General features: G+C 44.5%; 3 protein-coding genes across 7 annotated transcripts; all 3 read left to right on the top strand.

Moving 5' to 3' along the window:
- Positions 1 to 41,236: 41,236 nt before the first annotated feature.
- Positions 41,237 to 150,360, top strand: LOC147608739 (uncharacterized). 5 transcript variants are annotated; one of them, XR_015264307.1, is made up of 16 exons: positions 41,255 to 41,840; positions 45,771 to 45,849; positions 46,145 to 46,180; positions 47,538 to 47,665; positions 47,770 to 47,814; positions 47,930 to 47,981; positions 48,218 to 48,402; positions 69,628 to 69,786; positions 88,934 to 89,008; positions 90,384 to 90,594; positions 90,691 to 90,747; positions 109,323 to 109,493; positions 117,890 to 118,124; positions 118,210 to 118,409; positions 134,210 to 134,317; positions 149,909 to 150,360. XR_015264307.1 is itself a non-coding variant. In XM_086788166.1 (16 exons), exons 1-16 carry the CDS (start codon positions 41,574 to 41,576, stop codon positions 150,008 to 150,010), a joined length of 2,094 nt encoding a protein of 697 aa, XP_086644292.1. In that variant the 5' UTR covers positions 41,255 to 41,573; the 3' UTR covers positions 150,011 to 150,360. The 5 variants fall into 5 exon arrangements, 4 of the variants coding, with proteins under 4 accessions (XP_086644293.1, XP_086644292.1, XP_086644294.1 ...); XM_086788166.1 differs by having other exon boundaries at positions 109,323 to 109,477; XM_086788167.1 differs by lacking the exon at positions 45,771 to 45,849 and having other exon boundaries at positions 41,237 to 41,840; positions 47,533 to 47,665; positions 109,323 to 109,477.
- Positions 62,655 to 64,680, top strand: LOC147608740 (uncharacterized). Its single transcript, XM_086788275.1, has 2 exons — positions 62,655 to 63,899; positions 64,042 to 64,680. Exons 1-2 carry the CDS (start codon positions 62,655 to 62,657, stop codon positions 64,678 to 64,680), a joined length of 1,884 nt encoding a protein of 627 aa, XP_086644401.1.
- Positions 150,361 to 166,539: 16,179 nt separating the features above from the next.
- On the top strand, positions 166,540 to 191,424 carry LOC147608738 (uncharacterized). Its single transcript, XM_086788301.1, has 4 exons — positions 166,540 to 166,677; positions 166,764 to 167,448; positions 167,542 to 167,664; positions 190,968 to 191,424. The coding sequence occupies exons 1-4, from the start codon at positions 166,556 to 166,558 to the stop codon at positions 191,178 to 191,180; spliced, it is 1,143 nt and encodes a 380-aa protein (XP_086644427.1). The 5' UTR covers positions 166,540 to 166,555; the 3' UTR covers positions 191,181 to 191,424.
- Positions 191,425 to 202,781: the final 11,357 nt, after the last annotated feature.

Here is a 202,781-nt window from a genome sequence, read left to right as displayed (position 1 = left end):
TTCCAAATGCTTCCAAGTGCTTATGCTCGTAATGGCTTAACAGAGCTTCAGAAGTGATAACAGGAGCTTCTAACTGCTTCCAAGTGCTTGTAAGTGCTTGCTAGGGCTTCTAAGTGCTTCAGAAGTGCTTGCTAGGGCTTCTAAGTGCTTGCTAGGGCTTCTAAGAGCTTCAGAAGTGACAACAGGAGCTTCTAACTGCTTCCAAGTGCTTGTAAGTGGTTGCTAGGGCTTCTAAATGCTTGCTAAGTGCTTGCTAGTGCTTCTAAGTGCTTGCAAGTGCTTCCAAGTGCTTCTAAGTGCTTGCTAGTGCTTCCATGTGCTTCTAAGAGCTTCCATGTGCTTCTAAGTGCTTCCAAGTGCTTGCTAGTGCTTCCAAGTGTTTGTTAGTGGTTCTAAGTGCTTCCAAGTGCTTCTAAGTGCTTGCTAGTGATTCCATGTGCCTCTAAGTGCTTCCATGTGCTTCTAAGTGCTTCCAAGTGCTTCCACATGCTTTACTTGCTAGTGTTTCCAAGTGCTTCTAAGTGCTTCCAAGAAATTCCATGTTATTCCAAGTTCATCTAAATGGATCCTCAAGCTTCTAAGTGCTTGCAGGTGCTACCTGAGAGTGCTTTATAGTGCTTTACAACCATTTACAAGTGCTGCCAGGTGCAAAAAGTGCTACTAAAAGTGCGTCTAAGAGCTTTACCCAATGAGTGTTATAGCTTTACAGTGATTGAAAGTGCGTCATAATGCTTACCAATGCTATAGGTTGCTTCAGAATGATTTATAATGCTTGATAGTGTGTCTAAATTTGTCTTCTTTGTCACAGAGGGACTTCTATATGCGGTTCCAAGTGGCTCATCCTAACATAAGGATCTCCCTTAGATGTTTTGAGGGTCTAAAGCCATACTTCATATGCAAGTTGAAGGACCACAACACTTGTTGCAGTGAATACCATGTGCAGCTTGTCTACTTCAAGGGAGCTCTTAATCAGATGTGCCAGGGAAGATATGGGCTACATGGCCGGCCATGCAGGTGCCTTGTTTGCAGTTCTCATGATGGAACAGCACAGTGTGCGGCCTCCAATGCCACATTTCCAAGCTTAACAGACCTGTGGGAGTCTGTATTGTGCCCAAAACCCATTGACTGTGCTTATCACCGTAGACAATGTCTTTTGGGTACATGCCAACATTGTGGCATTAAACAGATCTCCTTGTGTCCGCATGAAAAAAGCAATGACATCTCTATGATGACTGTCAAGATTTTTGACGACGTTCCTACACAGGAAGTGGATGAGAACGGTTAAGCAAAAACTCGAAAAGATCTTGTTGTTCGCCAACTCGAGGACTTTCACTTCCTTGCTTCAAAGCAAATTGGGAAACTTCATCAAACACAATTATAAGTACAGATGGCAAGCTGAACAATTCAAAGAGTGTTTGGATAAATTTCGAGATGATGTAGTGGTGTCGGTAGTGGATTTTGCAGAGAATTACTCCTTCAAGGTGCAGAATGAAATTCAGTCAATGCATTGGTATTCAACTCAGGTGACAATCTTGGCCCACATTTTGTACCTACGTGATGTGCTTGGTACCATTCGGAAGACAACCCACATCTACATCTCTGATGATAAAATCCACGACACTTTGTTTGTGCAACACTGCTTTCTTTTGCACAATGAGTGGCTGAAAGCTCAAGGATGTAGTGTTAAGCGACACTAGGTGTGGTCTGATGGCGCTGCTTCACAATTCAAAGCAAGGCGCCCTTTCTATTTTGTAGCCCGATATACTTCAATATGACAGGTATTGAGATGATGCACAGTTTCTACGCATCCGGCTATGGGAAGGGCGAGCACGATGAGGCTGGTGCGGTGCTCAAAAGAGCTCTCACACAGGAGCAGCTGAAATCTGACGGATGGGTGTTACATAACGCTTCAAGTGTGGTGGCATTCCTCAACGCAACCCTCAGGAAAGAATGTCCATTGAGACAGGGAAGAAAGTCGATCGTAGATTCTGGGAGGTCAAGCTCGGTGATGTAGACAGAGATAGTGAGTGGGAATGCATGCGGATCAAAGGGTCTCGATCCTTCCACCGTGTCTACGGCTACAGTCAATCAGATATGCGCGAGCTTTTGCCATGCGTGCATGAAAGGCCAATGGAGGAGATGTCTAAACAAGGACCACGTTGAGAGGTGGCAGTACTTGCGAATACAGACTGTCAATGTTCAAAACGATGGAGAAGCATCTAGCGATGATGAGTTACCAGGAGCCCCCATGTATGCTGGCCACCATGACGACCTAAGTGATGCCTTGATGGTTGGCCAGAACTTCGCAGTGAATGCAAAAAGAGCCAGGTGTAGACTTCTACATCTTGAAGTGCACTAAAACCAAGCGCTTGACCATCAAATCTGAAAGGGATGAATGGCATAACCGTATTCAAAAGAACTCATTTGTCGTTGAGGGACTCTTCTACGACAAGGTAAATGGCCAAGATGACACCATCGTTTTTTTTGGATGACAAGCCCCCTGCTTTTATCTACTCCCACCTGGTGCGATGCATCAGGTTTCCGATGTGCTCGGGTAGAAGGTGAGCCTAATGTATATGAATTGTCAAATGATGTATTTGAACAAATCTATAATAACATGTCCGCAGAGGAGAACTTGTAAGTTCTAACTTTCAAGCTAGCACAATGCGTCCTCCTAAGAAGCACTATTTCGCACGTTCAACTCTTTGACAGCACTTTAAGACCACTTGACAAGCACTTCTAGTACCTACACAAGCACTTCTAGGATCTACACAAGCACTTTCAGATTACTTGAAAAGCACTTTAAGTACCTAGACAAGCACTTTAAGTAACTAGACAAGCACTTTTAGACCACTTGACCAGCACTTCCCAAACAATTGAAGTACCTACACAAGCACTTGACAAGCACTTGGAGGCCACATGGTAAGCACTTGTCAGATACTTTTAGTACCTAGACAAGCATTCCAGACCACTTGACAAGCGCTTTAAGCACCTTGACAAGCACTTTCAAATTACTAGCAGTTAGCCAGCACTTTCTAGTACCTAGACAAGCACATGTTTAGTACTTTCAGGCCACTTGAGGAATTCTTGTCAAGCACTTCAGTACGTGGACAAGCACTTTTAGTATCTAGACAAGCACTTTCAAACCACTTGACAAGCACTTCAATACCTAGACAAGCACTTTTAGTGTCTAGACCAGCACTTTTAAACCACTTGACAAGCACTTCAGTACCTAGACAAGCACTTTCAGACCATCACTTTCTTAAGAGTTCACAAAATGCAACCACAGTATAAACTAAAGAAAATGACACCAGATCGACACACAAAATCGTTCCAAGGTCAAAACCATTTTTGTTTGTATATATGTCAAGGAGTGTTGGAAGCTAGCCACACAATAAAGGCACGGTGTCAAAGTACATTAAGCTACACAGTAAGGGCATGGTGTCATGGCAGTGAAGGGGCTACAAGTAGTCCTCTGTGTACAATGGGAAAAATGCCAGCAAAAGCACTTCTAATTTGTTGTTTTACTCTTTGGACGCTTATACTTTCTTTCTTTAGGATCCAGGTTGGGGGTAATTTTCGGCAACATAGGGGCTTCAATTTCTTTCATTTCCTCAATATTGTTCTGCACGATTCTCCAATTCGACCGTTGCAAGGCATCATCCCTGACATCAAAAGGACACTCTCTGACAGTTTTTGCCCTGTCAGCACTTTCTGCCCACTGCAACACAAAGTCAACCACATCCTGTTTCAAAAAATTTTCCCACTGCCCCTCAGTCTGCTTCTCCACTTCAGGATCACATAGCATGCAGGATCATTAGAGTACATTTTATATAATGAGTCATCTAGCACAAGTGTATTTGTCTTATTGAATTTCGAGAAAAGATGCCAGAAGGTATCCAGGTTTTTCAAGAACATTGGCCTAGGAGGATTATCAAAGCGCCAAGTGCAAACATGGCAAGCGACAGCCATCCACTCATGCATTTCTTGGCTTGAGGTAGGCACTTATCCATGGCTGTCTCCAATTCCCTGCCTCTGTGGGAGGTCCACACAAATACCTCTGCAACCTGACTCAACGCAAGTAAGAACACCTCTGCATCCTGCCGTACGTAATAGGTGATGTCCTCACCCTCACGAACTTTGGAAAAGTATAGCGTTGAGACATTTGGGAGAATCTCTGTCCTGCCCTTATCGTGCACACACAAAAGAACCTTGTTGAAGTCAACAACGACTGCCAGGTCTCGAGAGTCATTGAAGCGTCGAAACTGATAGCGTGGAGGACAGTGCTCAATGTGCTCTACCTCATCAGTTGGGTGGTAGGGTTTTCGAGCCAACAACTTGAATTTTAACTACATGCACAACAATTAAGATGGTCAGGACACGCACAGACACTGAGACAAAGGACTTATATATTATATCGCCGCAAAATAATGCGGCTTGCATGAGCAAAAAGCTACAAAGTTGCAAGAAGCTGCAAGAAGCTAAAGCTTCTTGCATGCTTGGGCTTTGGGGAAAATTGGGTTAGTACTTTTCTTGGGGTCCCGAAGAGGCCCATCCTCCACCTGCCTTTTCTTCTTCTTCCGCAGCTCTCCTGCAACAAATTGGAGGGTCTCTTCCGTATCTGGGTCCAACTCCTCTTCAGTATGTACACCTTTGTCGACACAGCTTGGCTCTCCAGTTGGAGCACTTACAGACTTAATGTCTTAATGACATCAGTACACCTGGGATAGCAATAGGAAATCAAGTTAGGAGCACAGGTAGTTAATATGATCAAGTAGTTAATATGATCACAATGATCATGGATAATCATGTCTGAGAATAACATGTTACAGCAACCAAAATTACCTTGTGTGATCTCAGAACTAGGTGTCTCTCTGAGGATGCCTCCATCCTCACCAAGCACATCAATTTTTCCAGCAAGACAGACTACAACCACCCACCATGTTTTTGTATTTCATCATCAAGGCATCTAGGTCGAAGGGGGTGTCCACATCATGGATGAGGTGGAAGTGGCTGGGTCCACCCCCTCGCCAGCCTCTGGCTCTCCTGAGACATAACAGACAATTACTGTACATATCAAAAGTAGCATGAATCCTGTCCTATGAAAGAGGCATGCCTTACCTATGGACTCCTCATATGCATTCCCAAGTGCCCTACAAGTGGTATCTCCCACGAACAGTCCAGAACAATGCACTTGGGCTCAGTCACACAGACAATGGAAAAGCAAAAGGGGTGGTACTTGTGGGCACATGGCAAATAATAAACGCCGGTCGCATGTTTGCTTAACAGTAGTTGCTACAGGCCACACAAGATCCACCAATGAGGACAGTGTCAGCACCTAGGACAGACTTGGCAGGCGGGGTAGGCACTAGAAGGGCTCTCCCTTCTCTCTTCAAGAAAGTGCATGCCTCCTTCACGAAGAAGGGCTGTCTCCTCAGCTCACATAACACATGCTCCATTTCCGAAGCCTGCAAATAATGAAAAACAACCAGCCATCAAAACTTTCAAGCATGTGTAAGTGGTTTGAGCACTTGTCAGTGTGGTCTGTGCAGTGCCCTAAGGTCTAAGCACCAGTGAGTGGTCTAAGCACATGTTAAAGCAGTGTGGTCTGTGCAATGCCCTAAGGTCTAAGCACCAGTGAGTGGTCTAAGGTCTAAGCACCAGTGAGTGGTCTAAGCAGTGCCCTAAGGTCTAAGCACCAGTGAGTGGTCTAAGCCTTGAAAGTAGTCTAAGCACTTGCAAATGATGCAACCACTTGCAAGTGGCTCTTCCAAGTGTTCTAAGCACATGTTAAAGGTCTTAGAATTTGTATGTGCTTTGTGCTTTTGCTAGTGTTTTAAGCACTTGCAAGTGGTATGAGCACTTGAAAGCGGTATGAACACTTGCAAGTGGTTTTGAACTTCCCTAGTGGCCTAGGCACTTGCAAGTGGTATGAACACTTGCAAGTAGTCTTAGAACTTGCAAAAGGCATGAACACTTACAAGTGGCCTTAGCACTTGTAAGTGGTATGACCACTTGCAAAAGGTATGACCACTTGCAAGTGGTCTTAGCACCTTCAAGTGGTCTAAGCACTTGCAAGTGGTATGAGCACTTGCAAAAGGTATGACCACTTGCAAGTGGTCTTAGCACCTTCAAGTGGTCTAAGCACTTGCAAGTGGTATGAGCACTTGAAAGCGGTATGAACACTTGCAAGTGGTCTTGAACTTCGCTAGTGGCCTAGGCACTAGGCAAGTGGTATGAACACTTGCAAAGTGGTCTTAGAACTTGCAAAAGGCATGAACACTTACGAGTGGCCTTAGCACTTGCAAGTGGTATGACCACTTGCAAGTTGTCTTAGCACCTTCAAGTGGTCTAAGCACTTGTTAAACTTCTAAGAACTTGCATGATTTCTATGCACTTGCTAGTGATGTAAGCACTTATAGTGGTATAACACTTGCAAGTGGTCACAGCACTTGTTGCAAGTGGTCTGAATACTTATGAGTGGTCTATGAACTCGATGACCTCTAAGCACTTGCAAGTGATGCAAGTGAAACAAGTACTTGCAAGTGGTGTAAATGCTACACCACTTTCAAGTCAAGTGCTTGAATCACTTGAAAGTGATGCAAGTGAAACAAGCACTTGCAAGTGGTGTAAATGCTACACCAATTTCAAGTGCATATATCACTTGCAAGTGCATATATCACTTGCAAGTGCTTGGACCACTACTTAAAGGATAGAAAAATGCTTGAGTTTTCAAGTACCTCTAAGCACTTGCAAGTGATGCAAGTGAAACAAGCACTTGCAAGTGGTGTAAATGCTACACCACTTTCAAGTGCTTGAATCACTTGCAAGTGCATATATCACTTGTAAGTGCATATATCACTTGTAAGTGCTTGGACCACTACTTAAAGGATAGAAAAATGCTTGAGTTTTCAAAAGTACCTGCATAGTGGACACCTCCTCCATCTCTGCAGCAGCAGCAGACGTCACAGCACCAGAAGCCACTGAGACCACCCTCTCCAGCACTCCTATCTCAGCTTCCTTCTTTTCAGAATGAGAGCTTCATTTTCTAGGGGAGATGCTTTTAATATCTCCATGTCTGCTCTAAGTCTCTCCATCTCTACTATAATCGGGGCATAGGCCGAATAGGTGCCACCAAAAGGTGAAAAAAGTGGTACCACCTATACATGCTTTCACCCATATGGGCATGGTGAAATTTAGTCGTTTCGGCATACTGCCATACACGTTTGGTGTTCGATGGCCATGAGACTTTGCACGGGGGTATAAACCATTACCATAGACCCTTGTGCAAAGTCTCGTGGCCAATGGACAAGGAATGTGTATGGCAGTGCACCCAAATGGACTTTTTCACCATACCCAATGCACATGTGTGCATGGTGAAAATAGGTCATTTCACCACATCACCATACATGTTTGGTGTCCGATGGCCATGACAGTTTGCACACAAGTCTAAACCATTACCATAGAATTTCATGAGAAGTTTCATGGCCACCAGGCACTGAACATGGAGCACGATGCGCCCAAATATGCCATTTCAGCACACCGCCATATACGTTCGGTGTCTGATGGCCATGAAACGTTGAACGGGGATCTAACCCATCACCATAAACCCATGTGCAAAGTCTCATGGCCATCTGACGTTCAACGTGTATGGCGGTGTGCCCAAATGGTCTCTTTTCACCATAGCTAACACATGTGTAAGCATGGTGAAAATAGGTCGTTTCACAGCACCACAATTTCGGTGTCCGATGGCCATGAAACTTTGCACATGGCTCTACAATGGTGGGTTATACCCCCGTGCAAAGTTTCATGGCCATCCAACACCAAACATGTATAGTTGTGCGCCCAAATGGCCTCCTTTCACCATACCCAACGCACATATGGGCACCACCATACATATTCGGTGTTTGATGGCCATGAGACTTTGCACAGGGGTTTAACCCATCACCATAGACCCTTGTGCAAAGTCTCATGGCCATCGAACATGGAACGTGTATGGCAGTGCATCCAAATGGCCTTTTTCACCATACCCAACGCACATGTGGGCATGGTGAAAATAGGTTCAGTGCGCCCAATGACAATGATACATTACACGCAAGTCTACAGTGATGGGTTACACCCTCGTTCAAACTTTAATTGCCATCAGACACCGAACGTGCATGGCGGTGTGCCCAGACGGCCTATTTTCACCATGACCACATGTGCATTGGGCATGGTGAAAAAGGCCATTTGGGCACACCGCCATACACGTTCTGTGTCTGATGGCCATGACACTTTGCAAAAGGGTCTATGGTGATGGGTTAGACCCTGTGCAGAGTCTCATGGCCATCGAACATCGAGCGTGTATGGCGTTGCCCATATGTGCACTGGGTATGGTGAAAAGAGGCCATTTGGGTGCACAATGATACACGTTTGATGTCCCGATGGTTATGAAACTTTGCACAGGAGTATAACCCATTAACATAGACCTACATGAAAATTTGTTTCATGGCCATCGGACACCGAACGTGTATGGCGGTGCACCCAAATGGCCTCTTTTCACCATACCCAACACACATGTGGGCATGGTTAAAATAGGCTGTTTCAGCACACCGTGATACACGTTCAAGGTCCGAGGGCCATGAAACTTTGTGAGGGGGTCTAGCCCATCACCATAGAACCACGTGCAAAGTTTCATGGCCATTGGATATTGAATGTGTATGGCAGTGTGTCCAAATGGCCGCTTTTCACCATACCCAATGCACATGTGGGCATGGTGAAAATAGGCCATTTCGGCACACGGCCATACGCGTTTGGTGCCAAAGGGCAATGAAACTTTGCACAAAAATCTAACCCATCACCATAGACCCAGGTGAAACAAGTCATGCATATTGGAGACCGAACGTGTATGGTGGTGCGCCTAAATGGCCTCTTTTCACCATACCCAACACACATGTGAGCATGGTGAAAATAGGTTGTTTCAGCACACCGCCATACACGTTCGGTGTTTGATGGCCATGATACTTTGCACGAGGGTCTAAACCATCACCATAGACCCATATGAAAAGTTTCATATGTATCGGACATCAAACGTGTATGGCGGTGCATCCAAAAAGACCCAATGCACATGTGGGCATGGTGAAAATAGGCCATTTTGACGCACCACCATACACGTTTTCTGTCTAATGGCCATGAAACTTTGTATGGGGGTTTAGCCCATCACCATACACCCATTTTAAAAGTTTCATGGCTATCAGACACTGAAAGTGTATGGTGGTGCGCCTAAATGGCCCCTTTTCACCATACCCAATGCACATGTGGGCATGGTGAAAATAGTATGTTTTGGCGCACCACCATACACGTTCGGTGTCCAATGTCCATGAAAATTTTCACGGGAGTTTAACCCATCACCATAGACCCTCTTACAAAGTTTCATGGTTATCGAAAACAGAACATGTATAGCTGTGCGCCTCTTTGCAGCATACCCAGTGCACATATGGGCATGGTGAAATTCCGTCGGCGGTGCGCCCAAATGGCCTTTTTCACCATACCCAATGCACATGTGGGCATGGTGAAAATAGGCCGCCTGGGCGCATCGCCATGCATGTTCGGTGTCGATGGCGATTAAACTTTTGCATGGGGGCTTGCAAAGTATCATTGTCATTGGGCGCCGAACGTGTATGGCAGTGCGCCCAAACAGCCTATTTTCACCATGCCCACATGTGCGTTAGGTACGGTGAAAAAGGACATTTGGGTGCACAGCCATACACGTTCCATGACGAATGGCCATGAGACTTTGCACAAGGGTCTATGGTGATGGTTTAGATGCCCCTGCAAAGTCTCATGGCCATTGAACACTGAACGTGTATGGCGGTGCACCGAAATAGTCAAATTTCACCATGCCCATATGTGCGATGGTGGGTATGGTGAAAAGAGGCCATTTGGGTGCACAACTATACACGTTCGGTGTCTGATGGCCATGAAACTTTACACGGGGATATAACCCATCACCATAGACCCGAGTGCAAAGTTTCATGGCCATCGGACATTGAACGTGTATGGCGGTGCACCCAAATGGCCTCTTTTCACCATACCCAATGCACATGTGGGCATGGTTAAAATAGGCCATTTTTAGCATACCGCCATACACATTCGGGGTCTGATAACCATGAAACATTGTATAGGGTTCTAACCTATCACCATAGACCCACGTGTAAATTTTCATGTGTATTGAACACCGAATGTGTATGGCAAAATAGCCTCTTTTCACCATACCCAACGCACATGTGGGCATGGTGAAAACAGTTCTTTATGGCACACCGTCATACACGCTTGGTGTCCGATCGCCATGAAACTTTGCACGGCGGTCTAGCGCATCACCATAGATGTGCACCCAAACAACCTCTTTTCACCATACCCAATGCACATCTGGGCATGGTGAAAATAGTCCGTTTTGGCGCACCGCCATACACATTTGGTGTTTGATATCTATGAAACTTTTCACGGGGGTCTAACCCATAACCATAGACCCACATGCAAAGTTTCATGGCCAGTGGACACCGAACGTGTATAGCGGTGTGCCCAAATGACCTCTTTTCACCATACCCAACACACATATGGGCATGGTAAAATTATGTCGTTTCGACGCACTGCCATACAGGTTCGATGTCTAATCGTCATGAGACATTGTACGGGAGTCTAGCCCATCACCATGGAACCACGTGAGAAGTTTAATAGCCATCGGACATTGAACGTGTATGGCGGTGCGCCCAGGGTCGAATTTTGAGGCTGTTGGTCAAAGACCAAAATAATAGATTTTACCCTTGGATCCTTGACCAATTTCGAAGAGCTCGATGCCGGCTTTCCGATGAGCACTAGAGCACCTTCATTGGATTCACAGTTTAGGAGATACGAGCCTCCAAACAGGGCTGTTTTCCAGAGTCGACGGTCTCCCCCTTTCACGGTTCCCTTTTCACAGCGTGAACTATCAGGGTGCAGTTCACGACGTGAAACGGACTTCATGAATTTTATCAAATTTGATTTTTTTTCTTTTTTTTAGGCGTGAACCCTTTAGGCGTGAAACACGTAGCTCACGTGATTTTTTTTTCCCAGCGGGGGACTGTTTCACGAGACGTGAAACAAATCGCTCACGCGATTTTTTTTTTGCGAGGACTGTTTCACGGTTGTGAAAGTTCACATGGTTCACGGCTTGAAAGTTCAAATGGTTCACGGTGTGAAACATGTGGCTCACATGTTTTTTTTTGGCCGTGAACCCTTAAGGCATGAAACATGTGACTCACGCGATTTTTAAGTTTTATTTTTGAAGTCTACAAACAGCAGGGAAATTTGAATTTCCTTGTTTAGGGAGAATATTTTTTGAATTTTAAATTAGGCAGATATTGGCCTTTTCCCAAAAAGGCAAGTGGGAATAAAAAAAAGTCAACCCTTTTATGACACCCCCTTACACCCTTAATAAATGACCCCCAAAATGGATAATTCGATAACTCATTGTATTTTCTCATTCAATGCTCATTAGCCTTAATGAGTTATGTAAAAAAAACGAACATTATCAACAACAAACACAACAAATTAAGCTAAAAATTAAGCAAAAAACATTCTTTATAAAACCAAAAAAGAGAGCTATTTCTCACAAAATCACACACAAATCACCATCAAATCCACATCTTTTTCATGGGAAACCATTAAATAAATACAATGGGGGTAATGCGTAGATTGGAGAAAAATGATGGAAAAAGCCAAGGGATGATTCCTTGGCAGCAGTGGCAAAAATGTTATAGCTCGCCTTAACCCTCCTTGAAATGCATTCAACAACAAGAGATTACATGGTGAACCACAACAGGATGTTTTGGCGCACCGCTATACACGTTACATGTCCGATGGCCAAGAAACTATACAAAGGGGTCTAACCCATCACCATAGACCCGCGTGAAAAGTGTCATGGTCATCAGACACTGAACCGTGGCGGCCATACATGTCTTGTGGCCAATGGCCATGGTGAAAATAGGACATTTCGGCACACTACCATACACATTCGGCGTTGAATGGCCATGAAACTTTGCATGGGGGTCTAAGGTGATGGGTTAGACCCCTATGCAAATTTTCATGGCCATCGGACACGGAACATGTATGGAAGTGCACCAAAACGACATATTTTAACGATGCCCATATGTGCGTTGGGTATGGTGAAAAGAGGCCATTTAGGCGCACTACCATACACGTTGAAGGTGAGATAGCCTTGAAATTTTGCACGCGGTTCTATGGTGATGGGTCAGACCTCCGTGCAAAGTTTCATGACCATCAGACAGCGAACATGTATGGATGTGTGCTAAAACGGCTTGTTTGGGCGTAGCGTGCTCCACATTCGGCTCCCGATGGCCATGAAACTTTTCACGCAAGTCTATGCTAATGGGTTAGACCTACATGCAAAGTGTGATAGCCATCAAACACTAAATGCGTGTATGGCAATGAGCCAAAACAACCTATTTTAACCATGTCCACATGTGCATTAGGTACGGTGAAAATTGGACGTTTCAACACACCGCCATACACATTCGGTGTCTGATGGCCATGATACTTTGACCCACGTGCAAAGTTTCATGCATATCGAACATTGAACGTGTATGGCAGTGCACCCAAATGGCCTCTTTTCACCATACCAAACGCACATGTAAGCATGGTGAAAATAGGCCATTTGGTGCACTGCCATACATGTTCTGTGTTTGATGGCCTTGAAACTTTGTATAGGGGTCTAACCCATCACCATAAACCCATGTGCCAAGTTTCATGGCTATCGAACACTGAACATGTATGGCGGTGCACCCAAATGGCCTCTTTTCACCGTACCCAATGCACATGTGGGCATTTTGGCTCACCGCCATACACGTTCGGTGTCCGATATCCATGAAACTTTGCACGGGAGTCTAACCCAGCACTATAGACCCACATGCAAAGTTTCATGGCCATCGAACATCGAATGTGTATAGTTGTGTGCCCAAATGGCCTCTTTTCACCATACCCAGCGCAAATGTATTGGCATGGTGAAATTTGGCCGTTTTGGTGCACTGCCATGCACATTCCCTGTCTAGTGGCCATGAGACTTTGCACAAGGGTTTATGAAAAGAAGGTCAAAGAGGGGATTGAGAGTCTTCTAAAAGACAGGATTCATAGTTGAAGTGGAGAGTAGTGACTAGATGTTTATATATATATATATATATATATATATATATATATATATATATATATATATATATAGAGAGAGAGAGAGAGAGAGAGAGAGAGAGAGAGAGAGAGACTCACGTGCAAAGTTTCATGTATATCGGACACCGAATGTGTATGGCGGTGCATCCAAATGGCCTCTTTTCACCATACCAAACATACATGTAGGCATGGTTAAAATAGGCCATTTTGGCGTACTTCCATACATGTTCTGTGTTTGATGGCCTTGAAACTTTGTACAAGGGTCTAACCCATCATCATAAACCCATGTGCCAAGTTTCATGGCTATCGGACACTGAACGTGTATGGCGGTGAGCCCAAATGGCCTCTTTTCACCGTACCCAATGCACATGTGGGCATGGTGAAAATAGTCAGTTTTGGCTCGCCGCCATACATGTTCAGTGTCCAATATCCATGAAACTTTGCACAGGAGTCTAATGCATCATAGACCCGCATGCAAAGTTTCATGGCCATCGGACATCGAATGTGTATAGTTGTGTGCCCACATGGCCTCTTTTCACCATACCCAGCACAAATGTATTGGCATGGTGAAATTCGACCGTTTTGGCACACCGCCATACACGTTCCTTGTCCAGTGGCCACGAGACTTTGCATAAGGGTCTAGAGGGGATTGATAGTCTTCTAAAGGCAGGATTCATAGTTGAAGTGGAGAGTAGTGACTGGATGTTTACACACACACACACACACACACTCCCATTGAGGAATCCTTCCATTTGGACTCCATCAAGGGTTTCTAGGCATGTTTCCCCTCCAATCATGAGTTCGTAGATCCTCCAAGGACCCATCTCTTTCAACTTCAATTTCCTTTTAATTTTTTGAGGTTAGTAGGTCTTGGTCCCCCTCCTTGAACCTCTTGTTTTGATATTGGCATGGAACCACCTTTTCCTTCTCTTTTTCTGGAGCATACATGCGCATTGCGAAGTGTAGCCTTGCTTCATCTAGTTTCTCAAGCTGTACAAGTCATTCAGATGACTCATCACCCATCCATTCCATTTACTTTGCTACCCTCAAGGTTGGGATCGTAAATTCAACCAAGAGTTTAGCATCAAGTCCAAAGACTAGGTTATATGGAGTGGTCCCAGTGATCAATCCAAGTGTGGGGAAGAGATAAATCCAATTTATAAAAGAAAAACCCCCCAAAAATGAGTAAATGCTCACATAAGATGAAGAGTTGACTAAGGACAAGGTTTATTAGTAAAAAACTATGAGTATTACTAAAAAAAAGAGATATTTTGGGTATAATGATTCAATTTTGACACCTTGTAAGGAGAAGGGGGCTCTTCAAGGAGGCGCCTATTTCACATGTATGGTGGAGTTTTAAACTAAAAAATATTGTGATATTTTTATCTCTCCTCTCTCCTAGATTAAACCAAAAATCAAAAGGGAGCCAAACTAGGTCCAAAACTTGTCTGAACTTGGAAAATTCTAGAAACTAGTTGGACTTGGTTAGAGGCCTCTCTCACCTATAAATAGAGGCCTTAGCCCTTTGTAAAAAAAATATGAGAACTATACCATGCCAGTATTATACTGAAATAATGATATTTTTTATTATCCTCTAAAAATCCTCTACAAATTGAAGAGATTGGAGCTTCTCTCTCTCTTCAATCTTCCTTGGAGTCTTCATCAACATACCAAACCAATTGATTGGTTGGGAGCCTCTACTTTGATCAAAGAATCAAGCAATTTAGGAGGTAAATTATGGTTTATGGTCTTTTTTCTTTAATCTCCAAATGTTTCTCTCTTCTCAACCCTTCTTAAGCTTGAGAAACATTCAATTGAATGGCTTTTTAATACAATTGAAGTTCTTTAATGAATTGTGGTGATAAAACACATAAATTTCCATTTATGCTTAAATTAAATATTTTTTTAAGCATGTCTCTCTCTCCCCCAAAGAATGGTCATTCCTATGACCTATTCTTTATTCAAATGAAGCTTCTCTAATCTAAAAGTAATTTCTATGCTTGTCAAATTAGAGGCCAAATAAGTGGCTTTATGCTATTTAATTTATGGAAAAATTAAGAATTAAGTCCATAATTGGATATTGATCTAATTAATGGTTAGTCTAATCATAGGGATATTACTAAACTTTATGCTTTCAAATTATTGAGAATAATCAATAATAGCAGCGGAGCTATGGTAAAATTTTTAAAAAATTAACACATAAATCATTTTTATTTATAATATGAAAAGAGGACTTCCTACCATATTCTAGGATTAATCATCCTAGATTAATTGAATGATTCTCATTATAATCATGGAAAAATTAATTTTTATGTTTATGCATAAATAGTTAATTAGAAAAAAGAAGAATTTCTAGTAATCCATTTTTATGTTAAAAGAGTAATCCCCATGATAATGGAAATCCATGTATTCCAATGAAGTAAGAGAAAAATTGGGATGGTAAAATAATGTATATTTTACTTAAAATTAAAGAAGGATTTTAGTTAAATTTATCTTTTTGCATAGATAAATTTAAATGATGAAAGAGGAATTCCCACCATATTGGAATTCTTCTATTTAGATGGGAAAAGAGAAATTCCTAGCATATTGGAATTAATGAGTATTTTATTCAAATTCAAAGATGAATTTTAGATAAATTTATTTTATCTATGTGAAATATTTAAATGTTAAAAGAGGAATTCCTATGACATTTGGAATTCCATCATTTAGATGGGAAAAGAGAAATTCCTAGCATATTGAATTAGTGGATATTTAATTTTTACTTTATGTGAAATATTTGATGATAAAAGAGGAATACCCAAAAGATATTGGAATGTAATTAACTAAATGCAAAAAGAGGAATTCTCATGGTATTTGAGATCCTAGAAATTAAATGAGAAGAAGATGAATTTTTAGTATAATTCAATTTATGATTATTTATCAAAAGTAAAAATATGGGTAGAATTTATTTCTATAAATCCCATGAATTCTTTTATTCAACAGAGGAATATTGAATATAATTCAATTGAGAAATTGAGAATGAATATGGAAATAGTCGTCGAGAAAAAGAACCTTTAATTTAGGCCAAGGAATTGGCAGAAATTTAGAAAAAGTCCCATTATCGGAATCAACCTAGAAAAAGCTATTAAATGGGAATAGCATGTGAATGGATGAGATAAGTTGAAAATAGGACGCGATAAGATGTATATGGGATGTGATAAGATGTAAACGCGATGCGATAGAATGAAAATGGATGTGATAAGATGTGTATGGGATGTGATAGAATGTGAATAGATGTGATAAGAGGTGCATGGGATGTTATAGGATGTGACAAGATGTAAACAGGATGCGATAAAATGTGAATGGATGTGATAAGATGTGTATGGGATGTGATAGAATGTGAATGGATGTGATAAGATGTGTATGGGATGTGATAGAATGTGAATGGATGTGATAAGATGTGATGTAATGAGAATGAATGTGAATGTGTATGTGGAAGAATGGATGTGGATGTGTATGTGGAAGAATGGATGTGGATGTGTATGTGATGTCGATGTAAGTGAATGAATGAGATGTGATGTGATGTGAATCGGGATAAGAATGAATGAGATGAGATGTGAAATGAATGAGATGAGATGTGATGTAAATTGAGATAGACGTGAAATGAATGAGGTGTGATGGGATGTGAATATGGGTTGATATGCGAATGGATGAGATGTGATGAGAATAAATGAGGAAAGATATGATGAGATGGAAAATGATGTGATTGGATGAGAATGGGTATACATATGAATTGGATATGGATTAAGTAATGTGGACGGATGTGGAACAATGTGAAAGACGAGAGTTCATTATAGGAATTGTATGTGTGTATATGTGTGCATATGAGAGAGAGACAGAGTTTCAACATTTGAGAGTGTGTACGTGACAGAGAGAGGGAGAGGGGGGCCATGTGCGTGTGCATGTGTGTGTGTGTGAGAGAGAGAGAGAGAGAGATGGTTGGAGAGAGGAAATAGTTCTTTTTTGGAACAGGCAGTAATGCGGTGGTTCAATACTAGTTGTGTTTAAATCTATCCCCTGCTCTACTCACATTCCGTTTACGCTTTATTAGTTTCGTATGCAATCACGATGCTACTAATGTAGCAGAAATCTGGTGATCCTACTGGAGAAGTCTGCTCCAAAACCGTTGGTGTTCTTGTCATTTCATTCTAGTTGCTGCAGTTTTTGGTTTGCACCTCTGCTCGCTCTTCAGACTGACGTCTTGGCGCCTTCCCACCCCCTCTAGCAAACCTGTCCACCAGACCCAGCATTGTGGTGGTGATAGTGGTCGGCACCATGGGGCGGCAACATCAAGCAGAACAGCTACGAGACTATGGTGTCGTCCGTTACCCGCTTCCCAGCTCTTCCCAGTGCTCGATGCCATGTCTCACCTACTTCCTGGATCGGCACTCTTTCATGTTGCGTGTGGCAGGTCTTGCTTGCTAATTTTAACAATTTCTAAGGTTACTATTCACACAGTCAGGCTCCTTCATACCCTTCTCTTTATGGTGTCACCCAAGCCTCTCTTGATCGCTCGTTCAAACTCAACCACATGCCCACCTACCCTTCATAGCCTTCTCTTTATGGTCTCACCCAAGCCTCTCTTTATCGCTCATTCAAACTCAACCACCTACCTTTCACCTGTGTATGTATTGCCGTCTCTTTTCTTATGGAAGCTTCAACATTATCACCTCCCATTGCACTTATCAGCCCCTCCTACCACCTAACCTACCATGCCAATCCCACTACCTAAGCTTGTACCAGGGGACACCAAGAAACATGTTCATGTGGGCAGTGTGACCCGGAAAGCAAGGCTCCAACTCGAGCTTTGTCGGTTTTACAATTTTGGCATGCCTAGGTGACAACAAGAATGCCAAAATGCAGGTCTCCATTGTGCCCCATGGCTCTGTTATGATGAAGAAGCAGTATGCCCGTACAGCAAGTAATGATGCCCATCAGTTGGTCAATTTCATTGAGGCCAAGGGTTTCTTGATCCAAAAGAAGAGGTATATTGAACTACTAGCTCAGTTCGCCAACACTCAACAACTGCAACATTGGTATGTGCCATATCCATGGGAAAAGAAATGAGTAGCAACAAGGTCATCCACAACAATTAACAAATCTTCTCGGCACCATCACCGGCTACCTATTGGCTTCTTGAAATAGCTGATGTATCATAATACTACCACTTTATGGATAAATGAAATGGCTCCTACACGTATCCTTGAAATAGCTGTTATGTACCTCTTTATGGATAAAGTTTCCTAGAGAACTATGTAAATTGAATGGTGTGAAATTTCTCTCTCAGAAATGACCCGCTCCGAAGTTCCCTCGCAAAGCTGATGCACTCCTCCCCCCCACACACACACATGGGTATCCTTTCGTTCTCCCATCCTTATCTTAGTTGCTTTATCTTTCCTATAGGCTATGCTTCAATATGTGATCTACAACAACTTTGGTGACACAACAACAACACTCTTGCTTCATGGGAATTTCTCGACATCGCCATTTAGCTCTTGGGTGAATGCACTTGCATGCAATTATGTCAGTTTTCTATACGTATGTAAAATGGAATGATAAATTGTAAGATTGGGCTTTGACCCCCGACATAAAACCAAGTGTGTGTGAGTAAGTTAAGGACACGAAGAGTGAGACCCGCCCTTGGTTCATTACGTTAGGAGCCAAGACATGCAGGCATGAGGTGCATGACCGAACTTAGATAAGCTGTTTCTTTTGCACATGTGGTTGACTACGGTTATCATTTGTTCTTGGGTTGCAGTTGGGCTACACACATATGGATTCGTTATGTATTTCTTTGTATGTTCATTCACCGGGAATGGTGAATTCTTATGACCCAAGGTACTTGTAGCAGGGGGTAGGCTGCCCCACCACTGGAAAAGGTAAAAGGGATGCAATTGTGTGTATGAGTTATCCCATATGCACATGGCTATGAAAGCACCTCAAGTTGTATGTATTGGAGACTTTGATCCTAAGGGGCAAGACGATAAGGTGGTAGAGGGAGCCTAAGAGTTGGGCTGTGGTGGGTAAAAGCCTATTATGAAAGGATCCTTTGGGTGTGAAGGAGCCCGTTGTGTGAGTAGCCATTTGCAAGCGCACCGAGTGGAGGAAAGCTGGTAACACGAGGTTGTCTGGTTCTGCCCGTCTGCAATTGACGAACAACACCGGAGAGCATGCTACGTAGATCGCACGATGGCAACAGGGTGATGATCGTCGTTTAAAAAGCCCTTGTAGACCAAGCGTGGGGAAGGCAATGGTGTGGAGGCCAAAGAATATGGGAGTGAGTACGAGGTGAAGAAGGGGTTGGGTGAGGTGGACAAGTGACTAGGTGAGACGTTGAAGAAACCTAGTGAGGTGAAAGGCAAAATAGGGCCTACAACGAGTGAAAAAAGAATTTGATTAATTAGTTGATGTTTTTTTGTTACCTTTGATATTAAGGTTTATGTTAACCTTTGAAACGTCGCAACCCAACCCTTGGTAACGCGATGTTGTTTGGTGCCGTTCGTCTGTAATTGACGGATAGCATCGGAAAGCATGCTACGTAGATCGATGTTGCGCACGATGGCAACAGGGTGATGATCATCGTTTAAAAAGCCCTTGTAGACCACGCGTGGAATGGTGTGGAGGCCAAAGAATATGGGAGTGAGTACGAGGTGAAGAAGGGGTTGGGTGAGGTGGACGAGTGACTAATTACTTATTAGTGGGTGGTAGAGAGAGAGAGAGAGAGAGAGAGAGAGAGAGAGAGAGAGAGAGAGAGAGAGAGAGAGAGAGAGAGAGAGTCCCCGTGGAAGAAATGAGCCCTTTGTGCCATCAAAGCATAGGATGGAGCCAAGGTGTAGAGATTCCTTTCCACTTTGAGCTTTGCCACACATAAAGGCATCGTTAAACACCCAAGGGAGAGAGAGGGGATCACACACTACATACAAGACACATGCAAAGAAATCCTTGGAGTCTTTCTATTTGTGGATCAGTAACTTTGAAAAAAAAGAGAGGTCTAATAACCTTCTAAAGGACTAAGGTTCCACCTTTTGGCTAAGTCCTTGTTTTTGTGTTTATTAATTAATTAAGGAAAACTCACAATTCACAATACTCTCAAAAAAACTTAAGTAGCTGCCTAATAGTTGCGTGCTTAATATATTCTTATTTAGATAGTATTTAGTATATTCTCAAAAATTAATTTATTTTTAGATGTATTTTTTTTCAAGACGTTTAAAACTCCTTTATTCATATATATACCCAAGTACACACTTAAACTTAAGTACTTATATTATTTTTTTTAAAAGATGTCTAAACCTCCTTTTTTCATACATATACCCAAGTGCACACTCAAACTTAAGTACTTAGATTAATTTTATTCCCTTGTTTGGTGTAATTCTCTTTAAATACTTTTTATGGTTTAACACACTTCACATTAGTATATTTTTTATACTTTTTATGGTTCAAAACACTTCTCATTAATATATTTAAATACTTTTTATGGTTTAAAATACTTCACATGAATATCTTTAAATACTTTTTATGGTTCAAAATACTTCACATTAGTATATTTTTATATACACTCCTAAACACACACTTCTTTTTTTTTTTAGTGAAACCACTGCTTCATTGATAAAGTAAATGTACAATCATAGCTATCATAGAAGAGGACAACTAGGAGTCAAATCAGAAACAGTGGGAAAACACCTCAAGCTATAGAGAGGCAAGCTCTCCGAGATCATAAGAATCTCTTAGACACAAGTAAAGAGATCTACAAAAGAAGGACCCAGACATGATAGATAGTCAAGAAAGCCCAGAATCTAGTCCAATCCAAGAAAGTTGCATAATCTGACAATGCATGAGAGAATCGACCCCAAAAAGCCAAAACTGTATGTCAAAAGTTTGCCTGGAAATCGTGCACGCAGGTTCCCTGACAATCTATCCACCAAGAGGGCACGAGAGTGGGAATATTACTACCAGAGAAGATGGGACGTTGCCTCATATGGGTGAGAGCGTCTCCTACAAGAGGCTGAAGTAATGCGTCTATGTGCCAAAAGAATCCCCACTGGAAGAACACCCATGACACATATCCATAGAAAATTTTGTTGCATTAAAGGTAATTTGCTCATCCATATTCTTCCCAATACTGCTCTCCACCAAGGCAAAGATTTAGACATCTGCCAAAGATGATTCTCATGCTCATGAATCCAAGGGGGGGGCAAAAGACTTGTATGTCCTAGAAACTGAGAGCTAATGAAAAGGAAGAGGTGTATATCCAAGAAGTTGTCTATCAAACCACCAGTCAGTAAGTCAGTAAGTCTGTAAGAGCTAATGAAAAGGAAGAGGTGTATATCCAAGAAGTTGTCTATCAAACCACCAGTCAGTAAGTCTGTCTTGTTCTTGAAGCATAGGCATTGGTTGTAATTATTGCATGATTTCCACAATGACGCTCCTAATCGACCTATGATGCAATCCCAAGTGACAATGTCAAAGTGCTTGAGGAAAAGATAAAATCGTACCATACTCATTAATAACATCCCATATGTGGAAAATTCCAAGCGCGAAAAGGTTATAGGCCTTCCTTGGCTGAGACAATGTAAGAGGCACTTCAAACACCCTACTCCAATGAATGTTCTCCATAGCCAAAGAGTTTCCTTGGTCAGAGGGATGGCCTGACCAATGTAAGTGGCGCAACAAAGCTTTCCAGTCATGAATGAGAGCAGTAGAATAGGGAGAACCTGTGATGTTAAAACCCTAAAGAGATCTCTAGCTAATCACTATGCATAAACATTCATAATCTAGGCATATACTCATCCACCCAACCACACCCGAGCCCGAGGATGCACACATCAACATAATGAAGAACCACATGCATAACCTTGGTGTCCCATACCACCAAGAAGTATGTCTTCAATCTAGCAACACATAGCTCTAGCATGTAATGGCAAGGGAGTAGAGACAATGCTCTATACAAGAGAACATTCCTTGAGAGTGCCCCATGCCCCTATTATATAGGAGAGCACTCAAGCGACTCTTGACTCTCCATTTCCATGTGTGACCCTTGGTTTCCTGACCCTAACCTCAACTTAAGGTTAGGTCTAACCCTTGCCCCATTAGAGCATGTTTCCATGCTCACATGCCTAGGGAGAGTTAGCCTCCTAATATATGCACATATGATGTGCACATAACATACTTCCCCTCTCTCAAAACATTGCACTCTTGCAATGAAAAGAAGGAAACCTGCACTGAACATTCTCAACTGACTCCCAAGTCGAATCCTCGATTTCCCTATCTTTCTACTTAATTTTAACCTCAAGGATTAAGCAATTTACAAAGTTTCCTTTCCTTGAATTCAAGTACCTTTTCAGATTCATGTGGAACATAGGATAAATCCTTGACTTCACAAAACGAGTTCTTGAGAAGTAACTGTGTTATCCTCACCTCCCAGCTTCTCTTTCAGTCTACTGACATGAAAGACTAGATGAACTTTGACATGTGGAGATAGATTTAGCTCATACCCAACCGTGCCAATCCGATGCAATACTCGGACTGGACCACGATATCTAGGAGATAAATTTGAGCACTTTCGAGTTGACAAAGTGTAAGAATCTTTAGGAACTTTCAAATAAACCAACGCTCTTGGCTCAAAAGATCGAGGTGAGTGTCCCATATCAGCATAAAACCGTACTCTATCCTAAGCACTCCTGATAGAATCCTGAGCTTGGGTTAGAAATTCTTGCATATCATGCAAGAAATCCCTCGATGCATTAAGCTCAATGTCCGTAAGATTGACGTTAACAAGTGCCCTAGGTTGATACCCATAGATAAGCATGAACGGACTATAACTACTAGCCGTATGCTTATAACTGTTATAGGCAAATTCCATCATTGGAAGATACTTTTCCCAACTTGATGGTTTTCCAGAGATATACACATGAAGCATATCCTCTAAAATCTGATTCACGTGCTCTATTTGTCCATCAGACACTGCGGGTAATCTGAGAAACTCATACTCAAAGTAGTTTCCAATTTCTTGAAAACTTCCTGCAAAAAATAAGCTGTGAACTTAAAGTCCCGATCGCTCAACAATATCAGAAGGTAGACCATACAGTCTAAATAGTTGCTCGACAAATTGGTAAGCCAATTTCGATGCTTTGACTGTTATTTTTGTGGGTAAAAACCTAGCTATCTTTGTCAATCTATCCATGACTACCCAAATGGCATCGCGACCCTTGCTGGTACGTGGTGGAAGTCCCATAATGAAATCAATGGAAATACTTTCCCACTTTCGAGAGACGGAATATCCAAAGGATGTAATAACCCAACAGATTTAAGGCGTTCAGCCTTGCTTATCTGACATTGATGACATCGAACCACATAACTCTGAATAAAATCTTTCATTTTTCGCCAGTAAAATGTCCTTCTAACCAAAGCCAAGTTCGATGTATGCCAGGATGTCTTGCCGATGGTGCATCATGGCCCTCAAAGAGGATCTTGAGTCTAATTTTTGGCACATCCAGCACACAAACCTTATCATTTCAGAATAAGAGACCATTCCAAAAAAATAAATTGGTTGGCTTTTCCTTGATTCACCACATTTTGATCTACCTCAGAGTTGGACCCTGATTCTACCAAATTCTAATAACTTCCAGAAAAAATATTTGTACTGCATTTTTCCCTGAGTGAGTTATATAAGTTAGAAGTAATTTTTCATGAAGCTAAGTTCATAAACTTCACAATTCGACTCAATGCATCAGCAATGCGATTCAAGCTACCTTTCTTATATTTAATCATGAAATCAAAGTCCTACATCAACTCAACCCATGTGGCCTTTCTACCTTTTAAGTCCAGTTGATCACAAATGTACTACAAAGACTGGTGATCTGTCAAGACCATAAACTAAGACATGTAGAGATACTGTCTCCATGCCTTTAAAGCATAAATTATTGCATACAACTCTTTCTCTTGAACTGGGTACCTAGTCTGTGCATCATTGAGTTTCTTACTCTCGAAGGCCACATGCTTTCTATCCTGGAACAAAGCTGTGCCTACTGCAAAATCACTAGCATCAGTCTCAATGATGTAAGGCCTGCTACTAGGACCCAGCAAGGCTAACACATGAGTATCTCTAACTTTATTTTTCAAAGTATCAAAAGTTCCCTGTAGCTTCTCATTCCACTCAAACGGGGAATTAGACTTTTTATTTTTACCCTTAAGAAGGTTGGTAAAAGGCACTGTCAACTTTGAATAATCTTTGACAGATTTTCAAAGAAACACCACGAAACCCAAGAAAGCTCTTAACTGCTTGACCGTACGTGTGGAACTGTCCATTCCAAAACCTTTTGGATCCGATCCAAATCTATACTTAAGCCATCTCGAGAGATCTTATGACCTAAGTATAACAATTCCTTCTTGAAGAAATCACACTTAGACAATTTACAATACGGTTTCTCCTTCCTGAGCCTTCCTAGAACCTCTTTAAGATGATCCTCATGCTCAACCAAAGTTTTAATTTATATCAAAATGTCATCTAAGAAAACCGCCACGCATTTTCCTAATAGATCCCAAAATATATCATCCATCATCTGTTGGAAAGTTGCTGGTGCATTAGTGAGACAAAAGGGTAACACTAAAAATTCATAATGGTCGTACACGAGTCCTAAAAGCAATTTTAGGAACATCTTCCTCTGTAATACGAATTTGACGATAACCGGTCCGTAAATCAAGCTTTGTGAAATACTTATCTCCTTGCAACCTATCGATAAGATCATTTGATCTAGACAATGTGTATTTATTTTTAATTGTAACCTTGTTAAGACGTTTGTAATCAATACACAACCGTCGGTACCTTGTTCTGTTTTCTTAACCAAGAGAACTGGTGCACCCCAAGGAGACTTACTTGGTCTAATTTGACCCATCCTTAAGTATTCAGCTAGTTGCTTGGCTACCTCGTCTTCCTTAGTCTGACTAAGCTGATATGGAGGAATAATAACAGGTACTGCACCCGGCACTAGCTCAATTTTATGGTCCACCTCTCATTTGAGGTAATCCGTGAGGTAACTCATCAGGAAATACATCTTGAAATTCTCTCTTAATGGAAGTTAACACTTTAGTTTTCCAAACATCTAAAGAAACAGTGTTGACATTAAAATGAACACACGAAGACACTAGGTCCATAAGCAATTGGAAAAGTTATAGTTAAAAAGATTTTCCATTAACTCAAGCTCATTAATGAAAGTTTCCTTGGGTACAACAATGTTTCCCTTAAGAGTAACAAGGTTTCCATTGTGATGGAAAGACATCAAATGTTTGACCCAATCAACAGAAAAATATTTATTTTTTCAATAAAACCATTCCATTCTTAAAATGATGTCTACATAACCCAAGCTCATGACATGAAAATCAAGTCTTTCTGAGTACAACTAGATATCTAACGGTAGCTTTGACACCTTCTTGTCCCAGAATTAGACTTATCCTCAAGTCATCCTGACCTTGTACATGTGATCATTCTCTATGGTTTCTAGCTTCATCCTCTGTACCATAATGTTATTAATAAAATTGTGAGTACTACCAAGATCAAACAATATATGAACCTGATATCCATTTATTGTTCCATGAACACGAAATAATTTATTTGGACCAAAAACGTCTTTACTCAAAGTACAAATTGAATATTGGCTTCCTTCAAGATGCGTAATATTGACTTCAAAAAATTTACCCTAAAGTTCTGTAATGTGCACAGATTTCTTTAGTATAAACTTCTTCGATATCTCCTTTTGCTGCCCAGGCGCACCGAAAGGTGTTGTAGCTTCATTCAAAGGATATAATTTCTTCGTGTTGTGGAATCCCTTGCATCTATTGGCGTTTCAGTAGATGATGATGATAAGGTGAAAGTCTGTCTCGGGCCACAATACAAGGCGTTCAAGACATCTATTCAGACTCGGGAAAACATTCCCAATTTCACAGATTTGGTGTCTATGTTGATTATAGAAGAGAAGAGCTTGGGTGAAGACCAACAGTCTTCACAAAACAAAAACAGTTCAGAGCAACAGGCCTTCTACACAAGTTCAGGAAGAGGACGAGGTAGAGGAGGCCGTGGACGTGGCCAAGGAAATGGCCGAACAGGTAATCAGAATTATGGCAGCAACAGCAACAACAACAGTCCCAGAATTCACAACAACAACAACACGCAGGTGGAAGAGGCAAATTCAGAGGCAGGGGGAGTCAAAGAGGTCGTGGAAATTGGCAGTATAATGATACACGTGGATGCTTTTATTGTGGTAAGCCTGGACATGTGCAGGCATATTGTTATAAGAAGCAGGCTGACATGCAAAATGGAAAATTATAGCAAAACAACTATGCATCCTCGAGCAGAAACAATGAGGATAATGAAAGGTTGTTTGTTATGCGGGCAGCATGTCGTTAATGCCATGTCTGAAAATGTTGAAGTAGCACATAAAGATGATGTATGGTACGTTGATTCAGGTGCTTCAAACCACATGACAAGTCATGGGGAGTGGTTCAAGGAGATAAAAAACCTTGAAAGACGAGGTTTTGTGGAAACAGGGGATGACACTGCTCATCCAATTGCCCATGTTGGAGATGTGCCATTGTGTATGTAGGATGGCAAAGTGAAGTACCTTGTAGATGTACTTCATGTTCTGAACATAACAAAAAATTTGGCTTCAGTTGGCCAGATGATTGAGCAGGGTTTGCAAGTTCAGTTTAACCACCCCTGATGGTTATAATGTTGAAGACTTTAAAGACAAGTGCAAGTTGGTTGTTTGCAAAAGGCAACAGAGTGGGCACAATGTTTACATTAAATGTAAACATGCCTAAAGTGAGTGCTGCGATGTTTGCAAATGGTTCAGGAATTGTTGCAAACACAAACATTTGGCATAAAAGAATTGGACATGTGAATGTGCAGAGAATGAAGTCTATGCAGACTAAAGGAATTATGATAGGGCTGCCAAAGTATAAAGTTGAAGGTATGCAGAAAATATGTGAAGCATGCCAATTTGGAAAGCAAACAAGGCATGTATTTCCACGTGACAGAAATGTGAGCAGAAATGCACTAGATGTTATGCATTCAGGTGTATGGGGTCCTACGAAGACCATGTCTATGGGAGGCTGTAGGTATTATGTGACATTTATTTTGATGACCACACAAGGAAAGTGTGGGTATACTTCATGAAGGAGAAGAGTGAGGTGCACTCATTTTCAGAATTTCAGAGTTATGGTTGAAAAGCAAACAGGAAAACATGTAAAGTGCCTAAGGTCAGATGGAGGGGGAGAATACTTCTCCAATGAGTTCTCTGAATTTTTGCAAAAGAATGGTATTTAGAGACAATTTACATGCAGATACACTCCACAATAAAATGGAGTTGCTGAGCTGAAAAATAGGCACATTGCTGAGATTGCGCGAGCATTGATGGGAGAGAGCATAGCTATTGGGCTAAGGATGTTTCTACAGCAATTTACATCATGAATAGGACTCCAATTGCAGCCATACATGATGTAACTCCAGAGGAGAGGTTTACTGGTAGAAAACCTGATTTGTCTCGTCTGAAAGTCTTTGGATGCATTGCATATGTGCGTGTGCCAGGTGAGTTGAGAACGGGTTGTAGAGCCCACATGCATTGATGAGGCTATTGGAAATGTGTGTTGGGAGAAAGCTATGGATGAGGAGATGGATGCACTATATGGAAATGAGACTTGGGATTTAGTGCAATTGCCTGAAGGCAAGAAAGCCATTGGATGTAAGTGGGTGTACAAAGTAAAACATAACAGTGATGGAAGCATAAGCAGGTACAAGGTTAGATTGGCAGCCAAAGGATATGCGCAGACATATGACATTGATTATGAGGAAACTTTCAGCCCAGTTGCTAAGATGGCAACAGTGAGAGTTGTGATAGCAGTGGCTGCATCAAAGCAATGGTCTTTACATTAGATGGATGTAAAGAATGCATTCTTGCATGGGGATTTGCAGGAAGAGGTGTATATATTGCAACCACCTGGTTATGAGGATGTGAGTCACCCTGAGTATGATTGCAGGTTGAAGAAAACCTTGTATGGCTTAAAACAAGCACCAAGAGCATGGTTTGACAAGATTTCTGAATATCTTGTCACTATTGGCTTTCATGTAGCCAATGCAAATTTCTCGCTGTGTATGAGACACAGTGATAGAGGGGTTGTGCTTGTTGTCATCTATGTAGATGACCTTATCATTACGAGAGGGACCATGATGCAGAGATCTTTGATGTAAAGATCTTGCTTAGACAGAAGTTTGAGATGAAGGATTTGGGGGAGCTCAAATATTTCTTGGGCATTGAGGTGATTAGGTCACCACATGGTATTGGATTACTGCAGAGACAGTATGGCTTGGACATGTTGTCCAAGTATGGTATGACAGGCTGTAAACCTATCTCAGTGCCATTGGATCAGATTAGCAAGTTGAGTGCAGATTCAGGAGAGATTTTGGAGGATCCTACTATGTATAGGCGCATAGTAGGAATCTTGATCTACCTAACGATCACCAGGCCAGATTTGAGCTATGCTGTTGGGTTGGTGAGTCAGTTTATGCAGGTTCCTTGGAAGCCGCATTTGGATGCATTGAGACGCATTTGGATGCATTGAGACGCATACTGAGGTATGTGAGGTCTACTTTGCATTGTGGACTATTTTATGAAACTGGGACAGAGATATGTGTACATGGGTACACATGCTGATTGGGCTGGTAGTATCTCAAATAGAAGATCTACTAGTGGCTTCATGTTTTCTTTGGGGAGTGCTGCTGTGATTTGGAGTAGCAAAAAGAAGCAGCCTACGGTTGCTCTATCCAGTACTACAGAGGCCGAGTACAGAGGTGCTGCTATGGCAGCATATGAGGTAGCTTGGTTGAGAAAGCTACTTGCAGATTTGGGTCTATCAGTGGATAGACAAGTTGTCATTTTCTGTGACAACATTAGCAATATACAGTTGGCCAGGAACCCAGTTTTTCATGCTCGCACGAAGCATATAGAGGTCCACTACCATTTTGTCAGAGAGAAGGTTTTGGCAGGAGACGTTAACCTTGTTTATGTCAGCACACAGGATTAGGTCACTGACATCTTCAGCTCCGCATGAGCCAAACATCTACACATTCTGGAGTCTTCTCCTTTTTCTGACTCTACCGTACACCTTTGGTGCAAACGACGGAGCAACTACTTTGGTAGGAGCAGGAGGCGCTGCCAAAAGAGTCTTTTTGCAGAGTCAAGATCTGCACCTTTAGTGATTCCATCTCGTCATGGCATTTGGCAATAGTTTTTTCCAGACGCTCTCACTTCCATAAATTCACTCTTTCCAACAGCCTCATCTTCTTCAACTTGGAATTTAAGATCTTCCCTTCCTAAGTGGAGATGATCATACATGTCATCGATATTATCATTGATCGAGAAATCAATGTGAGCGATGGTAATAAGGTTCTTCAAAAATCACGATTCACTCGAACCAACTTCACTTGACCACCCTTGACCTGATTGCACACAAGAAAAAATGCTTTAATTAGCATTTGGTGGCTAAACAACGGTAAAAAATCATGAAAACACCATCTAGAATTAATCCAAACGGAAATAACTACTAATACGAAGCATGCTTGCATTAATTGTATGCGAATAACCCGCATCTATCTAATGTCAACACGTGAAAACATACTTCAACACTAAATAACTCCCGAAAATAACTCTCGAAAACGTACTAAATAACTCTCGAAAATATTAAATTCTTAAGAAAAAAGAATTATCCTGATTTTTTCTATTTTTCTAGGGCCTCAAAATTTATTAATTTTGAACTCCACCAAATCCTATCTTATGGCACTCCAAATTTAAAATTTTCAGAAAATTTTTGTGATAAAGTTCGCCAAAATACAATTGATATACAAAAAATACCAATATACAGACGACCAACCTGGATATTCGACAAAAATCAACACACACCACATGCCTGATGACAAACGCGGATATTTGAAAAATTGAAAAAACCCTTTGTCTAATTTTTCATGAATTTTCGAGAAATTTTTTAAAATTTAATTGTACCCTGAACGCACGAGAATACGAACGGTCTAAAATTCTAAGACCCTAACGGTTATCCCGGAATGTGGATAGCCAAGGGTTGTGGAAACCAAAAAGACAAAAACTCCTGGAATTCGAAAGGTTAAAAAAAATTGGATCCCAAAGACCAAAGGGCTCATGATGATTTTTTTAAAAATCATAAAAAAGAAGATTTTTTTTCTTTTTTTAAAAGCTTTACAAGGTTTTTTTTTTTTGAAGAAACATGGGGGGGGCAGGCTTCCGCCAGCCAGAACCCCCCCTTATGCGTGTGCGATCGTCTGTGAGGGAGAGGGGAGGGAAGCACAAGCTTCCCTTTCTCTTCCCCTTCTCCAACTCAACACCTTCTCACTCCCATCTCCTTCCTCTCTTCTCTGTTAAATAGAGGGATTAACCACTAATTGAGTTGGTTAATCAAACATTAATCATGTCATTAAACTTTAATTAATCCACCCAAATAAGAGGTGTTCCCACACGCAAAAGAGATCTTTTGAAGGAAAATTTCGATGAGAGATAAAAATTATGCCGCGCACACGAGAGAGAACCTGATGCATCAACATGCTACCCCCACTGATTTTCAACAGAAAATCAATAGAATTTTGCTAACATGTCCATGGGAAACCCACAAAAATGCATTAAAAATATCTATTTTACCATAAAAATGCTCAAAAATATCCTTAAAAATTAGGATAAATTCCTAAAAATTGTAGAAATGTAGGAAGTGACTCTTGACTCTCCATTTTCATGTGTGACCCTTGGTTTCCTGACCCTAACCTCAAGCCAAGGTTAGGTCTAACCCTTGCCCCACTAGAGCATGTTCCCATTCTCCCATGCTCACATGCCTAGGGAGGGTTAGCCTCCTAGGATATGCACATATGATGTGCACATAGCACATGATCTTGCCATCAAAATGTCCAAAAACTATATCATCATAACGGGTGACCTAGAGTCCATATGCTTCTGTATGCATGGAGACACACATACTGCTCAACATGCAAGTCCATGGCTTTGATTATGGCACAAAATCAGGTAGAAGCATCGTCTTCCCGTTGAGAACATCATAATGGGTGTTAAGAATGTTAAGACCACCATGTATCTTGGGTGAGTAAACCCAATCTTTCTTCATTAGATGGAGGACTTTTCTATCTGGTTTTGTTTTCCACAAGCATTCCAAGGCTTTAGACATGAAAATGTCAATTTGTTTGCAAGACCAAGGCTGCAAAGGGAGATAAAATTGCACATATACCATGATTATAAACCATGATTAAACCATGATTATCCCATAAAATTGCACATATACCATGATTATAAACTACACTATTCGCAAACGTACATGCAAAGGCCAAGTAGAAAGCTTTCAATATTCAATTTTGTGATGTAGCTTCTGCATCATCCATTTAATCTCTTCTTTAAGGGAGATCTCCCATCCAATGGGGTATCCAAGATGCCTGACTATCTGATTAGGTGGCCCAATTTGTCCTAGCCAAAGTAATCTATGCCAATCATAATTTTTGAGCGGGGTAAGAGTTTCGATTTTGCAAAGTTGACGTTCAGCCCAAGTGCTAACTTATAAAGCGACAAAGCTTACATGATTACTCTAACATCAGGCTCTATATTCCAAGGAAAAAAGAAAGAATCATCAGCATAGGTTTGAGCCACAAATCACCAGCTGGGCTTGAGCCACAAAATGTATTTCATTCTCCAAGGAAATTCCATCCAGCAGGCCATCTCGTGACAGCTTATCTATATGCAAGAGCATCGGATGTGTAGCAATAGCATAAAGCAAAGAATTGAGAGGACATCCCTGTCTAACAGATTCCTTGACTTCTAGGGGGCTGAAAGTTCACCTCCCAAATGCATTTTGATGCACCTTCTCAATACAACCAGTAAATAACATTTTTAATTTTGCATCCAAATCCCATTCTATCCATTACCTGTGCTATAAAATCCCATTGAATAGTATCAAAGGCTTTCGTTATGTCCACATGCATAATGAGGACACCTGCATCATGAGGACATCCTGGTGCATGTATTTGGCATATAATGAGGACATCCTGGTGCATGTATTTGGCATATTTAATGCCAATATAAGCATTGGCTATACTGTCCATAATTTGCCTTCTTGGGATAATACCATATTGATTTCGATGAAGACCAATATGTAATATAGCTTTGATTCTATTCACAAGTATCTTAGTGACAAGCTTGTACACCACAGGCATCAGAGAGATGGAATGCCAATCCATTAAACCTTCACAAAGCTATTTTTTGGGTAGCAATTTAAGTAAGCCTTATTTCCACGATGCTCGAAGCTGTCCAATCGTCCAACAATAATTAAGTAAGCCTTATTTCCACGATGCTCGAAGCTGTCCAATCGTCCATCAAGAGGATGGGCTATTTTAGAACATCCCAAAATGCATGAAAAAACTCTACCATAAGACCATCCCATCCTGGGGATTTCCATTTACCCAAATTTTTGAAGAAATATCCAATTCTTCCTCAATAAAAGATGCATCCATAGCAGCTGCCTCATGCAGAGTAACTATAGGGTGAACATACTGTAAGAGTTCATGACATGCATATTGTAAGAGTTCATGACTATAGTCACTCTCTAGCTACCTCATGTAGAGTGACTATAGGGTGAACATACTGTAAGAGTTCATGACATGCATGTAGTACTTCATCAAAAGGGGACTGAGGATTAGTAAACATGTCTGCAAAATAGTGATGACAAACATTTGCAAGTTGTGCTTTGTTACATGTCTAAGTTCTATCAGATAATTTCACTCTTGTAATAGAGTGTTTTTTCTGGATATATGTAGATTTTAAAAAAAAGATTTGGAAGAACAACCTTTATCAAGAAGAGGCTTTCGTCGAGCTCGAGTTTCAACTTTTGCGAGCATCATTTTGGTCAGGCCAATGTTTGGCTTGTGTCATATTCCAATGTTTATCTATTGTGTCAAAGGTTGTACTTGGCTAGTTTCAGTGTATTCGTGGAGGGCTGATTTTGCATGAGCCACCTATAACCTAGTTTCCCCATATGCCATCTACCATAATCCTGAATGACAACTTGCATGCGCATCACCAAAACATACCAAGCAAAATCCAAATCCTCTCTCATGTGGAGGGTAAGAGGATCAACATCAGCATCATGTACCATCTGTATAAAGTGAGCATGCGATAAATAAATGTTATTTAGCACTAACAATATTTTGTTATGTAAAGCATGGTCATGAATGGACATACCAAAGTATAAACCAAGCCATTAAGGTGCATCATCAGAAAGTCTCAATGAATGATTAATTCACATTTTGTAGGTATATGGGCAGCATAGAGAAGATACCATCTGTCCAAGCGACCAATAGTCTGTAAGTGCATTATGATGAAAAGTAAAGCCTAACTGTTAAGGCATGAGATGTGTCCAGAGATCACATGCATCCAAAAGAGTGAGGATTTGATCCCACATTTGTTTCTCAAAATGCATCATATGAGAGAGATGAGACAAACTATCAACATAGGTAGGTGAATTGTTAAAATCCCCTATAATAAAATCATTAGTAGACAACCATGGATATCTTTGAAGGGATCGCCACAATGGAGTCCTGGTCGCTGAAGTTTGTGAGGCATAAATACTCTTAAATTCATACAGCTCATTAGCAATCATACATTGCACAACAATCTATCTGCCATTGGGATCATTGTATGCTAAATACAATTGAAGTTCATGTCTAACCATGATAAGAGTACCAGAAAAGGCTTGCTTCTGCGCATAAAAGATGTGATAACTAGAGAAAACCCCATGTCTACCAACAAAGGCATGCTGATTATGCTCTTGCAAACAAACTACATGTCGCTGCATAGTATTTACATATGACCAAAAAAGCCTCCATTTATTTGCATCACAGAGGCCTTGCACATTATATATAAAGCATTTGACTGGTATATACATATGTACAACTAGTGTAAACAAAACATGTTACCCTTTAACTTGCATGGTTTCTTGGCTCCCTATGTCACTATGCAATGCATAAAGTGAAATATCACCATGAACATTATAATTTGCATGTAAAAGATTCCCAGAGCCAACAGACACATCAGAGTTTGAGACAGTGTGTGGAAACAAGGGGTCACCCCTCACAATTGCAGCCCATATTCTGCCCACACCTGTAACATCACCCGAGATATCAAGCACACCAAAAGTCTGCCCCATTGTGGAGGTTCCTTTAGTCCAATTGCAAGACACTACAAGTCTTCGTCTAAGAGGGACAATTTTCTTGGGCGTCATGCACTGGACTCCTGGTTTTCCTTTTCTTTCCCTTTTGTAACAAGAGGGCTTGCCATACCAATTTTTACTTTTCCCTTATCTAGTGTAGCATTGGGGGCCTATGCTACATTTTTCCCCTTTTGTTGCTGCCCAAATAAGACAAGAACAACCTTTGAAGGTGCCATTGCCACTACCAGCGGTTGCAAAAGAACCAAAGGATATTCCAATGCCATGTGCGCAAACTTTATGCAAGAAAAGCAGGAGTCGACAAAATTACCCCATTTGAGCTTGAAAAAAGCTTCCTTTGTTTGAAGTCCAGGTAGCTCAACATCCAAAGCCACTCAGGAAGGAGTTGGTTTATCTATATCCTAAAGGATGCAAAATCTCTTGACACTTTCAGAAGCCCTGGAAGTTTTGCCCAACAATTCTGCTAGAAAAGGTAAAGCAGGGCACATATAAACATGAAGCTCAGCAACTTTCACCCACACTGGGTGTATGTGTTTGATGAAGCTTTGATAATCCTTTATAGGCAACCATGGGTATACATACACCATCTGCTGAAATTACAGCAATGTGATGAGCTATGGTGGATCAAATGCTAGAATCAACATCATTAACAAAGTGATTAGATAATAATTAAGATGTGATTAGTGAGTAATTAACAAAAAGCTTAATGTAGGCATGGATAATCAAAAACCAGCAAATTCTCATTAGGCCAATGCCTCAATTTATAGAGTTTACATCCAAGCATTTAATCCCACTGATTTCTCCTTGATTCACTCCACCTCTTTTGCTTGATTCTCTCCACCTCTCCTAGAATATCTCCACACCTCCTAAATCTTCTCATGCTACCCTTTATTCTCTCCCAGTAGATTCTTCTCACCTTTTCACAGGTTCTTTCACATTTACACATTCTCCTTTACAGCCTCTAACCAAGGGCTTGTTCCCGCACACACCCTATTCACTTGTATATTTCAACACCTCCCCTCAAGTGAATACTCCTAGAACACCTCGACCCTATACCAAGTTTCCCTCTTGCTTGATAGTCTGCGAGGACCAGTGTCTAGCACACCTCCCCTCAAGTTAACTTAGCACACCTAGACCCTGTACTAAGTTTCTCTCTTACTTGATAGCCCGCGACCAGTGCCTCAAGTCCCTAAACTCATAGTCCTTAACACTCTCTCTCTCTATGTGTCCAAGGCTTATTACAAGTGCCTGCGACCTTGACTAAAGTGCTCACACATACATCTACCATGTGGCCTACATCATTGGTGGCGCAGAGGTGGTTTTACTTTGTTGGGGGAGGTTACATTGGGTTGTGGGCTCTCTCTCAGAAAAGATTATCCGACTCCTCTTCCTTAGCAACCTCCATGAAGTTTGCCGATGTCGTTCCTTCTCCATTGGGTTTGCTGTAGTAGTCTCTTGCCATGTGTCCTGGCTTTCCACAGTTGTGGCAAGTGAAGGTCCTTCCTCCTACTCTGCCTCTTCCTCGTCCTCGTCCCTCGAGACAATCCTCCTCGGGTGAAGAAGAATGCTTTTTCTTCTCCTGCTGTTGAGTCGAGCCATTTCTTCTCTTTGCCTCTGCTCTCTTGCTCTAGTAGAGCTCCTTTTATCTCGTGTAGCTTCAATTCAGGTACATTCTTTAGTGTTGCTACAATGTTTTCATATTCACCTTTGTCCACACTCTTCAAAAGCACTGCTAGTGCCTCATCATCTTCTACCTTTTTGCCAATAGCTGCCAGCTGTTGCTTAATGCTTTTATATCTGTTCAAGTGTGTGATTAAAGGTTCACTTTCCTTCATATCCAATTTGTAGAATTGCATTAACATATTTATCTTTGAATTTTTAGCTTGTGTGCCAAATAATTTATTGAGTTCATTCCATGCATCTTTTGCCCATTGTATTCCTGTTATGTGATGAATGATTTCATCATTTAAACTGAGTGCAATAAGTCCCAATGCTTTTTCATTCCTGCTCTTCCACTCATTTTCCCCTCTCACCTCTGGGCATTCATCTCTTCCCTCAACTAGCCCCCACAGATTTTTCCTCATGAGAGCAAATACATGGTTTTTGTCTGCCATGTGTAAAACTGCTCCCCATTAAATTTGGCTATTTCTTGTGTTGTACTCATGATAATGTGAAGGGGGTCTCACTTCTTGATCTAATTTCAAGATTCAAGGGCAGTGTCTACCCTTTTACAACTCAATCTGGTGTTTAAGAGATGATTACAACAAATTTATCAGCATAAAATCATCAAAAATTACATTAAATCAAGGGTAACCAATTTGTACGGAATGGTTGGAGTATCAAACAATCTCCGAATTGCAATCTGAATTTATAGGGATCTGTATCAGATACCTAATGGTTAATTTGAACCCTCAATTGCACCAAAATATAGTGATTAGCACTGATTAGCAAATTAATCCTCTGGTTTGTGTGCCAAAAAACAGAGTATGCGGGGAGCCCAGATCTGGGGCCTTAGACTTCAAATGAGCTCAAATGCTTTCAAGGCCAACAATAGCAATTAGTCTAGTAGAGGATTAAGCCAAGAAACACAAGATTTGACCAAACATTGATTGCTTAATCTCTGTTTGACCAAAGTCACCTGCAGATTTGATGAAGAGCTTGGATCTCACTGTAGACTTGATCAAATTGAATTCTGACTTCACCAGCTTGTAGAGTATGCTTGAAAACCCCTGGAGCTATGAGGAATTAGACCAATTTGATTGGATGAAGACAAGATCTGCAATCTTCTCAGAAAAAATTACGCTGGAAAAAATCATAATTTCTCCTCATTCCACTGGCGGTTTGCGCTTCTGTTTCGACTGGCTAGAGCACCTATGGGTTTGCTATGTATGGCTAGAAGCAATGGGCCTAATTTGATGTGTGCAAGGAGAGGGAGCTCCTCCACTCACTGGGGGTACAGAGGTTAGTTGAAAAAGAGGTGAATATATTGATTTTCTACTAATCCTAATTAGCAAAGTGATTAGCAAGATAATGGGCTCACAAATTGATGGATTCTAGGCTTGGCTCTGATACCATGTTGAAATTACAGCAATTAACAAATAGCTTAATGTAGGCATGGATAATCAAAAACCAACAAATTCTCATTAGGCCAATGCCTCAATTTATAGAGTTTACATCCAAGCATCTAATCCCACTGGTTTCTCCTTGATTCACTCCACCTCTTTTGCTTGATTCTCTCCACCTCTCCCAGAATTTCTCCACACCTCCTAAATCTTCTCATGCTACCCTTTATTCTCTCCCAGTAGATTCTTCTCACCTTTTCATAGGTTCTTTCACATTTACACATTCTCTTTTACAGCCTCTAACCAAGGGCTTGTTCCCACACACACCCTATTCACTTGTATATTTCAACATGCTGCCCAAAAAAAAGAGGCGACGTTTCCAAAATAGTTTATTTATGCTGCGGATTAGTAAGTAGAACCTCATAAAAGCCTCAAGTAGCAAAGTAGCAGCCCTCAATAAAGCATCCTCCAAGCATGGCTTTACTGCAGGCATCTTTCTAGGGAAAAAAAGGATCACAGCTTGTGAGAGTTTCATCACACAGGGTCTAGTAATACCTGACTAGGAACCTGTAAACGAAACTATGGGATAGGTTCATCCCAAGCTTTCGTGATCTTAGCAAAACCTTCTTCAAGGGTGTCACAAAAATGTTGAAGATCGAGATTAGAGCAATAGGAGGAGGGCAATTCGAGAGTCTCCTCCTGTGTTTCTTCTCTTGGACTCAACAGAGGGATCTCTGCGCATTTGAGAGAAGTAGTGAGTATTGAAAAAGGCTTCAGCAAAGAGGAGGCAAAAGAAAAGGATAGGAGTAACTACAGAGTAGAAAGAAGAGATGATAGCAAGTAGGAGCAAGAGATAATGAACATATGTAGAAAGAAAAGATGATAGCGAGAAGGAGCATGAGATAACGAACAGATGCAAGGGTAGCAAAAGAAGTCGACACACAGTCTCACACACACACAGTTGCACCCAAAAAGACAACAAATGGAAGATTACGAGAGGGAGCATGTGACATAATGACAAGTATGTAGGGATACAGAAATAGCGACTAGCAGGAGAGCAGGCATGGCAGTCAACGATGCAGAAGTAGTAGACAAGAGGAGGGCGACCAACATTGCAATGATGGTGGCAGGTGCCTCGCGCTACAGACAGCGAAGGACAGTAGGCATGGCTGCATAGGGAAAAGGCGAGGCTGCAAAGGCAGTAGGTGGCTCTCTCTCTGTACACGCACACATAGAACACTTCTTAGGACTAAGTGCCATGGGGTCTTAAAGACCCTTGTCAAGGGAAATCAATGGATGGCATTGATCAAAAATCGTGACGCCTTTTTTGGGCCGTCGGATAAAGTAAACTAGGTCCAGTAAACTAGGGCCAGTAAACTAGGTTACTATGTGATCGTAGTTTACTTCCTAGTTTACTAAACGGGCATAGTTTACTTCCTAGTTTACTAAGCGATCATAGTTTACTTTCTAGTTTACTAAGCAGGCATAGTTTACTTCGCAAATCATAGTTTACTTCCTAGTTTACATGATGGAATGAGGGTGAATTTGGGTTTGGGACTTAGAAAATTTTGGAGCAAGATGTTATGTGCAAAAGAGGATTTGAAATCGAGACCTTGGGTCACCATTGGAAACATCTTACCATTACACTATACCTTCAAGCAATGAAACCATGTGGTTTCAAGCCATTATATTCTATGTTTTTCACCCCTAATTTACTGGACCTAGTTTACTTTATTTGACGATCCAAAAAACACAATTTTGATCAATGCTATCCATTGATGTCACCTGACAAGGGTCTTTAAGGCCTCGTGGCACTTAGTCCTGAGGCAGAACACTCCTAAACACACACACACACACACACACACACACACACACACACACACACATGGATGCATATTAATCCTCCCAATTTATACATACCACATACATGTGCTTTCTTAGCACGAATGTTTTGCACTTTGTCATTACCCAAAATTTTCAAGTATTCAGCAAACAAAGTACTATTTCAAGGTTTTTTAAAGCTATTTGTGATGTTAATTGCATATCAGCAATTTCCACTTATAACACACATGTTGTAACATATATGTTGTGGTGGATGGATGCATGCATGTTAGTGGTTCACCCTCACCGTTTGGGCTCTACATCAATTTTATGGAGCTTTTCTTGTGTATCTTGAATTTATTTTGTATTAATATCTATCATTCAACAATTTTCTTATGATTTCTAACACTCAAACTCAATATTTTCTCTACTCTAGTTCCAATTGCAATTGTCAGGTGTGTAATTTTGTTTTCTAAAACACACACTTACACACATACAAATACAGGAGATGTTTATGGAAGAGGGGGTTATTTCAACACTCTCTCTCACACACAAGGGCTATATATATGGGAGGGGGATTCCTCTCTCTCTCTCACTCTCTCTCTCTCTCTCTCTCTCTCTCACACACACACACACACACACACTTTTTTAAGTAATGCTACATTACTAGTGGGAAACCTCAATGCGAGGTCAAAACCCACGAAGGAATATGCACTGTACAATGGCGAGTCCCAAATGGACCCATACTAGAGTTCCTCAGAAGCAGTAAAAAAAAAGTGAGAAAGTCTGTAAATCAACATCCTGGCTCGCACAATAACAGTGCAATGTCTGTTATTACAAGGAGAGCTTGAAGGAGGAGGTGGTGTTTGACAAATGCTGTCCAAACATGAATTGGTTCTGGTTGCTCCAAATTATCCACTTAGCCCAGAACCGTACCCAAGAGAAGAACACAACATAAGGATGGAGCACAACTGTTAGTACTCCAAATATCTAGAACTGTTTCCCAAAAGAGAGTGCGGGAAATCTAATGCGCAAGCAAGGTAAAACCCTGTCTAGGAGTAGTTTGGGAATTTGGACACGTCCAAAGAAGGTGTGACATCGTCTTAGTCCATGCACCACAGCGGCGGCATGATGAGGCATAGATGTGCCGTAAGTGCAGGAGCACACCCGCTAGGAGAACTCCAAGCATACATCTGCAGAGGAACATGTGTTCTTTCAATGGCAACACGCTCCTCCAGATCCCTCTTAAACTCTACCATAGTAATGGTTTTGGTAAGTGCCACAGATCATTACATACAGGCGTAATCCATGGCGATGGTTGCAGCCTAGCTGATTGGAAAGTCTTGGGGGTGCCTTTGGATGCTATATCCGCTAAGAATTTATATGCGACTCTCTCTCTCTCTCTCTCACACACACACACACACACACACACACACACACACACACACACACTTTTTTTGTAAAACCACCGTCCCACACACACAACAGAGGAGATGCAAGAGGGGGTTATTTCAACACACATGCTTAGGCACAAGGGTTGCGTAAGTGGAGGGGGATTTCTTACTTTAGCATGTGTGTGTGTGTGTGAATGTGAGTGAGAGAGACTCTTGGCATTGAAATGCACGGAGAATGGGCTTGAACCTAAGATCTCTTGGTTATAGGAGCATGATGTGGAAATTTAGTATTTGTGCCGCCTTGCCTCTTAGCATCAAAACCGTTGGACATCTATATGAAACAAAAGGTTAGTTTTGCTACCAATCCACGTGTCATGATTATTTTACTATTTCAAAAGGCGCATTTTATAGAGAGTGGCTGCTCTCATCTCATTCAATATATTTGATACAGCGCCGTGTTAGTCTTTATCCTTGTACGCAAAGCTTTCCATCCACCCACAGAAGCTGAGCGAGTGGATTCGAAATGCATTTATACTGTTCCAAAATCCAGGTTAAACAATGTGATGACAGGCCCATTAAAGGGATAAGGCCTTAAACAGGATTAGAGAATCCGATTCTCTTAATACTGGAGATTAGGAGAGCAGATGAGAGTGCTAGAGACGGAGCCTTGGAAGGTAAACATTCCCATCAAACACACACACAGACGCTCTTTTGGGCATAATGTGATGTTGGTCTCACACGTGAAGGCAATTCTGGTGGTTTCAAAGACAGCATGGCAACAAGGCCGCACGGGCCACACGTGCCATTGCCTGAGGAGGTCAATGTAAATGTGGTGGTGAGAGTGAGGCCACCTGTAGAGAGGGAGAGGCAGCTGGGCTACAAGAAGTGCCTCTCTGTGGACCCCCTTGGCCATTCTCTCACAGTGTACCAGCCCCAAACGCTGGGCAGCATCAGCATCCCCCCCAAGCCCCTCTCCCCCCCACAGCCCACGCAGCGAACCTTCACTTTCGACTATGTCGCTGATGAGTTTGTCAATCAGGTGTGTGTCTCCCAGAGACTTTGAATGGACATGTTTTTTCTAACGAGACAGTGGTTTCACTATAAAAAAAAGTCTCTCTCTCAGAGAAAAATAATGTTTTTTTGTCATGTTGGATCACCAAATAGCTTTTCAATGTAAGAGAACACGTTGCAATTTGTATAAGACCATTTTATTTTCTCATGGATCACTGCATGGGTCAATTTCATGGTTTATAAATGCGTGATGATGAAGATAAGGCTCTTCAACAATCCAGTCTTACCCAATGAAGGTTACGTCCACGTCACTCCTGCGACTGGGGCAATCGTCTCCAGCCCAAACCATGGGAGTAGGCTGCTCCACATATGAAATGGACGTCTGTTTGATGTTAAGAGACCAGTGGCACTCCTCCCCTTTCTCCACTCACCAAATTGTGATGGCAAATCGATATGATGCCCTCTCAGACCCTAATCTATGTGAAGGGAATGTGGAAGGAGACAATAAATCTTGACTTTTTGCCACAAAAGGGGATTCAGGAAACTAATCGAGAAGCATCACTTCAATTGAGTGAAGGGGCCTTCTCTGTAGTTGTCAAAACTGTTTCTTATGTGTGGTCCATACCTTTGTTCTGCTGATGACGATTGTCTTGAGAGCTTCGATGCTTGCCCCCATGACAGGCTTCCTCGCTGTAGCCATGGCGATGATGCCTCTCTAGACCATAATTATGGTGATGCCTACTCTTGCAACACCTCTCTGGATTGTAGTCAGAAAGATGTCTTTATGATTGACGGTATCAAGAAGAATGGTGATCTTGCAAACATCCCTCATGCATACTGTCGTGTAGCAACTTTGGTGTCGACTTTTTGTATCCATGTGAACCACTAGTAACCTAGAATTAAAGAGATGGGGAGGGTTGCAGGGCAGCCCTACATCAAAATTACTAGAAAGAATGACTTTTCTCAAACCCGACCTTGTGAATTACAGGAATCTATGGGCTCTACCCTATGAACTATCCAAGCAGTCGATGCACACGGGTGCCAAAGAAGGGAAGAATTCGCAGGTTCAATACTAACTGTTAAACACTTGTGTCTACGACGTACGTGCTAGGGTTTGAGAGTAAAGTGCAACAGAATCAACACACACACCACACACGAGAGTCCTAAAACTACAATTCTACACACTAATAGACTCTTATGATAGTCAGCCATTATATGTTGCACTACATCAGAATCCACTTGGAAGATCCCTTGAGAAGCTCTATGTCTCTTAATATTTTCTTTCCCATGTTGAGGTTTGACCAAGGAAATCAACTGCGGCTTCACTCTCCGGCCAATTTGTGCCCAAAAAGACTCTCAGATGATACTTAAATTCTGCTCTATTCCCTGATCGTCTTAAGGATTGTCTCATTCGAAGGATATTCTCAAAAATGTGAATTCTTTGCCCTGCCATTGAGAAAGAATGTCGAAAATGATTCAATGTAGTTGTTCCTGGTACAATGCATATAGTGCTACCTCTATCAAATGCCCAATCATCAACATAAACCTATTAAACCTCACATGGATGCTTGCAGTACTGTGTCTATGGGACCAAGAAATTGAAGACTACCACTATCCATACGGAATTCATCCTGAAACTAGTAATACCTGCTACTTAACCAAAGAATGAATGCCTCTCAGATAGAATGTTCTAAGGGGAACATGCCTCCCATCTTTCCACCCTTTTTCCACCACATGCTCATCATCTTAAAGTCTCGGTAGGTAATCACATCCCATTTTTTGAATGCTAATATTACTTAAAATTGCTTTGCCCATTTTTTAATGCCTTACAATTTCCAAGTAATATATTTTACACATTAATTTGCAAGCTTTTTATTCACAGTTTCTTATCTTTTCCAAAACCTTACTCCCAGACTTTAGGTTTTTCATTCCCCTTTTTCTAAGTCCACACAAGGTGTCTGCAATTGGATTGGTAATAAGTGTGAACCACCACATAAACTATAGTAAGAGGAGTTTTCAAGGCAAACGTTTCCATTCGTAGAGCCATGGAAGGGGTATCTTAGATGTTGTGACCAAACAAGATGTGTAGATACAAGCTTTGAGTGGAGAGGATGAGAGATCCATACTCAAGGCATTTTTTAATGCGTTATAATTTCCAAGTAATAATTACTTTGCAAGCTTTTTATTCGTAGTTTCTTATCTTAAAAAAGAAAAAAGAAAAAGAAAGGAGACTTCTATTAAGTATGAAAAATTTTACAAAATGGAGATTTCATACCAAGCAAGGTGGAGATCTCAACCAATCAGGAGCCCTGTGTTGCCAATAGGGTCCCGAATGAGAGGATGTGAAAAAGATACCAATGTCCCACTCTCTCATAAACTGGGCGCGCTTCCTTTCCGCAGCCCTTGAAGATCCCTGGATTCTAGCCTAGGTAGCCATAATGGTGTGAATAATATCACTCCAAATCCTGCAAAGACAGTGAGAAACAAGAACGGGAGTACCCTCAATGGCCTCAGTGCATCTAGTCTTCCAGATATTCCAGGCTGAGATGCTAGCAATAATCTCCCAAGAACTGTGTAACCTTTGTGCCGGAGGGACAAAGTGTGAAAGTGGCAAATCCTGAAGACAACACTGCCGAGCAACTCCTTGCCTAACCATAATGGCCAAGCTCATGTCAGTCCCCTCGAACCTCAGCTGAGGCCAAGCCTGTGTCAACCAAATGATAGAACCAAAAGAAATGATAGTATCCCTCTTAATCCTACCAAAGAGTTGTGCAATCGCAGACCAAACCCTCTCTGCTTCCCTGCATCTCCATAAACAATGGTAAACTAACTCCGAAACTCGTGCACATCTAGGGCATGCTGGGCAAGCACTAGTAACAGACCTCCAAATCTGTGGCTTCCTAGAAGAATGCCATAATCTCCGCCAAAATACCCTCTGAATGTCAATCAAAATGCCGTAAGACTCCCAATGGGGTCTAAGAGTAGGGACACTCTGAATGTGTCCCAAGATAAGATGTTTGGCATTCCGCACCGTATAACTGAAAAAAGGCATGCTTTTCAAAGGGTTACAAGCATCCTTCCACTCCCACTCACCGGGGTTCCAATGCAAGTGTCTGATAGGGTAGCCACCATACAACCAAAGGCTGACACTCTTTGTGATCATCCCGGGGGGTGGGGGGGGGGTGGGGGTGGTCAACAAAGACGTGCTTCCCTAACCTGCCAACAACTCTGACTGGACGAATCTGGGGGCCCTCAATAAGGTCCTGCACATCAGTTTCTTATCTTTTCCAAAACCTTACACCCAGACTTCAGGTTTTTCATTCCCCTTTTCCAAGTCCACACAAGGTGTCTGCAGTTGGAGTGGTGGTGAGTGTGAACCACCACATAAATTATACTAATAGGGGTTTTCAAGGCACACGTTTCCATTCGTAGGGCCATGGAAGGGGTATCTTAGATGTTGTGATCAAACAAGATGTGGAAACCTAAGGTGTGGAGATACAGGCTTTTAGTGAAGAGGACGAGAGATCCATACTCAAGGTAACTAGGTATTGGATTGGGGTATTTTTTAACTGTGGAGTTCTCCTACAGGTTACTGGTCCTCTCTGGGAGGGAGATAGACAATAACCTTCTCTATGTAGAGTGAATGGAGGCTGCATCTTAGGATCCTCTCATTAGTGGTGCTCTGCATTTTGTCAGAGCCATTGAGCAGCAAGGCAAGGGCTGGTACATTGGCCTAGGAGAGTGGGTGTGGATGGATGTAGATAAACCTTTATAGACTTAATTATTGCTTTATTACACAGCCAGAACATGCATCTACCTTTCCTAATTTCAAAGATGAGGAGAGTCAAATGTGGAGTTGATATTTTAAAAAGCAAAAAAACGATCTCCAAGAGCTGCACATGATTGCTTTTTCCTTTCATTAGTGCAGCTTTTGATTGAGGGTCTTACTTATCTGCAGGAAGAAATGTTTACATCGGTTGGGAAACCAATGGCACATGCTTGCCTGCAAGGATACCACTGTTGTCTCATTGCTTATGGTAAATTATGTACAAGGAGTATCTTTTCGTCCTTGATTTTTCAAAAGATTGTCAATGAGTCCTTGCATGAGTGGGTATCGCACTCTGCTGCCACAAGGGGGTCACATTCCAAAACCTATGTGTGTGTATAATCAGACAAACATGCATGCACATATGCATGCGCGTACATACATATGCATATAACTTTCCAAAAAAAGAAGGCAAAAGATTTGAAATACACAGCATGTATAATCTAGGCTTATTAATAAATGTTTCTCTTCTTTTGGACTAAATAGAAATTTGAACTGTTGTTTAGGTCAAACTGGGGCTGGAAAAACTTACACCATGGAGGGTGAGTTCCATTTTTACTCCATGGGAGTGCCTGTCACAGCACAAAGAAAATTAAATGTTTATTGAGGAAGTGTTTTATGCTGTCATTTTGAATATGCCTGTGATATGCTTTGAGCTCGGACAACAAATCAATAGATGCAAGCTTCATGGAGGAGAATTGAGATAAGAGATGTCTTTTTTGATGACAGTTTCTGAGATTACGTCTCTTTGTCGACATACGAATCCCCCAAAGCTCATCTGCCTGCACGTTGTGAGCATCTTGTATACTGCCGCGGAGCAGGCTGCTGCACCCTACCAACATCAGCAGCCTGGGGCCTCCAGAAATGTCAGACCATTGCCCTTCCAGCAGCAGAAGACCCTGAGGAGCCCCCTCTCTTCTCAGAGTTTTCAGGTGGTGAGACCACTCGTCTTACCATAGCAGGATCCAATGTCTCTACATGGTGGTCTCCACTGTGCGAGACTTGGCTTGTAAGGAGGACTGCGTTTTGCTAGAGTTGTTTGTTTCAGAAAATGGTCTTCCAGCTGGCTTTTGATATTGTGAAATAAGATGAACAGCTTCTTTGTCCTTTATTTTCAAGGAGTTTTTGATCTTACGAGGAAATAGTTCCCAAGTTGCAAATGTCGGACGTGGCACAGGGCATTTTACCTCATCCGCCCCTCCATTGAGTTTTCAAAGCTCTCGGTTCCATTCTTTAGTGTAGAGGATGCAGGGATGAGGACTGTAACGGAATTATCCAAACAATATCCTCACCCATGAGGACTGCTAACTTGTGTGGGATGGATGTCTAACCGTTGCAGGACACAAGCCGTCACAGTCGTACAGGCATGGGTCGGCAGAAAGCACATCTCCACTATTGAATTGGCCTGCATAAAGGAACCCATCTCATTAACTGGCTTGTCAGCATCATCGTTTGTTTTGTGCAAAAGCTGATGTGTCATCATTTCCTGTCCTCGTCAATGTCAGGGCCAGAACGTGATCTGTCAGCATTGAATGTCTCTTCCTGTCAGTAAGTTGGTGAATGGACATTTGTCTTGGAAAATGGGTCGTGGCTCCTGCATCTCCCCATTTTCCAATTCATGAAGAATTAACTCTAGCCCTCTGTTCTTGGTGGACAGACTCATTCTCTAAAAGAGAATAAGTTGGACATGCCTTATTTGTCAAACTTGGCAAGCTACTCTCAAGCCACACCTTCTAGAAAAGGGCCTTTGGTTCCAGAAGGGGGACTTGTTTAAGCCATCCTTCATTATGCATGGCTTGATAGTTTGGCTGGAACCAAGTTAGCAGTTTGAATGATCTCTCATCTAGACTAATTTTGACACTGAAACATGGTCCTATTTTGCAACTAATGGCAGGACAGGTCCAACTCTAAATGCACATATCAATCAACTGGATGAACCGATGAGCTCAGAGGTTACGGAAAAATGCGGTCTGATTCCTCGCATACTAGAGACCATTTTTCTGATACTAGCTGCTGAGAAAGATCAGGTGTATAATTCACACCATGTTATCAAGAATGATGTTCAATAGTGTACCATTTATGCAATTTCTGTTTGGACCTCTGAATTGTTCTTTTTGCTAATTTATGCTAGAGTGGTGTGGATGTGGATTTCTTGGTGAGGTGCTCGAGCCTACAGGTAAGAATTTTTTATCTACAAAGAAAACACCGTTTTTGCTAAGAAAATACAAAACATGAAAAACCTGCAGTACAGTATCTTAATGTAAAATTAAAAATACGAGTTAATTTTCTAGATTTATAATGAGCAAGTGGAAGATCTGCTGTGCCCAGATTCTACCAACCTCAGTATCCTTCAATCTTTCTAATCAGAGTTTTTAGAATTCTATTTGTTTATTTTACATTGTAGTAACTTAACCTTGTCAACTTAAAACAGGTATGCTTTGGATGTGTGTGTGTGTGTGTGTGTGTGTGTGTCTGTGCATGCGTACACCCATGTGTGTTTGTATGTGTATATGTATGCATGTTTTAACTAAACCAGCGACAATGCTTTGAGGATTTCATTTGACTTCACTTGCTATCAGCAATCCATGAGGATGCCAAAATGGGCATGTATGTAGAAGGACTTCAAGAAGTAGAGGTCCAGACCCCAGAAGCCACTTATGAGGTGCTCAAACGGGGCTCTTTAAACCGTCATGTGGGGGCAACAGCAATGAATTCAGAGAGCAGCAGATCTCATGGGGTGTTTATCTTGAGTGTGGAGTCCCAGGTATGCAACTGTAGAGGCCAGTTTACAATTTTTAATTTTTGTTAATGTCTGTACAAATGCGTCAAATTTGTTTAAAAACTGAGAGGCTATCCATCACATGGCTGGGCTAACTTTTGTGGAGAAGCTTGATGGAACTAATTAGTATGGACATTTCACATGGGAACAAAATCTTTATGCAAAGGGGTGTGCCTCACATGGCGGAATAAGTACTTGTGCTTCATGTCATCTAGTCCTATAGTACTAGCAAATTCCATCCGAGTGTGGACATGGTTCCTTTCCTGCCCAAGGCATCGGCCACTGGGTTGGCCTTGCCCGGAAGATACTCGATCATACTAGAAAATCTGGCTCTAGTGGTGCTGACGGTCACTCCAATTTTTTCTTGGCATCGTCTAAAGACAACGCAAATCTTGGTGATCTATACAAGTCTCAAAGTCGTGCCCATAAAGAAAATGTTTTCAATGCTTCAGGGCCTGTATCCGCAAGGAGTTCCCGGTCATAAACTGAGTAGTTCTTCTCTGCAGGGATCAGCTTACGGGGGAATCATGTAAGCTATTGGATGCCCATTCTGTTGCAAGACTGCTCTGATAGCGATGTTACTCGCATCGGTGATCACTTGAAATGGGTCATCCCAGGAGGCCAACGCTAAACAAGGAGCCTTAGATAATGCAACCTTGAGGTCCTTGAAAGCCTGCAAACCCCGAGGGGTCATCTTGATCTTTTGCCTCGGAGTCTTGACGCCTTTAAGAAGATCAATGAGAGCGGAGACATCAGAAAACTTGTCGATGTGGGTGGAATATGCTTGGCAAATACCCACAAACGACCTACTGTCATATGCTGTTTCTGAAATCTCCCAATTAAGAATCTCCACCACTTTTGCTAGGTCTAATCGGTTGCCTTTGGCATTGATTATATATCCGGGATAGTGAACCTCATACAAATAAAACTCCGATGTCTTCTCATTGTCATAAAGCTCATTGCTTTCCCGCAATTTCATCACTTGTTCGACATCAATGTTGTGCTTCTCTTCCGTAGTTGAGAAAATTAGTATGTTGTCCAAAAAGATGAAGACACTTTTCTATTAAGTCCCTGAAAACACGCATCATCATGCGGTTAAATGTAGTTGGGGTGGGGTGTTTGTTAATCCAAAAGGCACGACCACAAACTCGTAGCCCGCTCAGTTCGAAATGCGGTTTTGGGGATGTCCCCGTCCACAATTTTCACTTGATGGTAGCCACTTTTGAGATCAAACACCCTTGCTCCATTCAGCCTCTTTAAGATGTAATCAATCCGAGGCATAGGGAACTTACTCTTTATCATCAGCTTATTGAGCGTGCGATAGCCTACATAAAGCCGGGAGGATCCATCCTTCTCTTTTACAAAGAGGATTGGGGCTGTGAATGGAGACACACTAGAGCGTATGAAACCAGACTACATCAATTCTTGGAGTTGACGCCTTGCTTAGGCAATATGGAAACTTATTGGGGGGGTCCGGAACCTAGGAGGAGCTCGATTTTATGGTTCTCTGGTCTAGATGGGGGAAGTCTAGGAGGTAAGTTGTCCCGAAGAAAGATGTTCTAGAACTGGTCATGTAGAGTCTTGTACTTCTCCGAAGCACTGGTCACTGTCTGGGTGGTCTAAACGTAGATCGCCGCACACTATGTGCCTTTCCGAATCTCGTGTTTAGCCTGTAAATGGCTAATGACCGGAAAGTTAGGTATCCTGGGTTCACACATTGGGGCCTTTGACACATTTTGGGTAATCCGAAATGTGTGTTGGTTCCAATCAACATTTGGGGTAAACTTATGAAACCACTGGATCCCTAAGATTATGTCTGCTCCTACAAGAGGGGCAACCATGGAGCCCCCCACAAATTGTGTGCGCCCTAGATGACTAATTTAGCCCGACGAGCTTCAAACTTGATGCTCGTTGTCATTTTCGTGCTAATCCCTCCAATTTCTTATCTATCGAGGTCAATGAGAAACGCGCTCACCGAGCGGCCTGTTTCGTGACCACATCCTTTGTATTGCCGTTGTCAAACAAGACAACGACTCTCTAGCCACCTATGTAGCCTAAGGTTTTGAGCAATTCATTATGCTCATACTCCGAGTCATGGTTGCCCTTCTACCTATCTTCGAGCTCCCGGGCTGACAATGGTGCCAACTGAAGATGTGGGAGCTGAAGAACTAGCAACAACCTGTCGGAGGCTGGTTCACCACAGCAACTGTCGAGGCCGGGGTGGTGGTCTGAGTAGGGGTCTTCTTTGAGTAAGCCCTATACGTGTGTCCTTTTGTATGACAAAAGAAACACCGCCCCTCCTCCTTGTATTGTTAATGCTCTTTAGGATTGATCTTACCACCTATCTTGCCGTCCAGAGCCTTCTGGTCTGGAGTAAAGTGAGGTCCGTTGTTCGAGTTCTTGGAGTGCTTCTAAGGCCACTTTCTGTAAAGCATGGAAGGCCTCAAGTGCTTTGCTTGTAATGGACACTTTGTGAGACGATGTGTCTTTACACCCTTGAGCAGATCTGTAAGAGGTGCAACAAGGTCGGAAAATTTGTCCATGTGGGTATTGTAAGCTTGAGAAAGACCCACAAATGATCTGATTTCATGGGATGTCTTAGGAACATCCCAATCCAATATATAGCTTGTACCTTGTCGGGGTCCAAACGAATACTAGACTCATTGATAGAGTATCCCAGATAATGAACCTCTTAGAGGCCAAATGCGCTCTTCTTGTCGTTAGTGTAGAGCTTCTTGTCCCGTAAAAGTTGCAAGACCTTCTCCACATCTTGCTTGTACTGCTCTGGTATGGCTGAAAAGATGAGTATGTCATCCAAGAAGATAAATACACACTTCCCAATCAGCTCAATAAATACCCGAGACATTCTTTTATTGAACGTTGTTGGTGCATTGGTTAGGCTGATTGCATTACCACGAACTCATACTGGTCATGCTCGGTCCGAAAAGCCGTTTTTGGAATATCAGTTGTAAAAATGCAGACTTGGTGATAGCCACTCTTGAGGTCTATTTTGGAAAAATATTTAGCACCATTAAGATGCTCCAAAATGTACTCGATGCGGGGCATTGGGAACTTATTCTTGATTGTGAGTGCTTTGTAATCCACACATAAATGTGCAATCTTATCTTTCTTTTGCATGAATAAGATGGGTGCAACGATCGGCGAGGAGGATGGGCAGATGAATCCGGCTTGGAGTAATTGAGATAACTCTCGTTCCAGTTCGCCCTCCAATGTCTTTTTTTTCTCTGAGAAAAAGATCCTTCTATTAGTAACTAAAAAAACAACCACGAAGGGCTGAAAACAACCATGAAGGGCTAGATACAAACTCGCCTCATGTACTGGGCGGGCATCAAGTAATCAGAAGAGGGGAAAGAGACGCTTCTCCTCTGGCTGGCTGCTCTATGAGGAGAAGGCTATCTCATACAGGGGGAGGGGGGAGGGGAACAACAACTTAGGTGGTCTGTAATGCCAAGTGGGATCACCACCTCTATCAGTGAGAAAAGGGCCAAGCCGGCAGAGCCTCAAGAAAGCTTCCCGCCGCTTCCGCATGTGGTTAGATCCACCCTGCAACTTCCCCCACTGACTGCGGAGGGTATGTATGATGTCGAGCCAAATGCTCCTGATAGACTCTGTTGGCGGAGTGTGGGTATCCTCAATGGCTTCGCTACATTGAGCTTGCCATATGTGCCAGGCTGCAATGCTACTGCAAATCTCCCATCTCTGGCATGAGCTTGGTCGCCAGTGGTATGTAGGTGGGGCTGTGATTGGTATTGCCGAAATGCGGTGGTGAGAGATCTGCAGGGCTAGCTCTCCACCATCCTCCTTGTAAGCCCTGACCACCTCAGCCTCTTTGGCCCAAGCGATTGTGCCCCATGTAATGATCCGGGTCGAGGCCCTGTCCATAGTGAAGATGATGAGAATCTGCCACCAAACTTGCTAAGTCTTCGGAGAATCCCAAAGACAATGTCGCTGAGACTCCCGAGGGTGGCTGCTGCACCTCGGGCAAGCTGTCTGGCTGACCTCCAATTGCCAGCCAAGTGCCCATCGCCAGGCCGTGAGAGATCTGTAGGGCTAGCTCTCCACCATCCTCCTTGTACGCCCTGACCACCTCAGCCTCTCTGGCCCAAGCGATTGTGCCCCATGTAATGATCCGGGTCGAGGCCCTGTCCATAGTGAAGATGCGGAGAATCCGCCGCCAAACCTGTAGAGTCTTCAGACAATCCCGAAGACAATGTCGTTGAGACTCCCGAGGGTGGCTGCACCTCGGGCAAGCTGTCTGGCTGACCTTCAACTGCTAGCCAAGTGCCGATCGCCAGGCTCGTGTGTGCCATCAAGCAGAGAAAGAGGGGACCTTTCTAGGCTGACAACTGTCCCAAAGGCTCTTCCAAAAATTTGAGAGGAAACGCTGTGAGAGGTCCTGTAACTGCCAATGTGCTGCAGCTTCTGGGGTGCCATCAATCTCTGGCATCTGAATCCTGCGGCCTAGCCGCGTTGAACATGCAAAAAAAGGGGGCATCTAGAGTCTCCTCCTCCCGATCAGCGGGATCATGCCAAGTCCACTCTCTCGGGTCCCATTGGAGACGTGTGAGGGGTCGGCACTCCCAAATCCATAGCTGCTAGGATCTCTCCCTGGCCACCTTGGCTGGTGGTGGGTCTATGTGCCAGTCCCGTGCATGAAATCCAATCACCCTCACCCTCTGTAAGGTGCAGCCACTGAAATCCTCCAAAGGAGGCTCAAATCTCTCTAATCTGCCATGGGATCCAATAGAAAAGGTGAGCAAACCATTGCCCTCATCCGCTCTGTGAACTGCCACAACGATACCATGCTTGGTAAACACTCCTAGCCATGCTGGGGGAGTCGGTGGGATAGGAGCCAGCCACTCGTGAGGAATAGCAGAGTCGATGTCGATGTTGAGCCTATCTCTACCCCGGATCCCTGCCAAACCTCTCTCCTAAGCCTCCGGGGGTAATTGCCTGTATGCAAGCCAATCTCCAAGGGACCTCGAAGGTCCTAAGCTCAAAGTGCCCCATGATATATGAGGTCGGGCCCCCAGCATGTGGCCACTGGGTAAAAGGATCAAGGTGTTCCAGATCAATGGTCGCCGAAGACGCTCCTCTGTGGCAATCGGAGCTAGTTGCCTGAGGGCCGGCTTGAGGTGGTGGTCCTAGGCTCGGAGTAAACTCGCTGCAAATCTGTCCTTAAAGGCAGGGCGAAATCTGTAGGCCTGCATCTCTGTGAAGATCCATTTGGTACTCTGCGGCCAAGGGTCTCCCAGACTCGGGGTGTGGGCTGAAATCCGGGCCAAGAGGAAGTCCTTCCAAGGCTCTGTTAGAATGCGCAGCGGAGATGATGACCAGATCTGGGAGCACAAGAGCAAAAACACATGCAGAAAAAATACAGCACAAGAGAGAGAGAGATGTAGGCGTGTAACTCTGCTCTGATATACACAAGAAGATCCCGGTATGATACACAAGTGGCAAGGGGGCTGGGGGCCTATTTATATGCCCCCAGATGAGCAGTCGGCCTGCTGAAAAAGGCTCCACGACTGCATCATCAGTCGGCCAGCACCATGCAGCCAGTCGGCCAGCACTGAGGGTCCACGACTGCATCAAGTACAGTCGGCCAGCAACTGTACACACATCCTGATGTAGTCGGCCAGCAAATAGATCCTCCTGCCAACTCAGGGCTGCCTCCCGCGGAGAGTGGGGAAAAATGATAAAACACCTCATAAGGGCGGGCACACCCACAACAAAGGCCCTGGTGTGTAAAACTGGACAGGAGATGACTTCTAATAGGCTCACCACTGGGAAGGAGTCCTCTAACAATCAACTTGCCCAGCAGGGCGCGGCTCTGAATAGTGGGGTCAATGATGCCTAGGCCCCCTCTGCATCATGGTTGAATGATCACTCTCCATGCCACCTTGGCCTTGGCAGGCCTCCTGTTACTGCCGGCCCAGAAGAAATTCTGGATCAACCGCTGTGCCTGACCAACACATGCTCGGGAGAAGGCCCAACAAGAAGTAATGCACCACATGGTGGCCAGAAGGACCTGGTTCACCACCACCACTCTACCAACTAGGGAGAGTCTCACAGAACTCCAGTACAAAAGCTTCTTCCGAATGCTCAGAAGAAGGGGGGCGAGCTTCTGCTCCAGAGAGAGATCGATGCCCACCTGACATCCAAGATAGCGAACGGGAGTGCCCCTCGGAATCCACTGGAAAGCCTCAAAGCCTCTACCCAAAAACCACATGACTTGTTCCAGTTGATCTATGCTCCTGATGCGCGACAAAAGATCTCGATCGCCTCAATGAATCTTTGGAGACTCCCCACATCTCCAGAAAGGTAAGCTACTGTATCATTTGCAAACTTTGAGTCCAACAGCTCCTCCTGTGTACGGATGGGGAGATGCAATCCCTGAGGCCTTGTCTCCTAGGCTGGGAGAAGATTGCTCATGGCCTTGGTGATGAATAAGAAAAGATAAGGTGCCAGAGGGCAGCCCTGCCGGACCGAGTGGGTGAGGGGAAATCTATCTCCACGGGCTCCTTGAATGAGAACCTGAATGTGAGAAGCTGAGTAAAGTTCTGAAAGACCTTAGATCCAATCCATGGGGAATCCCATCCGACTCATAGTGCCCTCCAGAAAGCTCCAATCCACCCTATGAGATAAGCTTTCTCAAAGTCTAGGAGTAGCACTATGAGGTCCTATTGCCACATCCTGGCTGAAGCTGTCACCTCCGAGAAGGTGAAGATGTTGGCCACAATGCTCCGATCCTGAACAAAGCCTGTGTGAGTGTCATGAATCAAGTTAGGGAGGAAAGGCTAAAGTCTCCTACTGATGGCCTTGGTCAAAATCTTATAGGCGGTCCCTAAAAGAGTGATGGGTCTCCATTGCTGGATCTCCAATATGTCACCACCCTCCTTAGGAATCAAGTGTATCAAACCCTCTAAGAGCCTCTCTGGCATGGCACTTGTGAGCATAATCTCATTGAAGGCAACTCGAAGGCCGCCTTCCATGAGGTCCTAGTGACGAAGAAAGAAAGAGATTGGAAGCCCGTCCGCCCCCAGGCATTTGCCCCTGGGAAGTGCCGTCAGTGCCTCCACCAGCTCCCCAACAGAAAATGGAGTCAATAAGAAGGACCGAAGAGAGGGGGGAACCACCTCTCTCGTGTGCCAATAAACCCTCTCGCGCGCGTCCATCACCTTTGGGGATAATGGGGCACCAGTAAGAAGAGATTGGAAAAAATCCGTGGCGATGTCTCTCACATGGGGGGAATGAGAAACAATAGCTCCATCCTGGTCACGCAACCTGGGAATGCCGTCTTTCCTCCTGTGGGGGGCCAGCTATCTCAAAGAAATCCCTTGTGACTTTGTCGCCAGCCTGGGTCCAGAAGGACGCTCTAGCGTGGTACCTGTACTCCACCCTCCTCTCCTCTATGGGTCTAATCTACGTGCGGCAGCAAGCTGACTCTCAATCCAAGGGCTATCTAGGGAACTCTCCTGAAGCTCTGTAAAGAAGCCAAACCCCTTCTCAGACTCCTCTCGTGCTCCTGAAATCCCTCCAATCTGCTCTGGGCTGCCTCCTGTAAGTAACTGCTGATCTCCCCCAAGCCCACATCCAGTGTTTACGCAGCAGAGCCTGAAATGAATTCCAGTCCTGCCCATATCGGCTCTAACCTGTTGCAAATCTCGGGGGCCTGAATGAGGCTCTAGCGTGGTACCTGTACTCCCACTTTGTCGCCAGCCTGGGTCCAGAAGGACGCTCTAGCGTGGTACCTGTACTCCACCCTCCTCTCCTCTATGGGTCTAATCTACGTGCGGCAGCAAGCTGACTCTCAATCCAAGGGCTATCTAGGGAACTCTCCTGAAGCTCTGTAAAGAAGCCAAACCCCTTCTCAGACTCCTCTCCTGCTCCTGAAATCCCTCCAATCTGCTCTGGGCTGCCTCCTGTAAGTAACTGCTGATCTCCCCCAAGCCCACATCCAGTGTTTACGCAGCAGAGCCTGAAATGAATTCCAGTCCTGCCCATATCGGCTCTAACCTGTTGCAAATCTCGGGGGCCTGAATGAGGCTGTCCGGAATCCTAGGGCTCGCATGCCTGTCCTGCCTCTAGGGGTCCTCCAAGGACATAATAACTGGAGCGTGATTTGAAAACGTAGTGCCTGCCAAGATACTGATCATGCCCCCACGGTCGCAAGCCCACACATCAACATAAAACCTGTCAAGTCTAGAGAGGTTGGGGCCGGTGCTCCTCCTATTTGATCGCGAGAAGCTAAGTCTCCCAAGGTTGTGCCCAAACTCTGGAAGATGCCAAGGGTCCTGTCCCCTAAGTGCCAGTATCATCTCCTCCCAGGCAGAGTACTCTGCTCCTGAGATTATGGCCGTGCCTCCTCCAAGTTTGTCCTCTGTTGCCTCTATCATGTTAAAGTCTCCACCCATGCACCAAAAGTTAGCTTGAGGAAGGGCTTGCTGGGTTGTGCTCCAAAAGAGGGCTCTACTTGCAGCGGCGTTCGGGGCATAAACATCGAGGAAGCCAACGCAATCCTCTCCAATCAAAACGGTAACCCACTGTGCGCGCCCACGAATTATGACTTGTGAGCTTGTCTCACTACCGGCAAAAGCTGCTCACTGACAGAAATACAAACTCCTTGTATCCTTGAGGGGCCGAAGGATGGAGACCAAAAAGTGCGACTCCTGCTTGGTAAAATCTTCCTGCATCGGCGGGTGCACCCCTTGGAAAGGTGATGCTCTCGGAGGAAAAGAATGTCGATAGGTCCCCCAATTGTAGCTCTCTGAAGCTCTCCCATAAGGACACCTCATCTTTGAAAGCACTGAGGCCCCCCCTAAACCCTGAATGTTCCATGAGACTATCCGCATATCAATCTTTATGGGAGGCGGAACTATCGGAACTGCCCTCCACTCGAAGAGTCTTGGGCGAGGATTTAGACGGGGAATAATCATAATCCATCCTGGGACGAAAGCGCATCAACTGGACACGGATCTTGTGCTCCATGTGATGCCACTTTGTCTGGGCGCAAGAGTATGCATACTCCGAACTCCATCGATCACAATGGAGCTACCTGTAAGAAGGGGGGAGAGGTACTGCGACTGAAATATGCATGAACACAAAAAGCAGCACCTCCAGGCTGGATGTCACCATCTCCCCGTCCTAGTCTCGTTGCTGAAGTGTGTCTTCGGGGACCCTTTCTGCAGCGGTGTCTTCGTGGACACTTTCTTTGTTGGAATGATAATCTCAAAGCCCTGTTTGATCTCTTTTATGCCACCTTTTATTCAGCATATTTATATGATATTTTTGGGTATTTTTCCCACCTTTTATTAGGCGTTTTTCCTAGTCGTGGACTTTGTCCTCAGTTGTGGGTTTTTATGCTGGCTGACAAGCTCCTTCATGATGTATATAAGAACATGCTTTTTGCCATATAATTCATTCATCATTTTTGGTAAAGTGTTGGATCATTGCTGACTGCTTCAAGTCTCTCCTGTGCTTTCGCCTGTTGCTTTCAACCATTCTCTCATGGTATCGGTTCTTAGGCTTTCGCTTCTACACTCTACAAGAAGACTATCAGCCAACATTTTTTTTCTAGCCCTCCCTCCGTGCAATTTAATGCAAATTGTAGTTTTGTATTCTATGCCTATCCTGGACTAGTGGCAGCACCGTACACTTGCTCCATTAGCCTCTCCCTCCCTTACTTCATCGCACATCGGGTTGGCTCCCATCTTCACTTGTGTGCCTTGATCTTCGGAAGAGGTACAGTTCTACATCTTTCTTTCACCTCACCTAGCGTCTAGAGAGGAGTGGGCAGCCCCTGGGTACCTGCTTGCAGCCTTTCTATTGTAAATTCAAGAGAAGGATTCCATGGATTCTACACCAATTGTCATCTCTCCATCTATTTCCCAATTTCCCAAGGAGTCCATCCTAGATGGGACCAACTACCTTGATTGGTCTTTGCTGATGAAGACTTTACTCCGGTATCATCGGCTATGGGGTATTGTTACAAGGGTCGATGCCTAGCCAATTGCAACTTCTCCTCAGGTTGAGATTGATGGCTGGCTTGATAAGGATGCTCGGGCACATGCGTTCATCATCTTCAACATTAAACCATTTGTTGCTTGTCAATTTGATGACAATGATGATGAGACGGCATAAGAATTGTGGGATGTTATTCAAAGGAGGTATCATAGAGAGAACTCTACTTAGAAAATTACCTTGAAGAATTGCTTGCCAACCTGAAGATCTCCGATACTGCCAACATCATGGATTCCATCACGGAGTTTGTTACCATCCAGAAGCAGTTGGTCTCTTTGGGGAGCAAGGCTACTGATGAAGACTTTCTTCATCGGCTCCTCACCAAACAAAACTTTCTTATCTTTCTGTGATACTATTTCACTTCTTCCCTCTACTCCCGAACTGCATGCTATTGTTGGCATGCTTCAGGATAGAGCTACGAGGAAGAAAACAAGCCACCATTCTTCAGGTCAAGGGCAAAGGCCAATGCCAGTCTAAGGGTTCCAACAACAACAAGGTTGACTCTAAACCTGCTAACAATCTTGCTCATAAGGATCTTACTTGTCATTATTGTGCTAACAAAGGGCACATTCAGTTGCAAGAGGAAGAGAGAAGGTGGTTCTGCAAAGAAGTCCACCAACCAATCCCATAGTTCCTCTTCATCGGCATTGAGGTCCGAGGAGCTTCCTGTGGACTCACCTGTTCTTGCCACCTCACGTCTTATCGATTGGAATGGTTTATAGTGGGTGCACTACTCACATGACTCATGACAGCTCTATTTTGCATGATATTCGGCCTAGCTCTTCAAAGGTGTCCATTGGCGATGCTTCCAACCTTGAGGCCTCTTGTGTGGGTAATGTGCGACTTGACTCTTCTCATGGTCAAACTTATACTATCGGGGATGTGATTTATGTTCCCAAGCTCTCTAGCAATCTGCTCTCAGGATTGCAGAGAAAGGCTACGATGTCTACTTTGATAGTTCAATTCTTGAGATCATTGACACTAGCAACTTGTAGATTGTTGCCAAAGGTGTACAGGAAGGCGGTCTTTACAAGTAGGTGGCTCTTGGAATGAGTCACAGTCTCATTTGCTACAACTTCTTCAAAGCTATCATGCCTTGGTAGCTCAGGAGGATACAATGTTGTGGCATTCTCGCTACATACACTTGAACTATGCTTCTCTTTAGCAGCTGTTTGAACTATGCTTCTCAGCAGATGGTCGAGGGTTTTTTGTAGCTGAAACCCTCCCACTTCACTTGTGTGGCTTGTTTGCATGGCAAGCAACACAGAGAGCCTTTCCCTCACAAGACTACTCATCGGGCTTCACACATCTTGGAGCTTATCCATATGGACTTGTATGGTCCCATGCGGACTACTACCCAGGGTGGTGCCAAGCACTTCATGCTTATTATTGATGATTTCTCATGTAAAGTTTGGGTGTAGTGCTTGGCAGGAAAATCTTAGGCTTTCTCCCTCTTTCAAGAGTGGGTGGCTTTGGTCGAGAATGCGGCCACACAGAAGGTTCAACAAGTCCGTTCGGACAATGGAGGAGAATTCATCTCCAAAGCCTTCCACAACTTTTGTTCACAGAAAGGTATTGGCCGTCAGTTCTCCACACCTGGTACTACATAGCAGAATGGTGTGGTTGAACCCAAAAGCAAGACTGTTCAAAAGATGGGTCCGTACCATGCTTTCTTCTTCTGATCTTCCTTCCTCTTTCTAGGGAGAAGTTGTGATCACTATTTTCTACATCATCATCAACCATTCTCCCACAAAGACGGTTGCTAATATGTCACCAGAGGAGGCTTTTACACGATAGAAACCTTCAGTTTCACAACTTTGGGTTTTCGGCTATGATGCTTATGCTCATATCCTTGATTCAGCTAGGTCCAAGTTTGATCCCAAATCCTGGATCTTCATCAGCTTGCTGACTCCTTAGCCAAGTCCAAATTTGCACTTCTTGGATTTGGAATCAAATTTGCACTTCCTGCACTCCCAAATTCGCTCAGATGTTGATCTTCATCAGCTTGCTAACTCTTCGGCAACACCTTTGACATGGGCACAGAGATTACATTAGCTTCGTCATTCTTGTAACCTCGCCTTGATGAGTAAAGTGATGCTGTCGTATGAGCCTACTACAGCTAAAGAGGCTCTTGCTCTTCCTAAGTGGCGGGCAACCATGGAGGCCGAGATTGATTCCATTGAAAGGAATGGTACATGGGAGCTTGTGGACCGGCCTTTGCATAGGCAGGTCATTGGGGTCAAGTGGGTCCCAAGTTTCATGTCGATGGTTCTCTGGACAAGCACAAAGCCAGATTGGTTGCAAAGGGATATTCTCAGATTGAGGATATTGACTATGAGAAAACTTTTGCCCCTACAGCCAAATACACAAATATCTGGACAGTTCTTGCTCTCTCCGCTCATCCTCACCGGCCCGAAATTTCTTACAGTGTCAGTGTTCTCAGTCAATTCTCTTCCACTCCTCGACATTCTCATTGGTAGGCCACTCTCAGGGTTCTTCGATACTTATTTGGTACCTTGGACGATAGTCTCTCTTTCAGAGGAGGCACTGAGCTTGTTGGATACTTTGACGTTGATTGGGCAGGTGATCAGGATACCAAGCGTTCCACTTCTGGTTACTACTTCACTTTAGGTACCGGCCTCATTTCTCGGAGATCCAAGAAGCAGACTATGGTTTCTCCCACATTGAGGCTGAGTTTCATGCTTTTTTGGATACTTGCTATGAGATATTATGGTTGATGCAGATGGTGAGTAATCTTGATGTTCTTTCGGACTCTCCCATTCGCATTCTTATAGACAGCCAGGGTGCCTTGGCATTACTTCATCTTTTCATGGCAGGACCAAGCATATTGAGGTTCATTTTCACTTTCTTCATGAGCTAGTCGCTGACGGCATCACTTCTCTGGAGTATTGTCCCTCTGAGGACAACCTAGTTGATCTCTTCACCAAACCTCTTCCTCGAGATACTATTGATCAGCTCCTTACTCGTATGGGAGTTGGACCACCGTGTTGGAGCTAATTGGTGTTGGAATGATCATCTCCAGCCGTGTTTGATCCCTTTTATGCCACCTTTTATTTAGCATATTTATCTGATATTTTTGGTTATTTTTTCACCTTTTATTAGGAATTTTTCCTAGTTGTGGACTTTGTCCTTAGTTCCTCAGTCGTGGGTTTTTATGCCGGCCAACCAACTCCTTCATGATGTATATAAAAACAAGCTTTTCTCCATATAATTCATTCATCATTTTTGCTCAAGTGTTGGATTATTGCTGGTTGCTCCAAGTCTCTCCTCGGCTTCTGCTTGTTGCCTTCAACCACTCTCTCATTCTTCTGCAATGATGCCTTCTTGGTAACTTCTTTCTTCTCCTGACATGGTGAACCTAGTTCATAACATACGCGTTTGCTTGTGGAAGCAAACGTTTGCAAACGTTTGTACCATACACGTATGAAACACAAGTTTCATACGTAAAAATTTTTTTTTGGGCCTTTTTTTTGTGTTTTGTAAGGTTTGAAAGCACCGAGTCCCGACTTTAATGTTTTTTTAATCAAAATACCGTACGCCTCACGGTTTTGGAAATTCTAAGAGCTCCGCTTTGAAGTTTGAGTGCGCCTGCAAGCTGTCGCCGAGTCCCGACTCCCGACTGCACTTCGAAGGTCGAAACTTTCAAGTTTCAACGTTAGCAACCGGCGGCCAGCCTACATCGTAGTACGTACACTGTACAGCGGCCAGCCTACAGGACCCAGGTATTTCTGTCTCTGTAGAGTCTAGACTCTAGACGGTACTTGCCCAATGCCTACAACTTACAAGTATTCAATGCTTTTCGAAACCCTAACCCTACAGTGCTGTAACTTGTAAGCCTGTACAGTACAGCCTGTACTGTAGAGTCTACTAGTTTGAACTTTGTACTATGTAGTATCTACCACAATACCTGTATCAGTATGCTGTACTTCAAAAGTTCAATGCTGTACAGTCACCAGTGTGCTCATGCTGTAGCCTGTACAGTGTAGGGACTTGGGAGTACATAGGTGACAGGCCCCAAGGTGTAGCCTGTAGCCTGTATGTACTATCAACTTTCAAGTTTCACGTATCATCTATGTAGTAATGTATTGAATACACATGGTGTAATATTTACAAAGGTCATGGATTTTTCTTTTTCTTGCAAGTTTGCAAATTGCAGGCCCTAGGAATTTCGAGAAATGGGCAGACCTAAAGGCTTAGAATGGGAGCATGTGACCGTCATTAAGTCTCTTGGTAGGGGTATGTTCACATGCAAGTGCAAATATTGCCCCCATCAATGGAATGGAGGCCCTTTGCGCATAAGGGCACATATCTTGCGTCTAACAGGCCAAGGGGTTGGCCCATGTGACAATGCCCCCGAAAGTGCAAAAGACATATGCAGAAGGCTGCATGTTGGTTTGATGCCTCAAGGAGAAGCATCACTAATTGATGAGCAAAATGCAGATTTGGGTGGAACAGGTGGATCCTCAGCCTCCTTTGTGTGTGAAGATGCAATGCCTGCAGGCAAGAGACATAAAGTCTCTACAAAGGGTCAAATGCAAGGGAGTTTATCAAGAGCATGGCAATTGCAAGCTAGAAAGGATGCCATAGTAGCCACCAGGAGGTTCTTTTATGCAGAGGATATCCCACATTTCAAGGTTAAGAGTCCTTACTTCCTTGAAATGGTACGAGCTATTGGACATGTGGGTTCTAGCTTCAAGCCTCCTTCATATGATGCCTTGCGTAAGAAGGAATTGAAGGATGAGGTGAAATGCATTGACAAAGACTTGTTGGGGATACGAGAGAAGTGGAAGAAATATGGATGCACCATAGTTTGTGATGGATGGTTAGATAATAGGTGGAGACCTATTATTAATGTTCTTGCTTCTTCCATACATGGCACTGTCTTTCTCAAGGTTGTTGACGCAAGTGGACAATACAAGTCAGGAGAGTACATTTTTGGCATTTTGAAAGATGCAATTCTTGATGTGGGGCCAACAAATGTTGTGCAAGTATGCATGGATAATGCATCAAATTGTGTGCGTGCAGGAGAGCTCATAGAGCAAGAATGGCCATCTATCTTTTACACTAGGTGTACATGCCATCGTTTGGACTTGTTGTTTGAGGACATTGGCAACTTGCCTTGGGTTGAGCCTGTGTTGGAGCAAGGAAGGAAGATTGTGACCTTCATCCCAAGGAAACAAAAGGCACTTAGCATCTTCAGGAAATGTAGCAACAAGGAGCTTTTGAAGCCTGCTGAAACTCGATTTGCCTACATGTTTTTAGTGTTGGCCAATTTGTTGGATGAGAAAGTTTATAATGGCTTAAGGAGGATGGTGGTATCTGATGAGTGGTTGAAATCGAAAACATCCCACACAGTCAAAGGTGAGGAGGTTACAGGAATAATCTTAGGACCCTCTTTTTGGAAAGATGCCAAGATGATTGTTAAGATATGTGCACCCATCTTGAAGATTCTTTGACTAGCAGATCGAGAAGGACCAACCATGGGGCTGATTTATGAGCTAACAGACCGCATGGTGGAGAAGATACAAAACATGCAGGACATTGATACAACCAAGCTTGTAGATGTTCAAAATCTGTGTTAATAGATGGAACATGATGCATTCTCCTTTACATGCCACAGGTTTTGTTTTGCATCCCATTTGGAGAGCGAAGGGTCAAGAGTCTGACAATGAAGTGCATGATGGATGGATGACGGTCATAGAGCGATATACTGGATATGATACAGAAATACAGGGTATCTTGATTGATCAGTTGGATGTGTATAAATCAGAGGGGGGTTCTTTCTCTCGTGCCCTTGCAAAAGAGGAGAAGAGAATGCACCAAGCAGTCAAATGGTGGGAGACATTTGGTGCAAGTACTCCCAAATTGCAGCAGCTTGCTATTCGTGTGCTTTCTCAAGGGAGTTGTGCCTCTCCATGTGAGAGAAATTGGAGCACTTTCTCTCTCATTCATACTAAGAGAAGAAATAGGTTGAAGCCCTCCAATACAGAAATGTTGGTCTATATACATACTAATCTACGACTCATCACAAAAATTAAGGCTCGAGGGTTTGAGAAGATGGAGATCACCTTGGACATGATCAAGGAGGAAAAAGATGATGAAAGGTTGATTTCTTTGCAGGAGATGCAAGAGCCTGATGACATTGGGACAGCCACAACCACAAATGTTGGAGGCATTGAGGAAAATGTGGATGATGAGTGAGATGATGATGATGAGGATTCTTCTTCTTCCTCTCATGAGGGTGAAGAGGAAGAAGTAGAAGGGATGAGAATACAGCAGAATAGGCTCTTCCAAAGTTCCAAGTATCATGAAGTATTTTATCTCTAGAGTAGTATTTAAATTTCTGCTATGGATGTTTGTTTGCTAAAGTTACAACTTGTGCTTTGATTTATCTAGTTTTCACTATTTAGCCTTGAGGCTTGACCCTTGGGTAAAGCAATGAGCCTTGGGTAAAGCAATGAGCCTTTATGTAACTTGTAAGTGTTGTAACTTTGGAAGGCTCATTGCTTGACCCTTGGGTAAAGCAATGAGCCTTTATGTAACTTGTAAGTGTTGTAACTTTGGAAGTTTTTATAATAGAACTTGGAGAGCTTGAGTTTACAGTGTATATTTGTATCTATTTGTCTAAATCTCGTCCTTTCTATGAGGTATTATATGGTCACATATGCTACTCGGCCCAGGCCTGAAACATACTTGAAACATTCTTACATACCCGAATGCGTATGCGTTTGCTAAACGTATGTTATGAACTATGATGGTGAATGGCTGAGTGGTTTTCCCTAACCTTAGTTTTACCATTCACGGTTTTGTTCTCACTTAGGTAGTCAAGCTGGGTCACAACCAGAAGCTCTGATACCAATGTAACATGCAACTGGCTAGATTGTGTAACGCACAAAAAGACCTTATTTATACCTTTATGAAGTGAGTATGAAGCAATCTTTTATACATAGGAGGTAGAGCTTGAGAGAGAGAAGAAGTAGAGACAACAACAGATTGGGTCCCAATTTACCCACTGAAGGGCCCCCAATGCAAGCAGGAGTATTTGCTTGTATTACTTTGGAGAACTGTTACAATGCAGAGAACTTATTGAGACTTGACTAACAGCCTGGACTCATATAAAAGCAGCCCCTCAGTCCATTGCATAAATCCATCTCATAAATCAGTATTCTCTCATAGAACACAGAGCAGATATGTATGCTTGAAGACCTTGGTCTTTGCAAGCATAAATCACAGCCAAGCACCTAGTGCTTCAGTCCAAAGGCAGCCCCAAAGTTTGCTTCAGCAGTCAGCCTTCAGTAGTGCATCTCCCTCAGAAGATGTGGGTGTGCATAAGGCTATCCAAAGTGGCTTCAAAGTTGTCTTCATACCGCTTGATGGTTAAGTAGACGTCTGGTCTACAATGTCCTTGCATTTGGCAGTCTCCATCACTGGTCGGTGGAGACAACTGGCTGTCGGCCTGTTTACAGAAGCTCACGACCTGAATTTAAAGCATTAAATGTTGCGCTTGGTCATATGTGAGAGTATGGCTGTTGTGGCATCTTCTGATGCTGGCCAACTGCATCCCCAGCTAGCCGACAGGGCTCCTAGTCCCATACAGGCTTCTGACTGGTCCCATAGGCTGTGGCCAATGGCCTAGCCCATAAGCCCATGTCCTGCCATGCCATGTGGTCTGGCCAATCGGCTGGCCTGTGTATCAAGGTAACTATATGCTGTAACATGCTCTAGATATGCATCTAAAGGACTGACTTTTACCATACCTAACCTTAGATGACCTAAATGCTTGTTCTCCAAGTGGGTTAAGGGACTGACCCTGACATCTAAGGCTGGGAGATTGACCTACGTAGCTCGCGCCTGACATGTCCCGGACTGGGGCTCACAATGGGGTCACAACATACGACAAATCTTCCTAAAAAAGGTACTAAACATCTGTATAAATATAGCACTGTTATGAGCCAGTGTGTCACATTCACCTCAGTGCATGGTGCATGTGACAAGTGCTATGTCAAGTCCATAAGCACAATCAACGCTGCCATAATGAGTTTGAAACGAGTTTAAGATACATTATCTTCACAGAAACTGTTGTGTGTGGTATGCATAGATATCACATCTCAAAGAACCAATTTGTCAAACAAAGTCTGGTATGCATAGATATCACATCTCAAAGAACCAATTTGTCAAACAAAGTCTATGTAAAATCATGGTTCTTGGCAGTGTGAAAAGTGGCATCAAGGCATGGAAGAATCGATGGGCAACAGAAAGGGCCGGCAACCGCAGGTGTATGGGGAGAAGTTAGTGCAGAAAATCTTCAATTATTTTCCTCAGAGGATGTTCTAGGCACCTCTACTATAATTTCAATCAAAGTTTTCATGGAAGCCAAACACTAGGGAAACTCAACTTAAGACATTTTTTTAGATTCGGAAGATTTGTGAAAAACGACAGCCTATCAAGTCAAAATGACCTTGAGTAATCATTGGAGATTTTCATAGTTGTGTTTGGGAAAAACATGCAGGGACTGTGAAGCATGACATCTTAGATGCATCATGCATGTGTATAGGCTTGAGCTACCTCTACGATGATTGAGTGATCCAGCAGCCACAGTATAGGCTCCCCATATCATAAAAAATGCGCGTACTTATCAATCAGGTTGGAGTCTCATGATGTATCTTCTGCTCTTCACTTAAACACGTTTTGTTTTTTTCGCAGTGGCTTTACTGCATGCTTTAGACTTCTTCCACCTCAATGTTTACATATCTTTTTCTATATGGTCTCACGAGTGGTCTTGCCTTCCACATACACTGATATATTTGATGATGAGAGACCACATAAGCTGACACTTTTTCGAAATGGTTTCAATGAGATCAATTGCAATAGGGCTGGCTAGAGTGTATGTGTCATTGAGCTCTCACCTCCCGGGAACAACAATGCTCTCAAGGAACAACTTTCTTTCTTTTTTTTGGGAAAAAGATACTTCTAGTAGTTACTAAAAAAACAGCCTCGGAGGGCTAAAAACAGCCATGAAGGGCTAGATACAAACTCACCTATGTACAGGGCGGGAAACGAGTAATCGAGAGGGGAAAGAGACGCTTCTCGGCTGGTCGCTCTCTGAGGAGAAGGCTATCTCATACAAGGGGAGGGGGGGAACAACCACACAGGTTGTCTGTAATGCCAAGTGGGGTCACCACCTCTATTAGCGAAGAAAGGGCCTGTCCACTAGAGCCTCAAGAAAGCTTCCCGCCGCTTCCACATGCGGTCAGATCCACCCTCCAACTTCCCCCACTGGCCACGGAGGGTATGTATGATATTGAGCCAAATGTTCCTGATAGACTCAGTTGGCGGAGTATGGGTACCCTCAATGGCTTCACTGCATCGAGCTTGCCATATGTGCTAGGCTGCAATGCTACTGCAAATCTCCCATCTCTGGCAAGAGCCTTGTCGCCAGTGATTTGCAGGTGGGGCTGTGACTAGAACTGTTGAAATGTGGTGGTGAGAGACCTGAAGGGCTAATCCTCCCCCATCCTCCTCGTAAGCCTTGACCTCCTCAACCTCTGTGGCCCAAGCAGTGGTGCCCCATGTAATGATTCGGGTCGAGGTCTTGTCCATAGTGAAGATGCGGAGAATCAGCCACCAAACCTGTTAAGCCTTCGGGCAATCCCAAAGACAATGTCACTGAGACTCCTGGGGATGGCCGCACCTCGGGCAAGCAGCTGGCCGACCACCAACTGCCAACCAAGTGCCGACTGGCAAGCTCTTGTGTGCCATCGGCCAAAGAAAGAGGGTGATCTTTCTAGGCCAAAGATTGTCCCAGAGCCTCTTTCAAAAATATGAGAGGAAGCGCTGTCAAAGGCCCGTGATTGCCAGTGTGCTGCTGCTACAGGGATACCATCAATCTCCGCCATCTGGATCCTGTGGCCTAGCCGTGCTGTATATGCAAAGAAAAGGGCATCCAAAGTCTCCTCCCGATTAGCGGGGTCATGCCAAGTCCACTCGCCTGGGTCCCACTGAAGGCATGTGAGAGGTTGGCACTTCCATATCCATAGCCGCCTGAATCTCTCCCTGGCCACCTTGGCCGGAGGTGGGTCTATGTGCCACTCCCGTGCCTGAAATCCAATCACCCTCACCCTCTGTAAGGTGCAACCACTGAAATCCTCTAAGGGAAGCTTGGATCTCTCTAATCTACCATGGGATCCAATAGAAAAAGGTGAGTAGACCACTGCCCTCATCCGCTCCATGGACAGCCACAAGAATATCATGCCTGATGAACGCGCCAAGCCATACTGTGGGAGACTTGTCTGGGATAGGAGTCAACCACTCCTGAGGAATAGTTGAGTCAATGTCAATGCGGAGCCTGTCTCTACCCCGGATCCCTGTCAGGTCTCTCTCCTGCACCTTTGGGGTAAGGAACAACTTTCTGAGTCTAAATCAGTGCATATTTTGATGTATGTCACAGTCTTTTGGGTAGTGGAACTCCTCAAACTAGAGTGGAGCTAGATAGAAAGACTGTAGATTATGATGGTGCCATGACTCATCTGTTGTATTCCCTTGATTCCCACTAACACCATCCTAGCCAACAATTGCTGCTCTTGGTTGTGACACATTTCCTCCAAAGCCCTTTACTCTACACAATTGATATTGTGAGCGGCTGGGATAGATGTAGATAGAAGATGTGTAAGTGTGTAGTCTTAGGCCATGGGCTGCCTGCAAATAAGCAGCAAGCAAGGGTGCAGGGTGTTCATACAAATAAGATTGGGTGGCTGGGCGGTATAGGTGAATGGTCGGACTCAGGAAGTGGTTGACAGGCGAGTGCATGCATGCAACAGCCAGGGACTCACATGTGACCTAGTGGATCGTCCAGTTTCCACCGAGGGAATGTGTTTTGCTGTCCATCCTTACTGTAGTCATAGTTGATACAGATCTTGTGTTCTTGTTGTGGAGCTGTGTCTGCCCATATTTTTGAGCACTATATGCATCATGAGCTTAAATGAGTGCTTTATTGAATGCCAACACAAAAACACTTACTAATTCTGGCTGATGATTGTTTTTAAAATTTTTAAAATCATCATTTTTTCCATGAATGCTTTTTCAAAAATGATTCTATGAATTACGGAATGCACTTAGTTATGGATACTTGTACTCTTTTGTATGCAACAGCGCCAAGACCTAGGGGTTCTGAATAGACGAATATCGAGATTCTACTTGGTTGATTTAGCTGGGTCTGAGCGCCAGAAGCAGACTGAGGCAGTTGGTTTGCGCCTCAGAGAGTCCGGCAGCATCAATAGATCACTTTCTGCACTGGGTAATGTCATTAAGGTGGTATTTTGTCTCCAAGGTAAGGGCATTAAAGTTTTTATTGATGTACCTGTTGACAAGGAAACTGCACATGCTCTTGTAACTGTTAACACTGATGGTGGTTCCTTAACTAGCCACTTCATCGACGGATAAGCCAAAGAAAGTTGGAAATAGTGGACCACCATGTTTAACAAAGATGTGCTTCTCATTTCCTTAGTCATCCCCTTAGAAGTTTTAATCCGCCTTGTAACATGTTTGTAAAGGGTCATTGCAGCCCAAATTTTCTCATTTCCTTAGTCATCCCTTTAGAAGTTTTAATCCGCCTTGTAACATGTTTGTAAAGGGTCATTGCAGCCCAAATTTTCTCATCCAAAACATCGAGATCATTGAGTTAGTTGAAGAGATTTTGTGTGAGGTACTTTTGAACACAGTAGTAGACCTTGCAAATGGCTACACTTTGCAAAGGCAGTCCATGTTTTATTATGGGTTTGACTAAGATCACACTTTTCTTGGTAGTTTGTGACAAGGATTCATATTTTTATGATGGGCGTGGTGGAGACCAACTTTTTGCCGATATTAGGGAACTTGGTTGTGAGGGAGATCATGTGGTTGCAGTTGACATAGAAGCTATGCAAGAGAAAAAAAAAAGCACTAAAAAAGAGCCCAGAGAGACAGCTAATAATATGGAGGTGGATCTTAGCACATCAGAGAAACAAAACCAGTCATCGAGAGCAAAACAAAGAACTAAGCGCCTCCTTAGTGGAGGTGGAGTGTCATGTGCACACATGCGGCCATAGCTAATCTAATAGCTAAACCCTGATTTAGGTATCAATTTTAGGGAACTAGCAGGCTCAAACAGGCACAATGGTCAAGCATCTGGTCAGCCAGCAGCATGATATATGTGTGTTAGCAGTCATGGGCATTTACAGCAGTCCCACCAGCAATAATCATGGCCGACCAGCATTTGATGTAGCCCACTAGCATTTTATTTGTCCAAGAAGCTGGCCGACAGCAGTAAGGCTGGCCGACTTGTGCAAGGAAGGCCTATATATAGCTAGGCTAGCATTCATTCATAATCATCTCTTTCCCTCTTGGAGATTGGTCATAGGTAGTCTTATTTTGGCAGGCCATTGGCCAAGCATATATGTAACATTTCATGTACATAATACATATACTTCTTCCACCCCCCCTGCCCCCCCCCCCCCCCCCCCCCTCTCTCTCTCTCTCTCTCTCTCTCTCTCTCTCTCTCACGCATTTTGCATTATGGTTCCTACAAGGTGCTTAAGGGATGCGATTAAGGCATGAAGGCTTCCGCTGTCACATTAGTATCAGAGCAGGAGGTGTAGGCACATCACCAACCATTGCAGGTCCTAACACCAGTAGAAAGTTGCCATACTCTGGACCAGTAGACCTACAAGGACTAGTAGCCACACCCACCCTATCTTCATTGCACGAGGACCAACCTCCACCCCAAGGGCGTCATTCTTGCACCATGAGGGCATTGTTGGCAGTTCTCAAGGGCATTGTCCTAAGGGGTATACAAGTCCAAGCAAGGTACACACAAGCAGTTAAGAAGCATCAGGAAGGTCAGGCATGTATTAGGTGAATCCTCAGCATTTATCCCATGGAAGTTAGGTCCTCAAAGGAGTACCTCAATGGATTCCTAGGAATAGGAGGTGCAGCATCGGTTAGGTGCCTTGATTAACCTCAGTCATATAAGTCATTTGTGTCTTAAGGGACGTGGGTATGTAGGCAGTGGGGACATCATTGGAGCAAGATCCAGAGTTCTTAACCATATTTGGAGTGGATCTGAGTAGTAGGGTTTTCAGCCGGAGTGTCAAAGTTAAGCAGTCAAAATATCAGAAGAAAAGCAATCAAAATTCAAAGTCAGAAGTCCAAGGAGGAAGGATGATAGGTTTCCAACCCATCATCAACTTTAGCAGGAGGGGATGTGCACATGCATGGCCATAGCTAATCCCTGATTTAGGCATCAATTTTAGGGCACTAGCAGGCTCAGACAAGCACAATGGTCAAGCATCGAGTCAGCCAGCATCATGATATAGGTGTGTTAGCAGTCATGGGCATTTACAGTGGGCTGACTAGCATTTGATGTAGCCGACTAGCATTTTATTTGTCCAAGAAGCTGTAGTAAGGCTGGCCACTTGTGCAAGGAAAGCCTATATATAGCTAGGCCAATATATGTAACCTTTTCATGTACATAATACATTGAAAATCAGTCTTTCTCTCTTTCATGCATTTTGCATTAAGGTTCCTACAGGGTGCTTAAGGGTTGCGATTAAGGCATGAAGGCTTCCGCTCTGTCACATTGGTATCAGAGCAGCACGTGTAGCCACATCACCAAGCAACACTAGTAGAAAGTTCCCATACCTCGAACCAGTAGACCTGCAAGGACTAGTAGCCACACCCACCCTACATTGCACAAGGACCGATCTCCACCCAGGGTCGTCATACTTGCACCACAAGGGCATTGTTGCAGTTCTCAAGGGCATTGTCATAAGGGGTGTACAGGTCTAAGCAAGGTAAATGCAAACAATTAAGAAATAAGGAAGGTCAGGCATGCATTAGGTGAATCCTCAGCATTTAGCTAGCCCATGGAAGTTACGTCTTCAAAGGAGTACCTCAGTGGCTTCCCGGGAACAGGAGGTGTAGCGTCGGTTAGGTGCCTTAATTAACCTCAGTCATAAGTTATTTATGCCTTAAGGGACGTGGGTATGCAGGCAAAGCGGACATCATTGGAGCAAGATGCACAGTTCTTAACCATACTTGGAGTGGATCTGAGACGTAGTAGGGTTTTCAGCCAAAGTGTCAAAGTCAAGCAGTCAAAATATCAGAAGAAAAGTAATCAAAATTCAAAGTCAGAAGTCCAAGGAAGGATGACAGGTTTCCAACCCATCATCAAGCCTAGCAGGAGGGGATGTTATGTGCACACACATGGCCATAGCTAATCCCTGATGTAGGCATCAATTTTAGGGCACTAGCAGGCTCAGATAGGTACAGTGGTCAAGCATCCAGTCAGCCAGCAGCATGATATATGTGTGCTAGCAGTCATGGGCATTTACAGCAAGCCGACTAGCATTTGATGTAGCTGACTAGCATTTTATTTGTCCCAGAAGCTGGCTGACAGCAGTAAGGCTAGCTGACTTGTGCAAGGAGGGCCTATATATAGCTAGGTCAGCATTCATTCATAATCATATCTCTCCCTCTTGGAGATTGGTCATAGGTAGTCTTATTTTGGAAGGCCATTGGTCAAGCATATATGTAACCTTTTCATGTACATAATACATATACTGAAAATCCAGGTACCTGACCATAGAGCTCTCACAAAGACCCGCGAGACTCCATGAACAACTGACTAACCTTGGCCACCCTTTTATAGGCTCTTGGCCGGTCACCGGGTGTCCACACTTGGGTGCCCGCCCGTCCATACTTGGGTGCCCAGCTCGCCAATCAGCCTGCCTAGCTCCAAGCCTCCCCGAGCCTTGAAGCTAGTCTTGTGTGCGTGTTGCACACGGTAGATACACTCTGTGCACACATGACATACTCCCTTTCCTCTAAGAGCTCACTCTTGAGCTCAGTAAAAACCCAGGGTAGTCCCTCTGAAGGTAGTCAAAGTCTCCCATGTAGCGTCCTCCTCAACACGATTCTTCCACTTGATCTTGTATGCCATGAGTAGCATATTCTGCAATCGTCTTTCACGAAATCCAAGAATCTTTTCCAGTTCGTGTGGGACAAATGTCATGTATGATTTCTCAAGGAGTAACTAACTGGTCTGTTCCACCTAGTACTTCCTTAAGTCTACTGACATGAAATATGGGATGAACTTTCACATGAGAAGACAAGTCCAGTTTATATACAATTGAACCAATCCGGCGTGTAATCCGAAATGGTCCACAGTATCTAGAGGATATTTTGGAGATCTATCCGTCCGTAAAGTCTCGGAATCTTTCGGAACTCGCAAATACACCATCGTTCCTTCAGAGAACTCTCTGGGTGAACGATGTCTATTAGAATAAAATCTGTCTCTGTCTTGAGCACTTCTAATAGATTCCTTCACAACTTGTAACATTTCTTGTAAATAATTTCGCGCTGCATCATGCTGAAGTCTTGAAAATCCCACGGTAATCGGTGATCTAGGTTGAAAACCGTACATAAGCATAAAAGGACTAAAACCTGTACTGGTATGCTTAGTACTGTTATATGCAAATTCTAACATAGGAAGATAATCCTCCCATGAACTTTGAGACATATGCATGAAGCATATCCTCCAAAGTCTGATTCACCCTTTCAATTTGGCCATCAGATTGAGGATGATCTGAGGAACTCAAATTTAAAGTTGTTTCCAACTTCTCAAAAACAAGCCTTCAAAAGTCACTTGTAAACTTAGAGTCTCTATCACTGACTGTCCTGCGGTAACCCGTACAGTCTAAACAATTGCTTGATAAACTGCCTTGCTAATTGCGTAGTTGTAACGGTCTTCTGTGTTGGTACAAATCTAGCCATTTTTGTGAAGCGATCCACCACAACCCAAATAGAATCGTAGCCTTGATATGTTCTTGGCAATCCGGTTATAAAATCCATGGAAATACTTTCTCACTTATTACCTGGGATTTGCAAAGGATGCAACATCCCAGCCTGTCTAAAGCGTTCAACTTTATTTACTTGACAAACCTGACACTTGAGGACATAATCTTCTACATACTCTTTCATCTTTGGCCAATAAAAAATGTGTTTCACTAAAGCTAATGTCTTGTGTACCTCAGGATGTCTAGCAGAAGGGGCGTCGTGACACTCCTTAAGAATCTTGGACCTAATGTCCGGGACCTATGGTATACAAATTTTGTCATTACGGAACGGTAAACCATTCCGAATCATCCCCACTGGCCTCCCGTAGCCTGAATGGTAGGTTGCTCAGTCACTGAGTCTTGGTCAATCAGTGAGCTTCCGTCCTAGATCCTTTGCCAATATGGACCAAAATAACTATCAGTCCTGCAAAGCCCTCTCAATGACTGAAATAAGTCAGTAGAAATCTTGGTGAACGACAAAGTATTCACCTCTCTAATCCGACTAAGCGCATCTGCTACACTATTCATGGACCCCTTTCGATAGTGTATTTCAAAATCAAAATCTTGCATTAACTCTGTCCGTCTAGCTTTTCTTCCTTAAATCATCCGCATCACGCACATACTTGATTGATTGATGATCTGTCAATACCACAAACTTGGAGCCATATAAATAATGCCTCCAAACCTTGAGAGCGTGAATGACAGCATAATGCTCCTTCTCAATGGTTGGCCAACGAGATTGAGTGTCGTCTAGCTTTCGACTCTTGAAAGCAACATGTTTACCATCTTGGAATAGAGTAGCCCCGATCACATAGTCATTCGCATTAGTCTCAAGAACATAAGGCCGACTAGGATCTGCTAGTGCTAAGGTAGGCGCTTCCTTGACTTTACCTTTCTAAAGTCCGAAGGCCATATCCAAAACGTTATTCCAAGGGATAGGCTGATTTGACTTACGTCCACGACCTTTTAACAAGTCGGTCATCGGTCGTGTGAGCTGAGAGTACTCCCACAGATTTCCGAAGAAAAACAACAAAACCGAGAAAAGAACGAAGTTGTCTCACTGTCTGTGGTATAGGCCAGGCCAAAACCTTCTGAACTCGGCCATAGTCAATGCTCAACCCGTCTCTTGTGATCTTGTGTCCCAAGTAAATGATTTCTATCCTAAAAAACTCACATTTACTTAATTTAGCATACAGTCGATTCTGTCTTAAAATAGTCAAGACAATCATGAGGTGTCTAACATAATCCTCAAGAGTATGACTATATACTAAAATATCATCCAGGAGCACAACCACGAACTTCCCCAAATGTTCACGAAAAAGATAGTTCATCATTTGCTGGAAAGTGGTTGGAGCATTGGTCAACCCAAAAGATAATACGAGAAACTCATAATGGCCATACCTAGTCCGAAAGGTGGTTCTTTCGACGTGTCTTTCATGATTATGTATTTGGTGATAGCCAATACGTAAATCTATCTTGGTGAAATACTTCTCTCCGACTAAATGGTCAATTAGGTCATTTGATCTAGGGAGAGGATAGCGGTTCTTGATTGTCACTTTGTTCAGTCTCTTGTAATCTATACACATTCGCTAGGTGTTGTCCTTGTTTCTCCTAAGTAACACAGGCGCACTCCTAGGTGAATTACTGGGACGGATCTGGCCCATCCTCAAATAATCTGCGAGTTGTTTAGCCAACTTATCTTCCTCATCCTAGCTCATCCTATAAGGCGGAATGCTAACAGGTTGAGCACTAGGGACTAGATCAATACGATGATCCACTGTCCTTTCGGGTGGTAAGCCCGATGGCAGCTCCTTAGGAAATACATATTAAAACGAATCAAGTAACTTCTTTAATTCTTTGCTTTCAAACACACTTAATTCATTGATATCCATAGTAGGTTTGAGAAATGAAGAAAGTGGAATCAAGACACAGTGGAAAGCATTATACAAAGAAGAATCCATTATATTTCCAAAATCAACGGTATTTACAAGAGGTCCCTGAGAGGGATGTATACAATCACCTAAGATACAATACTGGGTGTTCCTATGTTTAAAAGAAAAAGTATGACTAGACCAATCTATTTGGACCTGAAGATTCTTAAACCACTCAATCCCTAATAGCAAGTCTACATGCTCTAAGTGCATAACATAGCACTCCAGAATATCTTCGTAGTCCTGAATCCGGATCAATAGCTTCTTCACCTTTCGATCCCACACTTGCCGATCCGCAGGTAGGCGCACCTTGTAGGTATGATCGCTAGGTATTGTGTCCCGACCCAATTTTTGCACAAGTTTGTAATCAACAAAGTTTTGTGAGCTTCTGGGGTCTAGAAGAATGTGGATTCCTAGGCCATTCACTTCTCCATAAACTCAGAGAAGATCATGCAAGCCAAAAACTTTAGAGTTGAACATACAATCAGAACATGAACTATGGTGAGAAAGTATAGTGACTGAAGTACTTGTCAAAGAGAATTGGTTGGCTGCCTTCGTCTTGGGTCCTGCGTTGGTCTTAGCACCCTTTTTCTTCGGGCACTCGTTACGCATATGTCCCTTTTCTTTGCAGATGAAGCAATGTCCCTCCTTCTTGAGCTTCAAAGCCTTGAGGAGACGGTTTTTCTTTGATGGAGTCAAAGTAGAATTCTTCGAAGGTTGGTCCAAAGACTTTCCTTTTGTTGTGCTAGCCATCGGCGTAGAGAACTTTCTTTTGTGCTTGTTCCCCTACTCGGTTACGGGTTTGGTTTTGGAAGAGACCATCGTATCGTCATAAATACGAGCAGAATGAAAGGCCTCGTCCAAAGGTTTGCATTTGTTATTTCTGACCTGTAATCCACACGAGTCGGGTAAACCTGCTACGAAGAAACCCAAAAGAGTAGGAGAATCCATCTTCGTAGCTTTCATCTGCAAGTCTTTAAATTTATGGAGGTAGACCTCGTAAGTGAGGTTCTGCGAGGTCATTGTCAAACTGGCAAACTGAGCAACTATATCATAGTCATCCTCCTTCTTGAGGAATTCTTTCTTGAAGACTGCTTCAAACTGTGCCCAGGTTGTTGGTTTAGGTTTGAGTTCTTTCCACCAGAGCAAAGCTTTTCCCAAGAGGAAACCTGTTGCCAATTGAATCTTCTTGTCATCGTCATATGGATGAAACTACTGGACCTGCCACTTATGTAGCCATGTGTCCACAATCTCGTTGGTGCGTTGCTTTAGCTCGCCCCCAAACTATTCCGGAGTAATGTTGGGGCCTAAAGCAGATGCCAAGGTATCCATGCCCGAGAAAGAAAGAAAGAAAGAAAGTTGTATTAACGTCTTCATTTAAAAGTCCAAAATGACCTATGAGACCAAAAGGTTACATCATATCCATGAGGTACATCATCTTGGGTACAAAATAGTAATAAAGAAAGATAACAAAAATCTAGAACTATAAAATTTGATCTAGGTACATGAGCAGAGAGCTCTCATATCACCCTAATACATCTCTCATGGGCCGCTGTGACATGGTGCTCAAGGTGGTAAAACCGAGCTGGCGCGAGAAGGTCCTGCGATGATGGGAGATGATGACCCGGATCCTCCTGTGGTGGTGTGGCTATGGGCGAGGGCCATGGGGTTTGGGGCGTCGAGCTTTGCATAACTCAGTGGCTTTGTCGAGTGTCACACCTCTCGGCTGAGCTCCTGCACTAGCCTGTGGTCTAGGTGTGATGGGTGGATCGGCCCTTGGAGTGCTTGCATGGAAGAAGTCGGTGAGAGCTCTTCTCTATGCTGGTCCTCGAGCAAGTACAGCTGATCTGGATCTCACTAATAAGGACTCCCTGTGTCTACGGAGCTCTAGAAGAAAAAGTCCCAGGCATCTCTGATCCGGGAAGTCCATGATCGTGGAAAGTGGTCCGAACCTAGCTCTCGGAAGAGGCAGTGGAACCCCGAATCTCACAGAGAGTAGACAAGGTAGTGGTCAATAAAGAGATGGAATTCTGTAAAGCCTGCATCTGCGCGGCGACTTGTGCCTGATGCTTCGAGAAAGAAGCTTCGAAAGTAACTTTAAACTCTTGAAAATCAAATTTAGTTACAAAATCTTCAAAAGGGTCGCCATCAGTAGCCTTGACAGCCGGCAGGTCTTCACGTTCGGGAATGGGTTCCATCTCCGATTCTTGGGTCAACATTGCAAAGAGGGAAAGTTTGAAAGTGAGAGAAAATCGTGGCTGCAAGCAAGAGTTGATGCTAGAGATTTCAAGGAGGCTTAAGGCAAGAAGGCCATTCTCGGGGTATTTTATAAAGTCCCGAAAAAACGTTTGTTTTTTTTTCTTGCTTTTGTGTTGTTTGTTTTTTCTTAAAAAAATAATGTGAGATGGCTTTTGAAAAAAACCACACATAAGGCTTTTAAATGCCACAAAAGGTACGCGTTTTTTCAAAACCCACGCTAAGATGTCGTTTGTATATATATATATATATATATATATATATATATGTTGTTGCTACGTTTTTGTAAAAAAAAACGCAAAGCTTTAAAAAAAAAAAAAAAACGAAAGAAGCGTTTTGCTTAAAATGTCATGGGCTAAAAAAAACGGCGTGTGCTGGCTGCCGCCACCCGTCAACTGCAGGGCCCATCACTTGTCGGCTGCAGGAACATTCGCCGCCACCTGCATACAACAGTAAATTAAAAGAAAACGATGGCTCGACTGCGTGTTGCCGGCTGCCTATAGCCGTCATGTTCTTCTCTCTTTCGCTTGCAGGTTCACCCAGCCGACATGATCTTACTCTCCATCCCTCTTTCGCTGTTTCACAGCAGACAAGCTATTGCTTGTTTAGGCACGCAGCCAATATGCTTTCTTTATCTTTCGGTTCTCTCTTTTCCAAAGAACAACTCTCTTCATAGGAAGTGCAAATCGACCCTTTTCAAGACCAAAACCCCCAACATGGATTCCAACGATGCAAACATAATCATAGTTACCACGGAACGTCGTTCCGCCTTCTTGGAATGTTGGAACGCCGTTCCGGGCGAAGGCACGTTCCCGGAACGTCTCGAACTGTTCCGATTTTTTTTTTTTAAAGTTTTGCTTGCAGAAATGTATGTTTATGTCTTGGGGAGCAAATATTATGAAACATATTTGGCTATCCGTATACAAAAAGTTACATTTTTTTGTGTCATATGCTGACATGACATATGACGTGGCGTTCCGCGGCGTTCCCGATCCGCTCCCGTTCTCGTTTCCGCTCCCGTTCTAGCATCCGACGTTCCCGGAATGTTCCCGTTCCGCGGTAACTATGAACATAATACCATACGCTGAATTCTGCAAAAAGAAAACAGCAATATACATGAAAAAACAGCAGTCATCTCGAACTCATACCTTTTTCTTTGACCTCTTCCTTCTCTACCTACTGACTTGCACGCTCTTCGAGGCATGCTCTGATACCACTCTCAAATATCCATGGATCTCCTCGTAGAACGATCCTAAACATGACTCAAAACCTACAAAACAAAGCAAAATAACGTGAAGGGGATGCAGGCCTGACTCACCACCCAACCTTGACAGTCGTGGGCAAAACCCACACAAGTCTTGGTTGTTCCCATCGAGCCACGAGCTGAGCTAACTAGCAAGACGTACCGACCAATCTCTACGTCGTGACGTCCCATACCGCCGCGGGCCTCGAGACTGCTGCCGGCCTCGGCTGCATGAAGCAGGTGCACGTCTGTATTAGATCCAGGCTCTTGATCATAGCTCTCTCACAAAGACTCTCGAGACTTTATGAACAATTGACTAACCTTGGCCACCCTTTTATAGGCTCTTGGCTGGTCACCGGGCATCCACACTTGGGCGCCCACCCGTGAATACTTGGGTGCCCGCCTGTCAGTCTATCCCTAGCCCATCTCGCCAATCAGCCTGCCTAGCTCCAAGCTTCCCCAAGCCTCGAAGCTAGTCTTGTGTGCGTGTTGCACACGGTAGATACACTCTGTGCACATGACAGATGTGGTCAACCAGAAAGGCCTTCCCAGGCTCACTACTAGGCAGAAGATCTTTGATGATCAACTTGCCTAGCAGGGCTTTGCTCTGCACAGCTAACTCAACTATGACCAATCCTCCACGTGTCCGAGGCTGAGTAATCACCCTCCAGGCCAACCTTGGCCTGTTCCAACCGGCCGTCAAGTTCTGGATCAGTCGTTGTACCTGACCTAAGCAGGCTCTAGAAAATTCCCGGCAAGAAGTGATGTACCATATGGTGGCCAGGTGCACATGGTTGGCCACGATCATGTGGCTGGCGAGGGAGAGGTGGACGGTGCTCGAATACAAAAGCTTCTTTTGAATGATCAGAAGAAGGCTAGCTGTCGCTTGGCTGAGATGTCAATCCCAACATGACACCTAAGGTATGTGACTGGGGTGCCCATAGGGATCCACTAAAATGATTCAATTGGGCAACTTGTGCCAGTTGATCGGAGCTCCAGAGGCTAAGCAGAAAGTCTCGGTGGTGACGGAAAATCTCTGAAGGTTCCCCTCCTCTCCCGAGAGGTAGGCGGCTGAGTCGTCTGCGAACTCCAAGTCAAGTAGCTCCTCCTGTGTCTAATGGTGGGGAGGCGGAGACCCTGGAGTCCAGTCTCCTGCATGGAGAGAGCTGCTCGTTGCCTCCCCCATGAAGAGAAAGAGGAAAGGGGCAAGTGGGCATCCCTATCTGACTGATCTAGAGATCGAAAAACTGTCCCCTGTGGATGAGGACCTAACTGTGAGCTGCCGTATATAGGGCAGAGACACCTCTAATCCCAATCAGCTGGAAAGCCCATCCTAAGCATGGTGCCCTCCAGAAAAGCCCAATCGACCCTGTCATAGGCCTTCTCAAAATCCAGAAGTAGAACTACCATGTCCTCCTTGCGAAGCCTGGCTGTCGCTGTCCCCTCCCAAAAGGTGAAGGTGTTATCCAAGATGCTCCTATCCTGGATGAAGCTGGTTTGGGTGCCATGGATCAGGTTGGGGAGATGAGGCTGCAAAGCGTCGGCTGATGGCTTTGGTGAGGACTTTGTGTTTTGTAGGAGGGTGATGGGGAGCCATTGTCGAATCTCCAAACGGGAAAGCAGCCATGAAACTGCCTTCCATGAGATTCCAATGATGTAGAAAGAGAGTGACCAGCAAGCCATCCTCTTGGAACTCAATGAGAGAACAAGAGGGCCTGGAGGCTTGGGACACCACCTCCCACATATGGTGCTAGACTCTCTCCCTTTCCGCCTCCACCTGCGGGGTGAGGGAATCTGCTGAAAGGAGATCTCCAACGAAACTTGTGGCTATCTCCAAAGAGTGTATCTCGCAACTCAATGAGAGAACAAGAGGGCCTGGAGGCTTGAGGGCACCACCTCCTGCATATGGTACTAGAGTCTAGACGCTCTCCCTTGCCGCCTCCACCTGCGGGGTGAGGGAATCTCTTGAAAGGAGATCTCCAAAGAAACTTGTGGCTATGGACCGAACTTGAGGGGGATCTGCCTATTTGGTACCATCTGGGCTGCTCAACCTCCGAACCCCATCTCTACGATGGTGAGGGCATGTTGTCTCAAGAAATCACTGGTGACCCTGTCCCTTGCGCGAGTCCAAAAAGAGGCCCTAGCATGGTATCGATAGTAGATACTCCACCCTCCTCTCCTCGATCAATTGGATCTTTGTGCTGGTCGCCTCTATCTGAGACTCCACCCAGAGACTGCCTCTAGACTGCCTGGGGTCTGCACCTGTAGCCCCGCTGGAGGGAGGCTAGGCCTTTATGGAGACTCCTCTCCTCTCTAAACCTGGTGAGCCTGTCCTGTGCTGCACTTGTAAAAGGGTGCTAATCTCCTGTAGTCTAGAGTCGAGCGTTGTTGCCCCCTCTCCAGCCCTAAAAGTGAGGGTCTCCGGAATCTTCTCGACTTTTCTGGCAATCTTTGGGTCCTTGACCAAGCAGTCATGGATGCACTCTGCTGACGCTTTGGTCTCCATGTGTCCTCCAAGAGAAGGACATTTGGCAAATGATCTGACAGCGTGGTGCCTATGAGAATACCAAGCAAACCACCTCTGCTACAAGCCCACCCATCCACATAAAATCTGTCAATGTGTGAGGTGTTCTGTCCCTGCATCCTCTGGTTTGATTCAGAGAAGCGAAGGCTTCTTGGTGTGCGGCCAAACTTTGGTAAGTGCCATGGATCCTGGCCCCTCAAGGAGGACCAGCTCCTCCTAGGTCGTGTACTCACTCTCTGTGATAGTATCCAAGCCTCCTGCCTGTGGGTCCTCCAGTATGCTAAAATCTCCACCTGTGCACCAAAAATCTGCCTGGGGAAGTGCCTGTGTCACTTGGGCCCAGAACTTAGTCCTCCCTACCACCCTGTTGGGGGCATAAATGTTGAGGAGACCCACACGGCCCTTCCCGACCGTGACTATAATCCATTGCGCCCTCCCCTGAACAATGATGCTTGAATTTAGCACTGACAAAAGCAGCTGCTCATTGATCGAAATTCACATTCTTCGTTGGCTCCCCTCGGGCCTGAAAGCGGGGAACCAAAAGGTATGACTTAGTCTAGGAAAAATCCTCCCACATTTGCGGGTGTGCCTTGCCGAAAGGTGATGTTCCTTTAGGAACAAGGAACAAGAGATCAACTGGCCTCCTACATAGGATCTTTGAAGCTCCTGAAGAAGTGCCCCTCCTCTGTGGTGGAAGGGGGCCCCTCCCATCCCATGAAAATTCCACGAGACGATCCGTATAACTAAGGATGGGAGGAGTGGGACCTGCTCAAGACACCCTCTCCACGGAAGATCTTCGTAGTCAGTTTGGAAGGGAAATAATCACAATCTGATTGGGGCCGGATGCGGGCCAAGTGATCCTTGATCCTGTCCTCCATAAAGTTCCACTCCACTCTAGCCCTGTGGTACGCTTGCTCTATGCTCCATCCGTTGCAATAAAGGAATCGGAAGAAGGACCTCAAAGGGATAGTGATTGCCACTTGGAGGAACACATACAATATCATCTCCAAGCTCGGGGCGTCAATATCCCCATTCTGAAATTGGAGGGAGGAGCTTGCTAGCTCCAGGTGGGCCAGGGCCCAAAAGTGGGTGACGATGTCAACTAAACGGCTCTCTCCTAGATGCTAAGCTAGGGAGAGTGCCTGAGAGTGTATGGCGAAGGAGGCAGACTCGCAATTCCACTCCTTGCTTAGAGGGAAAGAGAGGACCACCGCTCCACCACCCCCGGTGTGGTGGAAGACCACGCAAATGCGGAGAGGAGCCACAATCTTTTTCTTTTTAAATAACGGAAAAAGACTTCTATTAAGTATGAAAGAAGCATACAACAATCACGGCTATAAGCCAGAATAGAATAGAATCATGCCAATATGTAAGGTGATATCAACCATTGAGGAGCATCATGGTGCCATGAAAGACCTGTGGGACTAGAGGAAAAGAAAATGTCATGGTCCCACTCCCGCATAAATACGACGTGCTTTGCCTGCATGGAACGAGAGGATCCTTGAATACAAGCCCAAGTAGCCATGAGAGTATGGATGATATCACCCCATATAGTGCTAATGCACTGAGGCTCAAAAATCTCGACACCCTCAATAGCCTCTGTGCATCTAGCTCTCTACATCTGCCATGCTGTAATATTGGCAACAATCTCCCAACTGGTGTCAATCCTCTGTTTGGGAGGTGTATAATGTGAGTGAGGGACATCCTGCAACAAACCATGCTGGGCAATACCTCTATTAATGAAAATAGCAGTGTCTGTGTATCACTGCCCTCTTAGAAAAGCTGCGGACCAAATTGGGAAAGCCAAGCAACTGCCCCCCAAGTAACATACATGGTGCAACCACTCAATTTGCCCATAAGTTGGGCTATAGAATCCCAAATATGTTGTGCAGTGCTGCATCACCATAGACAATGCTGTACAGTCTCAGAATTTATCGCATATCTTAGGCAAGTAGGTGCTACACCGAAAACCGATCTCGACTGATGGGTGTGGAGACCACCATGTAAAAATAACCAAAAGAAATGAGAGATCTGGCTCCTTCTGTATGAATGCCAAAGCCAATGCCAATATCTGCACTTTATCATTGGAGAGATGTCATAACTCTCCCAATGAGGTCTTACAGTAGGGATCCTATGCATCTATCGAGCGATGAGAAGCCTAGCATTTTGGACCATGAAACTAAAAAAGGGAAGGCTTTTTAATGGATTGGAGGCATCAATCCACTCCCACTCACCTGGATCCCATTGAAGATATCTGATAGGACTGCCACCATACAGCCACAAACACCTAGAGCCACGAGTCACTATCTGAGGAGATGGAATGATCCCCTCCATGCTACATTTCCTCTTGGAGTCTTACAGTTCTGTTCTTATAACTGTAGGACAATCAGTTTTATTGTACTTTTTAGTCTCATTTAGTTGTTCTCTTTGATGAGACACCAACTTCAGATGCACTCTCACTTTTGGTCTCATAGGCCACTATGGCCTCTTAGAGACGTTAATATATCATTTCATTTCAGTTCATTTCATCCAGGCATGATAGAATAGATGATGCAATCTATAGCCTCTTGGTCCGGGAGAGCATTGACATGTAGAGGTATGCTTATCCTAGAAAAAACTCCCAGCCATCTCAGATGATAATCTCCATGAAAGATCCGAGAGAGCCACTCATGCGGTATAGCTACATCAATCTGATCAATACATATGTGAGATCCCCGAAGATGTTGAATGGATGTAGCTCTCCGATCTACCGGAAGACTCTTGAAGGTCTTCCAAGCAAGAATTGTCCTAATGAACTCATTTCACATAATAGGTTGTTGGTCACCGTCATCCAAAAACCTAGGAAGCCTCTGTCGTGGCAGGATTAGACTGTTGGAGATCTAGGATTATACTGTTGAGAGGCGCCTGCACTGTTGATGCTAATCCCTGCTTTGCCACCGTCTGCTGCCCCCACCTTGCTTTGTTGCCGCCTGCTGCCCCTGCCTCTACCCTGCTGCCGCTTCTGCCTTGCTGTCGCCTGTTGCCCCCGCCTCTACCTTGCTGTCACCTGCTGCCCCTGCCTTTGCCCTGCTACCCCGCCTCTACCCTGTTGCCCCCGCCCCCGTCCCTGCCTCTGTCCTGCTGCTTGCTGCTGTCCCCGTCTCTGCCCCTGTTGCCCCCACCTCTACTGCCCCTCGCCTCTGCATTCTCTGCCTCTCTTTTGCCCCCCACCTCCTCCCACCCCCCACCACCTCCTGCTTGCTCTTTCGCCTCCTTTGCCTTGCTTTTCCTTCAACAGCTCTCTTTATTTGGATTCGAGTCGGCCGCCCACCATTGATTGGCCTTATGGCTTCCGCCATAGCCAATCCTTCTTCACCCCCATAGGCTGGGAGAAAGACCACCCTTATTGCGAGGGTTTATGGCTCCCACCCCCATAGGTCCGGAGAATCATTAATTTTTTGCAAGACGAGCTCACCTCTCGGACATTGAGGTCCAAACCACCCTTATTGCGAGGGTTTATCGCTCCCTCCCGTTTATGGCTCCCACCCCTCGTGCTCACAGGCCCGTGAATGGCTTCTAGGAGCTCTCCCTTTTGAGCTGATTGTGCACTTCCAGGATACACTTCGGCTTGGTCGAGGCTTCTTCCAAGTGGACCTTCTTTCTCCGAAAGCTACTTCTCAGGTGTTGGCTGGCAGCCTCTTCCTCTTGACCCTAGGAAGATCTTCTTCTTTCAGTACTAGGTGGGCTTTGATCTAGTGGTGGAGGATCATCGCCTTACCCCGGCTCTTCCTTGGTCTTATTGGAAGCTCTTAGCTTCCATCGGGGCATCCTTTGGCTAGGTTTTAGAGGTACCAACCCTTCCGGGCTCTCTCGCCTCTACTTCCGTGGTTGTCACCGCCAGTTCTGATGGTGTACCACGGGTTTTTGTGCTTGTTCCTTATGCATCGATTATTGACGATCATATCATGCTTCAGAGGCCTAACGGCTCTCATTTTTGTTAGAGAATGGAGATTGCAGGCAGACCTGACCAGTGTTGTATTTGTTGTCTCGCGACAGGGCCACATTACTAGAGATTGTCCCAGATCGAGAGGCCATGCCAAGAGGCGGCGTGGTCTAAGGAGCCACAATATTTCAAAACTCTCCGGCCTCAATAGGAAGGCATCTGAGGAGGCCATAGTCAACAGGTGTCCCCATGATGAAATTGGGGGGCATGTGTTTTCCCGGTGACTCGGGGGAAAGGGCAGCCATCGGGGAGGCTACAGTAGTCATCTCCATAGGATATGTGAACTGATGTATCCATCGCTTGGCTGGACTGGGCTGCTGACTTTGGAGGGCGTCAAGTGCAGCAGGGGGGCATCAGGAATGGATAGGGGAGGCTGAGGGAGGGGGGGAGAAAACAAAGGGGAGAGAAGAGGGGGAGGAGGCCTTTGCTGGGGAAGAGAGGAGGGGGGAGGAATCACGGTAGAGGGGGGGAGGGGATCTCAATTGAAGGAGGGGGGATCAAAACAGAGGGAGGGAATCAGAGGAGGGGGAGGAAAACTGGAACCTCAGAAGATGAGCCAAGATTTGCAGGAATCTCTTGGGTGGCGTAGGGGTCGCCATGCCGTCCATCTCCTCATCACAGGAACTAAATGCTCTCGCCCGCATTTATGTGCCGCCTACCATGCATGAATTCCATTTTAATGAGAATAATACTTTCCAAATAAAAATAAATCTTTTATGCATCTTCCTATGCATAAATTCAATTTAAATGAGAATGACACTTTTGAATTAAAAATCAATCTTTTATGCAAATGAGAATGACACTTTTGAATTAAAAATCAATCTTTTATGCATCTTCCTATGCATAAAATCAAAATTGATGAAAATAACTCTTTTGAACTGAAAATAGATTTCTTTATGCATCATTCTATGTATAAAATCAAAATTGATGAAAATAACTCTTTTGAAATAAAAATAGATTGTCTGGCCTTTCCCATCCTTCGTCCCTGATTCCGCGTCTTTTCCTCCCCTGCCACCTCCTCAGCAGTTTCCAGCTTTGGGTAGTAGTTCTTTCAGTGCGAGAGTCGGCCCTCTCTGGTCTTCACCTTCCAGGAGGACTCCATGGCAGCCGCTCCATCATCCCCGGCCAAGGCCGCCATCCCTTGCTTATTTTCAGAGGTGGACCTCTAGCTCTTAGCTTCGACAGTATCATATCTCATTGCGGCCTCATCTTTGGTTTGCAAGATCATAGGAAGCAACCCACAACACGGACAAATCCAGGATTTGCTCCAGGAAGCCCTCATTGGGCGGCGAGCCCGGCAAAATCACTGGCATCCATTTTCTTGGGCTTGACTATTCTCATGTGGAGTTCACCTGCACTGGTTGATCGGCAGCAGAGTCTTGTCTTGCGATTCACAGCCCCAGGCGTCCCTCTCAAGATGGCACCATTGTTTCAACCCTGCATCTGACCCCCTGGCAGGTGTATCCGGCTTCCTCGTGACGGTCTGCTTTCGTGGACTCCGGAATGAGTATCACCTACTGATTCGATCGATGGGATAATCAAGAGGGCAGGTTTTGGAGTCCTGCATACGGCCGCATCAATGGCGGCCAAGACAACAGGCACCCCGTCCATCAGAGTTTGCATTGCCTCCCCGGAGGATCTTCCGCAGGTTATTGCGCTCCCAAGCCTGTAGGGCGACCCGATTTTAGGGGTAGAGTATGCCGGTCTCCCCGGCCAGTGCTTCATCTGCAGGCAGATGGACCACCTTGCTAGGTCTTGCCCACAGCGTCAGGCCCATAGAGGACACCCCAGACCCCCACCTGAGGCCTCAGCAAGTGCGACCTGACGAGAGCAGGAAAAGCAAGGCCTGAGCCCAAGGCAGAGGTACCTGACCAGCCAACCCCTAGGGCCCAGCCTCCCTCCCAAGCTCAGGAGGAGGAGGGCACTAGCCGTTGGTAACCAGTCCGACCTCCGCAGGAGCGCCGCCGCCCACCTCCGTTGGAGCGGCACCAGCCATTTCGCCATGCAGGTGCCTCCCCCCTCACCCCTCGTTAATGGTGCATACTGGTAACCATTACGGTCGGGGGAGTGAAGGAGAGCAGGCAGAAGGAGATCAGGAAGGTGGAAGGCAAGGGAACGGAGGGAGGGGGCAGGGGAAAGGCTGGTGGCTGAGGCACAAAGGACTGGAAGGTGGGGATCAGGAGGAGGTGGGCTCAGACGCGAAGGATGCAGGGGAGGGGGAGGCACTGGCACATAGAATGCGCAGGAGGGAGGGGGGACAAGATAGTGAAGGGGTATGACAGTCAAATGCCGAGGGAGCTCCAGCTCGCTTCACTTCACACAGTTCTCTGCAACAAAGAAATTGACCAGGATGTCCACCATAAGGATGAACTGGCCTACTTGATCGATCCCTAAGTGAGGATCATTTTTCTAATGTCACTTAGACTAATGATTGATCACTTACATTTTAATGATTTACTAATGTCACGTTCATGGATGATTGATCACTTACATTTTCAACAATGATGATTATGTCCAACTTTAAAAAAGCACTATCCTTGCTTGTTGGATGAGTCTGAAATATCATTGCCCTTGTTTTCTTAAATCTTGTAATCTAAGAAGTTAGTACGATTATCATTGAATCATACTGATGAGAGAGATCTTTTGCAGGCGTTGTTGGAAACATCAGAGGGAAAAATTCGTCATATACCTTACAGGGACTCCAAATTAACATACTTGCTGAAGGTACGAAATGTTTTGTAAACATAAACACAAGTAGTCCGTCCATCTTGAAGCATAACAAACAAGGTAATGCAGGAAATGCTTTGAGAAGTTCATGTCCAGTTCCACATGCTTTTCATGGCATTCATGATTAAGTTGAAATGATTGTCAATAATAGAATTGATCATGTCAGTTCACTCGGTATACCCTCAGGAGTCATCACAGATACTAGGGAAACACGTGGCCTAAACATTATGGTCCTTCTGATCGGAAGGGTGGTGGGTTGATCTGGAAGTGGGTGAGCTGGAGTGTGAGGCTGGTGCCATTCTCCTTACGAAGTACCACTGGCCGCACATCCGTGGACCAAGCAATTGATCCCTAGGTGATGATCGGAAGGGTGGTGGGTTCGTAGGTGAAGGATCCTCCACCAGACCTGCTGCGCCTTTGGACATTCCAAAGGCGATTGTCTTCAGTCTCTGGAGGAGCACTACACTAGCCACAAGAAGCTGGCCGACCCCGCAATGGCTATTTAGGTGCCCATCGCTAACTACCATCAACTTCACATCCCCAGAGAGGGGTCAACTGCGATTGATGCTGCTCCCACCTCTGTGAGATTGCCCTCTTTTTTCCACATGACATCCTTCTGCAACTTGCAAGACCTCCCCCTTGTGGTCTTCTTGATAAGGACAGGACTTCAGAGCCCCCCTAAAACGAGTCGGAGTTGTGGCTTTCCATGGTTGCACTTGACACATCGATCCCTCTTATGTGGAGGTAACACTGGACCCCTCCTGGTGGCTCGGGGTTTGGGATAACCAACCCTTGGCTTGGATGACTGGCAACTGCCATGGAACCCAGAAAAATGGAACTAGTGCAACCCCACGACACACATCCACCCCACTCTGGCTATCCTTTCTTTTCCTACAAGGCCAGTACAGGCTGTCTGATCTAGCTTCACCAGTGCATCATCCCTCCACCCCACTCTGGCTATCCATTCTTTTCCTACAAGGCCAGTACAGGCTGTCGGATCTAGCTTCACCAGTGCATCATCCCTTACACCCACCGCTTAGGGCGCGATCGACCCTATTCTCTTGGAGCTCTATAGAGCAGCTTCCATGCATGCAAGATCTAACTGCAGACATGAAGTACCATAAACCTGGCATATGCGATTCAGCACCAATATAGATGTTTGAGTGACATTTATGCATCAAACTCCTGCCAACACTTGTGTGATGCTACTTGAACATCTTAGGTTAAACAATTCAGCCACATTATCGTTTCATAAAGATGATTGTATCCCATCTGTTGCTTTAACAATAATGGTGCCTTGAATTGTCCGCTTTGATGTTTAAAAAGTGCTATACCATCTTTAATTTTAGGCACACATGCTTTTACTGTGCAGGATGCTCTTGGTGGTAATTCAAAATGCACTCTTATAGCAAACATTAGCCCTTCTATCATAAACCTGGAGGAGACTCTATCTACTTTGAAGTTTGCTCAACGAGCCAAATTCATTAGAAATGTAGCAATTGTAAATGAAGACACACTTGGGAACGGTGGTGTATCTGGTGAAGAAGTGAAGAGACTGCGGCTTGAGATTGCATCATTAAGAGGTAAGCACTTGTCATGACCCAAGTACTAAAATATGTTGTTGTGCCATGGATTGGGGTCAAGGTGTTAATAACTAGTTTCCGATACTGATTTTACAGCTAGGATGGGCAGCACATCAGCAGGAGATCAAACAATATCGTGGAATGATCATTCTTGTAAGCGAGAAAAACTAAACAACGTATTGTGTCCTTCATGTGATGGTTAAAGCCTTTGATCACATCAAAGGTTTTTAGGCTACAACAATGTCTCTTTTAGGTATGGATTTCTGTTGTGTTTGTATGGAGTCTACTTTTTTTTTTTAATGCTGTAGCCAAAATAGTGTACTGCCCTCGGTTGCTGTCTGCATTTGTAGGAAATATGAAAGCAAGAGCAAAACTACAAATGAAACAAGAACAAATGAAAGACAAAGAGTTACCTTGAGATGCGTGTAGACAAGACACAAGATTGATGCTTTCATTGATGTGACACCCACAATATATAGGTGAGAAGTACAAGATTGAGTAGATTGACTTATGGGATAAATGCAGAGGTGCCACATGGCACTAGACTCAAGACATAAAGACTCAACTGAAACTAGACTAGAGAAATAGTACACCTAGTGTGCACTTATTTCCAACACCCTCCTTAAGTGGACACTAGGAGGAAGACAAAAGGACAAGACTAGAAGACAGACATAAAGACTGATAGACTGAGAGACAAGACATGAGAGACAAAAGATCCTGAGACACCCCTCCTCAAGTGATATCCTCATATGGGTCCACAAGGGTAGGGACAAGATGGATCTAAAACAAGACACAGTCAGATTGATAGACAGATAGACAGACAACAGATAGACAGACAGAAGACTGACTGTAGACAAACAGATGGACCTTGAAGACATCCCCTCCTCAAGGGCAATCTTTGCCTCTTGGGTAGGGACAAGAGAGAGGTCAAAAAGCATAATGAGTAAGACATAGAACCCCTTGACCTACATCATCGGTGGTCAAAGTGGTAGACAAAAAAAGGTGAAGTAATCAGAAAGCCCATTCCTCATCATAGGAATGAACAGCAAGATCTGCTGATGTAGATGCTGCAGCAACATGGGCTGAGGTAGATGCAGGGGCTGATGTAGAGGTTTTAGAGTAGCAGTCCTTCTCCCGGTGATTATCACGGCCACAAATGGTGCATGGATGAGCCTTGAAGCAGTCCTTCTCCATATGATTAGTTTTTCCACAATGGGTGCAAGGCTTTCTTACCTTAGAACCTCCTTTCTTTGCTAAAAATGCAGTGTCAGTTACCTTTTGTTGTTTTGTTCTTTCCTCTTCTTGGAGAGCATTGATGATACCTTCAAGAGTAGGATTATTGTGATACTTGAAGGTAGTGACAAGAGTAGCATAGGTGTCAGGTAAGCTTTTGAGAAGCACAGCAATAGCAATATCTTCGGAGATGGGGGACTTCACTGATGCAAGCTGAACCATAAGACTGCGAAAATAATTGACATGAGAGGCTATAGTAGCTCCCTCCTTGTAGACTCTTCAAGAGGAAGCAATGGCAGAACTGAATGCAGTAAATAGCTCGTTGGAGGAAAGTCGATCTGCAGCTTCTTCTAGATGATGTGCATCCTTGAGTCGATGAAGAAGGCAGCCAAAGGAGAGCTGCAACAGTATAGTGGGCAGCAGCAGCTCCACGAAAATGAGAGGAGTACGCAGCCGGGCAGCAGCAGCTCCACGAAAATGCAGCAGCTAATGGAAAACAGGCCGGCGCAGGCGGACAGCAAAAACTGGCGCAGACAGTTCAGGCCGGCGCAGCCTGTGCAGAATGTGAATGGGCTGGTGCAGCTAGGGAGATGGTGGCCTGAAGCTATGGTGGGCAACACATGGCAGGAGCAGCCTGCTCTGATACCATGTAGGAAATATGAAAGCAAGAGCAAAACTACAAATGAAACAAGAACAAATGAAAGACAAAGAGTTACCTTGAGATGCGTGTAGACAAGACACAAGATTGATGCTTTCATTGATGTGACACCCACAATATATAGGTGAGAAGTACAAGATTGAGTAGATTGACTTATGGGATAAATGCAGAGGTGCCACATGGCACTAGACTCAAGACATAAAGACTCAACTGAAACTAGACTAGAGAAATAGTACACCTAGTGTGCACTTATTTCCAACAGCATTGACACTCATCTGGGTCTCAATAAAGCCTCTAATGAGACAACCCTGAAAGCCACTAAGTTAGCTTCCTAATCTTCTAAAAGTATTATAAAGAAATCCTTTCCTCTCCATCTGTTTGTGCTAAGAATGAAGCTGGAATCAGGAGCTCCTGAGCAAGCTTTTTAAAGCAGAGGCACACATGTATGCATGCATGTGCTTTTTGCATATGTAGATGGATGGACTCACCATGGACAAGTGTGTGCAACAATCGATTTTGATGGCATACATTCAGTTTTTTCTCCCTCTTTTGGCATGGTCTAAAAACCAAATCTCTTGTTTTATGACAAAAAGCATTGAGATCTTTTGGCATAATTCTCATTATAAGAAGGCCTTGCGACTCCTTAAGTATGAGTTTATATGCTGTCACAAGGTAAAGTGTAGAAGAAAAACAATGAAGAATTGTAGCAGAGAGTGGGCTGCTGTCCCAAGATATGTACTGAAGATAAAACACTGAGGTGCACTGTGTAGCAGAGAGTGGGTTGCTGTCCCGAAGTGTAAACTGAAGATAAAATGCTGATGTGCTGAAGTGTAGCAGAGAGGGCCGCTGTCCCATGAGCTGAAGATAAAACGCTGATATGCTCTATGTAGATAAAACGCTGATATGCTCTATGTAACAGAGAGGGCTACTGTCCCAAGAGCAAATGTAAAACACAGGTATGCGCTGTGTAGTAGAGAGGGCTGCTGTCCCATGAGATGATGTGAAACGCTGATGTGCTGGAGCTGGAAGCAGATGATGTGCAAGTGCTGGCAGCAGCAGCAGATCACGTGGTACCTGATATGACCTATGAAGTGGTACAAACTGCAGAGTGATGAGGCTTTCCTATAGATAGTGTGTGGGCTGCTGGTCGGTCCAGTGAAAGAACAGTTGGCCAGCAGCAAGACACAAAAACATGAATAAAAAGCTAATAAATCTAGAATAATCCCCTTTTTAGGGCTGGATAAAATGGATTTTCAGACACCCCCTCTTGAGCCAAAAAGGGGACCATGAGAGAAGATGAAGGATGCCAAGGTCCCACACTAACACACTCGCAGAAGGAATGTATCCCCCTTTGGAAACAAAGTTTGATTAATTCAGAGAGGGCGATCGTGATGACAAAGGTGGTGAAGATGAGGTGATTTAGATGGGATGATCGTCTCCCAAAGTAAGATCATGAACGGGGCTCACTTTTGAGTAAGAAGTCCCATTCCATGTATGGTCCATATCAGAGTTTGGAGAATCAAATTTTGGTGAGAAAAGTTGGTCCTCCGGGAGTGCGGGTAGATGATCCATGCCGTGTGCTCTCGAGGTCTTCAATCCCTTTGCTCATGATAGCTCTGATACCATGTGAGGGCAAAAAGATGTAAGGACCAGATGTACGAGAGATCAGAGAAAAACAACACAGCATGAAATAGGTGAATGAGTCTATATATAATGGTGAGTGAACATATGTACAAGAGCCCTTTGATGTGAGGTGACTTTGAGTAGAAGAAGACTAGTGCAGAAGCACAGACGTTGTCGGAGCTGAAGCACGGTCGGTGGGACGAAGGCTCGCATCGATGTGAGGCAAAGGCACTCCGTGAGGTGGTCGGTGTCGAAGGCTTGCGTCGGCGGATGCAGAGGCACTCTGAGGTGGTAGTGAGAGCAGAAGCTGAAGTGATGATGATGTCGATGATGATGCAAACTCTGGTGACAAGGGTGCTGCGGTACGTGAATGACGATGAAGAGTAGAGAGGGCTGCCATCCCGAGTGGTGCAAGCTATGGTGACAAGGGTGCTGCAATATTTGAGGGGTGGTGAGGAGTAGAGAGGGCTGCCTTCTCAAATGGTGCAAGCTCTGGTGACAAGGGTGTTGCAATACCTGAGGGGTGGTGAAGAGCAGAGAGGGCTGCCGTCCCGAGTGGTGTGAGATGGTGAGCAGAGAGTGGGCTGCTGTCCCAAGGTAAACTAGAGAAGAAAAACGATGAAGAACTATAGCAGAGAGTGGGCTGTTGTCCCAAGATATGTACTGAAGATAAAATACTGAGGTGCACTGTGTAGCAAGAGTGGGCTGCTGTCCTGAAGTGTAAATTGAAGATAAAACGCTGATGTGCTGAAGTGTAGCGGAGAGGGCTGCTGTCCCATGAGCAGATGTAAAACGCAGGTGTGCTCTGTGTAGCAGAGAGGGCTGCTGTCCCATGAGATGATGTGAAACGCTGATGTGCTGGAGCTAGAAGCAGATGATGTGCAAGTGCCGGTGGCAGCAGCAGCAGCAGATCATGTGGTACCTGATATGATCTATGAAGTGGTACAAACTGTAGAATGATGTGGCTCTCCTATATATAGTGTGTGGGCTGCTAGTCGGTCCAGTGAAAGGAGAGTCGGCCAGCAGCAAGACACAAAAACATGAATAAAAAACTAATAAATCCAGAATAATCCCTTCTTTAGGGCTGGATAAAATGCCATTTTTAGACAGAGGGTCTGAGCTCTATAGCAATAGAGGGATGGGTTCTACAATGGTGGCGGTGGCGGGCAAGGGTGGGCGAGCGACGATGGGCAGCCGTCGGCTGCTGTGGCATCTGATGGCCTTGAAGCAGTTCTGCAATGGTGGCAACGGGCTACGTGTGCCTCCACACTCTTGGTGGTGATGGCATCAGGCACTGCTACAATGAACATTGGCAGCCCTTGGCTCAGGCAGCAGTGGGCTTGGATGGCCATGGTGCTACATGAGCATTGGAGCTTGATAGTTGGCTCTGCGAAAACAGCATTGTATAACAAAGCCTAGCCTCATTGGGCAACTAGATAGGAAAAGGCTGTGTTCAAAAACACACTTTTAAGAGGGTAGTAGAGGATGAAAGTGAAACAAAATGAAAGACCACAAAAGGCAGAGAGAGTGTGGGGTTGGGTCGGCCAAGGGACGTCACCACAGTGAGGTTTTGGGTTTGCTACGCACTTGGGAAGTATACCCAGCCTAGGAGTCACTACTCCCTTGCCCGCTAGGCTGGAAGTTCTTGAGCCATCTGCTCCAAGCAGCCTTTTCCACCTTCGCACCACAGGTAGGGTTCCCCACGGTATTCCTCCTCTAGCCACTAGCTTCACCTCATCACTCCCTCTCTCGGACCGAGCCTCCACACTCCGGTGTGCCTGACGCCCCTGGGCCCCTGGCCATCGGCCATGATGACCTCATCAGCTCCAGATCCAGGACATTCTCCATCGCCATCGAGCTACCTTTCCACGTGACATAGCTGAGGGAGACCTCTCGGCTATACTCATTAGTCCCATGCTTGATATTTTGGAGAGTGGTATACCATCTACTCGGAGCTGATGCTGCTCTCATGTTTCGATGTTCTTAGTATTCCATGATGAGTTTCCATGGACAGTTTTGTATCACCCCAATGAGAAAGCTATGTTTATGTTTTCTTTTTGTTTTATTTTCCATTCCATGATGAGATATGCCATGGACATTATTGTATCACTTTGGTCTCATAGGCCCATTGGGTCTTTAGTAGACGCTTAATATATCTTTCTTTCTTTCTTTATCGTGATGCACCACACCTTGCACAGCACACTATGGGCGACGCACTCACAAAGACACAAGCAACATAGACGCAAGATCCCAATTTACCACAATAGACATGACATAAGACTCTATACCATGATATCTCTTCCAAGACCAGTTAGGATGCGCTACCATAGCCACACCACTTCACCCTCTCACACACAACCACCATGCTCCAGTGTACCAAATCCACCAAAATCTCCTGTATCATCATGCTCACTCACTTCGACCTCCTCTCTCTCAAGGAGGCAGCCTTGGAGTTTACAACAGGATTAAAGAACCATTATGAACCATCAAGGGAGGGAGAGAGAGAATGATCCCTGCTGGGAAAGAAGAGATTACAGTTGAGAGAACTTTATTCACCTTGGGAAAGGGATAGCGATTGAATACTGCGCATAACTGGGGTGGCCATGCACCAGTGTATCCACGGTAGACAAGGAAGTCAGTAGTCGTCATGGAGTGTGGAGGAGTTGGCGGCGGGGGAAGGTGGTGGTTGAGGGTGTCGGCGGTCGGAGAGTTCTGCGATCGTTCATGGAGTGAGGAGTCGGAGGTGTGGGAAGTTGGCATGGCCAGTGGATGGAGAAGTCGGTGGCTGGCGGAGTCGGTGGTTGGCGGATGGAGAAATTGGCGGTTGGAGAGGTCGGCATTCGTGGTCATCATGGAGTGTTGAGGACCCGTCCAGGTATCTACAATGCGGATTGCCTCATGGAATGCCCATGGCTTGGGAGGTGCCGCCACTTGCATTTGGCACAAGTTGATAGTGCATGAAGAACTTGAGTGAGTCCTCGTTAGAGGTGGATGTTCTCGTGATTCAAGAGCATTACTTGATAGCAGGCAGGGTTGTGTGTTGCGAGAAGCTCCTCTTGGGCTCTAGTCACGCAACTGCCTTCTCCTCTTTGTGTTTGCAGTTTAGCTTCTTGTGTATTTCGGCTTCAAGCTGACTTTTCATAGCCAAAATATCATTTCGCTGAAATTGGATCATGCTTTTGGAAGTAGAGGATACATGAGTCAAAAGATCCAACCAATGTGTTTGTGCCACCACCCTCCTTTGGTTCTTAGGGGAATCAGGCAGGCTTACAGCTCTGTTAGCAGCCAGCTTCTTACACAAGTGGTGGATTCTGGCATCGTTATCTCAGGTAGAGCCTAATGGGTGTTGCTCTCTCTTGGGGAGGGCAAGAGGGCCAACTGATGGAGGCGCCGGATAACTGCAGTGGTGGTAGTACTGACGCCACAGTGGCGGGGGTTGAGGGAGCTGTGTGGGAGGAATTGCTTTTTGTGATGAAGGGCGAGTACACATGGCACTTTTTTTTTTTTTTCAGAAAGAATACTTCTATTAAGTAAGAAATTTTTTACGAAATGGAGATTTCACACCAAGCAAGGTGGAGATCTCAACCAATCAGGAGCCCTGTGCTGCTAATAGGGTCCCGAATGAGAGGATGTGAAAAAGATACCAATGTCCCACTCTCATAAACTGGGCGCGCTTCATCTCTGCAGCCCTCAAAGATCCTTGGATTCTGGCCCAGGTAGCCATAATGGTGTGAATAATATCACTCCAAATCCTGCTAAGACACTGAGAAACAAGAACGGGAGTACCCTCAATGGCCTCAGTCCATCTAGCCTTCCAGATTTTCCAAGCTATGCTAGCAATAATCTCCCAAGAACTGTCTAACCTTTGTGCCAGAGGGACAAAGTGTGAAAGTGGCAAATCTTGAAGACAACACTGCCGAGCAACTCCTTGCCTAACACGTGAATTAACTAGCACTAGTTGTGTAGTTTTTGTGTGGGACCCTCCCCCTCTCTGACTTGGTGATTAGTTGAGGCTTGCTAGTAGGTACTCAAAGGGGGGGGGGGGGGGGGGGGGGGGGGGGGGGGGGGGGGGTTTGGTGTGCTTCGCGAAGCAAAAGGGGGGGGGGGAGATGTGAATGGGCAAGGGGGGGCTAGGATAGGTGCTGGGAGATCGGTTTCCTATCTCCCTCTTGGTGTGCTAAGGCTGTCCTCTTGCTTCTTTACTTTTCCTCTTTGTAGCCGGAGGCCATGAGTAGCTTCTTGTGCATGTAGAATATAGGTCTTATGGGCCTCAGTCTCCCCATCTACACTGTAGAAGGAGTTTGTGGAAGACATTGCAACCTACTTTTTGGGCTCAAAAGAGGACCTCTAGCGGTTCACTGTGGTTATATAGGTGTTTTATTTTATATCTGGCACGTGAATTAACTAGCACTAGTTGTGTAGTTTTTGTGTGGGACCCTCCGCCTCTCTGACTTGGTGATTAGTTGAGGCTTTGCTAGTAGGTACTCAAAGGTGCCACAGCATGAAATCTTGGATGCGAGGTGAGCATTGATAACAGCCCTTAGCAACAGAGCCCCCCCCCCTCTTGAGCATTCAGAGGAAGCCACTTTATGGAGCTCAGCTCCCTTGTCTCTACCAGCAAGCGGTCTTGTTGTGGCCAACCAAGTTTTCTTGGCCACCATGTGGTGCATTGCATCTTGATGGACCTTTCATTACTTGTGAATCGTGAAAGTCTAGAGACTCATCTGTAACATTTTATGGTCTGGCAGCAATGGACCTGCTCTAGGGCTAAGGCACCCTGGAGAGTTATTGTCCAACGGTGACCAACCCCAGGATCGGGCATCATTGATTCAGTGATTCAGAAAAGAGCCCTTTTGGACAAGCTGATATAGTTCACGGTCTTTAGCCAAGAGGAGAACCGTGGAAATATTTCTTCGTCGGCATCTTGGCCTGCACCCCCACCCATGGTGGCCCGTGGCCTCCTGGCATGAGATATATCTTCTCGGGAGCTCCAACCCACAAACTTAGCACCTCCTTGGCCATCACAAATGCCAGGATGCGGGACGAGGACCTTGTAGTGCTCCTCGATTTCGATAAGGCATGACCACATGGACTAGGCTTTCTTGGAGGGGACCATGATCTGCCTGGGCTTCTCACCAGCTTGGGTCCGTGGGGTTTCAGCCTTGTACTCCAGTGCCCACAGCCAGGGACCACTTTACCATTTTGCACTCAGTGTAGCAGGCTGCCCGCTAGTGCTTTTTCTCTTCCTCTTCGTAGAAAAGGTGATGCATTTCTACCTTCAAGCATAGGATACAGGACTTCAGGCTCTCCATTTCCCTATCCGCACTCTTGAGGAGCTCCTTGATTGTGAGTTTGCTGATGATATCACTACAGACATTGAGGGTTTGGAGGGTAACCTACTTCATTTTGCAGCAGCAATCGAGGACTTTTGCCTCGCCATAGGAGCCTGGATCAACTGGTAAAGCCGTGTGGTTTTTGGGTTAGCAGAGCACCCACCCTGGCTTGGAGGCTAGTTGACTGTTGACAGCTTTCCATGGATCCTTCCGGGCACCCCAGTTTGCTACCTTGGGCGTTAGGTGGGACTTGACATCACGATGGAGCAACAGATTTCTCCTCATCTCCTGAACATTCGGAGGAAACTTCTCTATTGGAGCACAAATTGCCTTTCCCTCACTGGCCGGGCAGTCGTGGCCAACCAGGTGTTGGGAATCAAGGTCTTACTTGTGTGAACCCACTCATATAGGTGTGGTAGTATGTTGGTGTGTAAGAATATTAAGCCTGGTTGTGTGTGTGAAAGGCTATTAAGCTTGAATATGTGTGTGCATTGTGTGAACATCCTCTAGCAAAGGAGTAAACACCCACTTATGTGTTTGTGTGTGAACCACCTCTTAGAGGGGTATAAATAATATCTAGGTATTTGTGTATGATGTGACATAAGCAGTGATGTCAGGAGGAGAACCTTTGTACTTATAAAAGGTACATGTACTTCATTGAAAATTATCAAGCAACTATCACATCATTCTATACTTCTCACTCTCTCTATTTCTCTCTCTATCACTATCGGCTCCCATGGCTGTCATCTATGAGCCTCCATAGCTAGGTGCTCTTCTCTTATTTTAAAATGGTATCAGAGTGATATTTGTTAGGGTTTTTGCTCCTGCTATTCTCACCTCCACATTGAGCCTCTACTGCAGCATCTCCCTACAGCCTCTCCCACGCCATCCAGCAGCACTCGCACCACATACATGCAGGGCGGTTCTACCGCACCCCACTAACACAGCCGCCTACTCTGTGCGCTGCCTGCTAAACTGGGCCTTTCAGCCTATCGCCTCTGATGCCTAGAGCCTGCCGCCACCCCTCCTGCGAGTGTCCTTGTGCCCATCCAGATGACACCAGTTCCACCCTGCTGTCCACTGCCTGCCTTCAACCAGCGCTACCCTCTCCAGCTAGCACTGTTGTATGTTAGCTACGGCGCCACCTCCAAGTCTGCTTGGTGCTATCCATAACACCAGCTCCGTTTGCAGCCATCAAATCGACAAATCAAAAAGCAGCCTGCATAAAAAATGACATATTCAGTAGTATTTGCACAAATAGGAAGAAGGTACAAAAATTAATTTGGGGCTTTTCAAGAATCAACCTTGTGTTCAAAAATTAAAGTGCATTCATCAGAGAAATTTTGGAGCTTTTTCCAATTTCTGCAAAATTTTGCTTAATCAAAGCGTTAATTTCAACTCCCCCAACATTTTCAAAATTGAAAGCATTGGAAAGTTACTACAGCCTCCTATAGCATCAGATTCAAGAAACCTTGTGTTGTTTTGTGACCTAATCCTGTGTGTACTCTACTCTTGGGATCCCATAACTGTATGAGAAACTAGACCCATGAGCCTCGATTTATTCTTGACACAGTATGAGGTAATCCCTTGAGGGGGGGATTGTTGGAAATCAAGGTCTTACTTGTGTGAACCCACTCATATAAGTGTGGTAGTATGTGTGTGTGTGCGGCTATTAAGCGTGGTTCTGTGTGTGAAAGACTATTAAGCCTGAATATGTGTGTGCGTGTGTGAACCTCCTCTAGCAAAGGAGTAAACACGCACTTATGTGCTTGTGTGTGTGAACTACCTCTTAGAGGGGTATAAATAATATCTAGATATTTGTGTGTGATGTGACGTAAGCAATGATGTCAGGAGAACCTTTGTACTTATAAAATGTACATGTACTTCATTGAAAATTAAGCAGTGATGTCAGGAGGAGAACTTTTGTACTTATAAAAGGTACATGTACTTCATTGAAAATTAATCAAGCAACTATGACATCATTCGAGTCGAGTACTTCTCACTCTCTCTCTAGCTCTCGCTCTCTCTTTCACTCTCTATCATTGTTGGCTACAACACCATAGCCATGGCTGTCATCTATGAGCCTCCATGGCTAGCTGCTCTTCTCTTATTTCAACACCAGGTCCTCTTTGTCACTTTGTGGTACATTACCCCACCCGTTCACTACTTCCACTTCCCTCCAAAGAGTCCGCAAAGTGGGCCGACATGGGTGGAAGGGGCATGTTGATCCACCCCCTCTTGAGGTCATGGGCATCACATCGTGGTGCCTCTGGCACTGGAACAGACCCTTGGTACGTGTCTAGTGGAACCATAACGAGTGGAGCTGGCACGACCCCAGTGCTTCTGATGGCACCCCTGCCACCCCTCCCCTCACAGGCGGATTCGAACCACCTCCCCCAGGGTTTCTGGCTGCACCCCTGGTGCAGTTTCTGCCCCTGCAAGGTTGTTGGCTCACCAGAGCCTTGCGGGTGGGCACATGGCTCATGATCTCGGGATGGCAGCAGTGTGCTCAGAATGGCAGCAATGTGTCTCAGATGTGACGGCCCTGGTGAGTCCAAAAACGACACTACCTTTGGGATTGCCCAAAGGCCCAACAGGTCTGGTGGTGCCTTTCTACCTCCGACCCCAAATTTTCCCTCAATGTTACTTTGGGGGCAGTCTGCTGGCAGTGGCCCAGCGCTATTCTATAAGGATGATGGCAGCAGCCTGGCCCTTATGCTCTTGCACCGCTGCATTTTAGTAGCGTTAATAGCCACAGCCCCCGTGCGATAGAAGACCTCAAAGACCAGCACATGCCAGTGCTGGCAGCTCATCTGTAGTTTGGTCACTTGGCACGATTTGGCGAGCATGTGCTGCAGGGAAAGCATTGGAGGCGAGCCCACTCCCCCTGCAGAAACCATACACGCTATTTGGCTTGATTTTCTTCACACACTGCGGGGACCCCTCTGGAGCACTTTTTGGGGATGCTGAGAGCATGCAGAGACAGCGGGCTGCCTTCTACTGCACCTGGAGCACTGGTCCTTTCTTTTCCAGAGAGGAGGGCACAGTCACATGGCATTACAGGCCAACAGTTTGCCAACAACACCCCCTCCCCCCCGCCCCCCAAAACCACAATGATGTAGCCTTCCTCCGAGAGCAGCCAGCCATGGATGGAGCCCCCCCTTCATTTCTTTGGTTTTTTCACTATCTTGGACAAAGTTGTATTACACCTTTGGGCGGGTTTTCTTTTGACTAATGGAAGGATTTAAAAAAAAAAAACTTAGCACTTCCTTTGAGAATAAGTTTGTGGCCAACATCTTCCATGCATGGGAGGCGCTCTGCTTGGCTCTCTTCTAGTTGCCTCCCTCTTGCTACGAGGAGTGCCACTGCTAGCCCTTGATATGGAACGAGCTCATTTGTCTTCCCTCAGGTCACTTCCTTGGGGCCAGGTCTCACATTTTCTAGGGCCATATTTGCTATCGCCTGGCCTAGACAGTGGATTCCTGGCAGCGCTCCCACGTAGTATCCCAAGAGGCTAGGAGGCCTTCGGAGGAGGGGGGCTCACCTTAGCCTCAACATCAACTTTGCCATTCCTCCGGAGTTGAACCACCCTGTTGCCTCACCTCTTAATTTGGTATGGATTGACTCTTTTCCTCGGTACGACTGGTGATTTTCAGCAGGAGGATTCCTCCTCTCTGTTGGTGACCAGGACCCCTCCTCTTTGGAGGTTGCAGATCTTCTGGCATGGCAACTTTGGCTCTAGGAGAGCTGCCCCCTAGACCGGCTTCAGTGGGACTGTGGAGAGCTGCTAGCAAGACCTGACCACGTGGCGGGAGGCTCTTGGTATACCATTTTTTTAGTACTTGTACCATTTGGACTGCATTCCATTCTTTTAGGTCTCGGACCATTTGGACTGCGATGCAATCTACTTCATCAAGAGCTAGATGCAGCTGCCAGTTGGCAGACATAGGGCCTCTCCCCGGACTTTCTTACAGACCTCCGGTTGGAGCAGATTCTAGCCTCAGAAGATCACTCTTTGGCTGTTGGTATTCTGCAGTCTCAAGGTGGGCACATGGTTATAACTATCACAGGACAGCCAGCCGTAAGCAGCTGATGTGGCGCCCCAGCAGTGGAGACTGAGCGACATTGCCTTTGGGATCGCCCAAAGGTACAACAGGTTTGGTGGAGATTCTCCAGTTGTTCGCTTCTGAACCGAGCACTTAGCTTCGTTACATGGGGCACGATTGCTTGGGCCATGATGGTGGGCATGGTTTTACTCTATGAAGAGAATGGCATAGGTCTCGCCTTGCAACTCAACACACTTTTGGATCTTGGTCATTTGTGCTTCTTGAGTTTGGGTTCCACATTGGACCCCTGAGGTGGGTGTGAGAGAGCTGGGAGCTCATTAGCAGCATTGCTGTTGCTGGCGGGCAGGACGTAGTGAGACTACTGATGGATCTGTTATTTTTTCTCCAGAGATGATTGCTTTATATCGACGGATATCAGTCACAACCTTTGGGCGAAGATGGGAGAGCCTCACAGACAGCTTGCAGTGGATGCAGCAGCATCATGCAGCATTCTTGCGTACATGGAATCATGGCCCCTTCTAAATAAGAGGGGGATACCGATTGATCTTGCATTACAGCCCCCAGCATGGCTTTTTTCACCATTGTAGTCTCCCTCCGAGAGCAACCAGCGAGAGAGGGAGATCCCCTTTCCTAATGTTGTTAGGTTATGTATACCTCTCATGAGTGCTTCTTTGTAATTGTTTCAACCTCAGCAGAGGGTTGTAATATGTTTCATGGGAATACTTTATTTTGACTACTGAAGGACAGAGAGAGAGAGAAGGCAGGCAGGAAAGGGCATACTAGCTGCAATCATCCTTCTTTTTTTTTCCGAGAAAAGATCCTTTCATTAGTTAAAAGAAACCGCCCACTGGGCTACAAAAACTCTCCTGCTCATAAGGCGGCAGAGCAGAGATCCAATCAAGGCAGCTAGGGAGACTCTCCCTAGGTGCAAAAAGGTACAAAGATGAGTACAAATAACTGAGAGCTATATCATACAATAGGAGGGGGGAAAAGCCAAACAGGTGGCCTATAATGCCAGCGGGGGGTTCCCGCGTGTAGTGTATAGAAGGGGCCGCTGCGCCAAGTGGTGTGGAAGGCCTGGTGCCGCAGGATCGCCGCATCCGAGTCGCCCCGGATGCGGTCATACTGTCCGCGCAGGGTGTGGATCAGCTCGGAACAGTCTCTGCTGGTGGCTCCAGTCTCCCCTCAAAGGCCCTGAAACACCGGGCTCTCTAGGTGAACCAGATGGTGAGGCTGCTGAGGAGCTCCCATCGTAGACCCCTCTCCTGTGTCCAGACGGTGGACGAGAAATCCGGTGAAGGAACAAGGCGAGGCTGGCCCCTAATGAATCTGATGGCTTGGTTGTTCTGCTCCGTCTCGTATCCCAGAGCAGGCCCTGACGATGTCGACCAAGCAACGGCACCCCACGTATACATGCCCTCTGGAGAGAGGGGGGCCAAAATGCGCAGCATCCTCAGCCAAATCTGCTGCGCTTGTGAACAGTCCCATAGGCAGTGTCTCTGTCTCCAAAGGGTGGCCGCATCGGACATAGGCCGCCGGCAGACCACTGTAGACAAGCCAGGTGCCAACTGCAGAGCCCCTGTGGGCAACCAGCCACTGAAAAGTCGAGATCCTGCGTGCCTGTCGACTAGCCCAGAGCCTGGCCCAAAAATCCTCCAGGAATTCCTGTGAGAGTCCCTGTAGCCGCCAACTCCTGTGAGAGTCCCTGTAGCCGCCAATGCTGGAGAGACCATCCTCCTCGCAGTCAGAATATGCCTCCCCAACTGAATAGTGTACTGGAAAAAGGTAATCTCTGTGGCCTCGGGGGACACATAAGGATCATGCCACTCGTACTCGCCAGGGTCCCACTGGAGCTGGGCCAAGGGGCGCACAACATATGCCCAAATGCGCCAATCAGAGTCCACATCTGCAGGGTCTGGATCAATATGCCACTTCCGGGAAGCGGCGGCCACTACCCGTATCCTCTGAAAGATGCACTCTGCAACCAAAGGCGACTCCGCCTCCACTCTCTGAAGTCTGCCCTCATCCTGGATCTCATAGTAGAGGCATCTACCATCCTCAGTGCAAGCTCTAACAGCAATCAAGATCTCCAGCTGTGTAAAGGCTCCCATCCACCATGGGGCCGCTGGCTCGAGAGGCGTGAACCACTCCTCAGTGAGTGCCTCCTGAATGTCATCCCTCATAATCAGCCCCCCTCTGAAGTGACTCAGCCTCTCCACCTGGACCTCCTCTGGGAGACTGCAAAAGGCTTGCCAGTCTCCAAAACTGCGTGCTGGGCCTGCCGCCAATGGTCCCCAGGCTAGACGAGGCCGAGAGCCCAACATATGACCCTGCTCAGTGCGTACCGCGGGGCTCCATATGAGCGGCAGTAGTCTGGCCCGCTCCTCATCACAAGTAGGTCTCTGAGAAAGCCCCGGTCTCAGCAGCTCCCAAGCTCACAGGATGCTCAAGGCAAATCTGTCCTCCCATCCTCTACTGAGGCTTGTCCTCCTCATCTCTATGAAGATCCATCGTATCTCTGGTGCCCAAGTGCCCCCTGCTGGAGGAGCCCTAGCCTGCAGTCGTCGCTGAAAAAGAAGCTCCTTCCAAGGCTCAGCGCCTGGAAGCAGCCCCCGAACAATAAGCTTCCCCAATAAGGCTCTACTCTGATCAATTGGATCTATAATGCCCAAGCCCCACTGGGCCAGCGGAAGAGTAATAACTGCCCAAGCAACCTTGGCCTGGGCTGGCTGACTGTCCCGCCCAGACCAAAGAAAGTTCCCTGATCAGCCTCTGTACCTGGCTGATGCAAGAGCTCGAGAAGATCCAGCAAGACATGATGTACCTCATGGTCGCTAAAAGCACCTGATTTGTCACCACCACCCTCCCAGCCAAGGATAGCCGAGCTGTACTCCAATACAAAAGCTTCTTCCGAATGCTCAAAAGAAGCAGGGCGATCTGCTGCTCAGGTGACAAATCAAGTCCAATCTGGCATCCCAAATACCGCACTGCTGTGCCAGGAGGAATCCATCTAAGACCCGGGTCTGGGCTCCATGCCGGAGTGGGAGCGCTACTGATCCAAAAGGCCACTGTCTTGCGCCAATTGATCAATGCTCCCGAAGCTACACCAAAAACCTGTAGTGACTACTCTGCCCTCTGAAGATTGGCCTCCTGGCCATGCAAAAACAATCCCGTGTCATCAGCAAACTCAGAATCGAGCAGGTCCTCTCCCTGGATTGGGAGCTGGAGTCCTCTCAAACCAACCTCCTCTGCTGTCAAATACATGCTCATAGCCTCAGCAAAGAAGAGAAAAAGAAACGGGGCGAGAGGGCACCCCTGACGGACTGATCTGGTCAACTCAAAACTCGGCCCCTGTCTTCCTGCCATCAACACCTGGCTACGAGCTGTGGAATATAGAGCCGCCACCCCTCGAATCCAGACTGGCTCAAAACCCAGGTGAAGCATAGTGCCCTCTAGGAAACCCCAATCGACTCTATCGTATGCCTTCTCGAAATCGAGAAGCATAACAACCAGGTCCTCGCCGAGAAATCTAGCTCGGGCCGTCGCCTCTCCCAGAAGTTGAAAATGTTGTCAAGGATACTACGCTCCTTGACGAATCCTGTCTGGGTAGCATGAATCAACTCCCCAAGGAAGGGCTGGATCCTCAAACTCAAGGCCTTGGCCAGGACCTTGTAGACAGTATTGAGGATCGTAATAGGTCGCCACTGCCGAATATCATTAGACACTCCCTCCCCCTTGGGGATAAGAGAGATCAAGCCCTCTGAAAAGCTCTGTGGCATCACCCCAGTGTCCAAAACATACTGAAAGCCCTTGCGGAGGCTTGGGTCCAAAATGTCCCAATAGCGCATAAAAAAGGTAGGCGTCAATCCGTCCTCCCCAGGGCAACTATGGCGCGGAAGGACCCTCAAAGCCTCAACAAGCTCATCCTCTGAAAGAGGCTCACCCAGAACTGTGCGCATACGATCTGTGACCCTCCTCTGTACATGGGCCCACACAGTCTGTCTGCAAGCATCACGTGCCTCCGTGGCTGGCTCCGCTGAGAGCAGGTCTCTATAGAACTCAGTGGCAATGGCGGGCTCAGTGGCTAACGAGTCGTCCTGTCTCCTGAGCTCGTGTACACCTGCTCAAGCATGGCGGGGTCCGGTAATCTCAAAGAACTCCCCAGTCACTCTATCACCAAGCTGTGTCCACTGTGAGGCCTGACGATGATAGTAGAACTCACGTCTCTGCTCCTCTGCTTCTCTAACCTCCTGGTGTGCCTGGCTCAGCTGGGACGCCAGGCACTCACATGTAGCCTGCTGCTCCTGAAGGCGCTGAAGCGAAGCAAGGCTACATCTCAAGCGGCGCTCCCGCTCTCGTGTCTCTCCCAGCCGTGTCAAGGCGACAGCGTGCAAAAAAGAGCTGAGCTCGATGAGTCCCTGGGCACACTGGCCTGCTGCATCCAGGTCAGAGCTCTGGCTATCATGCCATATCCTCTCAATGTCCTCAGAAAGACTGGAATCTGTAAGTATCCTCTCTGGGATCCTCAACTGCAAGCTAGTTTCCCGTGTCCCCTCCTCAAGTGTCAAAATAACTGGCGCATGGTCTGAAAAGGAAGTGCCAGCGAGAATGCCAACAAAGGCCCCACGCTCCCCGAACCTGTCGCCCACATAGAAGCGATCAATCCGTGATAGATTAGTCCCTCCCTGCCGGCGATCCGACCGAGAAAAACTAAGACTGTCCTGAGAGCGGGAGAAAGCCTCATGCTGCCATGCATCAGTGATCCGCAGTGTCATGCAAAATTGCTCCCAAGCTCCGTGCCGTGCACTGTAACATGACTGCCTCCCACCCTATCGGCCGTCTCCTCCGACACACCAATGTGCGGCCTCGGGCAATGCATCTGTAACAAGGGTCCAGAACTCTGCTCTGGCACGAGCATGGTTAGGCGCATAGACATTGAGCATGCCAAAGAGCTCATCATGCATCCTCAGAATAACATACTGTGCTCTACCAGGCACAATGACCCCGCGATCCACAATGGCCTGCCGCCATGCATCCGCAATGACCATACATACTCCTCCCTGCCCACCCAAGGGGCCAAACCCTGCATACCAAAATGTGTCCCATCTGCCAGGCATCACGGAACCATATCTCCGAATCCTGCTCTCACTCAAATGGTGCTCCTGCATCATCAGAATATCAATACTGCCCCCAACCAGGCATCTCTGAAGCTCCTGCCTCAAGCATCCACGATAGTGTACATAGTGTGCGCCGCCAAGGCCCTGTACATGAGATGATCCTCATGGATGACCTGCTGAGGTGGAGGCTGTCTCAGCCATACGGCGGGCCTTCGCAAGCGGCTTGGATGGAGAATAGTCCCCATCTGAGCGGCTACGAATCTGCCCACCCGGTGTGCTGCAAGAATCTCGGATCAGGCGCCAGTGGTGGCTGTGTCCCATGGCGATTGCCTCCCGCTTATACTAGCTGCAATCCTAGCAATGATGAATTGTAGAAAGGGTTCAAGAAAACCAAAAAGAAAATATGGCCACTTGGATTACTGAGGGTTTGATTAGGCAATATGCTGGATAATGAGAAAACAGTGGGAAAGCTGTTTTCAGGTGACCATAGGGGATTTTAATGCAGCAAGTGGAGCTCATACTTGTTTATGGGACCATCTTATTTTTAACAGCATTCTAGTTTGTGTCTGAAATCACTTGTATGGTAACAAAACAGCATTCTAGTTTGTGTCTGAAATCACTTGTATTTGACAATGCTTCTTTTTTACTTAAGGGTGATCAGCTTCTCAATTGGTGTAATCTGCCTTTGTTTTTTCAGCAAATAACCAGGTTAGACGATTAGAATATATCATATCTCAGTCAGCAAAGCAGGCACTAGCTGGTGAAAGAAAGACGGCTCAGGAAATGCATTCATTGACTCGAAAAATGGATGCTCTTAAATCCTTGTATTTGCGGCTCGACCGAACTTTGCAGGTTTATGTCTACACATGTTTGTACCTGATGCCATGACTAACAAACATATTGTATACATTAATATGGTGTTTAAATGGGTCAAATCTTTAATTTGATCACTTTTCTTGATATATCCTCATTGGTTATATAATTCACTTTTGGGGCTCACTTATCATATAGTTTGTGTGAAAATATGCCCAACTTGCTATTTTATCCAGCCCTTCTGTTGCTGCTGCTGCGGCGCATCATCCTCAGGATGTGCACTTCTGCTGCCGGCGCTTCATCCCTCATAAACGACACTACTGTCTTCTGTTTGCTGCCAGCACCTGCACTGCATCAGAACATCATCAGTGTTTTACAGCTTCAGCATTTTCTTCTACAGGAGATCTCATCATTGGGACAGCAGCCCTCTCTGCTACAGTAGAGCTCTCCAGCATTTTTACTTCAGCTCCTACTACCTTGGGATCGCGGCCCTCTCCGCCCTCATCCACCATCACCGGGACAGCAGCCCACTCTGCTCTTTCCTTCGGGACAGCAGCCTACCATTTGCTTTGGATCGCGGCCTTCTCCACCCTCAGCATCAGCATGGGACAGCAGCCCTCTCTGCTCCTTCAGAGTCTCACACCGAGCTCTTGTACTAGATTTCATCATATATACACTCACTTATTTCATGCTGTGTTGATTCGCTGTGATCTCTCATACATTTGGTCCTTTCATCCTTTTGCCCTCACATTCTATCAGAGCTATCGTGAGCAAAGGGATTGAAGACCTTGAGAGCACACAGCATGGATCGTCTACTGACGATTCTGGAGGACCAGCCTTTCTTACGAAATGTTTATTCTCCTTATTCAGAAATAGACCACATAGAGGATGGGACTTCTTATTCACTGGAGAGCCCCATTCAAGGTCTTTCATTGGGAGACGACCAGCCCATTTACACCTACTCACCCTCTACACCCTTGGCATCTCGTCTTTCTTCTCTGAGCTTATCAGACTTCACTTCTAGAGGAGGATACATGCCTATAGCCAGTGTGCCAGTACTGGACCTAGGTATCCAATCTCATCTGGAGAGCCCTGCTGCGTAGCCGACAGCTTGGACTTCGGTATGGGACTTTTTCTCAGGAAGGACAGGTACCACCTCGGTCGTTCGGAGATCCATTGTCATCAACTCTGCCGAAGACCGCGTCAGGTTCGTATGTACCCTTGAGTACTTATGTTCCTAATTCTACCTGGGTGTCTTCTTTTGTAGCACGGGTTCAACATATGGTACCATCAACTACCCTCAATCCCTGGAATTATGTGAACCCGAATAGAGGAGGGTCTAGGAGCACAGTCGCTCCCAGATTACTGGTGTTCAAGGATTTAACATTGTTTTCCCTTCTGGTTCACCTTCTATTATTGCTCCTAATGTGTTTTGGAATATTGCACAACCTCAAGCACAAAACCCTCCCACCACCCAACCCATGTCTCTTCCTGCTGGTGTTGGCATGCAGCCATTACCGGCTGCACCCCCATTGGGTCCTGCATATGGGTTTTACCCAACACAGGAATCTTTCAGTACTATGCCTCTTGGCACTGTGTTACCACCTAGCATTCCGAGGTATCAGGTTGTTTACCAACCTATCTCAGGCACTACTCATTTTCTTGCTTATGTGCCCACTCAAGGATTTGTGCCTCAGCCAAGTATTCCACTTATGCCGAGTGCCCAACCTTATATTCCATCTTATGGAGTACCCTCGCCAAGTCCTACACCTCTACCTGGTATTAGTGGATTTTCTGAAGTTCCTCCTAACTCTTTACACTCAGGATATGGGGACCAGCCATCTTGGACCCCCCCACCTCCTTCCTTTCACGTCTCTATGTCCAAAAATGCTTTCACAGAAAAAGACTCGTTTCAATGGGTCTAATTACACCACTTGACTAATCTTATGGAACAAGTTTTCACTTCCCAAAGTTCCTAGAACCTGGTGAAGGGACTCGAACCAAAACCCCACCCCTCACTAGCACCTCCTGAAGTTATACGCTATTGGGAGGCTAGGAATGCCATTGCCATAGTGGAGCTCATGCAAGGCCTTCTGCCAGAGTTTCATTCACAACTCCAGCAATTCCCCTATGTCTCTGACAGATGGGCACACCTTGCAGAGAGATATGCAGCACGTGATCGCACGCGTCACATTGATCTCGAGCATCAAATCCAAATTTTCTCTATAAAAGAGGGGAACGACTTGACCGTCAAGGTTGTTGAATACCAGCACCTTAATGCGGAGTATGCCACCACTAGCTCCACCAAGTCTGAGAAAGACCAGGTCATCACTTTACTGAACAAGTTGCCTCCTAGTTTGTTTACTTTTGTCACACAGACCATTAGTTTAGAACCTATGCCTAACCTATATGAGTGTGAGTGCCAACTCCTGCGCTTCGCTCGGTTGCATGACTAGTTTCATCCCAAAAAATCTTCCTCCTCTACTCAAGAGGGGGCCCTTGTGTCCAATACCACCTCTACTTAAGAAGGGTAGCAAGGGAAGGGAACAACTCTGGTAATCAAGGCAAACCTCAAGGCAACAATACTGAGCCCAAAAACCCTGCCTCAACACCCATTCCCTACTAGTAAAATATTCCCAAAAACAATAGATTCTGCACTCATTGCCAAATGCCTAGACATGTTGATGATGAGTGTGCCTTTAAAACCAAGGAAAATAGAAGTAACAACCCCACTAACTCGAATCGTTAAAACAACCAAGGTGGAAGCAATGCCCCTAATTGGCGGGTCAAGAGGGGGTAATAATCCAGCACCTACTCTGCAGGTTCCCCACCAAGGAACCAGCAACAAGGCAATGGTACGAATTTGCCTAGATCCTCTACATGGCGATCCACTGGTCAAGTCGCTTAAGGCCCTCCCCCAAATCAGTTTCCTTTGCCACCCAAGCAGAGATGTCTGATTGGTCATCTCTTACACCACATCCCAGCCCCTCGGCCAATGTCACTCAGGTCACATTTGAGGTTGATTTTGGCCACTCTTCCGGAAGGAAGAAGAAACAATGGCCTAGACGAGGCAGTCAACGTGTGGAAGTGTCAACCCTCGTTTAGATTTGTCAGTTACCTGATGACCCTCATGTGCCCATCATCGAAGCCCACCCAATTCTTCTGTGTGGCCATCCGGTCACTTGGGTAGTTGACAGTGAAGCTGCACACGATATGGCACGCAATGCTGACATTTTCATCTCTCAGCTTCTTGCTAAGGGTGAAGTTCGATGTGGAAACAACACACTAATGCCCATCAAATCTGTTGGCACTTTTTTATTTGACACCAACACAAGCCCCAATCAGGCAACATTGGACAATGTCTATCTTGTTCCTAACTTGGGTCTCAATTTACTTTTTGTATCCCAGTTGACCCAACTCAATCGTGGAGTTTACTTCAACAAGCGAGTTGTAGAGGTGATTGATGAGACTACAGGTCTTGTTGTTGCCTAAGGTCAAGCACAAAAGGATGGCTTATACTGGATGTCTACTTTTTTATTTGAGCCATCTTCCGAGGGTTTTGAGTTTCATCGGGTTCGTGCCTATGTGACCAGAGCTCCTTCAGACACTGAACGACTATGGCACTTTCGCTATGGTCAATTGTCCTATAACACACTCTATGAGTTGTCTGGAGACCAGTTGGTTGAAGGCGTACGCAACGTGAAACTGACAAAGGATGTCTGCCAGCCATGTCAAATTGGTAAGCAGCATCGTTCACCGTTCCCACATCATGCTACTCATCGTGCTCAGAGTATCCTCAAGTTGATTCACTTTGACTTGAGTGGGCAATCCCCAACCCCCTCCTTGAATGGGTCTCTCTACCACATGCTGATTGTAGATGATTATTCGAGGTTTATGTGGGTGTATTCCTGAAGCATAAATCAGATGCCTTCCAGTACTTTTCCACGTCCGTTCGATTAGTCACTAATCAAATGGGCGTCTCGATTGGGATTGCTTGCAGTGACAGTGGTGGTGAGTTTATCTCCCATCAATTTACTGAGTTCTTGCAAGTGATGGATGTGGCACGTTCCATGCTCTTTGTAGCTGAGCTACCTGAATGCCTTTGGTTTGAATCGGTCAACACTACGGGGCAAGCTTGAGCCAAGGAGTGAGTTGCTCATTTTTGTGGGCTACTCTTCTGAATCAAAGGCTTACAAAGTTTTTGATCCAAGATCGAACAAAGTCTTCGTTCGTCAAGACATTGTGTTTGATGAGCGTGATTTACTTCGCCTTCCACTGCCCATACCATCCGAACAAGAATCTTCGATTGTGCCACATGAACCCAATCAGTCATCTATTACTCCGTCTCTTGAGGAACCTTCCTCCTCCCGCGACAGCCACCCAGGGACCCTTTACCCCGCTAGTACCAACAGACCATGCATGATTCTAGCATGCTTCCCCATGATACCCATTTGAACGGTCCTTGTCGGTCCACCAGGCTCACTCCTCGTGCCTCATTTGCCTCTGTTTTCTACACATTGTGAAAAGAAGCTATCCAACAGCCAGTCTGGAAACAGGCTATGGAACAAGAACTCGAAAGCATTGACCGTAATGGCACGTGGCCCCTTGTGGATCACCCTCGTCGTAATAAGGTCATTGGAACCAAATGAATCTTTCGCACCAAATTTAAAGCTGATGGTACCTTGGACAAATACAAAGCCCGGCTTGTGGTGGAAGGCTTTCGCCAAAAAGAAGGCATTGACTTCAATGAGACCTTTGCACCTACCGCTCGAATGACGACAATATTTCTCTTACTCAATCTAGCCGCACACCACACATGGCCAGTCTATCAAATGGATGTCAAGAGTGCCTTCCTAAATGGCATTCTCAAGGAAGAGGTCTATGTTGACCAACCTTTGGGTTTCCTGTGCGCCATGGGTATGAGGATAAAGTCTTTCGCCTACATAAAGCTCTTAATGGGCTTAAGCAAGCCCCTTGTGCGTGGTATCATCACATCGATAAATTTTTACACAGCCAAGGTTTTCAACCATCTCACTGTGAGCCCAACATCTATATCCACATAGATCAAGGGATGGTTTGCTATCTAGTGATGTATGTCGATGATCTCATCATCTCTGGATCACATCACGCCATAGTGGTTGATATCAAGGCACAGCTGAGACGAACTTTTGAAATGACTGATCTCGCCAAGTGGTTGGGAAACTCATACGGCTCACAAACTCTCGACTTGACATTTCCTATTGCACATCCATTTTAAGTCAGTATTTCAATTCTCATAAGGAGCCACATTGGAGTTCAGGGATGTGGGTTGTTCACTATCTAGCGGGTACCTATATGTTTGGACTTCACTTCTTCTGCTGAGGCCGAGTACCGAGCCCTCTATGACGCCACCACTGAGGCTATGTTTCTTCGCCAGCGTCTTGCGGAGATGCACATTACCATTGACACTGCTTTACCATCTTTGTCGACAGTCAGAGTGCGATTGCCCTTGTTGGCAATCCTATTTTTTCTAAGCGTACCAAGCATGTGGGTGTCCATTTTCATTTTACCAGGGAACAGGTTGAGCTTGGCCATCAGGCTCCAGTACATTCCTACGGCAGACAACCATGCCGACATCCTTACAAATTCCGTCAATCGGTCGAGCGTCTTCGCGAACAGATCGGCATCGGTCCTCCTCCATCACCCTCCCCATATTGAGAGGGGGACCATCCTCTCAATTCAGATTTTTATCATTGTTGTATCGGGTGCATGAGCCAGTAAAAACCCAATGAGGGCACGGCTCATGTGAAAACCCACTGCATAGCATTTACCATCTTGCATTCCCTTTGCATAGCATTCTGTTTTTTGTGTTTGGGGTGCCTGTGTGAATGAAAACCCAAAAATGTGCATTCATGCATGTGAAAACGTCTTGCATTGTGGCATTAATCCAATACCACCCAAACTCAAAAGACTCTAAACATGTCAAAGAGCACATGATCTACACTCTCGACAAACCAAAGTCATCTTCTCTCATGGTCCCCTTTTGGCCTGAGAGGGGGTCTGTGAAAATATGCCCAACTTGCTATTTTATCTAGCCCAAAAGGGACTTTTTTTCGCATTTGTTTGTCTTTGTTGCTGGCCGACAGCTCTCCCTGGCCGACCAGCAGCCCTAGAGCATATATAAGAAACTCCTCATAATTCAGCAAAGGAACACAACAAACATCGACTGCTCGAGGCTTGATTCCTACTACTGCCGGTGCTTGCTCCATTACATGCATCATCTTCTTGTTGCTGCTGCCGGCACTTGTACTGTTCCAGCCTGACGAGTTATCACATCAGTACCACATCATACTTCTGTTGCTGCTACTGCTGCGCATGATCATCAGGGTGTGCACTTCTGCTGCGGGCACTTCATCACCTCATAAAGGATACTACTGTTGCTGCCGGCACCTGCACTGCATCAGGACATCATCAGCATTTTACAGTTTCGATGTTTTCTTCTACAGGAGATCTCATCATAGGGACAGCAGCCGTCTCCGCTACAGTAGAGCTTTCCAACATTTTTACCTCAGCTCCTACTACCTTTTCTTTTTTTCAAAAAGGAGACTTCTATTAAGTATGAAAAAATTTTACAAAATGGAAATTTCACACCAAGCAAGGTGGAGATCTCAACCAATCAGGAGCCCTGTGCTGCCAATAGGGTCCTGAATGAGAGGATGTGAAAAAGATACCAATGTCCCACTCTTTCATAAACTGGCGGCGCTTCCTCTCCGCAGCCCTCGAAGATCCCTGGATTTTGGCCCAGGTAGCCATAATGGTGTGAATAATATCACTCCAAATCCTGCAAAGACACTAAGAAACAAGAACGCGAGTACCCTCAATAGCCTCGGTGCATCTAGCCTTCCAGATATTCCAGGCTGAGATGCTAGCAATAATCTCCCAAGAGCTGTCTAACCTCTGTGTCGGAGGGACAAAGTGTGAAAGTGGCAAATCCTGAAGACAACACTGCCGAGCAACTCCTTGCCTAACCATAATGGCCAAGCTCCTGTCAATCCCCTCGAATCTCAGCTGAGGCCCAAACTGTGTCAACCAAATGATAGAACCAAAAGAAATGATAGCATCCCTCTTAATCCTACCAAAGAGGTGTGCAGACCAAACCCTTTGTGCTTCCCTACATTCCCATAAACAATGGTAAACTGACTCCAAAACTCCTGCACATCTAGGGCACGCTGGGCAAGCACTAGTAACAGACCTCCACTGATTGGTGGCCAGACCACCATGAAGAGAAACCCAAATAAAGGAGGAAATCTGTGGCTTCCTATAAGAATGCCACAATCTCCGCCAAAATACCCTCTGAATGTCAGTCGAAATGCCGTAAGATTCCCAATGGGGTCTAAGAGTAGGGACACTCTGAATGTGTCCCAAGATAATATGTCTAGCTTGGGATCACGGCCCTCTCCGCCCTCATCCACCATCACTGGGACAGCAGTCCTCTCTTCTCCTTTACCTCGACATCGGGACAACAGCCCTCTCTGTCTTTACTTCGGGACAGCAGCCTACCATCTGCTTTGGATCGTGGCCCTCTCCACCCTCAGCATCAGCATGGGACAGCAGCCCTCTTTGCTCCTTCAAAGCCTCACACCGAGCTCTTGTAGTGGATTTCATCATATATACACTCACTCATTTCATGCTGTGTTGATCTGCTTTGATCTCTCATACATTTGGTCCTTTCGTCCTTTTTCCCTCACATGGTTGCCCTTGCAAGTAGGATTTTCTTATTTTTATTATGAAACCTTTTTTTTTTGTGTGCACTCTCAAGGATGAAGTACAGGGACAATCTAACACTCTCCTCAATGAACATTTTGTGGCCGACACCAAAGTCATGGTTGTAAACTTAAAGTTCTTTTCTTTGCCTAGTGCTTTGTTGAGAGAGCTATTCGTCTCGTTTTTTATACCATGCCCTAGGTGCTGGTTGGAGTCCATACATAGCCTTCCTAAATTTGCAGACGAGATGCTCCTTTCTAGACATCACAAAACCCTGGGGTTGATTCTTCTTTTAGGTGACCATGGCTTTGTATCTATTTGGCAAGTGTATCAGCCAAGTTGTGGTGCAAGGAAATGATTGCTGTAAAGACAAATCACTTTTACTCGGTTGCAAAAGTTTTATCTAAGTCCACACCTGCTTGTGCCATCAACCTTGCCTTGAACTTGTTGATTCCTAGATTCGTATTTAAATTTCTAAATTAATGCAATGTAGAATCAATACGTGTTCAACTATATAATGATGAATATATTCTACAAATGAATTTTGATAGATCAGTGCATGTAGTGGAGAACCCAATTACTAATAGATTTTAAGGCAAAGCTCTTGATTGGTTTTAAACTAATTTGTAGCTCAATTAAAATTCACACTATGAATTGCAGGATAAATGAAAGTCATGTATTGATCCGGGTTTTGCATGTTATCTGAAGGGTCTAAATGCAAGCACCTCGCAAAAGCAAAGAAGAAGAGATAATTCTCCAACACAGTCACACAAGAAGATGGCCAGGCTTCACGAGAGCAACACATCTCCTTTGGATGGTGGGAAAATAGGCTCTAACGATGGGGTCTCTTTTAGAGAGTTGAGTGATGGACCCAAAAAGATGCTAGGTGAAACAAGGCATCATCTGGAAAGGTCGTTCAATGAGGATGAAGAGAGATTTGAAGGTATCTGTCATTCAAGTGTAAAAACTGGATACTGAAATGGTCTGCATGAAGACAAAAACTAAACTAGCTTTTTTTGCACCTTTAGGTAGACTTGAAACTTACCCACAAGGGGAGAATCCAACAGCACTAAAATCTCAAATAGTGCACCTCAAAACTATGAATCAGTCCTTGAAACTAGAAGTGGAAAGTCTCGGAAAGGAGAAAAAGAATATGTACTCGGAGTTTTCAGATGTCAAGAGGGACAGAGATCAATCCAAAAAGCGCCTTGCATCCTTAGAAGATCAGGTAGTAACTTTCTTTTATAAAATCATACTTACTACACATGGAAAGTGTTTTATTACATTCATGCTCCTCTTTGTTTAGTGATCTATTAGCATGATGGATTTGATGACTTAAAGCTTCATGAGTAACTCTCATGGAGTCTAAGGTCGTACATTGTTTTTGTCAAGTTTTCAAAATGACCTCAAGCCTTCATCCAAGTTGTAACGAGCTAGTTTATAGTAATTCATCCAAGTTGTAACGAGCTAGTTTATAGTAATTCTTCCTATCTTAAGCGGTACAATTGCCATCCAACTATCATGTGTGTGTGGGTTCTCTCTCTTTAGTGCTAGCTATTAGATGTCCTGTATTGACAGGATTCCACTAGGTATTGGTGCGTAATTAGAGAGTCTAGAGGGAGTAACCAATGTTTGAGGTGGCTAATGTGAGTGAGAAAGACCTAAGGGGATGCCTTAAACCAATATTTGAGGTGGCTAATGTGAGTTAGAAAGACCTAAGGGGATGCCCAAAGGCATTAATTGAATGAGTAACATGGAAGGCCCCAAGAGGTCTGAGCATGAATGAAGTAATTGGCCACATGGCAAACCTTAGGCAAGGGGGAGAATGTTCCAGCATATGTAGAAGCTACAAGTTCCAATTGTGGGGTCTTAATGGAAGAGTTGTACTTAATAAACTATTGGGTGGTGAATCAAGAGAGAGTCCACTATTGAAGATTGGGATTTTAGACTTCTATTAAGTAAAATAAAATCATACAAAGGGAGATCCTTTTTTTTCCAGCCCCGTAGGAGTGGAGGAGAAGAAAATACCATGGTTCCACCCTCTCATAAATCTGCTGTGTTTTGTCTGCACAGCTCTAGAAGATCCTTGTATGTGGACCAAAAGGTAAGGAGATCTCAACCAATGGGTGGGCACAATATGCCATAAAAGCCTGTAAAAAATACCATGATTCCACTCTCATAGATCTTCTAGAGCTGCGCAGACATAACACAGCGTTACTTTTTAATTGCTGATTAGAAGCTTACTACTGCTGATTAGGGTTTGGGACTACATACCTGTGCTTTTGCAGGTTCTTCTCTCTCTCTTTTTTTTTTCCTGAAATGGTGTTTTATATTATATGTAAAAATGTACATCAGCCACATGGCTCACACAGAACCTATGGCCCCAAAAAAACCCCCACAAAAGATCCTCTAAAGGATCATGACCATGCAAACCTGTACACTAATAAGAAAGCCTCCTAGCCAAATAAGCATCCCAGATAAAAGCATCAAAGATGAGCTAGCCGAGCCGTCGTAGACCATAACGAAATTAACATCTGCATCCAGTAGTTGAACTGAGAGAAGAGAAGAAAACTGCCAAAGTAGCAAACCGCGGATACGCAGAAGGTGCCCATGTATTCCATACAAGGAATCAAAGATGAACCCATTCCGTGTAGTCCAAATATGGCAAAGTCCTGTCCATCTAAGGAAATGGAATATCACAAGGTGACTGTCTGAAGTAATGACTTGAGGACAAATCCCAAATATCCACTGATGAGCCGAAACAGTAGACCTCTCTACTACCTCCCAAACGCGAGAGACAAAAGACCAAATCTGACGGGCCACTGGACAACTCATGAATAGATGCATAACTGTTTCTCAGTGCATGTCATGCAGAAGAAGCAAGAGGCCAATGTAATTTTACGACGGCTGAGCTAATCCCGTGTAGGTAACCCTCCCACCAACATCCTCCTAATGAAAACCTTACCTTCGTAAGGGAGTTTAGACTACCAACCACGCATAAGAGTTTTTTGCCACCATGATTTAGACTTGTGCAATCCCCACACCTTATTGGCCTTGGCTGAAACCCAATCTTTCTCTGATACGAGCTTATGATAGACCTGGTTAGCTGAAAGTGATATCAAGTCTCCAGATTTACATAGTGCCCAATCAAGCCAAGGCTGATCTGCAAATGGCCGAGGCAATGGAGTAAAAGGCTCAACTGCATGCATGATGTCAACCCATAGTGGCTGAAATGTCCGAGGAACCCTGAAGTGCTGCCGAATATGACGAAACGAATATGGCCTGTCACGACGAGGTATCACAGCATCTCAGATTCTCACCAAGCCTAACCTAACCATGCGGTTGAGTCGTATGCGTGAAGCATCTCTGTCTGGTCAAACAATGACATGCGACTCCACAAATGTTTTGAACTGCAAAGAGTTCAAAAGTAGTCTTTCATGACCAGGATCCCACTGAGCCAATAGTAGAACTTCATGCCAAGAAAGGAGAATATGCGATAAAATGTGCTCTCAGGCAACCCACGGCACTCCAGTTTGGGTGAGAGGAAGTGATAGTTTTTTTTTGGGAAGGAGCTCTCAAGGAGAAGCGCAGACATGTACGTAAGAGAAGCTGCGCAGTACTCTGTATGTTTGTGTGTAGGAGGGGAGGAGAAGCTGCAACACAACCTGTATGAATGAGGAGAAGGTGCCACGCATAAAGAATGCGGCTCTCTGTCATGATGACAGCCCATGCATGTAAGTGACGGCTGGCCAGTTTTTTTGGTTCTCTTTTTTTGTGAAATAACTCATATATATATGAGGATCACCAATCTGTGGCTTTGGAAAACCCATGTATATGATAACCAGCTCTCTGATTTTGTGGAAAGCTCATGTGTATGAGAAAGACAGCCCTCTGGTTTGGCTTGAGAAAATATGTATGTATGGTGGTACGCTTCTTCAACAGACAGAGTGAAGACCATAAAGTGATTGTGCCTCCTAGTCACACACTGCTTGCCAGGTTGGGAGAATTGAAGTTCCTTACTGATGTTGTCTTTTCTTGGGAAACTGAAGTTTTGCAGAAAGCTCATACTTGATGGAATGTAACCTTGTTTATGTCCAGTGGTTCTCTCACCATTTCTCTGTGGTGATCATTTTGCTTATGGCTGTGAGCCTATTTCATAATAAGGGTGCACCCCTATATGCATATGAATCAATTGAGTAAAGGGTGGCAGATGTTGATGTGCCCATCTCCCCTTGCATGTCTTGATCAAATGTATGAAGGCTTCCTCCAGTTGCTTAGAAAATTGAATGAGGGTAGAGACAAAGTTCATGCTTAAGATGTTAAATGTTGTGTCAGCTCACTGAGTAGTTGGCTGGTGCCCCTTTTTCTTGATGTTGGTGTGTAATCCGAACTGTGGAAAGGCATTGCTATAGAGGTGTTCCGTGTCTCTCCGCCTCCCTTCACAGTTTTTGGTGCCCCCACTGAGGAGCATTCCAAGAACCTTCAGTTTACAAGACTGAAAACATGTGCATGTGATTAATCTCAGTGAATGACTGCTGTGCCAGGACAGTTGTGTGACAGATGCCTTCTAAATTTGTGCTATATTAGCTTGATTTGACAGCCAACTGAAGTATGGTTTACAGGCTGAAATTCTTGGGATTGGTGCCGTTTCACAGTTGATGTGTTGCCTAAAAATTCTGGTAGAATTGGGAAATTAGCCAGTCGTGCCTATTGGGAGTTGGATGGCCACTCTCAATGGATAATCACAATGGACCTCAATTTACTCCTTTCCATTTTACCCAAAGAATTCAGATAAATGTTCATGTGGACAGAAAAATTTTCTTTCAACAGCGTATGGCATATATGTTTGGGCCAGAAAGACTGAGGGAAATATTGGAGTCTCCTTTGCCTGTGGTAATTCCGATGATTAACTATGCAAATTCGTTTGATGTGCATGTGTTCATCCTCTTCTAAACCTGAAGTGTTTTGAAGTTTTTTTCTGAGAATTGAGTTAGTAGAGGGTTTTGTTTTTTGCATCTGTGTCAAAAGGGTTTTTTTATCATAGATTGGGTAGCAATGGCTTTCCCTTATCCAGAGTTTCATGGAAAAAGTGATGAGAATGTGGAAGAGTTCTTAGAAAACATGGAAGTTGCGTGCATAAGCAACCATATCCAGATACCCGCTCAAATGTTACGCCTTTTGCAAATCTGTTTGAAGGGTGATGCACGGAGCTGGTGTAAGGGTTACGAGGAGGAGTTGCAGAGGGCTGATCCACCTATGCCATTGACATGGGATAATGTCCGACAGGCTTTAACAGCACAGTTTGTGAAGGTGAAAGATCCAGACAAAGTTTGGCATGAAATACAGGAATTGAGACAAAGAAAAGTGGAGCCCATTGATGATTACATCAAAAAGTTTTCCATATTATGGGAAAGCTTGTGTCAAGCCTTGCAGCCACAAGTGCCCCCACCAGATATGATGAAGAAGGACCGGTTCTTGGTTGGTCTCAAGGAAAACCTGCGTTGGAGGGTAGAACTGAAGAAGCCAAGAACATACGAGGATGCATTGGAGGTGGCAAGGAACAAAGAGTGGAAGTTGAATAGATTAACTCAATTGGGAGTGAGCTCACTACCTATGGTGTCAGAGATGAAGCAAATGGATTCCATGCAAAGTCGGGTTCCAGAGGAGGTTCATCCGGCAGATGCGGTTTCAGTAGCCACTCAAGTTGTGCCAGCAATGGTCACTACTGCAGCACAAGATGATGAACTGAGGCAGGACTTGAGGCAAGTGGTTGATTTGATGAAGAATCTCAGCCTAAATATGTTAGGTAATGTGGGAAATAATCGAGGTCGTGTGAGACTTGCAAATCAGCCAGGAGGTGAAGGACAATCAAAGAATGGTTTTGGTGGACAGAACAACGGCAGGGGTTGGAGGCAGTTGCCCACATGCTATAACTGTGGAGAGCTGGGCCACATCAGCCCACAATGTGATAAACCACCAAGAATGGGTGGAGATATGTATCCATTGCCCGCACAGTTGCCGAACCGGTCAAATGATTATGGCATTGAGATTAAGGGTGAGGCAGGACCTAGTGGACTGACCAAGGAGGACAAGGGAAAGACAAAAGTGTTAAGTGTGGTCACCTTGGAGAAGGCAGCAATGTTGGAAGATACATTAGTAATGCCTATTGGGAAGAGAACCACAGAGGATAAAGAAGGAAGAAATGAAGCAGGTCCCAGTAGGAAGAAAGGGAAGAGTCATGAGGGTGAAGATGTGAAAGCTAAAAGGAAAAGGAGAGCTCGCGGAAAATTTCACGTCTCAGATTTTCCACTAGGGGAAGGGCAGGATAGCTACGACTTGAAACAGGACCTGAGCAGTAGGAAGGCAGACGTGACCTTTGGACAACTAGTGGAAATGATACCGAAGCTAAGGCGCCAATGGAAGAAACTAGTCAGCCCGTTGGGGAAGGAACCCAACAGAGGGTCAGTGAGAGTGTTGGCCATTGATGAGTCTTCAGACATTTGTCCCATAGTGGATGTTTGGCACAAGAGGAAGAATCTTGGGCAGGGATATGTGGATGGTGGTGCACAAATTTGTGTAATCACTCAAACATGTGTAGAAAAGATGGGCCTGACAGTAGAAGGAGTTTCAGGATTCCGCATACGACTGGCAAACCATCAAAAGATAAAGTGTCTAGGGGTAGTGAAGAGCTTGGAAATCGAAGCCTATGCAGTCAAAACGGTAGTAGATTTTCATGTAATGCCAGCAGGATTAGGGGCTTATCCTATCATCCTTGGAAGACCATGGCTACGCGCAGTGCGGGCCGTTCAAGATTGGAGACACGGTACAATCAGCTTATATGGGGAGACAGGGGGCAAAAGATTATTTGACATGAGTAGCAGGAAGCCACTAGATGAAGATTATGAAGAAGGGGAGAATTCAAGTGGTGAAGAGTCTTCCACTGTGTCAGATGGGGACAGTGGCACCACCACTAGTAGTGAGGGAGAGGTAAATGTGGCATTTCTATTGGTGGACAGGGTCTTTGAACGGACCAGCATAGTCGCATCCATGAAGGGGATTGAAGATGAGTCTAAGGGCCCATATGAGGTGATTGAAGAGCTAATGCAACCCCAGGTGAAGCCGCACGAGAAACACGAATTGATGGCCAGGATGATTAGCACAGATCTCTCAGTCGTGGAGAAGGAGAAGTATTTAAAGATGTTGTCAACATATCCAGATTTATTCATCACGTCTTATGAAGAAGTTCGGGGCTTCAAAGGGGAAGATTTGCACATAGAGCTAAAGGAAGGAGCCAAGCCAGTACATCAAAGATTAAGGAGAATGGGTCCAGAACAGATGAAGGCTTTGCGAGAAGAAGTGGACAAACTACTAAAGGCTGGTTTTATATGCCCTGTGGAGACAACAGAGTGGGTGAGCCCAGTCGTGGTCACTCCAAAAAAGGACGGAAAATGGAGGGTTTGTGTGGATTTCAAACCTTTGAATGCAGCCACAAAGAAGGATCCATACCCACTACCTTTCATTGATCAAATCCTGGATTCAGTGGCGGGTCATGAAAGATACAGTGTGTGTGATGGGTTTTCAGGCTATTTCCAGTTGAAGATTGCTCCAGAGGATCAGAAGAAAACTACTTTCATTACGCCATGGGGCTGCTTTTGCTATACAGTACTACCATTTGGGCTAACAAATGGTCCAGCTCACTATCAAAAGAGAGCAAATTGGGCGCTTCTGCCATTCATTGGAAAATGTGTACAGGATTTCATTGATGGTTTTTGTGTCTATAGCACACGAATGGATCACTGTGAAAAGCTGGAAATGGTGCTGGAACGATATAATGATTGTGGTGGCCAACTCAATCCCAAGAAGTGTTTCTTTGCAAAACCAAGGGTAAAATTGTTGGGTCATATGGTGTCTGAAAATGGCATTGAGGCTGATCCAGACAAGGTCAAGGCAATCATGCTTCTTCCTTCCCCAGAGTCTACAAAACAGTTGGCAACATTCATTCAGAAGGTAAAGTACATGGCAAGATTCATTTCATTGTCCTCACAGCTTTTATATCCATTACAACAGGTGGCAAAGCACGATCCTTTGCAATGGGATGACAAGTGTGAAGAGGAGTTTCGGAGAGTTAAAGAAGTCTTAGGGGAGATGACAGCGGTGCAGGCTCCAAATTGGGAACAGGTTTTTTATGTGAATCCTTCAGTAGGAGAGGATGCTATTGGTGCTATGTTGCTGCAAAAAGGGAAGGGGAGCCAATATATGCACCCCGTCTATTGTGCTAGTAGGGTAAAGTCAGTAGCAGAGAGGGGATTGTCAGAAATAGAGTTGGTGATGGTAAGTGTGGTGTTTGCTTGCCGACGGTTTCGCCAATATCTTTTGACAAAGCCATTTGTATTCCTAACTAGCTACACATTCTTGCCTTAGCTCATCAATGGTGTAAACATGTCTAAGGCAGTGAAAAAGTGGGTGATTGAATTACAGGAGTTCGAGTTCTCTTTCTTGGTGGAAGAAAGCAACAGAGCTACTTTGGCAGACTTGTTAACTTATAAGGAAAACCCTCTGCTTGTCAAAGAGGAAAGTGTTAGAAAGGTAGAAAATGTGGCAGAAGTAAGCAATGCTCATGTTTTGTTCTTTGATGGTTCATACAGGAAGAGCCATGATGCAGCTTCTGGTGGTATAGCTCTTTATGACCAGCAAGGTAAGCTGATTTGTAAAAAGGGATTCAAAGTTGATGCTCATACTAACAATGAAGCAGAGTATTCTACATTGGAAGTAGGGCTAAACATTTGCATTAAGCATGGTGTAAAGAGACTATGCATAAGAGGTGATTCTCTACTGGTGGTAAAGCAAATACTAGGAGTATGGAAGAGCAAAAACCCTGCATTGAGGAACAAGTGTTTCAAGATCAAGAGCTTGTTGAAGGAGTTTGAAGCATGGGGCATTCGGCATGTGGAGCGTTCTCTTAATACAGAAGCACATGAAGCAGCACAGGGAATGATTGGCGAGCTATATGTATTAAAAGCAGATCTGCCACTTTATCGGGGTCGTGAAAGTCTGACACTGGAAGAAGAGTTTTTGTTGACAGGAGTCATTCCCAAGGACATTGAGAAGGCAAAGAAATATGGGTTTGTACGCAGAGCTTGCAAATACAAGCTCATTGGTGACACCTTATACATGCAAGGGGCTGACTTGGTGTTAAGGCGTGTACCATGGAAGGAAGAGCTGTACAGAGTGCTTGAGGAGAATCATGAAGGAGCATGCGGTGGCCACTTTGCATTTAAAATCACATTGCACAAAATCTTACAGGAGGGTTACATATGGCCAAGTATACAAAAAGATGTACATCACTGGTGTAGCTCATGCAAAAGGTGCCAGGCATTTGGGAAACGAGTTTTAAAACCATAGTTGCGCAAGACAATTTTGGCCTTTGACATTTTTGAGAAGTGGGGAATTGATGCAGTAGGACCCTTACCCATTACCAGCAGGGGGAAAAGTTATATTTTGACAGCTGTGGATTATCTTTCCAGGTGGGCAGAAGCTAGAGCAGTGAAGCAAATTACTGCAAGAGATGTTGCAAAGTTTGTTTATGAAGACATCTGCTGTAAATTTGGGGTGCCCCTGGAGCTTCTTTCTGATCAAGGGCCTGGTTTTAGAGCTGACTTGCTAGAATACTTGTGTGCCAAAATGCGGATTAAGCATAATTTTACTACTCCTTATTACCCACAGTGCAACGGTTTGAATGAAAGATTCAATGGTGAACTTGTACACATTCTTGCAAAGGTGACAGAACATCAGGGCAAGAATTGGGATCTGGAGCTGTTCAGTGCTTTATGGGCTTATCGTACATCAGTGAAGACAAGCACAGGTTTTACACCTTTTCACTTAGTGTATGGCAAAGAAGCTTTGTTACCTGTGGAAGTTGAGTTGCCTGCAGTTAAAATGTTAGAAAAGCTGCTAGGGCCTTCTAGCAACACATTTAAAGAGAGACTCTTACAGTTGCAAGAGGTTCAGCTGGACAGGATGAGTGCCTTGGAACATTATGAGAAGATGCAAAATAGGGCATTGACAAAGATAAATGAGAAGATTAAGAAGAAGGGTATTGAGGAAGGTGATTTGGTGCTATGCTATAATAGTAAGCTGGATAAAACCTTTCAAAAGAAGTTCCAAGTGAAATGGGAGGGGCCCTTCAGAGTGATGAATTGCTTTGCTAATGGCACATATCAATTGGCTGACCTTGATGGGACCCCACATGTATCAAGGGTGAATGGTTTGCGTCTCAAGCTATATCATGCACGACTGATGATGGTAGACAAGGATGAAAGAATTGAAGTAGTGAAAAACAGTGTCTTTGAGAACATGGCAATATCAGATGCATTGAGTCTCACGACACTGTTTTCTGCTGACCATGAATGATCTAGCAGGCTAGGGGATGGGCAAACTATGTTAGGTATTTTTTGGTAATATTTTCTTGGCATGTGTACACACTCATGCATGGCATTTACAAATAAAGGGTGTCCATCTCCAAGGGCTAAAGGGGGTATAAGGCCACATGTGGACGGATCTAACAAAAATATGCAATGTGTACAGTTAGTTGTTGGTTTACCTTGATAAATGGGAAATAAAAGGGGTGTGAGATGAGAATCAGTTTCACAAGGTAGGTTTTAGCACTATCATATGTGGACAAGGTTGTTGACAAATAATGTGAGCATGTAGAGCACTATTTTTTTAAAGCTGGACAGGGACCCGTTAGAGGAGGTCAGCTACAGTACCGGTCCTTGGCATTTCATGGGAAACAAAGGTATGTGTGGTGCAAAGTCTTCCTTGAATGCAAGAGTCACCTTGGGATTTAATACAAGGCTTGCTAAAAATAGAAGGTGGCCTTGGATTGCTTCAAAGAATTCGTCAACTAGCCTCGATTGTCAAAGAAGCGCCGAGTGGAGGTGGGGGTGAGCTCTCTGGCAACGTGACATCCTTGGAGTATTATGAATAGTATAATGTTTCCTTTTTTTTTTTGGTTGAACGGGCAGCGCAGCCCATGTGTATAAGAGAAGGTGCGTAGCTGTAGTTTTCAGTGTGTGTGGGAGAGCTCATTGCTCTAATGCTCTCAGAGAGCTGCGCAGCCCATGTGTATAAGTGTGTGTGGGAGAGCTCATTGCTCTAATGCTCTCAGAGAGCTACGCAGCCTATGTGTATAAGAGGAGGGGCGTAGCTTTTGTGTGAAAAGGTGCAGTCTTCTAGATGTGTGAGAGCCCGTGTTTTCTTCCCTGTGTGTAAGAAGCTGCTCTCTGTGTTTGAGAGAGAAAGGAGATGAGCTCGTTTTTTTCTTTGAAGAGAAGTACTCTCAGGCAGCCCACGGCACTCCAGTTTGGGTGAGAGGAAGTGCTCGTTTTTTTTTGGGAAGGAGCTCTCAAGGAGAAGCGCAGACATGTACGTAAGAGAAGCTGCGCAGTACTCTGTATGTTTGTGTGTAGGAGGGGAGGAGAAGCTGCAACACAACCTGTATGAATGAGGAGAAGGTGCCACGCATAAAGAATGCGGCTCTCTGTCATGATGACAGCCCATGCATGTAAGTGACGGCTGGCCAGTTTTTTTGGTTCTCTTTTTTTGTGAAATAACTCATATATATATGAGGATCACCAATCTGTGGCTTCGGAAAACCCATGTATATGATAACCAGCTCTCTGATTTTGTGGAAAGCTCATGTGTATGAGAAAGACAGCCCTCTGGTTTGGCTTGAGAAAATATGTATGTATGGTGGTACGCTTCTTCAACAGACAGAGTGAAGACCATAAAGTGATTGTGCCTCCTAGTCACACACTGCTTGCCAGGTTGGGAGAATTGAAGTTCCTTACTGATGTTGTCTTTTCTTGCGAAACTGAAGTTTTGCAGAAAGCTCATACTTGATGGAATGTAACCTTGTTTATGTCCAGTGGTTCTCTCACCATTTCTCTGTGGTGATCATTTTGCTTATGGCTGTGAGCCTATTTCATAATAAGGGTGCACCCCTATATGCATATGAATCAATTGAGTAAAGGGTGGCAGATGTTGATGTGCCCATCTCCCCTTGCATGTCTTGATCAAATGTATGAAGGCTTCCTCCAGTTGCTTAGAAAATTGAATGAGGGTAGAGACAAAGTTCATGCTTAAGATGTTAAATGTTGTGTCAGCTCACTGAGTAGTTGACTGGTGCCCCTTTTTCTTGATGTTGGTGTGTAATCCGAACTGTGGAAAGGCATTGCTATAGAGGTGTTCCGTGTCTCTCCGCCTCCCTTCACAACGTGTCCGTCCATGTGACAATCCCTTCAACTCAATCAAGTCACGACCCATGAATACCCAAGGCTGCTGCTGCAAACACATATCCTGAAAAAGCGCCCACCTATGCGCCACCATATGCAAGCGGACATCCAGTAAAGCAGTCCCACCCATTCTTTTGGGCGTCGTAATGTGATTCCAAGCTATCCATGTTTGACCCATAATATTTCCTTGCCTCTTCCACAGCATAAACCGAATGGGAGCAACCAAACGGAGAAGAGATTTGTGCATCCAAGGTAGCAAAGGCAAAAAATAGGAGATGCAAACCAACCACTTCACCATGCGATGCCATAGCATCTAGGCGAGATAACATAGGATGAGTGGCAATGGCAAAGAGGACAGGCCTGTCGGAGAGAACGGGTGAGAGAAATACCATCCGAAAGTCCTCCATTGAGCATAATCCGCGTGATAGAGCCAGAGCGAAGTAAATGCACCTAATTAACCATTTTGGGACCAAATCCCATGGCTGTCCTAATTAACTGAGAAAGGAAAGACCAGCTGACATGATCAAAAGCTTTTTCAAGATCCAGCTGCACCATCACAATCTCTTGCTTCTTTGCCTTGGCATAATCCACTCCAATTTGAACATTAAGAATATTATGCAAAATATTCGTGCCATGCACAAATCCATATTGATATGGATTTTTGTTAGGCGACTTCTAATAGGATAGCATTCTACTCTATCCACCCCAAGGGCCCTTGTACCCTGAGAAAGTTGGCCTCCCGGCCTCTCAATCCTGGTCTGTTGCTGGGCACCTGAATCCAAAGGGCAACGAGCATATGTATGTAAGGGCCCCTGATGAGTACGCAAAGGTCCCCGCATCTGAGAAATCCCCCCGCGGGACAACAAATCGTGTCTTTTTACCACGTACTTCCACCCATGGCTGCTAAACCTCATTCTGAACATCCACATGTACATCCATGTGCTGGGCATCATGTAAAGGAGCATCATGCTCATCTTCCACAGGCAACTGCCCATCAACGATATCCTTGGTAGCAACAACTTGTTCTTTCTTAGGACATTCGGAGACAAAGTGGCCCATCTCACCACATTTGAAACAGTGGCCAGCAAATGTATCCCACCTCAATTCATACATTAAAGGTTGCAGCCCAGCCATATTGACACGCAAATGTGTCGGCCTAGGTCTCCCAGTATCCTACAACATGCATAGACGATTTCGGTTTCTAGATGTCATTCGAGGCACCACCAAGACATCACCGATACCTCGCATGAGACCTGGTAAAACACGCCAAAACATTGGTGGGAATTGTTTCACTTCAACCCAAACTGGGCAAGCCTGGCGCAACATACCTTGGTACTCTGCCATAGGCTTCCACGGAACCACATGAACCAACTGCCCATCCAAAAAGAGTGGCACCTGCTCCAAGACTGCCCTACGAGCTTCGGAAGTGCGAAAAAGTATTTCATAAAAGCCTCTCGGACCATCATAAATCTCCTCAAGTGCCTCAGGCGACACCAAGCGGCCCAACCATGCTCTAAGATGAGGCAACAACGGAATACGCCCAATAAAGAAGAAGATAGCAGCACGATCATGAAAATCTGCTAGCTGTTGTAGCAACAAAGGAGTCTCCATGCATACATCAGCCACACCACCATTATCTCTACTGCAACCATTTGCACGCTATTTGCCTTCACATATTCTTGCAGAAGCTCACCAGTGATCTGCAGAGCAAACGTGCAAACTCCGTAGAAGGTACCTGAGAACTTTCCTCTGCATTCTCTCCAACATTCACCGGAGTGTAGCTTGCATCAACATCAAGCCTTTGACGTTTTCCGAGGCATCTGAAGCATAACCTGTTAGAAACATGGCGAGCAGAAATTAGACTAAAGCTGAAAACTGAAATCAGAGAAGACAAAAACACGCTGAGATACTTCCATTGATGTGACCCCTTGAATATATAGGGGGAAAGTACAAGAGCTGAGCATGAGTGCATATGGGATAAATCCCTGAGTGCCACATGGCATACACTGAGATGACCAAGACTAAAAGTACTCCTAGTGAGCATTTAGTAAAAGTACTCCTAGTGAGCACTTAGTTCCAACACCCTCCTTAAGTGATACTAGGAGGACATGACTGACAAGATGACAGATGACAAAGATAGATAATAAGGCAAGATGAAGAGACTGATGACTGATGACTAGACAGACAGACAAGCCAAGATAAAATGACTAAGACTGAAAGAGAGAAACATAAGACAAGATCCTAAGACACCCCTCCTCAAGTGATATCCTCATATGGGTCCACAAGGGTAGGGACAGAAATGGATCACAGACTTAGACATAGACAATCAGCCAGTAGAGTGGTCCCACAGACAAAGAGACTATCAGATAGACATTAGAGAGTCTGACAACTAGATGATAGATGGGGACATAGACAAAATGCCAAAGACATGTGGGTAACTAATCCACAAAAGATAGGCATATAGACTGATAGATAGAGTGTCAGAGACATGTGACTGTAAGATCACACAAGATAGACACATAGACAGAGAGACTGACTGATTGTAGATAGACAGAGAGATGGACCTTGATAGATAATCCCTCCTCAAGGGCAATCCTCCTACTAGAGTGGGTAATGCAGGGGTGCCTCTTGGATAGGGACAAAGATAAGTCCATGTAGACAAATAGACATGACATTACCCCATGATCTACATCATTGGTGATCAATGGTGGTAGATAGCATGAAAGCATAGACAAATATGAGAGAGATGGGAAGGTCTTACCATATTTGGCAGTGTCTAATCTCGTACATGAGAGACAGATAGATGAAGGGAAGGTCTTACCTCTTGCATTGACTAATGAGCAAGGGCAGTGTCTATTCCTGTACATTGAAAATGAAAATGACGTTTGAATATGAAAGAAAATGAAAAATCCTGATTTTGCTGCTTCAGCCTCTGAGCAGGTCTTCCCTCTCTTTCAAAATTAGACTATCATATTTTTGACCGTCTATCGAGAGGGGTAACCCGTGAATGGCTGAGCATGAAGAGGTTGCTGGTCATGAAAGAAAAAAGGGCACTTGGGCCTTGCTGAAAAATTGACGAACCAAGACCACCCATACCTTGAAATCCGAGGGAAATTGAGTAGCCAGCATGAGGACACTTGTTGGGCCTGCTTTCCATAAAGAAGTTGATGCAGGGTGATGTGCTTTTGCACCAAAATGTGACCCAAAGAGGAAAACGCAGCAGCAGACTGATTAGACGGGATGTTCCCTAGGAGATAATCGATGAGGAAAGGGGTTGCGCAGCCTGAAAACAGTGAAAAACGTGCTGCTGTTGATGAACCGCTTGCAGATTAGGCTTGGCGGGTTGCTTACTGATCTGACGAGCTGCAAAAAGATGCATGGGTTGCTAAGGAAAATCGCCATGAAGAAGAAGGTGCGCACCGCCATGTGAACCACGAGCTGCACAAGAAACTGCAGCGTGTTGAAGATGGGGTGCATGGCGAAGATAGGCTAAGAAGGTATGACGAACTGCATGAGAAAAACACTGCCTTGTTGAAGATAAATTGTTGATGCTTGAAGAGATGCCTGAGGGCTACAGAGAAGAAGATGAAGATGAGCTAGGGCTGAAATGGGAGCTAGGTGGAGACCTGCTCTGATACCATGTTAGAAACATGGTGAGCAGAAATTAGACTAAAGCTGAAAACTGAAATCAGAGAAGACAAAAACACGCTGAGATACTTCCATTGATGTGACCCCTTGAATATATAGGGGGAAAGTACAAGAGCTGAGCATGAGTGCATATGGGATAAATCCCTGAGTGCCACATGGCATACACTGAGATGACCAAGACTAAAAGTACTCCTAGTGAGCATTTAGTAAAAGTACTCCTAGTGAGCACTTAGTTCCAACATAACCCACATCCTTCTCGATCATCTCCTCAATAAGATGCATGTTAAGGCTATTGGCAGCCATGCCACCAACAGCAGCAGCCAGGTCATCCAAATCCATGTACAAAAGCAAAGAAAACCCGTTCTCTCAAACCCTAATTCAGCACCTGCAAACCCTAATTCAGCAGCGACTATAGAACTCTTCTGCTATCTCAACTCTCTCTCTCTCTCTCTCTCTCTCTCTCACTATATTCCACTCACCTCCATAGCGTACCCCCCCCCCCCCCCTGCTATATTCCAGTTTTAGTTTCATTTTCTAGGTGCCAGTAGTATCATCTTTATTTTTCATTTTCTGGTTTTTTTTTTTTAATCCAGACATTGTATCAGATCCACCATGATGTAACTTTTGGTCTCATAGGTCATTATGGCCTTTTGAAGACGTTAATATAACATTTCATTTTCATTTCATTTCATTTCTCTCTCTCTCTCTCTAGGAGATTTCTTGTAAAATGCCACAGCTCAACGATATGGGCACATAAAGTGCAACCCAATACTAAGGATAAAATAAGGGTTACAAATGTTTTTTTTTTCATTAATTAATTCCATATTGTGTAGTGCTATCTAATATCCAAGGTCACCTTTGTGCAGGGTGTTTTTTAATCTTTTTTTAAATCGTAGTTTTGGCAAAATCTTCCAGGATTAGTAGGCCTGAAATTTCACTCTTTTTTCAACTAGTGTCATTGTGCATGCATGGGTCCAATTTAAATAGAGAATAAGAATATTATAAGTACATATTGTTGAATTCTATGTGATGTATGGATATGCTCTGAGTGGTTTTCTTTTTTTTAAACTATTACTGTGCTGATCAGATCTCAAAACTTCAAGATACAATCCAAAAGTTAAGGCAAGAATCTGATAAGGAGAGACACTCTTCTGACGATGAACGCAGAGCCTTACTAAACTTTCAAAAAAAAAGGGTAATCACTATGTTCAATCTTGGAAATTCTAATCATCTTTATATAGATCAACATTTAATTGAGAAAAGTTTATGACACGGCACTTCTACAGATTTTTGAGCAAGAATCCATATAAAATCTTTCGCAGTTTCTGGTAAGTAAACTGCTTCCGCAAGGCTCACCTAACAAGCCATGACTTTACTTGCATTGTTAACATGTTTGAAAGCTGTATTAACATCTGGGGGGCATGGTGACTAATGGTACTGTAATAGAAGATACATGAGGCATCTCCAAAATTCAACTACCAAATATCAAAAAAGAAAAGGAAACCATAGAATCATCAATCTCTTCAGTCTTCATCAATTGATTCTTGTGTTGCCTTATTCAAAGAAGGACAAGGCTCACACGTGTATGGAATGGAATTGCAAAAAAGGTCCAAAGTGTTCTCATAAAAGGCATTGGTACCTTGAATCTCATATTAGACAGGGCACTAAAAAGGTAATGCTTTAGTTTCCCCCATCTCACATAGCTTCCAAATATGCTTGTAAATACTATGGGTGGCCTGTGCATACAAAGGTGTTTCACATCTTAGATGATGTGGCAGAACTCTGATTTTCCATTGTGAATGATATGAATCATTCCTCCTCCATTTTGACGCAAAGAGAGTTGAGCTTTCAATTTCAAATCTTTGGTTTGCAATCCTTGTACCATGAGACGTGTGTATATGCAAACACATTAGTCTCTCCAAGAGATATCTGAAAAATTGCAATGCAAAACTGTCTTTGTGTTGGGAGATCAGGTTGTTGTATCCATGTTTGAATGACATGAAGCTGAAGGATATCCATCCATATAATACCATCTAAGCGATATTGTAAAAATTGTAATGCCTCACGAAAGGAGTCATCATGTAGTCCTACAGTACACACACAACACCCCCCCCCCCCCGCCCCCCCTTTCTTTCATGGCACTTCCAACTGTATAGATGTAGCAAGTGAAATCCCAAGGGGGCAATCAGCTGATAAAGACCAAACCCTGTGGAGCTATGCAACTATGTGAAATATTATGTCTACCTTAGGAGATGGAGCTCCAATTCTGCTAGGATGATCTTGTGTAGAACTCAGAGTTTTATTGTGATCAGACTAGAGCGCAGCATGCTGTAAACTTCTCAAATCTTGGCCTAATCCTTTCTATCAAGATCATGCCCCACATTAAAATTACACTGAAGTAGGTGTAAGACTCCACAACCTCCATAGAATAACCTCCAGACCTAACATATCTCCAGTCATTCCTGCCTTGGAAGAAGCGCTTAAAAATATTGCCTTGGTTTTAATGAGAACTTCTAAGTCTTTCTAGTCACAGAAAGCCTTGAGTGCTCTCAACTTCTTTTTGAAGCCTCAAGTGTTATCAACTTCCTTTGAAGCCCTCAAGATGGAATGGAAATTAGCACCCCATCATTAGCATACAGCAAGAAAGCAATGATAGCTTTCTCTAGTAGAGCACCAGCCTCCTCTGATGCCTCAATAAAATCAATGTACAACCGAGAGAGAGTTAAGAGCCATTGGAAAGCCTTGCTTCACCCCATTACTAATCTTCTCACACACTCTTTATGAAGCTCAACATGTGCTTATGCAAATTATAGCAGCCCACATCAAGTTTGCTGGGAAACAAAGATCAAAAGTCCAGTCCGGAATGTTTGTGCATGGCATTGTGCCAAAAGGCTTTTCAAAGATGTACAAAATATAAATATATTCTTACAATCTGGCATGTGTCTCTTCAACAATTTCCCTCAGTGTAAAAATATGATCCAAGTGGGGCAGCTGCGCCTAAAACTAGCCCCGTCCTCTAGATCACTTATTTTTTGTCTCTGCAAGTGTGCCTGCCATGGATGAAAGTGCAGTGGCATAGGCTCACCTAGGGATGAGGATCATAGCCGCAATTTTGTTTGTAACCTGTCATGCCCTTTCATGATGTAACTCTCGGAAGAAAAAAAAGAAGTGAGCTCACAAACCTTCGTCACCTTGCATTGTTGATGAGGTTCTGCAAAACCAAACACATGATGCCACCTCATGGTCTTCAAGTGGTTGTGCTCCATCCAGAAGCTACACGTATCACTTGGGCATTGGCTTACCTCAAGGTGGCATAGTAACATCTGTCCTTATCCTCAGGGTATTATGCTTAAGGACATGGTTCTGGCAGCCCTCTCTAGGAGTATGACAAGAAGCTGTGCAGAAGCTTGTGGTGGTGTAGTTGTTTTGGCAGCGCGTGGTACAAAGGAGGGAAGCTCGCCCGGCATCTGAACTTCCAAGGAGATCCTCTTCATGGGTGATACCCTGTTGTAGAGAGAAGCCAAATGCTACCAAATCCCTTTGGCCAGTGTCATATGCTTTGTGTGATTGATGACCTGTGGTGTGCAATTGAGGAAGATGAAAGAACGGACTCGGGCATTAACACGATCCCATAATTGTGCCTGTGCCTCCTGTTCCTTCCGAATAGAGGGTAACTCCCCATCTTTCAACTCTGGCCGTGGAACCCCAACAACAATGAAATCAGCCAAGTCATAGGACTCGAAAACAGATTCCATCATTACCTTTCATATGCCGTACTTGTTCCTATCCAATTGTTGGTCCACCGGGAACGTGGGGAGTGTCGGGATCTTCACGTGCTTCTTAGCCATCTCAAGCAAATTTGCCATCTCAAGGGTTCACAAGGTCTTGTGAAGGGAGGGTAGGTGGGAAAAAAGACGAAGAAGAGGCTGCAAATAGAATGCAAGGTGGCTGTCCAACGGTGATGGCCGCCTTCTACCTGATCTCCAAGTCCCCTACAGCCCAAACAGTCTCCAATCAGCACCTCATTTAGCAAACCCTCAACGTCCCACTGTCTCCAAGCTTCAAGCCACATGGGGCTCTGATACCATGTCAGAATGCATAGTGGAAATGAAGACAACTGCTGTAGAGAGCAATACACAAATGAAAGAGAGAGTGCTATATACACCAATAATCCTGGAAATATACAATGAAGGAGTATGGGGGCAAGGGGCCATTTTATATGGCTCCTGGTGCTGGTCGGCCAGCCCAAAGTCAGCCGACAGCTGCCCTGGTAGCCCACAATTTGTAAAATACCCAGTCAGCCGGCGATCAAGTAGTCGGCCAGCACTATAGTATAGTCGGGCAGCACTAGATCACACGGGCAACACAAACATAGTCGGCCAGGCATCAAGGGGCAGCCAACAGCCCTAGCTCCAGAAAAAATAGGAAAAAATACGGAGAGTGAGGAAAAATGGGAACACACCAAATACGAGCGGGCACACCCACAACAGAGGCCCTGACATAGTGTACAGACAGGAGATGATTGCTAACACACACCTCATGTGGCTCCTTTGAAAGACCATATCTAGACTTACTATGATCTTTTTCATATGGGGGTTATATACATCGGGTAATCCTTGGACTATATATTGTATCCTAAGCAGACATGTTTGTGGTTTTGGGAATTGGACTTGTTCTTCGGACATCTGGCACATGTACAATTACATCCAAACACTATGTCAAACTGACAGCTTCTTACTGGAGTAAGCTTGATAAGAACTCTGGTTCTGCACTGTCTGCAGAGTTTACCTTCTAGGTCAGAAGGATGGCAAAGTCCTATCCTGTTGAGCACACTCCTTTTCATATCGAAAATCATTGTGTCTTTTCCAGGACACCATTCTGTTGTGGTGTATGAGAATTTGTAAGCTGATACTTAATGACATACACTTAGCTAAATCATACCCCCACTTATTTTTATTTTTATTTTTTCAGAAAGAGACTTCTATTAAGTATGAGAAAAACATACAACAATCACAGCTATAAGCCGGAAAAATAGAATAGAATCACCCCAATATGTAAGGTGATTTCAACCACTGAGGAGCATCATGATGCCATGTAAGACCTGTGGTACTAGAGGAAAAGAAGATGCCATGGTCCCATTCCCGCATAAATATCACACGCTTCGCTTGCGCAGAACGAGAGGGCCCCTCAATGTGAGCCCAAGTAGCAATAAGAGTGTGGATGATATCACCCCATATAGTACTAATGCACTGAGACCCAAAAATCTGGACACCCTCAACAGCCTCCGTGCATCTAGCTCTCCAGATCTGCCATGTTGTAATACTGGCAATAATCTCCCAACTGGTGTCAATCCTCTGTCTAGGGGGTGTATAATCAGAGTGAGGAACATCCTGCAATAAACCATGCTCCTCTACGAATGAAAAAAACAGAATCTGTACCACTGCCCTTATAAAAAAGTTGCGGACCAGACTGGGAGAGCCAAGCAACTGCCCCCCAAGTCACATGCATGGCTCGGTCACTCAATTTGCCCATAAGTTGGGCTACAGGACCCCAAATCTGCTGTGCAATGTTGCACCCCCATAGACAATGCTGTACGGACTCAGAATCTGCCGCACATCTAGGACAGGAAGGTGCTACACCGAAAACTGATCTCCACTGATTGGTGGGGAGACCACCATGTAAGAATAACCAAAAGAAATGAGAGATCTGGCTCCTTCTGTATGAGTGCCAAAGTCTATGCCAATATTTGCGCTGTATCACTGGAGAAATATCATAGCTCTCCCTATGAGGCCTGAGAGTAGGGATCCTATGCATCTGTCGAGTGAGGAGAAGCCTGGCATTCCGAACAGTGAAACTGAAAAAAGAAAGGCTTTTCAAAGGATCGAAGGCATCAATCCACTCCCACTCTCCTGGATCCCACTGAAGATATCTGATAGGACTGCCACCATATAGCCACAAACACCAAGAGCCATGAGTCACTATCTGAGGAGAAGGGTCAATGAACCAGTGCTTCCCCGAGCGACCAACAATCCTCACTGGACTAAGCCTAGTGTTTGGTATGATTTCCTCCATACTACTTCTCCTCAATCTCCCACCAGGCATGATAGAAAACATGAGGAAATCTGTATCCTCCTGGCCTGGCAGAGCAATGACCTGCAGAGGTATGCCTATCCTCGAAAAAACTCCCAGCCAACTCGGATGATAGTCTCCGTGAAAGGTCCGAGAAAGCCACTCATGCGGAATAGCTGCATCAATCTGATCAATACGAATGCGAGAGCCCCTAAGATGCTGAGTGGATGCAACTCTCCGATCCTCCGGCGGAAGACTCTTAAAGGTCTTCCAAGCAAGAATTGTGTATGCGCATCTCTCCCATCCTGACCATTGCATATAACGAGATGCACCAAGTGGCCGACCAGCCTTATCCCTAATGAACTCGTTCCACATAATAGGTTGTCGGTCAGCCTCATCCAAAGACCTAGGAAGCCTTTGTCGCAAAAAATATTTCATGCTTCTCCATGCTCTGACATTGGTTGCAATAAGAGGGGAAGATGGTGCCCTAATATCAGCCTCTGTGAACAAAAAACGTGTGTTGGGCATCCAATCTCTCCCGACCCTGGGTGTACATCTGGACATCTGAGACAAGAAAAAATCCTTTCAAGGCTCAGTGCCTGGTAGGAAACCTCTGACCACAAGTTCGCAAAGCAACGCCCTGCATTGAACATCCGGATCGATAATATTCAAGCCCCCCTCTCTTTTGGGCTGAATAACTGTGAGCCAAGCAACCCTAGCACGAGTGTCTGAGGTGCCATCCAAGCCCGACCAGAGAAAATTGCGGATCAATCTCCGCAATTGGCCAATGCACGCACGAGAGAAGCACCAACAAGAGGCAATAAACCAAGCTGAGGCAAGCAAAACCTGATTAGCCACCAAAGCTCTGGAGGCTAAATCTAATCTCCTGGAGCTCCAATGGAGGAGCTTCTTTCGGATACTCATAAGTACCGGAGCAAACTGTTGTGCAGTAGAAATATCAATCCCAACTTGGCATCCCAAATATCTAGTAGTACATCCTCTGTTGATCCAAGTAAAACCAAGCTCTGCACCCCAATCAAATCTCGGTGAATCACTAACCCAAAAACCAATAGATTTGTGCCACTTAATGAGTGCCCCTGCTGCCAAACAGAACTCCTCTAGCGCTACCCGGAAGGAACATAAGCATATATGTGAAGCCTCCAAAAATAGGGCTGTGTCATCAGCTAACTCAAAGTCAACCAACTCCTCATGGCTACGAAGAGGCAACCTCAATCCTGAAATACCAGCAGTGGAGCGGAGAAAGATGCTCATGGCCTCTGCAACTATGATATATAATAAAGGGCTAATGGGCAGCCCTGTCGTACTGAGCGAGAAATGTGAAACCGCTCTCCTCTATCACCGCAAGCAAGAACTCTACTGTGGGCATCACGATACATGCATGAAACTCCCTTGATCCATCTCTGAGAGAAGCCCATATGACTAAGAGTACCCTCAAGAAAGTCCCAATCCACTCTATCATAGGCTTTCTCAAAATCCAAGAGTACTCAGCGAGAAATGTGAAACCGCTCTCCTCTATCACCGCAAGCAAGAACTCTACTGTGGGCATCACGATACATGCATGAAACTCCCTTGATCCATCTCTGAGAGAAGCCCATATGACTAAGAGTACCCTCAAGAAAGTCCCAATCCACTCTATCATAGGCTTTCTCAAAATCCAAGAGCAGAATGGCTAAGGGCTGATTGCCGGCTTTAGCCCATTCGACGGCCTCCCAAAACGAGAAAATGCTATCAAAGATGCTCCTGCCGTGTAAGAATCCATTCTGGGTATCATGAATAACATCCTGCAAAATTGGCTGCAATATGATGCTCACTGCCTTAGCAAGAATCTTATAGGCAGTCCCAAGTAAGGTGATAGGTCTCCACTGGCCAATCAATGTCTTATCCCCGCTCTTAGGAATAAGATAAATAAGCCCCTCAGTGAGAGAAGAAGGCATAGAACCTGTGTCCCACATCTCCTGCAAAGCCGATGTTATCTCAGCCCCAATCTCATCCCAAAAAGTAGTGAAAAAAACAGGGGAGAGGCCATCCTCCCCTGGACACTTACCATGAGGTAAGGCATGAAGAGCATGACTGAACTCCTGCATAGAAAAAGGGGCATCCAGAGCGGCACACATCTCCTCGGTGATCAAATGTGGCAATGCATTCCAAACCTTCCTCTGTGCCCTGTGTCTCAGATCAGAATACGGCTCAGCACTAAGAAGCTGGCAGTAGAAATCGGTGGCAATCTATCTAACCATGAGAGGATCTGAGTGAAGAGTGCCATGTGAATCCTGCAACTGTCTGACACTATCTCTGGCATGAGATGGGCCGTGAGAAGCAAAGAAATGTTTGTTACATCTGCCACCCATTTGTGTCCAAAAGGATTCCTCGGCATGGAAACGATACTCTGCGCGTTGCTCAAGAGAGTGATGAAGTTCTGCTCTAATAGTACGTAAAGAATCTGCAACCCATTGAGCATGAGGATGTTTCTCGTGCTCTTTCTGCAAGGCAGCCAATCTACATCTAATAGCCCTTTCTAAGTCCAAGGCCTCTTGCCTCTTAGACAGGGCACATGTGTGATAAAAGTCACTAATATCACAGAGAGTAGAGGCCAGGCTTTGAGAGGCCTGTAAGAAGTCATGAGATCTCCAAATATCAAGCATACGACGCGATAGTTCTGCAACTGAAAACAAATGATCAGGGATGCGTACATGGGGTGCTGATCCATGGCAATTCGGATCTCTAATACATAAAACCACTGGGCAATGATCCGATTTGGAGGTGCCTGTAGCAATCAAAGTATGTCCATCTCTGTCAAGCACCCAATCATCCACATAAAATCTGTCTAACCGTGCATAGATACATCCTACATCTCTTCTCCTGTTAGACCATAATAAAGAAGAGTGGATGGACTCCTCAAAATGTCATCCTCATGCCAACAATCTCTACCATGAATGGAGAGTATAAACCTCTCCCAAGACGCTCTTTCAAGAGGATGCACCAAGCCCTCATGTCCACCTCTTTTATCCGTTGGCATCTCAACCATGTTAAAATCCCCAGCAATAATCCAATGGTCGGCAAGAGGCATCAATGTAGCGAGAGATTTCCAAAAGGCAATCCTCTCACCTCTATGGTTAGGAGCATAGAGGTTGAGAATACCAATGCGTGTAGTACCCTGCATAAGAAGGATCCACTGCGCTCTCGCAGGCAAAATGACACCATGTCCAATGATGCAAGGCAAGATCAAAGCTGAAACAGAGATACAAACACCACCCTTGGTACCAACAGCCGGTGACCAAAAGGTGTGTCCTGAGAGAAGCTTGCCTGATCTCCCACACTGACTAGCATCCAGTTTATGCTCTTGCAAGAGCAATATATCCATAGGTCCACCTGTGACTGCACAATGAAGCTGGGTTTTTACCATAAACTCTTGCAACAAGGGTAGTCTGGACCTCAAGGTCAATGTCGTGCTGAAGAGAGGTGAGCTCATCTTGTGAAAAATTGATGATTCTCCCGGCCAATGGGGATGACGAAAGATTGGCTGTGGCAGAAGAAGCCATAAAGCCAATCAAAAAAATGGGCGGCCGACTTGAATCCAAGTAAAAGTGCTGCTGATAGAGAGGCGGGTGCAGAAGAGGGGGGCAAAGGCAGGAGCAGAAAGGCGGGAGCAGCTGGGGTAGCAAAGGCAGTGGGGCAGGTGGGGCCAGCAGAGGGGCAGGCGGGGACTGCAGAGGTTTTCAAAGTCTTGCATATGTTGTTTTGAACCATCATCAATCACTTTTTGATTTCCTGAATGCCTAAGGTCCGTAATTTTTCCACTTTAATCATGGATCAATGACAAGTACCCAAAGTCTGGGTACCCACTTTCCCGAATAGCTATGCATATTTTGGGCAGATATCATACATACTCTTATGACCCCTTGGGCAAGTATCCAAGGTCCTCAAAATCTGTACATGTTAAGTGCACTGCCTTTCTTAGGGGATGGGACCATGGGATGTTCTTCTTTTCCACTCCCTCAGATCGAAATCCACACTCGTTGCGCACACCTTGCCTTGTGGGATGGTTCTTGATCGGTCTGTGGCCATGGTTTTTATCGTTCTGTTCATGCTGAATAGAAGCCTCATCTCTTGCAAATTAGCCAGGCACAGAATTGAAGAAGAGCAGCGGCCTTGAAATTGGCCTCTTTTGGTGTATGGATAATGATGCTTGCCCATCATGCAAGCTTCACAAATATTAAACCATTCTTCTACTAAGGGTAAATCCCTTCCAAACTCATTAAATTGCATATTCACATGAGTTGTCAAAATGAGATGTTAGAACCTCTCATACCACAGTATGCTAGAGCTAGCACTGACTTGCATTCTAATAGCTGAGAGAGCTGGTAAAGGGGGTTGCATTAAATTTCCTTTACAACAATGTTGTCATGACTATCAGGATGACAACCCTACTCCCAATTGAAATTGTACCTTTAAGTTGCAACCAATGATGGCTCTAATTGACGAGTGTGGAGCAAATTGTTCACTCGAAAGTAAAGAAGAGGGATCTTTTCCCTTCACTTTGCATTTGGTTTCATTGCCGACTACCACATCATATTACATTCCCCTAGGCAAGAGACAAATAATAGGGTTTGCAACCGATATGTACAGAGGCACTGTTGTCAGTGATCCTAGTATTTTTAGCTTCTGCTGCCACATTTACTCTGTGCAAAATCTCCTCCACAGCCAGGAAGAGGTGGTCAACCTCGGTGAAGTTGTTTGACTCCTTAAGATCTCTGGTTTTAAACAATGCCATTCTTGGTGTCTGCTTGTTGCCTCAAATAGTCTTCTTGTTGCGGTATAAATGCTTGACCACTTTTGATGGAGCCTAGTTGCAGGTTTTTTTGTTATTCTTTGTTTCTTCCTGTGTGCTACTGGATAAAGATTCTTCTGCCCCTAAATATGACACTCTGTCTCTTCTTTCCCAAAGTTAACTTACATCCTCATAAGTGAGGTCTTTTGTCTAAATCTAATGGAGATCTGAGTGCTTACTGGTTGAAACTTGGAAGAGTTAGTGATCTCTCTTCTGAAGCTTCTGCAATCTGCATTGCCCCCATTTTCTCTTTCAATTCTGATGCACCAAATCCCCCTCGTTTATCTTCTCATATTGGAAAGAACTATTCAGTTTTCAAACTCTAGTGACATCGATGGTCGTCATTGTGTACTGAGTAATCAGGATATAGCCCAGACCTTGGTTGCGTTCTGGGTTATGTTGATTAAGTGTTAAAAAGTTGTATTTGCGGCTAGAGATGATAATGCAATAAGCATATTCGTTCCACATTTGCGAATCAGCAACAACAAAAGAATCAAGGTGGGCATCTTTACCATTGATAAATTTGGTAGTCTTTGGCTCATAGACAATTGTAAGGACAAAGTCAAGGAGCTAGAACACCTCCAAGGCAATCTATACTTACAAAATTTAGATATTTGATCCATCTAGCCTTCTATCTGTGCCATATGAAATTGGGTGGATTCTTGTCTCTGTTTGAGTGTTGGCTTAACCATTTGCATGTAGAAGTTGCCATTTCTTAAAACATGTCTAGTATCAGCGAGCAAAGCAATCTTGCATAAAGCCTAAACTTTGACACCACGTAAGAAAACACAATATATGGTGTAACAGCAACATATGCTGACACACACAAGCCTCATCTTCAACATGCAAGACAGGATCCATAATATTTTATAGTAGATGAGAAGAATAAAACTTGATTATTGCTGAACAGCTGACATAAATAGGGGTTTTTTCGTGAGGCAAAACGTAGATAACGACCAGAAGATATGATGGAAGCCTTCTACTGCATCACAAAAGAGGAGAGAACTCGACTTTTTTAATGGAAGAATGAAGAAGTATGGTGTTCTATATATGTTGCGGTCACATATGTCATGCAATTGGGCAAAACATTAGATGGACCAAACAACCATCTACCATCAGCAGTATTGCTGATGGGCAATTCAACCTGAAATCATGGAGGTCAAACTGGCCCCACAAGCCTGCCAGAAGCATCCCTGGAGTCTCAAAACATGTCTCAGTGTGTGAACATCAATTCGTATGCACATGGCACCTATCTAGCAGTGTGCTAGACCTTCACAAAGCCATGGTTAGTCAGTTGGTCTACAAAAACCCCATCCAATGGTCTATGTAGATTCGTAATGATTTTGCATAATCAAGGTCAATGAACAGGGTTTTGCAATGTGGCAAAGGCTCTAACAAGCTGCAGAACAGAAAGGGTACTGTTGAACTTCTTATAGAAGGGGCCCTCCTTCGGCTATGTGTTCTTGAGATGAGAGCTCAGATGGCAATCTCGACGAACATTAGAAGTTGGATATGTTGAAAGTACACTTGCCAACAAGGTGGAAGCTGAGGATCTGCAAAGTACAAGGCTTATGTGCCTAGTATGATGGTGGAAAATGATTGATATTATCTGACAATAATAATCTCTCATTAAAGAGAATTATTATCTTCATTATCGTGCTTTCTAATGTATTCCATTCCAGTAAAACGTTCTTCTCTGTGTGTGTGTGTGTGTGTGTGTGTGTTGTGAAGCCTCAGGCCTGCGACTTCCTCCGTCGTCTGCCTCCTGGACTGCATGTCGGCCTTGCAGCCCTCTTCGCGACCTTCAAGGGGTCCCCCTTTGTGCGCGCAGGTTCCCTGTTTTCTCGTCTTCTCATCGTCGATCTGCCCCTCCTACTATTCTCTTCTGCGACCTGTGTGTGTGTGTGTGGGGGTGTGTATATGTGTGCGGGGGTGTGTACAGCCAGCCTGTGTACAATGCTCTCACTAGCTATTGGGCTCGATTAGATCAATGGTACATGTTGAATGCAATGCAGTTTGATGCTTTTACTACCTGCACAATGAGCTTGGATTTCTCGATGCACTTGTCAGATGATTTCCCGGCCTGTATGACGTTGCATTTTGGTCTCTCACCGCAGAATGTGCCACTGCCTTGCAAGAGGCTCTTGCTGGTTAATAATAGTTATCTCAAGCATCAGTGCTTCCAGTTCATGGCACATGGACTTGTCATCTTTCAGTTGATGCCGACTGGGCATGGGATCGTGTTTCCATGGGCATGTAGGATGTTATCCGAGACTATGGCAAATGCTACATGGGAGGCTTACAAACTTAGCTGGCCAATGCTAAGTCTCAGCTACAATAGCTTACAGATCTTAGCCAGCAACATGCCCTTTTTGTGCTGAGCAATCTTGCCTTCAATCCGCACATCATTGCTTGGCTGACAATGATAAACATAAACTCCACAAATGGCAAGTCCATTATCGTCATAAAGCATTGCAGGATAAGGGCTGCTCCTCTAAGGCTTTTTTCAAAAGCATCCACACTTCCCAACGTATGCATTCCCTTCATAGGGTGCAATGGCATGATGGGACTTGGACTGACAATAAGCAGGAGCTTGATGGTGCTCAACAATATTTTGCTGATTTGTTTGCTGCTCATGGACCCTCCACCTTAGATGAATTGGCAGCACGTGATGTGTTCTTTTTTTTCCTTTCAATTGGCCTTTGGCCCAAGATCTTCCCATAGTTACCAAATTTCACCGTTCGTAAACAACTTTATCAACCCATAGGCGACGCCGCTGAGGAAGCACCAAGGGGGGTTTTGAACCCAGGACCTCTTGGTCCTAGGCAAACACCTTCACCACTTGAGCTATCACCTCATTGGCGGACGTGATGTGTTCTTACGCCAAGTGCATCCTATTCTCTCCGCGGATGGAGCAAATTTATTAGAGTTGCCATTTACTGATGAGGAGTTGACAATTGCCTTGGCCTGATTGGGTCGCTCAAAATCCCCAAGTTGGGATGGGCTTACAGTCGAGTTCTTTGTTGAGTTTTGGGATGATTTGAGCCCTGTTTTATTGCGCATGATTAATGATGCTTGGCTTTCTAGTGTGATGCCTCTCTCATGGAAAAAGGGTTTGCTGCGTTTGATCCCTAAAAAACCATTGTGTGAACGTTTGTCGTATTGGAACTAAGGAGCTTCAAACTTGAATGTGAGGGAAGGCTGAGGGGGGAAGAGTCCACAGTGTTTGAGAAACCAGAACATGGAGACGTCTCTCTCCCAGTTGGATCTCCCAATTGTCTCCAAAAAAGAGCCTGCATGGGTAATGCGATACCAAAGGTCTCCCAGTGTAGTGTTTATGACCAAGGGACCGTCCTTGCATACGGGCAGTACATCTAGGGTGATAGGTTTAGGGACTCCTCTGTAGTGCACTCTCTTCCTTCTGGACATTGCGCCGCTTTTGATACTGTTCGATGGGATTTCATTGCAGTTGTTCTCACCTAGTTGGGTGGGCTTTGGTCGTCGCATGCAACATGTGGTGCATTGGCTCTATGTGGATGGCTCTGCCCATTGCCTATTGGCTAATGTTCTCTCTTCCTTCTGGACATTGGGCCGCTCCGTCCGTCCACTCCGTGCTATATGCTATCGCCACTCATCCATTACTGCTATACATGGATGCTTTGGTTTCGGAGTAGCGCTTGCATGGCATTGCTATTCCTGGGGGGACGCCTTTTGTTAGTGAGGCTTATGGTGATTAATCCTTTTTCTTTTTACGCAATTCTCAGTCAGATATTCAACAGCTTATGCAAGCCCTTGATTTGTATGCTTTGGTGGTGGGGTTAAAAGTTAACTTTGCAAAATCAAAACTCCTGCCTTTGCATGAGTGTTCTGGCATCATTTCTTGTGGCTGGGCCTCTTGCTCCCTCTTGATCATGTGGTGCGGCATTTGGGATACCCCATCGGTTGGCACATTTCCTTGGCACAGGAGAGAGAGTGGGTGCTTCAAAAGCTTTACCATAAGCTAGACTACTGGAAACTTTCCACTTGGTCACTTCACGTTCGCCTTCGGATTGTCCTGTCCATCATTATGGCTTATGTGCAATTTCATCTGCCGCTCATTCCTTGGTCCTCTTCGGACATTCAACAGTTTTTGTCAGTGTCCAGAGCGATAGAATGTCTTTGGCGTACCAAAACTGACTGTAAGGCGGTGCGTCTTCTCAAATGCAGTTATGTTTGCACACCAAAGATGCATGGGGGCTTGAACATCCTCAACATACATGTTCATGTGCTTGCTCGCAAGGCCATGCTCTTGCCTACTTTCTTGGAACAGCGTCAGCCCTGGACACTCATGCCTTCTCATTTGTTTGCCTCTCTAAGGACACCAGCCTATGGGCACTGGACACGAGCTATCCCGGATGTATTTTCAGGCATTTTCAAGGCCACATTCCTGGCTGTCCTTTTTCTACCTGTTTGCTTTCTGATTAGCAGCAGCTTTTGGCACATTTATCTTGGTCTAGCGGCCCTCCGGATCTAGGCAACTCGCTTCGTCACAGTCTACACTGGAGTCGGGTCTTTGATTCCCCTTTGGCACTTTTCAGCCTCGTAAGGCTTATCTTCTGCATCGCTTGGGCATTTCTCTGGTGGATGATATAGTGGATGACAGTGGCCGCACACTTTCTTTTCCATAGGCCCAGACACAGTTTTATCTAGGGATGCATCACCGGCCCATATGGCATGCTATCGCTGAGTTGCTACAGCCTTTCCAGCTTGTGCCTCGCCTGTTTTGTCCTCTTCCACTGCTTGATTGGACGTTTGATCAGGCCAGGTTATTCCACTTCCTCTTTTGTCGATCTGTCTGCCAAAAAAGCCTACCGTCTTCTTCTTCCGCAACCATGGATTCAGGAGCATGCAATTGAATCTGGCATTTGGATAGGCCGCTTGGGTGGTGGAAAACATGTCTTCATCGTATATGGAAAAGTAAGCTTCCCCTCAAGCAGCGGGTGTTTCTGTGGCAATGTCTGGTGGGAGCCCTCCCAGTGGGTGTCCTTCTAACTGCCTGATGTATTGTTTCCTCGGTTTGCCCTACTTGTTCACATCCGCGCGAGATGGTCTTGCATCTTCTCTGACCGCTCGAGATTTCTTGGCTTGTTTGACAACTCTTCTCCATGCCCGGTTTCCGAGCCTTTCCTTTGGCAGGCACTTTTGGCTGTTTGGTAGATATCCCTCTACCCCTGATTATGCTCTCTTTTTTTCATGGTGCTGTTATTGGGCCTTATGGAGTTTATACCATGCCCGCAACACTCAGTTGTTTGGGCACACTTCGGTGGATGTCTTTGCCTTTTTCAGATTCTCCTTGCTCCAGTCTCGCCAAGATGCCCACTTTCTTGGAGACCTTTCCATGGCCCAGTGGGACGTGTTTTATGACTGTTTCTAGTTTTCCGTAGTAGCTGCTCCATGTTGGGGCAGCTATGAATGTACATTGCATTTATAATGAAATAGTGGTTTTCACCCCAAAAAAAAAAAAAAAAAAGCGTGTGTTGTGGAATGAAAGGAAGAGGTGGGTTTTGGGGGGGCAAGTTTTTAAAAAAATCCAAACAATGAGTATTAATTCCACTTGCTACATGACAAAGGTTTTAGAGTGGAGTGAGAGTAAGATTGATTATCCATGCTTCATGTTGCTGTTAAAGTAATCAATGCTCATCGTTAGCGCGAGTCCAAAACAGTAACATGCTAAGCTTTTCAACCAAATGGTTGAAGATGCTTGAAAATATCAAGAAAGCTTTGTAAACATGAGTGCTAAATGTAAGGCTGAAAACTTTGTATCTACAAACATTGTCTAATTAGAGGAAATCTTTTATACAATTGTAAGTGGACTTTTTTAAATGACAGCATATTCAAGCTTTCAAAAGGTTTATTTCAAGACCCAGAGTTATCGAGGTTCATCATCAACAACCAGGCTTGCTTTGTAGACTCCTCAAAAGGAAGAAATGATCAACCTCATCCTCAAGGTGAAAACCATAATACTAATACTAGTACAGGAGCCTTAAACATCCTATTCAAGGTAAATATCACAATGCTATTGCATGAGCCTGTGGTTGAAAGATGGACTATAATATTAATCATAACATCCAATCTGCCACTATCAAATGTATCTTGATTAAGAACACGAGAAGAGCAGGTTTTCCATGACATAATAATGTGTGTATAGCCAAGTAATTCTAACTACATACATGTTATGTTTGCAAAGGATTTTAAGTCTTCGAAAGTTCTTGACAAGATTTTTGTCAAAGTTTGTTACATTACCTTATCACATTCTAGGATTCAAGGTAGATTATGTTCAACTTGTGAAATGTTTTGCTTCCTTGTATGTGCAATCAAGCTTTTTTCTAAAATAAATGAAATCCAATGTAAAGATATAGAAATTTGAAATATTTGCAACTACACTCAATGAATTTCAAGGTTGTCTTGAGGGTAGATTTCTACTACATCTAGTAAATGAAAGGTTGACAACATAAAAATACTATAATGAAAGAAAATTGGTCTTTTTATCTCCAAACTCGTAAAAAAGAGATGGAATAACAAATAAGTCAATATTATCCTACATTAGTATTGTGAAATTAAGGATTCATATTTGATGAGATCTCAACATTTCAATGCAACATGAAACACTTGGAATATCCAAATCTCAAAATCACCAAATATGTTTTCATATAGCACACATAAGCCAATAAAATCATCATCTCATAGATTGACTAACTTGTAATTAAATAGAACATCATGAATATTAATCCATACATGCATATAGTGACCTATTACTTGATATAGATTAGTTAGGACATTCTATGTTGAGAATGACATAAAACGTTACAAGATCCCTTGTACATAATGCACTGATGGCTCCAGTTTGCATAGGCTTTTTATTGAAACTTATAAGGATCATTGTGACTAAACTCAAAAGAAAAAGACATTTATACCACAAAAGTCCTTTACATAATTGTTTTTTTAATTGGCACAACATAATTGTGCTTGTATTAAAGGCCTAAGAAATTAATTCATGGTGCTTCATTTGTTAAGAACAAAGTTGTGTGTGTCTAGCTATGTTCATACCTTGAATCATTTCTCATTAGCATAAGAAATTGGGTCCTTCCTTGAATGTTAGATTATTATTAACTATTCGTTGTTGCTATTTTCAAATTTTGTTGGCCACTTTGCAATCCTCCCTCATAGTCTCCAAGAGCAAAATAGTAGCATAAAAATGCATGGAGTGAAGAGTGGTTGGTTTACTACGTTTAAAAAACACCACTAAGCAAAACAAGTTTATTTTACACATTATGAAACCAAAATCATCATCTTTTTTCATGATAACTTCCATGATTATACCATGGTAAACTTTTATTGTTAATCATAAATTGATGATTAATTAATACCATTCATGGTAGATATAACATACATTCTTTGTTTATTTCCATGCACTCCCACATCCATGAAAAATAAAATAATAAAGTTTAATGTCCATGTAAACTTCTACATTTCCTTTGACATGCATGTCCTATAAACATAAAGAGAAATTTGTGAATCGTGAAAGAGTCCTTGGAATATCATTCATCTACAATCTTTGTTTACAATCCTCTAGCATGTGTGTACATGAAGGTGAAGATCAATAAAGAGAATATAGTACTATGTTTACTTTTAGAATCTTTGTTTACAATCCTCTAGCATGTGTGTACATGCAGATGAAGATCAATTAAAAGTTAAAATAGTACTATGTTTACTTTTAGAAGTGACATGCCTCGTAGAGAATTTTGGAGTCTTAAAAGTATTTTGTATAAAAATTGTTAACCACTATGTAGGTCAACATAGTTTCTCCCACCTAACCTATCCTAAAGCGCTTTGCCATCTTACCTGCTCAAGCGGGTACTTATCTTTTGTAAGATAGTGCTAGAACATATAATGTAGCTTAGTCTTATGCTTAATGTCAAATAGAGAAAGTATAAGAAGGACTTAGTGTCCATACTTGCTTAAGACTAGTAATAAGGGCCATATTGTTTTTAAAGTTTGGCCGGCCTAGTGTGAATACTAGTCACTATATATAGGTCATTTTTAACAATAAGGAATATAAAATCAGTCCATTGCAATATTTTATTTGTGAGCTCTCCTCTTTTCTCTTCTTTCTTGCTTGTATGCCATTGAATCTGGCTTACTTGATGGATGCATGTTAGATAGGTTTGATTGTAGGTTGTCTTCTTTTGCATTAGCTTCCCTTCACTCCTTGCCTTTTGTGAGAGAGACCCATTGTGAAGGATCATCTCTTTTTGTCTCTATCTAGGCATAGAGGTCTCTCCCTTCAACCCATTGGCAAAAGGAGCATTTATGTTTAATAACGAAGTGAGAATACGACGGACGAGCTAGTGCACCCACATAGGGAAGTTGTAGATTGCAGCTCTAAGGCAAGACCCAACCACACATGACTCACCAAGGCTAAGGTAAGCTCTTGAACATATTTGGCGCCTGCTAGCGAGGATGCCTAGGGCTTAGCTCCGTTTCCAAGGTGTTAGGATTATCCAATATTACCAAGTATTGATCTTCAAAAAACATACGGTTTTGGAGCCATTGGAAGTTTGTCGGGTTTGATTTTTCTGTGAAGTTTTCTTACAGTAGGGTATTCTAGTTTCACCTATTAGAAGGGTAAAATTCTAGGTCATTATTTGCATGAAATTAGAGCCCAAGAGGCTTAGTTTTCATTGCTCCGATCTAAGGTTTACCTTACCAATTGTGATTAGGAGTGGAATCCACTCCAAAAACATGAGCATTGAGCTCCATTAGGGTGAATTAGAGTGGTACAGTCAATTTTGTTCATGTATTTTATTAGATTTTTTCATGCATTGTTGAATTGGTAACTTAGTAGTATGCAAATGCAACAAAAAATAATAATAATAAAATTTAATTGCTTACATCATAACCCTTAATTAGAATAGGATCACTAATCACACTCCATCAAGTCTGAAAAATCGTAAAAATCACCAAAAACTAGCCCAAACAAGCTCTCGAGTTAGGAGATGTGAGCCCACAATCCTGTAAAAAAAGACATGAGTTAAACATGTGAGTAAACACACATGATCCTGGAGAAGTGAGCTATAATCCTAGACACGTGAGCCATGAGCTTGGGCACGTGAGTCGTGAGTCTTGAGACGTGAGTCAACCATACATAAGTCTAGAGGTAGGTATTGTAAGGTCTCCAACCTAAAAAGGGGAATCCTTAAGATAGTCTACTTTGAAAGACTTTCCTAGTCCATCGACACCTCGATCGTGTTGACTACTCGGTAAGACCTAAAAAGGGGAATCCTTAAGATAGTCTACTTTGCCTTTGAAAGACTTTCCTAGTCATCGATACCTCGACCGTGTAGCGATATGAGGATATGACTACTAGGTAAGACCTAGCTCTATCTCACAACAGGGGAAGAGTGGTCTCCTAAATGGTTCTCAAAATCGAATCACCCGTAAAGTGATCGACCTATCTTGGGCAACCTCTATCCTTGATTCCTAGAAGCAATGCCTTTTTTCCCATCTATGCGAGGAACGGCCGCTGACCTAGTCCTCTACAATAGAATTGCCTAGGGACTTATTTACCTAGCGTAGTGCGATTGATTAGTTTTGTTGGAAAGCTACCTGACTAATTGAGTTCACTCATCCACCATAGGATAGTGCCGTCAGGGCGACCCACCCTTCCACTTTCCACCCAACTCACCCATCATTTTTGTTTTCTAATTAATCCCACCACATTGTGTGACATATATAGACAAGTATATTAATTAAGGATCTTACATGGTTTTCATTAAAATAGCCACTTAACTTAAAACAATGATACAACAAAACTAGAAAACAAGGGTCTTAAATCAAAAATAATTACAAAGGTTCAAATCCAATTGTAGCTAGATCTAGGCATTCTTATTTCATGTTTTATTCCGTCGATAATCTAGAATTCGACCTTCCAGTCTCTAGGCAATCCCTATGAGACCATACACCTCGTTCGTTGTTGGTAGCTGACGAGGACTCAAGCCGGCCTGTCGCGTCGCATGATCCTCCCGCTCTCTTAGACTCCGTCGCACGATCCTCTCACTCCTAAGAGGAATCACTACGCACTAGGGTAGGCTTATTCACCGCACTAGCCTAGGCCTACAAAACTAGAGGCAGCATCCATAACTCTCTCCAAACCGGTGAGTTCCAACTTCCCAATGGTATGACGGATACCTTGGGCCGACTCCGAGGCTCGCTAATGTCGCCTCTCGGCTACACAAGCACAGGAACAGGGTTAGCATCAAGGCGGGAAGAAGATGTACCTATACTTTAATTTAGGCAAGATAGCAACACAATAGTTCAATCCAACCTTATAAGATGCGAGAAACCACATTATCTTTTCGAGAAAGCAATAATTCTACAAGAACTTTAGATAATTATGGAAGCCAATATTCTCAAAACAAGAAAAAGTAGCATCCGTTATCTTTCTCAATTAATGCTAAGATTAAGGATTAATCCAAAAATCTCTTTTTAGATGAATATCAAGCTAACTTGGCCATTGTCTCCATGAGGGACTCCTAAGGGAAGAGCTAGGGTTGTGTTTAGAGCATTCTCTCATGTTGTTGTCGTGCACACTTCTCGAGGTAGCATTTTTTAAGAGGAGCCATATTGTCCACTCTCTTGTAGCCCATGCAATAAAAAATTTAACAATCCAAACGCATCGTAATTTGGAGTCCGTTTGCTCACTTCATGAGCAAAAGACTCATCCGAAAACCACCTCTAAGAGCTAGAGTGTGCTTGTTTAAGTCTCTTTATATGGGGGGGAAGTAGAGTGTCCTTAAGTTGAGAATAAGGCTTGCTGGAAACAGAACAGAGGGTTGGGGGGAAGGAGAAAGGTTCTCCTCTTAAGTCTATTCACATGAGAGAGAGAGAGAGAGAGAGAGAGAGAGAGAGAGAGAGAGGTTGAGGACACCCCCTCCACAACACAAGGGTGGGAGGCTACTGGGAGCTTGCCTAAAAAAGCACTTGTGCTTGAGCTTGGCTCTGTAAAGGGTACAGGTAAGGAGAGAGAAAAGAGGGGTGGAAAGGACGGTGTATGTGAAACTACACCGGTCTGTAGTTGCATGAGCCTGAAGAAAGGGTGGTGCTTGTAAGTAGGCTAAAGGTGGGGTACGCATGGGCCTTCCAGGGCAGTGGTCACATGGGTGTCCATGTGGGGCCAAGGGAGACTGTACACTAGGGAGGTTGATTTTTGGGCCATGTGTGTGGCTGCCTTGGAATGTGTACGGTCGAGGGTAAGGTCCTTTGATAATGCACGCTTCCCAAGGAGGCATCTTTTGGGGTAATGACCCTTTTTGGGGTGCTGTCCTGATATGCATGCTGGCGCATCCGACGGCTACCAAAATGTTTTTCGTTGTCCAGGTTGTTTTCCTGGTCGCAAGGGTGTAGTCTGCTTGTCAATCGGACACTCGGACAAACATTTATTAAGGTCAAAAGTTTACCGTAAAATTTAACTAAAAATTTTCAATGTTTGTTTTGAGTACTATAAAGTCCTATATTATGATAAAATTGCATGTAGATTTCAAATTTGGACTAAGAAATTTAAGATTTCAAGTAGAAATAGCTCAATTATTAAAATGATAATTTTTACACTATAAAAAGGATAATAATTTCATCTATTAAATGGACATATATTATTATTAAATATGAGCATGTTACATCCTTTCTCCCTTAAAGAAATCAAGATGTCCTCATCTCGATTTCCTCACAACGAGATGTCCTCGTCTTGTCATGAATTCGTGGTAATCTCTTGAGAGTGTAGCTTTATCTTCCCAAGCTGCATCCTCTTCAGGGCAGTCTTCTACTGCACTAGATGTTCTATAAGGGTTCAAATACGAAGTTGCCTTTCTCTAGAATCTATGATTCTACTAGGTTGCAACTCAAGGACTCCTTGAGTTGGGATTACAACTTGCTCATCATCAAGAATATGATTGAGACTGGTTACATAAGGCTTCAACAAGCTTACATGAACTACATTGTGGACCTTGACACATGGACTGGGAGCTATAGCTTATAGGCACTTCTACCCAAACACTTGATGACTGTATAAGGCCCACAATATCTTGGGCTACGTTTCTTATATTTCTCAAGTGATAGAGAGATACACTTGGGTCGCACCCACTGGGCAAAAGAACTTTGTCTCCTTCCTTGAAGATCCTTTCAAACTTCCTTGTGTCGGCATAATGTTTCTGCCGATATTGAGAAACTTTATATGTTTTTGGATAGCCTTGGTCTGCTCTTCCATCTCCTCGAGCATTTTTCTGGAGACTTTGACTCTTAATGTTGGATCAGAGAAATTTAAAGGAGATAAGCATTCATGCCCATAGAGTTCTTTAAATGGTGACATCACTATGCTGTGGTGTTAAGATGAAATATAAGCAAATTCTACTAGAGAAAGGTATTGAATCCATCTACTTGGCTCTCACCCGCAATATGTTGCAAGAATGTCTTCAATTACTTGGTTGACTCTCTCAGTCTGGCCATTAGCCCCTCTGGATGGTAAGCTGTACTGAAGCAAAGTTGAGTACCCAAGGCCTGAAATAAGGACTTCCAGAACTTTGAAGTGAATCAGAGTCTCCATCGCTAACTATCCTTTTCAGTAAACCATGAAGCTTGAAGACCTCCTTGATGAATAATCGAGCAACATCAAAAGCTTTGAAGGGTTTCTTTGCCAGTATAAGATGAGCTACTTTAGTGAGGAAGTCCACCACTACAAAAATGGAATCATATCCTCCTCGTACATTGGGGAGACTTGTGAAAAAATCCATACTAATGCATTCCCACTTCATTTGAGGAATATCCAAGGGTTGAAGCTTTCCAAGCATCTTGACCCTTTTAGCTTTGATCCTTTGACATGAGAGACATTGCTTCAAATATTGAAGGACATCATTTTTCAAGCCTTCCCAATGATAGCTCCTCCTTAGAGCATTCAAGGTCTTTGCATAGCCTGGGTGCCCTACGGGTGGGGCTATCATGAGCTTCATGGCAGATTAGCTTCTTTAGGAAAGGGTCCTTATTAGGAATACATAGCTTGTGAAGTAGAGGAACCCATCATGGGTGAAGTAACCCTTGATTAGATATTTCTCCTTCTCTGAGGTTTCCCATTCTTTGACTAAGTTCACCATCCTTTGATAATCAAGATCATGAAATGAAACTTCTTTCACCTTGACTAGTATGGGGTCATTTGGCATAGAAATTGCACTCAAGAAAGAGTTGCGGTTAAGTGTGTCTACTACCACATTATCCTTCCCAGGGCGGACTTTGATGTCAAAGTCATATTCTTGTAGGGTTTCATCCCATCTTCTATGAGGTTTGGCTGGGTGAAGATTCACTTTAGACTCTTGTGGGGTGGTCAGTTACTACAAGCTAGAACTTTCATCCCAAGAGGTAATGTCTCCATAACTTGAGACAATGAACAAATCTTAAGAGTTCCAAATCATGGGTGGCATAGTTGGTCTCATATTGCTTAAGCTTTCGAGAAGTATAAGCCACTGGTCTTCCTTCTTAGGCTAAGACACCACCAAGTGCTAGACTACTGGCATCTGTAACCACCTCAAATTCATTGGTGAAATCGGAAAGTTTCAGGACTAGTGCTAAGGTAAGGATGTCTTTGAGCTTATCAAAGCTGACTTGATGGATTGCTAACCACACTATTTTTCAATACTTCTCAAGAAGATTGGTCAAGGATGCAGCTACCAAGAAATAATCTTTGATGAAAATCCTATACCATCATGTGATTCCCAAAAATCCATGAACTTCGAGAACTGAATTAGGGGGTGGCCATTCAAGTATATCTTCGAGAACTGAATTAGGGGGTGGCCATTCAAGTATATCTTTGACCTTAGCAAGATCTACTGAGATACCATCTTGGGAGACAATGAATCCAAGATACTCAATCTGGTGAGTAAATAAGGTACATTTACTTTTCTTAGCATAGATTTTATGTCTACGTAGCAATTGCAGCACTCTACGCACATGCTCCTCATGTTCTTCCACACCGACTTGGAGTAGATTAGACTGTTGTCATAAATGACAATAACAAATTCATCCAAGTAGGGACAAAATATATCTTGCATTAGGTGGTTGAAAGTTACAAGAGGATTGGTTAACCTGAATGACATCACAGTAAACTCATAGTGGCCATAACAGGTATTGAAAGCTGCCTTGGATATATCTACTTCCTTGACTCTGATCTGATAGTATCCAGATCTTAAATCTATCTTAGATTAAAAAAAACATGGCCCCATGAAGCGTGTCAAGAATTTTGTCAATGCGAGACAAATAGGGTACTTGTTCATGACAGTGACTTGATTTAACTCCCGATAATCTATACAGAGACGAAGAGTCACGTGCTTCTTTTGGAAAAGAACAAGTGCTCCCCAAGGAGGGCTGCTTGGTCGTACAAATCCTAGCTCAACAAGTTGGCAAAGTTGCCCCTTGCATTTAATGGCTTCTAGGAGAGACATCTTATAAGGTCTTTTGGATACAGGTTGAGCACCAAGAATTAGATCGATTTCATGGTCAACTTCTCAAGGGGGTGGTTGTTCTATAAGATCATCAGAAAAGATGTCAGCAAATTGTTGGATCCAGGAGGGTTCTAATTCTTTACTAGGTTCAATAGCTTTTTGATTTTGACAAGGAAAAAATAGTGTCCGGGCTCATTACAATGGAAACACACAAGGGCCTCTCTAGTAGAAGCAATATATGTGCAGGGAACAAAGGGGTTAGTTGGCCGACCTCGGTTGTAGTTAGGAGCATTTAGTTGGGGCTTCTTGTAAGACTAGTCTTTAGGGTTTGATTCAAGGTGAGATCTCTTACGGGGCCTAGCTTTGCCAGACTTCAACTCCTTCACAAGAGGTTTGGCTCGTATTAGAGCATCTTGCAATGTACTCAGCCTCATTGCTTCAAGGAGGGAATCCAAATTTTCATTCAAGCCTTGGCAGAAACGGGCTATCTATTATAGGAGGTATTCCTGGGTGGGGCATATTTCTACGGAGAGTGATAAACTTAGAGTAGTACTCCTCTATGGTTAAGCTAAACTGCTTCAGGCTAAAGAACTCATTCATCTTGAAAGACTCATGACATGGGAGAAGATACCCCTCCTTCATAGCTTTCTTAATGTTATTTCAGGTTTGGGAGTGTTTGGTGACTCCCTTATTGCGGCACTATTGTTTCCACCAGAGCTTAGTGTCCCCAATGAGGCGAAATTGTGCAAGCATGGATTGGTTCGAAGGTCCAGTACTTGCAGCTGAGAAATAATTATCCATTGCTTCAATCCATACCTTGGCATCCTTCTCAATTTTTGAACCTTCCCCTTTAGAGGGAGGTTGCATCTGTTTGAGTAGGAGCTTCTTCTCCTGGTGGGTATTTGTGTATAGCACATTGGGGAGAGAAGATTGATCATCCTGGCCATCATTGCAAGATTAACTTTAGGATCATGAGACTTATACTTGACACTAAGATCATGATATAGAAGTAAAACCTTAAAATCATTTTATTTCTCAATTCAAATATTTACAAGGGCAATATTGATTACAAGGATTTGAGACTAATGTATTTAGTCTCATTCATCACATAAAAGATACTTCTAGGCTTAACTAGGGCATAAGACTTGAGTGGTTCATGTAGGTAAAATATGGGGATTCCGCCATGGTTTCTAGGATACAGAAAGCTGATGGTAGGGGAGGTAGACTATGGATTGTATTGCATTCCATAACAGCTACTCAGTCGGCGAGTAAGACTTGCATTACTTGGTCATATACCCACTGGTTATGTGGTATATGGTTCCCTTCTATGGTCACATAATTGTTTGGTCTACGAGTACCCATAAACCAGAATAAGCGGACTATCAACATCTCGATCCAACGAATCCGTTTCAAATTAATGGTGAGATTCCCAATTTGGTCTACTCGGATGATAAAGAACCATGGCCCACAATTCCAAAAGTGGTCTTTACCCCACCCTCTTTGGATACCCTCTTTGGATATGAGAGGGATGAGGGAGGGACAACTCTCGACTATTTGCATCATCGTATCGCGGAGTTTGAAATTCGAGGAATGACAAGCTGTCTCGAAGATGCATTGCAAGACTAGGAATCTCGAGTAAGCATCTTCCTCCTCCTACAATCATTCATTCACCAAATCAAGTTGCACTAGTAAGGTATTTTATTAAGCAACATTTGATTGAGGTAAAACATACACTTCAAATAAATAACAAATCCTAGGAACAAAAACTCTGCTCTGATACCAATTGTAAGGTCCCCAACCTTAAAAAAAGAGAATTCTTAAGATATTCTACTAGGCCTTTAAAAGAATTTCCTAGTCATCGACACCTCAACTGTGTAGAGATACGAGGATAGGACTACTAGGTAAGACGTAGCTCTATCTCCCAAGGGGAAGCGTGTTCTCCTAAATGGTTCTAAAAATTGAATCACCCATAGAGTGATCGACCTTTCTTGGGCAACCTCTATTCTTCATTCCTAGAAGCAACACCTTTTTCCCCTTCTATGCGAGGCATGGCCACTGACCTTGTCCTCTAGAATAGAATTGTGTAGGGACTTATTTACCTAGCATAGTGCGATTGATTAGTTTTCTTGGAAAGCTACCCGACTAATTGGGTTCACTCATCCACTATCGGATGGTACCGTCAGGTCATTCTATCATCCCACTTTCGACCCAACTCACCCGTCATTTTTGTTTTCTAATTAATGCTACCACATTGTGTGACATATATAGACAAGTTCATTAATTAAGGATCTTACACGATGTTCATTAAAACAACCACTTAACTTAAAACAATGATACAACAATACTAGAAACAACGAACTTAAATAAAAACAATAATTACAAAGGTTCAAATCTAGATCTAGGCTCTCTTATTCCATGTTTTATTCCGTCTTGATAATCTAGAATTCGGCCTTCTAGTCTCCATAGACTAGGCAATCTCTATGAGACGATACACCTCGTCATTGGTACTCAGTGACGACTCAAGCCAGCCTCTCGCCCTCTCAGGCTGCTCCGTTCACTTGATCCTCCTGCTCTTCGAAGGGGTGTCTACGCACTATCGTGGGCTTATTTACCACACTAGCTTGGGCCTGTAGAACTAGGCAACATCCATAACTCATGCCAAACTGGTGGGTTGTAACTTCCCAATGGTATGAGGGATACCTTGGGCCGAATCGAGGCCTCGCTAACGTTATCACCGGCTACACAAGCAGAGAAATAGCATCAAGGGGGGGAGAAGATGTACCATAATTTAAGCAAGATAGCAACACAATAGTTCAATCCAGCCTTATAAGATACGAGAAACCACATTATCTTTTCGAGAAAGCAACAATTCTACAGGAAATTTCAAGTTTAGATAATTATGGAAGCCTATATTCTCAAAACAAGAAAATGTAGCATCCTTTATCTTTCTCAATTAATGCTAAGATTAAGAATTAATCCAAAACCTCTTTTTAGATGATTATCAAGCTTACCTGGCCATTGCCTCCATAAGGGACTCCCAACAAGGGAAGAGCTGGGGCCATGTTCAGAGCATTCCCTCTTATGTCATCGTGCACACTTCTCGAGATAGCATTTTGGAATCGTCAAGGAGGCGCCATACTATCCACTCTCTTGTAGCCTATGCAATCATGAAATCAACAATCCAGATGCATCACAATATGGAGTCCGTTTACTTACTTTATGAGCAAAAGACTCACCCGTGATGAAAACCACCTCTAAGAGCTTGTGCTTACTTAAGTCTCTTTATATAGGGGGGAAGTAAAGTGTCCTTAGGTTGAGAACAAGGCTTGTTCCAAACAGAACCAGAGGGTTTGGGGGGAAGGAGAAGGGTTCTCCCCTTAAGTCCATTCACACCCGGGGGGGGAGAGAGAGACAGAGAGAGAGAGAGAGAGAGAGAGAGAGGTGGAGGACACCCCCTCCACAACACAAGGGTGGGATGCTGCTGGGAGCTTGGCTAAAAAAAGGGCTTGCTGGCTGCAGAGGACTGTCAAGGGAGAGACTGCACTCAAAGAGTCGACTGTTGGGCATAGAGGGGGGTGCTAGGGCTAGGGGGATTATACAGGGTCTGATATGGGTAAGGAAAGAGCAAAGAGGGGTGGAAAGGATGGTTCACGTGAAAGTATGCCGGTCTATGGTTGCATGAGCGTGTTGAAAGGGTGGTGCCTGTAAAGCGGGCTACAGTTGGGGTACGCATGGGCCTTCCAGGGCAGTGGTCGCATGGAAGTATGCCGGTCTATGGTTGCATGAGCGTGTAGTACTCAACTACTACAACATACAAGGGTCAATCCATAATGTGAACCCGACTAAATGAGCTAGCACTATAACTATGCCAGTCTCTAGTAATCCAAAATGGATATCACACAACCTGTCATCCCACTGGCTGCATATCACCCATAATCTCACCAACCATGCTAGTGGTGTAGATGCAGAAGCCATCACCCAGGCAGGTCATCAATGTCCGCCACCGTAGCACTAGTTAAGCTCGATATTTCAACACTCCCCCTCGAGCTCAACTCCACAAAACTGCACTCCAAGTAAGCTCCTAAGCCTGTAGAGTTTCTCTGTGCCCAATGTCTTCATAAAGATGTCAGCTACCTGATCCTCTATGGTGCTGACATATACCAGATCTACATCTCCTACTAGAACCTTCTCCCTGACAAAGTGATAATGCACCTTAATGTGCTTCGTTCTAGCATGATATACTGGGCTACTAGCCAACTGTATGCTACTCATGTTGTCACAATATATGACAACTTCCCTATCCACGAGCTCTCCCATGTCACCAAGTAGCTTTTGAAACCAAGCTACCTCACCAGCTGCCATAGCAGCACCCCTGTACTCTACCTCTGTACTCGACAAGGCAACTGTTGGCTACTTCTTACTGCTCCAACTCATAGTAGCACTCCCAAATGAGAACAGAAAACCACTGGTAGATCTTCTATCTACAATACTACCAGCCCAATCAGCATCTGTGTACCCATGCAACTGTATCTCTATACCAGCCTCATAGAAAAGTCCATAATCAGCTGTGGACTTTATGTACTTGAGGATCCGTCTAGCCGCATCCAAGTGTGGCTTCCTAGGGGCCTGCATAAATTGACTCACAAGTCTAATAACATAGCTCAAGTCTGGCCTTGTAATGGTCATGTAGATCAAACTACCCACTATACGCTTGTATGTAGTGGGGTCCTCTAAAAGCTCACCTATATCTGTGGAAAGCTTTGTGTTTTGCTCCAATGGCTCTGAAATAGACTTACAACCTGTCATACCATACTTGGACAACATGTCCAAGCCATATTGCCTATGCACTAGCAAAATGCCATGAGGTGATCTCACCACCTCTATGCCCGAGAAATACCACAGCTCACCCAAATCCTTCATCTCAAACTTTTGCTTCAAAAGCATCCTGACATCATGTATGTCTACATCACTATCACTAGTGGATATCTGAAATCCAATGGTAACAAGATACTCCTTGATCTTGTTTGACCATGCTCTGGGTGCCTGCTTCAAGCCATACAAGGCTTTGCGTAACCTACACACAAAATCTAGATGTGTATCACTCTCATAACCTGGTACCATGCAAGAAAGCATTCTTTACATCCATTTGATGTAAAGACCGACCCTTCGCCTACAGCCATACTAATGACAGCTCTCACGGTTGCTATTCTTGCAACCAGGCTAAATGTCTCCTCATAGTCTATGCCATAAGTCTGCGCATAGCCCTTGGCAACCAATCTTATCTTGTACCTGCTCACTGAACCATCAGCATCGTGCTTGACTTTATACACCCACTTACATCCAATTGCCTTCTTTTCCTTAGGCAAAGGCACTAACTCCCATCTTGCATTTGCATCCAATGCTACCATCTCCTCATCCATGGCATCTTCCCATTTCTTATCTCCTATTGCCTGCTCAAAGCAAGTGGGCTCAAACTCCTGTATTGCTTTTACCATGTAAGCATAATGATGGGTTGTATATCCATCATATCTCAACCTGTCAATAGGGTATCTAACCCTCGTAGACCTGGATCACAGCCAGGTGTCCTTAAAACAGCCCTGGTTCTCCTTACACCAAGAGTAACCACACACGGAATGCCAAGCTCCTCATCAAGGCTCTGCTCTCAGAGCCACTTGAGTCACCATCCACATATGAGTGACCTGCTGACAGATCAAGCACAAAAGGTTGATCTACCTTTTCCTTCCCTTTCCATGATACTTGTGTATCTGCATCATTCCTCAACCTGCCTGCTGACCATGGGCTAACATTGAATCCACTACTCAAAAACTAATCTAACATAGGTGGAGGTAGCCACCCTAGACAGGGTTGGTTTTATGTTTGGAGATGGAAGACAATGTAGGGAAGCAAGATGTTGGATAGGTGCAAACATCAAGGTATAGGAGCGGGGTGTATGAGGTTGTAATAAAAAGGATTGCCATGCCTTGTCATTGTCATGCACCAAAAGAGTGATTAAAAATTTGGAGCATGAGATCTTTGTAATGGAGACAAGTAATTCTCCCATTAGAGGTGAAAGATATGATGTCACCATTATAAAACACCCTACTTGCACTTGCTAGGACTCTCAAATTAGGGTAAGACTTTCAAAACACCCTAGTTGCATTTGCCTAGACTTCCAAATTAGAGTAGGTAGGGGATGTGCATTCTTAGCATGCAAGCACTTGTACTTCGTGTACCTTCAAATTTTTGGCTTGGATACACACACTAATATGTTCATACACAGTCCCAACTCAAAAAAGAATACCTTGTATAAGGATATTGTATGGCCGTAGGTCCAGAATTATTTACGTTTGATTGGTATTTTTGTATGTCCATTGTAATGGTAGGCCTACGACCAAAATGGTAATACAAATTGGAGAATATGCATTTACATCATCTCACTTGAAACTAGAGAGAGAGTGAGGGATAATGAGAGAGAGATAGAGAGCTTGAGAGGGAGATAGAGATAGATTTTTTTTTCTCCCAATGGGTAAAGCATAAAAGCTAGAGCAGCTTAGGCACAGTAGTACTACTAGAGTGGGACTACTAGAGTGGCTTAGGCAGTGTTTGTTGAATGATTGTTATCAAGTTGTCAAGTAAGAGATGGCGAAGAGACAATATTTTCTAATCACCATAGTCAAGAATGGCTTGCTTTTCGTCGCCATCTGTGCAGCATGCCTCCTATGGGTGGCTTATCTTCTCTGAGCCCAAGTACCTTGGCCAACTTGAGGACCACATCCAATCTAGGTTCTTTCGCACTAATGGCTAGTGTGATATTTAGTGTAATCTACTCAGAATGCCGAACCTTGGTTTACTATAATGCACATAAATTTAGCTATTTAGAGATTAATTTATGGAGCATGAAGCTAATAATGATGGCGATCTTGCAAGCTATGAGAATACATTTGTCTTATGCAGTGTTGCTGTAAAATAATTTACTTTCTGCACTTTCAACATTGAAAGTGATTTCTCTAAATAGGGGAAGGGCGCGTTCCCCCGTTTAGAGAAAACATTGAAAGTGTTTTCTCTAAACGTGGGAAGGGCATGTTCCCCTATGATTATAAATTTTGGAGATAATTGTGCCACCTCTCTGCCATACCTTGTGTATGGTCACTTAAAAAGAAAGAAAAAAAATCTCACTCACATGCATATGCACTGAAAAAGTGTTGTTGTATTAAAAACGACTAACTTAATTAAGGACTAACATTGGTTAACATGTTGTGCCTTTAAGATTGTGAGAGAGGCTTCTTATTCAATGATCGGAGCATGTGCCTTGTTCTTGACAGTTAGTCTCAAAGTTCTACCACGTATATTTTCCTTATTATTCCTATGTTTACGACGAGTAATTGGATTCAATCTGTGTTGTTGTAGTCTTTGGTCATTCCATAAGTTGTCTTGTTTCTACATAGTAACATTGAGAATGATTAATGAACCTAGTAGTGCTCTGTGAATATAGATTGATGAGAAAAAAACTTGCAATTTCATTGACTATGCTTTCAAATTTATGCATATCCTTAGTATTGTCTCACGAGAGTCCACGACATAACTGCCCAAACATTCTAATACTAATGCATTCTTAATTCTTTTCAGTGTAATCTTTCTCCATTTTGACATAAAAATGCATCTTCACTGCCAATGAGGTGATAGCTCAAGTGGTGAAGGAGTTTGCCTAGGACCAAGAGGTCTTGGGTTCAAAACCCCCCTCGGTGCTTCCTTGGTGGCATCGCCCACGCGTGGATGATTAAGCGTCTATGCGCAGGCGCCTACGGGGAGTGAAAAAATCGGTGCCACAGGCCAGTTGAAAAAAAAACGCGTCTTCACTACGAGTGCATTCTAGTTGAGTCTTGCATATGATGTGTGCAATCACCACGTGGATTACTAGACCTTAGCCTTCTCACCTTACATCAAATAGCTCCATGGGAAAGGATGTTTACACACTTTCCTCGTGCGTGTCTTATAAATGTATTCCGACGGGCTAGCGACGCCAAAAATAAACTTAGCGTTGCATCAAGCGAAGTTTTCATCGCGATCCGGAGCTAGCTTCGACAGTTCCTCGTGTCGTGGGGGGGAATTCGTATCCTGGTTAGTATGCAATTTTTATGTCGCAGGTGTGCTTAGCTTCATCTCCCTATCCTGATACCTCAAGCTGCTACTTGTTTGATCTGTAGCCTCGTCTCAAAGATGTATCCTTATGGCTATGACAACCCTGAAAATTCCCACCATGGCCATCCAGAAGAGTATCCTCACCATCTCCAACACCAGCACAGCATGACGGAAGAGCATCAAAGCCATCATCGTAACTATGATCATCATCACCACAACCATCCCGATTATGATCATCATCATCATCATCATGCACAGCATCATCCCCCTGACCACCAGTCGACTTCCTTCCATTACCCACCTGTATCTATCCCATACCCCCCTTTTGAGAACCCATACCCTCCTCCTGCCAACATCCCTCCAGTGTATCCACCTCCTTATCCATCCCCTTACCCACCTCAACCTTATAATCAACCCCTTTACCCTCCTGTTCCATACCCCCCTCCCCAGAGCGTTCCATATCCTCTTCAAGAGTATCCCTTCCCTGCCCGTCCCCCACCAGAACATGCACATGCCATCCCCCCATTGGATTATGCCCGACATAACCCTGTTCCACATGTCCCATCTTTCCAAGAACACAGACCCTCTGCCCCAGAACTGCATTCTGTCCCAGCACACAAGCCATCGGATGTCGAGCTTCCAAAAGGCCAACTAGTGAGGTTTTTTTGTAAAGCTAATAGGAACTACAATCTAGCAGTAAAAGGCAATAGACTGATGATGGTTCAAGCAGATTCAGAGAACGAGTCTCAGGTATTGAATTCTTGTAAGTTAATGCACAATAGAAGATTTTGAACCAGTAGCAGATTCTTGACCCAATTCTCATGCTAAATTTGTCGTCTTCAGCAATGGATCAGAGATGACAAGTATGGCATTCGTGTGCGAGATAGTTTTGGGCATCCTGCTTTTATGCTCATCAATAAGGCTTGCAAAAAGGTCCTCAAACATGCAAAGGGTAAAATGCAAGAGGTAAGCATGAAATCTCATTGTCTAGGTTATAAGTTGATGGACCAAGCATATATATGAGAGGGACTTATAATGGTGGGAGGTAAAATTGTGTTTTAACATGCATGGCAAGACCCACGAGCAGCTACCTTGTGCGGTCGTTACAAATTGAGCATTTTTTGGTGCAGCAACTCTTTAAATCTGCTAGTTCAGCTTGCTATTCTTGGCCGCTTCCTTAAGCTACTTATGTTCTTCTATTCTCAGCTGTACAGCTGAAATTGTCATGTGGGTACCTTGAGTAGGATGCACATGGACATAGCCTACAGCTGCAGTCACCTCAAAGGCAGGGTTTGGGGCAAGTATGGCCAGCCTGGGCAGAGTCTCAGCGGCTGAAATGTGTGCAAACCAGGTTCCCATGAACCAGCCATGACACCATACGATGCATTGTATGTAGTTGTGGGGTTGTCCAACTGGCCGACCAGCAATCAGCCAGCTGACCAGCCATCAGGATGCATATAGCTGGAAAAGACCTGGGTTTGCAATGCCAGATCTCCAGGCAGCAAACTGGGCATCTCATCAGCAGTTTGCAGCTGTCATGAGTGTTTACCTCTTGCCCAAGTGGAGATGTCACATGAGTGAGAAGACTGAAACATAGATTGAAGCTAACCACACGAGAGATTAACACCAATCAACTTATCTTGCAAATGCATAGAAGACAAGGAGAGAGAGATCTAATCTACTGTGTATTGCAAAACATGAGTATTTACAATGATGAACTTGGATTTTGGATGAGTTCTCTCAATGCATACCTATCTACTATTGATGCATAGATAGCTTATTTATTCACAGCTTTGAGATGATCTCTAGATGTTGCATTAAGGACTAAAGACTGCAACAAGAAGTTGTATTCACCCTATATGTTTGCAAGGGCTAATGATATGAGATGAACTCTTAACTACCCTTTTATAGGGTGTCATGATGCTGGTCGGTTTCAAGTCGACCAGCTCTTTTATGACCCCAAAAGGTTGTCCCCAAAAGGTCATTCTCGTGTTCATATTGTGCCCCAGTTGTGTCCCAATTATTTATGCATGTCATGGGCACCTTCACGCACCTATTGGGCTTCCACAGCCCCAAACAGGCCATACTCTGCCACACTTTGGCTGGAAGGCGGTTGCAAGTAGGAAGCATGTCCACATGGCACTCACATGGACAATCTCCCTTTCATTTAGCTTGTAGTAGACGGTCATTCCGGGCGTAGACATTGCATTCCCAGGTCAACCGGAATATTGTAATCTCGATATGGCCGCGGACCAAAATCCCCAGCCTCTCATATCTAGCCTACTGGCCCTTTGGTGTAGACATCAGTCCCCTACAATGAGGCGCCAGTCCACATGACCCTTGGCGTAGACGGAAGTCCCTTGCTACGAGGTGTCATGTCCACACTATGGAGCCCATCCATAGGTCCGGAAGCATAGAGAATGCCCAACTAGTGACAGGTATATTGCAAAACATGAGTATTTACGATGATGAACTTATGAGATCCTCGTTATGTATACCTATCTATTGCAAAACATGAGTATTTAGAATGATGAACTTATGAGATCCTCATTATATGTATGTATCTATTGATGCATATATAACTTAATGATTCACAGCTTTAGGATGATCTCCAGATGTTGCTTGTGTTAAGGGCTGAAGACTATAACAGACAGTTTTTTCACCTTGTATGTGTGCAAGGGCAATTGTGCCCAAGTTGTGTTCCAACTATTGGTGCATGTCCTAGGCATCTCTGAGCACCTATTGGGCTGCCAAAACAGCCATAAACAGGCTACATTTTGCCTAGAAGGCAGCTGCAAGTAGGAAACATGTCCACATGGCACTCACATGCGTGATGCACATGAGAGGAGGATAACATATCAGCAGTTAGGTTATGCATGTTAGCAATTTGCAGTGTGCATGCATGCAGTACAGGTTTGAGTTTGGATCTATATCTCTTCATTGTATTTTGGCAATATACAATAGATTAGGTCTATCTTGCCTTGTCTATGCATAATTGACATCATGTGTTTAGCATCTCTTAATCAGCTTAATTATTGTTAATCCTAGTCTAGCTTTCACAATCATGTAAACATAAATGATTACAGTTTATCATGTGATTAACATCTCTTAATCATCTTAATTAGCATTAATCCTAGTCTAGCTTCCATAGTCATGTTACAGAAATGACTCTCTGAGCATCTCTTTGGAGAATGGGATTGCCGTTCTTGAGGGGTGTCTCTCGTGTTGGCTGGAACGACTTTCTGATCATCTCACAACAATGGGAATGGTGTTATTCTGTTGATATTGGGAATCAGGGCCAGTGGGAGTGTCCAAGTCTTGATCTCATTGAGGCGTGAGTTTTTCAGAAGGGCTGTGTGGAAAGGCAACCATCTCTGAGCATCTCTTTGGAGGCTGGGTGTTCTTGAGGGGTGTCTCTCTTGTTGACTGGAACGACTTTCTGAGCGTCTCACGACAATGGGAATGGTGCACAAAGTAGTTATCTTGCTTTTCATGTCATGTGCATAAAATGCCATGAACATTCTCAGATGCTCATCCAGAAGAGTGCAGCCAGAAAAAGAATGATATGAACCAGAAGATGAAGCATAGAGTACTATTGGCAGTATGGACTTGGAGATAGATGGTGTAACTTGGTTAAACACAATGCTAATCAATACACTTAAATACACTAAGATTTGATGGACACTTGCTCAAATACAAGAAGTAAATTGGTGAATTGACAAGAGACACACAATGAGCCAGAACAGCTGACCCCTCCCTCAAATAAAGTATATTGATCTTGGGAGAATCAAGTTGGGCATTTCTGACTAGATTTCCATACCAATGCATATGAATACAGTATTGCAAACAAGTGGTTGTCGTTGTAGACTTGCAATTCACACTACCCTCTCAAGTGCCCATGTTCCCTACCATCTGCTCTCTATTGTTCCACCAACACATGGTAGCAACAATCTGCAAGAGAGCACGTAGGACAAGAGAACACTACACAGGGTATGTGATCTTGTAATTGTCAGAATGCGCAGCGGAAGACTAACGCACGTAGGAGACGCATCACCATCGAGCTCCACAAACACCCCCAACGGGCACTGTAGCATCCCTCCACCGGGCTCCCATCTCCCGATGAGCTGCCTCCCAAAACACCGGCCAGAGGAGATGATTATGACAAGGTGCCACTCTAGCCTTATATATGGCTCTTCAACCTGCCATGCTTCCACTTATGGGATAATCCAAGGCACCTTCTAGCCATAGATCACACGCTCGAAATCGCCAACCTTCCAACACCCTCCCTCGATTCGAGCTCCGCAAGCCATCGAGGCGCGAGGGGGTCGCCGAGGACCACACACGCCAGAGCTGCCCAGGACCACACACGCCCGGGCTCTGATACCATGTGAGAATGCGTAGCGGAAGACTAACGTACATAGGAGACGCATCACCATCGAGCTCCACAAACACTCCCAACGGGCAGTGCTGCATCCCTCCACCGGGCTCCCATCTCCCGGTGAGATGCCTCCCAAAACACCGGCCGGAGGAGATGATTATGACAAGGTGCCACTCTAGCCTTATATATTGCTCTTCAACTTCCCATGCTTCCACTTATGGGATAATCCAAGGCACCTTCTAGCCATAGATCACACGCTCGAAATCGCCAACCTTCCAACAATAATCCGGTTCCTTCCTCGTGCTACTTGCTTCCATATTTAAGCATTAAAGCTTACTAATTGCAAGTAGAGTTGATGACAGCGGAAGTCTTCGCGATGGAAGTCCTTGGAGTGAAGAGATCTTCGATTTGTCGCAATTCTTCGCGACAAAAGTCTTCAAGAGGATAAAGGGAACCTTGGGTAAGCTTCCCCTATGGTTTAGCTTGAGAAAGGAGGGCTGAAATTAGGGTTTTCAGCAAAAAGACCAGAAATTACAGTAGTAAAGAGAGCTGTTTTGCTGAATTTCAGTCATTGGGAGTGTGTAAGAGAGTGATTAGCATCCAGAATCACTCTTGGAAGCTTGAAAATCACCTTTGCAAGCTTGGAAATGGAGTTGGGAAGGAGAATGTGCAGAAAATGCAGCCCAACAGCCCTCATGAAGGAGGCGCCAATCTCTAGAGAGAGGAGAAGGAGAGAGGTGGTGAGTTGTCCGGCAAGCAGGTGCTTTGTGGAGCAAGCTAGAGTGGACACATGGCTGGTTACTCCCTTTGTACAAAGGGGATAAGGTTTGGGCGCTGTGGACATTGGGTTATGTCCACCTCGGAACATCAGTGTGTGTGAACACCGGGCTGGTCATATTTTATAAGTGAGTTTTGGTCGCCCAAAACTTAATGAAGTGTGTACACACTCACTTATAAATTAGTGCTAACTCCTAAGGCTAGGTTTATGACCAATACTTACCACCTGTCACATGCCACATAACCATGTCAGCAGATAGTTTTACACGCACGGTTCGCAGGCAGGCGTCCCCTTACCCGGAACTACACATTGGTCAAGCAAGCATGAAAACAGCATGTAATTTCAATTGCAAGCAAGCACATAAAGATGCTATGCAATGCAACATTGGTATGAACAATCCCGTTCATGAGACTATACCAAAATAGACGTGCTCCAGGCAAGTATACGAGGTACCAGATCCAATGGAACACCAATCCACCAAGCATTCCCGGGCATGTACACGGAGACACAAGTCCCAACGGAAAGCCAAGTCCACAGTAACACATGAGTGGCATCAATCCCCGGCATATACAACTGCCATGGACACCAGTCCAATGTACATACATGATAAGAAAGCACGGGTGGACCAATTGGGTGGCCAAATGGTGACATCCCCCCCCCCCCCCCCCCCCTCGCGGCTTCTAAACAGTTGTCCGCAACTGAAAAGCGTCCAAATATGTCTGAAGCACATGCGGGCAATCTCTGAAGAACTCTTCATCTACCCATTTAGCATCAATGGGAAGATAGTTCTTAAACTTCACAAGGTAATGTCCCACAACTTTGCTTGCAGCAAGCTTGCGTTCCTTGTGATACACAATCTTCTCTGGCTGCAAGATATCCTCAAGCTCATCCACTTTTGGTGGATCCTCAATGACCGTTTCACTGGGCTCCGACCTTACATACTTGCGAAGGAGACTCACATGAAAAGCATTGTGTATGTGCCAATGACTAGGTAATGCCAATCTGAAAGCCACTTCATTGATCTTCTCGATCACTCGAAAAGGTCCATAGTACTTGGTTGCAAGCTTAGGATATGCACCCTCTTTGCCAGGCCTCTTTACAAGTCTTGCTTTGTCAAATTTCAGCAATACCCAATCATTCTCTCTTAACATCCAATTGCCTTCTATGCTTGTCGGCATCCCTTTTATGCTTGTCTTGTGACCTTGCAATGGCTATCCGCACCTGAGCAAAGCAATATCCAAGTCTCTTACATACTCATCAGCTGCAAATATCTCATCCTTTGTGCGAAGGATGGGTGGCAAAACCACCTTACCATAAACAATTTCAAACGGGGCCTTTCCCGTAGATGCATGCACTGTGTTGTTGTGTGCAAATTCCACAAGCGTTAAGTACTTCTCCCAAGAAGACTTCTGATCCGCCCCACAACATTTCAAGAGATCCAACACGGCTGAATTTGTAGCCTCACTTTGCCCATCCGTTTGAGGGTGATAAGCTGATGAGAAGTCCAATTTGGTGCCCATATTATCAAATAAGGCCCCCCAAAAGAGACTTGTAGTCCTGGGATCTCTATCCCCCACAATGGACTTCGGCATTCCATGATGTTTGAACACTTGTGCAAGATATATTTTAACCATATGCTCAGCTTTGATGGTCTTTTTGACCGGCAAGAAATGAGCTTGCTTGCTAAACCTGTCCACAATTGTCCAAATTGCATCATTACCCTGTTGGGTCCGTGGCAAGTCCATAATGAAATCCTTTGTAATACTTTTCCATGGCTGCGTGGGAATAGGCAATGGCTGAAGCAAACCTGGTGTCTTTTGCCTATCAAATTTCACCTTTTAACAGGTGATACATGCACGTACATGTGCCTCTATGTCCTTCCGCATACCTGGCCAAAAGAAATACCGGTCAATCATGTGCGTAGTAGGCATTATGCCTCTATGACCAGCATATGGAGGAGCATGGCACTCATCCAAAACCTTTTGCCTCATGTCAGACATCACACATAGGCAATTATCTTTCATGAGATAACCCTCTTTGATCACATATGAGGCATGTGCATGACCAGCCATCAAATCAGCCCAAATAGTGGCAAAATCAGCATCCTTATGATACAAATCATGCATGGTAGACAAGTCCCCATGAGAGGCAACCGAGGTAGCTGCTACATACGGCTTTCGTGACAATGCAGCGGCCACTACATTCTTCTTTCCCGGGGTGTGCAAGATCTGAAAATGAAACATAGAGAGGAAATTGGCTATCCTCATATACTTCTTTGCATAATTCATAACATACGTTTAGCAAACGCATACGCATTCGGGTATGTAAGAATGTTTCGAGTATGTTTCAGGCCTGGGCCGAGTAACATACGTGACCCATATAATACCTCATAGAAAGGACGAGATTTAGACAAATAGATACAAATATACATTGTAAACTCAAGCTCTCCAAGTTCTATTATAAAAACTTCCAAAGTTACAACACTTACAAGTTACATAAAGGCTCATTGCTTACCCAAGGGTCAAGCCTCAAGGCTAAATAGTGCAAACTAGATAAATCAAAGCACAAGTTTATTCTGCTGTATTCTCATCCCCTTCTACTTCTTCCTCTTCATCCTCATGAGAGGAAGAAGAAGAATCCTCATCATCATCATCTGACTCATCATCCACATTTTCCTCAATGCCTCCAACATTTGTGGTTGTGGTTGTCCCAATGTCATCCGGCTCTTGCATCTCCTGCAAAGAAATCAACCTTTCATCATCTTTTTCCTTGTTGATCATGTCCAAGGTGATCTCCATCTTCTCAAACCCTCGAGCCTTAATTTTTGTGATGAGTCGTAGATTAGTATGTATATAGACCAACATTTCTGTATTGGAGGGCTTCAACCTGTTTCTTCTCTTAGTATGAATGAGAGAGAAAGTGCTCCAATTTCTCACATGGAGAGGCACAACTCCCTTGAGAAAGCACACGAATAGCAAGCTGCTGCAATTTGGGAGTACTTGCACCAAATGTCTCCCACCATTTGACTGCTTGGTGCATTCTCTTCTCCTCTTTTGCAAGGGCACGAGAGAAAGAGCCCCCCTCTGATTTATACACATCCAACTCATCAATCAAGATACCCTGTATTTCTGTATCATATCCAGTATATCGCTCTATGACCGTCATCCATCCATCATGCACTTGATTGTCAGACTCTTGACCCTTCCCTCTTCAAATGGGATGCAAAACAAAACCTATAGCATGTAAAGGAGAATGCATCATGTTCCATCTATGAACACACAGATTTTGAACATCTGCAAGCTTGGTTGTATCAATGTCTTGCATGTTTTGTATCTTCTCCACCATGCAGTCTGTTAGCTCATAAATCAGCCCCATGGTTGCTCCTTCTCGATCTGCTAATCGAAGAATCTTCAAGATGGGTGCACATATCTTGACAATCATCTTGGCATCTTTCCCAAAAGAGGGTCCTAAGATTATTCTTATAACCTCCTCACCTTTGGGTGCACATATCTTGACAATCATCTTGGCATCTTTCCAAAAAGAGGGTCCTAAGGGTTAGGGTTTCGAAAAGCATTGAATACTTGTAAGTTGTAGGCATTGGGCAAGTACAGTCTAGAGTCTAGACTCTACAGAAACAGAAATACCTGGGTCCTGTAGGTTGGCCGCCTACAGTGTACGTACTACGATGTAGGCTGGCCGCCGGTTGCTAACGTTGAAACTTGAAAGTTTCGAACTTCGAAGTGTAGTCGGGAGTCGGGACTCGGCGACAGCTTGCAGGCGCACTCGAACTTCCAGGCGGCACTCTTCGAATTTCCAAAACCGTGAGGCATACGGTATTTTGATTAAAAAAACATTAAAGTTGGGACTCGACGCTTTCAAACCTTACAAAACACAAAAAAAGGGGAAAAAAAAAAGTCACGTATGAAACTTGTGTTTCATACGTGTATGGTACAAACGTTTGCAAACGTTTGCTTCCACAAGCAAACGCGTATGTTATGAACTCGGCTTCTTTGACAACTTAGTTTGGGCAAGAAAATACCTCAAACTCTGGTGATCTGTCTTCACAGTGAAATCAGTCCCAAGAAGGTAATGTTTCCATATAGTAAGTGCATGAATTACAGCCAAGAGCTCTTTCTCATAAATGCCAAGAGATAGCTCTGCATCATGCAATCTACGGCTCTCAGCCACGGCATGTCCCTCTTGATTAAGGACAGCTCCTATGCAATTTCTAGATGCATCACATTCCACACAAAAAGGCTTTTGCAAATCCGGAATGATCAACATTGGACCATGAGTAGTTGCATCTTTCAATTTGAGGAATGCATCCCTCTCTACATTAGTCCATTTGAACACGGCCTTCTTCTTTGTCAAATCATGCAAAGGAGAAGCAATCCATGCAAAGTGCCGAATAAACCTGCGGTAGTAAGAGCATAATCCAAGAAAACTACGGATCTTATGCACCGAACTCAATTCGGGCCAATTCCGAATTACATCAATCTTTGCAGGATCCATCCGCACTCCATCTTTGGACACAATATGCCCAAGATAATGTATCTCTGACAAGAAAAACTCTCTTCTTTGCATTTATGAAGAGTTTATGCTTATGGAGTTCTTCAAAAAACAATGGCCAAATGAGCTCTATGCTCTTCTTCGGTCTTCGAGAAGACCAGGATGTCATCAAAGAAGACACCTGTAAATTTCCCGTACCCACGGAATATGCGATCCATCATTCTATCGAATGTAGCCGGGGCATTTGTAAGACCAAAATGCATAACAAGATACCCATAAAGCCCAAATGTTGTCCTGAAAGCAGTTTTGTGTACATCCTCAGGCATTACACGCACTTGATGATATCCACTCTTGAGATCAATTCGGCTAAAGCATGCCGATTCATCCAACTTGTCAAGGATGTCGTCTACGCGTGGAATTGGAAACCGATTCTTGATGGTAAGCTTATTCAAAGCTCTATAATCCACACACATACGAAAGGATCCATCCTTCTTTTGAACCAAGAGGACGGGTGAACAATATGGGGAAGAGCTTGGCTGAACCAAATCCTTCTTAAGAAGCTCATTCACCTACTTCATGATCTCCTCTTTTTGAGATGCACTTACACGATAGGCTGGCCTATTAGGTGAGCTACCCGGCACAAGATCAATGCGATGATCTTCCGGTCATACGGGTGGCAACTCATTTGGTAACTCATCAGCAAAACAATCATTGTGCTCTTGCAAAAATTTCAGCCTATCATTACTAAGAGTGTTTACATGTACATTATTTTCCTCAACATGATCTCGTACAAAAATCAAGTACGCAAAAACACTCTTTTTCATTACTTTCTTAATTTGTACATGAGATATAAGGGGAATGGTATCACCCTCTTCACCAACATCAATTACATGCTCTCGGCCTTTATGCATGAAGGTGATCCTGTTGGTCTTGTAAGCCTTGCATGGATCAATACGTGTATGCCAAGGCTTTCCAAGCAATACATCACAGCCATTCAAAGGCGCCACAAGAAAATCCTCATGATCCATTTAGCCTTGAATGTGTATGCGCAACTTGCCAAAAATAGGCATGACTTGCACTTCTCTACCAACAAAGGCAGCCCCTGCTTCAATTTGAGGACCCATGTCCTCCGCTTCAATACCAAAAGCAGTTGCCATCTGTGTGGATATGAAATTTTCAGATGCACAATCATCAAACATGAACAAAGCGGGCTGATCCTTGAGCTGTCCCTAAGCTGTACATACAACCTTGTCTTTGCTATCATGTGAAGTGTTGCCCTGCACATCCGGAACCATATGCACATTAGGCTTTGATACATTTGCATTATCACTCTTCTTCTTGTTTGGGCATGCCTTTGCAATATGCTCGGTGCTACCACAAGTAAAGCATTTCCCCTCACTCATATATTGCCTTTTCTGCTCCGGAGTGAGACCATAGTCTCTCAGTTTGAAGGGACGCTTCTTGGTAGTGTTATTTTCAACCTTTGGACCATTTTTATCTTGGTTTTGGTTCTCTTTAGGTGGCTGTCCATCATTTTGCAGGTTTTGGACAGCCCTCTCTTCGCCTTGAAATGAGAGTTTAGCCTTATTGGATCGACTCAATTTGAGTTCCAATTGCTCGGTGGCGGTGGCGGCGGCGATTAGTTGGTGTAAGGTATGACGAGGATACATTTGTAGTCCTGCTTTGTACACGGGTTGCAATCTTGATTGAAACCTTCTCTTCCTTTCCACCTCGGTGACATGCATAAATGGAGACACCTCCAAAAGCACTTTCCAAAACTTTTGTACATATGCATTTACCGATGCCCCCTCATTTTGCTTCACCCAATCCCACTTCATTGTTATCTCATTCAATGCATTGGGAGGTAAGAATTGAGCATAAAACCTCTCCTTGAACTCTTCCCATGATCTAACAGGATTCGGTGAGAGCTTCTCCGTGAGCCACCAATGGGCAGCAGTGCCTTTCATAAACATGCTTACATGCCGGATCATGGATTTCTGAGTGAAATCCTCATCACTGAAAGCAATATCAAACTGGGCAATAAAAGCAAGTGCCTTTGATGCATCATATTCCCCATGATATGTGTCAAACTTCACAGATTTGTCTCCGGCTTTGAAGTCACGAGACTTTGATGCATGTGCCTGCATCTCAACATGCTTTCCCCCATGTTTGTCCATTGGGACAGCCCTGTGACTGGCATCATTTTAGGACCAAAAGGTGATGCATAAGGCATAGATACATGTGCCTTGTAAGCATGAGACATGGCTGGCCCCTTAACATGCATTGATATATTTTTAGCCATAGCTTCTCCCTTACGAGCACACTTGAAGGCATGAGTGGCATGAGAGATACGCGGAATACCTGCACCAACAGAAAATTGCAGCCCATGATGCATGTGTTGTGCATGCACATTTTCAGCCGGCAATGGCATTTGACATACATTTTGACCACTGCCATAAACATTGTATCCTTCACGGGCTACATGAGGTATTCCTGCATGGCGTGAGGTCACTGATTGTTCCTCTCCCATAGCATGGAGATTCATCCTCTTAGACATAAGTTCTTGTTCGGGCACCTGTGGGGATTCCAAGACATGTGGGATGGTTGCCTTTTCTGCACAGGCATCCTCGGTACGAGCCAAGTATGCATGTGCTGCATCCCTCGGTTGCATGTGCAACTCTTGAGCAATCATTGCCATTGCATGATCCATATAAGATTGAGCTTTCTTGGTGTGATATGCAGCGGAAGTCTTTGTATTGGAAGATCCTGTCACACAAATGCTCACACCGTCTTCTGTATCCTGAGTTTCGTGAGTTTAGCAATCCACTTTAATACTTCAAACTTTAAAGAGATAAGAGAGAGATATATGAGAATTGTACACCAGATTGGGTCCTGAATTACCCACTGAAGGGCCCCCTATCCCGATAACAAGATAGTATTTGCTTTATTTTTTTGGAGAGAGTGACTGTGGACTGTAGATAAGCCAAACGCTAGATCTCAGAGGATCGGAGATTGGCTGAACTGTACACGACTGTAGAAACACCTCGATGACCTTATCTCGAGCCTATGCACTCTTCCCAAGGGCATGAGGAAGGGCTGCACACCTAAGGCTGAGAAAAGAAGATGGTGGACTTTTCTAAGCTATGTTAGAATGCTGTAAATGCTTCAAAATGTACCCTATCCTGGGCATAGGAAACTTATTCTTGATAGTGAGTTTGTTTAATGCCCTGTAGTCTACACAAAGGCGTGCAGACTTGTCCTTCTTTTGGACAAACAGGATAGGTGCAGCAAATGGGGAGGAAGAAGGCCGAATGAATCCGGCTTGGAGAAGCTCAGATAACTGCTTTTCTAACTCGCCCTCTAAAGTCTTGGAAAGACGATAGGGAAACCTGCCAGGAGGATCTGATCCAGGGACCAAATCAATGTGATGGTCCTCAAGGCGAGAGGGTGGGAGATTGGGCGGGAGATCGTCCCTAAGCATAATGTCCTGGTGTCTGGATAGGTCGTCTGCTAACTGAGGGACTGAAGATGTAACGGATGCTACTAATGAGGGAGGGGCTGTATGAGCACGAACATAAAGGAGTGCTCCTTCTGCTCCCTTGCGGATAGCTCGTCTGGCCTAGAGATGCGAAATCAATGGGATGCCAAGAATGCTTCTATCCCCACGAATCATGACAGGCTCAGGAAAACCTTTACAAATAGTAAAAGTGTCGTGCCCCCAATTGGGAATAGGCTCATACTGACAACCACTGAATTCCTAAGATCATGTCACACCCCAACAGAGGAGAGTGCCCTACCCAGGCAATAAGTGAGTATAAATAGTGGCCTCTAGTCTCATTTTCATTCAGTGAGCTGAGTCAGTTATTGAAGCAGAGCCTTACTGAAGGAGCATCCACTCGAGGTCTCTCTCTTGTATGGATCATCTTCATCAAGCAATGTTGGCGTTTTCATTGTCTCTCTCTCTCTCTCACTTTGTCGCTGCTGTGTATGATCATTTCATTTCCGCTGCCATCTTTGACATGTTAGTGTTTTTGTGTGGGTACGGTGCTGTGTGCGGAAGTGGGTTGTTTGTGGGTTCGTGGGCTTCGGGTGCGTTGGGTGTCTAGTGTTTCTTCCTCTTCCTTCAATTCTCCTACCTTGTCCTTCCAATTAAAGCGTAACAACTGTTCGTCGAAGTGCAGAAAATAGAGAGAGAGGGAGAGATGGAGAGGACACAGTATTGGGTCCCAATTACCCTCTGTAGGGAACAGATAAAATACTGACTTCTTTTCATTGACGTAGAGCTCGTTGCTTTTCAGCAACTTAAGGACTTTCTCCACATCAATGTCATGCTGCTCAACTGTAGCTGAAAATATGAGTATGTCGTCCATAAATATGAACACACACTTTCCAATCAACTCCCGGAAAACACGCATCATCATGCGGTTAAATGTAGCTGGGGCGCTCGTCAAACCAAATGGCATGACCACAAACTCATAGTGGGCCCGTTCTGTACGGAAGGCTGTCTTGGGGATGTCCCCCTCTACAATCCGTACCTGGTGGTACCCACTCTTTAAATCCAGTTTTGAGAACACCTTTGCTCCATTCAGCCTTTCGAGAATATAGTCAATTTGAGGCATCGGGAATCTGCTCTTGATAGTTAGCTTGTTGAGTGCACGATAATCGACACACAACCGGGAAGACCCATCTTTCTTCTTGACAAACAAGATCGGTGCTGCAAATGGCGACACGCTGGGGCAGATGAAGCCAGCTTGCAACAATTCTTGGAGTTGGCGGTCCAACTCCGATTCCATTGCCTTAGAAAGGCGATACGGAAACTTGCTCGGGGGTTCTGAGCCTGGGAGGAGGTCAATCCTATGATCCTCCGGTCTGGACGGGGGGAGCTGGGGAGGGAGGCTGTCCCGAAGAAAAATCTTCTGGAACTTTTCATGGAGAACCGAGTACTTCTCGGAAGCACTGGCCACCGTCTGGGCTGTATGGATGTAAATCATCGCACACTGTGCGTCTTTCCTGACTGCTCGCTTAGCCTGCAAGTGGCTTATGAGCGGAAAGTTCGGAATACTTGGCTCACACTTAATGGTCACCGGGGTGTTTGACACATTCCGATTGATCTGGAACGTGTGCTTGTCCCACTTGACATCAGGAAGAAACTTGTGAAACCACTGGATACCCAAAATTATGTCTGCTCCTACAAGAGGGGCAACCATAAAGTCACGCACAAACTCTATGCCCTGAATCACTAACTTAGCACCTAGAGCTTCATACTTGACGCTCGTTGTCATACCTGTGCTAAAACCCTCAACCTGTTTGTCCACCGAAGTCAGCTCGAAACGGGCACGCCTAGCGGCCTGTTCCGTGACCACATCCTCCGTGCTGCCACTGTCAAACAAGACAACGACTCTCTGGCCACCTATGTAGCCAAAGGACTTGAGCAATTCGTTGCGCTCATACTCCTGGGCATGGGCGCCCTTCTGCTTATGTTCGAGCTCCCGGCTAATAATTGCTCCAACTAAAGCACCGGGGTTTGAAGAACTAGGGTTAGCCGCTAGGGTCTGTGTGGGAGCTGAGCTCACCACGAAAGCTGTGGAGGCGGCGGCGGCCTTTGGAGGCTTCTTCGGACATTCCCGAGAAGTATGTCCTTTTGTATGACAAAAGAAACATTTACCCTCCTCCTTGTACTGAGAAAGCTCCTCAGCACTCAACTTGCCACCTGTCTTGCCGGCCTCCACTTTCTGGTCTGGAGTAAGCTTAGACGCATTGTTCGAGTTCTTGGAGCCAGAGGCTCCCGGGGAAAGACCCTGTCTGGTTCTGGCTTTTGCCCCCCGCGGCTTTAGCCCTGGGAGAAGCCGGCTGGGAAGTCTTGAGCTTGCCACCATTGTGTTGTTTCATTTCTGCACTCTGCGCAAGCGAGAGTGCGTCCTCAAAGGTGGCTGGCCTAAACATACGCACCTCCCATTGGATTTGCGTGTCCAGGCCATACAAAAACTGCCCTTTCTTGTCCGTATCAGATAAGCCTAATTGCAGACATAAGGTCGAAATTTTATTGGCAAACTAAAGGACTGGTTGCGCGTTCTGACGCGCTCCCCTGAACTCGTCTTCGAGTCGCTCAAGGTAGTGGGGCGGTAGAAACCGTTGCTTAAGGTCGCGGACGAACTCGTCCCACACATAAGCTGCCATACCTGCTCTAGTGTGGGCATGAGCCCGCTGAGTCCACCAAGGAATGGCCTCACCTTCCAAGTACCAACTGGCTAAGATCACTCTGTCAGTATCTGTTTTCCTCACTGCGGCAAGTAAGCTTAACCATGAATAAAGAGTTGTGGGATCGAGTTTACCATTATACTTACTGAAATTCATTTTCTCGGGAAAATGATTCGAGGGCGCCACCGCCGGTGTCAATCTGGCGTCCAAAGCTCTGAGGTAACGCTCGTGTTCCAGGCGTTGCATGGCATCGTCTTCTCGTTGTCGGATCTCCAATGCACGCATCTGTAACTCAAGCAAGGAGCTTGGCTACGGCTGTGACCTCGCGAGAGGGTCCCTGTGACGAGGATCTGGTATCTGGGATATGGAAGGAGAGGGAGGAGGAGATGGAAAACGCAACGCTGGAGAGCGGGTACGCTCCTCCAAAGCCAAGATCCGCACCTTCTGCTCATCCAACTTGGCTGTCTGTTTTGCGAGTGCTCGCATCATCTGCTGGAACATGTCTATGACACTCAAGCTAGGTGCCCTAGCTGGGCTGCCTGGTGCACTCTGGTCCCATGGTTCTGGGTCTCTCTCCTCGCTGAAGCTCGCCATAGCAGGAAAATGCAATTCCTTTCCGGAACGCAATCTGACCATCCACTATCTGTGTGGGAGACTTCCGAAGGCTTCCGGAGGCTAAAAACCAACCGTCCTTCGAGGGACAGGAGTCACTCCGAAAGGGGTAGTCCACCGGTGTCTAAAAACCAACCACACGAACGAGAAAAATTTTCTGGTTTTCTTTGCTGAATCTTTGTCCTTGAAGTAGGCTTTGATACCACTGTAATATGCAGAAGCTTCGGAGAAAGATCGGTAACTTCAAAACTCAGAATTCAGCACTCTTTTCGCGATGGAAATTAACGCACAAACTTGAGAGAGAGAGAGGGAGAGATGGAGAGGACACAGTATTGGGTCCCAATTACCCTCTGTAGGGCCCCCACCACGGATGGTGTATTTGCTTTATTAGAATGATGAGAAAACTGAAAGAAAATACAGCAATCTTGGACCTTTTCTTGGCTGGGAATACCCTGCCCTTGACCTGAATCCTTCACCCCTTTGCGTTAGCAAGCCCTTGGCTGTCTTGGCCCCTTGGTTTGCTTGAGCACTTGGTGAAAAATGAGATGAATCATTGGGATTATGGCCTCCACTATTTATACTTCTCCTCAGGAGCAATCGGCCAGCCCAGAATTGTCCCACGACTGGGAATTCAGCATTAAATGCTGAAAAATCCCATTAAATGCTGGAAAAAATCCCATAAATTTTGTGCATCTCTTCTTGGCTTGCTGGACATCAGGCGCCTGCTTCTGAAGGTCTGGGCACATCTTTTGTCCACAATCCCAGGGCTGGGCAGCCTGTATGGGCTGCCCCATACATGCCCTACAGCCATATAAAGGCTGTAAGCTCCTGGAAATAGCCTTATCTTTGCCCTAGGGCTGTCCTACAGCCCCTCCATGGCTGGTGGGTTCAGCCTGGGCCTTCCTGGTCCTCATGGGGGTGGTTCTACACCATTCCCATGCCCACACTAAGATCCGGGGTAGCCCTATGGGCTGGCCCCTTGTCCTAACCACTATCTACTTAGTGATCTGGCATCCGGTACGATACCAGATACACAGAACCAGTGACATCATTCTAGAGGGAGACACTTCGGGCCTCGTCCTCTCTCCTTTATTGTTCCATCTGAAATGGCGGAAATTTCCAACAGTGGCCCAAACGGCGCCGAAGAGGCATGAAATTCGAATCATGCATGGACAAATGTGTGGCAAGCAGCCCGGATCTTTCTTGTTGTGTTCAGATGCGATTCGGACTCATTTCGGATCCGAAACTCTGTTATGGCGATTTTGCACTATCTTCGCCGGGACCCAACTTTGACGCACCGAGAGAAGTGATTGCGATGCCCAAATCCATGCACGGAGTGATGTGGACATAGAGCAACTTCCCTAGCTGAAAACGCAGGTGTGTTGCTGCTGGACAGAAACGCTGGTTGTGCAGCTGCTACTGGACAGAAAACACAGGTGTACGGCTGCTGCTGGACAGAAAACGCAGGTGTACGGCTGCTGCTGGATAGAAAACGCAGGCTGGCTGCAGGTGACTGGTTCACAGAGACTAGTCTAGTGCTGAAGGCAAGGGAACTCCTAGGGCTGAGGAGGAAAGCTCTTAGCACACTGAAGACTGAATGATAAACTAAGCCCTATGCAAGCCTATTTATACTAACTGGAGGTTGGTCAAGTTGGCTGGTTATTTAATAAAGTTTATATTTATAAATGACAATAAAATATGAAAAAAATACTAGATAAATCCTAGTAAATTCCCTAAGACTTCTGGGATGTTCTAAATGATGCACAGGCATATGCATGCATATTATGCAGGATGCAAAGTGCTTTCTGATGCAAACCCTAAGGCTTCTACTGACTCTACATGCATGAATGATTCTCTCCAAGTGGGTTAAGGGACTTGACTGACTGACTGACCCGCTAAGGCTGAGGAATGACCTACGTAGCTCGTGCCTGACTTATCCTGGACTGAGGATGTGCAAACCCTAAGGCTTCTACTGACTCTACATGCATGAATGATTCTCTCCAAGTGGGTTAAGGGACTTGACTGACTGACTGACCCGCTAAGGCTGAGGAATGACCTACGTAGCTCGTGCCTGACTTATCCTGGACTGAGGATGTACAATGGGGTCACGGCGTACAACGAATATCATCCTATTGGGTTCTAAAACTGTACAACTGTTGCACATCTGATGATGAGCCAGTTTGTCACCATGCACTGAGTGCAAAGTGCATGTTGACACTTGGCCTTCAAACGGTCATGTACCAATGGATCCTCGCGGCAGTAGAGATTCAATTCTTCTTGTTGTGCATGGAGAAGAGTCGCATACGAGTAAGTTCAGCCCTCAAGACTATGGACTCTTCTTCTTGCATCTTCTCTTTGCCACGGGACGGCTGTCCCACATATTCATGTTCCTATTGTGCATCATATGAGTTTGCTCATCCTGTAAAGCATTGGAAGCATGCATTTCATTGTCCCTGCCTCTTGTGTTAGCAACGTTCATTGTATGGTTGTCCATAATGTTCTAAGTGTAGAGATAGCTAGTGTTCATGGTGATTGTCTCTCACGATAGAAGTGAAAGAGAACCGTATGCTCTGATACCAATGTAACTTGGTTGAACACAATGCTAATCAATACACTTAAATACACTAAGATTTGATGGACACTTGCTCAAATACAAGAAGTAAATTGTTGAATTGACAAGAGACACACAATGAGCGAGAACGGCCGACCCCTCCCTCAAATAAAGTATATTGATCTTGGGAGAATCAAGTACATAGTGTCATGGGCATTTCTGACCAGATTTCCATACCAATGCATATGAATACAGTATTGCAAACAAGTGGTTGTCGTTGTAGACTTGCAATCCACACTACCCTCTCAAGTGCCCATGTTCCCTACCATCTGCTCTGTATTGTTCCACCAACACATGGTAGCGACAATCTGCAAGAGAGCACGTAGGACAAGAGAACACCACACAGGGTATGTGATCTTGTAATCTGGTTCCTCCCTCCTGCTACTTGCTTCCATATTTAAGCATTTAAGCTTACCAATTGCAAGTAGAGTCGATGACAGCGGAAGTCTTCGCGATGGAAGTCCTTGGAGTGAAGAGATCTTCGATTTGTCGCAATTCTTCGCGACAAAAGTCTTCAAGAGGATGAAGGGAACCTTGGGAAAGCTTCCCCTATGGTTCAACTTGAGAAATGAGGGCTGAAATTAGGATTTTTAGCAAAAAGACCAGAATTCACAGCAATAAAGAGAGTTGTTTTGCTGAATTTCAGTCATTGGGAGTGTTTAGGAGAGTGATTAGAATCCGGAATCACTCTTGGAAGCTTGAAAATCACCTTAGCAAGCTTGGAAATGGAGTTGGGAAGGAGAATGTGCAGAAAATGCAGCCCAACAGTCCTCATGAAGGAGGCGCCAATCTCTAGAGAGGAGGAGAGAGGTGGTGAGTTGTCCAGTGTAGGTGGCAGGCAGGTGCTTTGTGGAGCAAGCTAGAGTGGACACATGGCTAGTTACTCCCTTTGTACAAAGGGGATAAGGTCTGGGCGGTGGACATTGGGTTATGTCCACCTCGGGACATCAGTGTGTGTGAACACCGAGCTGGTCATAATTTATAAGTCGCCCAAAACTTAATGAAGTGTGTACACACTCACTTATAAATTAGTGCTAACTCCTAAGGCTAGGTTTATGACCAATACTTACCACTTGTCACATGACACATAACCATGTCAGCAGACAGTTTCACACGCACGGTTCGCGGGCGGGCGTTCCCTTACTCGGAAATTGCAAGCAAGCACATAAAGATGCTATGCAATGCAGCATTGGTATGGACAATCCCTGAGACTACCAAAATAGACGTGCTCCAGGCAAGTACACGAGGTACCAGACCCAATGGAACACCAATCCACCAAGCATTTCCGGGCATGTACACGGCGGCACAAGTCCCAACGGAAAGCCGAGTCCACAGTAACACATGAGTGGCATCAATCCCCGGCATATACAACTGCCATGGACACCAGTCCAATGTACATACATGATAAGAAAGCACGGGTGGACCATTGGGTGGCCGTGACAGATGGAAGACATGGAAGGATGTCCTGTCAGCTGCGTTAGATGCAAAGGAGGACAGTCGGCTGCAGATGGTCTGTCGGCTGTACCTGATTAGAGGTGGCGGATGTACTGCAGGAGGCTGTCGGCTGCAGGCACTACATGGAGTATGAGCTAGACCAGTCGGACAAGCGTAAAGGGATTTAATGAATTGTGGACTGGCCGACCAGCAGTCGGCCAATTGGCCAAGTCTTTATGAAGGCCTATAAATAGGGATGAAGGCTCCTGATTGTAATCATTCAACTCCCTATGAGTTGGGTCCTTAGATTAGGACAGATTTTGGTGTTTACCACCTTTTATGCAAGGCAGCCTAGGGCTGTAGAAGAGTACCTTTTTGTACTATATGATATATACTGAATTTCTAGCATTCCTCTCTCTCTCTCTACTCTCTCTTCATGTCTGCGTTTTGCATTAGCATGTTTTCGAGTAGTGTTTAGGGCTGAAAGAAGACCCCCAGAGCTTCCGCGTGTTACATTGGTATCAGAGTATCAGGCTCAGGAAAGCTAAACACTGAATCAGTCCCATATGATGGCAGGTCCAAGGTACAGGAAAGTGCACGGATACGAAGCCCAAGGCAATGAACACGGAATCGGGAAGAGCTCCCAGGAGGTTTGTTGGTGGTGCTAGAGGGGATGGTAGTCTTGTGAGCCAGATAGGTTCTCGGGCAACGGTCCCAAGGGAGGATTATCCTCCAAGGGGTGATGTGAGAGTGCGAGACTCATTTCTCAGGAATGAAGACCAAGACAATGTTCAGAGTCAGGGCACGAATGGATTGGGGACTGGAGGGAACCGGTGCATAGATCTTATTCAGAGATAGAGTGGTTTTGGAGACCGGGCCGGGTTTTCAAAGAAAAGGGTTGCCAGGGATGGATGGATGACAAAGGGACTTCGGGAAAAGATTGGGATGATGACAGTCATCCAAGAACAGGCTGGATTCCCGTCATCAAGTTTAGCAGAAGGGGATGTCATGTGCATGACATGCTCATGTACATTCTCAGGGCTAATCCAGAAGGGGCCTAGAAAAAAGACCATTAGAGCTAGGACTTGGAGCACAAGATACAGAAGTGGAGAGTGAGGACTTGGAGCAAAGCTTGGAGAGGATGTCCCGTCAGCTGCGTTAGAAGAAAGGAAGACTGTCGGCTGCACAAGACTGCTGTCAACTGCTTACAGAGGTGGTCGGCTGAACCAGAGGACTTGGCGGGCTGCAGGTGCATCATGATGAGTGAAGAAGTCCAGTTGGGCAGCGTTTAAAGCATTCAATGCATTGTAGACTGGCCGACCAGCAGTCGGCCAGTATGCCAAGTGTCCAGGAAGCATATAAATAGCAAGTGTGCTCATTGTTCTAGGCATTCAACTCTTTATGAGTTGGGTCCCTAGGGTCCAGCATTAGGACCAGATTTTGGGTGTTTATCACCTTTTGTATGAGGCAGCCTAGGGCTGTAGAAGAGTACCTTTTTGTACTATATGATATATACTGAATTTCCAGCATATCTCTCTCTTTACTCTCTCTTCATGTCTGCGTTTTGCATCAAGGTATAGGAAAGTACACGGATACGAAGCCCAAGGCAAGGAACACAGAATCGGGAAGAGCTCCCAGGAGGTTTGTTGGTGGTGTTCTACAAAGCCAGAGGGGATGGCAGTCCTGTGAGCCAGATAGGTTCTCGGGCAACGGTCCCAAGGGAGGATTATCCTCCAGGGGGTGATGTGAGAGTGCCAGACTCATTTCTCAGGAATGAAGACCAAGACAGTGTTCAGAGTCAGGGCAGGAATGGATTGGGGATTGGAGGGAACAGATGCATAGATCTTATTTAGAGATAGAGTGGTTTTGGAGACCGGGCCGGGTTTTCAGAGAAAAGGGTTGCCAGGGATGGATGGATGACAGAGGGACTCAGGGATTTGAGTGAGATGATGACAGTCATCCAAGAATAGGTTGGGATCCTGTCATCAAGTTTATGTCATGTGCATAAAATGCCATGGACATTCTCAGATGCTCATCCAGAAGAGCGCAGCTAGAAAAAGAATGATATGAACCAGAAGATGAAGCACAGAGTACTATTGGCAGTATGGACTTGGAGATAGATGGAAGACATGGAAGGATGTCCTATCAGCTGCATTAGATGCAAAGGAGGACAGTCGGCTGCAGATGGTCTGTGGACTGTACCTGATCAGAGGTGGCGGCTGTACTGCAGGAGGCTGTCGGCTGCAGGCGCTACATGGAGTATGAGCTAGACCAGTCAGACAAGCGTTAAAGGGATTTAATGAACTGTGGACTAGTCGGCCAGTTGGCCAAGTCTTTATGAAGGCCTATAAATAGGGATGAAGGCTCCTCATTGTAACCATTCAACTCCCTATGAGTTGGGTCCTTAGAGTAGGATAGATTTTGGTGTTTACCACCTTTTATGCAAGGCAGCCTAGGGCTGTAGAAGAGTACCTTTTTGTACTATATGATATATACTGAATTTCCAGCATTCCTCTCTCTCTACTCTCTCTCTACTCTCTCTTCATGTCTGCATTTTGCATCAGCATGTTTTCCAGTAGTGTTTAGGGCTGAAAGAAGACCCCCAGAGCTTCCGCGTGTTACATTTCATCCCTCTGATATTGGGAATCAGGACCAGCAGGAGTGTCCAAGTCTTGATCTCATTGAGGCTTGAGTTTTTCAGAAGGGACGACTGTAGCTGTGTGGAAGGGCAACCATCTCTGAGCATCTCTTTGGAGAATGGGCGTTCTTGAGGGGTGTCTCTCTTGTTGACTGGAACGACTTTCTGAGCATCTCACAACAATGGGAATGGTGCACAAAGCAGTTATCCTGCTTATCATCCTTCTGATATTGGGAATCATGGCCAGCGGGAGTGTCCAAGCCTTGGTCTCATTGAGGCTTGAGTTTTTCAGAAGCGATGACTGTAGCTGTGTGGAAGGGCAACATCTGGTTAATGGAGTGATGGATAGCAGTGAAGATCGTGGGCTATTGCCACAGAGTTCTTGTGACTCAAGGGCTAACTCTAATCAGGCAACCAACTGGCAAGTAAAGAACAATTTTGAGAAGTGGCAGGAAAATCAGCAATCTGTCAGGGGTGTGTGGTCCCTCAACAACAATGATGCTGGAGAATGGGGGACTAGGGGAGGTCTAAATAAGGCCACATTTACAAGTTGAGTATATGTGCCGGTTGGGCCCCACACGATATGCTTGTGCTTACAACTAAGTTTATTCTCATTGCTAAGATTTAATGCTAGGCTTTGACCAGCCCTGTTTTGGGCGCCCTGCCCTGACGCTGTCCAATCTGGTGTCTGATCTGTGCCTGACAATACTTGTTACATTGCACATAGATGTGCAGGTGTGCCAAGCACACTGTACAAAGATGTGGACATGAACATTTATCCAAGATTGACTGAGGCGGACAGGAACACTGCTTATAGTGTGAACGTGAATATATAGCCAAGATTCTCTAAGGTCTAACATTTGCTATGCAACATGCATATCGGCACACCTCATATCGTTCATCTTTTGTCAGGGCCTCAGTTTTCGGGATTTTACACACTGTACCACCCTGTTCTTGTAGGTCAGCATACAGTATTCTCTCTCTCTCTCTCTCTCTCTCTCTCTCTCTCTCTCTCTAATAGCAAGGGGGAAGGGAAAAGGGGAGAGTTGTATTACACATCTTTAAAGACATAACTGGGGGTTATTTCTTCCTGTTTTGATCCTATTTGCAGGCACAATTGGTGGATTACAATCCAGACATGCAGGACGATGATCTGTTTTGGACAGAGAGCCAGGATTTTGGCGAGGGTTTCAAGACTATAAGGATGGCAAGTGATACCCTCCTTAACCTTTCCCATGGTGGTGGGGTTGAGGATGGCTCCTCAATTATACTTGATACTTGGCATAAGAAAGACAATCAGTTGTGGAAGATCTTCCCCTTGTAGGCTATTCTTATCCTTGCACGTGATGGAACGGAGTGGAGATCTTGTGCTTTGAGCCACATCACAAGTTTTCACTACTATTATATATTGATGAATAGCTACATAGATTATTTCATTTGCTATTTATTTCTTTAGGGAATGTTTGCATATTTCATGCCACAATACTGTATGGTTGATGTATTACAGTTGGCCTTCCAAAGACATTTCGACATCGAAAAATATAAGTGATACAATTTTAAGGTTTTAATCAATCTGTGCAATCACTCACAGCTAGTAAGCAAGGAAGTAGCTTTGTGTTTGTCCCTCAACAGCATACCATGAAAAAGAATCCCTTTGAAAACATGTGAGCTTTTATTATGGCCTTCTGTGTTTGGCAATTCGTGTGTGTGTGTGTGTGTGTGAGAGAGAGAGAGAGAGAGAGAGAGAGAGAGAGGGGGGGGGGGGGGGGGGGGGGGAACACAATATACGATCAGTGCAGTTTGTTGGTGTTTTTTTCCAAATGTTATGTCCACATGCATGCACACATGTAAGATGGTATTTGTCATGTGCATCCCGTGCCACATAGACATATCTGAACAAGAAGGTGCAGGATCTAGAGTGGAAAATTGGTCCCATGTGAGCCTAGTCTGGGACAAGTAGTTAGGGTTCCACTCTACGCGTCTGAGGTGGTGTGCATTGTCCTGCAGTGCCAGTCCGTACTTTGAGTCTCCCTCTGGAATGATGTCTGATGACTTGTGTGTTTGGTTTGCAACCGAATGCCAAGCATCTGTAGAAGTTGCATGTAGAAAGGGGGCTAGCCCAAGGGCTACCCCAAAAGAGAGCCTAAGGTTCTTGCAGTGGACATGGGACAAGCCTAGAGTCACCCTAAGGGGCCAGGAGGGCCTCACCATCCCTAGAGTGGGCTGGGTAGGTTGTAGGCCAGCCCTAGGGGGCTTGGCTAGGCAACCGACAAATCCTAGGGCCTTGCCCAGCTAGGCGGCCAGGCAAAAGAGGTTGCCCCACAGCCATGTGTAGGTTGGGATAGCAGCCATCATAAGCGCAGGCTGGACAGCACTTGTCCAATGTGAAAAGACCACATTAAAAGGCATTTAATGCTATTTTTCTTGGTCGTGAGGATTTCCAGTAGGTCAATCCCTGTTGAGCTGGCCGACCAAAGCAAGAAAGGGGTATAAATACCCAACGTTGAAATCAGTTTGAGCATCTCATTATTCACAATCGGTGTTGTGCTCCAAGGGCCAGGACAGCCAAGGGGAAGTGCTCTATGAAAAGTACAGGTCAAGATTTTGTCTTTATTTTCAGATTTACATCATTCTAATAAAGCAAATACACCATTCGTGGTGGGGGACCTACACAGGGTATTTGGGACCCAATACTGTGTTCTCTTCTTCCTCTCTCTATTTTTTGCACATCTTCTTCAGTATTGTGCGTTATATTTGTCGTGAATGATTGCTGAATTCTGAGCATTGAAGTTACTGATTCTTCCACGAAGCTTTCGCATGTTACATTGGTATCAGATGAAAAGATGCAGGGGAGAAGAGAGCTTGAGCTCTTGTAAGCACATACACACTCTACAAACCTTAGAAGAGAGCACACAAGGTGAAAGGCTGAAAATTCTTTTTCTTCACACAACAAAAGAGGTCTACAAAGAAGATAAAGTGAGTAACACACATAATAGAGTATATACAAGCGGTCAATAATGTGAACACGCTAAGAGGAGTGGGTAGATGTGGACTAGTCGGTGTAGTCCAGCTGTAGAATCTCTGGCAAAGATATGTCGGTGCCAACTACTAAACTCGCCAGTGATGTAGATGTCGAATGGTCATACAGGCGCCTTGTGAGTGTCAGCTCATGTTGAGCTTGACATCTCAACACTCCCCCTCAAGCTTAACTCCAGCTCATGAACTCCAAGCATATCTCGAAATCTGCGGAGCTTCTCAACTCCCAAGGCCTTCGTGAAGATGTTAGCAACCTGATCCTGTGTGTTGACGTAGGCTAAGTCGATGTCGCCTGCCAAGACTCTCTCCCTAATGAAGTGGTAATGTACCTCAATGAATTTCGTCCGCGCATGGAAAATTGGGTTCTTGGCCAACTGTATACTGCTAAGATTGTCACAATATATGACAACCTTTCTCTCCATATGCAACCCCAAATCAACAAGTAGCTTGCGTAACTAAACTACCTCACATGATGCCACCGTAGCTCCTCTGTACTCTGCCTTTGTACTCCACAAGACAACTGTGGACTGCTTCTTGTTGCTCCATGTCACAGCAGCACCCCCCAATGAAAACATAAATCCAATGGCAGATCTCCTGTCTGAGATGCTACCTACCCAATTTGTATCTGTGTACCCATATAGCTCCAATGGTACACCTACTGCATAAAACAATGCATAATCAACAATGACACTCAAATATCGAAGTGTGCGTCGCACACTGTCAAGATGTGGTTTGCGCGAAACCTGTATAAACTAGCTCTCTAAGCCAACAGTGTAGCTCAAATCTGGTCTACTGATCGTGACATAGATCAAACTCCCCACAATCTTCCTGTACATAGTGGGATCCTCCAACACAACCTGCATTCGTACTAAGCTTGCCATTTTGATCTAATGGCACGATTGGCTTACAATTAGCCATCTCATACTTGGACAACATGTCCAATGTATACTGTCTGTGTGACAGCCAAATATCCTCAGGTGTGCGAATGACCTCAATTTCCAAAAAGTAGCGCAGATCTTCCAAATCCTTCATCTCAAACTTCCTTTTGAGAAGACTTTTCACATGCTCAATCTCTTTCAAGTTATCCCCAACAATAAGATCATCTACATAAATGGTGATGATCACAATACCCTTATCACTCTCGTGCACATATAAAGAGTGATCTGCATCTACCATATGAAAACCAATAGTGACAAGATACTCAGCAATCTTGTCATGCCATGCTCGTGGAACTTGCTTCAGTCCATACAAGGCCTTACTTACGAAGCTTGCACACATACTCTGGGTGACCTGTATCCTCAAAATCGGGTGGCTGATCCATATACACCTCTTCTTGCAAGTCACTATGTAAGAACACATTTTTGACATCCATCTGATGTAAAAACAAGCCTTTAGCTCTGCAGCCACCGCAATCACAACTCTCACAGTTGCCGTCTTTGCAACTAGGAATTATGTCTCCTCATAATCAATCCCATGTGTCTGCGCATATCCTTTGACTACCAATCTAGCCTTGTACCTTCTTATGCTACCATCACCGTTATGTTTCATCTTATACACTCACTTACAGCCAATAGCTTTCTTGTCTTCAAGAAATGACACCAAATCCTAAGTCTCATCCCTTTTGCTCAAGAGAATACCCAATAAACACACATTTTTCTACTTTTGGATCCAACTTGGTGCGTAACTCATCTAGCACATGCACATATGCAATACATCCAAAAACTTTCAAGTGAGACAAATCATGTTTCTTACCAGTAAACTTCTTCTCTGGCGTTACATTATGTATGGCTGCAGTAGGAATCTTGTTCATGATATAAATTGCTGTAGACACAGCCTTAATCCAATAGCTATGTGGCATCTTAGCCATCAATGCTCGTGCTATCTCTGCAATGTTCCTGTTTTTTCGCTCAGCAACTTTTGCTGCGGAGTGTATCTACATGTAAATTATCTTTGAATGCCATTCTTTTGCAAGAATTCAGAGAACTCATTGGAAAAGTATTCTCCCTCTCCATCTGACCTTAGGCACTTCACATGCTTTCCTGTTTATTTTTCAGTCATACCTCTGAAATTCTAAAAATGAGTGAACACTTCACTCTTCTCCTTCATGAAGTACACTCACACTTTCCTCGTGTGGTCATCAATGAATGTTACGTAGTACCTACAGCCATCCATAGACACAGTCTTCGCAAGACTCCATACATCTGAATGCACAATATCTAGTACATTCCTGCTCATATTTCTGTCATGTGAAAATACATGTTTTGTTTGCTTTCCAAATTAACATGCTTCACAAACTTTCTACATACCTTCAACTTTAAACTTAGGTAGCCCTGCCACAATTTATTTAGTCTGCATAGACTTCATTCTTTACACATTGACATGCCCAATTGTCTTATGCCAAATGTATGTATCTGTAACAACTTCTGAACTATTTGCAAACATTGCAGCACTCACTTCAGGTATATTTACATTTAATGTAAACATTCAGTCCACCTTGTTGCCTTTTGCAACAACCAACCTGCACTTATCTTTAAAGTCTTCTACATAACAGCCATCAGGGTTAAACCGAACCTGCAAACCCTGCTCAATCATCTGGCCAACAGAAACCAGATTTTTTGTAATGTTCGGAACATGAAGTACATCTGCAAGGTACTTCACCTTATCATCCTGCATAGACAATGGCACATCCCCAACATGGGTAATCAGATGAGGAGTGTTATCCCCTGTTTCAACAAAACTTGGTTTTTCAAGACTTTTCATTTCCTTGAACCACTCACCATGACTTGTCATGTGGTTCGAAGCACTTGAATCAACATACCATACATCATCCTTACATGCTGCTACATCATTTTCAGACACAGCATTAACCACATGTTGCATAATAAATAACCTCTCATTATCCTCATTATTTTTGCTAGAGGATGCGTAGTTATTTTGCTGCACTTTTTCATTTCGCATGTCACTTTGCTTCTTATAGCAATCTACCTGTACATGCCCATGCTTACCACATTAAAAACAGCCTCGTTTATCATTATGCTACCTTTGTTAATTACCACGACCTCGTTGACTTCTCTTGCCTCTAAACTGGCCTCTCCCACCTGTATGTTGTTGTGAATCCTGGGACTGTTGCTGCTGCTGACCATAATTCTAATTACCTGTTTGACCACCACCTTGGCCACGTTCACGACCTCTATCTCGTCCTCTACGTGTACTTGTGTAGAAGGCCTACTACTTTGAACTGTTTCTGTTTTGTGAAGACTGTTGATCTGATAACTTACGGTCATTTTCCCAAGAAGATGAACTTCAGGAAGTATAATGGTAAACTCGACTCCACAACTATTTATTCCTAGTTGCATCATGTTGAAGCTTATTTTGCTGCCGTTAGGAAAAAATGATACTGATAGAGTGATCTTGGCTAGTTGGTATTTGGAAGGTGAGGCCATTCCTTGGTGGACCCAGTGGGCTCATGCCCATGTTTCTACTACCCCATTACCTTGAGCGACTAGAAGATGAGTTTAGGGGGTGCGCCAAAACTCGCAACTAGTCCTGCAATTTACCAATAAGATTTCAAACTTATGTTTGTAATTAGGCTTATTGTTAACCACATATTGGTTAACACATTCCTACCACCCACAGCTATGTCTACACACTTATGTAATGCGCGCTGGCACTATATTGTAAATCCTATCATTTGATGAGGGAAACGTTCTAAAGACGCTTCCAACAAGTATTGAGCTACAAAGGAAAGACAAGAGGATCTTGGTCAGTTGGTCAAACCATAGAGAAAATCCTTGTAACTACAACTATGTCTGCACACTTATGTAATGGGTGCCGGCACTATATTGTAAATTGTGTCATTTGATGAGGGAAACATCCTAAAGACGCTCTTAAGTACTGAGCTTCCAAGGACAAACAAGAGGATCTTGGTTAGTTGGCCAAACCATAGAGAAAAACCTTGTAACTATGTTTTATGCGCCTCGGGTCACTTACTCCCGGGATGCCTAGTGGGAAAAGGCTTGGAACTATAAAAGCCAATTTCTCTTGTTTGTAACTCATTCTCCCATTTGTGCAATAGAAGTGGAGTGTTATCTCTCTCTCTCTTGTGCAACTCTAATCTAGCACGTGGTTTGGGAGTGATTAGTGCTAATCACTTGTTCTCTCTTGCTGCTTCTCTTCCTCTTGCTTGAGTGATTAGGTTACCATCGTGATCCTCTTTTGCAAAGATCCCACACAATCTTTGTGAGAGAGGTTGCACCACTCGTTGGATTTAGAGCAATTGCCTCGGTGTGACAAGTGCGGGAGGAGGTGGTGACGAGTGCTACGGTGGGGCTCTTGAGCCTATAGCTCGAGCACGACGGATAGGAAACTTTCCACGACACGTTAGGATGAGCTTAACACTTATCTGACAAGGACAAGAAAGGGAAGTTCCTTTATGGCCTTGACACACAAATCTAGTGGGAGGTGTGTATGTTTAGGCCAACCATCTTCGAAGACGCACTCTCACTTACACAGAGAAACCGTCCCATTACCTTGAGCAACTCGAAGACGAGTTAGAGGGGGTGCATCACAGTCCTAAGTTTGCCAATAAGATTTTGAACTTATGTTTACAATTAGGCTTATCTGACAAGGACAAGAAAAGGCATTTTCGTTATGGCCTTGGCACGCGAATCCAGTGGGAGGTGTGTATGTTTAGGCCAACCACCTTCGAAGACGCACTCTTGCTTGCACAGAGTGCTGAAATAAAGCACAATGGTGGAAAGCCCAAGACTTCCTAGCCTGCCACTTCCAAGGAAACTGCCTCAGGGGGGAAAGGCCAGAACCCCAGGACAGAGCACGGAAGCCTCTTACTCCAATAACTCAACAAATGCGCCCAACCTCACTCTAGACCAGAAAGCTCAGGCAGGCAAGAAATTGAGTGCCAAGGAGAACTCAGTACAAGGAGGGTAGGTGTTTCTTTTGTCACGCAAAAGGACACCCTTCTAGGGATTGTCCAAAGAATCCGGCTTCATTGACAGACTATTTGGAGGCTATGTTACTTTCATCAAGTTAAGCAGAAGGGGATGTCACGTGCATCCCGCACTTGGATGCCACATAGATGTATCTGAACAAGAAGGTGCAAGATCTAGAGTGGAAAACTGGTCCCATGTGAGCCTAGTCCGGCACACGAGTCAGCCAGGGTTCCACTCTATGCGTCTGAGGTCAGGTGTGCATTGTCCTGTACATGAAGCAGTGCCAGTCCGTACTGTGAGTCTCCCTCTAGAATGATGTCACATGACTTGTGTGTTTGGTTCGCAACCGAATGCCAGGCATCTGTAGTAGAAGTTGATTGCATGTGGAAAGGGGCTATCCCATAGGGCTACCCCAGAAGGGAGCCTAAGGCTCTTGAAGTGGACTTGGGGCAGGCTTAGAGCCACCCAAAGGGGCTAGGAGTGCCCCAGGCCTTGCCCACCAGCCCTAGAGTGGGTTCAGCAGGCTGTCGGCCAGTCCTCCTAGGGGGCCTGGCCAGGCAGTCGATAGGCCTCAGGGCCCTACCCAGCTAGGCAGCTAGGCAAAAGAGGCTATCCCACTGCCATGCGCAGGCTAGGACAGCAGGTAGTGTGAGCATAGGCCAGACATCATTTGTCCAATGTGAAACAACCACATTAAAAGACATTTAACGCTATTTGTCTCCAGCAGGCCGACCAGAGCATGAAAGGGGTATAAATACCCAGTGCTGAAATTAGTTTGAGCATCTCATTGTTCACAATCGGTGGTGTGTTCCAAGGGCCAAGACAGCCAAGGGGAAGTTCTCCAGCCAAGGTGAAAAGTGCAGGTCAAGATTCAGTCGTTATTTTCAGATTTACATCATTCTAATAAAGCAAATACACCATTCATGGTGGGGGCCCTACAGAGGGTATTTCAATATTGTGTCCTCTTCTCCCTCTCTCTTTCTCTCTCTATTTTTAGCACATCTTCTTTAGTATTGTGTGTTATATTCGTCGTGAATGATTGTTGAATTCCGAGCATTGAAGTTACCGATTATTCCACAAAGCTTCCGCATATTGTACCCTCCACTAAGGGAACTTGCAATATACGATATATCTTGACCCCAATCATGTATTACCTTGGCCGCTCTCAAGCATGACCTACCTCTTGAGTCTTCACATCTTCCTACAACAAGGACGACTCCTGACTCCGGACGTCCTTACAGTGCCTTATTGCATCGGACATATGCAATTCCTTTTTCTTGAGATTTGTTTGCACTCTCTGAATTTCTTTTGCCCCTTCAATCATTCACTTTTATAAATAGTTTATGGCTCCTTGAGCCTAATCCATATTGAATATTTTTGGAAACCTTGAAATGACTTGAACTGTCAGGTTTGGGATTGGTGTAGACGGTCTAGAAACCTTGAAGCGACATGTTTGGGCCTAGTGTAGATGGTCTGTCTTGAGGCAGAGGAGCTTGTTATTGACCTTTAGGCTTCGTGATACCCCTTTGCACTTGTACTTGGCTATGTGCTTCCTATTCCGAGTAGCCTAATGTCATCGAGTCTTTTACTGCATGTGTGCTACTAGACACTTTCAACTTGCTACTCCGCTGCTTCAACTCCAACTTCTTGGTTAGCTTGCTTCCGCTCTTCGTTTCTCTAAATTCAAAGCCTCTCTTCTTTTCCTGTGCTGGGCTAGCAGTCACTGTTTGTTCTGGAGTCTTCTTGGGTTGAGGGGGTAGGGTCATAACCTTGGAAACTTCTAGCTCTTTACCTTCCTCTTCTTCTCCTTCATTAATTTATTTTGCATGTTGGCCTACTGCCTCGGCTCCTTGAAATAGCAATGTGCTCTCTCTCTCTCTCTCTCTCTCTCAAAATATTTTTTTTAAAATAAAAAACAATGGATCCTCTAGTTCAGTCCCCTATAGTTTCTCAAACCATCTTTAAGATTGATGGGAAAATTGTTGGGAATTATTGTCAATCCACTTGCAATATATCTTGACCCCACAATTGTGTATTACCTTGGCCACTCTCAAGCATGGCATACCTCTTGAGTCTTTTCACATCATCTTATACAAGGACTCCTCATGACTCTGGACGTTCGTGCAATGCCTTGTTGCAGTGGACATATCTCCTTAAGATTTGTTTGCAATCTCCAAATTCCTTTGGGCCCTTCAGTCATGCACTTTTACAAATAGTTTATGGCTCCTTGAGCCCAATCCATATCAATTGTTTCTAAAAACCTTGAAGCGGTCGGGTTTGGGATTGGTATGGTCTGAAAACCTTGAAACGACCTGAACTGTTAGGTTTTGGTCCGGGTTGATGCAGAGGCATCTGTAAATGAACTTTAGGCTTGGTGATATCGCTCTGCACGTTTGCACCTATACTTGGCTATGTGCTTCCTGTTATGAGTAGCCTAATCTCACCAAGCCTTTTACTGCATGTGTGCTACTACTGGGCACTTTCAGCTTGCTACTCTACTTTAACTGGTTAGCTTGCTTCTGCTCTTCCTTTCTTTAAATTCAAAGCCTATCTTTTTTCCCTGTGCAGGGCTGGCAAAATTGATGTTTGTTTTGGAGTCTTCTTGGGTTGAGGGGGTAGGGGTGGTATGGCCACAACCTTGGAAACTTCCAACTCTTTACCTTCCTCTTCTTCTCCTTATGTAATCTATTTTGCATGTTGGCATACTGCCTTTTCTCCTTGAAATAGAGCTTCCAGATACCCTCCATTCTTAGTTTTCTTGTTGGCTTTGGATGGCTTACTAATTTACTACAAGATCTCCGCCCATGCTACCTTGGTTCCTACCTCTGCAGCATCATGTCGTAGTTTACTTTCTCAGTCTGTTAATGATATACTTTCGAGGTTTTGCTACATTGTTTGAGAGGAATATTGAAAGGGGACTCCCAACTTTGCACGAAAGTGAGAGACATGTCCAAGTGTGGTGTCGACACAATAAATCGACATGAGCTTTTTCTACACATATTTTAATAAAACCTGTGTAGTGTTATACATGGTTACACCACCTATACTCTGAATTCTTATTAGTTTGAGAAAGTTCTCACATGTGGGATTTAGGGGACTTTCTCAATTTGATGTATGTTATCTAATTTCATGGCTTATTATGGATTTTGAAAATTGTTTCAATCAATCGAAAGTATGCAATGTGATGCCTCTCTCTCTCTCTCTCTCTCTCTCTCTCTCTCTCTCGTAATAGAAAATATATTATCAAAAATTACTTTACAAATGGCCACATGGTCGCCATGTGATGTACTAGCTGTCCCTTACTAATTACTCTGAACCACATGTGTAGCTCGGAGTACCCTCATCCAATATATAGCCGTGTCAATCTCCACTAAATGAGCTGATAGCAAGGAAGAGACTTGCCACAATAGTAGCCCTTTTATAAGACCTATGTGAGCATAATACCAACTTTTGCATCAAATATGAAGGCATTCCTAGTTAACCATATATGCCACAAACTTGTTCACGTAAAAAAATGAAAGAAAACTGAATGTTTTGGGTTATCCAGCCTATTGAGAATCTTGCCAAAAATCTAGTCTTTAACCTTTACGAGCCTATCTGTGAACGAAATCTATACGCGAGAAAGGAAATCCCACACTTTCTTTGCCACCGGCCATGAAATGAAAAGATGGGGGCATGTTTCCAAGCATGTAGTACAAAACACATAAATACCAAAAGCAATCCGCTGCTTTCGCAAAATTGGTCCCCCAATGGTAGCCCTCCAACTAGCATGTGCCATAGAAACACCTTCCCTTGATATGGAATCTTAGACCACCAGCCTTGTAAGATTAATTCCTTCCACTAGGCTCTACTTTTCCTGATGTTTCACACCCTATTAGCCTTCTCAATGATCCAACGCTTATCTTCCACCATCATATGGTACACTTGATTTGTTGTATGCTGTTGTCATCATGAGGCTTTTGAAATGCCCAATTTAACCAAGGTTGTTGATCCTCCAATTGAAGAATATCACCAAATGGTGTAAGTCCTTCCCTCACCTTCTCCCATAACTGTACATATCCACATGGAACCCGAAAAGATTGACGGATTTTTCAAAAAGATGTCGCTACTTTTGACAACAATGCATCCATAATTCTCACTAGTCCCAATCGAGCCATTCTATTGAATTTTGGCCACTAAACAAGTTTGTTAGGCCACTCTAGAAGTCGTGAAGTAGCTAACACCTCACTTGCCATAGAATTCAACTGCAACCGTTGATCTGAAGGCTTCCATTTGTTGCTGTGTGCCGACACCTCCTTCCATGAGATCATCAAATGAGAAAGGAGAGGTGAAGCCACCACTCGAACCTATTGGGAACCATTCACTACGTCCCACCATGTACCATCAATCATGGTATTACCATGCACAAGTGCGACCTCCTCTATGAGGGCCTTAGCCATTACCACCCATGGCTCTTGAGATACACAGATATCTTGCAATAAAGTCCATCTCCTAGTGACCTTATGTAATCTGACATCTAATAGGGATACCCCTCCACTCCTTTTTAGAGTAGTAACATGTTCCCAAGAAATCGATGCCTGCATTGGCTTATTTCTTGCTCTTTTTCATAGCATAAATCTAATTGGTTGTCATATATGATGCAAAGCTTTGCTCGTCCATGGTAATAAAGGAAAGAAAGAAGAAATCATGCTAATCATAATGGATTGTGCTTCTTTGAGCCGAACATGCATAGGCCAACCCTGAGATTTCCAATACACAAGCTTATCATTTATCCTTGTAGAAATCCATGCCAACAAAGCCTGTGAATCAACATCAACTATCCCAAGTGGCGTGTGATGCATCCCCTTTGTATGACCCGTCCATTCCATCCCAAACTAAGCAAATTGCTCTCGCTACAACTTATCAGATCAGATTTTTGCATATTGATGTATAACCCTAAA

This window comes from Cibotium barometz, chromosome 52, assembly GCF_041138505.1.
Source record: "Cibotium barometz isolate CiBa-2024 chromosome 52, ASM4113850v1, whole genome shotgun sequence".
NCBI classification, from domain to species: domain Eukaryota; kingdom Viridiplantae; phylum Streptophyta; class Polypodiopsida; order Cyatheales; family Cibotiaceae; genus Cibotium; species Cibotium barometz.
Note: the sequence above shows the minus strand (reverse complement) of the source record. Positions and strands in the feature narration are given on the sequence as shown.

Excerpts from the sequence above, each read along its gene's own strand:
- LOC147608739 (XM_086788166.1), top strand. The coding sequence starts at position 41,574 with ATGGCAACAAGGCCGCACGGGCCACACGTGCCATTGCCTGAGGAGGTC. Across the intron at positions 109,478-117,889 it reads GGCTCGACCGAACTTTGCAG|GGTCTAAATGCAAGCACCTC; the intron begins GTTTATGTCTAC and ends TGTTATCTGAAG. Across the intron at positions 118,125-118,209 it reads GGATGAAGAGAGATTTGAAG|GTAGACTTGAAACTTACCCA; the intron begins GTATCTGTCATT and ends TTGCACCTTTAG.
- LOC147608740 (XM_086788275.1), top strand. The coding sequence starts at position 62,655 with ATGGGCAGACCTAAAGGCTTAGAATGGGAGCATGTGACCGTCATTAAG. Across the intron at positions 63,900-64,041 it reads GGAAAGATGCCAAGATGATT|ATGTTCAAAATCTGTGTTAA; the intron begins GTTAAGATATGT and ends CCAAGCTTGTAG.
- LOC147608738 (XM_086788301.1), top strand. The coding sequence starts at position 166,556 with ATGTATTCCGACGGGCTAGCGACGCCAAAAATAAACTTAGCGTTGCAT. Across the intron at positions 167,449-167,541 it reads ATTCAGAGAACGAGTCTCAG|CAATGGATCAGAGATGACAA; the intron begins GTATTGAATTCT and ends TGTCGTCTTCAG. Across the intron at positions 167,665-190,967 it reads CAAAGGGTAAAATGCAAGAG|GCACAATTGGTGGATTACAA; the intron begins GTAAGCATGAAA and ends TCCTATTTGCAG.